Source organism: Struthio camelus, chromosome 1 (assembly GCF_040807025.1).
Source record: "Struthio camelus isolate bStrCam1 chromosome 1, bStrCam1.hap1, whole genome shotgun sequence".
Classification (NCBI taxonomy): domain Eukaryota; kingdom Metazoa; phylum Chordata; class Aves; order Struthioniformes; family Struthionidae; genus Struthio; species Struthio camelus.
The window spans coordinates 82682702-82934979 of NC_090942.1; the positions used below are offsets into that span (position 1 = coordinate 82682702).

The 252278-nt window shown below is 41.1% G+C and overlaps 3 protein-coding genes across 24 annotated transcripts; 2 read left to right on the plus strand and 1 right to left on the minus strand.

Moving 5' to 3' along the window:
* Nucleotides 1-31959: 31959 nt before the first annotated feature.
* Nucleotides 31960-187629, plus strand: FAR2 (fatty acyl-CoA reductase 2). Of its 20 annotated transcripts, none has more exons than XM_068953580.1 (15): nucleotides 32005-32101; nucleotides 36802-37037; nucleotides 83090-83150; nucleotides 83285-83469; nucleotides 103288-103522; nucleotides 150929-151104; nucleotides 155641-155820; nucleotides 159263-159440; nucleotides 160641-160685; nucleotides 166505-166623; nucleotides 169344-169411; nucleotides 173784-173955; nucleotides 178039-178168; nucleotides 180632-180759; nucleotides 182323-187629. In XM_068953580.1, the coding sequence occupies exons 5-15, from the start codon at nucleotides 103334-103336 to the stop codon at nucleotides 182483-182485; spliced, it is 1548 nt and encodes a 515-aa protein (XP_068809681.1). In that variant the 5' UTR covers nucleotides 32005-32101; nucleotides 36802-37037; nucleotides 83090-83150; nucleotides 83285-83469; nucleotides 103288-103333; the 3' UTR covers nucleotides 182486-187629. The 20 variants fall into 20 exon arrangements, with proteins under 20 accessions (XP_068809623.1, XP_068809685.1, XP_068809702.1 ...); XM_068953574.1 differs by lacking the exons at nucleotides 32005-32101; nucleotides 83285-83469 and adding exons at nucleotides 32656-32764; nucleotides 88828-88879; XM_068953584.1 differs by lacking the exon at nucleotides 36802-37037 and having other exon boundaries at nucleotides 31981-32101.
* A 21513-nt stretch (nucleotides 187630-209142) lies between these two features.
* Nucleotides 209143-221607, minus strand: LOC104144416 (zinc finger protein 79-like). Of its 3 annotated transcripts, none has more exons than XM_068953702.1 (6): nucleotides 221454-221607; nucleotides 220498-220576; nucleotides 218050-218712; nucleotides 216126-216227; nucleotides 215694-216045; nucleotides 209143-212528 (listed from the first exon to the last, which is right to left on the minus strand). In XM_068953702.1, exons 1-5 carry the CDS (start codon nucleotides 221508-221510, stop codon nucleotides 215732-215734), a joined length of 1215 nt encoding a protein of 404 aa, XP_068809803.1. In that variant the 5' UTR covers nucleotides 221511-221607; the 3' UTR covers nucleotides 209143-212528; nucleotides 215694-215731. The 3 variants fall into 3 exon arrangements, with proteins under 3 accessions (XP_068809803.1, XP_068809793.1, XP_009673724.2); XM_068953692.1 differs by lacking the exon at nucleotides 209143-212528 and adding an exon at nucleotides 215101-215615; XM_009675429.2 differs by lacking the exon at nucleotides 209143-212528 and having other exon boundaries at nucleotides 215101-216045.
* Nucleotides 221608-231599: 9992 nt separating this feature from the next.
* Nucleotides 231600-238927, plus strand: LOC104144415 (zinc finger protein 436-like). The gene has a single exon (XM_009675428.2). The coding sequence runs from the start codon at nucleotides 231668-231670 to the stop codon at nucleotides 232670-232672; it is 1005 nt and encodes a 334-aa protein (XP_009673723.2). The 5' UTR covers nucleotides 231600-231667; the 3' UTR covers nucleotides 232673-238927.
* Nucleotides 238928-252278: the final 13351 nt, after the last annotated feature.

Genomic DNA, 252278 nt, shown 5'->3' on the forward strand with positions numbered 1-252278 from the left:
CAGATTTCATTCCAAATGGGCCTTAGCCTTCCTTGTCGCATCCCTGCACGCTCTGACAACGTCCCTGTATTCCTCCCAATCACTTTATTTATACCTGTATTCCTCCCACATCACTTTATTTAATTCCCAAACTTTGATCCCCTTTGGTTGAATTTGATTTCCTTTTTTGGTACCTACAGTAACAGAGATTCCCAAATGATTCCGATCTGGTCTTAGCCTTGTCCAGGCCTACTTAGCTTCCAAGCCCAGCTGAAGTCAGTGTGACCTAGCCTTAGACCTTGTGGCTCCACACTAGGCACTAATAAGCCTATCAGGACAAATGGGCAAGGTTGAGTCTGACCGAAATTATGAAGCAAAGCAGCTGCATCGTCCGTGAGGTGCAGCTGCGGAAATGCTAAGGCATGAGACAGCACATGAGGAACTCGTATCAGCTGGACGATGTGCATGCAGAAAGTAAAGCAGCCTTGGAGATAATTAATCCTCTTTCCTCCATGCTATGTATAAAGGTGTCAGCAAAGCACATCTAGCTCTGCCCTGGCATATCAGCCCTGGAGAGGGACTGAAACCTGATGCTATTTGCAATCATTAGGTACCATATCTGCAAGCAAGCCATAAACTCAGCACAGCTATTTCCTCAAATGGGGCCTAGAAAAGTTTGTAACTTAAATGAGCTTTGAGCTCCAAAGCTGAGTGCCTCTTCAAGATTTTTTTCATCTTAAAGATGTTATCTAGGGAATGCCTAGCAATACTGTGCAAGGTAAGAATTTATCTTCTTTGTAGTCAACTCTATGCTATTTGGTATCACACTTCAAAGTTTAAATTGCAGACTTCAGGAACTTGGTTCTCTCAAAGTATAATTCATTTAGCTAGCTATCGTGTTAGCTAAAATCCACAAATCTTGATGTGCTGTCAGCTACAGGTACATGCTAAATCTCAGTCCTGAGCTGAGAAATTGTGTCAGTAGAGGGCCAGATAATGTGTGTGTGTCTTTAAGTACCATAAAAATTGTTATTGATTTAAAAAAATAAAAAGCTATTCACCAGGACCTTCATTACTTGTGTTTAGCTGACAGTAATAGCATGAGGCACATCACGTGAAGCCGTTCCTAATCCATCACTTATTCTCTGCTTTCACCTCTCACCCCTCCTGTATGGATTGGAGCTGGACCTGCTGCAGATGCCAGTCACCTGTGTGGTGTTACATACATGCCATGTTCTTGTGGGTTTTTTAGGTGGTAAGAAAGACATAGAGTATATGTGCTTTTGCTGTCAAGTTAATATGTTTTGTGCAAGTTTTAGGAGGAGTTAGCAACAGTGGGCATACGACATGTAGCTGAGCAATTTTGAATTTGCATTGACAGAAAGCAATTCCCTGTCTTTCTCCTGTGATGCTCTATGAGTCATGTGTCATGCTTAGGTGGCTCTGGGGTGTACCACTTGAAAGAGGTAGAAGTAGTCCAACCAGTCAGTCATTAGGCTATGAGTTCTGCTTTAATATGATTACTCTTTGTAAACAGTGTGGAAGAAATCAGCTATCTGGTATGGTTTTTTATGACATCTTGTATTTAGCTTAGCAGCAGCAGGTTGCTTTGGAGAACTGAATGCTCTTGGTGAATGCTAGAAACTGGATGTGAGGCTCTGTCCAAAGAGTGTGCCTTCATTGAGTTGCGTGTACTCCTCTACCCAGCTACCTTTGGAGCTGGAAGATGACCTCAGGACAAAAAGACTTCTGAGGAGCAGACATTTAAACATGCAAAATAAATGTAGATACAGGGCCTCTTTCTTTGTGGTTGACAGCACTGATGTTGTGCTGGATAGCCCAATACAATGTTTGTTTGTGATATGAAGAGTCTGTAAAAATCCCTAGCTGAACATATGGTTTTCATTGTTTTTGTGGCATCTTGTTCTTTCTTCTGTTGCTTTGTTCCAAGGTTTAGTCCTTTTTTTTTTTTCCCCCCTTTTCTTCTATTTATTTTTTTTTCTCAAGTGCTATTGCTGGGCTATTAATTAATGACAGATGTATTTGTTTATGCAGGTTCTTACTATTATTTAAAATTTACTATTTTTGAAGTTCCCTGAAGCCTCTGTCAGGGTCAGGACTCCTCTTATACTTTCAAATACATGTAAGAAATAATATCTCACCCAGTGATTACATTTTAAGCAATTATAGAAGGAAGAATTTCATGCTTAAATTAGAACATCCATGATTACTTTTTTTCCAAGAAATGACAGTGTGTTGCTTAGTACTTCACAAGTTCAGAATGCAGCACTCTAGTTATTTACAGTCTTAAGGGATTTAATGTTCCATTTCCAGTTATAGGATTAATATTTGAATAAACTGACTCCAATTGTCAGTGGCAGGAAAACAGAGATGACTTTTATGGAGACAAGGATAACTGAAGCAGAAGAGTGCCTTTGTATCACGTGATGTTCACTTGGAGATATTTGTTTACCCCCACCTCCGTGTCCTTTCCCTCCTTTGCTTGTTTGACAGTGGGTTCTTTCAAGCTTGCAAAGGGAAGGCTGTTTCTGGGTACATTTCCCATGAAATTGCTGCTGATGCTACGAAGCTTGACAGCAGCTGGCACTTTTCAGCTTTAGACTCTATACTGAGCCTTGCCTACTGGCCTCCACAAGGGATGTGCAAGGTTTCAGTAGTGTAATTGAGTAGGTTTTGCTTCTAGAGTGTTTTATAATTGGTTACTGAAAGGTATGTTTCCTGTTACTCAACTTGTTCCTCACTTGGTGTATGTGCTGGGTTTTTTTTTTTTTTTTCATTAAAAGCTGAGATGTATTTGTTGCTGAAGCTTAATTATTTATTCAGTTTCTTTCAATGAAAATTTACTAGGGCTTAGGTTTTTTATAACAACTCATAAAAATAAAGTCTGTTTACTGTACATCCTTTTTCTGCATACAAACTAAATGAGTCAAATATCTCTGGTTCTAATATGATAGCTTACGTTATTTTTCTAATGTTCTCAAAAAAGGAGAAAAAGGAGAAAAAGGACAGAGCTTTCTAATTACAAGACTACTGAGCTCAAACTTACTTGTTTTCTTTTATCCCAAAATAGAATGTTTCTCTCCATACTACTTAGTGGTATATGATTTTATTTCGCCCTCCAAACATTTATAAGCTTAACAGGAGATGCTACTATAGTAAATGATGTTATTTATTTTTGTCAGAAAAGCCTCGTTTTGTTTTATCTTGGCGCCGAAGGACATCTTAGCAGTCTCTCTAGGAGCAAGGTTCTGTATATGCCCACAGTGATATGGAAGGTCATGTGCTAGAAACCCAGTGTTCATTTCAGGTGAGCAGACTTTGCATTCTCTAGCCTTGCAGGCGAAAACACTAGCTAGCTGGGCCAAAAGTATCATTTTATTTCCCTCATTGCACTGAGATTGTCTAGAGGAATTCTATGCCCACATGGAGAACTAGTGGGCCTTCTTCAAGACTCAGTTCTGTTAGCCCACTTTGCTTGAGGTTCAAGCTCTGAGTTTTTAAGACTGGCTCATCTGGAGTCCATGCCTTCCTTCTGCCCCTTTTGGATGTCTGCCAAGGCTTCTTCCTGACTCCAGGCTGTTCCTAACATGTGGCAACCTGAACCAGAAGTGCCATGGTGCTTTTCCTCCTAGCAGTTTCCTCACTGCAAGGCAATTTTTTTGGACAATAGCAAACTGTTGGAGCTTCTTCAACCTCATACGGCCTGCAAGTTCACAGGTATTTAGCATACATGCAGTGTAATCTCATATACGTGTGTTTCCATCCCATGGTTCCCGATCACGTGAGAGAGCACATGGGACTTCATAAGTTAGCATGGGGTATGTTGCAAGATAAGCTGGGTCACAGGGGTGAACTTGTAAAGGGGTCACACTAAACATACATGTGTATAGTAGGACTTCAGTTTAGAGTGGCAAAGAACCCCTAGCTCAGCCCTTTCTCCCAATTCCAAAACTGCTGGGGATCCACTGCTCAGAGACAGCAGCCACATGAAAATACCATCTTGGCTTCCCAGTGGTCTGAGAGCTGAGCTCTCCTTACGGCAGGGGCACTGTGGGGTGTCATGCCACATCTCTGTGAGGTGCCCCTAGAGTCTGGTCTTGACCTGGCTGTGTGCTCCATGTTACAGTTGTTTGTCTAGCTCGTCTTCTGAACCGCTGTTAAGCTGCCAGCAAGTCCTATACCCAAAATGTGAAACATCCCTCCTGAGCCCCGTCTTCCTGAGACAGCTCTGGAGGAAGGCTAGAGAGCATCTGTGGCACTGGGGAGCCCCAAGGAAAAGTGGGGGACCTTCTAGTGGGCATGGTCATCTAATGAAGTCTGATGGCAACCTGTATGGCAATCACTTGTGGTGTAACCTGATGCAGGAGAGAAGGAGCAAGCGCTTCCCTTACAGGACACCTCAGCTTATTGTACCTCAGTTTTCTTTTTCTTCACAGGCTACGCGGGGTGTGTACACTGACCAACACTCCTCTTCTACCTGTCATGCATGCACTTTGTGTTTGTTAATGCTGTACTTTTTTCTATTCTTCTGAAGGCTTTTCCGGATGCTTTGTGGGGTTTTTCTTTTTTCTTTTTTTTTTTGTTTTTTGTTTTCTTTTTTTTTTTTTCTCCAGTACAAATTCTGTAAAGAAACTAGTCACGGCAAATTCTGATTCCTCCTATGCCAGAGTAATTAACCTCATGTCAAAAAAGTTAAAAAAGCTTGGCTGTGAGATGGTGCTCTTGTTGAAATGTCTCAAAACCTCAGTTATGGAACACTTTCTACAGTCTTTTGTGGCATATTACCTGCCAGAGTGATAGCAAAGCAGCAGGTTTTGATGATCATCCCCAGCTCAGAAAAGGGATGGGGAAGGATTCCCCTTACATCCCTTAGTAAAGGATTTCCTAACTCTGTAAGTTCCTGGCTAGTCAAAAAAAAAAAAAGAAAAAAAGAAATATATATATATATATATATATATTCTCGTCTTTGGTGTTATTCACTGATTATAGGTAATGGCAATATGGATAACACATATGATGCTTCTCTCTTGTTTTTCCTTATTCTTTAGACTAAGAGTTGCTAAGAGTTGTTGTTTTCTCTAACTTGCAACAAGCAATCCTTTGAATACCATTTTAGAGGATTAACGTCATCCCACACTTGCATGAGTCCCAGATGACCCCTAAATCAGTCATTTACTTTTACGGATGTTTCTGCCCTGTTTTCACATTGAAGGACACCTACTGTTACAGAAAGGTTAACTACAAACTGTGTATGTGAAAAAGGGTCGTTAGCTCCCTCCCACCCATTACGATAACTTGGTGGGATGTGTGCTCTGTGTAAATGATAGGGACGGCACAGCACAACCCCCTCCATCACCATCCCAGTGTGCCTACCACTTTAAATTAATTGTGATAGCTGTTTAATAGATGCATGCATCAGCACTACAGCACTAAGATTTTTCTGTGATCTGTAACTCAAGCTTTTGACCCCAGACAAAAATTGAGCTGCCCCAACTTCACAGTTGTTTAATGTGGGTTAGGTAACTTATTAGCCGGTGTGAGCAGAGCACACACCTTTTTGTATAGAGTAGCCATACTCTGAAAGACCACATTTCATGCATCCTCTTGTGCCTACAAAACAGGCCATAGCTCTCAGGTAGGCCTGTTCTAACATGTCCTGTCAAACATAAAGCACAGCAAGGGGAAAGATGCTTTTGCTTCCCAGGCTAATATATGTTGTTATGAACAGCTTAGTTGGACCTCACCGGATGAAGGAGATGGGAAGTTTGGGATTCGTCTGGGCTGGGACCGACGTTACTAGAAAGGTCATAGGAGCTGTAGTCATCCTCTTTTGTTCCTCATTAGCAATCCCTGGTAGCATCTTGAGGGCCACATGATGGAGAAAACAGTTAATTAGCTCTTCTGTTGCAAACATTGTGGCTACATCCCTCTGTGCTGGTGAATTAACCTTTCTAATGTATCTTCCTTAGCTTTAGAAAGAAATAGCCCTTCCTACACGCACAGCTCTTCCACTGCTCTCCAAATACTGCTGGGCTGTGTTCTTGCACATGCAAAGAGATGGAAACTATGGCTCAGAGCTAGAACCTCACCAAAGAGATGTTCAGGAGGTTTTAAGCACTGAGCTTTCTGATTGACCTAAAATCTGAGCACACAGGTAACAGTGCAGCTTAGTGTACCTTGCTTTAAAAGCATAACAAAACAAAATGGGAAAAAATAATCCCCCAAACCCCAAAAGATAAGCAACTCTGACTTATCATAGGTTGCACAGGAAGGGTACTCTACTCTGTCGACAACTGCTTTTCATGAACTGTACAAGAGCAGTACAGTCACTTCAGTTTTCTGCTGAGTGAATTTAACTTATTAAAGGGGGTTCAAAACAAGAACAATCAAAGAAAGTATCTACTTTGTACCTGATGAAAGCAGAGGTACGACACTAATGTTCTGTCGCAGTAGCATTTTATGCTGCTGTAAATGACTGCGCCAAGTAGATGGCAGCAAAGATTCCAGCAACAAGAGAAAAATTAGAGGGAGAGAGGCAGTCTACCAAAGCATGGTAGGGTAATAAGCTGAGTTTAGGATATAAAGGAAGGTGTTGGTAACTAAGAGCATCCTAGATCTGCTGATGTAAGTGCATGAGACTGTGTAGTGCAATGTTGCAGCATGATCTTATTTTTCACGTAACAGGGTTTTCACCTTAACATCTTACATGTTTGTACAGATTTTAAAGTGGAAAACAGTAATAGGGTTTTCTCACAACAGTTCACTTCAGGTCCACAAGGACAGTCTTACTAGGTTGCATTTAGAACAATGGTTTTCAATTCCTTTTAGTTGCAATCCTTAACTCTGTCAGTGCAAGTGTAAAACGAATACAAGTATACTCTGAAAAGATGGGCTGTTCTTAGTCACGTTTTGCAGACATCTCTAGAAGTATCTGCAGTCCACAGGTTGAGATTATTGCTTTGTGGTGGAGAGAGGCCTCTATCTTTTCGTTAACTGTAGGACTATGAGCAGACTGGCCTGCTCTGCTTAATGCTATCTTTGTGAATATCCTGAATAAATATCATTTACTATCCTAATCATTCACTCTAACCTTGATCCGCACTTCACAGAAAATTGGCCTCCCACCTATGCAAAAAATCCTCTCTCCTTTCCTAAAGAGGAACAACCTCTTGCTCCCAGATTATCTAAATGCATATTTATCTAATGGGGGTGGAGAGCGGGGACTGTTATTCTAATATGCTTTTCTCGTTTGTTTGTTTTCCATTTGGTTTGGCCTTACTCAAACCAGACATAGAACAGTGTAATCACCTGAGTAAGATGTGCTCTTGACTTACATCTTACAATGCATATTAAGCATACATGATCTCTTCCTGAACTACATGAAGTTAAAGGTGACCTTGTTATTTTTTTCAGTGCTCTACAATGTGACAGACTTCTCTTGATACAAAGTCAGTGTGACATGTAAAGAGAGGCTGAATGAAGATTCAGAGATGAGATCAGGTCCCTGCAGACTGAGTTTTGGATAACACCTTCTGTTATTGCTTTCCTACTTAAAAAGATGTATTTGACAATCATCTGTGGGAATTTGGATGAGAATGCCGTGCAACCCAGCCGAGGAAAGACTTTCTGAGCAAGGATTGGAATGGAAGAACAAAGCGAGAGATTCAAGAGGACTGAATAAGCCAGATAAGGAGGAAAGGTGAATATTTCAAAATTAATGCCTAACTTACTTACATAATACTCAGTTCAGAAATAGTTTTGCATTTTATAGGTGTTTCCTTATGCACGATTTGTATCTTAATGGTATAAAAGATACTAAAATGAAGTAATACAATAGTTAAATATTCCTTTTATTCTAAAAATAATCAAAGCTAATTAGTACTAAGCGAAATATACTTTTTTTTTTTTTAAGCTCAAACGCTTGCACCGTTATGTTGTAGGACGTCCTAATACTGAGGACAACCAGTCTAAGGTATTGTTATTTGATTTAGAAAAGACAATATCTCAATCCTTATTAAAAGACTACTGCCTATTATGCTTTAGAAAAAAAATCTCTATTATTTTATTTCATATCAAGTTAGGTCATCGGTAGTATCACTAGTGTAATATTGTAATTGTTAGTAATAAAAATCATGAAATAATATTAAAAGTTAATTTAAAAGTGTCTAGCTGCACTTCATGTATGTATGTATGTATTATATATCTCAAACTGTTGTTTTTAAAAATGGCAAATTCCCCAGAGCAATTTTCTTTTAATGACACTTTCTGAGCTATGCGAAAAGCAAAGGAAACCCTACCCAACAATCTACTTCTCATTCACAATTTGAGCTAAGACAAATTTCAAAATTTATTATAAAATAGAAATAAAAATTTCAACTAATTTTATTAATAAAACTCTGCAGAGTTCTCCATTGTAGTGCTAGTTTACATAATCCTTTCTGGTTTTTTATCTCACAAAAGTGTTGGAATGAAGTTATTACTTGTAAAAGGTTCTGAGATCTTGACTGGAATTTGGCATGATAAGATACAAAATACAAGCCAACTCTTTGAAGCTTAATACCAATCTCTAACTTGGTATAAATTACTTTAAATTTTTGAAAATATTACTGCTTTCCTTCTCTGCTGAGGAAATTGAAACAGCAGGGATTCCTAAGAGGATGTCAGAGCTGGAAACTCAAAGTAGGTATCGTGACTTCCAGGTCCTTGTGTTTCTTGGTCTAGTGGTTAGAGTACAGGTAGTGAAGACTAAATATACTGTAAGGAAGCTTTTGTTTAAACACAGTAGTTCAAAAAATTAATAGGAAACATTTTCCAATTTAGAGAAGGTGCCTTATGGTTAAATACAGTCAGGAGTGATACAAGGGAAAATTTTCCTCTTTGAAAAGATCTGTGTCCATGGTATCGAGCTTTTAAAACTCATGCCATAGTACTAATAACCCACACTGGAATCCATGGCTTCAGAAGTAAAAATAAACTGCTAAATACAGAGCTACAGAGTTCATGAAACTATGCATAAGATGGACAAGGAAGAAGATAATTAGAGCAAGTAGACCTTAATCTGGTATTTCAAGCAGGTCACATAAAGCCTTTACTTATATGTTTTATTCATGCTATTTGTTCCTCTCCCTATTTCCACCTGGAATATACAAATGAGTGAGTCACAGAAGTTCTGCTTCCAGGCACCTAACTCACAGCAACAAGAAGAACAATTTAAAAAAAAAAAAAAAAACTGATCTAGACCACCAAGTGGTTTCCTTGCAGAGGCTGGAACAATGGGACTCAGAGGGCAGGAGAAGAGGCCCCAGCCCAAGAAACTACATTTGGCCCTCAGAATGTGCTGCCACTTCTAGTGGTAGGAGGTCTGCAAACCTTGTGATTAATCATCACTATTTCTGTTCCCTTGAACTGGAAGCAAGAATTGAAACAGCATCTTCATCTCAAATTTCCTTTGGGGCCCATTGCTGGGCCATTTGGTCATTTTATGCCAGTGAGGATCTCTTACTTGCATTGCTTTTTCTTGTCTGTCCATATTCATCCTCCTTTTGCACAAATCTAGCCAGGCAACAATATTCCCCATGCTCTGCCCTCGCTAGCTGATAGTCTTCCATGTGGAGGACATTCCATAGCCAGGAGGCGGCTCCCTCGAGCTGACAGTGAGGATTGCCTGGTAGCACTCCAATCCTATGATATGATGCGAAGGAAGAGGGAGAGAAAATAACTCTTCCTTCTGAGGCTTTAGTCAACGCTTGGAAGCATGCTTGTAGTGACAGCAGACTTTAAGTGGTCATCTTGCACAACACCAGCTGAATGCTGCACAACACGAACTTTGCAGGCAATGTCTACCTTAAGAGGGATTGCAACATTTTCTTGTCAGTGCAGGTCTACCAGCAGAGGAGCTAGCATAACTATCAAGTCCCCTAATATTGTATAGAGCAGTGCTGATCAATACTGTCATTGAAACCTAGTGATCAGCAGCAGCATATATCTATGTTAGGTCTCCTAATTTGCCCCAAAACCTCCTTGAAGCAAAGTTTTCTCCATAGGCTGGTCCGTGAATGGACAGGCCCTGGCTTAGTGAAGCTCTGGTGAAGGCTAAATAAACTGCAGGAAGTGAGGAGTCTCTGGAAAGGCTGCACAGGAGAAGGAGCTCTAGTGTTTCATTAAAGCTATTCCAATCATATTAACATGATGAGGTGAAAGTCAGACCCTTCCCCCGAGATTCTTAGCTTTAAGCAAAATCAAAGAATAATTCTGAAGCTCTGAGTTTTAGATGCTTCAGTTAAACATGTATTACTAAATTCTCTTTCCTCCTAGCCAATTTTTTTTTTCAGACTGCGCTATATTTGCTAAAAGAAGGGCTGTGTAAACTCACAGGATGTATCCTGGAGTTAGGAGATACCTTTGACCTTGATGTTCATGGAGGATCTTGGAAAAGGGCTATATTGTAATATTCTGCCTATTTCATCTCTACTTCTTTTATCTCACAAACTGAAAATCAGTTAATATAGATTTTGGAGGACAGGATGAAAAACCATGTCTGTTTGTTGCCATCAATCTCTCAACCTTTTTCCTTATACAATCCCATTTTACGATAGATGAAGTTCTGGGATGCTATGGCCATTTAGTCTTTAGGGGGGGAGGAGGAGCAAAGCTGCCTGAAGAACCTAAAAGCATATAGACAGACATGCTTAAATAATCTAAAACTGCTGTATTTTTGCTGTCAAATAGCGTACTTCTCTGGCTTGCTTCTGAGTGCCAGTTCCTGCTTCTCTGTGTTGCTTATATGTACGTATGCAAAACTTACAGGATAATTCAGGCTTCTATCTAGAGCTCTAATTTCCTCAAGTCACTTAAATATTGTTTTGTTAGATATTCTGCAAAAAGTGCCCTTAATAATCCTCATTCTTTTATTGAAGATTTTTTTTTTCTTAATGCATTTAAAGATTCATTTGGAGGCAATTTTTTGAGTTCTACATTGAGATGTCTCCTTTTCCAAGCTGCCAAAGCTACCCATATGCATGATTTTAAATTCTCAGTTCTGCAAAGCATCATGTCCTAGGCTCACCTTATTTTAATATTTCCACTGAAATCATAACCTTAATTTTACGTAGTTTTCTTCAGAGTTTTCTTCTTATGACATGCATGGTCGTATATGTAAACTACATCTTCTGTTGAAATTCCTTTGCAGTACAGAACGAATAATGCCAATAAGACTTTGCACACACCTTGCAAAACGCTGAAAGTCTATTCACTTGGGTATATGCACAGATTTTATTCTTACAAAACAGATGGTCTTGCATATTTATAGCAAACTACATTGAAAAAAGAACATAGGCCTTGATCCCGTATACCTTTACACCTGCATGAACATGAGCTTGAGTGTAACTGCACAGTTTTAGCTAATGCACTTGTAAAGGTTCACAGTCTTTGTCTGGCAGGAAGAGTGCATGTCGGAAAAATGTCTGCAAACCTTCATGTATATTTTTATATAATTCCTCAAAGTACTCCAACTTTGGCAAATACAGCTAATAAAATAAACTTTGAGGGGCTATATTCATCTACTGAGAGTATTTTTAGAATTTTCATCTACAGTAAATTATTTGAAGTTTTTAAAAATGTTTCTTATAAAAGCAGGAGGAAACCATTTGAAAATGACAGGCAGACCAATGCCGCTGAAGAAGAAAAATATTTATTGAAATAAATAAAATTTCAAAAAATCTTTTCTCCACCTTCCATTTCAGTATTTTTATAAAGGCAGATTGATTAATCCTCCTATCTCATTTATGAAGTCAATATATTTTAAAATATTCATTTTCCAGAGGCAGAAACTGAGGCCTAAATAAAACAAAGTGATTAGATCATAGTAAAATGTTCAGCAATCAAAAATCAAAAACGGATACTTTGCTTCCCTATTCACCGTATAAAAAGCTCTTACTCCTCTATGTTCAAAAATTATCATCGAAGTTTGCCTAACAGTCAGACACGGCATATTGGAAGCCATTCGTTATGTGAGCGTGCTAACCCCAAGGGTGTATTTTTATCACAGTGCAAAGATAGTATTCCTCTGCAATCCCCAAACAGTGGCTGCACATCACTGGAGAAATGCAAGAAATGCAAGAAACACTAGAAAGCTTTGAAAAGTACATGTGCCCTAATGAATTCACTTCAGTATAATCTTTACTAAATGTATTTAATGCTGCATCATGTGATGTGACCGATACACAACACGATAGTTATTTGTAAGTGTGCATGTGCATTTTTGTATTTCTGTAGTCCTCCGCAAAATCTTACTTTTCTTTACGGATTTTATTGAAAAGGTTTTAAAATTCTTAGATGTTTGAATGTTTTTCCTGATGAATACAGAAGGCCTGTATTTTCACTGTATTGAAGACACGCTGGGAGTGCCTCCCTCCCTCCCCAACCTCATTCCCTCGGAAATCTCAGAATCTTTTGATTTTTTTTCCTCGATTTCCTCCTTGATCTTCAACATTTCACAGATGTGCTCTGAACCTTCATATTTTTACTGAAGCAACAGCAATGAGAAGAGTTTTGCAGTGGCACTATTTCATACATGTGAATGAGATCTTGAAATTAATAAGAATGAAGATAAACTTAACTTTTAACATTTTAAAACACCCTTCTTTCATATTTCTTGCACTGTCAACATGATACTAATTATTTTCTCTAGTATATTTCCATATTGACATTTCAGGAGTAAGATGCTAGGACAATGTTTCCGTATGCTATTTTTAGGTAGACAAAACTAGAATTTCTTATATGAATATAAAGGATTTTTTCTTGATTGATTTTCTTTTCTTTTTTATTCCTTTAAGTTCAGCTCAGAAGCTTCGCTTCTTTTTTCTAGCTTCTTTTAAGAATCGTATTAATTTTCATGAAAGCAACAATAACAAAATGCCCCAAAATCTGAAATTCTGCTAAGAGAAAGGTCATGCTAGGAATACTGTGAATAATGACGACTCGATGTTTTGAAGCAGACACTGGGTGATTGGTAGGGAAGTGTGAGGAGTCCAGGAAAACAGGTTACGGTTGACAAGTGAATTTCCCCTTCAAAGTGGAGAGCTGTCATCCCACCTCCATCAGGATTTCCTTTACATCCTGTATAATGATAATGTTCATTCCAGTGATGCTCTTTAATATTTCGGAGGTCCAGTAAATGTAGGGCATTTGTACATAACCTGAAGATTCTTATCCCTGTTCTTTGTCCTGCTATTACAAGAAATGGTTTAACAATTCCCTATCGCTGGCATGCAAGACCATCCACAACTATCTTCTTCTTTTGCCTGCTACTTCAGCTTCCTTGCCTTGAGACCTAAACTATCTCAGTAACTAAACAGGAAAGCTGATTCATACAACGTATTTTCCTTCTGAGGGGCAGACAATTGTTTTTTCATACTTCCTTGCAACCTGGATGATAAATAATCTTTCTTTTTGCATGAGGACCCAATAGGTTCGGGAAGGAGAGCTCTTGGCCTTTTTGCATCCCACATTTTAAGGCAAAAGGTTTCCAAGACAGATATTGCAAGACTAGACCTAGCTGTGATTAAATAGGAAACGGTGGATGGAGATGGGGCCCTCCACCCACATCAGATAACACGAGAGTCCACCTGCCATCCTAGATAGAGTCTAGCAAGCTTCTTTGAGTCTCCCCAGCCTCTTCCCCTCCAGCAAAATCTGTACTGGTATCTTGATTCTTGTTAATTTTCAGTTTACATACACATCTTTGCAAATATTCCTCTTGAGCATTAGGAGAACAGGATTCCTCCGGATGCATCCTTTCAAATCATCAACTGTTTAATTTTACTCTTACAATCGAAACCTACCCTCAACTGCTATTGGGAGCTGCTGGGATTTCAGTGCAAACCAGGAAGAAAGCTAAAATGATTTTTAGAAGTCTACATTTAGTTTCCCATTTCTTAAAATCTTAATAATTTTTGAAAATTTTGGAAGTCACTAGAGAAGGTTACTTGAAATTCTCCTGACACCTTTTTTATACAACATAATGGTATAAATAACTATCAAATAGAGGCATTATACTACTGAAAATAACGCATGTTTATGTATTTTAAGTGAAAAAGTATCATCAGTCACAAATATTAAACTTCATTGAGTATCAAAATATAAACCCTTGTCCTAGTGTAAAACATGCCCCCTCCCATGCTGATGATGCATCCTCTGTGCAGTGATGCTAGATCACTTTTCTATCTCTCAATTCAAAACATCCCAAAAGGGAGAGGCTTTTTCCTTAACTCTTTGGAATCAGCCTTCTTTTATGGTAAGGTTTCCAGAAAAACAAGGTAAGCTAACCCCTTCTCTCCTCTTTCTGAATAGCACCAAACTGGGGTTGTCTGGCAGGATTTGTTGACTTAGGCATGGGGAGATTGACAGAGGTACTCAGCTGGGGTCTAAAAAACACCGAGAAGAGTGCTAACATACCTGAAACAGCCTGAAATGAAGGAGCACTGTGAAGAGTAGCTTTAAATATCTGTTTTCTGGAAGAGGGCACAGAGAACTCTGTCCTTACTGAGTCAAGAAAGGCTAGGCTGGAGTACAGGCCATGCTCTTGAATGAAATGAAATGTGATTGGAGCTGGAAATGAAGTCGACTCAAGTGAAAGTTAGACTCTCTTACTACCACCCTTGCTGGAGAAAGGGTAATCACAGCACAGGCCATTTGAGTTTGTCTACGATGTGGTAATGGGAAGGATGCTCCATCTGCAGGGGAGAACAAGGTCTCAGCTCAGAGTATGGGTATGTAAATGGTAGCTGAAAAATAAGCATAGCTGAGATGGAGAGTCCTTTATGTTGTGCTCATTTATGTGTCAGGATTGATATTTGTTTCTGCTGCCTTGAACAGTGAGCTGCCTGGATCTGTGGTTTAGATCAAGAGAGCTGGTAGCAAATGATGCTGGAGAAACTGAAGCAAAGTGGCTTCTGCAAAGAGACATTAGAAATGATGAGTAGATGCTAGCTCTGAAGCTCTTCTATATGCATCCTCACAGCATTTGTATGAACTCTTGAGTGCTTCCCTCTGTTACAAGATTTAAAATCAAAATCCTTGTCAACAGTTACCAGTTTCTAACTCAGTCTCATGGTTAGTTGCAAGTATCTATCTATATGAGGAGTCAGCACAGCACTTTCATTTTGTAAAGGTGTAGGAATGATCATGCTGCCTTCACAGATGCGCTCTCTTCACTTCAGCCTGCATAGGGCTGGTTCTTGCAAGAGCCTTCTACCCGGATAACCTGAAAAGCACTTGGTAAGAAAGCATTTCTATACAGAGATGGCTGATGTCTCCTCCTTTTACCAGATAAGGATAGCTACTTAGTATTTGCTGGCTAACAACCTGCATCTGTTACCTTGCTCCAGATTGGTCATTTTTTGACTTGATGTGCTATTGTATCTACTTCAATGGTATCGCACAGCACTGTAACAATGATATAGTCAAAATAGGAGCTTGAAGATCATTGACAGTTGGAGCGATGGCAGAATTTCATAAACAATGGAACTGCTGAGGATTTTTTTCCTCTCCCGTCCCGAGTTATTTTGGTCTCAATGCTGCACTATTTCATGTGTGCACGTGGTGGTCTGAGAGGAGAATGAATATCAACAGCTTATCTTTCTTCCTTTATGTCTTGAAATGCTTTTTGAAGCTATTGACACTCGTGCTTCAACAAACAGTTGTTCTTTAATCCCAGTGGAGCACTAACTGTCAAGAGGAGATAAGTAAAATACAAGGGTATTTGTTCAGGAACAGCATCCTTCTTTGCAGATATATTTGACTGTTTATTTAGTTCAAGCTCAAACCTTTAATACTAAAAGCTAGGTGTTTAATTCCTAATACCTGGCTTTGTGTTGTAGTAGCTAAATACAGTAATACAGAAGACAAAGTAGCTGATTTGAAAGGGAGCATTTCGGTAGTCCAACATTGTACATTGGCATTGATGCTCTTCAAGGGAAAAAAAAGGAAGCAGGTGGATAGAACACAAAAAAATTGCTAGCAGATCTACAAAGAAAAGATACTGGGAAACATGTGAGAAAAATGTTGATAACTAGCTGTTATCCTACTTAACTGAGAGGATGGTGTCTGTGTTACAATGTGTGGGATTGAAATGTGCTTATAGGGTTGGGAAGTGAGGATCCCCGAGTCTCCTTCTGGGTGTCAGAAGCTCCTAGGAAGAAATATAACCTATTGTCTGATAAATATTACAAGAACACCTTTGTGATTTGATCCAACTGAGAAAAACCTTTGTTGCGTACTTGCAGCACGTTACTGCTGATTGTAACCACTGATGGCTTTAGGTGGGAAAAAAACATATTTCAAGCACCACGTACTGTCCTTAACTGGAAGACAGGTTTTATATTCTCTCTATTTCATATGAGTCTGAAAACTCACGTGTGATGTACAAATTTCATAGATGTTACACGTGCACTGAGAGAGAAACTGGATTAAAATGCATGAATGTCTTCTGTTCTTAACTGAAGGAGTTAATTCATTTGTCTTATTTGCATGTAGTATCCCTTGCACACAGACCTCAGTATGCAACACAATAATTCATTTTAGCATTTTAAATAGCTTTTACTGGACTTCCAAATTTTTGGTAGCTTTTAAAGTATATTTTAGCTACAAAGCACAAAACATCAAGATACATGTTTCTGAACATATTTTTGATTGTAAATATTAGCTAGCTTTATACCTAAAGGTATAAAATATATAAACAGGTCCAACTGTCCAAATTAACACTGATATTTGAGTTTCCTGACCTTTGTCTCAATTGTATGGTTGATTGGATATTGTTTCTTTCTCTAGTTCTGACAATCTTGTTTTGATTTCTACTGATTTCAAGAAGAGGGAGCTTTGAAAAAGAATGGGTAAAAGAGTTGAAAGGCCTCTTGAGTGCTGAAAATTTGAAGACTGAAAAACACTCCATCTTATTTTTATTTCTGACAAGTTATTTCCATAGTCTTGTATAATTAATAACTTACGGCTCACTTACTTTCGTTAAACTGTAGCTATCTGCTAATTCAGCCATATTCATTGTGATCTGCACAAAGACTAGGTATTTCACCGCCATGAAAACAGTAAATGAAGGCAACCCATCAGATGCATAGCAACTTACACTGCCCAAGCATTTGACTCCACAGGCTTAATCGCTTGCTACTGAATTATTTTATTTAGTTAAGTTCTTCAGGCAGCCCAAGGATCTGAATATTGGAATGTTGTCATAGCAGAACCCTTAACAGATTGAAAGTTGTTTCAGATCTGTTAAAAAGGTTTTGTTTGTGGTCTGTTTGTCCTGTCAATCATGCTGTCCTTTGTGTGACCCTTAGTTCGTAGCCCTTGTGTCCCACCCTCATGTTATTAAATCATTGGTGGTGGTGGGGGGGGGGGGTGACTGTCAGTCACGGGGAACGTTCTGGAAGGGGAGCAGACCTGGGCGCCGCCGGTCGACAGGCGGGTCCGCATGCTGGTGACGGGTCCAAACACACCAATCAGAACGCGGATCCGGCCGGAGTGTGACCAATGGCAGCGCTTGGATACCTGCGGGCACCACGCGGTCCAGCTATAAAAAGCCATGTGCCCTAAAATGGGGGGGGGGGGGGGGAACAGGGCTTTTCCTTGTCCGCGAACCCAGGAAAGACGATGAAAAGGAGCTGAAGGCACTGGTGGTCTTCTTCAAGGCCTGAAGAAGCCAAGGGTGTACTCCCCAACTGAAGACGGCTCCGCCGGAGGCTGCGGGACGGCCAGCGGGGGCGGTCCACCCCCAACGCCGGGCTTCAGGGATGCGCCGCACTCCGCCCCCCCCCCCCAACCTGGGAGGCCAGGTCAGGGATTAAGGATCCTCACTTACCGCGGACCCGTGAGTCCAGCCTGTGAGGGTGAAGCAGCACACCCTCTCTGCTGTGGCCTGCTTAATCATAGGGCCTCTGGCCATGAGGCGGACACTCCTCCCCCCCAATTGGGGTGCGGCCTGCTAAAGAGCTCTCCGCTGGGCGGCCCCTTCTGTGGCGGGTGGCCTGCTTAGGGTACAGGTCCCCGGACCTGGAAGCGGCGCTCCCCGCTCTGGGTGCGGCCGGCTTCACCCTTCCCCCCACCACCTTACCACTTCCGTGTGTCTTTGATGGTCTGTTAAACTCAAACCTCTGTGTTGTGTGTGTATGTATAAAGATATAATCATTTCTATTTACTTTTTTCCTGAAGATTCTGGTATACCATTGTAAATATGGTAATACCTTGTGATCATTGTATATTGTTATCAATATTATTATAGTTGTTACTGTTACTGTTTATCAATTCATTAAATTTGGTTACTCACCTGTTACAATTGTAAACTCATCCCTAAGGAGTAGGGACACCTATACTACCACCTGAACCTGTTGAGTGTATGGAGCCCACTGAATTACTGTTCCAGAGCAAAATGCCTATCAACTGCTTCGGTCATTCTGGGGAGGCCTCCTGGCACAAATGTATTGAATGTGATTTAAGTTAGCAATTGCTATTGCACCATTACAGAAAAGTGAATGATGAGCAGTGTGGTTTTTGGGAGTACCCTAAAACACACACACCTTTTCAGATTTAGATGATTCTGTACCAGTAACCATAGGATCACGATCTACTTGAACGTGTTATAGTCTCCGTTTCCTCTTACTTGAGGAGTTAGATAATTACAATCCTGGGCATAAACATCTGTGGAGTCAAAGGAAGAACATAAGTTAGGAACAATGTAAGTTATCTTTAGAAGGCTATTTGAAAATCAAAGTGACAAAATTGGACACTATTAAGCCAGTACACAAATTTTCATTTTCAGTCCTTTATTTGTTAATTCTATCGCTCATGGGTGGAGGAAAAATAAAATTAAAAAAAATTCTATTACACCAGCTTGCTGATCACTTTTATCTGGGCGTTTTTTACTATGTGTGGTCTTGGTGAGCAATATTATACTTTTACATAAACAGCAGTCATTTACTACACATAGTTTGCTAGAACTAATGTGCTACTAAACTAAGTGCTAGTCTCATGTGGGAAACTGTTGGCCTGTGCTTTTGAGACAGGATTATCTTGGTTTTTCTGAGTTGCCTTCTAAATTTAGGATATTTTCTCTGGGTGTCTTACACTTGTCTATGCAGGTATTTTTCTTTTGAGTCACTACTAGTGTCTCAATAATTTCTTTTTTGTCTTCATTTCCGCTTATCTTGCGTGGTGCACTCTTCTACAGCTCAATATGAAAAAAAAAATCTTTTTCACTGAAGCCAGCCAAGGTCATACAGCTTGTGCTGCTCAGGACTGGTTTATGGATCAGTGATAGCTGAGCCCCCTGCACTGTAGATCACACAACAGTTTTCTGTTCCAGAAACTTTGTAGATGATTTGAAACTCAATAAGTAATCGAATAATTTGGTTTTAATCTTACTTCTGCTGGCTAATAAGAGATTGTCACACTCTCAACCCCTTCACTGAAACTCTCTACGAGTGCCAAGACAGTTTGTGGCAAGAACTGCGTCAGGAAGAAATACTGATAGAGAACAGAAAAATATTTGAAGGAGATGCCTGTGCTATCAAACTGCATGAAGACAAAACATCTGCACATGTAAGAAGGTAGCACTACCGAAAGAAATACAGACATGAGAACCAAGCAATCAGATTAACAAACGTTTAATTCCTTCTCTTCTATACATTTAAATTTTAGTAGAACTCCTTATTTCTGATACGGATTTGGATTTTTAATATTAATTTGAATCTTTGTTAGTGGAATTTCTTCAAGGATAAGGGCAGTTAGCACTTGAACCATGCTCCTACTGACTTAGTCCCTAGTAGTTTCTCCAGACTTGTTTTTCTGGCCAGCTTCAAGAGGTCTGCTACATCTTTGCTTTCTGCAATTTGCTTTAACTGTCTTTTTTGTTAATGGTTACTGTTGTTAGTCTTTTCTCTGTTATTTGTAGTAGATACCTAACAGCATTGTAAAAGAAGTGGCTTTCAGACTCGCCTGTGTGGCCTGCTAGGCCTCATGGACTTGGGATCAGTATGCTTACTGGACTATATTCCACTGTTCACATTCCACTTTGCGGCTGGCTTCATTTATGTGATCCTCTGGGTTGTTAATATACCTAGCTTCTCGAGACTCCCATGCTTGGCTCCACCGCCGTCAAAGTCCTCCTTGTGTCAGTATGTCTAAGTAGGGCACTGCTGTGAGGTTATGTTGAGCTGCATCGCTGTTGCTCTTCCAAATCTGGAATTATGTAGCGCGTGCAGTAGCTTGCTAGCTACTTGCTAGCAAGGTAGGACTGCCTTTGCTGTGTGCAGCTCCTTCGTAGCTGGGCTCAGTGCTCAGTCTTGCTTACTAGCACGTTGTCAACGTGCAACATGAAGCCCTTCATTATGGAGTTGTGCTTCATCCCCTAAGATGCTTCATCCAGCCCAGAGGGCAGAATGACACAATATTCTGTAGTACTGGTATGAATATGCAGGTTTTGTGCTTTCTTTAGCTTACCAGCCAAGGCGTCTGACACCTTCTGTAGTAGTCTAGAGGAATATCTAGTGCCCTATCTCCTAACCTGGATAGGGAGCAGGTAGTAATGAGTGGCACAATATCATATCGTACTGAGTACCTATGTTCAGTAAATCCAGTGCGCATCTGTGACTTCCTGTAAAATACCACTAGGTGTCCTCTCTTAGTAACTTTACTGCTGTAGTATGTATACAACTCTATTCAAGGATGGGGAAAATTCAGCAAGATGAAAAGACGTTTTAAATCCATACCCCAGAACTGTTTTTTTGATTCACCTCCGCAAGGCTGCTAAAGATCAGCTTCATTTCTGAAACATGGGAAATAAGAGCTGACAACCCAGTATTTCTGTGAAGTATTAATCGGATTCCCAGTTCTTATTGTTTTGGGTAAAGATCAACATAATTTGGGTAAATAATCAAAACAATTAAAGCAGAAAAATATTCATGTGCCTCTCACCTGGAGATTGGATTTGCAGATTAGCTAATCAGTGAATAATGAGCTCCATCTTTGGAGCACAATTAGAAAGATAGTAACTGACAGATTGCAGTACGTGCATCTCACGACCTGTGGTCAGAAGAGCACGACTCAGACTGAGGAGACCAGAATCCTCTTTCTGGCTGGCATCAATCACTTTTTGTGAAGTGGCTTGATGTTTTGTGACATAAGGTGCTCCAGACACAAACAGTTAATGTTATTTGTTATAATTTCACCTGAAAGACATAAAGTATTTCATTAATTCTATGCAAGGTTATGATTTTTCATTGCTGATTATCCAGTACTTGATATGTTTATTCAGTCCTGACACTGAGTGGGTGAAAAACAACAGCTAACTTCAAATGCAGCACCATGTGTTAATCTGACCTTCTCTGACTTCTGATTTCCTTGAAACTATGTTATCATTAAATTTCCTGTGGAGTGTAGTTTTTGGACTAGCAGGAACATTTTAAAGAAAATTGACTTTTTTTTCTTGGTTGCACTCACAACTTACCGTCTTCTCTACCTCCTCATGTGTTATGATGAAATAAGGAAGTTGAAAGTGGCTTAGATTACTGTTCCTTAAGAAATCAAGCTGTCTGTAATCTCTTGCTAACTTTCCATTGCACAGCTATGAATTTAATTAGACCCTTCTGTTTATGATGAAAGGGAATCAATCAGGCTGATGAGTAACAAGATCTGTTAATACCCTCTTCTAATATTTGAACGCTTAATTATAGGCTTAACTTTTAAGTTTGTTCTCAGAGTCTCTAATCTTTACCTGCATCTTGGGTGAAGACTAATAAGTTACCAGAAAAAGAGCGAAGCTGCAAAGTTAAGGAAAAAAAAAAAAAGCATCATTACCTAAAATGGTGAATCCCTTTCTCCTCAAGCAACAAAAAAAGAAGAAAAAAAAGCCATGTTAAATACATATTGATAGTGCAATGGCGTTTTAAAACTTGTCTTTAGGTTGTGACAGTTAAGCTTCTGCTTGGAGTTGGATTCATTTATTACTTTTCAAATGCCTATTATTCCCTTAATTGGAATTTGGGGGATTGTCTAAAAGAATTCAAAAAATAAACCTTCCTCTCCTTTCGGCTTGCTTCATTCACTTGGTGGTATGTTGGGTGGAGTACAGAGAGAGAGATAAGTATGTGAACTCTGAAGTTTAGCCAGTTTAGCTTACTGTGACTGGGAAGAAGCAGCTGTGCTGTAAAACGAGCAGATGTGGAACATGACCACAGCTTGGCAAGTGGCTGGGTGAGGAAAAACTGAACGGAAGTCTCCATAATCCTCAAATAAGTCCATGCTGGAATTGCTATGGCCTTGCATAGGAAACTCTGAATGTGGTCCCAGTCTCCAGCACTTAGAGCAGCCTCCCAAACAACCAGAAACAGAAATTCAGGTGAGAACTCTGGAGTTCTGGCTCAGATTTTATGTCTTTTACTTTGGTTTCATTTGTGCCATCACCTGGTAACACCAATCGTGAGTCTAACCTTTTAGAACAAATCAAAATGGGATTAACAGCACTGCAGAAATTGATAGGTATTGTAATTGTGAGTCTTATAAAAGCAACAGAATCAATACCTTTTCCAAATCTGGAGTAACGACTTTATGCAAATAAAAAGATTAGAGGGCAAGCACACTGGCTAAGCTGGTTAGTTAGCTGTTTAAGCAGCTCTGGGGCTGCCAGCTAATATGAAATAACAAGACCCTTTGGGTGAATCTGGCCCATACTCTGTAATCAGTCATTCACAGATATCCGAATTGTATATTGTAAGCCATAAAGATAATAGATGTTCATTTAGCGTTTGATTGCTAAATGAGCGTTGCATAAAAAGAAATTTTGATCCAGTTCCTCAAATCAATGAAATAGGGCAGCCATAATTAGGAGTTAGTGACTGGTTTAAGTTGTTTGAGTACAGATATGATTTTCTGATAGCAACACAAAGAGGACTTAGAATAAACTTAGTAATTATTGGCTTTGATTTTTTCTTTGTTTAGTTCATCCCACAGCTAGATTTTTTTCATGACAGCTAAAATATGTCTGTGCTGCTGTGTAGTTTGTTTTGTACGTGTGCTCTTGGAATAGGTGATCCTGCTAACTGTATTCAGAACCTTCATCTGAATAAGCAGTATATTAGCAAAATTTAAGTGGAAAAGTAAGTTTAGTATTATATATTAGCTAAAATAAGCTCCTCTCAGAATTTCCCTTTTCCTATTGCAGTTGCAGGCAACTTCAACTGCAATTTTTTAAAGCTGAGTAAAATTTCCTGGGGGAAACAAGGCTAATTAATGTTGTCTGCTTTCTGTTATAACGTATTTCTCTTTCCCTCTGGATTCTTAATGGAAACTGATTGCTTTGCTCAGAGTACCTCACAAAGATTGAATCACTTTCCTTGGCAAGAATTCAGAGGAATGCTGATCTCTGGGAAAGAGCCAAGGAAAGCTTATCTTTTAATGAAATGAAAACAAAACCAAAACAAATTGATGTACATAACTCAATTTTGAGAACCTGTAGCATGAGTTTTCTAGTGTTTCAAAGTGTTTGCAGTCCTCTTCAGAGGAAATTGCAGATGTTTTGATTTCATATCATTCTCATGCTATTCACCTTTGTTTTTTTCTAAAAAAAACACGTGTCACGCATTTTGTATGTTCTCCCATAGGCCTTCAGATGGCTTATTATTGTTTTTCAAGCCAATCAGCATCTGGTTGGTACATATGGAACAACTCCATCTGAAACCTTGAGATACGCTCTTGGGGAGCTTTATTATAGTCAGTACTACAGTTTCGAAATAAGTGCACAACACTGGAGAAGAGAAACAGGAGCTTGGAACTTTATGGTCAACTACTTCACATCCTTAAAAAAAAAAAAAAAGTTTTTAGGAAGCAGCTTCTTAACTCCTGGTATGTATACTTTTTTCTTAATCCTTTGGGTATTCTACATGTGTTCTGAACAACAAGCCTGGTTGCTGAAGGGGAACTCTGAAGGGTTGGTATGTCCTCCTCTGTGCGTGCGCTTGCAGAAAAAGGAAAATGTATAAGCTATTTTTTCCCATTTTGACAAAAGAAAAATCTCTTAGAACTAATGGCATTTGGAAGAAAACACAATTAAAATGAAGAATGCTGGACAACTTTAACGTTTGTTTCTTTGATCAGTGATACAAATAATGACCACAGTGTAGCTTCATAGCTTAAAATGTTAATATGATGGGGGGGGAGAAAACTCTAAAGGACTTACAGAATTTCTGCTGCATTCTCTTCTCCTCTGAAGAAGTATATATTTCCTGCAGCAGGTGATAACAAGAGTTACCCAAATAATCTATCTTTCAGATATGTCTTTATGAGACTTGGGTATAGATCATCATAGGAAGTATTGTGACATTACAAAGCAAGCAATCCTAGAAATGTGCAGTTGATGTAGTTCTATGAGTATACATAACACATCAGCAAATGGGCCTTGCTGAAGGTTATGAGGAGTCTGGAAACTTATGTTCATAGACAAATGAAAATATTTATTCATTGGAGTTGTTTACCCTATGTAATCCCAGTGGTTAAGTAGTATACCCTCTGGTTCTGCCTAATCCTTGGGAATGCTTTTACATGCGTTCTCTGAACCCTCACATAGCATCTTCTGTGGTTAACTTCATTCTAACATCTCTGGCCAGCTAAATTTGCATTCCATCCCGCAAACACTAACAGATACCTCTGTTGCTGCTTGGTTGGACTTCAGATGTACAATTTGCTTAGAAAACAACAGAAATGCATTGCTCTGAAGGACAGAGTTGACGCATTCCAGCAATCCTCCATTTGCTTCTTTTCCTCTCCAAATGGTGTCATTTCACTGAATGACACTGTAAGGTCCATAGATGCCATACATTGTCCTTTTAGTGCTCCAGGTATTTCTATCATTGTTCTCCAAGAATGGGACTGCATGGCAGAGATACCCTTTTACAGGACTACGTAAATCTTGAAGAATCTCACATCTGGCAAAATATTCTTTACTTATCCAGAGGAAAGTTAGAATAGAGGCAATATTGTGTTATTATATAAATACCAGAGCTTAATGGTTTGGTACGTTAAGGGATGAAATTCAGAAACAAGGCTGGTACAGCCTTATTGATTGAAAGAGGATTTGTGCTCATTAGCTTCTGCGCTGTTTTCTGAAACTTGAAAGGGCTAAAGGCTACTCATCTTGTTAGAGGTTGCCTTCAGAACTGTCTTGCCCTTAGCTTATCGAAAAGATTTGTAGGACTAATTTGATGTGAATGAGGTTTATTCACTTTTTCTGAATGCGGGTCTCCCATCCTTCTCTACCTTCTTTCCCCTACTGTTCTGTCCCCCACATTGACCAGCTCCTCCTGACAAAAAGAATGTTTTCTACCCTTGGCAGGAATATGAGGTGAAGAAAAGCATTTCTGAGCCAGGAGTTCATCCTAGCAGTAAAGGCAAGGTGGACAAAATGCTGCTTCTTTCTCAAAGCAGGGAGCTATTGGATAAACTTTCACTGTTTATTGGGGTGTCTTACATCTGTAGTTTTCTAAGCAAGTAGTAAGCTTCATTATTTATAACAAACCTGAATAGAAAAAGTCAGTTTCTTTGCATTCTGAAATTAATCTTTGATGATTTTTCTGTGAAGCTGAGCAGATATTTTATTTGGCACTTGCAGGAAGCTGTGCTAAATGCTCTTTCTTTAGAACAAATGGGTATGTCCCTTTCTGAGATCTCTGTAATTCCAGGTAAATTTAAGTTTCTATTCTTTTCCTCTGGGCTTTCAAAAATATTTGTGACTTGTAAGTAATAGATTACAGGACTTCTTTGAAACCCTTCTGGGTTGCTGGCTTTTTAAAATACTCAGCTAACCATGTCAGCTTTCAAACACCTTGGAATCACCATCTGTTAAATAACTGCTGTTAAATATATGTTATCTGTTAAATAACTGCAAGACAAAGAGGTTGCTTCTTGTGACTGACACAACCCATGTTTTGGAAATATATTTAAAAAAAATGGTAACAAATCTACAGTTGGACCAAGTCAAATACTTCCTGCATGTCAAATTTACTAACAACTTCATGAAATTTGACCTGGCCAAATTACAATGTTACTTATTGACAGTGATCTGCATAGTTTGCAATGGTTCTATATTTAAAGCAGGAATTTGGTTTTATTATTCCAGTTTCTTAAAGAAACAAAGTTTATACAATTACTTTGTCATTCCCTCTATCAATCCCAAATATGGCCTCCACTCAGTCCCTTACATATTTGGAGAGGTATCAGACAGCTGGCCACTTGGCACACACAAAACTCTGGACTAGCTGAATCTGTTGCTAAAGCAGTATGGGATGTTAGAAGGTCGCACTGACAAAAGAGAACAAAGTGTACCTGTCATCCTGGAGTGAGTTTGTTTTTTGGGGTTGTTTGTTGTTGCTGTTGTTGTTGTTTGAGATTCTACATGTGAACCTGTTTTTAGCTATCATGGGAACTTCATGAAAAAATTTTGTTCAGTTTTCAGCTTCCCCTCCTACCTCTGCTGTGATCCTCTAATGATTTCTTAAACTTCCCAGACAGTTGTAGCTGATCAAAATCGTCTGTCTTCACTTCAGCTAAATTATAAATTTTCAAACAAAACTATATGTGGTTCTTTAATTATTGTTAGATTTTTCTTGGAAAAATGCATTAATGTGGCATTATTATTGAGGAGACATATCAGGAAAGAAAGGGTAGAAAACTGATGGTCCATCATACTTACTGCCAAAGCACGTGACATGACAAGAGAGGCAATTCAACAGTGAAATAATATTTCAATGAAAACAAGACAAAACTAGATAACACAAACACTCAGGCATTGAGTTCTCTCAAAGGGTATTTCAGAAATGATACTTATTGTGTTAAGTTTGATAGTATTAAATGAGTCCTTTTAACTAAAGGAGAGGCCACAAAATTATGCATCAAATGCCCTTAGGAAAACAATTTCTCCCAGATTTTATGAATCATTCTTTGTAATGGCTGGTGTATTCATTATTCTGATATAGCTTGCTTCTTCAAGCAACTATAAAACCAGAAACATTTTAACTATGATTTTTTTTTTCTTTTGGCTTGGGGAAAGACTGAAGGCTATTTTTGCACGAGCCTCCCTCTTGATAAAAGGGTTGTGTGGCAAATGCAACGAGGAGCAGCAACAAGATGAGCTGTGTGTATTCGATAAACAACAAGCGACTGGCAGCATGACCTAATCCTTGCCTTTCTGAATTATCTCACATGCGTCTCAGAATGTATTGTGACCAGATCCTGATCCTGGCTCAGCAAGCCTTTGCTAGTAGCATGCCCCAGGAGAGTATAAAGTTATTTTGTTCTGGGTCTGCTTTTGGAGGGATATGTAGTAATAGTCTCATCATCCTGGCTGCTAGATTTGGGTTGAAACCAAGATTTCCCCATCTACTAAGTAAGAGAGTTGCTGAACATGTGACATTTTAAGCTGAGCTCTCTTCTAGTGTGAACAGTATGTGCTTTAGGGAGGGCACAACAGGGACCTTCGGTCAAAGATGTTCTAGCTAGTCTTTTAAGACTGCAGATGAGTACTAAACTAGCTGCATGTTTGCAACCAAGTGTGGGCACCAGAGTTATTGTCATTGATGCTTACTGTTAATAGCAGTGAGGTTCCTTAGTTCTTAATTTTTAAAAATGCATCGGAGTATGTGATGTGTCATAGAGCAGCTTTTAAACTGACCAGCTGTTGTGGGACTTTTTTTCTAGTAAGACTAAGAAATCCTACAGAAATACGGCAATTAGTTCATTTACATAACTATGAATTAATGTAATCTCTTAAATTGTATTCAGCCCCCCCCTTTTTTGGTGCAAATGAGCAGGTCAAGCTCTTCACTCAGCTTCTAAAAGTTAACATTAGTTCACAAGTTACATATGAGCCAGCTACATCCAGATACAGCTATAGCCCTGCTAAGATAGGATTTGTTTGCAAGTGGTTTATGAATGACTTGGAAGTTTGTTGTTACATATTTAAGTTATTACTGCATGTAAGTGTTTCCTTGTTTTTGTGATTCTAAGGCTTTGTTGCTCTTGATGTTTCCAACTTTTTAATAATATTAAGCTGTGCAAAGGAAACCTGAAAAAAAATAGAGTTGGGGGGAGAGGGGGAAGGTTGGGGTCTTTGTCTTTTTAAGGAGACAGTTTGTATTGTTAAACCTGCAAAAGATGCAATTTATTCCCTGTTCAGCTGAAGTGCGGTTCATTCTGAATCTTTAGACTAGTGTAGCATGTTATAGCATGTTATTCAAAACAAAACTTTTCATGTCTAAATCATGCACATGCATTTGGCATGTGAAGGAAAAAAAAAAAGCAAAGTCCTCACCAGGTGATGTGTATGACCTGACATACGTTGAAATGAAATCCTGGGCTAAGCTTGGTCTACAGATTACAAAAAGGCATCATTACATATGGTGCAGATCTGCAGTTGTAACAGAAAGACTACTGATCTCATAAGAATTAAGCCCCCCAACCTTATCGAATTTCTATGAAGCAACTATAAGGCTCCTTAGATCATCATCCATCAAAGATGAGGGGTTTTATACCAAGGCTAATGTGTCCCAAAGATATTCAGTTACGTGTTTCAGACAGTTAGCTCTTTCATCTTGCTCTTCTAACCCTAGGTAATGTATTAGGCATAAAGTTAGGACACACTGTCAAAGAAAGTGAGGGAAATGCAGTGCTGATTTTTTTTATACTAGTTCTGCGGACTTTTGTCAGACATTGTCAGACAACTTTCCTTAAGCAGTTTTGCATCAAATAGTTTAATGATAGTTTGATGTAAAATTAAACTTTCATATTTATATGCCTTCCTTATACTACTTACAGTAGAAGTTTGGTTATATGCCATCTTTATTTAACAAGCTCAGTTTCAAACCTTTAGTTTATGCTTAGGATAATTTTTCATTTGAGTGTGGGACTTAGTATTATGTACAATTCAAGAAAAACTACAAAAAGCTAGAGCAGGGCTCTGGCTTTATGAACTGCCACAACCTGACAGTTCTGGAAACTTCCCACTCTTTTGTTCCTTCCTCATCTGTGTGATAGAATCACAGAATCACAGAATCGTTTAGGTTGGAAGGGACCTCTGGAGATCATCTCGTCCAACCTCCCTGCTCAAGCAGGGCCCTCTAGAGCATCTAGAGCCCAGGATCACATCCAGACGGGTTTTGAATATCTCCAGGGAAGGAGACTCCACTACCTCTCTGGGCAACCTGTTCCAATGCTCTGCCACCCTCACAGTGAAGAAGTTTTTTCTCAGGTTCAGATGGAACTTCCTGTGGTTCAGTTTGTGCCTGTTGCCTCTTGTCCTGTTGCTGGGCACCACGGAGAAGAGGCTGGCCTCATCCTCTTGACATTCCCCCTTCAGATACTTGTACACGTTGATGAGATCGCCTCTCAGTCGTCTCTTCTCCAGACTGAACAGGCCCAGCTCTCTCAGCCTTTCTTCAGAGGAGAGGTGCTCCAGTCCCCTCATCCTCTTTGTAGCCCTCCGCTGGACTCCCTCCAGTAGCGCCATGTCTCTCTTGTACTGGGGAGCCCAGAATTGGATGCAGTACTCCAGGAGAGGCCTCCCCAGGGCTGAGTAGAGGGGCAGGATCACCTCCCTCCACCTGCTGCCAGCACTCTGCCTCATGCAGCCCAGGATCCCCTTGGCCTTCTTGGCCACAAACACTGAAACACTGGCACTGAAAGAGCCAGGCTTTCCAGCTCAAGCAGTGTAATTAATGATGGAATTCAGGTTACTCAAGAAAGAACAAGGAAAGCTAATCTCTCTCCCTTGTCCCCGAGGGCAGAATACCTCAGAGCTTACTTTTTTTCACTCCTTCTAAGGTGTTGTGATGTACCACTTCTGCCACCTAAAAGATTTTTTTTTTCTTCAGTTAAGCTTCTAGTCTTCCTACACCCCATGACACATACCCTTCTGTTCATCAGTTCAAAGGGTAGCCTTTTAGCTTGGAACTGCATTAATGATTCCTTTTTGTTTCTTCACCTCCTTAACCAAACCATCAACTCAACTTTTTCTTGATATTTTTGGAAAGCTGTCATGAACTCTCTCTGACATGTTACGTGTTTAATGTCCTCATTGGCCTTTAGTCAGGAATTGCTCCTCAAGTCAGCCTGCTTTTTCCAAACTGCACAAATGGATTTCTATAGGTTTGCAGATCTGAATGTATTTTTGCTCCCATGCAGTGTTTCTTGATAATCATCAGTTCTTGCAAATATTCTTTGAAGTGCTCTGCTCGGTTTCCATACGATAATGCTAGCAATAGTTCTCTCCAATTCTGTGCTTACTAGAAACTTTCCTGCTGGCTATTTTTCAGTGTGCAAGACTACTATCTTTGATTAAAGCCATCCTTGGTTACCTATTCTATTAGTCCACATCTTTCTCTCCTTGTTCCACATTTTGGTGCCAAGTAGTGGCCCTCAATTGACTGTTCCAGTATGGCTTTTTTGGTTCCACATTTTGGTGCCAAGTAGTGGCCCTCAACTGACTGTTCCAGTATGGCTTTTTTGGTTTTTTTGGTTTAGACAGAGGCCAGGTCAGTCTATCAAAGGCAGAGGTTTATACTACAGAACACGCCTGAGATATAGGCAGCCAAAACCCTGTTTCCTCAGAATTATCCTAGCAATCATCAGTCCCTTTCAGCAAGCAGCTGGCACTTCCTTGGGTGAGAACCACTTCCTGTGGTTTGTTTCTTGCAAGTTCCTTCCTGCTACATCTCAGATAGATGAATCTCAAATTCTTTTGCTAGGGGAGGTAAGCAGTTGTTCCTTGTAGGTAAAAGGTGAAACTGAAGCGAGAGCTTCCACTCCCCTGGATAGGTGCTCTAATCCACTGAGAGAGCACCTGGTATTTCTGGGAGCAGCAGCCTCTCTTCAAGTGGCTTGCACAAGTGGTACAGTCAACATAACCTACATCTTTAACAGTTATGAATTAAAATGAATTAAACAGGGGATTTAATAGGTGTAGTGTGGAGAGCTGCTGACCTAGACATTGTGGCAGGGGAAACTTGGACATTTTATGGACCAGACTGTGCTGTAAACTGGACATCGGACTCTAAGACTAGAGTGTCACATTAGGAGTCACGGTACATGCACTTTAAGAATGTTAGTCTGAATGAGGTAGGAAATGTGAAGGCATACCTGCTTTGTGGACACCAACTAGTCTTAGTCTTGAACTAGTAGCATCCAGGTGTGGGAATGACCATGCTCAGGGAGTTTTTGTGTGGAAATAGCAGGCACCTGTAGTCTACAAGCATCAGTAGGATTAGGCAGTGATGGAGCTAGGAGCTTGAGAACTGCAGTTTTGGGTGTAGGACCTACTTCTTTTGTCCTGATGACAGCTGTGATATCAACTCAGTCATCAGTGGGTGACTTACCTAACTGCTCTCTTTCCTCCTCCCCCACTAATAAATTGAAGACAGTAATTAGACAAATACAACTTTGTAAAATTAATTAATGCTTGTACATACTACAAGTGTCGTGAGATATAAAAGTGTCATTTCTTGTTGGTTCACATACTGGGTTGAAAAACTTGCTGAGGACAAGCTTCTACAGCTGAAGGGAGAAAATGAGTATTTGTGGCAAAGGCTGAGTAGCTGCGTTGCATGTTCTCTGTTATACACAAATGCTGTAGCTAACTTAAAATACTGGTTTCCCAACCGTATTTCCGTATATAACGTTCTTCCTGCTGATCATTTTTTTAAGCACAAAGAGCAATTCGGCTTTACGGTGAAGAGGGAACGGTGTGGATGCAAAATCAGGGCGGGGTGTAATAACCTTGGGGGAAGGGGGAGGGAACCACTTTCCCTGCCCCTCCAGCGTGAGTTTAGAAAGGCATCCCGCTCCCCCTCTCCCCGCCCGGAGGCGCGCAGGGGCTGCGGCACGCCGCAGCTCTCCGCGGCGCTCGCCCCCTCCCCTCCCCCCCCCCCCCCACTGGCGCTTCCTCCCTCTGCTGGCAGCGCCAGGCGGAGCCGGGGAAGGGGCTCGGGGAGGCGCTGCGCGCCGGCCCCGCAGAGCGCGGAGGCGTCCGCGCCGGCGGAGCAGCCCCGGCGGCCCGGTAAGGAGCGGTGCAGGGAGAGGCCTTGCGCGGAGGCGGGGTGGGGGGGGGGGGGAGCGCTCCCTTTTCTTGCCTGTTCTTCTGATTTCCTCTAAGGGCTGCTGCTGCCGCATGTGTGGGTCCCCTGCGGCAGGGCTGGCGGGCGGAGCGGGGGAGGCAGGGTCTGCGGCGGGAGGAGGGCGGACAAACGCCGCTTTGCGTTGGTGCTGCTGGGCGATGCCGGGAGCTGCGGGCTGCAGGCGCGGGGCGCGGAGCTGAGCCGCGCCGAGGATGGCGCCTCTGCCCCGGCCCCGCTTCGCTTTCCCTGCTCCTCGGCTCCCGCTGCACATGGCCCCACTTGCAGTTTAGCCTGGCGGCGCGAAAACGGGGGTCGGGCAAGGCGAGACCCTGGAGAAGAGGAGCCCGGGCGGCCTGAGCCGGCGGGCATCCCCCCCCGCGGGCGGCAGCCGCGCGGCGCGAGAGGTAACGGAGAAGGCAGAGCGGAGGCGCTGCTCCTCCCTCCCCCGGCCGGATATATAGTGTCAAACCCAGAAGGGGAGGAGAGGTTTGTAATTTTTTTTTTTCTTTCCTCCCTTTCTTTGCCGCCGGGAGTTGCTTGTGTACTAGGGGAGGTAGGGGAAGCGATCTGGAGACAGGAATTGGTCGGAAAAGCGGTAATTAAAGGTAACAGCCTGCTGGAGGGAGAAACAAAAAAAAGGGGGGGGGAGGGGGGGGAACAGAGGTCGCTGCGGAGGGAATTTGTGTTGCCTGGGGAAGCGAAAAAGACGGGGGCGGCCGGGCGGGAGCGGCTGGACGCGCCCTGTGGGGGCCGGGCCGGTACCACTGTCCCGGCGGCAGGACCTGACCCAGCGCACCGGGGCGGCGGCGCGTCAGGCGGGCAGCGAGATGCGGCGGTACCTGGTGGGGTCGGCGCTCTGCGCCGAAAGGGCGCTGCAGGGCCGGACCCCTCCCTTCCCCTTTCCCCTTAAGGCTCCCTGGGCTGGAGCTGCCCCCTTTCCCCCAGACCCGCCCTGGCTGGAGCGCCCTTCCCCCGGGCTACCCGGACCGCCAGGGGCTGGACTTCCCCCCCCCCCCCTCAGGGCAGGGCGGTGGCCCGGGCAGCGCGGGGAGGGGGAAGAGCGACAGCTCCGGCCCAGTGGCGCTTCGGCTTCTCCTTCGGAAAGTTCAAGTTGAAGTGCAAAGCTATGAATGAAGCAGGGAGCGTTATGAGCCCTGATTCTCCCACCAAGAAGGTTTGCTCAGGAGTGTGATGTTATCTAAAAATAGGGAGCGCTGATACGCCTCTAGGGGAAGTTTGCCCTTTCTGTTTTCCCTATTATTAGGCCCGTAAATAAAAATGGGTGTAGTATATGGCATAGCAGTGGCTTTAATTGTGTGAGAAGAGCTGGTATTCTGATGCTTGTTGCTGTTTCTTACATCTCTTTATGAACAGGAAATGACTTAGATACCCCTGCTACCCACCCACGTGGCACCACAAAGATTTATCCCAATTTTTTTTACCAGCTCCTGTGAGATTATCCTCAATTTTCTAGAAATTAGAGGCATCTGACCTTGCTGTGTCTTGTGCAGTCCTTTACAGTAATGTTGTTACACAGAATAATTTACTTTTACATGTTTGCCTCAAAGCCTTTTAAGGGCATAGCTAGAGAAGAGAGACAAATAACTAATGACAGGCCATGATCTTGCAGTAGGAAGCAATGAAACTAAATGGGAGATGCTTACCCAGAAATAATTCAGTCAAAACACTAGTTTCACATCTTTTAGACTGCAATTTTGATTTCTGTGAATTTCATTATTTGGCTAGAAAGATGTCCCCCAAAATTCCATATCTGCTCTAACCCTGGTTCACTTGAATGTATATTAAAATAAGTGTAAAACTGAAATGTCAGGGGGTCCCAAAGATTTCATAAGACACGTAGCCCTTCAAAAGCTTTTAATCCCAAAGCCACAGGTTTTGGTGCATTGCTTTAGAGCTCAATTTTCTGCATGTATTAGTCTGAGAACCTTCATCTCCACTTGAGAAGAAGCTGATTGCAGTTCAGAGATGTGCTGTTAGAGTTTTTTATTTGCGTCTACCATACAAGAGCATTATTGTTTTCTGCTTACTTGTAATAATGTGCTGAAACAGTGTTCTTGAATAGGAAAACACGAGTTCTGTTCATGACTGTATAATATACCTATCTTCTTCTCTTGAAATTAACTACATAGTTTTAAAAAAAGCCTGATGATTGCTTTAAAGGAGAGGAGTTGTAAAATCCGCCTGTGTTATAGTTCAGTACTTTATTGTCCAGAAATAATGCAGTCTCTTCATCTCATGTAAGCATGCTGTCAAACTTACTAGAATTTTTGTAAAAGTAACATTTTAAAGCTTTTCCTTTGTGTGTGGGTTTTTTTTTGTTTGGGGGGGGGAGGTTTGCCTAGACTAAAATCACAGGAAACTTCAATACGCAGGTGATTAGGATGGAAGATTTTTGGGAGGGGAGGGGGAAGATGCACTCACTCAAAGGTACCCGAATTAAACATAAAGCAATAGCAGAATTAGGCCAACCTTTTACTATATTTAGAGGATGTTCAAGGAAGCCTCTGATACTGTAATGAAGCTGCAAATTCCTGATTTCTGCAACTGTGGATTTCAACTCTCTCTAATCCCTATTAAGGCTAGTTTAGGTTAGTGATGGGGAAGTGCAGTTTTAAAACAGTGGTTAACAGTCTTGAAGAGCATGTAATAGAAACCTGAGTAAATAAAAACCTTGTCAGATGGATGAAGAAAGAAGAGTCTAGAGATGGGCTACCGGAAAGGTGGTAGGGAATGGCCTGTTGCCGGAGGCAGAGTTTGTGGCTTTGTTTTAGAGATGGCTTTGATAAGCTTCTAGCTTTCCCCCAAGACGGTCTGGATCTGTGATGTGGCTCACCATGCAGGTGGGTGGTGGTGGTGGTATAGAAAACAGGGTTAATGACAGGGTGGAAGAAACACAGCAGGCAATGGGGAATATGGATATTATGAAGGCACAGAGATTGACGTTTGGTTATGGTACAGTAGAGGAGCACAAATGAGCAGCCAGTACCTTCAGCAACCTCTCTGCTGGTGCTGGTTTCCAGTCCTGTGGCAGAGCATAGACCCTTGCTCCAAGTGGGCAACCTGCAACCTTGGAATGTCGTTGTAAGAAACTTCTCCTCCCCCCCCTCCCCCCCAAATATTCCACATAGGAAGTTGCTAATTCTGATTCATTTGCATGTTTTATTTTCCAATGGCAGTTCATTTTGATCTATACAAGGGGTAGATGATATAAATGAGGGCACAGGGAAGGAGAAAAAAGTATCTGTCTTGAAATGTGAAAGAGAAGATGGACCCATTTTGCTTGATGATACCATAGATCTCAGTAGTTCATAGAAGCTGAAGGGCAGTGAAGACTGCGATAGTGGAGTTGGAGAAATACTCTACCATCTAATGCTTGACTGATCTGAGGAATGTTCGTTATCCTGTTTTTGTTGTATAGGGAAAGGTTGGGGATAATTAATATAGGGGATAATGTTAGCTCTACTCTGTATCTGCATTGTTATCCTGTTATTATTATTTAAAATAATAGCATTCTTATTTCCTAGTACTTCTAGGCTGAATCTTATTAACTAAGCCTGAAGCACTTCTGAGAAGGTTCCCAAGGTCAAACTGACTCTCAAGAATGTCAGATCCAAAAAAGGCCCTGGATCCGCAAAGGAGGCTTAAGAAATGAGAGCTTGAATGTTTCAGTGCTGTTCAGTGGAACTGGCATTATCTTAAGTTATGTGCAGTAGATCCAAGGAAGAGTTAAGCATCTGCAGACATACCTAGAAATGAGCATTGAGTGAGGTGTGGTCACTTTCCTGGCATAACAAGCTGTCACACAATAGCAGTTCTTGTCTGGGAGCTGTTCATCTGTATTAACATGATGCTGTGCTTTAGCTACCAAAACTTGCCCCTCAGCAAGGCAAAGGGTGTGGTTCGGTGATCATTTTAATTTGACATAAACGCAGGCTACTGCCAAAGGGTCAGCGTGTCGTCTTCACCCCTGGCTACACATTTCTGATCTCTCACTTGTGCTGGTACTATCATTTGTGGCCAACTGCAAATCCACTTTTGTTGTTGTTGGCTTGGTTTTCAGTTGGATGAGTTCCTGGGTCTGACTCAATGCATGACTAAAACGCACTAAGTAGTCAGCAGAGACTTGCAGTTGGGAGAAGACTAGGCCATTGCTCTCAGTAGGAGTCCCATTTATGCCAGACTAAAAAGATCATGGAACTGCAGTATGACAAGCTCTGGCTCAATGCTACGTTAACACTCCTGCATGGCTTCCAGATTGGATTTGGCTTATATCTGGCCGATTTGGAGCATGAGGAGAGAGGTACCTGTCTATTTTCGTTTATCTGTGAAGACATATTGTGACAATGCAATATGCCAAGCCGGTGCAAAGCTAGCCTTAGCACGAAGTTAGTGACAGAGGAAACTTGAAGGACAAAAGGTTATTTTAAACATCTGCATCCTTGAAGGAGGTGAGGCCTTATTCTGGTGGGCTAAAAAGTGTCTCCCTCCACTCAGAACGTGGAGCTCTAAATTCAGCTTTCCACCCTCAACCACCACTCCTATTGTTTCCAGATCTGCCGGTCCTATATTTAAATTGCAAATTATTTATGCTGCAGTCCATCTTTTTGTTCTGTATTTGCAGATGGCCTGTACTGATAAGGCCTCAATTGATGGCATGAGTTCTTTGGTGCTGTGATGATTATCAACAATAATAATTTCTCGGCATGGGATGATCAGAGCCATAGGAAATAGCCATGGAGAAGTATTTCCCTATTCAGATCCCCCTTGTGAAGTCTCCTGAACTTCAGTGAATCAGTCTCTGGACTTGGACGCAGTGCCAACATCGGTTGCCAAGCACTGTAGCATCTCAACGCTTTGGTATGCAGCCACATCTGGCAAAAGTTTTTTCTTTTGCTCTCACTATGGAGTTTATATTAAAACAGAATTCTACATAAATATTTATATTTTATATATTAAATTATATTATCAGAATTGTCTTTTATTGTATTTTCTCCTTCTTGTTTTAATTTTGAATGATAATCCCATAACTCTTATTTTTAACACCGTCTGAGGTAGAAATTTTATTCTGGGTTTTTATTTTTAATTCATGCTTAAATAGTGTTTTAAAAATTCCTTTAGAAAATGTACTTAGTTTTGAGTGATGTACAGACCATGGTGTCAAAATTATGGCTTATTAGGTCTTTACACACTAAAATAGTCAATCATAGACTCTTGTGTGTAGGCATATAATTCATGTCCTATTAGTAATTACTGGAAATTCCTTCCCTTCCCAAATCTTTGGGTGCGTTTGTTTTTGTTAAGGCATGAGGCAGTATTGAAGGTTTTGCAAAAAACCCCTGCAATTTGACTATAATCGTATTCAGTTCTAAGCTTATATTTAGCTCCTTTTGTAAGAGTTGACTGTACGTGTGTTTCTCTTTGTGTGTACCTATGCTTAGGCAGTTGCCAGCAATTACAGATTGCACAGAGCCCAGCTCTTCCACCCATGCTCCCAGAAGAAACTACACTGTGCCAGGAAAATACCCTATTGTGTTTAACTCTATTATTTTCTGCTTGCTGAGAGTAACTTTTGAGCAGCTATGCAGGAGAGGTGCATATTATAGGTTTTCCTCATACTGAATTTCATTTTCAATCAGTTATGTTTGTATCTACCATCTACATATGCTCCGAGAAGCAGCAAGTTGTCCTGTACAAGTTAATAAAACAAATGCAAAAATTAATGACCGGTTAATGCATGTAAGAATGCCAGGACTGGTCACAAACCTGAATGCTTAAAATTTACTTTCTAAAGCTGTGGTTCAGCTTTGCCTTATCCAAGCCCAGATCCATCTTACCAGCATGTGATACTCTCTTCAGCTCAGATCACATCTTATTTCGTGTGTGTTCTTCCTATTTCCATTACTGCTATCTCAATTTTAGAATCTGGCCAGTAATCGAGTATTTATATAAGAAGGGCTTTATTAATTTTATTACAGTGTTCCAAGGTGAATGGCAATTTCACTGTGGTATGCTGCGCAGACTACAAATGTAAGCCTGTGTTTCCAGCTTTGAATGGCTTGTGCCTACCTTTATCAGAAATTCAGTTTTCACAACTGTATCTGTTATGGTGTATGAAACTGGGACCAATTGGACAGACAATTCCCTTTTTTATTTGACCTTCCTGAAAGCAACTATAGAAACTGTTCACTGAAGGAAGGAAAGGTTCCCCGATCTCACTGCTGGTCCTGTAAAGAAGGTGGATTTATTTTGCAGCCAATGGTTCAGGAGAGCTTTTTCTTAAAAGCAAGATTGGGCAATTGCAGGAGAGCTGCACAGTCTCATTCATGGGATACTGAACATAAATGCACTGTGGTAAATCCTACTGTTACTAGAATATTCCTTCAGAAACTCCCTTGATACTGTGAGTGGAACTGTGAAGGTGTAAAATGACTGTAGTTTTGTAAACAATGCTATGGAGGACCATGAGGGAAAGATCCTGACAAAACTGTGCACTTATTTATTGACATTAAATCAAACAGATTTGGCTTTGAAATAATCCGAGGAGCAGATATGGTATGTAGTAAAGGTGCCAGCCCCTTTTCAGGACCTTAATTCCTACAATACATGTTCATAAATCCTGTTAAGAGAAATTCTTAGGTTATTCACAAAATATGTAGGTATTAGCAGAGCACAGTGGTCTTCTAAAACCGTCTTTGAAATGGAGTTAACAACAGGATATATTAATTGCCTTGGTAGTAGCCAAAGGTGGTACCACTTAATGAGTCTTTGGTGGTATATGAATTTGTCTGAGTCGTCTTCAAAGATAACTGTGATATCTCAAATGAGAGTTGCAAGTGAGCCTTAACTAGTGGTGTGCTATGGCTGATGCAATGTGGCAGCAAATGACAGCCTCTGAATGCTTTCGTATCCTGTGGCAGTGGTTGCTGGCATGTAAGCCAGCACAGTTTTAAAATCGATAGCGGGGCTTTGCTCCTTAAGGACAAGAAATGATAACATTGAGAAGATAGTAGCTTCAGCAGTCGGCACTGTTTCAGTGAGCTGGGTTAGGCTAGTTTACTATGTAAAGTAGAAAAGGGGTCTGGAAACCAGGGATATGGGGGCAGTAAAACTATGCAGACAGAAACAGCTTGGGACTTTTTTGCACAAACACCCTGTTTGGGTGAAGCATGCTGTCCTACAGAATTTTGGGAGCATGTTGTCCCACAGAGATGTTATTTTACGTTATCACTTTGCCATTGTTGATTCCAGTTGTATCATTGACTACGTGTGTAGACTTAATATTATCAGTCATATAACACTTATTTGGAAAATTGCTTTTCTGTTACTGCTCTCATTTCAAATACTGGCCTATAAAAGAAAAGTTTGTACCTACTCTCTCTGTTTTGAGATTTACTATAAATAATTGCGGACCTCTGAGCTTTGCTCCCTACTACAGTATCACTCTGTGACTAATCATACAAGGTTATTCCCCACTTGTGAAAGTTTCCCCAGCACAATATCACTCTGTGACTAATGGCACAAGGTTATTCACCACTTGCGAAAGTTTACTCAGTTTTGGAAGACTGTATTCTCTTTCAGTTTGCAGAAGCATCTGAGATGAAGTGTTGCCTCATTTTTCACCAAGGACTTGAGAAACAAGAGCTAATGTTTTCAGCAAGGCTGTAAGGGAACGCAGCTGTTTGGGTCTAGGTTCGGTGTTGGAGCGCTCAGCTTACTCTTTAGATATCCTTTTTAAGCGTGGTCAGAAGTGATGTGTTCAGAAATGCTTCCTAGAAGCAAAATGGTCCTGATGGGTAGTGAACATCCCCAGTTCTAGACTACTAAAACCAGGAACACTCTGTCCATTCTCTTTCAGCAGGGACCAGCAAACACAGACAGGTGGTGTGACTTCTGCCAGGTCATCATCTAGCTAGCTAGTTTGTATTGATGGCTTGTGCCTGGGTGGGATTGAGCCGTGAGGCAGAAGCAGTTTGGAGGTGTGCTGAAGAACGCAAGTGAATAAGCTTTACTGGACCTGTCCCGGCTCTGGGAAGCCAGTGAGAGCTGCTGCTGCTGGTTTTCTCTAGTGAGGTGAGGAAGAAGAGGTTGGCAATGACTGGCTGTACCAGTATCATGCTGAGACAGTAGAACAGTAGAGCCAGAGACGCTGTTGCAAATCTTTTCAAAACCATCTGCTTTTACCACCTGTCATTGCCTATTCACAAACATGCAGTCTTAGTTGACATTAATATTAAAAATCTTTCTCTTTAAGTATAGACTAACGTAGTTCTGAAATTCCTGCATGACATGTTCATAGCTTAGTCAGGGAACTATAGCAGTGCTCTCTCTTGAGAGAGAGAGAGGGAGGGACTTGCCTGCCCAACATAAAACACTTTCCGATGTCTTCGCGCTCATAGTACTGTCAGTGGGACTTACTTTTGTTATCAGCTGATGTGAAATGGATGGCATGATTCTGTTTAAAACTAACTTTAAGGGCAATTTTGAGGATGAAATTCTGTTACAGAAGCAGTCCTTGGCAAAACTTTCACTGGATGTACTGACATCAGCTTATTTGTTGCTACTAGCTGTAAGTCAAGGGGATCATCACAGTTCGGGACTGCCTGCTAAATTTCCTTTGGCTATTGAACTAAACGTCATTACTGTAAAGCACCCAACTCCTTTGTTGGCCAAAAAATTCAGGAGGAGAATGAGACTGTGTTGATCCCTCGGCAATTGATAAGACAGGCTAGATAAGTGCAGGAGGAACTCAAATTCTCAAGTATTCACATTTCTAAATTGCATATGACAGAATTATATCCTTAGACATTCCTGGCTTAATGTAACTGCAGTCTGACTGCTTTATTTTTGATTCTGCAGACAACAAAGAAACAGTTTGCTTGCATTTCGGACAGATATCTGTTTATACAAACTCAGAGCTCTCTGATAGTCATATAGTCTAATGTTACATGATGTAAATTCCGCTTTGCTACTGTGACTACAGCTGGGTTACCTTAGGGTCTCGCTCTTTACGTGCCCTATGATCCTTTCTCCAATCACATACGTTATTGCTTGATGCAGTTCTGCTTCCCTATGGAGTCCTTCAGCTTGCCATCTGCAGGAAGAAACGAAATCCGTGATCAAGACATTACAGGCAGAGTGACAACGTCTTCTATCTATGGTCTTCTCTACCATCGCAGAGAAGAGCTGGCATGGGACACAGAGGTACCAGCGTGTTCATGCTGTTCTGTAGCGTAGACATTAAGACAATCATAAAATCCTGCACGTGGATGTAGTGATCAAACCTTTCAACTTCGTAGAAAAGACTTGGGGTTCTGCATAGAGCTGATGACTTTAGCCTTAGCGCTCCGTCTAGCAACGGTTTTAATTTTTCTTCATTCTTATGCTTCTGTTCAGTGACTGCTGCCTTGTGGGTTTCTACATATACTTGAATTTCAGGTTTCAGAGCACAGGATCTTGATGTATTTCCCAGTCTATATATGTATATTTTTCAGCTCCCCTATTTCCCAGTCACTGTGTTCTCTCCCAGACATTGTTTTCTTCCCTTCGCCTAGTTCTGCTGACATCACACTGACAGAGGAGATGAGAAAACCACCTGTGTCCTTTGGTTTTCAGGTAGTAAAGGGATATATCAAGAGAAAATATAAACTTCGATAGCCACTTTTCTTCTGGTGAATGATGAATAAACTAAAGTTGCATTAAGTCTAAGCACTTATCTGCAGTCTTTTTTGCAGTGCTGGATTTCCCCCAGGCCAAGACTGTGACGTATGTAGGAGGACAGATTGCTCTGTGACTACGAAATTAAGATTAGAATTTTAATACCATATTTAAAGGTTATAGGCTGGCACATCTAACTCTTAAAAATTCATCTTTAAAGATGCATAGTCATGTTGAAAAATGAGGGAGGAAAAAAAAACAAAAAAAGAAATAACCAGAGTTTCTGTTGCTGACTGTAGACTGAATCCTTAAAGATGGGGAAGTTCTTGGCTTGCAAAGCAACCACTCTTCAATTATCAACAAACCAAATACTCTACTGCTTGCTAACATTTAATTTCCATGGCAACCTATGCAACTCGGTTGTCCTGGGAGATGAAGTGAGGTGATCCGGAGCTCTTCATAGGAACTCGTCTCTGATCTAAGCTTCCTGTATTTGAAATGTTAAAGCAGTCACTGTAAAAGGAAAGCTACCTTTCATTAAATGACAGTGTGGTCTGGAAAAATTAAGTTGCCAAGAAAAAAAAAAGAATGGTACTATTTTGTGGACAATCTGTTACCTTTAAACTTGTACTGCGTGTAAGGCATCCTCGGCCATATGTAGTACACTTGGGATCCATTAACTGTCTCCCTTATTGAGGTTACTTAATCGGTCTAGTTGCAGGACTCTTGCCAGCATGAGGCTATATGAGGCTTCCTGTTCTGATAAAGCAGCTGTGAGCAGGTTTAGGGCTGGATCTAAGCACTAACAGTTTAGAATTATGGGTCCAATTGATAAAGCTCAATTTATGACTATGGTCATTTCTCCTTTTATTTCCTACAATGACACAGATAGTATCAAATTTGTTGTAAGTGGGGCATTTTATGACTTCCCATGTCTGACCATGAAGTGTTTTACATCGCAGAACCACTCCTTAATAGGACTTAGAAGATCGCAAAAAGCATTAAAACTGAAAGGATGGCAGCAACACTAACTTGGGGTGACTAGCTCTGTAGGAGATAAAAGTGAAAACTGGGTCTTTCTGCATCCCATCTGCTTTGAAAGCCTACAAACTGCCATAAGACCCCACCTTCTCAAGGGCTTTGAATCTGTTTTCTGTGTAGGTAGGCCAGGAGGGGAGGTTCTTAAAAGCAGATGATGAAAGATAAGGTTTTAGAAAATAGCAGCCTGGCAGTCTAATTATCCTCTTCTGGTCTTTGTTGCCGCTTATGAGGTAATGGGGGCAGGAGAAAATTATTCTTCACCTTCAGCAGTGAAGTTATCTCTGTTTATGGCTCTTCCCTTTCTTCTCCCAAAACCCATTTGTGGGATCCTCATTTCTGTTTTCATCAAGTTCATCTCATGTAGCACTCCTAGATATTTAGCAACAAATTTGTATTTTGTCTAGTGGGTAACGACGATAAGCTAAATTTGCTACATCTAATAACTGGAAGTGATTAAGACAATAGGATTCTTCACACAGTGCATGCAATCCAAAGTCCCTGTATGTATTTCTACTCTGAAGTTTTTTTTCATTGTTTCCTCCATATTTTCACTACAGTGTTCCATCAGCAGGGTTTGGTACTTTACTCTAATTAGCTTTGTATACATATCACCTCATGCTGACAACTCATTCAGAAAATAAAAAGTGCATTTACATACATTCCTTTTGTCTCTCTCTTTCTTGAATTTCTTGAAATTCTGATCTGCTATGTGCGACCTTATGTCCTGTCCGTGCAAAATACAGGTCCTCAAATACTCTGTCTTATCTAATTTCAGTCTAAAGTGCTGAGAATTGCCTGCAGCAGCTACCTTGAAATTTGTTATACAAAAGGCCTGAATTTTCATGGCAGTGTCACTGAGGTAGTTGTTTCTGTGCCCTGTACAGCATGGTGCAAAAATGTTACCAAATCAGAATTTTCCACTTGCATCAACTGAGGTATTACATCTATTTGACATTTGCTTTGAAGACAGAAGGTTCAGGAAGACAAAAGCTGGGGAAGTACATCCAGAGTAATATGTAACTATACTTCTGTGATGAGGTCTTCATTGCCTTATCTTTAAAATGCCATTTTTTCAGTACTTTCTATTTTCAGCCCTTTCACTGGGAGAGTTAGCTTACCAATCAAGTTCATAACTTTGCTCAGTTTGAATATTTACCTCCTTTTCTTTAAAAAAAAAAAAAAAAAAAAGAGAGAGAGAGACTCTGACTGAAAAATAAAACATACCAGCTTTCTGTTTTCCTTTGCCCTCCTATTCATAAGGTCTAAACTGACAACTGTAGAAGACACTTTTTTTGTGTCAAGCCTTTCTTCGTTGTTCAAATCAGCCTTTTAATGCATTACAAATATCTGCTGTAGTGTTAGCAAAGGGATGTATGTTCTGATGTCTTAAGTTAAACATAAAAATTATGCTAACATTCCTCCCAGAACTGCATGATATAAGAACGAAACACAGGTGTGAGTGCTGGGCCATGGGTGAAGTGATCTGTATCATCCTGAGGATGTTTTCTGCTAGAAGATGTTGGCTTTACTGGTCTAGTAAGTCTCTTGAACTTCTGTTTGTTTACACATATGCTCTTTGGAAATGTGCTTTTTCCATCTAACATTGTGTTTTCCACTTCATATTTGTGAACAATAAATAAGAGCCTTAACACAGCACAAATGCAGTGTATTAAAACGTACTGTAGGGAGTAGCGTTTAAAAACTTCTTATAGTGGATATGGCTTGTCTTCTCTTGTTCTAGCTCAACACTGACAGTTGGCAAGAGCACAGTCAGGATTTGTTTGAAGACATCGGGAGGCAGTGCCACAGCGAACATTTGGGCCCTCTAGGCTCTGCACTCGGAATCAAGTAGTGAGAAATTTGCAGCAGATCAGAGATCCCTGGCTATATCCTAGCAGAATTTAAGTGGAGTTTACTCATTTTAGTCCTATTTAAGCAAGTGTGAGCTAATGTTTCAGAATAGTGAGCTGTTCTTTTTTCTTCATTCCTTTTAGTTATTTTGGAGACGCTGTTAAGAGTTTAGTCTGATACAATTTCTCTGTTATGCATATTTCTCAGCTTCTCTTTTTCTCTTGTTCAGAAGTTAGAGCTCTAGTGCCCTGAAGATTTGGGTCTCTTCTCTCCATTATGACTGGCTACCAGTGAGTTACTTTTGTGAGATAACCCCTCATTAAGATTGAGGGCTGGAGCACTTCCCTATTTTACGGCAGTGGACGAACACCCTGTTCTCAGAGACCAGGCAGTATGATCATGAGTGTATGGGTAAGAGATGCCCTTTTTTGCAAAGTGGTTCACTGAGCAAGAGGCATGATAAATTTCTATTCCAAGTATGATTTTGTACAGAGCAAGGGTTGCCGAGAAGAATATAATTTAGCAGTACTGCACAGGAAACAAGGAATACTTTACTCCTCAAAGCTCCTTAGAAAACTGACTGTATTGAAATCCATCCATCAGGTTGGGTGGGATTCACACTTGGATACTGAAAGACATGGGTGATGTATTTGCAAGGCTCTCATCTATGAAAAATGATGATAGTCAGAGGTTCTTGATTACTAGAAAAAGGCTAACTTTACACACCCATCTTTAAGAATGAGAATCCAAGGAACTATAAGCCTTATCTCAACTAGCTTTACCTCAAGTAAGTCAGCCTTACCTCAGTCCCTGGAAAAACTGCATGGAATCCATTCCCAAACATGATGGATAAGAAGGTAATCGAGAACGGTTGACCCAGATGTATCAAGGACAAGTCACACTACCAACCTGAGTGCCTTCTATGATAACATGACAAACTATGTCGATGAGGGGACAGCAGCAGATGCGGTATGTTTTGCCTTTGACTTCAGTGAGGCATTTGTTACCATCTCTCACTGAGGAAGCTGTGAAAGTATGGGCTGGTGGTATGGACTGAAAATTGTCTGGACATCTTGGTTTGAAGGGTTATCATCAACAGCTCTGTGTCTAGTTAATTACAACTAACAAGTGAACTGCGCAGCCGTTAGACCAGTATTGCTACATCTCTGTCAGTTACCTAGATGGTGAGACAGGATGCACCCTCAGAATATTTGTAGACCACATTAAATTGGCAGGGGAGAGAGTTTAACACAACAAATGGTAGAAATTCAGTTCTGCTGAACCTTGTGAAGCCTGGGCTTTGGGCCAACAGAAACCTTGTGAAGTTCAGCAAGGATAAATGAAGCACAGGAAGTTCTGTCTGAATCTAAGAAAAACGTTTTTTTACTGTGACACTGGAACAGGTTGCCCAAAGAGGTTGTAGAGCCTCCTTCCTTGGAGGAGTCATCTGGGCACGTGCTCTAGCTGACCCTGCTTGAGCAGGGAGATTGGACTAGATGATTTCCAGAGGTCCCTTCCAACCTCAACCGTACTGTGATTCTGTGAAATGTGACGTTCTCTGCTTGGGCAGAATAACCCTATGCAACAGTACAGGCTGGGAACCAACTGGCAGAAAAGCAATGGGAGTTGAAGTAGGTGTTGAAAATGACCCAGTGATGCACTTTCATTGCAAATAATGCAAGCAGCATAGTGGCTTACAGTAGGAAACGTATGGCCTGAAGATCAAGGAAAGTTATTATCTTTCTCTTCTCAGCGCTGCTGAGGCCGTAACTGGAGTACAGTGGTTCTCCAGTTAATTTTGAGGTTCCTCAGTTCAAGAAGGATATTTAAAAAATGGAGAGAGGATCCTGCAGAGGACTACTGTCTGGGGGCATGGGACAAATAAGCCATGAGGAGAGATTGAAGGAGTTGGATTGGTTCAGTCCAGCAAAAAGGCTAAGGGGCAATCTCATATTAGCTTATAACTGCTTGAAGATGACTTACAATGATAATGGAGCCAAACTCTACTCGACAGTGACTCAGCAGTCACAGGTTGCAGCTTGGGAAGTTCAGATTGGCCACTAGGAAAAAGTTTTTTACCTAGGGAATAGTGCAGCACTTTAAGTGGTCACCTGGAGAGGTAGTGGAATCTCTTTCCTTGGAGGCTTTCAGGACTTGGCTAGACCAAGATGTGGGTGACCTGGTAAAGGTCTCTTATTACACACCTTACAGGCCCGTCTTTAGTTTTCCTCCCTACCATCAGCTTGAATTGTATCCATGCACAAGGTCTCCTTATCCCCACACAATATTACAGTTTTTGTATTGCTTAGTATTTTCAGTTTTTCTGTTCTTTTAACATGCCTTTGGGAAAACCAGAACGTTCACATGGCCACAGGAATCTGAATAATTTTTTTGTTTAATTAAGTTGTGTGGGTTTTTTGTTTTTTGTTTTGTTTGGGTTTTTCTTGTTTTTAGCAATTTTATTTTAGTCATTCCTTCTCTCTTCCTAAGTGTTCTAGGAGCTGTAAAAATGCATGGGAATCTGTTTAAACTAATTTGTCAAAATGACATGAAGATGGAATGAGATAAAAGGTCAGTCGTCTATTAAGATCTTAATGGATCAGTGTCATTGCTCATGTTTTTTTTTTTTTTCAATCTAGTTAGTATCTGTTTATAATACTACAATTTTAACATGGTTGTGGGCACTGCAAGATTTAATTGAAGGAACCAATTTGTGGAAAGGGATAAAGGAGAAAATAGAGAATTAAAAGCCAGGGTAATTGGGCATATAATTGTGTCAATAATTCAAGGCAGGAGTGAGGAGGAGCAGACAGGACCTTTTCACAAGAAGGAAAGAAGAACCCAACCCCACAGCCGAAGTCCCAGTTCCCCCCATGGGTGAGAAGGTCGCAGAGTAAGTCTTGGGAATGGCTAGGGAAAGGTATTGCAGTCATATGTTGGTTATCCTTTGTGTGGTTTATCTGAGTTCCAGATTAACACCAATGCCAAGTACGTTAAGGGTAGGGCCATACAAATGTCACTATATTGCTTCAGGGCTGATTCCAGTCCAAAACCAGTTTTCTTTCTTTCACTTAATGCCTGAGCCAAGAAACCCAGCAGCCCTGAGGTGAACCATTTTAGTGGTGTCAGATCTCATTTAGTTGCTTGTGATTGTGTAGAGAGCAGGGGAAAAAAAAATGTGCTGAATCCAAGGGTAGATGGTTTGAGAAAGCCTGAATTTGAACTCTTGGCTTTAGCTGGTATAAGCTGTTTCAGGGAACAACATTCAAGTAACTAAAACAAACAAAAGCTTACTTAACGTGCGGTCATGGTCTTTCATTTCCTTGTTCAGTGTGTTTCTGTGGAATACTTTTTCCAAGCTACACCTCTTTGATTAATTTAGGCATTGCTGTTGATTTACTGCACCCTTCTCTGCAAGAATGCTATGCCATAAAAAGTCATGATGATACTTTTTTGAGTAGATGTGGATTTCCTATGGTTGGTATTGCTATAGCAACACTTCCCTCCAAACCATGACTATAACTGCAAAAGGTGCCATTGATCTTACATGTTCTAAGCAACATGCTCGGATGAGCAAGGAACTCCTGGCAAAACTCCAACAGAAGAAGGAAGTCTACAGAATGTGGAAAAGGGGACAGGCCACTTGGGAGGAATACAGGGACGTTGTCAGAGTGTGCAGGGCTGCGACAAGGAAGGCTAAGGCCCATTTGGAATTAAATCTGGCAAGGGATGTCAAGGACAACAAGAAGGCCTTCTTCACATACATCACTAGCAAAAGGAAGACTAGGGAAAATGTGGGTCCGCTGCTGAATGGGGCAGGTGCCCTGGTGACGAAGGATACAGAGAAGGCAGAGATACTGAATGCCTTCTTTGCTTCAGTCTTCACTGCTAAGGCCAGTCCTGAGGAATCCCAGACCCCAGAGACAGGAGAGAAAGTGTGGAGAAAGGAAGACTCTCCCTTGGTGGAGGGGGATCAGGTTAGAGATCACTTGTCCAAACTTGACATCCACAAATCCATGGGCCCCGACGGGATGCACCCCCGAGGGCTGAGGGAGCTGGCGGATGTTATCACTAGGCCACCTCCATCATCTTGGAAAGGTCCTGGAGAACAGGAGAAGTGCCTGAGGACTGGAAGAAAACCAATGTCACCGCCGTCTTCCAAAAGGGCAAGAAGGAGGAGCCAGGAAACTACAGGCCTGTCAGCCGCACCTCCATCCTGGGAAAGGTGATGGAACAGCTCAACCTGGAGGTCCTCACTAAGCATCTGGAGGACAAGGTGGTGATCAGGAGTAGTCAGCATGGCTTCACCAAAGGGAAATCATGCTGGAGCAATCTGATAGCCTTCTCTGATGGAATGACTGGCTGGGTAGAGGAGGGCAGAGCAGTGGATGTCTCCCTGGACTTGAGCAAGGCTTTGGACACTGTCTCCCATCACATCCTCCTAGGTAAGCTCAGGAAGTGTGGGCTAGACGAGTGGATGGTGAGGCGGATTGAAAACTGGCTGGCTGGCTGGCTGAGCTCAGAGGGTTGTGGTGAATGGCACAGAGTCAAGTTGGAGGCCTGTGGCTAGTGGTGTCCCCCAGGGGTCAGTCCTGGGTCCAGTCTTGTTCAGTGTATTCATCAATGACCCGGAGGAAGGGACAGAGTGCACCCTCAGCAAGTTTGCTGAGGATACTAAACTGGGGGGGAGTGGCTGACACACCAGAAGACTGTGCTGCCATTCAGAGGGACCTGGACAGGCTGGAGAGGTGGGCGGAGAGGACCCTCCTGAAGTTCAACAAAGGCAAGTGCAGGGTCCTGCACCTAGGCAGGAATAATCCCATGCACCAGTACAGGCTAGGGGTTGACCTGCTGGAAAGCAGCTCTGCAGAGAAGGACCTGGGAGTGCTGGTGGACAACAAGTAAAATATGTCTGTATTTATTGAGAAACTGAACTGCTTAATGTCAAATGAAATAGAGATTGGTTTTTCATATTCATCCTACCACAAACCTTGATTATTCTTTCAGCAGAAATCATTTTATATTGAGCAAATTCTTTTATCAGTGTTTTGGGAAGCTATTGCTAGATGTGAAAGCAGTTTTTCGCTATCAGAATTTAGTATGCTTGCTACGGCTTAGTTTAAGCATAATGATTTGCTGAGGCAGTTTTACTGGTAAGATTCTCTGTAGGAATGCCTCTGCCTCTGTTGGACAGTTTTTCACAAGAGCATAATTAGGACCTTGTCCAGATCTCTGAGGCAACAAATTTGAAAACAAAAAAAAAAAAAAGAAAAAAGTTTCCATATGGAATGTCATGAAAATCAATTTCAAAGAGAATATGTTCCTGACAAACATTTCTTGTGTAAATTTGAATCTCATTATTCATGTAACATAAGGATGTATGTGTTCATATTTTTTTGCACTCCAGAAGTAGAGGAAGCAACCAGGGAGTAATTGTGTGCACTAGAGCTGCCTGAATAGGGAGTGTGGGAAGCAAATTAGCACCAAGAAATTAGATATATTCTAATGATCTTCACTGGGGCTTCAAGATGTATTATGTAGATCCAGATGGTGATGACTTTCTGCATGCTCCAGTATTGCTGTGGCAATATAAATAGTGCAATGAAACTATCCTCCCAGTTTAAAGCCTTACTCAGCTTACAGCTTTGGCTAAATCACACCATAGAGTTACGCATACTAGCTAGGATGCAATGCCATGCTAATGGATGTTCAACCCCCAGGGCCAGTTCTAGCCCAAGAGCAGTTTTTCTTCTTTCACTTGAAGTCTGAGCGAAGAGCTTTCTGCCAGCTGGGGAGTTTCCATACTATACAAGATGAGAACAGAGAACATGGGGGAGCAAATTGCAGATCATCTCCAACTGTTTTGCATAGCTCCAGATTGAGTCCAACATGATCAGGCTTTAGTGGGAACTAATAAATCCAACTAGCAAAATGTAGACTTTTCTGCAGTGTGCTATGTCCTGGTGGTGGTGGTGGGAGGGCTTACCAGCTCAGTCATGGTATGGCATGGAGCTACATCTGGTCTGGCACTACATCCGAGCAAACATCTTTTGGTAAGTCAGAGCTCTGAGCAGCTCAGCCGCTTCAGCAGGTGTCAGCTTAGGATTGGCTGTGTTTGTTAGTTCAGCTTTGCTGGCCCTCCTGCCTTTTAGGTGATCCTGTATGGTTTCCTTAATATGCCCTTTATATATCATCTTGGATATGCTGCTGTTTGACTAGAGCCAGAGTATCAGAATCCGGTCATTAAAATATGCATATAAACTCCCAAACCCATAGAAATTAGAAACTATAAGCCTAATTCTGATTATACCCAGTAAATTGTGCAACTGCATTTATGAAATGAACTTTAAAAATGTACAGTGACAGCAGAGAAGGTAAGAGTGTAATAGCATGTAATCTCAGTTTGACCTGGAAGCTGAGAAGTCCTTGTTGTGAAAATAGAGGCATAAACCTATTTGGGGCTTTGTAGTTTTTCTTTTGAATTCCCTGGATATGATCTTCTGTTTGGCCACACCTCTCAGTTATCCCACCTGTAAGTCCCAGCAGGTTTTACACTAATGAATGAGGGACACATAGCTGTAATTTTATCTGGATTTCTTTTGTTTTGTAATATGTGGCCTGTTCCTTTGGTTTGATTTACATTCTACTTTGTGCTTATGCTTTGGAATGACTTTTATTGAAAGGTTCAAGGGTCTCAAGCTGGGATATGGGTATAGTTTGTTGAAGGACTTTTGTCTATGTAGTACAGGTAAGAAGTATTGTTCCTGGGCTGCTTGTATCAAACAAAGTGACACTGTTAATATGATCCCACCCACTCACCCTTAGAGAAGTTTCAAAGAGTTATTGAGAACAGAATCATCCAGGCCTCAGGCTGTCGCTCACCTCCTGAAAATGCCTATGCAGAATAGCCCCAGTAATAGCTATCCCTCTATGTCTTTCGCATCCTAGACCGTGAGGAAGGAAGGGACTATGTTGTTGCTGTGCCGTAGTAACACCTAGAGCAGAAGCACAATTGCTTGCCTTGCTGGAGAGAAAGAGAGGGAGTGCAACATATGGCCAATGCTTTAGCATCAGAAAGCGTCACATGGTGCAGATGTTTTCTGAAACCTGGATGTGTTTAAAACAAAGCTGTTTGCGGTGTGATTCATGGCAGGCATGGTGTGGACATCAGAAACATTGTTTTGTAGCTGAGCTACTTACAGGCTGGTTATCGTAGGAGTTGGCATTATACTGTCAAGTCTCACACTTTGACTATAAGACTTGCTTAGTTGGCCTTTCTTCCCCCAAATTCTATATTAATGGATGGCTTTTCTCTGGCTCCCAGCCACACTTGGTGTGAGGCATGATGTAGATGGGGAGGCATCATTACGCTGCACTCTGCTGTACCTAGATTTTGCCTCCCAGCAGAGTCCTGCTGTGTGACATTGTGTATTGAATGCTCACTTTTTGCGTGATCTGAAAATTTAATACATTCACCATAGGACGCTACATCCTCACAGGCTTCTCGCTGTGGCTGTGGTCATGAGAGCTAGTGCATGGTGTCTCTCTCATTTGACATTGGAATAACTTGAGGAGTTTGCCTGTTCCTCTTTTCAGTTTTCAAGGATCATGTAAGGTAATATTTTGTTATTATTTTTAGGAATAACAGATTAGATTTGCAGTGAAAGTTCAACAGGACAAATGATCTGCATTGGTTTATGGTGCTTGAAGATTTTGCTTGCCTTTTTCACATGATTAAAAAAGTGTTAAAGAATATCACAGTGACAGAGGCCTTGATAACCAGGCTACAAAAAATCATTTGTGTGCAACAGTGGAGAGTCTTTAAGGGAAGGAAACAAATGTCAGTGTTTATTCTGATTTCCTACTAGAGAATAAAATATTTCTAACTTTAATTTCATGATTATGGCAACATCCTTTCTAAGCCCTCAGCTCGTACTTCAAAAGCTATGGCTGTATTTATACCTTTTGCTGCACTCTCCATATTTCTTGGTTATGAATTCTGACCTTGTCAAGTGCATTGTTTTCATAACTACCAAACAACAACAAAAATCCAAACCACAAAACATTGTTAGACCAGCAATCTGCATTTCTGTCAGCCTCCTGCAATGAAATGGAGTAACTCTGCATGCTGTTAATATAATGAACTGCAGAAAAGTGATTTAGCAAAGTGTGAAGACAAAAATTTCCTAGTTTTTTATTAGATGCTACTGCCTTATTAAGTCTGATAATTGTGAAGGATCTCAGCTTGTTATTATGACTTAGAATAATTGGAAATGTACTGTCCTACCCATTAGTTAAATGGGTATATTCCATGCCTCAAATGCCTCAGTGCCTCAAAGCCACATTGTATTTTCTCCAAATGTCAGTACCTTCCTGTATGCTGCAAACTGGAAGGGAAATGCATTATATTGCTGGGTGTGATTTGGTTTAAGTGGCTCAAGCAATGGTTTTCATTTAAGTATTGAATTTGTCACTTGGAGTTGTTTGAAGTTTTTAAAAATTATTTAAAATGCTTCCTGTCCTAGTTTAAAGAGGTGTATCAAATACTGAATAAAAGACATTGGGCAGTCACGTTTCTTTTTGAAGAGGCCCACTGTAAATTTGGGGTTGATTAATGAAGTAGATCTACCAAGCATAGGAGTCAGGAACTTGTAACCTTGGGACCTTTCCTTTGTGCCTTAGTCGCGAACGTTTTGATGTCGTGTCAGCGGTGTTTACTCTTAGACTCTGTTATCCTCAAGTGATACTAGTTTTGCCAGGCTCAGCTATTTTGGAAACATAAATCACATCCTCAAAAACCGTGAGAAATTATTGAATAAGAAAGCAATAGGAGAAACAAACATCTGTTTGGATTCATTATCTTCAGTCTTCTATCTGCAGTAACTGAGACAAAAAAGCAGAATTTCTCAAGTAACCATCGACTCCAGGGGCTAGCTGTTCAACAGAAATGCTACTGCAAGGATTGCAGGATTGTAATACTATTATTACAGTATTCTGTCTTTAGCACTAGCAAAATCTGTAACAGATACTTAGCTAGAGCTAAAAAACAGCATATGTTGTCTTGGATGATGTCCAGTGGTTCTTAAATATAGTGCAACGTTTTCTTTGCATAAGCTGTCAGTTCATTTTGCTTATAACCAGGGCAAAATTTATGGTTTTTATTTAGTTGAAGGAAGAATCCCCTGAAATGTGATAACCATTTATTGCAAAATTTCATATGCTATCAGTATGAAAATCCCTAAAATTAGGTGGGAGATGGAAACGTGCCAGAACATGTAGCTTATTTTATCTTTTGGGTCATTTCTTGGTGCAAAAAACAATCATAGCTGACCCAAAAAGATCATATTATGGAACAGCTGAACTCTTCTCTGTATAGTTTTCATTTTATTCTTTCTGGTTTGTTTGGTTTAGGGAAATTTAAGTCTCGAGTTTCCTTTGAACATGATCTAGGTGATTCTTTGCTGTTATGGTGTTAGTTTAAAGCTAATACTACAAATAACACTGAAATTTTGGTGGTATGCTGTAAATTGCGCTTTTGCACCCTAGATTGTTGGTTTTTTAATGTATTGTAAGATACAGGGTATGAGAAGAGATAACTGCAGCCCAACAGTTCACACATGAGCAAGAATCTTAATTTATCAGTTCCTTGTAACCCTTTGTTTTTCTCGGTTTTCATTTTGAGCTTGTCTTTTGAACGTTGCCAAAGATTCGCAGGGAAATTCAACAAGTTTTACTCAGCTTCATGTGAAAATTGTTTGTAAACTTCATATCTGAAAAGAAGTATAGGTCTGAACACCTTTTAGCCAATTTGTTCTGGATAGATAACATTTCAAAACAGATTAACTTAATGTGGCTTCAGGTGTGAGACTGTAGGCACTGTGCAATTTTGTTTTCTAATAAACACCAGTTTAAATGCTGATTACAGCTTAATGAATGTTACAGCCCCTTGAATTATGTGCTTCAACCCAGTCATGATGTGTTTTAGAGTTAAGACTTGGGAATCCGGTGTCTAAGCAATTTCTGTTTGTGGGTTTTTGTTTTGTTTTGTTTTTTGGGGAGGAGAGGGTTCGGAAGAGGGACTGCTCCCTCTCTCCCATCCGGGAACTTCCTCATCTAACTTGTGGTATTTTGATTTACAAAATGATTTGTCTATGTTTTCTTATTCATTTAAAAACATCATTCTGAGCAATAGTGGGTTTTAGCTGCAAATTCTTACTGGCATGTAATGATGTAATCTTGTTTTTGGATATTTGCAACAGCTCCAGTGAAATGAAATGTTTTGGAGTATCTTGATTTTGCTCTCTGACAAGTTTCATCTCAGAAAAAAACAGGCTTGGATTTGTCGACAGGAAAATAAAGAATTAAAGTGGGAAATGCACAGCCATGACCATTTGGAGTCTCAATATTGTTCTTTGTATACAGAGTCATGCAAACGCTTGTGGTCTGTATTTAATTGCTAAGTACACAGATGCTAACATAAATCTTAAAAAAAAAAAAAAAAAAAAAATTCCTTAAGAAAGAAAATTTGAATTGTCATAAAAGGTAAAGACAGCATTATTTTTTATTTTTAGTCTATGTTTAAACATCTTGGGCTTTTGAATATTGTTTGTCTTCTATCTGTGTCTCTGATTTATATTCATATTCAGAGGTAGAGTCCTGTTGTCTGAACAGGTGGTTAAATCTCTTTAAAGTGGTAACTTTTTTAGGACTTTTATCATTTGCTTCCACTTTAAACATGCACTTCAGATACTGTCCTGAATAGGAACACTTTCCAAAATCTTGGGCTTAGTGAGGTCATTCTGACTCATTTCTTGCTAAATTATGGTATATGATATGTCCTTGTAATTCTCTTACTAACTCATTCATCCTGCAAATCTAGCAATGACTTTCCAAATGCAAGGTGAATAACATTGAACTAATATGTAGTTTGAAGGCCAGTCAAGCAAAGATAAAGTATGTGCCCAAAAAAGGGATGTTTAAAGTTTCTCTGCGATTGTTTGGAAGAGTTCTCCTAACAACAGAACTGTTTCTGTAGTGAATTTTTTAAACCTCCCTGTGCTCATAGAAAACTTAAAAATAAATAAATAAAATGCCTAAGCATGAGTTCTAGATGTAAGAAATTCAGGTGCATTATTTCCATTAAAAGAAAAAAGACCTGAGGCTTTTTCCCCTTTTGGTTTGGTCTGGGGTTTCCTTTGCTTCTGAGAGCTTTTATCAGCGCTCAGCTGAGATGTTCTGGGTGCATTTGTGCCCAGCAGAAACAGTCTTCCCCATTATACCCCAAGAGCTTCACCAGATTTCTTGAGAAAAGCTTGCTGCTGAGCACCCCTTTGGCATCAGCTGTGTTTTTCCTGTGGAAGCCTTTATACTGATGAACAACATCTTTTAAAATGTCAGAATTGCCATGCTGTTACATAGAATACAGTCTATAGCTTGCTGGGATTAGTTACAGCACTTGATTTGTTAGTATGTTAATTTGGGGAGTTTGGAAGACTTCTTGAAAGAAGAAATTATTTTAGAGGAAATCCATTTGCACAATTTCTTGTCTTTCAGCTGTGGTCAGTAGCACTCCTGAAATAATGTGCCTAAATAAAAAACACAGTTTTTATCTGTGTTTAGCTCCAAAAAGAGTGCCACACACAATGCTTTAAAATTCAGAAAATGTTTTCATTCAGTATAAAATAATTGATCTTGGGTGGGTCTCTGGTAGACCATTGACTCTTCTAACTTGAACTGTGGCAGCACTGATAGCCACTGAACCATCCATGTTAATTTTCAGTTAAGCATAGTTTTGCATGTAGGTTGCTTTGGTTTTGTTTGTTTGTTTTTCCCTGGCTAAGTAGTGCATTAAAGCAAAACCACTTCCACCCTACTCTTTCACACGCATGCATGGTGTGATTCATGTCAAATAGATGCTTGACAATGGAAATAAACTTAGTGTTGTATTTTTTAAGTTAACAAACTCTGGCTGCTGCAGCCTTTGTTGTGAAATGGGTTTTAAAAGTAGTCAGCTTCCACTGAGCATTTTCCTCCAAGGTAGAAGTCAAGGGACTGCCAGAAGATGCCTTTCAGGTGATCAGAACCTTCAAAATCATCCTGGAGGAGGATGCGAAACTCATGTGCTGAGCTCTCAAGTTGTAGATGTCACTCCCACTAAGTTATACTTCTGTATCTTTTACAATTAAAAATTAATTAGACTTCCAAAGGCCCATAAGACCTGGCAAATGTTCCTTTTGAGGTCTAAAACGGCAACGCCGTCTCTGTAATTCTTATGTTGGAAGCTGAGCGCTACCGTATGATGGTTTCCATGATTAATGAGAACAGCCAAAACGTAATAATCTTGCAGAACTTTGTCATATCTCTTGTAGACTTCCTTTCAGAGAGCTGAACAGTTTTTTTATAGAAAATTTTAAATATTCATTTCATAATTTGGGCCCCAAATTCTTTATTTTTCTCTTTCAAAAATGTAAAACACAGGAATTCAGTGTTTCGGTCATTCCAAGTGGAATTGCACAGAAGGAAAAAAATCCTTAGGAAGGTCAATTTTCAGTCTAGATTTAAGAGAATACAGGAGCTTCGTTTGTCATGATATCCTTCTGATTTTTAACTCTGAGCTCTTTCTGAATTTATAAACACCAGATGACCACTTGTCACGCATTTCATTTGACTGAGAGCGACTCCTGATAAGTTGCAGGGAGAGTTAATACAACCACCGTAACTTCAAAGTCACTGTTACTCAAAATGGTGCCTCCCAGATCTTAGCTTTTGAAACAGTTTTGACATGTGGCTATGTACCTAGGTGTACTGTGTTTTACAGCCTAAGTCGATATATTTGCATATATGGTAAAAAGGAAGTCTGATGATCAGACCTGGTTGGAAAAAAAATTCCCAGCAGAATGAGATTTTTTTTTTTTTTTTTTTTGAAAAATACCTGTTTGTTAAAATGGAAGAGTTTTACAGAGTGTCTGCTCTGGCCAGTTCTGCCTGCCTCTGAGGATCCACACTCCTAGACGTTGTTGCTCTGCGGGCAGTGCTGGGATTGCGAGACAGGAGGCTGTTTGTCGTGTTAAGAGCAAAGGGCTGAAAGAGCTGGGAGCTGCAGCTCTGGGAAAGGCTCCGCGCTCTCGGCCTTTGAGTCAGAAACCTCCCTGGAGCAACAGAGCTGAGAGCTTGGAGGCTCTCTGCTGAGGGTCTTTGGCTTGTTTATTAAGGCGTTTGCAGGTATTTCTTAGGAGAAGGAGACTGAATCAGAAAGTGAAATTTCAGGTGAGCCTTCTGCGTTGGGCATAATTTTTAATGCTCCTTGCCCCATTCAGTTTTTTAGGGGATTTTTTTTGTTTGTTTTTTAAAGATTGGGGGGATTGTTCTGCTGTCTGGGAAAGTTACAGTAATGTGCCCGTTGTTCAGAATACTCTGAACAAGAGTATTGTTTTCCTAGAATTTTCCCTGGCATAGAAACTTGGCCTTCCATTTTCATTTTCAGTCTCCACTACTGATAATTATGAAACGTAAGTGTAGCAGTGCTAGTGAAGCCATGGTTCTAGACTGCAGTGGGGCACTCCAGCACTGCTTGCTGGTCGTCACGTCCTGGCACGGTGCGTGAGTCTCACTGGCAGGGTGCAGTAGTCACAGCTGCTGGGTGTTCCCCTAGACCTTGCTGTGAACACACGGTAACGTTAACACAGTTCAGCACTAACCTTTGTAAATACTACTACTGATAAAATGGTAATTACAAATAATTAAAAAAGAAAAGAGCCTAGGAGTTGCTAACTTTCCACTTACAGAAGCATGATAATCCTGCATCCCCGTCCTGAGTAGAGCATAACCGTACAATGTGTGTAAGTACCTGTGTGCATGTTAAATATCTATTTCCTGGTTTGTGTCACACTTGGAAGAAGATAAGAGTTTTGTTGCAGCCACACAAGGCATGTTGAACTCGGACTATTTTGGGGTCGATTCCTTCTCTTCTGAGAACAGTGGTTAGGATTAGTGGTTATTACAGTTAGGGAACCACTACTTAGTGCAGTGCAGATGGGACCTTCTGTGCAGTTTCAGTTACTACTTTTACCTGTTGTTTAGCAATGGTTATGCAATTTGGGATGTACTGCATTTTTTTTAAATCCTGATAAAGCTTTAGTTGCTCCATTTTCCTCCCACATATTTTGCACTCTAGAAGATCTTGAGGATCAGAAGGTACTTGTTATGAAAGTCAAAGGTGATGAATAGACTAGGAAGGGTGTGTGCAAACATACCCATTTGGGTATTTTATCATAGTTGGGGTTTTTTTTTCGCATTTCTTGAGATCTTTTTATTTCCTAAGGGCTTTTAGGGGGATGGTGAACATAATAGTTGATCAACAAGAATGTCTTTCCTCTTTTGCTGGCTTTTGAAGAATTTTTGAAGAATCTTCTTGGCCCCGAGTATTATATGAAGTAAGAATTTCCTCAGCTGCTGCCAGAAATGGTAGTTCACCTCTTTGGTGAAAAGCAGCAGTTCTTAGTGTGTTTTCAGCATCCCAGCATGACAGGTCCAACAGGACCAAACAACATGTGACACTAAAAACACCATGGGAACTTCATTTTGCAACTCAGAGGTGATAACGTATCTAGGTCGTTGTGATTTCAGGTTCTCTGAGATGGAAAAAATACATGTGTTTATATTCGATTGGTAGCACTTTCTTTTTTCATGCTTGACTCTGGTTTTATTTTTTTTCCTCTAAACTACCTCTGTACCAAAATAGAAAAAGGAATTTAAAAGTTTAAAAGTCAAGCTTTCAATGTTATGAAATACAAGAGTCTGTTTCCAATAAAATTTATCTCTAATTTTTCAGAATTTTATGTGAGGATCTTATGTCTTAATTTGCAGTTCTTCCTACTCAGATTTTTCCCTCAAGATGCAGTTATATAATCTGATATTTATGGAAGAGTATCAAATACCTTTTTATTTTCTAGAGAGCCATCTTCAATAGTTTTCCCATGAGCACTGAAGAGCCTCCCTCCACATCTTAAAATATTATTGCACTTCACACTCAGAAGGTGGATCTAGCCCTACAGTGCTGAGCACCCATGCAGGCACACAGCAAATAAGTGTTTCCACGTTAAAGGGCTTATAAGGATCTTCTTTATGAGGAAGACAGTAGAAAGCTCCTGTCAGCAAGTATTAAATCAGCAGGAACACTCTCTAGTTTTCTCTAATCATTGACAATATGGAAAAATTGTTAACATGGTTCTCTGTACCACTGAATAAATGGTATAAAAAGAATTCTATAGCATGATGTACTATGAAAAGAATGATAACTACTGGCGCAGCTTTAATGACACTTGTTTAGTTTTATCCTCATTGCTGTTACTCCTGAAAACTGGAAGAACTAGAAGTCATAGGTACTCAAAGGCAGCAATGAACTAAACATTTTATATTTATTTAGAAGAGCAAAGAAAAGCAAGGAGTGGGGAGAAGTAACAGTGAAGCATCAAGCCATGTGGACTACAGAGAAATGTCCACTGTTGCGGCTTGAAAATTAAGGCCCTCAAATAGATAACAGAAAGCACACGCTCCTCTCTCTCTTTTTCCTTTTTAAAGGCATCAGCCATCTCCAAACTTTGTATGTCAGGTTTGGGAGGCCCTACTGGTGGGCTTACGCTATTTGGAAATGGCATTCTTCAATGTCTTAAAGAACAGAGAAGGGATAGTTAGGTGAGTATTGGACAGGCAGGAGTCAGGTAACACATCCCCTCCAGCTTCACACATGGTGGAGCGTAAGATCTTAGTTGTTTCACAGAAAGTAAGAAGGTGACCTCTGTCCTCTGTCTGAAGGAGCAGAGAAACCATGAGGGAGTTCACAGACTGTGAGCTGTTTTGATATATTTACTCTTCCCCTCTCCTCATAGTTCTTCGTGCTTTGCTTTACCCTCCAAGTACCGGAGGCTTCTGTTCGTGTTGGTGCTTAGAATCTGTGCGTTCATACAGAAAGTTAGTAGGTAACAGTAGTTATCCCCACCTTATTTTCATCTTGCACTTGATTTCCGTTTTCTGACTGAGTCAGGACAGCCAAAGGAGAGTGGAAATGCTATAAGTGAATGGCATGAAAGCAAGCTGGAATTAAAGTATCAAACCTAAGGGCAAAGAGGTTGGAAACTGAAGAAAGAAGGATTTGTAAGAAAGACTTTTTGTCTACTAAATTTGCTGGCCGTTTTATATGTGTGCTTCATGAAATTGCCCCAAGCTGGATGACTTGGAAAGGAGCAGAAGGTGCCTGCACCTATAAAATCCTCAGACTGGTACCAGATGTTCCTCTTCCTGCCTCCGGCCAGGACAGTTAGGATGAGGGTATGAATTCTTTCCTTTCCCAAGCAACCAATTGATCAAATGGGCAAAAGCAGTGATTCTTGACCTTTTTTGATCTGTGAAAACTGAAATATCTATCTATAGTCTTTCTAGGGGGTAAACACTTCCAGATTTTTGCAGTCTTTCATAAGACCCCGTCAGACTGTAGCCACAGACTACCTCTGAGGGATCTGGACCAGCAGTAGAAAACCAGAAAAGGGATATCACAAAAGAAAAGTAGGTTTTGTCTGCTAATTTAATAGTGTCAGCCTACGAACATCTTTATTGGAAGACAGTGATTTCCATCAGAGAGAACTGAGCAGATACCCTTTCCTGGCTGTCGCGGGACAACTGACTACCTTACAGTCCTGGACCATGTGGGTTTCATGTGACGCGGGGGAGTGGAGGAGGAGATTTACTGCATGACTCCACAACTTGTTGCAAAGATCAAAGTTTACTACACAAGTTACAATAGTGCAAAGCAACAATTCTTATTAACAGAAACTTAGCCGAACTAGAATATTTACTTTCTAGTTACACTAAAAGTTATGCTAACGCTAACTACTTATCAAACAGACAAAGCTAGCTAATTTATACTAATTGAAATTACCTAAACTAGGGGAATGAACTAGGGGAATGAACTAGGCAAACCAGTTCTGGTTGATTTTACCCATCGTTACCTCAGCGGCCAACTTACACTCAATCCCCAGGAAGTGACTGCGGGAGGGTGTCCCTGTCCCAAGGGGTTCCACAAGTTGGCAGACCTGCTGTCACCTGCAGAGAGCCAAAGACAGCTTCGGGGGCCAACCTATTCATACCCTTCAGGGGAAGGTGGAGGTTGGAGTCGCTAGGCCAGTTGCAGTTCTCTTCACGCAGTCGCAGTCACAGTCCTTGGCTTTTGGGTGCTGCAGGGTTAAACTGTCCTCCATCGTGGCCCGCGGTCATGGGGGAGGGGTGGCCAAACACCCACAAGGCAGACTAGCTGCACTCTGCAGCACTGAAGAAAGGAGTTTGAATGACTGCAAATGACTGCTTTACTCTTGCAGTGGTGGTCCCAAGGAGAGGTCCCATAGCTCAGGGGAGAAGGAGTTAATTCCAGTCCTGCCGCAGCAGTGAAGGCAGGTGTTGTGTCTCAAGGTCCTGACAAGGAGGAGATAATTCGAGACCACAATAGTTAAGACTGCCCCAGCAGTGAGAGGAGGCTTTGTTTCTCAAGATCCTGACGCCCAAGCAGGCCTCTTCTCAAAGTCCTGACATCCTCCCCTTTGGAGCCTGAGGCACAGGAATGCAGACTGCTTGTAACTGGCACCAGATGGGGGGGAGGGAAGCTGGGAGCATCCCTCCGCACTGGCTCATCCATTAGAGCCACTGTTTCTATAGATCACAGGTTACTACCTTGAATTTTTTTGTCTTTAATGTACGGGATCTCCACGTAACAGGCCTAGTTGTTGGAGAAGGGAAGAGACGCACTGTTTCAGTCACCCCTTGTGTCCGCCCAGTAGTGGGAAGGGAAAATGAATGGTCACTTTTTTTAAAACATAAGGGCTAACCTTCAGGAAGTTGCTTTTCATAGTAGCTGGAGTACCTCTGTGAAAGAAGAAACCTAAAAAGCAACCAGACAGGGACAGCTGGAGGCATTCAGTGAATTCTCTTTTAAGATGTTTCATAGCAATACAGTAGAAGGAGTAGGAGGCTTCATTAGAAGTTGTTAACAAGTCATAAATCTTTCTAAAAAATAACTCATAATGTCACTCCTAATTATGTCTGTCCAGGTACAAAGAGTAGAACCATTTTACAGTATCTGAGAAATGGAAGAAATCCTACTGGCTTATTTATGCCATATTTGCCATATTTTTCATAAATGAGATTTACAGAATGCTCTTCCCCACCTCACCTGCAATGTCCTAATATAAGTGGAAGCCTATGTATTGTAGGTTGCTGGCATGTTGCTCTTTTCTTTGAGTGCCAGATATTAAATACACATTTTCAATTTCTATGCATGTTTCCCTGCAGAAGATTACAAAAGCATGCTACTTACAGGTATGATTTTCTTTTCCCTGTAGCTATTATAGAAGCTCATGTATAGAAGCCTATTATAGAAGCTCTGTGCCACGCTGAGAGTGTCAAACAGGTATACACAATGAATTATAAAAATTACCTTACAGAAATTGTTGTTCAGGCCAAAAGGTATTAAACAGAGCAAATTGCAATATATTTCCTTCCAGATATGCGTACTTTCACTGTCAAATCATCCTTCCTGCTGCTGCTTTAAACAAGCTACTTTCATAGAGTATGGACACTTCTGATCAAGAACTATCTTCTTGTTTTATGTTTGTGCAGACTTGCATAAAGGGGTTCTGGGCCCATGGCTGCAACTCAGTAATGTGTATTGGAAAACTGTATTCTTTTCATCAGCTCTCTGCCCCAAGCAAATAAATTTGCAAAACAAACAAATAGAATTAAAAACACAGCTTCTCTGAAGAAAAATGGGTTTTAATTTTCTGCCAGCCATAATTTTGTCCCTCTTGGCTTTTGGATTTATATGGCTTCTTAGCTGGGCTGAAAACTGCACTTTTTCATGACTGGAAGGAATAGTGTACCACTCCTGCAGATGTATGCACAAACAAATCACAGACCTAAACTGCAAGCATGAAATAACCTGATTCACAGTTATCTCCATTCATTAGCTACGTAACCGTACCCACTTGAAACCCCATTGTGAGTGGAATACCAGACTGTTAGAAATAAAGCTCTTGAAATCACTGAAAAAATTATTAGTACCAAAGCTAGAGTTGTAAGTTATTTTTCTTTCCCCTGAGAGGAGGCTACTACTCATGGATTTTCCTGATGGGAAACCATCCGTGTTTACTCTTAGCAAACAGTGTGCTCTTAACTGTCATATCTTTCCATTGTTTCCTTTGTTTTTTTTTTTTTTTTCTTCAAAAATGGGAGCATACGTGTGTTTGTATAAGAACTCTCCCCCCTATTTTTCATTTTCTTCCTTTTCTACCTAATCAAGCAACTGGTAAGATTGTAATTGAGAATGAAGGCAGGAGAGTGTGAAGTGGGAGAGAATAAGTAGCTTTTATCAGATGTATGTAATATATTCCTCCACCCTCCTCTTTTTCCTGATGTCAAACAACAGTAACAAAAGGTAAACCCTTCATCTTGTCATCCTCCACCCTTCTGTGTGCCTCACGGTTCCTCTGTCATACGCACAGTTGCCACTGAGTTCCTTATCAGCCACAATCATCACATCCATTGTATCAGCCACAAAATGATAGTCTGCAGCTTAGATATTGTCATACTGTTTGCTGACACATCTCGAACTAATCACACTACACGTGGCGCAGTGCCTTCCTTTTGTCAACTGCACGGTGTAGGGTCATGCTGCAGTACACGCTTGTTAATGTAGGTGAAGACTAATAGCTGTGCTTTGAGGCAAGAGCCTCGAGGTAGCCCTTATAACAGCAACCACGATCCTTATATGTGATTCAGTGGTTTGATATCATCCTCCTTTGTGCTCCATGAGATGAAGGGAGAAAGGGATCTAGACTTTAGCCACTGGAAACAGCTGTTCATGGTTGCAAGCCTGCAAGACAAGGCTATCGTAATACAAGAACAGATCTTGCATTGCGTGCTATAAACCTTGCATTACGAAGTCACTGATGCATAGATTCAGTCCACCCATCTTGAGATTGCTTGAAAAAAATTGCCCTTCTGTCCATCCACTTTCTGTGGGTGCAGCAATACACGCCCATGATAAAGCAAGGTTAATACCATAATTTGAGGCCCTTGTGAAACACTGGAGGATGTAGCAAATGCTGTAAGGTACGTGGAGACCTAACAAGTTCTGTGCACTGCAAGTGAGCTCTGGCATAGCGTCTGTGCTCGTTAATACTTTACATGGCAGTGCCACAATCATTCTCTTGTTCTATGTTTCTGTATGCCGCGTGAGAGGTTCACCGTGGTCTTGTATTTGTTTACCAGCCGTGTTTCAGGCGTGACGACGTCGTTCCGCAGTGCAGCGAGGGAGCATGCTTGCAGCGTTTTCTTCTTTCTGCAACCTCACGTGGTGCAGCTGAGGAAGAATTGTTGGGAGATCTGTAGTCTCATGCTCTTTAGTCAATCAGACACTTTGCTCAGCAGATACTTCTGACATTTTGGATGTGACAGGTGCAAGCAGGTACTTCATTTTTCAGCAACGTTCTTGTCAGTGGTAAAAAACACTGGAAATGAGTTTCTCCTGTGGTGTTCTAAGACATGGACAGCACTGTGTAAGTCAAAATGAGTACCTATGGGTATGTCCCTCTAACACTTTGTCTTGGTCCAGTGCTGATGAGTGAGTCTCATCTTTTTTGTGCCTGTTCATTGCTTGAGAAAACTGGCAATGGTCTGCACTTAACTGAAGATTCTGCTTCCTCTATGTTTTCCCTCTGTCCACTCTTTCCCCATCGTCCATCCTTTTCCCATCTAGATGGCATGATTACCATCACTGCCACTTCCTTTGAGGCCTTGAGACTACTGCCACAGCTAATAAGATCTGCCGAACCCTAAGACCACCTGGAGCCTCTTGAGTGGCTATGCATTGGATGTCTCAGCCTCCCTGGTTTTAGAAGTGCATCACAGAGATGTTTGCACAGGGTCAGCAGAGGTCTAGCCAAAGCATCTGACTGGAGGTCTGCTCCACACCATACGGGAAGCATCCTCATGTTGCGTGAGTGAGGCTCCCTTTACCCACAAAGACTTTTTAGTCCGAGCAATGATACTTATACAACTTAAGTTACTTAACCAATTGCTTTTATCATGTTGCTGGAGGGATGGATGTCAGGGTTGTAGAAATGATGCCAGCAAAGTCAAGGAGTATTGATGGCAATTCAGTTACTGTTCCAGAGTACTGCAAAGAATCCACTTTAAATGGAATGTAGAACTGATAATTTACAGGATCATCTGTGCAAAAAGAAACAACTAGCACTGATGCAATGATAAAAATACTTGAGGCTAACATCCTCGGAGTCAAAATCAGCAGAGCTTGATTTCTTTAGTTAGAGTTGCTTAGTCTTCAGAGTTTCCCCTGTCTTGAACTGGAGTTGAGGGCACATATAAATATATAAATAAGCCTATTGTTCCGGAAGGCTAAAGTAGCAGAAGCAACACTATACACTTTGTAAATTTTGTAGTCTCTGAAGAAATGTTTCCTCAGCATAGGAGACAGAGCAGAGACTCTCTGCTCTAAATAGCATTTTTCAAAGATTACAGCTTATTTTAGCTCCCCTGTTATTGTTCTCCACCTTGCATTAATGCACCACGATACTCACACTGGTAGATGATAACCTGGAAATAGATACAGAGTCTGCATTCCTATGTAAATGAGGTGGGAGAAGCCCAAACCACGTAGTTCTTCCATATTTTGGTGTTCGCGCTCATCTGGGGGAGGAGGAAGGAACACATCGCAACTAGCTTTTATGATCTTGTGTTCAGAATGGCGTAACATACGCCACAGAAAACAAATTTCTAGGGACGAGAAAAAATAACAAAGACTGGATTTGAAACTGGAAGGGCTGAGCACCATATCTGTGACCAAGCTTCTTTCCCATCTGCAGTATTCCCCTCGTGCTGATAGCTGTGGCACCGGTTGGGAGTGTTTCCAAACCTCTTCATCAGGCCAACATCCCCAGTTATGCTCATGATAATATCTCCTTCTATACGTGTACACAAGAGTTGGACAGAATGAAAAGGACTATTTACTGCTCTAGCTAGAGAATTTAGGCTGATCAATCTTCACATCAGAGCCAATTCTGAAAATTAGGGGAGGGGGAAATAGTAGCTTAGAAATTTGAAGAGGAAAACTGTTCTGGGTAAACTGTTTAGTTTTAGCCCTATTTGAGACCCAAACAGAATAGTTTGTTTTCAGTTCAAGCATTTTAATTGCTTTATTTAAACAAAAGTGGAAAATGTTGAAGCAAATCTGTTTCATTTTTAAATTTTTGAAATCAAATATTTAGAGATTTGGAGTTTTTTGTCCCGCTTCCCCAAAGATTATGTGAAATGGACGCAGAAAGTGACATGAATTCCAAAAACATTTGATGTCACCAACATCTTCATTTTTCAGTGAGAAAATTTCAGTCAAACATTTTCACTTGCCTCTAATAGCACTTCCCGATCAGTTCACTAACAAGCCAAAAAATGGTGGAAGTTAGTTAATGTATAGGATCTGCTTGCATTTCTCAGAAGCATCATAAAGCTGCAATAGGACTTTAGGAATGAATCTGAGGTCTACTCACTTTTATATTTAAGATGACTGAGCTCAGTGCAGTTGATGCTGTTTTAACATGCGTGTATACTGTGCTCTCTGCAACGTATGTCTGGCATTTAGTTAATACACCGTAAGGAAACAAGACTGCCTGAGCAGCCTGTTTCCCACAGAAAAATGAATTCTGATGAGCACGTCAGGGGGCTAAATCAGGGACACAAAGGCTTTGGACTATACATGTAGCTCCAAATGGCATCCCCTCATCCATCACGCCTGCTTGTCCCTAGTGGTCAGTCAGGAACCTCTTCCATCAGACCCCTTCAGGATCACCTATGCAGTAAGAGCTGCCTTCTCCCTAGCTTTTGAGAGCCTCTTCATCACTCTTGAGTGCTTAGTCTACTGCACAGAATTAAGGTTTGTTTCTGGATTAGCTGTTTCTTTCACAGAGATGACAACAGCAGTTTAGGTGCTTTTCCTTCCTAGGGTTGCAAGCAAAATGTGGCTCTGAAATCTACTCTGTCCATCTGCTCTGATTGCTTCTCTATTTCTATTTGAGAAGCAAAGACTTAGTCTTGTCGTGCTCCTGGGGAGCAGCACAGGCTGGTTTGTCTTCCCTCTACACTAGGACAATGTCATAGCTGCTCTAGTAAACATATCATCCAGGTTTTGCATTAAATGAGGCCTGTAGATCTGATTTAGTCCTGAAGATGGTAAGCACCACCAGTCCTATCCTTCAAGCTGTTCAACGTGGCCCTTCAGTCAACCTAAGGAAAATTCTTCTTACACTAGGAATATTTTCTACATAGTCAGCTGGCTGTTTTGAAATATCATGCTAACCGTCAGGGCTGGAAACATGTTTGTCTGCCAAGTGAGAATCAGACCCTATGGTTCACTCCCTGCACCTGAATAATATTTCATTACAGAGCGCACCACAACTTTTTTCCTGGTCATACACCTTTTTTCTTGCAAAACTTCATTATACCTTCATCTCCCCATCCCGTTTGCTCAAGATGCCTCCTGCTGTGTTTCAGTAGTGATTGATTTCTGAGAGCAGGCTGTGAAAGTTCTGTAAGGACAAATTTAGAAAAAAAAGTCTAAGTTTGATTTTGATAGAGTATTAGTTTAGAATGGTTAAAGCACTCCAATTTCTGTAGCCACAAGGTGGTCGTATCCATCCAGGTTTGGCTTTCCATGGTTAAAGCACTCCAATTTCTGTAGCCACAAGGTGGTCGTATCCATCCAGGTTTGGCTTTCCAGCTGAGATACCTGTTAACAGCTGAATTAAATTGGGGAAACCCCTCAGTATTAGGGCTGACCTGTAGGACGAGCTTTAACACCCCATCGCTGTGCCATCAATACCGCTATAAATAAACATTATCCTGGCACCACATGTGCTGCTGCTAAGGGGAACACTGCTTTTAGGACAGGAAAGCTCTCATGGAAGTATAAATTCCAGAAAATGAAACAGAACTTCCACCTTTTATTTTGTTACAAGAAAATTACTGAAATTCCAATAGTTTTATCTAAAAATTGCACAAACTTTGAAAAAGTTAGTGGACAGGTTTTCCCAGGTCATCTAAATAATCTAGGAGCACTGAGTTAAGCTAGATGATTTGAAAATCCCTTCTACTATTAATGTTATATAGTTGCATCTTTTCACATAATTCGTGAATACTTAGCCGCATTTCTTTTCCACATGAGACTCATTAGTTCCATATGCCATTCCCATTACAAATATTACTGATCATGTGGAAAGACTTCTTATCAGGCAGAATTTACCCATGTAGCTGCATGCCTTTCCTCACCTGAACACTTACCAGATCCCAATAAAAGTGACTAAGCAAAAAGAAGGTTCATTATTTAATTTTAAAAATACATGTTTTTTTTCTGAAGCTGTGAACATCTATCCTGTCAGAAAATGTGTGTGTGTTTTTTTTTTTTTTTAACTCTCTTTGTGTAACTTTTTTCTTTGTTAGTGCTGGTGAATAGGGCATGCTCACTTCCAGCAGGTTGGCCCAGAAAAAGGCAGAGTTCTGGAGTTCATTTTGATACCATAATAGGGGAACATAGTTGCATCTAATCTAAATATGTTTTGACTGCAATAGGAATGAAAAATTAAGGGTCTGTAGAGGTTTTCTAGTCAGGAAGAGAAATTCTCTCCTTGTTGCGAAGATCCATTTCCTTAAATATGAGATGGTCAAATCACAAAGTACAGTGCTTCTGCCCTTAGCTCTAAGTAGCTCCACAAGTTGCATATATTCATGTTTGTGTTCTCTCTTTTCTTTAGTTAAAGGTGTGTCTGTGCTGTGCAGGGGAGGGCAATGCAAGGAGAAGCAAGCAGGCAGGTACTTCTGGCTGAGTTGGAGCAGTGTTGAGGGATGTTATGAACTTAGATCCTAAAAGCTGCATGAAAAAAGTATTAGCTGCCAGTACTGCACGTGGATTACAGGAGTAAGGTTAATTGGGGGAGGTGCAGCACTGGCTGGGTCTGGCTTTATCACTCCCAGTTCTGGAGCCAGCTCGGTCACAGCCAGCTCAGGCTTCTCCACAGAGCTTGGCTGCAAGGTGCTCTGCACTTATTACAGCAGGATCTTCCTTACCTTGGCTGACGGACGGTCCTGGTCTTGTAAATCAAAGGGTTTGGCAAACATAGCTCTGCAGAAAGCCAGCTGTTTGCTTTGGTGAGTGTATCAGATGTCTTTAGATTACTGACAATATTGGGCAAAAATGGATAGTCTTTGGGTGTTTTTCTTGTTGTTTTAGGGGAGGATGGATTGTCTTTTAGTTTGTTGTTTCTTACTTACACTGATGTTTTGTTTTGATTAAGACAAAGAATTTGTTTCGTGCACCACAAAGGAACACTGTGAAGGAATACTGCGAAGGAGGGTAGATGGGCTAGATGCATGTTATTGTTTTGAAAACCAACATGCCCCTCCTCTCTGTCTGCAAGCTGCTTGGTTAGCTGAAACGGCAAAGTACTGAAATGGTCAGCTTTCATCTCTCTCCTCCCTTCCTTCCTTTCTACATTCCTGACTCTGGCTTGATCCTTATTCGCTGCCAGAGGGCCTTAAACTCTTTCCTTGCTGCTGTGTTGGCTCCGCTCTGGAGTTACCTAATGCTCCTGGGTTAGTTCTTGCTACTTCTACTCCGCTCCCCCCTGCTATTTGAGCTGGGGCTGACAAAGGAGTCTAATATCTGGCAAAGAAAGAAGAGGGTTTCAGGCATGCTATAGGAAGAGGCAGAGTTGCCAGCAGAAAGAGGACAGGTGAAACGCTGACATTTCTAGTTGCATGAAAGACTTGGGAATTGACCAGTGACCCAGCAGTTAACACAGTGGTGACTCACATGCAGCCACGTGTGACCTTGCTTCCCTATCTCATGCTGGGAGAGACAGCAGTTGATTCACTGCAAGAGAATGATACCAATTCAGCCTCTCTTGATGACATCAGTTCTCTAAAAGTGCAGCTGGTGCTTGGCAAAATGAGCATGTCCACTGCATGAGGAGAGGCAAGGAAATGACTGAAGACTGGTCTTCAGCTGGGTGGGCTCCTGCTAAGAGTACTGTAAATACCACTTCACAGCAGATGTAGTAGGGCTAGCTGAAAAGAAGGCAAGTGATACCTTAAGGAACCACATGCACCCTCTTGGGCAACAAAGATTAGACCTCATAATTAGATGGCTGTCGCAATTGAAAACAGACAAATCCACACCTTTTTTCTGACTGAAGAGGAGTTTATGGTGGTGACAAATGTCATGAGTCTTTGAGATGTGGGGTGAATTCTTGGCTCTTGAAAGAAGTAGTTGTTTTACCACTGACTGCATCAGAGCCAGGATTTTTGTGTCTGTGTATTTCAACATCTATCCATTAATCTGAGAAAGGGCTTGTATTGCTAGTATTGCTAGTATGTTCAGTTATGGTTGGATATTGTCCATTTACAGCTGTCAGATCAGACTTTCTATCTCATGAACTTCCAGTCATTTGCAGCTTTTAGGGCAGGTGATGGGTGACAACATAACTGTTAGGGTAACCAGCTAAAGGAACAAATTTGGAAAGTTTCCTTGCATGAACAGATGCTCCTTTGCATTAACAAATTGGGAAAGTCTCATCAAATTGGGAAAGTCCTCTTGAACAGAGAGTAGGACTGGATCACCATCCATGATGACTTCACATTTTATGTCAGAGGAATTAACAATTTTGAAGATGGAAAACTTAATGTACCTTTCCTGTTGTTCTTATTTAATCAACATGAGACATAGTAACCACTGAATTATGAAATAAGTAAAAGTGATAGGCCTGTTATATGTTTTCATCCTCTTTCTTTCTAGGCCAGGAAGAGGATTATTTTGATGAGCTAATGAGTAGTCTATGCTGTGGTCAAAGTGTCTTAAATCTACCTCGTCCAGATATTTTGAATAAAGGAATTCAAAGAAAAATTGAGAATACTTATTCAGATAAAATAGTAGATATAATACCATTATGAAGTAAGTCAAAATGTTAAACTTTCCAAACTTTAAAGTTTTTCTTTAAAAGCAATCATATGCTATCCATTTCTGATAGTACTGACCCTTTCCTTCTGTGTAGTAAAAATTATATTTGGCTAGTTTGAATGTGCTGCCATAGAGCAAATATTTGTTGTGAATGCTGAAGAGATACCACCTCCTGTAACCTATGGCTGTCCATGTGTGAGTGTAACTTTTGTTGATGTGCATGCGGAATCCCAGACATGAACCATCCTGTGTGTATGGCTATGTGCAGGTGTGCTTGCTCCATACTTGGCCTGTAGAAGAGCTCCCTTCATATCTGAGGACCTGGGACAGAATTTTATAGCTCATGTTGTTGCAGCTCTAAGAGCTTGTTAGGTAGATGCTAGGCTTGAGGATATTGGAGCAAGGTCCGAGTCATTTACTTAAGGCTTAACTATACTGCATCAGATTTTTCAAAGAGCTTAGTACCTAACTGCTCTTATAGAAAAGCTTAAGTGAATCTGGTCATTAGCAAAAATGATTTGTTTAATGTTTCCACAAGGTTTAGAAGAATGAATTCTTAATAATATATTTGGTGACAGAGAAAAGGCCTTGTTTCTCCAGTCCTGCCTTCATTGCATGTGAAGGCAGTTTGAGGCTTTTCACAGATTCTACCAGATATGGTTATCCAATAATTTCTTATTTCTACATATATGCATTTCTGGATGTGAAACTGCAAACTGAATTTGTGAAGTCAGGAGAATTCCTAGGCCTGTCCAGGGCTCAGCTGTAGACAGGGGACATCCAACACAGGTGAGTTTGGGATCAAGGCTAGAGACCAGCTTCATTAACAGTAAACATCAGGCTTTTGAATCTTGTGTTTCTGGTTAAGTGCTACAGAACCCTTTATTCTTCTCTCTGTCAAGTGTCTCTCCGCCTTGAAGCCTGCTGGTCTTTTTATTTTCCTGTGCTGCCTTCCGCCACCCCCACACCCGGCTTTAATATAATATCACTGCTTAATGCCATGCAGTGGAGCAAGCTCCCAGGATTCAGGCTAAATGCTTTTTGTTCTCCACTGAAGAGATCAGCCCCCTTGTAGTCAAAGAACGGGTTTGACCATACCAGTGATCTCTCAAATGTCACTGTCCCTTAAAAGTTATTTTTTTTTTAAGATCTACAGATTCTTCTTTTGCCATTGTTAAATGTGATAAGGTCTGTGGTTTGTGTGCCAGGTGTCTGGGAGTATCAGCAGTCTGCCAGAGTGCAGAGAGTTACAGATACAATGTTATTTCAGATGCCCTGGTTTGTGTGTGTGCGCAATGCTCTCTAACAGTGGCATGTTAGGCAGAAGGACAGATGAGGAAATCGCGTTGCAGAGCGTAATTACTCAATGTACATTGAAACTGAACACCTAGTCTCCGTTGGTAGGTTTCTTTGCTAAGTGTGATTTCGGAAAAGAAAGGGCAATCAAGTATGCTCCCGGTCCAGGTGCGCTGGTAATTTTGGCTATTTCTTTTTCAGAGTTAAAACAAATGGAAGACACAAGTCTCAGCCTCTATAGTTGCAAAATTGCCATACCTAATACTGGAAAATCATGAGTCATAGTATCTTCCTGTTCCCATTTTTCTCCCTTCTAGGAGAGACCTAAAATGATAAGAAACTGCATGCTTAATGATAGCTTTTGAGCTTATTAACTTTTCAGGACAATCTCTTTAACTGGTCTTTCTACAGTCAGAAAGTCAGTATTTCAGGTGTGCAGAAAAATGCTGGTTTTCCAAAAACTCCTCAAAGGCCAAGGACTTTATTTCCTCTCTCTTAACCCTGGATTTCATTTAGTTCCTTGTGCTGCAGGCTCTTTTCTGCCTAAAGTCTCCCTGTTTCACACCACATTCCCCCAAAAGGATGTTATCCTTGGTCTTTGTCCACAAATCTTCATATCCTGCAGTTTCATTCCCTGCCTCCATTCACGGTCTTCTGCCTGGAGTGTACACAGAAAATGAGCGTGGATTCACAGTAACTGGAAAAAGTATGTATAAGATTTTTCTTGACAGGGCAGGTTCCTTCCTCCTATAGAAGCTGTCAGGGGGCTCAAAGCCAATTTCATTAAGGCTAGTCTCCTTCAGTCATATGGAGAAAAAAATGGACACAGTGACCGTTGGGATATGGGAAAAATAATAAGCTTCTGCCTTTATTAGTATCACAAATAATAACAAAAAAGCCTCCTTAAACTCAGAGATATGTGAGGAACTGCTATTTCTCAGTTACTGTAAAGCTCATTCTACATCCAGTTTTGGAAATTTCTATCCTGCCCCACCTTTAAAGCCCTCTGTGGACCCGTTTACAGCTGTAGTTTGGGAATAAGGATGTAGAGGAGTGCATTTACTATTACTAGCTTTTGTATGAATTCTCTCTGCGCTTTCTGCCCGACTTGCCTCTGCTCCATGCAGAATGCAGCCTGTGATTTTATTAATTGCTGTCAGAACGTTACCCAACAGTTCCCCAGAGTCATCAGGAACTCCAGCAGCTGTTTTCAGTTTCTCTATTTTCTCTGAGCCGCTAAGAAGAGAGAGAGGATTTACTTGTAGTTGGGCAGCAACCAAGAAACTGTTTTGCATATATGTTGTAGAACTTTCTTGTTTACAGTTTCCCTAATGTATCAGTGGGAACACACCCAAAGTCAGGTGCATCCCCATTCTGGCACGAATTTCTAGGCTCTGAGTGGATCCTGTGGAAGAATGGAATTCATAGTGGAAGTTCTTCTCCACACCCTTTTCTCTACTTCGTTTCCAACTGTCTCCTGGACTATATCTGTGCATTTTTGACCAGACCCTTTAGCTTCCCAGTGCCTAAATTTAAATTATATACAACTACTTGTCTGCTTACAGTGATGTTATGAGCTGCATACTGCTTTTTATTCCTTAGATTAAAAAAGATGGAAGTAGTGGAAAAACTTAGTCAAAATTAAAAATGTTTGTGGATCTGCTTTTGTGTAAGGTTGTCTAAAACTTGTGCAATGAGTAGGATTTAGAAACCAGTCATTCTAGGTCTAGTCTGGAACTTTAAGCAGAGTCCGTTCTTCTACTTGAAGTACAAACCTTTATATTGAAGTGAAATTGATTGTTACCATGTATATTGTAATAAATGCAGCCAACTATCTTGCACCTTTAAGAGTACTGGAAATATATATACATATTGTCTCCTGTTCCCTAACTGTGCAATTCTCCAGGACTTGTGGGAGAGAAGAAGTCAGAAGCTGAAAATGTGAAGCTGTTGAGTGATATGGAACAATTTTTATCTAAGTCTCATTACAGTGCATACAGTTGTGCTTGACAACAATGATGTCTTTTCTGTGGTTTAGAGTAATTCAGTTGAAGTCTTCTGAAGCTGTTCAGGCTACACTGAAACTTAGCTTCCAAAATTTATTAAGGCACCATTTCTGTCTGAAGTCTTCTTTTGCTAAGAATCTGAGAGTTCTGAGCTTCAGCCATACAGGTTTCCCACATGTCAGGGCTTTTAAATGTTGCACCTCTTCTGATTTGACTTTACGAGAAAAAGAAAACATTAAAATAAAGTCCTTGGGTCAGGCTGATGACCCAGGAAGCAGCATTTAATTGAAGCTCCTAGATAGTTGCTACTGGGAATGCTCTAGGGAAGCAGTATTTTCCCGACATGTTTTTAAAAAATGGAACATTACGGAGCTAAGGGAAAAAACACTTGGAGGAGGAGGAAAGAGATCTACAGAAAAATAGAGAGAAGCTCAGAGCAGCAGAAATGTGACAGCCCCAGTGCAAAGAGAACAATGAAGACAATTAGTAAATATTTCACAACCTAAACAAAAAATTAATATTTTTTTATTTATCTTTTACTGGTCAGGAAAAATATTTTCCCATAAAAATTATCAGGGCTAGTCAGGTAAAAAATTGCCAACCAATAGCTTTTTGCTTTTGGTTTTTGACACATCAGAATATCTTCAGTTAAACCTCTTCCTTTATACACACATTATCTTTCTGAAACTCAACACTGGAAAATTCATCTTCAATCTTCTCTCTGCTCTAGGTGAGATTTGAAAAAACTTCTTTTTCTGTGAGCAGTTAGAAGTCAGAATTCCCTGGCAATTTCGTTGATATTATTACCTTCATATAAAGATTTCCGTGCTGCCAAACCCCACGTTTACTTTTTTCCACTTGGGTGAGCAATCTTTCCTTTCTAACGTATGTGTCGAGGAGCAAATGCTGTCCTACATTCCCACTTCCCAGTTGGAAGCTCAGGCAGAGCAGGGAAGGCAAACCCTGTTGAATGTGCTGAGGCTGAAATTGTCTTTTCCTCTGCCTGACCAGACACATGGATGGGCTCTGGGATAGTTTGCTGGTCAGAGTTTATGACTTTGTCTGTCTTCTCACTTTGGCCTTTTTGGGCCAGTATCAATAACAGAAAAGTAGTATAATATGTCTGTGCATGACTACTCTGCCCATGCATCTGAGGCACCATAGAGATAAGGGCCAATTTCAGCTTCCCAAATGTTCAGTGGGGGAGAGTGCATCTATATGCATTCAACACAGGGAATAAGGATCTTTTTTTCTTTTTTTTCTTTTTTTTTTTTCTTTTACATTTTGGGGAACTATCATATTACTAGCCTTCAGGGAACAAGCAGAGCCATAGACACAGCTGGCCAGGTGAAGAAGAAGCATTTGTGGAACATGCCATCATTCTCCCTAGCTTCCTGCAGAAGCTTGCACAGAAATATGACTGGAATAGTAGGAGTATGTTTTGGGTTCCCATTCTGACATGACAGCACTTCAGAAAGGTGTAAATAGCTACTCCCAGGGTGAAAAGAATAGAACAAGCCGAGTCGCAGGTTATGTCTTTCTGAGAGTGAAGGCAAAGCCTTTTTCTTTTCAAATCAATCTGCATGTTCAAACACTCCCTGATCTTAGTCATTCAATAGCTCTTTGGAGGCTTTCCCAATGATGGAACGATGAGAATATTTCATCTGGGTTCTCATAAGTCTGTCATTAAGCAGTCTGTGTTTTCTTGACAGAAAGAAATTGTTTTCTGGGGAGGAGGTTGAGGCAGGAGTCTCAGACATCTCAGGAAAGCCTCCCTAGACAAAATAGTTATTAGGCCCCATGGAAATCTATTGTCCAAAACCAGGATTTGCTGCATTGAGAAGCTAGGTGCTTGATTAGAGCACTAAGGAAAAAATATATAGAGAAATTGTATAATGCTGTAAAACTTGATGTTTTTAAGGGTATTTTTGCTTCTTTCTGCAAAGAGAACGTTATATAGCTTGGAAAAATTACCTGCAGTTAAGTTTTTCTATACTATCTAAGTTGTTTTAGCCTGAACTGCAGAATAATTTGTATTGATTTTTTTTTCCTTTTTACAAGTTTTTACTATTTCTAAGTCCTGGACTTCTGGATATTTGACAGAGGTTGCATCCCATTTATAGCAGGTAAAAGAGAATGCAGCAAAACACACCAGAAAAAAAATAGTCTTCAGCTCCCTCCCTGCTCTTATGTTCATGCTCTCTTCTTCTTTATTTTTTTCAAAGGAAAATTGATATTAAATGTGGTTATAAGCATAGGAATCAATAATCGTAGATACACAGAAAAATTTATGTGAAAGGGGCCTCTGGAGCCTCACCTGCCTTGTAGTCCACACGTTCAATCTATATATCTCTAATTTAGCTACAAGGTTAGTATGGGAAACCGTGTTGAAAGCCTTGCGAAAGTTGAAGTAAAGAACATCTGTTGCTCTCTCCTCATTCACTGCACTAGTCATCTGACTATAGAAGGTAATTAGGTTTTTGCAATGGATTAGGATTTTGCAGTGGCTGTAACTTTTATGTCGTCTGCCACGAGAGAGGAGGCACCATTGTGAGAGAATAAACTGTGGATTTTGGAAGTAACCTAAAACAATTTTACTTGCTGAGGGTAGGTAATAAAATGAAATTCAACTTTGTAGCATGGTGATTTGAAAGAGTGAGGAGAAATAAGAGAAAAAGGTGGGTGCAGCTCAGGTGGTAACTGGGCAGGAGAAGATGCCCATGTGACAGGCAGCAAAAAGTGAATTAGGTAATTAGGTTGACCAGGCATGATTTGTTTTTGGCTGACTGTTCCCAATCACCTTTCTGTCCTTCATGTGCCTGATAGCAGCTTCCAGGAGGATTTACTTCATAGCCTTCTGGTCAGTGAGGTGAGACTGACTGGCCTGTGGTTCCTTGGATCCTCCTTCTTGCTCATTCTGGAGATGGTCTGCTCATTTGCCTCTTTTTGGTCACAGGGTCCTTTGTCAATCTTCATGACCTTCCCAAAATGATAGAGAGTGTTCTCCTGACATCATCAGGCAGCTTGTTCAGCCCCTTTGGATGCGTCCTACAGATTTGCTTCCCCTCTGCCACAAGCCACAGGCGCATGGCAGGTCTGAGAGTGGGACGTGCCAGTAGAGACTGTGAATGAAGGTTTTCCCCCTAGACTTACAGAAATTTTGAATATTTGCTTGCTGAAGTTTGTGTTTCCTATACAAACGTCTATGGATTGTATTGGGACTACAATAATTAGCAAGAAACAAATGAAAAAATAAAATGGTGGAACCCCAGTTTCTTGTATTCCATGGGTTTGACATTTTTTTGCGAACTGCCTGAGTTACTCTCCTCAAACTGGAAAAGAATTGCTGTTACTTCATCAGATTTTTGAAGGGTTGCCTTTATACTGGAATGTAATGCATAAGTAGTCACAGTGCATAAGCAAAAGGGAAGGAGTAGACAGAAGAGGAAATGGGGAAACAGGAGAAAAAGGGAATTAGAAAAAGATCAGTTATGTTAAGTGTACTTTCAGATACTGTATAGAAATATACAGTATAAAATGTGGTATTTAAATATATACATTTCTGTATGAAGTTGGTCTAAAGAAGCCTGCAAAATGAAGAATTTTATTTGACGTTTAAGTTGCAGGTTTCTGAAGCTATTTCTTTGCTTTCAAGGTGAAAACTTTTAGCCTAATTTCCCTTTGCAGTTCTGGCTATTTTTGCTTTTGTCATTGCCATACATGAGGAGAGTGCACTGCTCAGAGCAACTGCTGCCTTAGGATTTTGCAATGGCTGTAACTTTTATGTCGTCTGCCACGAGAGAGGAGGCACCATTGTGAGAGAATAAACTGTGGATTTTGGAAGTAACCTAAAACAATTTTACTTGCTGAGGGTAGGTAATAAAATGAAATTCAACTTTGTAGCATGGTGATTTGAAAGAGTGAGGAGAAATAAGAGAAAAAGGTGGGTGCAGCTCAGGTGGTAACTGGGCAGGAGAAGATGCCCATGTGACAGGCAGCAAAAAGTGAATTAGGTAATTAGGTTGACCAGGCATGATTTGTTTTTGGCTGACTGTTCCCAATCACCTTTCTGTCCTTCATGTGCCTGATAGCAGCTTCCAGGAGGATTTACTTCATAGCCTTCTGGTCAGTGAGGTGAGACTGACTGGCCTGTGGTTCCTTGGATCCTCCTTCTTGCTCATTCTGGAGATGGTCTGCTCATTTGCCTCTTTTTGGTCACAGGGTCCTTTGTCAATCTTCATGACCTTCCCAAAATGATAGAGAGTGTTCTCCTGACATCATCAGGCAGCTTGTTCAGCCCCTTTGGATGCGTCCTACAGATTTGCTTCCCCTCTGCCACAAGCCACAGGCGCATGGCAGGTCTGAGAGTGGGACGTGCCAGTAGAGACTGTGAATGAAGGTTTTCCCCCTAGACTTACAGAAATTTTGAATATTTGCTTGCTGAAGTTTGTGTTTCCTATACAAACGTCTATGGATTGTATTGGGACTACAATAATTAGCAAGAAACAAATGAAAAAATAAAATGGTGGAACCCCAGTTTCTTGTATTCCATGGGTTTGACATTTTTTTGCGAACTGCCTGAGTTACTCTCCTCAAACTGGAAAAGAATTGCTGTTACTTCATCAGATTTTTGAAGGGTTGCCTTTATACTGGAATGTAATGCATAAGTAGTCACAGTGCATAAGCAAAAGGGAAGGAGTAGACAGAAGAGGAAATGGGGAAACAGGAGAAAAAGGGAATTAGAAAAAGATCAGTTATGTTAAGTGTACTTTCAGATACTGTATAGAAATATACAGTATAAAATGTGGTATTTAAATATATACATTTCTGTATGAAGTTGGTCTAAAGAAGCCTGCAAAATGAAGAATTTTATTTGACGTTTAAGTTGCAGGTTTCTGAAGCTATTTCTTTGCTTTCAAGGTGAAAACTTTTAGCCTAATTTCCCTTTGCAGTTCTGGCTATTTTTGCTTTTGTCATTGCCATACATGAGGAGAGTGCACTGCTCAGAGCAACTGCTGCCTTAGGATTTTGCAATGGCTGTAACTTTTATGTCGTCTGCCACGAGAGAGGAGGCACCATTGTGAGAGAATAAACTGTGGATTTTGGAAGTAACCTAAAACAATTTTACTTGCTGAGGGTAGGTAATAAAATGAAATTCAACTTTGTAGCATGGTGATTTGAAAGAGTGAGGAGAAATAAGAGAAAAAGGTGGGTGCAGCTCAGGTGGTAACTGGGCAGGAGAAGATGCCCATGTGACAGGCAGCAAAAAGTGAAATCGGGATGAACCCAAGTTAGTTCATCTGTTTAGGCAAAGACACTGTGATCATTTCCCATGGAGGACAGTTGTGATGTTCCATCTCATTCTGATAAGTCAACAAACTGAAGAGAGGGGAGTTTTTAAAGAGCAGCTTAAATAAAAGATTTGAGTGGGATAAATATATGAGGGAAAAAACTAACAGCAGAATACATAGCAAGTACTGATAGGGGATCAAATGAGGGGGAGGAATAACTAGAGTTGATTTAAAACGCAGTATTTCCTTCCCTTAGGGGATTCTGCTATCTTCAGTATTTATCTTTGTCCTGAATTGGAGTTAAAAAAAATTTCAATTTTGTAGCAGAATGGAAGGTTATGAAAAATGCCAGATTTCAGAAGTGAGTTTTTTGTTTGTTTTTTTGTTTGTTTTTTGTTTGTTTTTTGTTTGTTTTTGTTTGTTTTTTGTTTGTTTATTTGTTTGTTTATTTGTTTGTTTATTTGTTTGTTTATTTGTTTGTTTTTTTGTTTGTTTTTTTGTTTGTTTTTTGTTTGTTTTTTGTTTGTTTTTTTGTTTGTTTTTTGTTTGTTTTTTGTTTGTTTTTTGTTTGTTTTTTGTTCGTTTTTTGTTTGTTTGTTTGTTTGTTTGTTTGTTTGTTTGTTTGTGGTTTTTTTAGACCAGTTTGACTTTATACTATGTCTGCCTCCACTGCCTTTGATGAGACCTAGGAATTGCAGGTGTCCTCACTGCTGACCATGAATCATGCTCATTGGCCAAGTGGTTCTACACTGCTGAATCACATTCATATGTTTCCTACTCTGTACCCTCACAGATCTAGCAGCATGGAGACAGTATATGCCAGGATTTGCATGAGTGCGTGTCTCTTAGGAAGTGTAGTCCATCAAAGAGGCCCAGGTGATAGGGGCAATGAAAGCAGGAGCTACTTGAGCTACAAGTGTCATTTGGAATTATGGCAATTCAGGTTGATGCAGATCTATGTCAAAGTGATCCAAAATTTGACACAATCACAGATCTCAGTTGGTTCTGAATGACCATAACTCCAAGTGAAACATTTTATTTCATCATTTTTGATGGAAAAGTTTATTGAGGCCTAATGAAAAGAAAAGTAGCTTTTATATAGAGGTGGGACGTTTAGGTACCATTTTATAAAGTTCAGATTTGATTCAGCTGAGTTGTGAATATCTCCAAATCTGCATGTGTATTTTACCCAGTCACCAGCTGTAACTCTGCAATGAATATTTCCATGAAAGGGATATGTACTTATCTCTTTGCTGTTCTCTAGGGATGATATTTAATCGAGATAATTTGATGGAGAAAAGGCCTCCACAGTACTGTCTGTGAATTACTTTCTTCCTTGGCAGTATATAAAACACCAGCTCTAGGAGTTGCAAGTAACAGGAAAGAAAACAATTGGCTTTCTTCAGGTATCACGTTGCACAGATATCAGAAAGTGGTATTTGGTTTTCTTTTTAGCCTGTGAGCTAAACTGACTCTTGACATAAGAAATGGAAGTTATCAATGGATACAGAATAATGAATCGCGAATGGGTCAGAGTTGGTCCTTGATTTCAGCATTCAGCAAGCTATAGAGAATCCCATAGGAAACAAGGCCCATTTCTGGGTTTCCTTGTGGGGACACTGCTTGAAGTTGGTCGGCAGCAAGAATAGGAGAGTCAGGGAGGAGACCATTGACCTCCTTTTCCACCTCTCATTCCCTTCTCCCGTCTTCCTCCTTACCATCCCCCATGAGTCAGGGGACACTTGTATCACTAGGAGGTTAGTACCTATCTATTTGCTTAGGATTATAGTTTCTTAAGGTATCTGTACAAAAAGAGCTTGTCACTCTTGCTGCATCTCAGCTGTGTCAATATAGTCCTTTGTAAGTAGGTAGAATAGTTATATGAGTAAAGCATATGCATTTTCACTAAGCTTTATAAGAAAAAAAAGTCAGATACAGCTGAGTACGTGCATGTCCTCCATGGGGATATAAAATCATTATTATTATGAATTTCTTCTGTTCTTGGTTTTGTTGCTGGACTGGTTGATTTTGCTTTAGGATGAGGCAGGAGTAACCACAGCCTGGAATCTCTGCTTGCTGTGATATGTGGAGAAGGACATTAAAACATCATGCTGGGATATTTCAGTGAAAATGGAGATATAGTAAACTCTGACATGAAGTGGCTCTTTTTCCTAAGCATTAGAAAAGGAGTACTAAATTGTCTTAATAGACCACATTGTTTCAGTCTGCTTTCACAGACTGAAACCTGAGTTATGATGAAGTTGTTTTGTGACAAGTGACTCATCTTTTCATTCAACAGTAAATTAACAAAAATGATAAAACTGTTGCACAAAGAACAGGCTATACTTTTTCAAATGGGCTGTCGAATAAAAACTGTTAATGTTGCATCATCTCAGCTATTATGTTAATTTGTCTGTCTGTAGCTGTTTTAATTATTCTCCTGTATTTAGTGATATCCCATGATGGTGTGAATCCTTGTGGCCCTGTCCTGTGTATCTTGAGGCTGTTTTATTTCACAGTGACTAGTGGCTTCTCTACTTCCTGCAAACCTTACACTACCCTCCTTACGGCAAACAGGAAGGCAGGAGTAGCTGGTCCCAGTTTTGTGCAATAAAGTTTCCCATTCGCTATATAGTTTTGCTGATTTTGCTGATTAAACTATACAGATGATCTTCATTAAGAAGTTTTTTTTTTTTTTTTTTTTAGGTAAGTCATGTTCCTAAATTCTTCTTCAGTAAGTGGCCCCTGACCTTCTCTTCCATGTTGGGCAAGTATTCTCCCTCTTACATGATCTCCCCCTTACTTCTCAGTTCCTGTCTCCTCGGCTGTGACCAGCTCACAGATGTGACAGATTTAGTCTAATTGCAGCTACCAGAGTTTTGTTTTATTCCTCCTTGCTAGGTGGCTATGGAGGATTTGCTCCTATTATAAGCTTCCTAGGCAGCGCTGCAGCTTGGATTTAAGAGGAAATAAGGAAAAATAAAAGGAGGGCTTTGAAGAGAAATATCAGAGTATTAGCAAAGCACCCAAGAGGAGTTGGAGAGGTGGCCTGACATTGCTCAGCTGCAACTTCATGCAAATATGGGGTAATTGAAAGTTGTTTTATAACTGTTTCAACTGCTAAATTTTAAAATTGGACAGCTTCCTAAAAAAGGTAGATGAAATGTCCTTCCTGAGAGGCTAGTGTTTCAGAGTATGAAGACTTTGGCAACGATACAAGACTAATGAATTCCTGCTTTTTCCTACCCCTGGCTTCTCATGCCGCCATTGTTTCACAGTGCCCTCAATGTTGCTGACATAACTCTTTGTCAAGCTGCATCATAAACTAGTTCAGAGAATTTATTTAATTCATGACTAATCCTATACCGAATTTTACATGTACATCTGAAGGGGCAATAAAAATATGAGATGAGTTGCTAAAGGTAAGAATTTCTAAAATTCCTAAAGCTGCTGCCATAGCCTCTGCATTTCACCAGTTTCATTACAGGAATTCCTGAGAGACCTTAAGCAGCCCAATGAAAGAGTACCATTAAGGGTTAGCAGTGATTTTCCTCTATGAAATGCAGTGCATTATTTGTTTTAGTCTTACCTTCAGAACTGGAGGATGTTGTAATTAAGGCTTGTAATTGGGCAGATTTAGTAAATTAATTGGCTCGGGCTCTGCCTCAGAGTTAAACTTCAGGTCTTGCAAATTTAAATGGATTAACCTACTATAAAGAAATTGTTCCTGTAGTGTAAGAGATAATCTAAGAGCTTCCATGTCAGTATGGACTTCTCTGGGCTATATAGTGGTTAGTGGCTGTAATAGCTTCTATGCAGCATTTGAGGGCTGGCAAACCTAGGAGAGCTTGTCAACCATCCACCTCACAATCAGCTGGGAAACCTGACAGTGCAAAGATGGCTTTCTTTTACTTTCTCTTCCAGTTCATTATTTGTCTGGAGTCTTTTATTTTGTAGATACTTCATTAATCTTGATTTTTTTTTTTTGTTGCTGTTTCCAGTGGTGATCTACTTGTTCTATTAAATATTTAAGTTCTCTGTACCCTGCTAAGCACTAAGACTTCCTAACCTGAATTTGGATGCTGAAGCTTTCTAAACTTCTTGAAAAGCTAAAAAGGCCTAACTTTTATTTGTGAGAATAGATCATCCAGTCTCTTTTAATGTGATCTCTTTATGGAGTTTGAGTTTTGGGTACACAAGATCACTAGACTGCGTTCATTCTTCAGCCTTCAACTGCTATGTGAAATGTGCATCTTGACAACAGCCTTTTTTATTATACTTATTGTTAGAAGCGTTCAGCTATATCAAAGAATTTGGAAGTAAGTACCATCTAGATTTAGCATTTTTCTCCAGGTGTGAATCACTGCATCCCAGTTGCAGCTGTGGTTAATTTTCCCACTGGCAAAAGAATCACACTATATTTAGAGGCACGTTTTTTCCCTCTGTACTTATTTAGGACAATTTTTTTCCCTTCAGCAGGACATTGCTGCCCTTCGGTGGTTAAGACACTGATTCTTTGGTGTGTGCAAGATCAAAGAGGTTGGATGGGTTGGCAAAACCATTGAATCTCACAAAATACACATTGGGTTCCAGTGCCGATTAGAGCAGCCTCAGTGCATGGTTTTCTGTGGCTTCAAGCACCCTTCTGATGGCTGAGGATTCTCAGGAAATATTGTATCTCTGACCTCTACCTTTTTTCTCTAGTCATCCTATTGGAAAGAAGTTAAGAAAGGGAATTGACAACAATTATAACAGAGGGCTTCTGTAGACTGTGAGTACTTGGCCAGGAAGAATTCTCAGGAAGCCAAAGATGCTGACTTTCTGGCTGTTTTGCACTGCCAGGGAAAAAAGTTGCTCCTAAAATAGAATTCTACACTACAGAGGTTTCAGGAAACAAAATATTGAGCAGAGAAAAACACCTCTCCTATTTCATTTTGCTTTGCGTTGGTAAGAAACAAAACATTACTACTTTTACACTATTAAACTGAAGAGGGGCAAATGACTGCTATTGCCTGTAAGAGAGTTCCCTATTACTTTTTTCCCTGAGGGGTGTAACTGAGTTGCAGTGTTACTCTGGGTGCCCAGTTTGGTTAATACCCCTATATTACAGGAGGTGTCCTGCCTTAAAGACTACTTTTTGGCAGCTCAGCATGTGTTTTGGCTGTTACTTCATATATTTGTTTTCTTTTTTTGTAGCATGCCTATAGTATGGACACATGGAATATATTATCTTCCTGTCTAATTAAGCTGTGTGTTTTAGATAAGAATTTCCAGCCCAGCAATCTGCATACTACTCCTTCAGCCCATCTTAACAGACCTCTGAAATATCACCCTAATCTGAACCAAAGATTGGTAGTAAAAATCCAAGACTGGGGTTATCCAGCAAATGTCACAAGAGTTTGGGCCAAGATGAATATTTTATATCTGAAGACATCCTTTGGTTTAGAGAAGCAGGGATTATGAATAGGTTATTTATTGAGATGTGACATGCCAGGCACACGTATTGTTACACATAGTCATTTGTGCATTTTTTCACAGCATCTAGGGGATTTGGGCTGAGAACAGACTCCTCAGGTGCAGCTGGATTCTGATCCCACATGCGACTTTCAATGCACTGTGAAGATCTAGAAACTGAAAGATCTGATTTAAGATGTGAATACTTTGTGATCTGCCTGACAGGAGTTTCATAACAGAGGGTTGCTAAGCCTATTCTGAACCTCAAAATTTTAAATGTTGGCTGATTTAAATACACAAAACAGAGAGATATAAGATAGAGACAGATTTCTTTGGGTAGCTTAGTGTAATTGAGCTAAAAGCACCTTGGTGGTGTTTCAGTTTCAGAACTAGTAACGTTGCCCGATATTTGTAAACTCGGCTTTGTCTCTAGGATCAGGAGGCCTTACAAAAATCTAGAAGCATATAATTTTATGGAAAATATAGTAGGAAATCATAACTAGGAAGAGAGTCATAAGTTTTTTATTTTTGATTATGTGAATAAATACTTCAGTTTAGAAGGAGCCTCAATGACTCATTTCCACTGTTACTTTTGATCAAACATTAGTGCTCAAGTAGTCACAATACAGCTAAATACCTTTACCTTCCTTGGACCATAACAATTTCCAATTGCTATAAAGGCAAAAATCGCTTTCAAAAAATATCGGAAGTCACCAATGTTCTGTACTTGTACCTAAGCTTGAAATCACTGGGGCTTTATAGCACAGCATTTACTGCGACGTGTTGTATTAGCATTATGTAATGAATTAAGTGACTCATAACTATTTTGAAATATTGCATCTCTTGATATTGCTATCTCTGTCGGACATCAGTAGCTACATGTATGTTAACAGAAGGCTGCAGCCTGACAGAAAGGTGCCATGTTTTGGTGGACACCTAGCAGAAAGATTCAATGTTAGCACAGCTCATATGTAGATCAGGTGTTGCACTAGGAAAGTCTGGGAGCGCACCTGACTTCACTTTACAGACGTTATATGCCTTTAAACTGATATCAAACTTAAATAGATAGAAGATTTGGAACCAAAGTATCATTGAATTTCTTTTTTTCCATTCCCTCCTTGCACTTTGGTGTGCAGAACGTATTGGATGACATTCATACAGCCTAACCTTGCTCTTTTGATACTGCGCTTGATGTTTTATTCAGTGCTGAGCATTCTCTTGAACATGTATAAATGTACTTTGTCATCTCTCATCAGCTTCTCGTCTAAACATTGGAGAAAGGGGGGAAAAATTAGTCTCTGTATATAGAAAGGCAGACATTTTTTTTCTCTGCGCCAGTGTGTGCCAGGCAAGAGGCATTGTGCTATTTAGATTTTATTGTGTCTTTTTTCTGGAAAAGTATATTTCAAAGGCTTCCGGGCTGCAGAACTCCCTATAGCCTTGTTATCCAGAGCTGCTCATGTGCTGAGCAAAGTCCCTTAATGCAGCTTTCTGTAACTCCAGGGAATTCCCTTTGCTTTCCTCTTCCTGTTCTTCTGCCTTTATCTGAAGAGTAAACGTTTGTCTATCTTGGAGAACTTCAGAGAGAGAAGTTCACCGACAAGACTCCTTATCTTCTACAGAAACTGAGAAGATTTAAGGAGTGTGAGTATTTTCTTCCCAGTTTGAAAGAAGAAATAATACCTTTTAGTTTGGAAGATATGTTGATCTTCTAGTTTGACTTCTTTCACATATGATTACTATTTTCCTCATGAAACCATAGTCAGGACTGCTTGCTCTTAAATGACAGGAATAACTGCTTAACAAAAAAACCAGCAACTGAAGTGAAAGTGGAACCAGACTTCAGACAGAAATAGATGACTTCTTTCTTTTAAGACTTTCGCACGTATACGTTCGATGATATCAATGAAATTGTAGTACTGCAGCAGCTATTTTGATGAAAACAATGTATTTCACAACATTTATGGTCTTTCTTGCTGTTGCGCTCTTTGGCTTGTAAAATAGAAATTGCATCTCATCCCCATTATAATATGATCTAAACAACCTCGAAGAACTGCGGACAGCCCACAAAAAGAGCATCTTATTACTACCCAAAGTGGCTGCTTGGCACTGCATCATTAACTCTCACTCATTGTAATTCCCCTTGTTTCTAATCATGGTAATAATAGAATACACATCTGCTTTGTTTCTCTGGGGTATTTCAGAAATCATTAACTAATGTGTATAAAGCAATGTATGAGTAAATGCATTAATATAACAGAAAGCAGAATTTTAGAACACCATAAGCAGGGGATTAACATTGCTATGCAGTGTTTGCTATGACTGTGTGTTTGCTGTATTATTCATTTATGTATACAGATCTGGAAAAAATATTTTTACCACTATAGCTTGTAAGTGACTCAGCTGTGATCAGAGAGCTATTCTTATCGGTGCCATTACACTTGCACACTTGCTGCCAAAGGACGCAGAATACAGCAAAACTGCAGTATCTACTGGAGGTATACGTGTTTCAGAACATTGCATATATCCCTGTATCTTAAAACAGCATACGCAGGCTCACTTGACATTTGTTTTTTTAGTTCTATTTCCATTTTCTCATGCTCTTCATCCTGATAGAAGAGGGAGAGATATAATACCCAGAAGAGCCTGAAATCCTAAAAGCCCTTTGATGAGGATCAGGAAGTAGCCAAACATAAAAGGACCCAGACAGTAACACTCTGTACAGAGGAAGTGTGACCAGAGAAGTATTCAGCCAATTAACCTTATTTTCCTTGGCAAAGCACTAGAAATACTTTCTTTGCAGTACGCAGTGAAGATTAATTCCAGTCTCTTCACTTTCCTGCAAAGCAGCTGTCAGATTGTTCGCTGATACTGGTATCAAATAAGTCAAGATTTCAAAATGGCAGTGCAAGATTGCTTCCTTCCCCACCTAGAATAGGACTATTTGCATTGTTTGACATTTCTCTTTGGTCTCTTTTCCTGCATTACAGAAGTACAGGATTTGCCAGCTGAAGAGTAACTAGACTCCCAGTTAGAACTGAGGTAAAGATTATTTTTAATGTTAAGACTGCAGCCCTTTGAATTATGGAGGATTTTGTGAAAATGTTCTCACTAAGGCATTTTCTGTTAGTAAAATGAGTTCTACTTGCTAATTGCTGAGTTTCAAGTAAGGGAAGAGCTTATGGGGGGGGGGGGGGGGAAGTTTAATGTATTTGTAAGAGCAAAAACGGCCATAATTTCTTTATGTTGTTGATACCTTTTTATAAACTGCAATGCATACACCTTTAAACTATTATACTTAAAATGTTATAGCATTAGCTTGCTCAATATGAAGATGTTTCATGGACTGGCAATTGCTGAATTATCTTCTAACGTTTGTATTGTTTGATGTTTCTCTTTGGTCTCTTTTCCTACGTTACAGAAGTACAGGATTACTAAATTATCTTCTAACAGATTACAAGAATCATATGGGAAATGAGATTACCTATTGAAGTATTGAAGTAGCACCTGCTTGACAAAAGCTCTACAAGCTCTGATTAACACCCGTGCCAGCAGACTCTATTACCAACTAGCTACAGCATGCTAGTTGGCAGATTACATGAGAACAGACTAATTTTCCGTGGTGCATTAGGAGACCCTCTGTTTATCTTTTGTCAGCCTTAAATAAACTTCTTTTTCCATTGGTAGGAATTTGGTTTCCACTTTATTAGAGTTGAAGATCCCTAGAATATCACCCAAGAGTAATTCAGCCCAGTGCATTTAGAGATCATGGGCAGATCTGGACATAGCACAGTGAGGAGGTCTCTTGGATTTTACATATTTCGTTCATTGTGTGATGCAGGTCTTCCAGTAGAAGCTGAATAGGAAGTTCTCCTCTGTAAATAGATTGACTTGGATACTAATCACAGAGACACCTATAAACTTCTCTCTTTGCTTTCTTATTTTTTGAAAAGAAGCTGTGTTTTGCAGCCTCTTGTTTCTCTCTAGTTTGATGGCAGTTAGCATCCTGGATATGTTCACCCTCCACCTATTCATATTCAGTAGATGTTCTTCAGTTTTCTGCGTTAGACCAAATAGTGTTATATTCTGTTATATATCTGGCATAATTTTTTGTTTCTTGCCCCAGAGACACCTTTGATCTTTAACTGGCCAATGTATTTGTTGTCTGTTGAAAACTCTAGTAGCAATCCTGCCATTGAATTCCCCCAGTATTTACTTCAGAAATATTATTGGCTCTTGTACGTAGAGATAGCTATTAACACATGCTGTTTGTTTTTGTATGGCATGTGAAGTTTCTGGGTTTAGACTAGCAGCGCTTCGTATGTATTCCCTGGTCACATTTTCAGAAAATGAAGACTTCTCACTCCTGCTGTATGCAGGCTGCATTTGCTGATGGCAAGAAAGGTGCCTCCAAGCTCTTGGAACTTCATGTGCTGTCAGAAGGGGCAAGGTCAAACCTTGTAGTCCCACTGTGCACTTCTAGCCTCTGCAGCTTTCACCCCCTGAACCTAAGCTATCCTCAAATCTTGGGAGCAGCAAAGGGAATCAGCTGTGCATCATAATTTCATGTTTCTCTTGTCTAACTAGAAGCAAAAGATCCAAAGATGAAAAGAGGCCAGCAGCATGCTTCCATCCCCACAGGAGAGAAAGATTCTAGCCGGGACTTTGAGGTTTAATAGGAGGCAGAAGCACCATTGAATCTGTCTGAAATACCTGCTGTTGCAGGAGCTAGGATACTTTATATTTTTAATATATTTTATTTTTAAATTCTACCTTTTTTTTTCTGTTGTATTTCCTCATGCTGTCTTCAGAAGTAAGCCAGATCCATAATTGTATCTCTTTTGCCCCTTGTAGCACTTCATACAGGGGTCCTTACAAAAAGTGGCTTGCTGGTTTCTCCTCACTTCAGTTGCTGGGTGTTTCCATAAGGAGAATGAAATATTCATCAGCTGACTGCATTTGCTCAGCAAAAATAATGGCTTGGCAGCATCCTGCCGAGCAGTGAAACTGCTGCAGCTCTGCTGCTGCAGCTGCCCTAATGTAAGATGGATACTCCTATCTACTCCTATCTATGGCATTGCCAGATGCCATAAAATGCTCTAAATGTGAGCAACAGAGAAACGTGGGAAAAGGGAAAAAAGATCTATTCCTTTGTATTCGTCGTAAGTGAGTTTTGATGTGATGATGGGGTGGAAGATTTGCAAGCAGAACTATGCTATTTCTATGGACAGCGCTATCTATGCTGTCAGTGGACAGTCTAGACAGATATTTCTATGCATGTGTGTGTGCACAAACACAAATATGTGCATACGCATTGCCAAAGAAAATTCGTCTTTAGTAACAGCCTCTATGTTTTGGAAAATCCAGACATCAGAAGCTAGAGGAGGGTAAATTTGTATAGATCTAGATTGCTACAGGTGTAGGAATCATAATCTTTTTTTTTTTTTTTTGAAATATATATTTATTAACTTTACCTTGAAGCTGAGAGGATAGGCTCTGACATCCATCTGGTTATCTTTTTAAGAAGACTTTCTTTTCTTGATGGGAAATACTTCAAAAAAATCATCTTTTAGCCCCAACAGATTATTTTGATACAGTATCTACACATGCTTTGTTCTGCCTAACTAAAGCAAAGGCTGAAATAGTGTTCTAGGCTATGCCTTTCAATACAGCCTGAATTTAAAAACGCTCGGACTGTTGAGCTTAGCTTTTTGTCACAAAGAAAACTAATTACAGATATTTAATTAACCTAAAGCTGAGGCAGAACACAGCCGGTAAATTTTTCCACTCTGTTAGATCGGAAATCTCAAGTGTGAAATTTCATTTTAGCTTGCTGTCGCAGGACTGCCAGGCTTCTTAGTATCGTTGCCACATTTTTCTGTTAAGCAGCACAGAATATGCTTCTAAATCATCTGAGCTCCTCCAGAGGTTTCACTGACCACATGTCAAGATCTCTTCAGCTGTGAAGTTGTTTCCTGTGTCTTCTAGGAGAGGTATTAGCAAATTTGGGCAATACAGAGGGAAGGAGCAAAAGGGGAATATTTATTCTATTCCAATTTGAGAATTTCAGGTAATAGGAATTCTCTACCCATTAGCATGTAAAAGATAGTTGTGGGTTTGATGAGCCAAAACTAGCTGTGACCTAAGGAGAAAAGCACTTAACAGACTGTTGTGTCTACAACCTAAACCTGTTTTTCTATGCATGTGTGCATGCACAAACACAACTATGTGCATGCACATTGTCAAAGAAAAGTTATCTTTAGTAACAGCCTCTATGTTTTGGAAAATCCAGATACATTAAATGGGGGTCACTGTAGTTATCAGAAGCTAGAGAAGAGTAAACATGTATAGATTTGGATTCCTACAGCATTTGATTTTGTTTGTTTGTTTTGTTTGTTTTTAGTTAGTGTTGTTCCGTCATTTACTGGTATTTTGTGTTTATTTTGAAGCTTAACATAAAAATATGTATGTTTTCAGATGAAGCTGCACAGGATTACAAGGTACTCATCTCTCCTATTTACAGCTTCTACTGGGAATCACTGTAAAAAATATGAGTAGCAATGTAACAAGGTTTAGATGAACGTGTGCTGCTTAAGAACTCAGTCATTAGGCATCATCACTTTGACCACATTCCTGGTATGTTGGACTCAGTTCTCTTTTTTTTTGTTGTTTTCTTTTTTTTTGCATTTTTTTAGGCTTTGTTATGGAAACATTTAAGTTCCATTTGATTTCATAAGACTGCTAACCAGGCAAGAGAACTGCCCAGAGACTACAATGACAGAGGAGGGAAAATTAGGGGAAATGGAAGAAGTCCCTCACTAATGTAATCTCTCCCTCACTACCTGGCATAGAGCATTATCTAAGTAAACCTACCACCTGGATCAATGCTGCTGCTGACTCTTTGAGTGAAGACTGTTCTTCACATCTCACCAGGGTCTTTGTGCAGTCCATGGTTGCTACAATCACACAAATATTTGGATTGCTACTATCCGTCACTACTGAGGGTTCCTTTTTTTTTTTTTTTTTTTAACTTGTGAGAGAAATGCAGGCAAACAGTTTTTAGATGCTTTTGGTTTTAGTCATCCAGTCTCTTCCAGGGTCACTAAGGGGTGGCTTTCCATGGGGAATGTGGAAGAGGGGGTAATGCAGCAGTCCCACTGCTGCTAACCTTACAGCAGCTATATTAGCTGAACTCTTCCAAAAGTGGGGCTTGAAAAAATGCCAAAACATTACAGCCTCCTGTCACCCTCACATTTTGTTCTTAAACTGGATCAAGCTCCAAATCCACACACGCATCAGCCGTAGTGTCACTATTTTTGATGAAGGGGCAAGAACAGGTGGCAGAAAGGGGCAGAAACTCTTTGAATACTGTGCTGAGAACTGCTGGCTGCTAATACAAAGTTATGAACTGGGGTCTCTGGAAAAAAAAAATAAAACTTGCCCGCTCTGATATCACAGGGAAAGTCATAGTCCTTTGACCTAATCTCTGAGTGACCACTCTTTTACAAGACTAGCTTGCAGCCTGAGTGTTTATTGGTCTACAAGGGGCAGTGCGAGTGATGAGTGCATGTGTATCTGTGGTTAATTGAGCGAGTAGGACTTTTATATATATACATGTGTTTAGTCATTTAGTGTGGAGTAGCTCCCAGTAAGTCCTCTCGTCGAAAGTAGAGTTATGAGGGCAGCGAAACAAGGGTTCAGGGTAGGCTTTCAGTTTAGGAGGACTAGGAGAGGAGCGCTGGTTATAAGTAGAAGAGAGTCATAAGTAGAAGAGAGTAAGCAAGGTGATACTGACTTGAAGACTGAGTTAGTGGAAAGAGGAGGGGAAGGATCCCCTGCAGAAATGGGCAGATTCCAACCATCCACAACTCCCAGGGGTTTGGAAAGGTTTAGAAGTGTCTGTCTGCCTGTCCTGTAGTGTGCAGCAGTTGACAGCATCCAGCTGCATATGCCGCTGGTTGTCTGCAGCTCTTAATTATGCTGTCACACTGCACTGTCTCTTTAGATTTAATTGTTACAAATTGAAAGGGATTGCAAAACTGGTGTCGTTTTTCAAGTCACGAAGGATTTCCAAGAGTGAAAGCTTCTCCTTTTTTATTGCTGCTTGAATGTGCTGTTATGGAATTGAGTCAGGTCTATTCCCAAACAAAAAATGATTTGAAATATATTAGCTGAGAAAAGTGATTTCATCTACAGGCTGTTAGTAACAACTGTTACAGTTGGTGTAAACTGCTGAAGCAAAATCTCTTTTGTAAAGAGGATTATCTTCAGGAGTTCATGCTGGCTGTAAATGTGCCCATCTCTGAATCATATGATTTTATTTCTTTGAGTTGTATTAACATCTTTAGTACCCATACGAAAGATGGATTATACCCTTGCTTTTAATTCTCTGGCTAGAATTTCTCTTTGCCTGTTTATTTATTGCTGTTAGGTTCTTAGTGCTATTTAATAACTAAGGATGCTTGGCAAATGATAAGAATCTTTTAAATTATCCCTAGATCAGCCGTTTTAATATTGTCTTTGCCTCACTTTCTGCTATCAGTAAAGTTTCCCCTACCTCTTCCCAAGCCAAATCTATGTGCCTCAAGACCTTTGAAAAAATGCTAGGTAATTACAAAGCATCATTGTTGGTACTGTCTGTTCATATTAGCAGCATTGTTGTCAAAATGTAGTGCAATGTTAAACTTCAGCCCTTTTCTATTTGGAGTCACTATTGTTTATTATTGAATATACAGAAAGTATTTTAAATAAAAAGGCTCAAATCAGAACTAACTCATGTTAATCCCAGCCGAAACATTGGCAATTGCAGAGGAATTACAGTTGTGAATTTGGCCCAATGAATCAAGTCATTGGAATGGAGTGACTTAGCTCCCAGCATTACCGAGAAGCCAGGAGATCAGTCTCTGTGATGGAAAGCAAGTCACTATTTCAGGTGTTGCTAGCATGCATGGTGTGGGACTCTGCTCTGTAACTCTAAGGCCATAGCATGCTCTATTACTTCCAGATGTCCTGAGGCTAAAAATAACCTGTGAATTCTCTGAAGCAGAGCCTGATGCTCAACAAAACCTTGACATCCGTATAAAGTATCTCGGATGGACAGTTCATGCACAACTAATGTGCCTGCATACAACTGAGATTTCACTGGGAAGTGGCTGAAGCTGTTATCCCCAATGTTATATTCCAGTGCAAACCATGTAAATGACACATGCAGATACTTGTTGCCTTTTCCTTTCTGTTTAATTTTTCTTTAATAATAGAACTTTGCAACCTCTTGGTTCCTTCAATAACAGAATGCTAAGTTATACTAAGTAATATCAGACTGGACTCTTTTAGTGTACAGGTGTTGAACTTTTAATAATATTACTGCTTCTTCATTCATGCACCCGCTTTCTTTCAATTACACTGACTTGCTTCAAACCACACAATTGTTGTGTATTCATTAGTTTTGGAGGAAAAATGCTAATTATTCAAGTAGTCGCCTCTAATGGCCACTGAAGTTAAAATATCAGGTTATTCCTATGGCAGTGAGATCATTTACTTACTGATGATTAATTAGCAAGAAGTTGTACACATGTTTTCAGGCAAAGCACAGCCCCAATAGAAAGAGTTGTTTTTATGTGTTGTAATTACACGCTGCGTTTGTGGAGTCTCTATCACGCATCCTGGGGAAAAAAAAGGCAGATTTCTATGAAGATACATTGTTCAGGCATTCCCAGTGTTCAGTCTTTAACTCATAACACAATTGATGGATTAAGGAGGCAGACTGATGAGATTGAAGTGATCATTTTTATTACTTGTTATTTTAGTGGAAGCTGGTTCACTACATTTGTTATCATGTCTAAACATCTCACATGAATATTCTGACCCTCTCATTTACAGAAATTGCATCCTTATGCAAAGCTGTGAAAGTGCATCAGATACGAGAAAACTCGTCAAAATTAGACTGAGTAGAAGGATACAGTGAGGTCATTTGTGAATCTAGAAATATGTTAACAGGTGTATAGTCCTTTGCTCTTGCACAAGACTATATCTCCTGTCTTCCTGTGCTCCTGAGTTGAAAAAACAAACATCTCAATAAACTAGTTTTTGAAATGGCTGCTGTCCTAGTTGAGTAGGGCACAGAAATCTTACAAGCAGTCTGAACTGTAGTGAGCTATTCACATGCCCTCACTGCGTACCCGTCCCTCACTGCTTGAGCTCCATTTTGCTATCTCCCATCAGTCCTGCAGCCACAGACCTACTGTGGGCAGCGGCAGAGTAGCATCAAATGAGGTTCAGGCATATATTCTCCTTTCTGTTACTATGGCTTTCATAACAGTCAGACTGACAACATCACACCATTGTAAGCTGAATGCAGATTTGGTATTGTTGAAGTACTTGGAACATGAGAGCAGTGTATTAATAAGGTTTTTTTTTAAAATTGGTATATGGATACTTTGTGAAAGGTAATACTTTATCCATAGGTTTTTTTATAGTGTAAATATACAAATATATATGTTTGTGTATATACCCCCCCCCACACACACACACATCTAGAACAAATGCATATCTCCCTATGGTGAGATATGCAGGAGAAAATATATCAATTTTTAAAATTCATTTAGTTTGAATAATTCTGAAAATATGTACGAATTTTACTTTGCTATTTAAACTGCATATTGTTTCCTTGACAGTGTCCTTTGCCAAGGTGTATTTGGGTGAAGATTATAACCTGAGTCTGATTCTGTGCTGTGTTGGATGTGGTATAATTTTCTAAGCCTGAGCAAAGTGTATTTGAAAAACAAGAGCGGATGACACAGTACCATCATGTCTTCCTGTTCAAGTGGCTCTTCCAGGTGTCAGTCACTGGTGAACCAGGTCCCACAGTCTATGCCTAGAGTAATAAATCAGGCAGTGCCAGGGCATAGGCTCAAGCACAAATCCATGAATATCCACCATTTAATTATTAGTATGATCCGTGCAATTCTGGTCCCTGACGGGTCTCCCAGAAAAATGCTAGGCACGGTTAGGAGGTTAAGCCCAGACCTTGCCTAGTGGGAAGTCTGAATGCAGCCATTTTGTGTTGATGACTATCAACACAATTGATGACTATTTGGAAACAAGTTGTGCTATTATAACTGGCTAATTGTCAGCCAGATAATAGTCCCTAGCTGATTTTATTAGCAGTAGTGCAGACATAGCTGTAGGGATCCTGCTTTCACCTGTGTATATTTTAATTTATTTCTCTTCACCGTTGCTTTTGTACAAGGAGGACTGTATTCCATGTACATTGTACTGCAGAGGTGTACATGTTAGTAGATTTACCTATTCTACAGAGGTGATAAGATGAGTGGAACTAAAAGTATTAGGCCTCGGCATTGAGTTTCTGGTTAATTTTGAGCCCGGTTCTCATCTCTTGCCAGTCCTGTATCACAGCAGCTTCATCTCCTTCAGTCAAACTCCCCTTGCTTTGCCCCGTTGCAAGTGAGAGAAGGGACCTGAGCCCTAACCTCAAGGTTGTGGAACTGTGTGTCAGCTTTGGTGTTCCCTCGTCATCTCGCACTACGAGTAAAGATGAAAGGGGGAACAAGTCACTCTATGGTCATGCTTAAGAGAGTATTAATGAACAGAGAGGCAAAAGTTTTTAAATCTTTATAAATAATGCCTTAGGAAGGAGTTCTTCAATCACATATGCTCTCAGGATGAAAAGTTCTGCTTTATGCTTCAGTTGAGGATCTGAGAGTTTTCTGATACAGGAAGAGCGTGTTAGCAGTGTGTTTTTTTTTTTTTTTTTTTTTTTTTGCTTGTCCTTCAGGATGCGCCTCTGGCATGAGAACATGGCTTTATTTGTAATGCAGTGTTGTAGATCATCCTTTCTGTCTGATCCAGAGGAGATTGTTGCAGGCACCAGCAACAGAGCTTTACTCTTAAAGCAGCTTTTGTACTTGTGCCTACAGAGAGACTCATTGTGTTTCCTGGCCGGATGTCCAAAAAGTCGCTGTCTTAGATGAGTCAGCATCAGTGAGGTGTATACTCTTGCAAAGATGCTGTGCCTGGTAATTTAGCTGGTATCAGCGATTACTTTCCTGCTCTCATCTAGTGCCTAAACCACTAGAACAGCTTGTAAGTAATCACTTGAATGTGGGTTTCAGAAAGTCCAGGTCTGGGCCATTCTCACCCCCAGGCCGTACCATCTTGGAGTGCAGTGGGAACCCCCGGCTCTGAAATAGCCTTCATCTGTCTCCATGGCTAGGGGTCAGCTCGCTGGAGACAGCTGCAGACAATGGTTCAGACCTGGCATGTTTTTCTTAATGCTTAATCCCTTGCAGCTTAATTGCCTGGGAAGTTGTTAAATGTTCAGTGCTGATTGCTGATTGCTTATTGCTTAAAAATATATATATAAACTTTTGCAGGGAACAATTTTTCTTTATTTGATTGAGTGTAAAAACCAAAAAGAAGTACCTATAGATCTTTGTAATTGATGAGTAGATATTCAAAATTTCATTAGGCCGAGGAATATACCCTTTGACCTTAGAAATCCTCTAGTTTCTTAAAATCTCCATAGCTTCTTCAATGCTTTCTTTACAAAGGCCAAACAAAATCCTTTACAACCAGAGAAGAGTAAATCCTATTTAAAAATCACTTTCTTAAAAATATCAATAAAAAGATGATTCTGCAAAATAAAAATTTCAGTATTCCTTGACTGAGTTGAAAGGAAAATATCGTAGCAATTTTTGTAAGGGCATATCGTGAATACAAGTCTGAATCTGCCTTTGAATTTGGAACCTAGTAAAAGCTGCTTTAAATTTGCTAGGATGGTAGAGATTCAGGAGTCTCTCTGAACATAGTAGATTGCAGCACTGTGGCTTTTATTTGTGTCATGATCTCAATATATCTATTTGTTTATGCTGAGAAACGGATATGCAGATACTCTCTACTGATAAGTAGCATAACATCAACTGGGTGCCAAGAGCGTTGTATTTTTAAGGCTAACACTTAACTGAAGGAAAACAGAAGTAGTGTAAGGAGACAGGAATCTGATCCCATAATAAGCAACTACTACCTCATTCACAGCTTTTTATTGCAGGTGAGGCCCTTAGCGACCTGATCTAACTCTGAGTCTAGACCTGCTAACTATATGCTGCCTGACTTGGCCTGTTTTATTTTCTGAATAGAAAACAGGAAGGATGTGTACTTTCTTACCTTTTCTTCTAGCCATACAGGAGGAAGAAAATCAGACTCTGTTTGAAGCTTCATTTTGTATGGCTGTGTTTGACGCTTCCATTATCACAGAATCACAGAATCGTTTAGGTTGGAAGGGACCTCTGGAGATCATCTCGTCCAACCTCCCTGCTCAAGCAGGGCCCTCTAGAGCATATTGCCCAGGATCACATCCAGACGGGTTTTGAATATCTCCAGCGAAGGAGACTCCACTACCTCTGTGGGCCACCTGTTCCAATGCTCTGTCACCCTCACAGTGAAGAAGTTTTTTCTCAGGTTCAGATGGAACTTCCTGTGGTTCAGTTTGTGCCTGTTGCCTCTTGTCCTGTTGCTGGGCACCACAGAGAAGAGGCTGGCCTCATCCTCTTGACACTCCCCCTTCAGATACTTGTACACGTTGATGAGATCGCCTCTCAGTCTTCTCTTCTCCAGGCTGAACAGGCCCAGCTCTTGCAGTCTTTCTTCCTAGGAGAGGTGCTCCAGCCCTCTAATCATCTTGGTAGCCCTCCGCTGGACTCCCTCCAGGAGTGCCATGTCTCTCTTGTACTGGGGAGCCCAGAATTGGATGCAGTACTCCAGGAGAGGCCTCCCCAGGGCTGAGCAGAGGGGCAGAATCACCTCCCTCGACCTGCTGGCAACACTCTGCCTCATGCAGCCCAGGAGACCATTGGCCTTCTTGGCCACAAGGGTACATTGCTGCCTCTTGCTCAACTTGTTGTCCACCAGCACTCCCAGGTCCTTCTCTGCAGAGCTACTTTCCAGCAGGTCAACCCCCAACCTGTACTGGTGCATGGGATTATTCCTGCCTAGGTGCAGGACCTTGCACTTGCCTTTGTTGAACTTCAGGAGGGTCCTCCCCGCCCACCTCTCCAGCCTGTCCAGGTCCCTCTGAATGGCAGCACAGTCTTCTGGTCAGCCTCTCCCCCCAGTTTAGTATCCTCAGCAAACTTGCTGAGGGTGCACTCTGTCCCTTCCTCCAGGTCACTGAGGAATACACTGAACAAGACTGGACCCAGGACTGACCCCTGGGGGACACCGCTAGCTACACGCCTCCAACTAGACTCTGCGCCAGTCGCCACAACCCTCTGAGCTCGGCCATCCAGCCAGTTCTCAATCCACCTCACCGTCCACTCGTCTAGCCCACACTTCCTGAGTTTACCTAGGAGGATGTGATGGGAGACAGTGTCCAAAGCCTTGCTGAAGTCCAGGAAGACAACATCCACTGCTCTGCCCTCATCTACCCAGCCAGTCATTCCGTCATAGAAGGCTATCAGATTGGTCCAGCATGATTTCCCTTTGGTGAAGCCATGCTGACTACTCCTGATCACCTTCTTGTCCTCCAGATGCTTAGTGATGACCTTCAATTTACTGAATTATCAGCATATCAGAAATAGTTTTGAAGATGCAGTTGTTTTCCTGACTTTTTGGAGGCAAACTTTTTAAATGGCCTTAAATTACATGGGGAAAAATTGTTAGTTAGGCTTGTAGAGGGCTTGTGCAGCCCTTGCCAGAAGTACTTAATGAAATCTGGCTGCAGGGGTAATTTTAGGGATACTTTAAGGGAGTGTGATTTTTATTTTTTACTCTTCTAGAAAGCATTGAACATCTGTCCACATGAAATCTCATTTGGATAACTCAGAGATCCCAAATGCAACAACATAATAAATTGATATCCAGATTTGGAAATCTTAAGAGCTATTTTTGTTGTAGTCTACAACTATAATGCAAAGAGCTAACGTATGGTGATACAGGTTGAAAATGTTCTGTGTTATTGAAGTGTGAGAAGAAGAATTCCTATTAAAAATTGTGGTAATCTCCAAGTCTGTAGTGCAAGTACTTTATAGATGTACCACGTTGCTAGCAGAATATGAGAGTACACAGCTGAGTAGTATGAAACATTAATCTCATACTGTAAAATGAGTAAAGTAGTTAAACTATACTGAGATTAGGTTGAACTTAACTGACCTTCTGAAAATGAGCTCAAAGCAATGTACACTGTGACTGGAAACTGTCTCACATTTCATCTTTTTGTTTCTTTATGTTCAGTAGAATTATTTCTTCTGGTAACTAAGCCATGAGATAATCTCATTACTTTGTCTGGTTGGCAGGGCATGTGTCATACCAAATTTCTTAAATGTTTGGTCACCTCCATCTCACTCTGACTAAAGTAAAATATTCTTTTAGATTCGCGCATACTGTCACACACTTCCAGGTTCTGCAAATTTCTGTCAATATCCCTCATTTTTTCCCAACCTGAAAGAGATGTGGCGTTCATCTATTATGAATAAGTTAACTATCTAATAATTTAACCTGTTTATCTAGCTTCCCAAGTGGCCAGCTCTTTGACAGAATACGTTTTTAATAGGCCCTAGATGAGATTGTTGCATTCGTTTAAACTGTGAACTAGGCCATACCTGAAAGTAGGCTAAAACCTGAATTTACCAAATCAGAATACCCACAGCTATTAATTTGTAAAATCACATCCTTCAGAAGTGTTTCTGATTGACCCACTTTCTAAAATGGATGGTACACCTGATGATTCATTATAAATTTCTTTCAAATTTGGTATTTTCTTTCCAATGTGGGTGCTGCAGTTCCTGGTATCACTAGGGAACGAGCAATATTTTGCTGGGCTTGAGTCTCTCATTTACATGTCTGGGTTATAGCCCTTTGGAAATAGGCATTTAATGCTTCCATGTAGCCATACTGTGACTGAAAACTTGCAGATTTGTAGGAATGGAAACTCAGGTCGGGGTAGATGCCTCTGCTATAGAACGAGACGATGCCAGCACATTAACACAGACTGCAGATCACTTTAACTCCTGTGGGTGCTAATGCCTTTGTAAAAATGCAGAAATCTACACTTCTGTTTCTATATATTTGTGTTTCTGGTGCTGAAGAATTAATATGCAGCTCATTTGCATTGTGTTGAAAAATTTAAAATGGCCAAGATTGTCTTTGAAGCTTCTGCAGGAGGAGGAGAAGTTTTTCTGGGGTACCTGCAGATCATTCCTACAATCCCTGAGCATCTGACTGAAAGGGTTCTACCGTTCTTTTTTCTTTTTGTTTCAGATTTTGTAGGCTTGCTTCAAAATGTTTATTCCTATTTTACATGATCCTTTCCCTTGCAGTGGAGGCAGTCTAGTTCATGCATGCTGTGATTTCTGCAATGCTTTAAAGACAGTGGTAGGAGTTGGTTTGTTTGTTTGGTTGGGTTTTATTTGTTTTTTTTTTTCCCTTCAGTTAGTCTAACAGAGAAAGGGGCTATTCTGGGAGGATTCAGTCCAGCTTTGTCATTTAATTGACTTAGAGTTTGATTTGGGATGGCTGGGGACATGTAGGACTGAAACCATTGCACCTAATTATAAAACTTAACTGGGACACTTCATGTGGGAGTCCAGACATGTGCCAGCCCCCTTATATAAGTCAATGGAAGGGGCCAAGGATCTCCAGAGGCCAGTTCAATGTACCTAAAATCTCTCCATCGACCGTCAAGAAAGCATATGACACGTAAGCTGCTAAGCTAGGTACCTCAATTAAGTTCTCAGAGTTAAGTGGGACAAATTGGGGCCTTAATATCTGGTTATGTATGATGGCCTACATAGGAGCATAGTATTGCAATATTCCAAAGCAATGTCATGGCACTGTATCTTCCACGTAGAAGAACTTTCTCCATGGGTTTGCCACAAATCAAAGACAATAGGAGAAGACTGAACACAATTTGCAAAGTGGTGACTGACAAGAAATGGAAGCACCTGTCGCAGTGGAGTTTGTGTGATCTAGCATGGCATGTGTGATGTCTGTTAGGAGATCCGTTTCTGTTTCCTTTTGTATTACTGACCTAGTCTGTGAACTTACAACAATCATGGCATCTATTCGTGGTTCCCACTTCACAATCTATGAGATAAATGCTGTTCAACGCTGCAGTGAATGTCTTCTGCTAGAAGTCTTGGACAGCATAAGCTATAGTCTAAATTATGACTTCTAGGTGCAACTATAGCATAATATAGAAGATGAAGCTGAACTTGATTTTTAAGCTTTTCACATTAACCTTTTTCTTTGTTGTAGTTTATGTTCATAATAAATACTTGAGAAAATCATCTTTAAGGTTGTCATTGACTGACCTAATGTAAACTGCTTTAGCTGGTGTACTAGGAAATGTAATCTCAGACTATAGTTCCTAAATAACTGATCTGTGTCTTGACTCAAACTTCATGGCCTTTTATAGCCTTATTTCTGCATCTTTTCAGGTGCCTTCCGTAAGAAGTTAAAGGAAGGACACAACAACAGAACACGATGTCTTCAGTTTCAGCTTATTACAATGGAAAGACTGTCCTCATCACAGGAGCTACAGGTTTCATGGGCAAAGTACTGGTGGAAAAGCTACTGCGCTCCAGCCCTGACGTGAAAGCCGTGTATATACTTGTAAGGCCAAAGGCTGGACAGTCAATGCAAGAGAGAGTGGCAAATATGTTGAAATGCAAGGTAAGTTTATTTATTATTGCAAGGTAAGTTTATTATTTTATTCTAGACTCTAAATGGAAATCTGTTTAGCTGGGTGCAGCAGAGGACTTTTTCTTATATTCTACACATGAAGAAGAAAATACTTTCTAGGGCTTTAACCTCTGTGTATTTGTGTTGTGTCTAAATACAAAAAGAATTGCGCATGAATGAACTCAAATCTGCCTCTTTTTGATAGTGATGCAGGATTTAAAACTGTAGTGATGTAATTCTCTTATTCCTTTCCACATTGCCATTTGTTGAGGATTCATTTTTGCAAAAACATATTACCGTAAAAGTGGCACAACTTTTATGAAATTACTGATAATAAGTGTTCTGTGTTCACATGGTTAACACTAACTTTTACCAAATGCTTTTGTTGCAAGAAGGATAGCATTTTGCTTTCATGAACTACTTTTTCTCCTTCTCTATTTTAAAAATTAGTGTTCAAATGTTAGTATTCAAAAATAAAATTGAGTGCGAGCCCATCACAACTTACTCCTTGCCCTTGTTGGGGTGTGAAACAAACACACTGCCAGCATAAACTGTGGTACTTCTTTCATAAGACGAGGCCTGCTGGCGACCTATAGTGGGATGTGCTTTGCTGCAGTACAGTTGGGCATCTGCTGTCTTTTGATATCAGACACAGTTTAACCTCAGTTATGAAATGCTGAAATACTCTTGCATCTGAGGAGGGTGTTTTCCAAACCTGCCTGCAGCAGAGCGCGTATGTTAAGTCAGTTTAGTGCATTGAAGAAAAGACCCATATGCCTTCCATGCGCACTTGTTTCTTTTGAGCTTTTGGCCTGCTGCCCTGGTGAAGAAAACCAAGTATCTAGCATGAGAAGGACACCCAAGCCTCTTGCTACGTTGAACGTGAAGGCTTGTAAGGAGGCACTAGTAGGGTAGTTATCTACTGTGGACGTGACCTGAGGACCTAGAGAACTTAGACCACTGGAAAGGTCATAAACGTGCTCAGACCCCTCCAACTTTGATAAGTACCAGAGTTCAAGCTGATGTTCCTCCTGGTGTGAATTTGCGCATAGACAATACGAATGTTGCTTTGGCCCTACAAGGCAAGGACTTACTTGGAATTAATTTGAAAAAGGGCAACATATCTTTAGAGTGGTGTTTTAAAACTGTGAACGGGACTTGACTGTCCAGAAAAGTGTTCCTTCTAGTTCTATGGGTGTTAGAGATAAAATAGAGCTATAGATAGCATACTTAGAGACAAACAGGTCTGGAAGAGGAGATTAGTAGGGCTGAGAGAAGGCATAGGTTATTTCTGCTACTGTCCTGAGGCATCAAGCTAGAAAAATCTCAAATATACCTATCAACAGAATTTATTTTTTGTCTTTTTAATAGAGGGTATGTTCTTTCCTTATTAAGGAGAACTTTTGTGTTATTAAATGATACAAAGGGAACCATCACATTGGTTGCTTTATCCAAGTCTGACAAGTGCACAATTTGTTCATTACTTTCCTTTCAATTAACATTATTCACCTGTTTCTACAGCTTTTGTCACTGAAGACTGTGGATAGTGGTTTTCATCATCAAACAGCAAAATTTGAAATGTGTTGTGTTTGCATAGATTTTGCTTATTTTTTTTTAATCACTAAGAAAATGAAGAACCAAGCTATTTTTCAAGACTTCTAACGCTTTGTTTGCGTTGTTTGCATAAATATTACTGGTTTATTCCTTCAGTTGCTCAGCAGAGCTCAGTGTTGTTGTTAGCGCTAGGTGAGGTTCCCTAGTAGCTGTTTTATTGTTGCAGCTGTACTAGATGTACCCTTTCTTTTCCTAGCATGTGTCAGCAGTTTTGGAGATGCCAACAGCAAACTGGACTTAATAACCTCTCCTTGAACCTTGCAACAGTGTTGCTTCAATGGGTTTGACATGAATAAAAGCAGGAGGCAAGTCCCTATGTGAGGTTCCTGCAGCCTTGAAAGGAGAAAACTTTAGGGGAGTGCGTTCACAAGTCGTTCAGGTGCCTCAAGGAGGAAGATGGGGTTGTACTCTGGCATTTCTCATTTTCACATCCTAAAAAAGAAGTTTCCCAGGAACCAGAGAAATAGATAAAAACAGATTGCCAGCTTCTAAATATTCTGTAGAAACAGATGAAAATAGTAGTTGGGATGAAATAAGATGAAAATTAAAAGCAGATTGACAGGAATTATTTGCATTCTATAATGCTTAGGTTTTTCAGGTCCTATGGAGACTCCAGATTTTTATTAGTCTTTACAATATTTCAAAAGAAATTGCCTGTTGTTTTTGATCTCTCTTTGTATAGCTCTTTGCACAATCTGTGAAATTTTGAGTGGTTTCTATGATTATGTCTACAGGGGTTTAAACTTTGAAGCATCACATTTGTGAACTGTCCTGCTCACAGTGTGTCCATGCAAACACAACAGAAGGTGACTGCTGTTAAACAAAAGAAAAAATTGTAAATAATGAAAGGGCAATGCAGTGTGAAGGGACAAAGTACCTTACTTAGTACTTTTAAAATGTTTGTTAACTTGGAATTTTTCAAATTCAGAGTTGAACATGAAGAATGAAATCTAAAAATAATTTGGGCATAGATCTGAATCCTTTCAGTGTCTTCTGGAGATGCTGAGCACATGGCGTTGAAATGTAATATAACACTGATTTTCCTCAGATTTTGTAAAATTAGTTTAACATGAAAATGCTTTATTGCATTAATATGAAATGTTTAATAAGCAGATAGTTAATTTTCTCTGTATCAACTGCAAATTGAAAGTGTGCATGGAAGAATGTGTGGAACATGGTGACCTTGCCTATTTGTGAAAAGAGATGTTCTGTTTTCCAGCAGTGGCTCCCCAAGGGAATCAAGCCATCACCCTATGCTTAATGAAATGTCATGTCTGGATAGGGCAGAGCACAGCTGTTACACAAAGAACACATCTCGGTATTGGTTTCACCCTGAATGTGTCTGTAGATATGGATCCCAAGGCAAAGCTTGGTAACACTGTTTTATGCATTAGGTTCTGGGATACGTATATGCATCACAGGTAGGAAAACGTATAAACAAATTTTCTTCTTTATGTTCTCTCTGATCCCTCCATGTGCAGAAATAGGCAGGAATGCTTGTGGGATTTGGTCTCAAATTCTCTCAGTTATTAGGATAACACCAAGTCACTGGTTGTAGTTTTTGGTTTTGCCCAGTGAGAAAAGAACTTTTTCTGTACCCTGCACACAGCAAAACAACACTGCTGGCTGCTGCCAGGCTGTTTCTCAGATCTATGTATTCTGTGTTCATAACTAAAAGATTGATCAGAATGGGGAGTGAAAGTGACTCTGGGCATTGTCCCTGATAGTTCAGAGAGAAAATGGGGAGACTGTGAGGCTGCCAAAAATGGGGAGGTGATTTTGCTGCGTATATCCAGAAATACTGTCACATTCTACTGCTTTTTAGTGTAGTCAAACTACAGTTTACCCTTATGCTGCCAATGGTTACAGTGTACAGTGCAGACAGTTTCTCTCTTTGGCCTCTCTCCTGCCAAGAAGAACCATGTGTTTCGATGAAAATGGACATGAAAACTGAACCAAACTGTCTCATCGCGTACCAGCATTACCAGAAGCCTTTGCCCCTTCGTTATTCCCTTGCCAAGTGCATCATGTTTATACAGTAAGACTTCTTTCTATATGTTAGCCCTATATATTTAGGCAAACAATGCCAGGTTTCTCTTTCACCACCTCCCTCCACCATCCCTTTCCTCACTCCCTCACTTGTGCACCTTTCTCTTAATTAGTGAAGATTCCCTATGCCAAACCAGTGTAGTTGTATTACCTCTGCAACAGCATCCTCTAAATCGCCACAGCCATTGTAATGGTGTATGTGTCAGTACTTGGATGTAGAAATGAGTGTTGATGATGGAATGGCTCCCATATGCTCACTAAGACGCATAGAGACTGTGCTAACTGGAGTGCAACACAGCTGAAGGTGTTTTCTTTTTATTATATATTTAGCTTTACCTCACTTTGGTCAGGAGTTTAGCAGGCATAACTGTGGTATTTTTATACCAAAGGAACAAATCTGCCATTTTAACCAAAACCTTTTTTTTTTTTTTTTTAACTGACCCCATAATTTGTCAAAGGTGTGATAGAGAGGAGTTAAATCTTAAGAATGGTAACATAACTGATACCAGAGCAGGCAATATTCTTGAACCGTCGTATCCCTCTTTCCTGAGCTAACGCCATCTGCTGCGCCTGACCATTTCATGTTTTTCTCTTCTCCAGTTTGTATTTCTTTTCGGATTTTGGAGGCTGGTAAAGTTCTGTTTTGTGGTGTATACTATCAGCTAATAGCCTGCTTTCCTGCAGCATGAGGAAGGACCAAGAAGCTAGCTGATGCTTCCAGCCAGATAACCTTTCACACTGAACAAAACCTCCCCTTCAGCCCTGGGCTCAAGACTCGCTTGCTTGTCCCACGAGTCACTTTGTGCTGTTGGGCATTGGCAGCCCCGTAGCTGCTGCTCGTCTCCACTCTCTGCCTAGAACATGGGTTTCTGGGGCAAGACAGGGGCAGCGGCATTGCCTTCTTTGGGTGCTGAGCCAAACCACGTACCAAGCTACAGCCTTATCCTGTGACAACTGCTCCCTGCTTGATCCAGATCCACCCCGTGTTGTGACTAAGGTCATGAAATCTCCCACTTTGTCTTTTAAGTAAGCAGAGAGATCTGGCAGCTGTATGCCTTGCCTGTTCTTTTGTCTGTCCTACACGCAAAGCCATGACTGCTGGCCGGATAATAAACAATCTGAGAAGCATGAAGGTCCACCTTGTGATCTATTAGCATAAGCAGATCTGGACTTCCTACACCTCCTTTCTCTGCTATTGCCCTTGCACTGTCGTCAGCACAGACGGCATGCTGTGAAAAGGTTGGAAGTGCAAGAAGTGCAACAGGTGGAAGTGGCAAGATTTTTTTCCCGATTTCTTTTTCTTTTTTTATGAATATACACATGTTGGAAGAGAAATCATGAAAAGAGGAAGGTTGAAAGAAATGCAGTGTTTGGACTTGTGTCCTCCATTGCATCAGTCAGATGAATTCAAGCTGCATTCAGCTAAGGAAGATAGTGTCTTTGCGTGACTGAGGCAATTGCTTTATAAGCTATATCCCAGAGAAAAGCAGCTCATCTTATAATTTAATAATTTTCTAACATTTAATAGCGTGCGTGGATGCTGCACAATAATTTAGAATTTCTCTACATGTTACATAAGTTGTTCAGAGATGCATTCAAAGCTACGGATTTAGAAACAACCCTAAATCATCGTTACTGTGCATGTTTTGTTTCAAATACATGACTAATGACAGTACTGTAAATAGTAAAAACCACAATTTTCTGTTTATATAACATATTTATTTGCCAAGAAGTTCCAGTGCGTCTGGTGAGTCTGAGTCGTTTGGGGACCCTTTTGCAGACTGATTTGCTCTGGGATACTTGAAATTAGAAATCTTTAAAAGAAGCACTCCAGATGAGCAGTCACTTTGAAAACACTGGTCAATTTTCATATTTGAGGATGTGTTTGCTGCGTCCATACTCTTTACTAGGACCACATACTTATTCTTTATTGTTTATGCATGTGGAAATGTAGACACGAAACAAAGTGTTGAGAGGTGTCTGTATCTCATTCTCAGACGATGAGCTTTCATTTTTTTTAATGAAGCTGGAGAGAAAACACTGGTGACAGAACTGGGATATGATTTAAACATTCACAACCAGAAAGAGGAAGCAGTCAAAAAATGAGTTTGTGATATTGCTAAAGAAAGGACTTATGTTTTGGTTATGGGAAGATATGATGAACATCAGGACATCCAAAAGAGATGTCAGCCAAATTCAGTGATGACGCTAAGAGAGAGAGAAGCAGGTCAGGAACAGAAGAGTAAAGGAATAAGTCCGTGACAGAATGGTGACAGCAGTGGAAATGTTGAAACGAGGCGGGAGTGCAAATACAGAAGATAAAAGGACTAGCAAAAGGCTGCAGGAGTATGAAAGGTTAGAAACTCTAACAAAACGGAGGAAAAAAGAGAAAAGAGCAGGTCTGCAGAAGCTAATATGAAGACAGTGTTTGGAAAAGGAGTTTGTAAAAAGTAGCAGAAGGCAAGTGTGAGAAGTGGGGGATTAGAGTTGGTGAATGTCACAGATTTTTGCTCTAAAAATCCTTTAAGTCTGAATAAAAAGCCTGATGAGCTCATGAGCAGAATGAGGAGAAGCAGTTTAGGGTGATCAGAGAGCCTGTGGGAGTGAATTACTACCATGACTTTGAATTATAAAAAGGATTATGCCTGATTGAAAACTGGAAACCTTGTGCCTGCCATATAGCCCTCTTGAATTACAGTTTTTCACATCCTAAGATGATCAGATAATGTTTTCCTGGATGATGTCTCCTAAGATTTCCTAAGTATATTAATCTTCATTGTGCTTTTAGGAGCGTGGGAGGGGAGTTTGTTATGTATAAGATATTCTGAGAAGAAGGCTTTTGTCTGTCATTTAGATGTTACTTTTAATTTTTTTTCCTGGTCATTTATTGAAAAGGCGAAGTGATTTGTTGATGCACATCTATTAAACTAATTCTTTGCCCCTCCGTCTTAATTGTGTTGCAAGAGAGAAGAGGTTAAGTCGCTACCCATTCTGTTCTCTCTTCTCTGCAGTTCTGGACCAGAATTATGCACAACTAGTATTTTCTTTCGCAAAACAAAATCTTCTGAAGCTCTAAACCTTCTTTTGGCCAGTTAAATAGTCCATTTTCTCTCTTCCTCTCTGTGTCTGTCATGACCTCATGCAGACGTCCCTGTGGTCTGAGTAATTCTCTGTTCCTCCCAGGCACTATTATCAAGGATCTGAAAGAGGTACCGTTCTCCTATTGCAGGGGGAAAACAAAGTCTCTTTTTTATCTTCTCTTTAAGATCAGTCTTTGACACTGTCACGGTGCAGTTGCTATTCCCAGAAAAAGTCATCACCTATCTTAATCAGTGGTGAATATTGTAGAGGACACTATAGAGATTTTACTATTTCAAAAATAATACTTCTATTTACTGCAGTTTTGGCTAGTTTTTTTTTTAATGAACTTGAAAATGCAAGTCTTTTTCCTTCCTATCTTGTTTTTGTGTGCTTGTCTCTGCACTTTTCCCTTAAAAGGTTAGTCATTTGGGCTGTGCTGTTGGCAGTGAAATGTTCTATTTATGATTTTAGAAGGTTAATCGGTTCTGAAATACTTCCTTTGGAGGCAGAAAAGCCCTTCTATTAAATCTGACTTCCAAAATGCTTTATAGGTTCTTCTTACTGTAGCAACAGAGGCAAAAAGGAGACTGTTACTAAGAGTTCCAGAATATCCTACATATCACAGGCCAAGACTGAGACAATATTTTTGTATTCGTATGTGTTTGAAGCACAAATAAATGATGGCGGTTCATGTTTATTTTGTGAATTAAAATGTTTTGGTTTTAAAACTCGACACATCAAATTCCTCATCTGTCACCCTGAAAAGCAGTTACAGGTTTTGACGAGCTCTGACCAGTTCGGTCTTCCTCTGTGCCCAGTTGTCTTCAAATTATTTACGTCGTTTGTAAGCTTGGAAGATGCTTGCTGACCCAGAGTAGGGAGCGTTTGCCATTTAGGGGCACATCCACCGAGACAGGCAGAAGGAAGGTACTGTTATTGCTTATCCAGATGCTCAGGACACCTGCAAGAAAAGAGCAGCATAAAGTGTAGCGTCCTGTTGGTACAGTCCCATCAGAGCGTCTTGTGCCTCATCAGAGCTGGCATCTCGCCAGAGCACGGCTTTGCAGCCTTGGTGTGAAGGTGCTCCATCTTTCATATCAGCCTCTTACTACAAAGGAGAATGTAATGTTCGTGAGGTGTGTAGCAGACAGATCATGGCTAGTGCATGGGTAATACGACTTGTGCAAAAGATAGGCAAGGTTGCTTTCTGGAGTTCAGCTTTCTACACACTTATGTATTCAGTTGCAACAACAAAGGAGTTAGTTGTTTCTGTCTTGCATGTTACTATCCTACACAGATATTCACCACCTATAAAATAATACAGAAAAAATTGCCTTTATTTTTATCCTTGTTCCATTGTTTCAAAATAAATGATCAGATTTCAGAAGCTGTTTTTGTTCTTGTTTTCACTCAATACCGTCCAGTGAAGTAAAGCATGAGCTAAACAGCAGCACATCTAGCAGAGAATATAAATCCTCAGATGTAAACCTTCCTGAAAAATCCCTCTAGCTGATTGTACGTTAGAATGCAATAAAGTAAAAGAAGCCTGAAAAGAAAGGAGAGATCTCTGGTTTCACATTAGATATCCAGCAAGACTGATGCACAAATTTAAATAAAGACATTTTTCTGTTAAATTTGTAAAGATTACATGGTTAATTTTATGCAATTCTTTCAGAACACTGATAGTCAGTGACCTCATATCAAAAGAACATTTTGGTCAAGCTCCTTATGGAGTAGATAAAAAAAATTATGCACTGCAGTCCAGTTAATATATACATTTGTGTATATACAAATGCACATGTAGACATAAAGGCGCACTCTCTTTCAAGCTAGCCATTTTTATTTTATTTTATGGTGGATATGCTAAGGGATTAGTGTGTTAGCAATGATGATATGTGCAGGGAAGAATTCTGCTAGCAGATGAAGGACAAAATAAGGAAGGATCCAACCTTTGAAGCAAATGATCAGACAGTAAGCTTAGAATGATGAAATTACAAAAAATACCAAAAAGTAAGATGTTCTCATCAGTAGCACCATTGAGGTTCCAGTCAAGCTGTGTTTGCTGCTGTGTATAAAATTAAATGCATTTTTTAATTCTTGCTAAGCAGCGACATTTTAGGACCTCTGTAGCCAGCAACTACTACTTGTCATCTTTTCTATAACGTGCAAAGGTGTCCTACAGAGAAAGAGGGAATCTCGCCAGGGAATTAGCAAATTAAGATTGCAAGTGAGTGACATCTTTAAAGGATCTTCATAACTTTGCTGGAATTTGCACTTACGTTAAACGCTTTCTGGTGTGCAGCCAAGGCCCAGTTCCTGAAGCCAGTGGAACTTCGCTTAGTATTCGCTTAGTAACTTCGCTCATTTGACTTTTATTGAATATCTCATCAGGGCTAGATTTCAGAGGAATGCTCAGGTCTTAGAGAGAAGATGGGCCCAAATAAGTAACTTTCAGTTGTCTTTTCAATTACATGCATGCCAAAGTACTGGATTTTCTTTTTATTCTGGATTTTTTGGTTTCTTTCTTACAAAAAAAAAAAAAAAGTATGTGTTTCATTTCACTGCCAGTATTTCAACTGTCGGTGAGATTGTTTTAAACATAGTAAGAACTGCTTGATGCAGGAATGCAAGGGCAGTACATCGCTCTTCTATCCTGCCTGGGAAAGCAACACTGTTTGACTCCAGCCTGAAGACCTTGGAGCATTATCTGAGTAGACAGTCTCTGGATGTGGAAGGAACCAAAAGCAAGCAGCAACAATTATATTAGTACTGCTGGCTCTCAACTACTTTTTTTGCCCGTGTGGTTGTGTTCAGTAGTGTGATCTTAAGCCTAGGTTTTTGTAAATATCTGCAAATCCGTTCCTCCTCTGTATATGTATCAGGACATGAATTCACAAATCCCTTTTCTCTGGGTGCCCTGATAAAGATAGAAAATTATCTACATTCCCTAAGTATAGCTTTCTGGCATGGAGTGGAATGAGGAAAGCAGGGAGGTAGAAAGAGTATCCTAATATTAGACTTTTGCAGGTAAATAAAGGGAAGGTTTAGATTCTCTAAAACACAAAATTCACTTTTATGCCAGTCAGACATCCTCTGTCCAGAGATTCCTCCCTTTTTGAATGTCGGTCTCCTTGCCAGCAGACGGCATTTCCTAAGCTGTGAAAATCAAGAAAGTGGGAGAGCGTGCATGGGAGGTGTGGAAGCAATGTGACAGGGAAGAGGGAGGGCAAAGAGTTCAGCATGGCATTCGCAAGGGGGGACAGCAAAAGCGCAAAGAGAGAGCAGAGAAAAGCTCCACTTCTTAGGCTTGAGAGTTTACACCAGTAGCATAAATTAGAGCTACTTCCCAGCAGTTTTAGCTGGCATCAGGGCCTTACAGCAACATCATTAGAGAAGTCCTGTTGGGCAGCCTTTATAACCCTCAGATTTCTTCTGTTTTCCCGTTTTGCTCCGGCACGCAAGAAAGCTGAGCTTTTGGGCAGCGGCGCAGCATGTTTTGTGTTCAGAATTTTGCCAAGTGACCCGTTCACAAATGAAGCCTCCAGCTAACGTTGTCTTTAAACAATGTTTTTGTCGTTCTGCTGGAGTCTGCGACTTGGCTCTTAACTTGCGTAAGCTGGTGCAATCCCTTTTTGGGTTGTTGCGCTTCAGCCCGATTCTGAACACAAATGGAGCTACTCATGACCTAAAACTTATACACAGACCGAGGTTCTTTGCCTTGAATTGGGGCTGCATAGGGACAGCTGACTTGAATTGGGGCTGCATAGGGTCAGCTGACTTTAGGCAGCCTCTGTTGGGAACATCATGGCCTACAAGTCGTAGTTAAGAACAGAGATAGTAATGGAGCTATCAGTCAGCACCCACAGAGCAGAATTTTCTATTTGGTCATGCAACAAAATTTAGAATTAAGTCATGTTTCATTGTTCATGTCTGATTTTGTTACATCCAATTTTTCCTTAAGAAAAATTAATTCCTTCCTGTTCCTTCCATTTTTTCTTAAAGAAAGCTTTTCTGTTTTCTGAAAAGTAACCCTGGCCATTCTTATTTGTGACTTCTCTTGTCTGACTGTCAGATTTTATAAGCTGACTGTGACTGAACGATGGATGCCCAAATCAATTTTATGGCAGACGACCCTGCAAAATAAAAAGGTTTGTTGAGAGCAGAATATGCAATTTAAGAAGAAATACTAGACATAGTGGGGCAGATTGTCTTCTACCCTGGCTTTCCACTCAAAACCCTCAGATCTGATCACTGGATAAAATTTTCTCCGAACAAGGTTGTTAAAATATTGGGGCATAGTTAATTAAATTTCCCAAAATCCCATGGTTGCTAGAAGGCGCTCGTAAGGCCATTCATAAATGTACCAACTGCTGGATACTGAAAAACTAGCCCCAAAATTGATTCCCTAAAAGTTTGGAGAGCTTAAGAGTGAGCTGAGGGTCACTGTCCACTGCAGTTTACCCTAGCACATCCAGCCTATTGTTTTTATTCCACTTACCAGACCCGGTAGGACTGCCAAGTATATTAGGAAGAGTGCTTTAAAAAAATGAGAAGTTCTGACTCGCATCATTGCACACGCAAATCAGAATGTCTCAATTGTGCCAAGGAGCCCAAGTGGGAAAATTGGTTGTTGTTTTTGATAATTTCTGTGAGGCTTGTGTTAGGTTTCTTGTTTTCTTTAAAAGAAACCTTGCAGGGGGAGAAGACGGGGGAGAAGCAGAGTGTATTATTAGTATTTGCCTGTGTGAAATTAATTTTGCTTCCAAAAAGAAAAAAAAAACTGCTGCTAAAAAGCAACTCTTCCATTCATACCTAAGTGTGAATGATAGCATGATTGCATGCAGCAACTAATTGGCTGCAGCCAGAAATTCCAAGTAGTCTGGCTTGATTTTGCAGTAGGGAACTATGCTAATTTTATGGACAGTAATGGTTCCCTCCTGCATGGCGGACTGTGGAGGCAGCTATCCAGAGCATATTGCTTGTGACCAGGCTTACTTTTGGGCTGGAGGTGGTCTAGGGAAAGGATATTTCAGGTTACTGTTCTAGCTGAATTCTTTTTAGTCTTGTTGTGCCTAATGCATTCTGCCTAGAATTGCCATCAGACTGATTTTTGACTCTGACAGCAGAAACATTTGTTTACTTACTGTAAGGTTCCGGTTCATGTCTTTGAATTCCACTTCAGAAATCCCAACTGCAAAGCGACTACTTTCCAGATATACTTTGGGGATTGATTGGTTTCCTAGCACCACACTTACCTGGTAGCATTTTGTGTCTGCACGACAGGGTTTCATGGATCTCTGTTCCTTTCCACATCCCTGGAAGATCCTTGCCTGGGTGTCACACCTTGTGCCTGTCCTTCTGAGACAGAATTACATGATCTCCCATGGTTTTATGTCGTATGTCTTTATGTCGCTTAGGCAACAAGCCTGAGGAAGTTGAAATCTGCTGGGAATCAGCAGCAAGCAAAGTGACAGTGGCTTATAAGTATATCTTAATGTGACCTACTGTGACTGTGGTGACTGATAGGATTGTGCTGGTGGACAGTGTGATCCTGAGGTACCTGAAGGAGAGCCTGGTATCGTAACGGCAAGTCGTTATCTGAAGGAGAGCCTGGTATCGTCGTCTGCTGAGCCTTGCAATATCTGTTTTCTTTATGAAGAGTTGTGTGAGTCTCATGCTGTAGTCAGTGTCTTTTTAATCCTAGATTCAAGAAGCTTATTTTGAAGAAGGTACCACTGAAGAGTTAACAGAGTCTTGCCTTGTGCACAGCCTGAACTGGAAGGGGTTTTGCCAGATGTATGGCTCATTACTTAGGGCAGTGATTTATGTGGGAGTGGAAATTCAGAATGATCTTCTCATACATTAAGCTTTGAGATAATCACTGGATCAAGTAACTAGCTTGCCTGTCAGTTCCTAAAATATCCCCGCAGCATGTAATAGGCAGGGGTGTCCAAATTGTTGAGGTAAGCAGGAAAATAAACTGGTAGCTTCAAAAGGCTGAGCTTGGAGAATCAGTTGTTAGGTGCAGGAAGGAAATGTCACAGCTGGGAAACCCCAGCGGGCTGACACGAGGGCTACTCTGCTCCTGCAGTGACATCACACTGAAATGCTTAAAAGAACAGAATATTGTAAAAATATTGAGCTGGATAATAGGAGAAGCATAGAGGAAGCAACAGGAGGAATTATCAAAGGATAAAGACTCCAGGCTGAGACTCGGGCAGATGTATGATGCCTGAAAAGCACAGCACATTGTGCCTGTGATCACTGCAAGAAACAAGGTCGTCAGTCACTAGAACTGCAGAATTTACCAAAAGTCAGTGGTCAGTTTTTTGCACCAGTATGTTTGAGGTGTGCATTGGTTATTCCCGCAACTTTGATTTATCCATGTCTGATTGCACTAAGATACAAGGTTTAAATGCAGGCACAGAGTTTGGTGTGCTGGTTTCCGGCTCAAACTTCTGGGCACTGTGGCACTACAGATAGCAAATAATAATAACAGAACCAAACAATTGGATGTTGTTTATTTAAAAATCAAGCAAACCCATGGTACTAGCTAACTGTATGTGTGCATTTGATCTGTATTATCATGTGTTCTCTTCACATCTCTCTTGTCTAATTTGCTAGTTGTCTCCTTTTATTGCCATCTTGTCTTAAAACTGAGGTTTCAGAGCTTAGATTAGGGGCATGGTCCCTTACTTTGATTTTATGTCTGCAAAACTCTAAATTCTACACTCAAGCCTTCATAGTACTGCCAAGCTCAGCACAACAGGAGCCTGCATATCACTCTAATCTGGGCATTACTGGAAGACAAATAGTATGTAATACTAGAAGTACTTCATACATACAATCAATTATTTTTGGTGAACAATCAGTATCTTCCTAGTAGGGAAGAAAAAAAAATTCCTACAAATGTTTTTCAGCAAAGAAAACACAGAAAAGGATGAGCAAAATGCACTTTTATATTGAATGACTTGGGTTGCTTTGGTGAAACTCCAACACTAAAACCCTAGAAAAGGAGAAAAAAATCAAAATATTATGTCATATTTTAAGGTAATAATTCACGCTTTTGATTCAGAAGGACTTTTTTTGGAAGATTATTTCAGATTTTTACTTTAAAAATTGCAGAACTAGAGTTCAAAATTACAGTAAAGATTTCTAGTCAGATGAAATTTTTTTTTAATTTCATTGAAAATTTCTACTTCAGATCAAGCAAGAATTAAGTTATCTAGGTCTAGATTTTATTTTTTACAGTGAAACCATCTTGAGAAATCAGGTGTCCAGAGAGATCTGTACTGGTTAGATTTTATACTAAGGATCTGTTTGCGCATGCTGTATGAAAAACTGATAACAAACATTTTAAGTGTATAGTTAGACTCCTCACAAGAAAGTTTGATGATCCCATCTGTAAAGCATCTTAGCCTTAGCATCTTTAAACCTTTTAAAAAATACCTCCGTTCAAAGTATTCAAGTGTAAGCTAGGCTGAAGGAACATATAATACGGGTGTAGTAAGGTAATGAAAGGTTTTATCGTATTGTTTAATAAGGTGACTAGCCTTGAGCTAAGTGATAAGCTTATATTTCACAATACCATGTGAATGCAACTATACTACTTCTACATTTGATCTGGCATTGCATCTGCACCCGCACCCAACTAATGAACAAGCTAAATAATCCATCCAAATTGAGAGTTGACCACAAAGGGCTTCCTAATACGAAGTGTGGACACTCATGGCTGGAGAAAGGCAAATGTTGAACCCATCTTCAAAAATGGACAAGAAGGACAATCCAGCTATAAATCACGGCAGTCTCCTTTCAGTCCCTGGAAAAATCAAGGAGTGACTCTTCTTGGAGCACAGTTCTATGCACATGAAGGAGAAATTGAGGGAACAGGGCTTGTTTAGCCTGGAGAGGAGAAAGCTTCAGGAGGACCAATTAGCAGCCTTCTGATACCTAAGAGATTGTTATTGAGGAGGAGCAGCTAGGTCTTTTATAGAGGTACACAGCAGGAAAATGAGAGGCAGTGGTCACAAATTGAAACAAGAGAGGTTTCAACAGGATATAAGTACTTATCTTTCAGCATAAGTAGTCAAACACTGGAACAAGTTGCTCAGTGAAGTTTTCAAGGTGTTGCTTGACTGGGCAAAGCCCTGAGCAACCTGCTCTGGATACAGTGCTGGTCTTGCTTTGAGCAGGAGGTTGGGCTAGAGGCCTCCCAAGGTCCCTTCCAACCTGAATGATTTTGTGATTCTGTGGAAATCCCTTCTTTTCTCTCCTTTGATCCAATTCTCTCTCACGCCGAAAGCTTATAAGGGGAGCCAAGGAACAGCCGTCATTGTTTTTTCCCTCCGTGGAAATGGGGTATTTTAGAACCAAAGAAGGTTAGTGGCATAGTTCTTGTAGAAGAAGCTTTATGCTTTATTAAGTAGATGTGCACCTATATTGCATTCTCCATGACAGTCTACTGATACCTGACGTTGCTTTCAAAAATAATATCTTGCTTAGGAAGCTGGTGAGGGGAAACAAAAGAATAACTCTATTCTGCATGTCTATGCTTATGAAGGCTGGTAGCTTTCACTGTTCTTTTTATATGTTTCTTTGCTTTTGTGCTCTTACAACTGATGTGCAGTGTACAGTACAAGGAAGTTTCTGTGGTCAAAAGATCACTGACTAAACAAACCCTACTTAGACAAGCACTTCCGAGTGTGTCAGGCACATCCTGGTGGGGTGTTTAAGTCAAAAGAATTACTGTAATTGGTGATAGTGAAGCAAGTAACCTACCAGCAGCCAAGGCCCTAAAACAGATGAAATGCCATTCAAAATATTAATCCACATTTTCCAACCAAAGATGTCAAAGACATAATGGAGGTCTGGTATAATTAAAGGTTTGATTCAAAGACGGTGGTGTGCACCTGCTTTAATTTAGAATGTGGAAAATGCGTATCAGAGCTCCATACTCTTCATTTAGGACTTAAATGTCTGGCTGAAATACAATTTCCATCCACCACCATGCTGAATAAAAGACTATTATTCTCCTTGTTTTAGTGAGGGACAAAACACGAATATAGCTTACAGAACCGGTGTGGCAAAAGCCAACCTACTATGAAACTTATAGTGAATTCCTGTTACAATGAATGTGCTTTGGATAAAGTACCTGTTTAGGCCTTTTACTGAAGTGAGGTTTAATTGACCTGTGAAAAGCTCTACAGCCTGTTAGTGGCAAAGCAAGCAAGAGAACTTCTGAGTTTTGATTTTGTGCCTTTAACCTGAAGGCCTTTCAAGTGAAACATGAAGGTATAAAGGGTAGAGTCAATCTCCTCTAGTTTTAGCCTCTGAAAGAGGCATCTGCTTTAAGGATGCAGTTTCATGGTTGACTTGAGTCCATCGAAGTCCACGCTGACTCCACGCAAAAGGCTGGTTCCACCACATGCCGCGTGATTTGGCTGCCTCCTATATGCTGTTAGCACTTGCACACCAATAAAACCAATGAGATCAAGCAATTGGTCCGGCTGAACACCAACAGGCGACCCACTCCATTGCCCCACAGAGATCCAGTCCCAAAACCTGACAACAATAGCAAAAAACCCAGTGGCTGAAAACTTAACTCCCACCTGTACCTATACAGCTCCTCATGTGGCTATCGAACACTGGTACCAGCACATGGGGAGAGGCTTGGACTTTCAGTGGCAATATGGACTTTGACTTAGGCTGCCATAAGGCATGAAGTAGCTTAAACACACATACATCTAGTCTTAAGTCTTTAGCCAAATCTAGGTGGCACCTTAGACTGAATGCCTAGCTTTTAGATGCCTAAAGCTAGCAAAGATGTTATAAGTGTCTGAGACATGGAGAAGAATATGCCAATGAAAGAATACTAAGCCATGATGTCTTTTCGTATGCTGTGGGTAAAAACTCTTTCCCAGTCTCAGCATTCTATATTTCACCGTCATGGATAACCCGAGTGTGTTTTCGTGCTTGTTTATGTGACAGCTTATTCAGAGGTGCTCTTGCCAGATGGCATGCCTGTTGGACTTCATGCCCAAGAAGCCGCTCAGCTTTCCAGCTACCCTATTCAAAGAACGTTACCTAAGTTTCTAAGAATATGGAGGTGGTACCAACAACTTCTTCTAAAATCTTGGTTGACTCAGCACAGGTTGAGTCATTTAAATATATCTGTACTTTGGTTTATTCAGTGAACAGAATTAAAATTCAAATCTGTTTTGGGGAGGGGTACATGAATTGGAACAGTTTCATGATGTTTGTGAAATGTTTTGATACAAACAGATGGAGAGGGCTGTAGTAAAAAATTGCTATTAGTATGTTCACGTTGCTATTACCTTTCCTCCCTTTCCTTCATCTCCGTTCCTTTTATTTCATTTATCTGCTGCAGGCTGTCATCTTTTTAGACTGTCTCTGTACAGGGCTCAGCAAACTAAGAGACTGAAACATAATAACTGAGGCAGATATATGGCAAGTCTGAACAAAGACGATGAAAAAATTACTAATAAAATCAAGTTTTTTTAATAATAATTATTTTGCTAACTTTAAGTTGCATCTTGAATTTGCTATGTTCATTAAAGAAAGACAGAACAGATAGATTTAGATTCCTCTCTTTCCATTGATTTCAAAGCCCCATTCCTTACCATTTCACATTAACGAACAAAATGCATGGCTATCATTTTTTTCATCTGTGTGAAATTAATCACTTTGCAAATGTATGCCAAAATACTCGATATAGCCTCTCCTAAAAGCATCAAATAATTAGCTCTTGAAATATAATTCCTTTGAAAGATTTACATTAAGAAAGGATGAACAAGTGGTCAAAGCATGGAGGTTCAGCAGGGAAAAAATTCTTATATGTGCAGTTGCATGTGCTAAGAATACATTGTAACAGGCTCTCTGAAGATCTTTCATTCTAAAATTTTTAACCCAATATAGCTTGTCCTTAAAAAGTTTGATATCGGTTGCAAATTCTGAATGCTGATTTTGCTTGTCTCTGTTTTAGCATGAGGAAAAAATCAAACTGTGGCCAAAGTTAATGTGTTAGTTCAGTATTGATGTCCAGAGGGCATCAAGATTCTGTACACTATAGCACTATAGCCTGAACACCAAAGAAATAAAGAATAAATCACATTTACTGTAATTCAGAATTGTTGATGTAGTGGCTTTATGATTTGAAAGTAGTTTTATCAGTGGAAATTCTCTACGCCTTTGGGTACAGTAATTAGAGTCTTTTCTGAAAATTTTTGCATGTACACAGTACATTAAGCAAGAGGACAGTAACCACTCTTAGCAGTGCAGAGACCTTAAGTTTCAGTAAGACGTGGAGACAGCCAATCATTCTGTCATCCTTCCAAAACTCTTCCTTTCAGCCCTTCTCTTCTCAGCTTAGAAAAGTGTTATTCTTTCCATCCATCCCCTATTATTTGTTCCATTTCTTTTTGAAAGGCAGGTCTTGCTGCTTCAGGGCCCATTTTCCACTAGCCCCAGAAATCTCTGGGGGAGGTTTTCATCTCAACACCGCTCAACTTTGCTCTAACATCAGTGATTCTGGCTGCACTATTATGTTTCCAAGTCAATCCTGAGCCAAATCTTTTCTCCAGCTCTAATTTATATTTTTTATTTAATGGTCTGTACAGCATTCAAGCCACCTTCTGCTCAGTTCCTTCTTCACAGGTTCTCCTTCAGCTCCCAGCATTGGCAAGTCACCCCTGTACCTCTCATAACTTTAGTCAACAATGAGTAAATTCTTTGCCATTTTAGCACTCGTTGCCTTGCAGTTGCAGAAAGGGGAAGAGTTAGAAGTGAATTTGCTGAGTTTCAGGACCTTCCATCTAGCTGTTCCTGTTGACAGTGAGCCATCAACACACATGGGTGCTGGACCAGTGGTGCTTGGTCTTTTATTTTCCTTACCAACCTACAATTTCTCAGCTCACTTTTCCCACTAGCAACCATGCAACTGTGTTAGGAGGTCTCAGTTTAAACAGAGGGGTAGAGCTACTCTCTTTCCTATCAACAGCCTGGAGTTTTACTTGCAGTCTTTGTGAAAGTTGGAAGAAATGAGAGTACATGTCTTGGGTTTAGACTGAGGATGCTATTCATCATGAACGGTTGATAGTTTACACCTGCTTGTTCACTTGCATGCATAGTCTGGAGAACTGAAATAAAGCAGCCTCCTCCTGACTCTCTGATATGCTGAAGCAGCTACTGGCCAAGGGTGTTCAAAAGGAGAATGTTTGATTATATCTTAACTTGGCAGTTGTCTAAACTGATGCACTCTTGCACATATGGCCAGACATATGTCATGTCTGAAACGAGGCAACGAAGCGATGACACTGAACGTGCTGCTGAGGGGTGTGCCATCCCCTGGGCCAATACATGTTGCACCATTTACTTTGCTTAAGAGACTGTCGTACTTTCTTTACTTTGTCTAGGTGCCCATACCCTGGAAAGAGTCGAATAATGTTTTAAATAGCCTGGTTTGCAAAGCAAGATGCAGCCATACCTTCATTTTTATCTTTTGAGGTTTGAGTCTTCCTTTCAGTAGATTGGGAAATTACCTCAATTGTTCAACAGTAGAGTACCCTAGCAAAGAAAAAAATCTAAAAATTGTATTACACAGTTTTTTCAGGCATGTTCTATAAGGCAGTGTTAACTGAACCCATACTTACTGTCATGGATACTAATCAAACATGCATCTAGTAAGAGCAGGTCAAGAAGTTGCTAGCTCCCTGTCAAAAGCAAAATCCTTTATTCCACACCCCTTTGTGTGCCTTTTCTCCCTCAGTGCAAGATATATCATATACTCCTGAATGCCTGACCTTTTTACAAGCGGCATTAACTCTTTGCTCTCCTTTTCTCCCTCCCTCAGGTGAAGACTTTTCTATCTATCTTTTTTCCTTGTACGTGGACAACCATACTTGAACTTTATTTATTACCTTCCTTTTTGTCCTTCTCTTTTAATCTCTATTTCAACTTTTAGCTTTGTTTTCACACTGCCTAAACTCCATGAACTGGTTACCTTCTGTGTTTAAGCATTTCATTACTAAGTACAACCATCCATATCGATGTTTCAGAATACAGCAAGATTTGAATTAGCCTCATGATCTCAACAAAGCAACTAGCTTAAGTTTAAGTACCTTTGCATTTTCCAGCTGCGGTTGCATCGTGAACCCCAAAATCAACAGTGTCAGAATTTCATTGGTATCTCATTGGTACAGAGGAATGATTGTATAAGGTCCCTTCCAACCCTATTTTTCTGCACGTCTACCTGTGAATGACACAGAATTATCATTTTTTAAAGAACACATGTATACAGGGACCACAATCTACCAAGTGCAGGATACTGTGTCGCTTATCTGAATATCATAACATTAATCTGTGAGTCCTTGGCTGTTCTGGAAAAAGGAGACAGGTAGAAATTCTAAAATTTATTGCCATATAAAAAGGAAGGCAGCAAAACAGCAGGTCAAATACGCGACCAAAGTGCACTTGCAGGTATAGTAATCATGCAGCCCATGGTTACTGACAGGAGTAAAAGGAAGACTTAGGAGGAAGACTGACAGGAGTAAAAGGAAGATCAAAACTGTATCAGTGTCTTGGTATGCTGTGCTAACTCCACTTCAGGGTGTAGAACAACTTTTTCACTTTTGCTTGTGTCTTTTTGGAAGTGGCTTATGCGACACTGAGAAATTAGAGTTACAAAGGTATAGATCTGTTCTTAAATTGCCAGATGTAGATGGTTTTCAATTTTCACATCAGGCAGCTGACATGATCAAAGGTTATCAATTTATTGGGAACCTTGAAAGAGAAGGTGTTGCCTTCAGGTTGTTATCTTATCAGAGGAGTGTATTTACTGTCAATTTGCTGTAAAAAATTAACCATAAATAAACTGCAATAAAACTTGTTGGTGGACTTGTCCCCATGCTCTGACGTACACTGCAAACATACTCACATCTCTGAATAGAAGGCATGTCACACTGAAAACTGAAATACATAAAATAAATGAACCCACATGTATAAATGAACCCAAGTGTATTGTTCATGTTACTGTCAGCTGTGCAAATTTTTCTTCTGATTTTTAGCAAAATGACAGCTTCTTGTTTCTTTAGTAATTTCTGTATTGCCTAGTATAAGATGATTGTCCTACTCTTCTCCTATTTACCGTTTTCCCATGCTACTGTAACATCCGCATTGAGTTCAGTTCAAGAAGAGAAGGTGAAACCCCATGCTGTTCTGACTTTCCCATCTGGATGACAATGGAAAATGTTCACCATTACCCCAGGTGCCTGGAATTGGATCATTCTAAGTGTATTCACATTAGGAGAGAATTAGAGCAACGTTAGAATTTACCTAACCCTCCGCTTATAATTATGCTACCATAACGCTTTGCCAAAATATTGAGAGATCAGCCCTCAGACCCACGTAGTTGCTTGGAACCCCTTGCGCGAACAGGGACAAATAGAGCTTTAAGCACTGCAGGTGATAGCACTAGGATATCAGTTAAAAGAGAGAAGGTTACTAGGCAACACTGCAGCAAAGAAAATTTGTCATCACTAATGCAGCAGTATCTGTGTCTGAAGATAGCTTGAAGCAGTGCATCCCAATGCACTGTTAACTCTTCCACCCTGTCTTCGGAAATGAAGGGAAGTTTATCTTCGTCTTGTCTTGTGGAAAGATTGGGGGAAGTCTCAATTTTATCAGCTTTTTATGAAGATCTTGGGCTGTTCAGAAAGGACAACTCCAGCGAGTTGTATGAAGTCTGAGATTTTCCGTTCTCAACGGAAGCCTTCAGCCTGGTTAAAGGCAAGGGATGGGTGGTATAAAGGGTGGGGTAGATCATCCTGCCTACAGGAAACTTTCCTGTGCCGTTGCCTACCTCCACACTTTGTGCCTTTAGGTCACACTGGCCAGCCCCGCATGTGACGGAGCACCTTTGTGCCTTCCCAGCACCATTACACACCTGCTGCAAAGGAAATGGGTAATAAAATATCATTCATTACCACCAAACAAAGCAATAACAGGGACAGTAAGGGAGCAGTATCCTGGAACAAAAAAATCAATAACCATCTGAGAGTCACTGTGCTGGGAGCAGAGCTCAGCACAGAAACTGCCACAAGGACGAACTCGGCTGGTTGGCACTGTAGAAGAGCAGCTAGCACACTGGGTAACCTTCCAGTTTCCCTGGCCCATACAGATAGAGCCGGGAGGGGAAAGGGTGGGAACAGCGGTGCTGTGAAGTGATCCTGCTTCAGATCCCAAGCAGCCTTCCTCCAGCGCTGCCTCTGCTGTACAAGTTACAGCTAAATCCCCTTTGTGAGATAAAGTGCAGACATCAGTTATCCCCTTGGCACCTCATTCTGAACTGGCCTTAAAGGATGCATCATTTGTGTTTGCATTTCATTCAGGGTCCAGCACAATGCCTTCAGAGGAAAATGTTCCTTTAGAAGCTTTTTGCAGAAAGGAAATAATTGTTCTTTCTCCCTCTCCATTTTTTTCTTTTCTAATTTCAATGCAGACTGCAGAGAAAGATATTAAATCTGCTTACGCCTAATAAGAGGGAGGGAGTGGAGAAGGGGAAGAGCCGAGGACATCACCCATAAAGTTTAAAGCATAAGTCTGAGGAAAAGTTTCACAGCAGACTTTGTGCTCCTTGTTGCCATAATCCCTGTGGGATATGTGAGCTGAGGGTATCTGGGAGGGTAGGAGGAAAGGACATGTTTGGGCCCCACATAGGTCTCGTTGCTCTTTTGCTCCTGTCTCCCAGCACCAGCCAGGAAAAACCCTTGGTCGTTCCTTGAGGAGCCTCTGTGCTGTTCCTCTAACTGGAGATGCTGAGTGTGGCCAAAGAAGAGAAATATTGAGCTTTTTAGTCAAATATATGCAGAAAGTCTCTATACACAGCAGAGGAGCATGCTTACTAGTATGCAGTTTAGATAGAAGGAGAGGAGGCTTAGCACAAAGTAGTCGTAGTGCAAGGCACTTATGGTGAAGAGCATTTTGCAGGTCAGGGAAAGATGAACTGTAGCTGTTAAAAAGAGCCTCCTGTATGTCCTTGCTTTCTGATGGACAAGGCTTAGGATGGAGGCTTCATGCTATTTAGGCAGTGAGGAGAACATTTCCTAGAAATCATCTCTAGTCTCTGAAAGATATTAATGGTTTCCTTAACAAAAGCCATACCCAGCTTTCTGCTACTACAGAGATTTTGGAAAAGGTAAACAAGAGGCAAAAATAGCACAGTTAGGGCTGATATGAGTTTCCTGGGAAGAAGAGGGGACTAAGAGAAAATCCCATCTTTCCTTGTATTTTTCTTTGCAGAAGGCAAAAAGAAAGAAAGAAGAGAAATATGGATAAGGGCAAAAGTAGATGTGGCAGCAGCAATATATCTTTGAGTCTGTGTAACTGAATTAAGTGTAACAGCCAAGTTCTCCTATCTGTGTGAACGCAAGTATCCAAGTGCCCTCTCTTCCTCTATACCTGCCACTTTTTTGGTAAGAAAAAATACACAAAGGGGCCAGGCCAAGCCAGCGTATGCCTCAGTCCTAGGTCAGCGCGTGTCTGTTGAAGCTGGAAGGCGTTTTCTGTGATATAGGTGCACTCCAGTGGAAGCCAACGCTTAGAAGAAGACCGGATCCCTCTTCTAAGCTGAGTGATGTTAGGCAGGTCTTATCACCTCTCTCCAGTTTCCTTACCTGTGAATGCTTACCTTACCTGAGATTTCTCAAATTTTCAACCTCATGATACTACTGTGTATGAATTAGTACTGTTGCCGTTAATTGCAGAATGAGGGCTTTTTTTCTTATCCAGGGGTTAGATTTCCGAAAAGGGAAGAAGCTCTTATCATGCAGGTACTACCTGTAGATAGAGAATAACAAGTAAAAAAATCCCTATTCCACCTACTGTCTCTCTATATTTTAACAGAAGTAAAATGAATCTTATGTATCCACACAAAATGGATAGGGCAAGAAAATTAGACTACTTTGGGTGTGTATTCCCACCTTGTCTTCAAAAAGCAATGACATTGGTGTTTGACTTCTTGCGGTCCTCATCACCTCATAACTACTTGTAATTTTCAAAACGTGTGTATCCTAGTGGATTATAAAATCTCACCTTAATAATAGCACAATTGGGCAAAGACCTGAGCACACATTCTTAAACTCTTGTTGTTTCATTTTGTTTTTCAGAATGTGTTTGTGCTCCTGAAAGTGGCAATGTGGGAGCCCATCTGCTTGTTAGGGATAAATAACAAAGTTGTAGATTATTTCCAGTATATATTTATAAACATTGTGCTAGACTTGCACATATGCAAATCTGGATATCATGTTTGAAAGTAACTTGAATGTGTTGATTTAATCTATTCTCCTTTACTCTTTGCTAATACTTTTTAAGTATCTCTCTTTTGGGGAGCCTTTTTGGGAAATACTGATTGCTTTTCATGCATTAAGAAACTGCTCCCCCTATATTGCTATGTATTTCAGTAGGAAAGACTGGAATAAAATAAATGAAATTTATGGGCCAGAAAAAAGAGAAATTGTGGGCTTGACGGTCAACCTTTAACCTCTGTGGTAGTAGCTGGAAATGTTTCCTTGGAAACCAAGCCAAAAAAGCTAAAACTGTCGTATTTAATTTTAAATTAAATTGAAGAGCCAGTTGTACATTATATTACTTCTCCAATTTCTCCTGAAGTAGGTCCATGTAAATGGAGGTATGTTTCTGTGTCTCTATGAGCCTGTACGTGGTCTCTGATTCAAAAGTGAACATTTATCATGCAGCAATAAAAGAAAGCAAATAATTTAAGCAGAAGTCACAACTTTTACAAGGAAATGTATGCTATTAAATTACCCTTTGTAATGCACTGAATCGGTTGCATTAGAAAATGCATTCCATAAGTAATTTGTCAGAATAAAATATTCATGGTTAGTATCCTTGGGAGGTTAAGAAAACATATTTTAGAGAATATGTTTCATTCATTATTTAGCATAAGAGTGGAGCGCCTGAGTAACTGTTGCAATAAGCAAGCATTCTTTATGCTGGAGACCCACAGGTATGGCTAAACCAAAGCCTTGCTTATGCCTGTAAAAAAGTGCAAAGATTAACCTCCTGCTGAAGGAAACGTGAAAGAACAAGCTCTAGCAACTTGAAGACATTGGTTCCCTACTGCTGTTTATAGCAGTGGCACATATTTAACTTAATCCAGTTGCATGTTATCCATTCGTTTACAGAAAACAGGCAATATAAAAAAAAGCTTTTTAAGAGGTGTTTTGGGAATCAGAGATTTTTTCTGGTAAAAGTTTTTCTTAGACCATTACATTCCTTCTTCAGCACTGATTTGGGATGTATCTGTAGCAAATGAGAGCTGCCATAGCTGCCTCACACTGATCTGTGAATTGAAGAGCAGATCCTTTTGTTTGCCTTCCTTAGTTGCTGTACATATATTCATTTCATTTGCCCGTGTCTGTCACACATCAGTCACTTCTTCATCCCTCTCAGATATGTCCTTCTGAGGACATTTTTCACTGCTCTTTTTTTTTTTTTTTTTTTTTTTTTTAGTTTAAAACACTGGATCACCAAGTAGCAATTTCCACATTCTCTAATTTTATTAACTCCAGAGAATGCACTAGGTTTGCTACCTCTAGTCGGTTTTTCTCCAGAGAAATGCTAGCTCCTAATTAGAATGAATTGAAAACAGCTTACGGGGGAACAAAAGGCATGAAGAGCAAAGCATAAAAGTAGTAGAGGTTAGATGCCTTTATCCTGAATCTTATTTGCAAACTTTTAAGTCCCTTCTGCCTAGCTTAACTGGCAGATTGGAAAAGACAGATTCAACATGCACCTTCTTTCTTCTTCCTGTAGTCCAGTACCACAGTTATTTGTATCCTCTTCCTTTTTAAAGCTTGGCGATCTGGAAAGAGTAATCTGCCCAGCCTGCTCGGAGGCAAGAACAGGCATCCTCCAGTTAACACCACTGATAACTGTTTGTTGAAGGGCTTCTCTCAGGTTTGCGTATACTGCGTATCACCCATTTGCTTCCCCCTTTTTTCTCCCTAGGGACCTCTGGTCTCCTTGCAGTCAGACAGAATAGCAATGCACAGTTAAAGAAGAGAAGTATGATACTGATAAGAAGAGTATATTCTTTCTCAAGTCTATTCACTTCAGTTTATCCTCCCCCGTTTAAACATGATTTCTCATGCTCCAGTTGCAATAAGCTAATATTCCTAAAACTAAAATGTCTGCTGTTGTTGTTTTTCTTTTTTTAAAAAAGGTTTTATTTCCAGTCTCTGCCATAGTTCTAATGTTAATTTAGCATTTGTATTGCAGTCCCCAGGGAAGAAACAGTTAAGGAACGAGTATGACCTCTTGCAGGGCTGAAATGGAATTTAAGATAGCTAGGGGTTCTCTTCCCAGTTCTTCCACTGATCTGCTTCGTGACCTTGGGCAAGTTATTTCAAACCTAGGTGTCTTTGTTTCCTTCTCTGAAAAACTATATGGACCTCCTTTATAAAGAACTTTGAGAACTACTGAAGAAAAATGCTTTGTAATAGTTAGGTATTAATGGAATATTTAATCAAAAACTATTTGTGGTCCCAAAGACATGTCTGGAGACTTTTAGTTATCCTGCTGTCCCTTCAGCCTCAAGTCTAATCTGGAATGTTCAGGGCCATTTACTCAGTATCAGTTTCCAGCTACTTGTACAGCTCTGAGATGGTCCTCTTTAAATCTGCTTTCTGTGGCTATTTGCCTATGGAAACAACGATTTGCCTGGAGTGCAGACGCTCTCTAGGAAAGCAATCAGCTTTGTGTGCTTGACAACAGATCATTCATTCACCCATTCACTAATAGATGTTCATATCCCTGACAGTCAAGAGAATCAGCAGAGAATGAAATCAGAGCAGCTGAAAGATATCTGTGCCAAAAATAAATAAATAAAAAGAAAGTAAGGCAAAGCCAGTGCCTGGAAAAATGGACGCTCAATGAAAGTAAAAGCAGGCAAGTTCAGCACTGAAAAAGAAAAGAGTAGGTTACTAAAGTATAACTAGATTTTTAAATTAATCATATATGGTTTTATTGAGGTGATGAAATGAGGCTTCAAAGTGTACTAAACATTTGTATAGATAAAAAATACTATGAGTAACAATTATAAATAAAAAGGCAGTATTCTAACATAGCCTTAAATACTTGAAACAGCTGCTCCCTCCTATAAACTAGGATGAGACCTAATGGGGAAGAGGTGATTCCCTGGCTGCCTGGTGCAGAGTTCATGTATCTTGCTCTGAAACCTCTCTTGTAGCTATTGTCAGACAGGGGTGAGAACAAACAGACCTCGGGTCTGATCCTGGATGGTAGTTCCCGTGTGCCTCGATAATTTCACAGAATCACAGAATCACAGAACGGTTGAGGTTGGAAGGGACCTCTGGAGATCATCTAGGCCAACCCCCCTGCTCAAGCAGGGCCCTCTAGAGCATCTAGAGCCCAGGATCACATCCAGACGGGTTTTGAATATCTCCAGGGAAGGAGACTCCACTACCTCTCTGGGCAACCTGTTCCAATGCTCTGTCACCCTCACAGTCAAGAAGTTTTTCCCCAGGTTTAGGTGGGACTTCCTGTGGTTCAGTTTGTGCCTGTTGCCTCTTGTCCTGTTGCTGGGCACCGCGGAGAAGAGACTGGCCTCATCCTCTTGACAATCCCCCTTCAGATACTTGTACACGTTGATGAGATCGCCTCTCAGTCTTCTCTTCTCCAGGCTGAACAGGCCCAGCTCTCCCAGCCTTTCTTCCTAGGAGAGGTGCTCCAGTCCCCTCATCATCTTTGTAGCCCTCCGCTGGACTCCCTCCAGGAGTGCCATGTCTCTCTTGTACTGGGGAGTCCACAACTGGACACAGTACTCCAGGAGAGGCCTCCCCAGGGCTGAGCAGAGGGGCAGAATCACCTCCCTCCACCTGCTGCCAGCACTCTGCCTAATGCACCCCAGCATACCATTGGCCTTCTTGGCCACAAGGGCACATTGCTGCCTCTTGCTCAACTTGTTGTCCACCAGCACTCCCAGGTCCTTCTCTGCAGAGCTACTTTCCAGCAGGTCAACCCCTAGCCTGTACTGGTGCATGGGATTATTCCTGCCTAGGTGCAGGACCTTGCACTTGCCTTTGTTGAACTTAGGAGGGTCCTCTCCACCCACCTCTCCAGCCTGTCCAGGTGCCCCTGAATGGCAGCACAGCCTTCTGGTGTGTCAGCCACTCCCCCCCAGTTTAGTATCCTCAGCAAACTTGCTGAGGGTGCACTCTGTCCCTTCCTCCAGGTCACTGAGGAATATATTGAACAAGACTGGACCCAGGACTGCCCCCTGGGGGACACCGCTAGCTACACGCCTCCAACTAGACTCTGCGCCAGTCGCCACAACCCTCTGAGCTCGGCCATCCAGCCAGTTCTCAATCCACCTCACCGTCCACTCGTCTAGCCCACACTTCCTGAGTTTACCTAGGAGGATGTGATGGGAGACAGTGTCCAAAGCCTTGCTGAAGTCCAGGGAGACAACATCCACTGCTCTGCCCTCCTCTACCCAGCCAGTCATTCCATCAGAGAAGGCTATCAGATTGGTCCAGCATGATTTCCCTTTGGTGAAGCCATGCTGACTACTCCTGATCACCACCTTGTCCTCCAGATGCTTAGTGAGGACCTCCAGGTTGAGCTGTTCCATCACCTTTCCCAGGATGGAGGTGAGGCTGACAGGCCTGTAGTTTCCTGGCTCCTCCTTCTTGCCCTTTTGGAAGACGGCGGTGACATTGGTTTTCTTCCAGTCCTCAGGCACTTCTCCTGTTCTCCAGGACCTTTCCAAGATGATGGAGGTGGCCTAGTGATAACATCCGCCAGCTCCCTCAGCCCTCGGGGGTGCATCCCGTCGGGGCCCATGGATTTGTGGATGTCAAGTTTGGAAAAAAGATCTCTAACCCGATCCTCCTCCACCAAGGGAGAGTCTTCCTTTCTCCACACTTTCTCTCCTGTCTCTGGGGTCTGGGATTCCTGAGGACTGGCCTTAGCAGTGAAGACTGAAGCAAAGGCAGCATTTAATAACTCTGCCTTCTCTGTATCCTTCATTACCAGGGCACCCGCCCCATTCAGCAGCGGGCCCACATTTTCCCTAGTCTTCCTTTTGCTATTGATGTATGCGAAGAAGGCCTTCTTGTTGTCCTTGACATCCCTTGCCAGATTTAATTCCAACTGGGCCTTAGCCTTCCTCGTCGCATCCCTGCACACTCTGACAACGTCCCTGTATTCCTCCCAGGTGGCCTGCCCCCTTCCTTTTCCACAGTCTGTACACTTCCTTCTTCTGCTGGAGTTTTGCCAGGAGTTCCTTGCTCATCCAGGCAGGTCTCCTGCCCGCTTTGCTCGACTTCTTCCTCAGAGGGATGCACTGATCTTGAGCCTGCAGGAGGTGATGCTTGAATATTAACCAGCTTTCTTGGACCCCTCTTCCTTCTAGGGCCCTACCCCACGAGATTCCCCTAAGTACGTCCCTGAAGAGGCCAAAGTCAGCTCTCCTGAAGGCCAGGGTTGCAATCCTACTCATTGCCCTTCTCCCTCCTCACAGGATCCTGAACTCCACCATCTCCTGGTCCCTGCAGCCAAGGCTGCCCCCAACCTTCACCTCTCCAACTAGACCTTCTTTGTTTGTTAGTACAAGGTCTAGCATTGCACCTCTCCTCGTTGGCGTCTCCACCACCCGAATCAAGAAATTATCATCAGTGCTCTGCAGGAACCTCTTTGACTGTTTGTGCCTAGCTGTGCTGTCTTGCCAACAGATGTCAGGGTGGTTGAAGTCTCCCATGAGAACCAGGGCCTGTGATCGTGAGGCTACTTCCAGCTGTCGGTAGAAGGCCTCATCGATGACTTCCTCCTGATCAGGTGGCCTGCAGTAGACCCCCACAACAGTGTCACCCATGTTAGCCTGCCCTTTAATCCTTACCCATAGGCTCTCAACTTGCTCTCCATCCACCCCGAGGCAGAGCTCCATACATTCCAGTTGCTCCCTCACATAAAGAGCATCTCCACCACCTCACCTTCCTGGCCTGTCTTTCCTAAAAAGCACGTAGCCATCCATGACAGCATCCCAGTCACGTAAACTATCCCACCATGTCTCTGTAATGCAATGAGATCATGGCCCTGCGACCGCACACAGATCTCTAACTCTTCCTGCTTATTCCCCATGCTGCGTGCATTGGTGTACAGGCATTTCAGAGAGCCAGTCAAGCATGCAGGCTTCCCGGGAGAGGTGCAAGAGGAGCCTCCATAGCCATGTTCCAGGCCGTCTCCCCTGGCTGCATGCACCCGCTGGAGGCATCCTGACTTGAGTGGTGTTTTACTGACTCCCCTGCCACTACACCACTCCCCTTCCCCCATCTTGCCTAGTTTAAAGCCCTCCTTACCAGGCTGGCCAATCTGTTGGCAAAGACGCGTGTGCCCCGCTTGGTAAGGTGGATCCCATCGCTCCCCATCAGCTGTTGATCTTCAAACAGGGTCCCATGGTCATAGACACCAAAGCCCTCTGGTTACACCTTTTTTTGTACTTCTGTCCCCTGGCAAGCACTGCCTTTAATTTACTCACCACTCCTTTTCCCTTCTTTTCATTAATTTTTGTTCCAACAGCGATGCTAGATCAAGTTCAACTCAAAGGCATAGTCCGACCCATACACTGGCCTGATACCAAGGCTCTGAGCTGTAATACTGAAAAAGGAAAAATGCCAAGAAATGCCATTTCTATTCGAGAAACTTCAACAAAATCTGTAAGGCCAGCAACACTGCTTCAGGTGTTTGTTTAGTAGGTCACTTTTAGAAACTAAGTGAAAATATGAGTAAAAGGCAAGAGAAATGCTATTTTTTAAATAGCATCCCTTTTGATGTGAAAACGGCTACTAGCTTTCTCACTTTTTCTCAGTTTTTTTTCTACTGAAGGCATGATATGCATTTATGCACTCACTTCTTCACTGCAATTTATCTTCTTGCTTGAATAACATAAACAAAGGTGACAGCTACCCAGGATGCACTTGGTTCTGGTGTTTGGTGAAGCATGAACACGTAGCGCAGGCTGCAGTTTAGTGTCTAGTCTGTGGTCTGCAGTTCAGATGAGACATCCAAGAGAAGGCTCACTGCTTTAATATTATTATTTATTGTTTGGCAGATGTAACAAGTTTGATGGAAGATGATGCCTTCATACTACATCTGTCAGCTCTTTCAGTTTAATCTGATTAAACCCTCTCAGACACTTACTTAGGTAAGCTAGATGGAATAAATCTGAGTCAGAAAGATTAGGTGACTTCCTCATGATCACAAAAAAGTCAGAGGAAGGAATTTGACGGACATCACCCCTAAGTCACACGTAATGGCACTCAGTGAAATTAGGGCCATGACTGTGGACAGGGAAGGGTGGGTGGCACAACACCATCCTCTTGCTCTGTATCCCCAATTCTTGTGCTGATCTTGAGCTCTCTGTACGGTAGCAAGGGGGTGGGAATCATCAACGGGTGTGGAGTAGGGAGCTGAAGCTGGTGAATCCCGAGTCAGTGCGTTAGTCTCTGGACCAGCTGTCCTCTCTAGTGAAAGTGTGGATATTATACTGTGGGGAAACCCTCTATATAGACTTTCATACATAAAATAACAGCTATGTACGTGGCATCAGTGGAGCTATTTCCGTTTACACTGATTAAGCATTGACACAGACTATGTGATCATGCTCTCTCCATTAGGTATGAAAGAGAAGATAGTCAAAAAGCAGTGTTTCCTGTCTTAAATGTTTCTCAAGTGATTGACAAGCAGGATTTGGACAGACTTCCTCATTTGTTGCTCATGATGATACCACCATGGCTTTCAGCATTTTTTCTAGGATTAAATTGTAACTCTAGAAGGATGAGGCTGACAGGTGCACTTATCCTCCGGAGTCCATCCTTGAGTAAGGGGGTATTGCATATGAACTTTTTGTAATACTTAAGAACAAAGACATGTGCACCTGTGTTGTCTCCCTGGGCACTTATTCCACCTAGCTTGTTATAAGCGTTTCTTTCCTAATAGCAGAAATTCACTGTAGGCGTAATTCTGCCATGGTGTGTGGGCAGGGACTCTTGGGGAACAGATGGTTCTGGGTGAGCAGACTCTGGTGACTAAGGCCAAGTCTCAGAAAAGAATGAATCTGTCAAGCTGATTTGCTGAAGAATAGAAATATGAAAGATAACCATAATATAAACACAAAAACGAACTATGAAGCAAGGCTGCCTATTGTATACTTGGTAATGGTAAAAGTATCTCTTTCTGGTAAAGAGAGAAACTGCTTTTTAATAGCTCTGCTATGAAAAGACTTCTCTGAGCAGTTTCTAATGCATAATAAAGTATAATGTATAATAAATGCTAATATATTTCTCATAGGGCACAGGAGGGCATAAAATCAGGCACCAAACAAAAACTTGAAACTCAGAATGAAAACAATGAAATCTCTGCTAGCAGAATTTTTACCTCTACAGATTTGCTTCTGTCTACTTGAATGTGGCGTAGGAAGCTACTGAGAATTTCTGATGAAGATCAGTGTAAGTCTGCCTTTTTTATGTGACACTTGCAAAGGTCTCAAGAGAAAAAAAAAAAAACAGCGATAAATCGTATCTGGGATGGCTAGTTGTACCTTTGAGCCGTTGGTAGTGGTTCAGATGTAGTTGCCATGCCTGGGATGTCTCCCATGGTCAGCAGCACCAGACTATTCACTAGGTACCTGGCCTGTTATGTGGATCCTCAGCTATGAGGGGAATCGAGACAGCAAGAGACCCGTGTTGCATGTCTCTCCTGGATCTGTCCTGCTGTAGAGCTCTGGGCACCCCTGAAGAGCTACAGTCATTTCCCATCTGTGAGCCAGGCCTAAAAATGCCTCTCTCTACAGTTCCCCAAAAGAATGTGGTTTGCATACAGAAAGATTTCCGAATATGTCTTGTGAACTTACCAATATACACAGCTAAAATTGACAAATTCTTCAGTTAAATTCATTTCAGCTCACTAGTGTTAATAAAAATATACCTATTCCTTAAGACTCATCATTTCATTATCAGATAATGACTATCATGACCAATATTGAAAGATTTCAGTCATCAGGTTTCTGAGAGGGTGGATTAAAGTCTTTCCCTATGAAAGACATTTTTCACCACAAAAGAAGTACCCAATACTGAGGGCTATTTACTTAGTCATGAAAAAGCTCTCTAGAGCTCCTCAGCAGCCTTTTGATATGCCAGACTTGCAGATATGTATGTTTTACTTCCAAGATGTTTAAGAAGTCCACCAGCTGGGAATTAGATAAATGCCATCTCCATTTTACCAGTGGGAAAAGTGGAAGTGGTTAAAAAACTAATATTTCTTACTCACCAATATTTTTCCAGGATTCCTTTGATTACTGTATTGATCAGAATACAATTCCAGTTCTGTTAGCCCTCCAGAACCAATACCTTCAGCAAAATGTTTAATCTAGAGCTGACTGCAGTTTGGCAGGAAATTCTTAACCATCATGTAAGCTAATTTCCCAATAATTTCTTCTGCTGGTCGAACACTTTGAAGCAGTCAAAGCAGAGCTTCACTGGTGTTTAGTACAAACAGTACTAAGCAGTCTGGGACTTTATTCTACCTTTGTTCACACCTTCTTCTCTGCTTGCGTTAGATGATTCAGGGCATCATGTTGGATAACGTTTCTTTGTGCCAGTTCTTTTTTTTTCTAGATACTATGGGATCTGAAAATGAATTGCACAAAGCCAGGGAATATCTCCATGCCACTGTCCAGTCAGGGAGCACCTGCCAGAGACAAGTACGTTTAAGAAGGGTGAACAATGTCCCTACTGTCATTTTATTCATGAATAAAGTTCCCTAGTCTACACAAAAGTTTGCCACTCACAATCACTGGAGAGCTCAAGGATTCAGCTAGCGGCAAAGTCAAGGATTTAGTTCACTTTCCAAGTTAGAAGCAACCACATCAAGGTTGGTTAAGCTTGTCAGTACTGCAGGGCCTTGTGCAGCTGCTGCTTGGATGTGTTCAAGCTGTGAACAGATGACATCTAGATTCTGTTGTTTAACCACTTCTCTTTGGCGCTTACACTACAAACGTCCATTTTCACAATAAATGACTGTGTATTTTCTGAACCATTCCTAGCTACAATAACAGATATTTAACTGCTGAGCAAAAAGCCTCCCAAACAAAACATTCTGCAGTGATGTTTCAGAATTGGCATCTGGCCCTGGAAAATCATAGTGTAAACTGATAACCTCTTGTGAGCAACACAGAAGGAAATATATATCTCTGTGAGAGGCTGCAACCCCAAACTCGATGCTGATGCCCCCTAGAAAGTGGGCTTTGATCTTGGGGATCATCTCCTGAGCATCTCTTTCTGTAAAGGCAAACATAGTGTTGTTCTCCATACCTCATGCAGCATAGGTGGCTCCAGCGCTGTCAGTTGTCGTCATTCATTAATTGTTATTCCTCTTACTTCTTAGGCTGATGGTCAGATAGTATTACAGAATTTGAGCTTCATAAGTTGATGCTTTCTCGCAGCGGGAGGGAAAGAAGCCCAGCATTTCAGAGAGTTATCGCTTTCAGTGTGAAAGGAAAGATATCTTGCTTTAGTAAGTTTTCACTCTGAGTTAGATGAAATTACAGAATCACAGAATCGTTTAGGTTGGAAGGGACCTCTGGAGATCATCTCGTCCAACCTCCCTGCTCAAGCAGGGCCCTCTAGAGCATCTAGAGCCCAGGATCACATCCAGACGGGTTTTGAATATCTCCAGCAAAGGAGACTCCACTACCTCTGTGGGCCACCTGTTCCAATGATCTGTCACCCTCACAGTGAAGAAGTTTTTCCCCAGGTTTAGGTGGGACTTCCCGTGGTTCAGTTTCTGCCCATTGCCTCTTGTCCTGTTGCTGGGCACCGCGGAGAAGAGACTGGCCTCATCCTCTTGACACTCCCCCTTCAGATACTTGTACACGTTGATGAGATCGCCTCTCAGTCTTCTCTTCTCCAGGCTGAACAGGCCCAGCTCTTGCAGTCTTTCTTCCTAGGAGAGGTGCTCCAGCCCTCTAATCATCTTTGTAGCCTTTGCAACACTCTGTGCTGACTAATGAATTGTGTAAATGAAGGGGAGATAATTTCTGTGCCTGGATAGAGAGGATGCTAAAATTGAATGCTTTGGGTTTGAAAGAGAACAACTGCCGTAAAATGTTCAATGTAAGGAAACCTGCATAGAGTAAGATTTCCCTCCCAGTCCTTCTTTCCTCTGAGCCCCACTAACCCGTTGAGTTAAAATCGCTTTTACTGGAAAAGTGTGTCTGAAAACAGCATACCTCTCAAATTACAGCAATCCAGTTATGTGAGATTTGTCCATTAGCTCACATACTGGTGGAAAAATCCAAAACAAATTTACTATTAGGGAATGTGCCACCTCCAAGAACATTTCCTGCAGCACAGCAGTACTTCCACTCCCTTGCTTTGGGACTCCATGCAGCTGCTCAGTGTATCACAGGTCTGCCTCTTTGCCATGCAAATATAAAAAAGAGAAGCATCCTGAGCTGAGCACAGAAAGTCACTGAATACAGGGACCAGATTTTCTTATTCTGTTAAAAGAGTTTTGGAGCCTGTAGATTACAAGTGTCATTCAGTGGAAGGATGGAGACAGAAAGCGCTTAAAGTTTGGATCCAAAGATGGGAGTCTGAGCATCCATCTGGATGTGTGGTAAAATCTGTCCCTTATTGATGAACTGCTGGTCTTTTACAGCTGGTCTTTCAGGGTGGTGCATCAAAGGTGCTAGCCTTATGTAATGCCATGGGTCTGAATTTCCCCTCTTAGCCTGAAGGCTTGAGATATAACTGAATTAAGGGACTATAATATGCATTGATTAAGGGATACGCTGCTAAGAAACTAATAAATCAATTACATGACTATTAACCTGAAAGAACACACAATTATAAAACTACTAATTATAAAACTACCAATTATCACTCTTAAATCTTATGAATCACATTCAACCACTACAGAATTACTATTCCATCCTCTTCGCTCTCCACTATAGAGTATGAGAAAGCAAGTCTGTTTCTCCTTATTATGCTCTTTCACTCTGAGTCTTTCAGGCAAAGACCTCATGGTGAGTCCAGTGGGTTGTCCAAGATTGGAGTCCTTCTGGTGTCCAGATGGGCTCAGGTCCAAAGGTCAGCTTTGTCGCTGTCTGTAGGCATCCGCACTCCCACCATCAAAAGATCTCGTCCTCCTTTATTCTTTATCTGTTTTTATACCTTAGCCATGATTTTTCTACTTCTGGACTGCCTCCCTTTTCACAGCCTTTCTACCTCTCTTTCTCTGTCCAAACTCCTGAAATAAACAGTCTTCCCTTAGTTCCTTTTTTCCTTATTACTCCCAATTCTGCTACGCCTGTACCCAATTTGGGTGTTTCCAGCATTGTTAGTTAGGCAATCTGGGCGTTGTATGGTATTACTGACATGGTTGCCTGGGTACAAGTGATTTTGTAAGACTTTACACCCCAAAACTCCCCTGCAATTACCTGGTTCATACTGACAACCTATTTTTTCTCTCTAAGACAAATCATTTTATTTTAGCCTTAACTCTTCTACCTCGTTGCAGTTAAGCACAAGCAGTTTCTTCTCTTATGCACAGTCTGCATACCAGAGCAAGAGTAATGCATTTTTCATGCTGTTTTCTGCTCAGCATTTTTGTCCTTGAACTGTTTTACTCATTTTCTGCTTCCTAGCAGAGGCCTTAGCTATTTGTGAAGCCTGATGTTCCAGCAGGACCTCTTGCTTATACCTTATCACTCGGTAGTAGTGTCTACAGAAAGTTGTATACTGTAAGTACACTGACACTATAGGCCACCTAGTTTTGGTGAGGTCTTCAAACACAGAACTTTTTTCCTATAGGAGAGCTCGAAAATTGGCAGGCTACCTCTGCTGAATATGGCAGGATAGGTGATGAGTTGTGCTTGCCTCAGTTAAATATATAGTTTGGTTGTATAGCCTCACACAAGTAGCCCTTTGTAGAAGCCCTTATTTGTGTAATCACTGTGTGAGGCAGGAGGTGCAGTTCAGTACAGGTAATAGGTTTTGGTACGTTTCTTGCTTCCCCTCCCTAACCCCCTGTTTTTTCACCTGTACATTAAGTCATTAAAGTGTAGAAGTCATTTTGTGTACAAACAACGTTTTAGTGTTCAACCATTAGTTGAAAATAATACTCGTTCTGCTGACATATTGGCAAGTGACTTGTTACACTTGAAACATAATTAGCACAAGTGCTCACTTGTCTACCTTATATGAACTGGGAAGCATAACATTAAGTAGTGAAATCTCACTCTGGAAGCTAAGGACAGGGTATGCAGAAAACATGAATGCAGTTTCAGCTCGTATGAGTTCTCCTGTTTGATCTCCGCTGGAAGAAGTATGAGCTGAAAATATATTTTCAGAGAAGAATAACCTTTCTGTTAATAGATATATGGTACTTTTGGTATTTTGTGAGTAAAACAAAGGTTGCACGTCAGGATGAAAAATGTCTTTAGTCACAGATTCTCTGTTCGGAAAGTTTTAATAGTATAGCTGAGACGATTATTAATAAGAATGCCAGAGATGGTAAGTCAGGCTTACAATGATCTGAAACATCCTGCAGTTCTTTTTTTCAGTCACTTGAGAGATGCTCAAGTGAGGCCTAAAAACTTAGCCAGGGTTCAGGACACTTGATATGGGTCTCTTGATCCTCTTTAAAATATGAGTATGTTTTCTTCTTTGTTAAAATATCCAAATTCCTTAAAAAAAAGAGAGAGAGAGAGAGAGAGAGAGAAGATAATCCTATTGTATCTACCTGGCTGCAAACAAAATTCGTTCTCATCTTTTACCGCCTTAAACGTGAGAAGTCTTGCATGACGTATGAAAAATCATTTGGCTTGTCTCTTACAGTCAGCACTGTCAAAATACTCTAGTCACAGATACAATGGCTGTGGCAGGATAGGGAGGAAGTTTTTCACGCTGTGTAACTGAGCCATCTGGGGTAACACTCTGGTCTTTGTACCAGAAAGCGAGCAGCATCTGCTCCTGGTAGGTGTTACTGCAAGGTGTCCTGAAAAGTGTTACTATTACATGCTCACTTTAATCGACCCTGCTAACAACAGGTGTCTTTATTCTGAAGCAAACCTTCACCTCCTGTTTTGTGAGACCCACGCTAGTGGAAAGGGGAGTACACATTTCAAAAATCCGGTGTGAACTTCATGGGCCAAATTTGCCTTTACCTTAGGGTAATTTGACACAGTTTAGTGGGACTGATTTTATTTTTATTCTATACACTAGCAAGGAAGAGGTGAAATGTGAGAATGTTAAGTATGGACACAACCAGTAGATGCAATCATTGTCAAAAGAGGTCTAAAATACAGAAAGCAGTCCATATTTTGTATAACATGCAAAGAGCTAGGAGTCAGAGAGAAGCTCTGAGCTGTGAATCTCTCCATCAGGCTTGCATGTAGGGTTCTGCAACCATTTCTGAAGTGTTTCTATGGATTCCTCTGAGAACTGGCCATAATCAGGGGCATTAATTAGAGTAGATCTCTGGTAACAACTATATTTGCAGAGCCACTCTGTACTGTAAGTAGCTGGACTCTATTTTGACAGATGGTTCTATCTTCTTAAAGAAGTTTTAAATTCCCTAAGCTGAAGGCTTCTTGGATGGAAATCAAGGATTACTGGTAACTATACTTCCTTACTTGCTTGGAATAGTGACACTACAGAAAATCAGTTTTTAGCGGTTAAGTCATCCTTTCTTCGGTTTTTTTTCTTAGAATCTCAACTATTCTTCACTAGATGTAGTCTCTTTTTCACAGGTGACTTCTCTTCCTGTAATGGTGCTGCAGTTTCTATTAACCTGCATTGTCCTCTGATCACCACACAGTAATTTTCCAGGTTACTTAGGGTGTATGCTGCATATAACCTTACTATGTGAATATAAAATATGATTATAGTTCAAGTGACAACAAGGAAAGGAAGGAGGAGCTGCAGCAGATATTTATTAGGCTGAGGTACATGGATCTAGTGCTTTTTTTTAAGCACTGATCAAAAAAATTACATTTATTGAAATTATTGCTGTGAAGAGCACAACATAAAAATGTATGTGGAATAGATAAGAAGGCTGAAATATTCTTATCAGACTCGATTACAGAAGCAACATACTGAAACTTAATGAGCTGTATTATGCAGATATTCCGGCTAAAGATCCCTTGAGATTAGGACTCTGGGAAGCAGCTCTGCAGAGTGCAACTTGAACATCACGGAGCTTGAGCAATTTGGATCAGTTTACTTAAAAAGCTGGCCTCCATGCAACATCTGCAGACAAAAGCACTGCCGCTGTTAATGATTCAGCAGTTGCAGGTAGATACCAGCATCTTCTCCAAATCAAAAAAAAAAAAAAAAGATGAAATTGGGACATTGTCCTAGGTTAATGCAAAAGTTCTATGTGTAAGTGACTGTGCTGTTTGGCAAGATCCATGTACTGAATGTTCTTAGGACCATTTTCAGGCACTCTGGAGCAGCTGACAGGAAATGGCTTGCACTCATGCTATTACACTTTCTTATCCTCCAGAACACTGTGGCCACCTGTGGGCTACCTGTTGGGAAAAACCTCTGACCCATGCTGACTCCCAAACTCTTCCCAGGGGCTTGTTCATTTTTCTAGTAGTTGGTTCAGGCAAAAACTGTGCTGAGACCGTTCTAACAGCGAAACAGTACAGAATATAACCTGGCACTGCTTAATTTACAGGTATAGATATGAGTACAGAAATCATTTCCCCTCTCAAGTGGTGGTAGTTCAGCACAAGGCTCTTACCATTGCCTGACTGCCAGTTCCTCATGACCCAGAATCTGCCACCACACTCACTGCTCAGCTTACTCATTTCCCAGATTTTCAGCTCTCTAGGCTTGAGTGTCATCTCACCACAGTGTGCAACAATTTCTTTGTATTTGAGTAGCATTAAATATTCGATGCATTTGTCTTAATTTGTTCAGCCTCTGTTCTGTGTGACATTATAGGATTGTTTCTTCCCTTCCAATTTTCATTGAGTTTAACATTGGTTCCCACATTAACTATGATTGTCTTCATGACAGCATTCTCTCCTTTATGCCTCAGGAAGAGGAAAGAATGAAGTCAGGGTCTTAAAGAAGTATATATGGAAATGCCAGATGCCCACCCTAGGTTCTCCCAACTGCTGCAATCGTCTCTTTGGAAGAGCTCTTTGGAGGTGTGTCAGCACAGGTTCAAAGAGTGTCAAAGTGTTCAAGGGTTTGGAGGTTCAAAGAGCGTCTGAAGTCTCTCCCGAATGTATCCACAGGGGTCATAGGACCCAGATGCATCCATGGAGTCGTTCTTGGAACAAAATCTTGGATTACATACCACCATTATGTATTAGTACAGATTACATGCTAGCTGCCTCGACTGTATCTGCGCAACGGCTAATGTACCTCGCTGTCCTCTTCAGTAGCATCATAGCAGATGGTGAAGTACCCTTAAGGGTCTGGCTGTGATAAGGTTGCCTGAATACTTGCAGTCGTGGGGCTCCCTCCGTGAGTTTTTGTCAGTGTTTGGACGCTGTGAGTTAATGTGTGATCTAACACACATATGGGCAGACCATTGAGATATCTGTGGGGCTCAACCAATTTTAGCCTCCTGAGGACATAACGTTTGTACAAAGACTGCTATGCTATGCCATCAGCTGGTTGTGTTTGTACTGGGTCAGCTGTTTTGCAGCTGGCTGAGGAGGTCATCATGTTAAATTTAGTCTGGGATGGCTGCCTCTTTTTCACATCATTCAATCCTGTAAAACTTCCCCACTGAGAATGACTTCTCTGCAGCCAGGACTGCCTCTTACTCATTTGCAAGGCTGTGCTGTGTCTTCTTTCCTTCTCTGCGATCTAATCTGTTCAGAAAAATTTCTATTTGTGGATAACTGAGTCTGGCCTATGCCATCACAGACTAAAGATCTTCTGTGCTGGAGGGAGAGACACACTCCCTGTAACACTCAGTGTACAAGGCAGTCATATCCGAAAGCATATTTTGCAGCTGCTGCCTGCATGTGACCGTCCCCCTTCCCGAAACCCCTACTGTGCACAAACTGCGTGACTATGCACATAGATCTTAAATTTTCAGAGGGGAAAAACCTCAGAGTTCTGCACCAGTATTGTTTAACTTGCAACTTAATATAGCTATACATGAGAATGCATTAGAGATTGCTCTGTCTAGCTGCTATTTTTCAGTCCTCCCATCTCCATAGACTCCTAAAAAACAATCTTGATTTTTAAAGTACTTAAAAATGAGAAGAGTCTCGGTCATTTCCTTAAATGCCTCCGAGAATCAGGGATCTGTTTGGCACAGCCTCTGCTCCTGGCTATTTAGCCTTTGGGGACTCAGCAAATGCTATTTCTTGGTGCCCAAGCAGGGTCTAGTAGTGAAGCTTCAAAGATTTGTTACTAAGGGAATGGGTATGGAAAAGCAGATTCAAATCCAGTGTCTGGATATTCTGTACTTATTAGTATTTTCAGTTACATAAATTGATTCTTACAGTACTCGGTTGTGAATTCTATGTGGCAGGAGCTAAGGAAGGGGAAGTGGATGAGACTCTAGTCATAGCCAGCTGTTCCTGGCATCCTTTGGCAAATGACTCCCCTCTCACCTTTCTCCTTGTCACATGGGGGCATAGCTGTGGAGGACAATTGAAAAGGCAAACAGTTCTGGAAAATGAATGAGAAGAAGTATGTTAAACTGTTCCTGTAGGAAAAGTTTGAAGTGTTCTCATCCCCCTTCCCTGCACTCAAATTCATCCCTTGTTTTAAATATCAAGCATACTGTCAAATTGTGATAGCAATACATTTTGAAATATCGTACAGGGGCACAAGAATACTTGATGAAGAATGTAATAAGGCTCCATATTCTCTTGGTGGCTTGTCCACTCAGGTGTATGATGGCGCCGTACACCACAGAAAGCTTTCCCGTGTAGGTCAAGTACCTAATACTCAAGCCTACAAAGCCTGTCTTTGAAAGAGGTCCTTTTTGTGTTCCGGATTAACTGACATGTAACCCGAATATTCTCGCAAAAAAAAGCAACAGGCTTTGTCAGCAGCCAAATTTCAAGGAAATTGGCCATTTAAGACCACATCCTAAGTAGCTGGCTATATATATTAGCCTAAGTTGACCTAGATTGAAATTTATTGTCTGTGATCTCTCTGTTTCTCTTGTCACTATCTTTAAATAATCAGCTATTTTGTTTACTCGATGTTTGTCATGAGTGCTGAATTTCCATTACATTAGCTCTGCTCAAGAAGAAAGCAGTAACGCTAGATTGGAGTAGAAGCCATTTGCTTTCCTGTAATGAGGGACACTCTGGTACATGCTTTCTAACTGATTAGATGAATCATGTTTTATTTGCCTTGAGAAGAAACATACTTAAAATCAACTTTCTGAGGAGGAAATGAGGCAGAGAGTTCACAAGGGAAAAAGCGGCTGACTATCTTGATTAACGCTGCCTGAGCGGCATTTTCACACATTTCTTGGCTGAGCAATTCTGATCTTTTTGTTGGGCGTGTACCAGGCTAAAGATTAATTGCATGCTAATTATTTTAGGCCAAGAAGCCGCCCAGTTATTTTGCTACAATGGCAACTAAAAGCAGTTAGGTACCTTCCTTTCTTCAAGACTATGTTAGAGGGGTTTATCAGCAGAAAACACAACGGGGATGTGTTTGACAAGCTCTTTTGTCAGAAATAAACTGCAGAGATCGGGTTTTACAGAGCTCAGGTTTTACAGAGCTGATTTCATGATTTTAGTACTTTCAGTAGTTCAGATTTGTGTTGGTCACTTTCGTGCATTTATAATACAGCTGTTGAAATCACAGAGGAATATATACACATCAGGGAGCGTATATATATATCTATATAAAGACTGTTTCTTAGCATTTATACACCAGTGCTTTGTTCAGAAAAGGCGACTTCAAATGCTTCCTTTCTGAAATTATTCCACACACCAATGGAAACCATGTTGTCTAAAGGATTTGCTGCTGTGACATTTTACCGCTTGGCCTATATTATACTTGGAATAAATTACTTATATTTCCTTTACAGAACCAGTTTCACCTTATATTCTCCTGAATTATGCTAAGCAATCCCTTCCATTTCTTTGTTGTTATACCTCTGAAAGGATGGAAGGTTTTTTGTTGTTGTTGTTTTAGGTGAACTGTCTCCATCACTTCCTCATATGTGAGATGCTTTGGCTTTTTGATGCATTTTGTGGGATTTCTCTAAATTTCTTCCATTTTAGGTGTTCTCTTACAGTAATGCCTTGAAATATGACTACTACAATGTAGCTTAACGTCTTTTGCTAATCTGCTTAGAGAAGCCTAATATTCCAGCATTTATTAAATAGACTGGACCGCATTGTATACCAGCCAGAGAAGTCCAATTTGTATTGATCTTAAAATAGTATAATTTGGATACCTCAGGTGATTGCTGTTGTTGTACCACAGCAGGTTACCTTTCCAGGCTACACTCAAAAGCGTCATGCTTTTTAAAGGTTCAGTCACCAAACTGTTTGGCCCTGATCCAGGAAAGTGAGAGCACAAACTTTAAGTTTTAAATAGCCTCACTGAAAATAGCTATCAGTACCGACAGGAGTGGTCAGGGACATGCGGAGGGACAGTGGTCAGTGTTATCCTAGGGATTCAGCTAAGGGCTTCCAGAGCTGCTGTACGAGCTGCCACTGCTGGAGCCAGAGAGACAACTTGCTGCAGAAGGGAGCCATAGCGAGTTACAGACTCTGTTGATAATGTCATGAAAAGCGGTAGCCTGTCTTCACCACCATTTGCATTGCTGGGTCAGAGCATCTTTATTCAGCATTTTGGAAGACGATTCCTTCCCATCAGAGCGCATAGCCCAAGCAATAGTGTTGGGTAATGTTACTAAGCACATAGAAATGCTTTCTGTCCCCACCCATGTTTCCAGTGCCATCCTATATAGAGCCTGTTATAGTAAGTTGGTCTTTTAGTGCTAAAGACTGGTAAGTCCAAAAAGAAAAAGCTACCCAGTCTTCTTTAAAAAGCAGTTATAAGGTACTGGTCTTACCAAACTAAGACAAGTCTCTTTCAAAGTAGGCCATGTTTTAGGCGTTTGTCTTTTCATCATTTGGACATATTGTTTCACTGACAGTGTGGCCTGAGTAAGAAGTGAAGCCTTTGTCACTTTACATTGCTCAGTGATTTTCTTTTTTCTTTTTCTTTCTTTTTTTTTTTCAGCTGGGCTGTTCCATAGATGTGCAGTTTGCCATTTCTTTGAAGTTTGTATATCTTTCTTGTATATAAAAATTTCTGTCTGAAAGACTGATGACCAGGAATCTCTCTGACCTGTTACACGCTTTAAGGCAAGAACAGAGGACAGAGAGAATTACACGTGTTCTTTGGGGAGGCAGGTCAAAGCTCACGTGGGCAGGAATAGGGAAAGATGTCTGTCAAAATCCCTCAAACAAATTTAAAATTAGTAGTCATTTCTAAAAGTGCTGTTTTCATAATAAGTGCTTGACATTGTAAATTGAAATCATAGAGGTCAGATTATTATTATAAGTGGGAATTGCCGGGTTATAAAATAAGAACAATTCAGCAAGTTTTGGAGTGAAATTCTCGCCTGTGCTGAGGGCCAGCACAAAGCCTATGCAGAATTTGAATCCTCAAATTTGAATTTTGAGGATTAAAGTGGGAATACCAGCTTTAATCTTTCATTTCCTTTTGGCCAAGGGAGCAGTGTTGTCGCTGGAATGCATTAGGATGCTCAAAAAGATACTGGAAGCATAATATATTATTACTGATTTCCCTTGGTTTACTTAATTCTTGATATTGTTTATCAACTTGAAAACAGACGTGTTTTCCTTTCTTCCCACTATATTCCTGTGGTAAAAAATATAGCACTTCTGGAGTATTGCTGACTTGATCAGTGTTTTCTCATGGTTTCAACAGTACAGCATGCCAGCCAACTTCTGTCCATTGAACCTATTCTGTGTTGGAAGATAGCTTCTGAAAAGAAAAGGTGGAACAATCCTAAGGCCTCATGCAGTTACTGTGGATTTATCAGAAGTTTATCAGCTATGACTGAGGTAGTCAGATTTAGGTATGCAATTATTGTTTAACCGTCGGCTAAGCATTGTCAGTATACATATTAGGTACTCCTCCAACTACAGGAAATAGCACAAAATAAACTGCATTTTTTTGACTTCAAATCTTCATGCACCTTCCTGTAAAATGCTGACAAGTCTGAAATCTTCAGATGCCATAAAAGAGGCAACAGGCTTTGATCAAGCAGCTGCTCCTGTAATCCAATTTAGTGATGAACCTAAAGTTCTTGTGATCCAGAAGGATTCCTAAGCATTTTGCTGGTTTGTGAGCATGCATTTAGAAAGTGCCTTCTTCCTGCAGAGAAATGCAATGACTCTTTGGAGGAGGTGAAAAACTACAGCTGTTTAGTGGAATGCAGTAGCAATACCTAGCAGTAGGCACAGAAAGTGAAGGGAACATTATCTACATTTGGAATGGGAGGAGGAGATGAAATGTGAGCAGAATATAGCTGTCCAAATGCAAGCCAGATTGGCACTGGAGAAGCATTACTCTTCTATTTTTATATACAGTGACTGAAATTGAGAAAGGGCTGATTCATTCTTTCTCTACCATTACATTATTTATGCCGAGGCAAAACACATGTAAATATAATAGTTCTCATTGGGTGGAGTTTTACAGTCTCTTTGCGATAATAACAAACAAATACAGAATCATTCTTAAAATTCTTAAAAGATTGCAAATGATCCAAAACTTGGTCTTGTATTGTCCTCTGAGAGTGCGTTCCATTCTGTCTCTCATCAGGCCTTCTGTTATGCTCATGCGTGATCTAACATGATGCATATTAGGACAGCCACTCTAGCATCCTCTTATTATAAGACAAGATTTTTAAAGACACTAATGCTGCTAGTACCCAGTTCTGAACATAAATAGTTGGAACTTAGTTCCTACAGTCCACTTGGCTCATACCAAAATTTGTCCATTAATAGCTTTCTCTGTTTAGAAGTCTGTTCTCTGCCCTAGACTACCTTCTCAACAAATATGCATGTAGTTAGGTACAACTAAGAAAAATGAAATGACATTGTCACCTCCAAACTTCTGTTAACATTCTCAAGTTTCAGGTTTATGAAGGACTTGTAGCAGTGTGCGGAAGAAACATATGTGGAGAAATCAAGTACACAATGTGCTGCATAGTGGGAAAAGTTGATCTTTTTCTCATCGTTTATCTATCCCTAAAAACGTGGAGATTTAAGTAGATTTGATTATCAGATAACTAGAAAAGATGGCAATCCTTAGTCAAACAAGAGGATATTTGCTATGAGTTTCAATTTAATCTTTCACATACCTTTTTTTTAAACATAGGTTTAATTTATGTCTGACAATTCCTGCTCTTTACATTGAAATTCCAGCTTCATTGCCTTTGTGAGATGTGCAAAATGAAAGTTTACTCTCTGGAACTTGCAGTAGCTGTCCGCTTTCAGGGCCGGGGGCAGAACTGAGTCCAGACCCCTCGGCTCTACTGTTATTGGTGACTCTTGAGCTGCTCATGGTACCCACTTCTGCTGGACAGCTGAGATAATGGGAGAAGTGAGGACTGAAGAAACTGCTGATTTTCCATAGGCACTTCCCAAGTGTTGGCAATATTGATTTACTTTTCCTTTCAGAAGGACTGTGCATATTTGTGTTGTTGTTCACGATACCTGCTATCTCAGATCCTGGGCAAAGCAGAATGCTAAATACTGGTTTTGAACAAGTCATCAGACAGAGCAGTATATGGGAAAGTAGGGAACTTTTTAATGTATGGATGAAGTTTTGTTATTCTGCAGAAGGCAAGGTAGAAAACTTGTATTGGAAGGGGCAATGAATCATAATCATAGAAAAACAGGACGGCAAGAGCACTTGAGAGGGCAACTAGCTGTACGCTTGTCCAGTCATACAAAATTGCAGGTGGGTGGTCAGCAACATTACTGGTAGGGGTTCTTGAGATTCCCCATATTTCCGTCTCAGAGATGGTTACCCATAGGACTCATCTTATATGAGCAAAGAGAGACAATCAGCAAGTGGCAGCAAAGGAAGAGGAGCCAGAATGCACCCCGTCCTCTAACCAAAAAAATTATGGAATCTGATGCTTCACAAGTTTTCCCACTCCATACTCTGCCCTGTTCCTCTATTCCTTCCTTTGTGGTCCTGCAAGCAGCCACTAAGGGCAAATAGGGAGGGGATATAGGAGGTGTGGGGATACAGGACTTTCAGTGGCTGCTCTGACTCAGGAAATGAGGGGTTTAGAGAAGCTTCTGATTCATTTTTTCAGGGCAATGCATTACCTCCTATATTTCTGTTCTGTTTCCTCTGTGAGTTTTTTCCATGGGAGGGGACAAGTGGATAAAATATCTCACCCCTGTGTCCTCTCTGAAGGTACCAGCCATCTTCTTTCATGCTAATTTCGTTGACTGATGTAATCAGACCAGCTACCAATTGGAGTGATCTCGGTAGCCTAATTCTGTACCTGATCTCTGCTTGTTTGTTCTTCAAGGTCTTTGACAGAGTCCGAGAAGATTGCCCTAATTTCCACGAGAAGATTAAGCCTATTAATGCTGAACTCACTCAGCCCAAGCTGGCCATCAGCGCTGAAGATGAGGGGGAGCTTCTGACCCGGGTCAATATTGTCTTCCACTGTGCAGCAACAGTTCGCTTTGATGAACCACTGAAGTATGTCCCCCTTTCTCTGCTTTCTGTATTTGCTAAGCACCGTTCAGATGCTCACTACATTGTATTAAGATAGTCCAGATTCAGAGCACCTCTGGTGTGGCTGCAATAATAATTCCCCATGTAAGTTTTCGTAGTGCATGTGGTTCTGGATTGAATATGCAATGTAAGTGCTCTGAAAATGTCATGTGCATATGCACATCAGAAATGAAGTGTCTTGGCAGAGTTACATGGGAGCAGAAGGAAGTACTGGAGTCTTGCGTTAAGGTGAGCTAAGAGTAAAGCATGACCTAAAATTGGGATAGGAAAAAGCGTGCTTTAGGTCAAGAAGGAAATGTTTTGGCAGAACTAGCCAGAGACTGCTTGAAGTGGAACTGTGACTCTGACTCTAAAGCTTATCTTAATGGCCTTTCTTTGTCATCTAAGTAGCTGAAGAGGGAAATGATATATTTTTAGGTAAATGACTGTCACAGGTTTTAAAATACCCAGGATTCAGTATAGTTAGCTGTTTAAAATAAATGTTCAATATCTGAGAGAACTCCCTTGAGAAGTGTCTGTCTGGGCAGGCATTCTGATAAGAAAGAACAGCCCTAAACCAAGCAACTAAACCTGGACCAAATGTGTAAGCACTTTTATGCAAATACTAAATCTACAAACCAAAGTGGATAATCTCGAGTGCCAGATCTTGACAGTTTTTGAAAACACGCAATTATTGACAATCTTCATTTGCTCCTAGGTGGGTTAGATAGATAGATAGATAGATATCTGCTGTGTCCACCCTAAATAATTACTTCTTGTAACAACTAATTAGAGAACCCACAAGACGAAAACCAGCTCTTGATTTACTCTTGGCTTGTGTATAGAATCTGGCTCAAGATACAACAAGCAAAGCACTGCACTGCTTTAGTAATCGTAGAAGTTCTTAAATCGATATAGGAACAAGTATACTATAAAAATATGCCACAGTAACGTCAAAGGGAAGCTACGTTTAAAATAAGGAAGATCACTAGAAGGAAATTAAAAGAAATAAATAGTTAAAATGGTCATCTGCTTGCAGGCAGGGTGAAGACTGTTTAAAGGCTGCTAACATGTTATCTATCAAAATCTCTCTAACGGATCATGGAAGATTGAGTATAACTAAAAAGCAAAATATAAGAACTTGTTAGATTAAAGGAGCTACCCTTCAAAAGATAATTTGGGTTTGAATGGTAAAGTGTATCATAAGAGCAAAAATTCCAGCAAGTTAAATGTGCAGCTCAAAAAAATTTTGAGCAACATCCTGCTAAAGATACAAAAACTAATAATATTTTTTAAACACATCAGATGTCTAAAGCCTGCTGCAGAATCTGTAGAGTCAATAGACAGATGTAAAAAACAGTGCTATGAAGACTTAGGAAAAGCAGTACTAGAGAAACTAGATGAATTATTGGCATCAGTGTACAGTACACTTAGGGAATTCTCCAGATGGAACTCTTGGGGCAGAAATCTGAGAAACTGTGTTATAATGGAATGTTAGTAGATTTTAATGGTAGTAGTTTTTAATATAAATACCAAAAATGAAGAGTAACAAATCACCAGGGTCAGATGGTATTCCCGTGGAAGTCTGAAGGAACTCAGAATGTCTCAGGAGAAATGCAGCGCCCATAGACTAGGGAAAATGTGGGCCCGCTGCTGAATGGGGCGGGTGCCCTGGTGACGAAGGATACAGAGAAGGCAGAGTTATTAAATGCTGCCTTTGCTTCAGTCTTCACTGCTAAGGCCAGTCCTCAGGAATCCCAGACCCCAGAGACAGGAGAGAAAGTGTGGAGAAAGGAAGACTCTCCCTTGGTGGAGGAGGATCGGGTTAGAGATCTTTTTTCCAAACTTGACATCCACAAATCCATGGGCCCCGACGGGATGCACCCCCGAGGGCTGAGGGAGCTGGCGGATGTTATCACTAGGCCACCTCCATCATCTTGGAAAGGTCCTGGAGAACAGGAGAAGTGCCTGAGGACTGGAAGAAAACCAATGTCACCGCCGTCTTCCAAAAGGGCAAGAAGGAGGAGCCAGGAAACTACAGGCCTGTCAGCCTCACCTCCATCCTGGGAAAGGTGATGGAACAGCTCAACCTGGAGGTCCTCACTAAGCATCTGGAGGACAAGGTGGTGATCAGGAGTAGTCAGCATGGCTTCACCAAAGGGAAATCATGCTGGACCAATCTGATAGCCTTCTCTGATGGAATGACTGGCTGGGTAGAGGAGGGCAGAGCAGTGGATGTTGTCTCCCTGGACTTCAGCAAGGCTTTGGACACTGTCTCCCATCACATCCTCCTAGGTAAGCTCAGGAAGTGTGGGCTAGACGAGTGGACGGTGAGGTGGATTGAGAACTGGCTGGAAGGCCGAGCTCAGAGGGTTGTGGCGACTGGCGCAGAGTCTAGTTGGAGGCGTGTAGCTAGCGGTGTCCCCCAGGGGTCAGTCCTGGGTCCAGTCTTGTTCAGTGTATTCATCAATGACCCGGAGGAAGGGACAGAGTGCACCCTCAGCAAGTTTGCTGAGGATACTAAACTGGGGGGAGTGGCTGACACACCAGAAGGCTGTGCTGCCATTCAGGGGCACCTGGACAGGCTGGAGAGGTGGGTGGAGAGGACCCTCCTGAAGTTCAACAAAGGCAAGTGCAAGGTCCTGCACCTAGGCAGGAATAATCCCATGCACCAGTACAGGCTAGGGGTTGACCTGCTGGAAAGTAGCTCTGCAGAGAAGGACCTGGGAGTGCTGGTGGACAACAAGTTGAGCAAGAGGCAGCAATGTGCCCTTGTGGCCAAGAAGGCCAATGGGATTCTGGGGTGCATTAGGCAGAGTGCTGGCAGCAGGTGGAGGGAGGTGATCCTGCCCCTCTGCTCAGCCCTGGGGAGGCCTCTCCTGGAGTACTGTGTCCAGTTGTGGACTCCCCAGTACAAGAGAGACATGGCGCTACTGGTGGGAGTCCAGCGGAGGGCTACAAAGAGGATGAGGGGACTGGAGCACCTCTCCTCTGAAGAAAGGCTGAGAGAGCTGGGCCTGTTCAGCCTGGAGAAGAGAAGACTGAGAGGCGATCTCAAATATCTAAAATATCTAAAGGGAGGGTGTCAAGAGGACAGGGCCAGTCTCTTCTCCATGGTGCCCAGCGACAGGACAAGAGGCAACGGGCACAAGCTGAAACACAGGAAGTTCCATCTGAATCTGAGGAATAACTTCTTCACTGTGAGGGTGACAGAGCACTGAAACGGGTTGCCCAGAGAGGTGGTGGAGTCTCCTTCCTTGGAGATATTCAAAACCCGTCTGGATGTGATCCTGGGCTCTAGATGCTCTAGAGGGCCCTGCTTGAGCAGGGGGGTTGGCCTAGATGATCTCCAGAGGTCCCTTCCAACCTCAACCGTTCTGTGATTCGGTGATTCCGTGATATTCTGAGTGCAACTGTGTTCACCCCATCTCAGAAGGGATGCAAAGTAATAGAGATGCAGACAGAGGAGTAACTTTCATGTGAGGGGAAGCTAAACTAGAAATATTCATCCTGCAAGAGGGATAAATGAAGAGGAAATAGAAATCTATAAAATAAAAGAAAATGCTATTCCTCAACAGAAGCATGCTAAAAAAATGAGAATCTCTGGCTTTAGATCTTGTGATCCAAACACTAAGCATACTCTTAGATTCTGTTTTCATTTATCTGGACTAGTACAATTTCTCTTCAGATCATGACATCTACACTGGTGTAACTCATTTCTTTAGCATACACTGTACAAGATAGCATTCTTAATAATCTTGAGTATGTTATTGAAAGATTCTACTTCTAGATTGAACAGATTACATCTTCCTTAGCCTTTTCCTTTGCAGAGAGGAAAGTGTCTTTCTTCCAATACAAAGCATGCAATGAAGTTGAACCTCTGTTCACTGAACTCTATTGCAAATAATCCCTAGAACATCTTCTAGCTATGCTGGGTGCTTCAAGGTCAGTCTTGCTGACCAGCAGTCTCTTTTCCTCTCCTGCTTCTCAATCCTCTTCTCTATTCCTTAGGAATTTAAACTTTCATCTCTGTTGTAGCTCCTTTCAATATGAATCTGCATTTCCGAGCTCAAGGTCCCTTTGCTGTTTTCTGAAACCACGTTTCTATTTGGTTTAGTAGGGGTCCCTTAAGGAGACTGTCAAATGGGGACTGTAGGACCATAATGCCGCAGTGGTCATGTGTGTTTGAAGTATTTGTTCCAGGAGAGGACAGCAAATATGCCAATGAGGGCATGCTTCCAGATTTAGAGATTTTAGCAGAATGTTACCTCCAATCCTTTGAACTGAGTAAAAATATGAGTTGCATTCTGTGGCCAGAAGAGTGGGTCCAGTATCACTGCTCTGAAAACTGTTTTTGCCCTTGCATTTCATTGAAACTTTTCTCTCTGTTGTGACTCCTTCCCTTCCTGTACTTGTCTTTTCATTCTTTGTAAGGAAGTTGTCAGGGGTTTGGATAACACTCAGCTTTGATATATTCTTTCCACTGAAATGCATGTTGTTTCTTTCCACCACCCTCTTTAGACACGCCCTGCAGCTGAACGCGATGGGCACGCAGCGACTTCTAGAGCTGGCCCGGCAGATGCAGCAGCTCGAGGCATTCATCCACATCTCCACTGCCTATGCAAACTGTGTACGGAAACGCATAGATGAAGTCATCTACCCGCCCCCTGCTGAACCCAAGAAGCTCTTCGATTTAGTGGAGTAAGTGGGAACAGCTTCTTCTGACATTGGCTTTGCCTCATTTTGCAGAAGACCTCTGGCTGAATTGTCCACATAATCCGTACTGTGCGATTTTCATTCGTACTTACTGTTATTGTTTTATTGCTTTGCGCACACCCTCACCAAGCAGAAATGCTGGCCATGATGAGAGAGAGGCCAAGAGAAGAGAGAGCTTTCATTCTAGGTTTTTCTGAGGCTTCCTTCGCAAGTAATCTCATCCAGTAAGTCTGGATGGCATATCTGGATCTTCTCTTGAAACTAGTTTTACTGAAGTTTTCTAAAAATAGAAGAAATGGAGACTCTGTTTTGGAGCCTTTTTATCTGGAAAGCTGCTGAAGGCACATTTGATAATCATTTGTTTGAGCTTAACAATATTTTTTCCAAATACAAATGAATTAGAAAAAATAACATAAACCATATATAATAACTCTGTGGTACCAGCTACCGCTAATTTTTTCCACATAGGAGTTCTAAAGTGACTGTGATTTTGTGAGAGTCCAGTATTGAGTCAGCCCGTGGTGAATTAAACATGAGTGTATTTGCTGTCAGGAGTGGAGTTGTATTGCTTCTTTCTTAAGCAGCAGCTTTCTTAAGACTCAGTTCTTTTGCTACCTTAGTAAGAACTGAAATTTTTCATATTCCTTATGTTTACTTCTTTATCTCTCCAGCTTCCCAACATTGATTCCACTTGTTTCAACAGTTCTATCAGAATCAAAATATATTTACTTGATGACGAAACAGATATAGGCTATTTTAGAAAAAGTTTGAAAAGTATTAGAAAAGTTTGCCAAGAGGGTTGCTCATCCTTCAAGGGCTGGCTGCAGCTGGAACTGTTGACTTCACCCCCTAATAGTTGCTTTCCCATGACTGAACGGTCTTTCAACAACCACTGTTCAATGTGAGAATTCAGGCCTCAGTGGAACAACAAAGAGGCTTGTTTAATTGAATTTACTGAAATGAAGAATAATTAGAGAGAATAAAAAAAATCTGCTGACGAAGGCCCCAAGGAAACCCTCTTCTTAGAAGAACTAAATTTTCCCAGAGCTGTAGCTTTCTTTGTTTCTATTTGTTTTTCTAATACTATTCCCCTTGTGTGATACCAGCAGCTAACCTTTGAAGTAGTAACCCGAAGAGTTGGTATGAATTCTTTTTTCTTGATGTAGGATGACAGGAGATGAGAAGATTTAATATCTACTAGGGGAATGACGGGTTTTTTTATTTCTAAGACCTGTTTTCCAAAAGAAATCCTTTCACTGTCTTAGAGCTACACCGGAAAATTTATTATGAATTAGTGCTTTCTTTTTTAATTTTTCAAGTAGCCCATGTTCTTGCATGTATTTCCATCCCAGCTAGTAGTCATCTATCATTTATCTGTAGTCAAAAGAGTCTTAAGTCTCTCCGAAGTCTCTTCCTTCCCCACATAATATAAGGGGCCTGTTGCTTCATTCAGCAAGTGGAGCATGAAAAAACATAAGAAATGCCCTACTGCATTAGAAGGATGGCCTGCCTGGCTCAATATCCTACTCTGAACAGTGGCCTGTGAGCTATTAAAAAAAAGGAGGAGGAAAAAAAACTTGCATGCACTTAAATCTGAATTCCCAACTGAACATAGTCTTTGTCCAGGCTCCACAGAAACAGATATCTCCTTTTGATAGGTTGTTAATTTACTATTTGATAGGCTCAAGCAATGGCAATTTAGCTGCAAAACTGTGGAGGCTGAGTTCCATAACTGCCCAAATGCCTGACTTAACTCTGCATAGTTCAACTTTGTGGTTTACACAAACACTTCTTTGCCTTGTTTGTGAAACATGGGTCTCATGTTGCAAAGAAAACCATTTTCCCCGGAATAAGGCTATATTTTATTAATTTTAAATTTTAATTTCTATATGCTAAAAATTCTTATTCTTTTTTAACAAGTTTTGCAACTGATTCACTGAAATCGACCCTTCTGTGTGAAACACTCGTGAGTTTCAATGAATTACTATTTTCTCCTGCATTTTTGTCGGAATATTTCCAGCCGCCTCTAGTCAGAAGCATCTGAGAAGCAATGTGTCACCTGAGCCACCAGGTGTTTGCACATTTAAATTGATATCAACAAGTAGTTCTCAAACTCTGATAGCCTTCACCTTATTACTCTCCCCCTGCCCTTGACCTGTTTCTAAAATTCAAGATGGGGGGCGGGGGCAAACCCATTCAGTCTGACCTGTAAGTCCATTGACTTAATTATAAATTGGATTATAAGGAGTTAATCTTTGATTCTGTGGTGTAACATCAGACTGCTGAAAGCCTGTCCTGGATTGGCAGCAGTATGCAAGGGCTCTGGAAGTACAGCCAGTTCCCTTTCTTCAGACCTAAGTGCTGGCAGGACCATTGAAGTATTGGTGGTTTGCCAGGGCAGACTTAGAGCCTTACACCTTCACTGTAGCACCATAGCGGTAAGGGTCACATTTTTAAAGTTATGTAGGTGTCTACTTCTCATGAGTATCAACATGGATTAGAAGTTTGCACACCTTAAAATAAGACTCAATCTTTTCTTAGCAGCTGACATTGATAGTCTCCTAATTTTCTATAGGAACAATCTAGTAGAAAATCAGTAGAAAGGAATCTCTTTCTTGCATTTCTTAGACCCAGTTTCTTAGAACCAGCTTTCCTTGCATAAGCAAAACCATTGTTCCTCACTTCTTTCTACAGATGGGCAAGTAAGTGCACAAGGCCATTTCTCAGAAAGAGACAAGAGCACTGCACAGATGTCTCCTAAGCCATACTGTTTGTCTGGTTAAAGTAGAACCAGCTAGAATTTTGTATCATTACTTACCTTCAAACCAGCAGGGTCTGGAGACACTCTGCACAGAAAGTGTTCTTGCAAGGGTCTTTCTAATCACTGCAGCTGGAATATCACTGTAGTAACTAGTGTTAGTTCTTGAAATTTTTGTAATACTACTCAGCTTGGTAACTCAAGGTTACCAAGAATCTTCTGGAAATGCGTTTGGGAGTCTGTAGGGGCTGTCTCGGCTAAGGATGAGGGAGCAAAAATGGAAGGTTGGAAAGCTCCATCAGACTAACTGTAGACCATGGCTACTATACCACTATATTGCACTGAAGCACAGGACACTGAAGAGATGTCCTTTACAATAAGATAGCACAGATACCTGTAATCGAGCTAGCCATCACGCCATGGAGCTCGCTGGGAGTTATTTTGCACTTCCAGGAAAAAAGTAACCTTTCTCCCATAGAGCTGCTTCAGCCAAATCCAAATCAGTTACTCCTTGCTTTGTCCTAAATGGCTTTGAGTTGCTCATCCTTTGTTTCAGATGAGGATTCCTATCTCACTGCTCTTTTGTTTATTTGTTTTTTTTTTGTTTTTGTCGCAGACCTTTCTCTGTGTGACATATGATACTGATATTCTGCTTTTTGCCCTCCTCAGGTGGTTGGATGAATCTATCATTCAAGACATCACACCCAAGCTACTTGGGGAGTGGCCCAACACCTATACCTACACCAAAGCCTTGTCAGAATACCTGATTCAGCAGGAGAAAGGAAACTTGAACATTGCTATCATCAGGCCATCCATCGTGGGAGCTAGCTGGCATGAGCCTTTCCCAGTAAGCACAATGACTCTTCTTTCTCTAGCAGGAGTTCCTTACTAAGAACCCTGTGATAGAGTTGCAGTTGTTGTATTTCCAAGAGGCTGGCCCTACTTGCAGCAGGGTTCGCTTGAGAAACACAGGGCCCAGTTTATAGGAAAGCAAGTGGGAAAGGTGGGGAGGACCTTTGTCAGTGCAGAACAGCAATCCTTCTAGTCAGGCTGTTAGTGAGGTACTGAGGAGCAGCCTAGACCTCACGTGGTCTTTGAAATCTGATGTCACATGCGATTGCCTAATATCTTTGCCTTATATTGCCGAGTTGTTGGATTCCCTGGATTCACACTTGGACGGGACTGTTGCAGATACAAATGTGTCATCCATGGGATTAAATGCAGCTGTACTTTTGGACTAAAATAAATTGATAATTTGCTAGGCTAAATATACTAGTAGCAATAATATAGCCTAACACTGCAGCCAAACTGGAAAGGCAACATAAAGTCACCTTTGCCTTTTGTGCAACTTGAAACATGTCAAAGATGTCTGAGATATAGCTGAGGCTATGCGCAAACTCCCCGTCTTGAAAAGACAGAGCAAATTGTGTTCGATGTCATAAAGCCATTTCAGGTCAGCCAGCTCGTCATTGCTTTTAACTCCAGCTCCCATGAGAGGCAGCTTCCCTGACCTGAAGTAGGATGGGATTCAAAAGTCAAGAGCGGTACTCTTCTCTTTCTTGCCGTAGAAAATAGCTGGAGTAATCAAATCAGTCTTAGTGACACTAGTACAATGTATGTCAGTGGATATATACCACAGATACAACAAATATACAACAGATATATATCTATACGACGGATATATATCACTGTTTTCAGCAAATGTGACAGCCCCAAGACAGCGTAGCATTTTAAAGCCAGCATTTATTCATGTAGCAAAGTTATTATAGGAAGCAGGTTGTTCCTAAAACAAAATTTGACTCCATTGTTGATGAGTAAATTGCAGATGATAAGAGGTGTCATACAAGGTATCCCCTATTTAAAATCAATTAAGTACTTTGTACTGCTTTGTTTTCTGCCAGCTGTGCCAGATAGGCTGGCATCCTTCTTAACTGTTGTGTCTCTGCTTCTTCATATATACCATGGCATTATAACCCTTCCACCATTTTGGAGCCTGTGCAAGCAACATATCGTTGAAAGAAAGAGTAATTGTTTTTCTTTTTTGCAGGGTTGGATTGACAGCTTCAATGGGACAAGTGGAATCTTTGTTGCGGTAGGTGTAGTTACTATTTAAAATCTACTTAGAGGGGAGTTAAGAGCTACTATAGAGTAACTCTAGAGTCACTATATAAGCCCCACTCAGAAACTGTATGGAAAAAAAAGGACCATTAGCAATTTGCTGAATCTGGTAGGAAGATATATCACACGCTTGCCATACATCTATATGCCTGTGGCAGCTGAAGAACTGTCTATTTATGCTGCATTCAAAAAAGGACACTGAAAGAGTATTCATGCTGCTAATCAACATCGCTCTAAAAATCTCAGGATACTAGAATTAAGACAGTGCTTAAAACCCTGTTTTGCAGGTGGTGCTCCGTAAGGATTACATTATAGTCTTTCATTAAATCACACAGTAGTTTTCACAAAGATTCCCTACCTTTCAGGAGACCATTTAGGTGTCAGGAGAGAGAATTGTTCTGGTGCCCGGATGAAGTAAGGCAACCAGGAACATAGTTTTGGAGGAAGTCCTGCTCAGAGCCCTGGGATGCAGCGTGTACAGTTGCTCTGTGGAGTCCTGTGCATGCTTGTCTGATTAACCACATAACAGCTCAGTGGGGATGAAGTGTGCTCATCGCGGGTACAGTTGTCGGAGAATGTCACAGCCACCCTTCAAGAAATCTCTACTTAGTAAATATGAATTGCAGTTTCCAGGGCTTTGGGCAAATCTAGGGAAATTTTCACAGAAAGGACAAAATATGCGTTCCTGAAACTAGGGATAATGCCCAGATGTCAAAGCTTGTATCTTATAACAGAACTTAATCCTCCTGCCTGGATTACTGTAGTACGAATACAAGACAGTATTATTTATACTTTCATTTATCTTTATATGTATTTTTGCTATGTCCACTGCTATGGTTTATGACTACCCTACAGTGATAAATGTTCTGGAGCTCATTCTCCGTTGCCCCGTATAGTTATTCTCCCTCTGCAGAAAACATCCAAACAGTGTGTTTAACTATCCATTCAGACTCCTCCAGTGATATGGATGATTCATTATATTCCTGCTTAGCACTGGTGTAAACAACTGCTGGGCAAAATAATAAGGAACAAACTCATAAGCTAACTGAGTATCTTGAGAAAAATATTTCCTGTAAAATGAAATCACTAATTACAATTTAACATTTGCATACAGTAATGTTCCATACTCTTTCTCCTCATTTATACTTTTTTCTGAGCTACAATCACTGCTTAACCCTATTTGTCAGTGTATTATGCTGTGTAGCTATGGACAGATATTCTTGTTCATGTATGTTTTGTCCAACCTGATTTCTTTGTAAAACTATACTATAATCAGCCTGCTGCAGTGTATAACAAGATTAGTAGTCTGCAATCATAGGAAAGCAGAATAAAATTCAAATGTTGTTTTATTAAAAAAGCTCATTTATATCTTAAGTAAAGTATAAATAGAAACTGTAACAGTTACTTCTGGAATTCACAGGTCTAGGTAAATTAGTGGGTATATCCCAGCTAATGCTCTTATTTGAAACCCCAGTTATACATTTCACAGATGTTCAAAAGCCCCCAAATATATCATTTGTCTTCAGAAAGTGTTATTAGCTCCTATTCACCTCATAGTTTATGTAAAATAATTATCTTCCAACCTTTTATTCAGTGATGAACATGCTCATGAAGCTTGTCCTGCATCTCTCTTTGCATTAGCCCCAGCATCTGGTGTTGTTTTGTGTTCTTTCATGTCTTGTCATCACCACAAGAAAGAGTTTTGCAGTTCTTTAAATTTCCAGATCCACTCTTTACATTTTCATGGGACAGGCTCTAAGTTTTGTAGCAATATCTGTGAGTTTTGATTTTTTATGATTGTTTTTGAGCATTAAAAATTTCTATCTATCTGTGACAAAAATATGACCAGCGTTACAGTCTGCAAGAAGGATGTTATGAAGAAAAGTTCCATTACATTGCTTTTTATTCCCTGTGAGTGAGTTACCTAAGTAATAAACTACAGCAGCTAGTTGTCATACATGTATCACAGGTCAGTACATTACGAAAAACAGGCCAAAGTCCAAATGCTTTCCACCATATAAAAACATGCCAGTCAAATCTTTTGTCACGTAAATAGTATTTTTTTCTTTTTTCTTTTTAACTGCCAACAATTAAAAACACCTAATGACTAAGTGTTTAGAAATTTTGCCATGCATCACAGTCTTTTTTTTTTAAATATCCACTTTATGAACTTGCACTGGTGCTTACATTTATTTTATACCTTTCTCCTTTGCCACTCGTACAAGTAACTGTAAATTTTCTGTTCTTCAAAGCAGAAATTCCTGAATGTAACAGCAAATCTAACGGTGGTTTCACATATGGAAATGCATATCCTGAGAGTCTAGGGTCACTACAGTAAATAACCCTTCCCTTTCCTTTCCCAAACTCTTATCAACACCTTCTGACTTGTACTGAAATAATTTTGAAATAGAGAAACTATTGTTGGGGTCAGGACTCAAGCTCTGAGGTTCTTATGGGAAATGAAGAGACATTGAAAAATAGCTCTGAAATTCCTGAAAGTTGCACTGAGCTTTTCAGTGATGCAGTTCAAGATTTGAAATGTAATTATATCGCGAATTAACCAAGAAACAGACAACAAGCAAAGAAGGTGACTCCAGGGTGTAGAGAGGAGTCTGCTCTCAGTGTCCAGTCACTCTCGATCCTCCACAGCCAGTGGTGCCACCAATGGTGCAGCTGGTGATGCTGCATGCGTTAGGAGCGGCGATTCTGTGGTGGGCAAAAAGGACTTGCCCAGGTTGACAGTATTTGTCTGGCGTCATCTCACAGTTGCTACCAAACTTACTTAGATTGTTACTAGTTTTCTAGAGGTGAAAGATATTTATTGCTACGAAGCTCAAGAGACTTTCAGTCTTCCAAGGAGAAAAAACATACATACTCAGAATTACTGTGTTTGGATACGGCATAATGGTAATTTCTGTGTGGCAGTTCAAAAACCCTCAAATGTCTGAGTTATGGGTTAGTTTGTTTATGTGGAACATGTTTGATTAAAAATAGCTCTCTGGGTCAACTGTATTTTAAAGCATATTTGCATATTTATTAGTCAAATGGCTTTATTATTAATTAAGAATGGAGAAAGCAGAGGCAAAGTGATTTATTTTTTTAAGTCTCCCCGTAATAAATTATTCACTTTCAACTTCTAACCCAAGCTCATGCTTTATGGAAGACAATCCCTAATTTCAATTTTGGCTCAGATATCTTGGGGTTCATCCAGGCAGAATCTGAACTCCAACACTTGCAAAGAATTTTCCTCAGTAGCTACTACGTATATGAGTCTGGTCATTTGTTCCATGAATAAATATATTTCTTCTAAGTATTTATTAAAAAATAGGAACTGGAGCTGTTCTTGATACTCTAATTGTTTTTCTTTCACCTATAGTTGCTCCAGCTGCTGTGGGGAGAAGCGTTATTTGTTGACTGAAGAACAAAATGAAATGAATTACATTTCTGCTGGGCTGTAATTGAGGCATTTTGTCTCACTGTTCCATATTATGTGTAAAGACCTTCTTCCCTGCAAGGCAATGATCAGCTGCTTTAAGGGCAGAACCACGATTTAGTTCATGTTCTGAGAAGTGATTGGCCCCTGAGCTCTTCAGCTGGGATGCTGTCTAAAAATGTCAGACTCAAATTGTCAAGTGATCTCAGAGACTTCAGCTTAAGTAGCTTCTATTTCACCTAAGAGAATAAAGTCAGCAACTACAAATAGAAGTCAAGCCATACCCGATAAAGAAATAGCAAGCCATTTTCAGTGTGAGAAGGTATTTACAACATTTAAAACTGAAGTGCTTATTAAATACACAGAATTTGATTATTATTATTTAATTATGATTCAATCATGTATGACAATCCCATTCTGCTCTGAGTACAAGTACGTTTGCAGCACATCCATCAAACTTTCCATTTTGAAACCTGGCCTCAAAAAAGCTGTTTAGGGCACTTACGGAAATGCAGTTGCTGATCACACCATGTTCTCTAGTGGGCACCTCTTCACAGCAGTTAAAAATTCACAGCTGAGCTTGAGTGGTTGTTCTGGTTCTTTTTTATTGCTTGCTTTTTCCCCTGAAAAGAGAGTACTAAGAACAAAAGAATTCATGGTGATGTTGCAAGTTAGGGTTTTTATGCCTAAGCAGAACCATAGTTCTGAAATAGGGCAGCAGAGGTTAGATGCATGTCACAGGTTTGAGGAGGACTGCTAGAGTCATGTGGGGAAGTTCACATGGTTGTCTGTATCTCAGTCTTTCTGCCGTGCTGCACCAAAGGTAAGACTCGACTGCTCAGAAATCTTAGCTCATGAAGATTAAATTGGTAAAAAGTGGTACTCCTTTACTCGCAAGCTGGGAAACGTACCAACACCATATAATTAATAGAAGGGGAAGGGAGGAGGAGAAAAAGAGGAAGAAAACAAAATAACATACAGAAACACCGCCCCAACAGGGGATGCAGTGTCTCTTAAACTCCGTGAATTACCACTAGACAATGGCACATAAAATTTACAAGTTAATATCAAGTTTTAAAATAAATGCCTTTTTAATCACATCTTTCTTCTCCGCAGACTTCAGGCAAGTGTTTCTTGCGCAACTAGGCACCTCCTGTCTAGTTTCAGTAGTAAAACTTTATATTTCCCAGCTAGAGAGCTATTTTATCATGAAATGAAAGTCTCACACTGCGAGGGGAAAAAAAAGAATTGCCATAATATTTCCTCTGCCTTGACTTTTAAATATTCTTGGATCTGTGCAGCATATTTGCCCCTTCACTTCAGTCTTCTCCCTTTTGTTTTACATGGGTCTAAATTATAAGAGCTGTCCTACTTCCATGCTTCACCACTTTATTTAGCCACTGGGTTCTCATCTTCTTCATCCAACTCAAATTCGTCACAATTTATATCCTGCATACTATTTAACTTGGTTGCAATCTTGACTCTGCTACTGGGGCTTCTTATTTATTTGTTCTGTTCAGTCCTGACACACTCGATTAATCTCTTTCTCCCATTTCACCTCCACATTTCCATATTTCTGAAATGTCCTGTCTGATTAAGTCTGCCACATTTTTGCCATCTTTTCATTTCATCTTTTCTATTCATCTTTTCATGGCCCCAGACATGCCTGTGCTGTGGGACCTCCAAAGATCACCTCCAAAGGTGATCATGGCAACCCTTGACAGACATTCAGGTTTTATACATTAATGTACATATATATATTTCTGGAGCCTGACCCCTGACAAATTCACTTCCAACCAAAGCAAAGTCAAAATCTTAATGTTCTTGCCTGTCTTTCTCTTTAGTTCTCAGTACTTTATATTTTTTGCTCATCATTTATTGAGTTTTATTTTAAATCAGGCAGTAAGGTCATGGCAGGGGCCACATCTTGACTGTCTCTTTGTAGAGACATAACAGATAAAAATTTGGAGAAGTGGAAGGTGTGTCTCAATCCAAAGGAGAGGGAGTAAACTCTTGGAAAAGAGTATTTAAGAGAATAGCACTTTAGGTATCGCTGGGAATTTTACCAGAGTAAATTCAGATATGTTTCTTTCGTAAGGTGTTTCTATGGTATCAAGTTAACTAAGATTCACAACTTTTGTATTATACACAGCACATATGTCATTACATTTTAAATTTCTCTGAAAACATAGAACAGAGGGATCCACGTGAGATTCATGCCTGTCTTCACTGAAACAAAACAATGTTCTGCAGCAGATGCCTGGCTTGGAAAGTGCTAAGGTGAAAGTCTGCCCTCACTCGAAGGTGATGAAATCTTACTGTGGTCTTGCTGTCAACGACTCTTCTCCTTTGTTATGCAGGCAGGTAAAGGGATCCTGCGAACTGTCATTGCCAATAATGAAGCGTTGGCAGACATGATTCCGGTAGACGTTGTCATCAACCTCACCCTCGCGGCCGGGTGGTACACTGCGGTGCACAGGTGGGAAGGCGCTCCTCTTTCCGCCACGCTACGCCATGCTTTGCTTTTATCTGGGCTTTGAAGGGAGCTGGGACACGAGCTAATCAAAAACTGACAGGAGCCCCTAGCTGATTCCCTAGTTCACATTTTCTCTCCCAGGCTGGCAAGGACTTTCGAGGGCAGCAGAAACAATGAAGGCAGACTTCAGGGAGTAAGGAAATCTCTAAAGCTACAGATGATATATGTGTCTCCATACAGTGTAAGCTCAGCTGACCAGTCTCCCTCAGAAATTACTTTTCTGAAGACCAGGAACTTTGCAGCTGAACTTTCAGCCTCCTTTCTCAGGCAGCTACACTGAGTCACTTTGCAGCTGGCTTCTGGGGTTTTCCTGGAGAAGAGTCTGTGGATGTCTTCCTTGGAAAACACTGTATGATATAGATATGTTATGGGCTCATATGATACGGGAGGTGATCTTTTGTTGAGAAGGGTATATGTAAGTGACATTGAGGATTTAGGATCTTTTCATATGAACTTCTGGTGCTGACCTTTCATCGTTACGTAGGAAGTGCTACAGAATAAACCGTTTGAATTATTCCAGCGGTTTCTGCAACCCTGTGAAATCAATACAAGGCAGATAGATAAAAGACAGAATTATTTAATCTGGAAGACAGACTGTGCCCTTTGAACTGAAGATGAAGAAAAGCTGCATCCAGTAATCTAAACACAGGGATCCTGAAAGAGACTTAAAAGGCAGCTCACCAGCTCTTCAGAATTATTTTTCTCATAGTTTCTTTCTCCTTCATCAGCAACAAAGTAGCACAGACAGCCACTCCCCCAAGTGGAGTCCCCAGCATAAGAGGGGACTCCTGGGGTCTGTCCTAGAAAATTTGAAAAGGAAAAAAGTACACGCTGATAAACAGTATTCAGCCCCATAGGTAGACTTCCTGGCTCCGGCCATGGTAGGAGAAGTGCCATTTTTCCTTACTGTTTGCTGGCAGAAGATACATGTTTTTAATCTGGTTCTCATACAAATAAATACTAGGTTAAAGAAGCAACTACAGAACTTGATTTAAAGCTTCATCTGGCTAGGCAAAACCCCAAGGTTAGTAATCTCTATACAAAAAACAAGGGCCTCCTGCAAACTACGTTTTTCTGAGAGAGTTTCAGGCTTAGGTTCTCTCTTGAAAAACAGTGTGTATGGGTGTAATTTTTTTTAATTATCCAATTAGAAGGTTAGTATCCTTCAGGGCAGCTGACATTATTGAGGAAAATTAGATTCTGAACCTGGTCAGAGAAATGCAAACTTCATTACATGGTGTAGAAGCTCTACCAGTATTGCAAGATCACTTACTCACCTGGAGGGTGGAAAAAATCAGCAGATAGATGCTCTGCATTGGAAGCTGGGAACATGCAGAAGTCCTGTTTACTGGAGTTTAATGGGCCTGACCCACTGGAGTAGGTGGAAGTCTCTGCTTTCACTTTTGGTGCGCTTTGTATCAGGCTTTGTGTGTGGCTCGACACTAAGTGAATTTCCTGTATGGCCATCTATTATGGATCTGCTCCTTGGTGACTTGCCATATTGACTTCCATAATGCAAAGTTTCCCACATTAACGCATTCCCACTACTGTGCATTTTCATGTTTAGCACTTTGTTGGGATTCTACTCAATAATTCAGAGTTTCAGAAGATTACGGTTTCAGAGCTTCATACATGTCTATTAATCTTCCCTAGAAGTCTGCTAAGGATGGATAATTAATAATAATTCACAGCAGAATACCATGATTTCAAAGTATTATTAAAAAAAAAAAAGAAAAACCACTGTTAAAAATGTGTATTATCCAAATGCAGCAGTCAAGTATTAGCATGCAAGATCTGCCATCCCTGCTTTGGAGGGGGTTCTGTCTCCTTTTAACTTCAGTCACCGTAGTTTTGAAAAGAAAGGTTCCCCGCTACTCAGCCTCATACAGTGAAGAAAGGCTCTGAGCAGCACAGGTAGTCTAGCAACACCAAGAAGCTGAAGCCTCCAGCCAAGCTGTCATATCCTCTTCAAGGCCAGCTCTCACCTCTTTTAGGATTTTTGCCTCCAACTGCTAATGTAGAGTGAAAAAAAAGGTCTACTGATGGCACTCTTTGCAAGACAGGCTTAGATAGAAGAAGTTGTTTTACAAATTCATGTCTTGCATCAAAGGAAGAAACAAAATGGCATGATCTGTGTTTAGTTCCAGGCCCAGATAACAACCAAGATTTATATGGCATTAAAATGAGAATTTTGCTGAAATGGATTGATTCCTGATCACCCTCATGACAAATGGAGTTTAAAATCAGCAAAATCATATCTGTTAAGTGAATGATTGTAAAATATATAGTGTATCCCAGAGGTTGGTTTGGGCCAGGTGTTTACTGTACACCAAGAGAAACTGTTAAAAAAAAAAAAAATCAGAAACCTGTCACTATGTATCCTTTCCTTATTTTTATAATTTTTGATAAATGATATTTAGATAATTTATCTCAAGCCTCATCTACCTTTATTAACATCATGTGCTCTTCAGAATCTAACTGAATCTTATTTGAACTTCATGTTTTATACTGCATTTTCATATTTATGACAAATGAACCCATACAATTTTTTTATGAGCTGATATTATTGGTTCTTAGGCTATTAGCTTTCATGTTCCATTATTAAAGCTTTGGGTGTTTTTCTTCCCACATTTAAAAAATATATATTTTTTTCTTTTTTCCAGACCAAAAAACATGTTGGTGTACAATTGTACAACAGGTGGAATCAACCCTTTCTTCTGGGGAGAAATGGGTAAGTTCAAATTTAAAACTAGGTCATGGCAAACCTCAATAGCCTTCCTTGGCAGGGCTTTGAGAAAGTGCTCCCTATATATGTATAGGGAAGGCAATTCTAGAAATGACAGATTTGTTTCAAGAACAGTTTGCCTTTTGATCATGAATTTTGTCAGTGTAGAAATTGCAATGATTTTCCTGGCTGTCTTTATGATTCAAATCTGATTTCCTTTTGAGGCAGAGGTGAAAGAGACACAAATCATGACACCATTACAGTGAAAAACTGCCACTGAAGCCAAGCAGCAGAATTTGGCTCAGCTACATACTGTGAAATACTGCAAACAGACAATGCATTCAAGGCTAGACGCATGGGGCCTGATTTGTTTTCTGTGTTATATGATGATTCACATCTTTGCACTTTTAAATAGAGGATGCTAGCAAATCACTACGGGGGGACGCCTGGACTTCCAGGTTAAAAATACTTAGACCAGGAACAGCTGTAGGAATGACAATAGAATAGGGATTCTTCCGTGGGGCATTTTGAATACAAGGATGACGAGATTGGAGAGAGGGAGAAGACGAGGTCAAGAAGAGAATTATTTGAAAACATAAATGTCCAGATAAAGGCTTATGCTGGAAGCTGCGTTGCCAGACTAGCTTGTTCTACAGATTTCCAAATATAGACGACCCTCAAATGTTAGAAGGAACTTGATTTGTTTTATTTTGTTTACAAATAATGTGATGCCTTGGAATTTATTTTTGTATTGTCTTCTCTTACTACTGTTATTTTCCCCGCTATTACAAAAATGGGGCCAGACAACTGAGTATTAATCTGAAGAAGTATTCTGTATTCTGTTTTGCTGCAATGTAAGTCTTGCTAGTCAGATGTGAAGTATGTTTTGCAGTTTCTGGTCAGAATTAATTCTTAAAGCAGGCTTTAAAATGGTGTTCAGTGCATGAAAATTTAATTTTCATTTATCCTTGATGGTTGGAGAGATTGGTGTCTAATTCTCACCCTGTGAAATTTGCCACTGTGTTCCAGAATTTGCTGCTGTATTTTTGTGCAATGGCAGGAGGGGAACTCCCATCAGCTAAGTCATTTCAGTAACTCCTACAGGTGATGTGTTTCCAGTTCAGGGTTCTTCTCTTGTCTCACCTGTTTGATTCTTTCTCTCTGTCTGAAACACAAGCTCCTATAGTTTAAAAGACTATTATTAAGCTTGCAAGGTTGAGCACTTTCCAGAAATTAGGAAATACTGCAACTGTAGTGAGTCAGCGCATGGCAAGATTAGGGAGTTTCAAAAAGAAAACACCCATAGCATTAACTGTTCCAAGTTACAGTACATGGACGTTTTCCTGACTTTCTTTCAGTAAGAGATTTGAGTTAGTCTTACTGCACTCTTAAAAGTGTTTCCAAACAGCACAGCTTTCACTCCTGACTTGCAAAACTTTCTCAAGTGCTCAGCAGATATCTCAGCTGCTGTTGATACATGTGCTTTTCACCCCACGAGGAATCTCACAGCACGGTGCAGCAGCTGCTTTGCTACAAGCCTCAAGTACCCAACACGAGAAAGGTGCTGCTGCTTCATGTAATTTCTGTGTACAGCTGCTGATCTGAAATGACAAGGGCTGCATTGTCCAAAGGGAACATGGATTAGTTCTTTCTTGCTGTCATGGCCAAAGATGCCAAAAATAAGAAGAAAGGCAGTAATCTCTTTAACATGTTTCCAAATTGAAACCTTTTCAATCAGTTTACAGCTAAAAACTAGATTTGAAGTGCATTAATATTTGGATTTGAATAAACTGAGACAGAGCCTTAAATGTTTACTGCAGACAATATCAAAACAGTATCGCAATTCCAAAATGTCAATGGTTCCTAATAAAACTGGTGGGCTTCCATCAAGGGATGAAGAGACCAAATAAAGCTAGATAAATATTAATAAGCAGATGATAGTTTGTACATAAACTAGGATTTAAAGTGTCTTTTGGAGAAATTACTTCGGGGGAGAAGAAACACAGCCCATCGGATTGCTTTCCTGATCCATGAGATGCTTGGAAGGGCACAAATATCTAGCCCTCTCCAAAGTGTGAGCTGATGTCTTCACAAATCAAATAAGCGTTGGCACCTGCGCCCAGTGCCCTCACATTGTGGCATCTGAACACAGTAGCTTTCTGCTGCTCTCAGAACTGGGAGCAGACTTCAAGCGAGTTTGATTTATCCCTGTTTGTGCTATTTTCTTCTTTCCTCCAAGGGAGGCGCTCAGATGTTCCTTTTTCTCCACACTCTTTAAACTGTCCTTCAGTACCCTTGAGCAAGCCATAGCCATTTAGGGCTTTGTCAAATTATAATTACAGTAAATGGCTGTGCTGCTAACTCAGAGGGAAAGAAATCTCTACTTGCTCTTTAGACAGACACCGACTGTGCCAAGAGCTGGGCTGGGACGACAGGTTCCTTCCCAGTAGCTCATCTCAAGCTGCTTATCACCACTCCCTTGTCATAAGTTACCACTTTTGCAGATCTTCAGTTAAATCAATCCAGTGAGCACTCTCAGCCAGGCAAAACAACATGGAAAAGTTTAAATAGGAGGTCTCTGCTAATAATCCTTGTCATTTTGACAGAAGAGGATTAGGGAGTGCGCATATGTGCAGCTCTGTCAGCGTAACTGAGACAGGTGGTAATCGGGGTGGTAAATCTGCTACAGGGAAGAGTAACTCCTCCTCAGCTGGCAGAGCTGTTGATATATTTATCAGTAGCCTGAGCTGGATCCCTCGTCCCATGTTGGCAGCACAGCTGCTTGCTACAGTGCACCTCGGCAAACGCTCTCCTGCAGACTCCTGTTCTCAGGGAGCTCATTTCAGCAAAGCTCCTTCTCACTAATGCTCACTGCATTGCCTGAAAGGCTCATCTGGCTGCTCAGCCTCCTGCTCAATGCTGTGGGGCCTGGCTCTCACTGGGGTGCTCATTTTCCAATATTCACAGCAGCAGGTGTGTGTCTGGGTGTCTCTCGGATATTGCAGAGTCTGGGCTGCCTGTGCCTGAGGCAGACACTTCTGGGGCTTAGGTCTAAACATTGTGAATTCTATGAAGTTACTTGCCCAGGGTGTGTTTTGCATATACTGCTACAGCCTGCGAACATGCTTGGAAATAAGGAAATTATTCCATTAGTAAATTCCATTTCTATCTGAATATATAGCAACTGTTTAGACGCTTCCACCTTTCATTTATGTCAATGAACATGCTGCAGAGGAAAACATTTCCACACCACAGTCCACAAGATAGCCACATTATTGCAGCGTGGCTAAGTAAAACAGAAGGGATGCCAGCTCTAGCTATTCAAATGCACAATGAGTTTCAGGAGGACTGGTCTTCAGCCATTAAACTTGCAGCACACCAAACACAAACACAAACAATGGCCTTACACTAAATTTAAACAGTACTATTTTTAGTAGTTAGACTACTTTTTGTCTAAACTCAGCCACAAAGAAGTGTCTAACAAGCTTTCTGCAGTTGTTGTTACTTATGCTTAGAAGGAGTAAAGCAAAAGTCAGTACTTCAACTACAGCAATTAACCAGCCACCGATATAGAAGAGAGGACTCTGAATATTGCAATTGAAATCTGCTTATCTAAGGTGATCTGGATGTTTCTTGTGACTTGCAAATTCTTATCTGATTTTCTATTTGTAACATAAGCTTAGAGGGTAAGCTGTAGTATGAGCACAGATTGATGCTGTAACTCTTAAATTCATCTGAGGGCTAACAGCTCAATTTTTATAAAAGAAAGAAAGCCCACATATTCCTCTTCTTTGTTTAGCTTATTGATGCTTAGCAATAGGAGCACCATCTGTTTATTAGTCCTTAAGATGAGAGTCTTATATTCAACTACTGCAGTTCTATTAAGCCTTTCCAATATGCACATACCCCCACTTATTCACATGTAGATGTGACTTCTGCGGCACTGTGACATTGCAAGAGCTCGGAAACAAAATATTTTGTGCCTTAACAAAAAGTGAGTGAAATGATTGTCTTCCAGTCTGGAGATTTCAGGTTGAGAACGCAATAGAAGTTGCTGCTTTAGTGCATCCAGAGCTCATCTAACAAACAGACTGAGGTATTTGGTGGTGCAAACCAGATTTGGTTGGGATGCCTTTCTGGAAGCAGCAAGCTATGCATGTTAAGTAGCCTGTCCTCAACAGCTGCAGTCATCAATTTTAATGCCAGAAGCAACCGTGGAATCATATTGTGTAACCTGCTGATTGTATGGTCCCCAGACTATAAGTTAAACATATTAAGCACAGTAACTTGGGCTCTTCTGAGGCATGTGGTTATGTTTGTGCTCAACATTACTCAAATTAAGTGTGTGATTTTAAACAAAATGCCTGTTCTCTTACAGAGCAGTATGTGATGTCCACATTCAAAAGGAACCCGCTTGAGCAGGCCTTCAGAACACCCAACACTCACTTGACATCAAACTACCTGATAAACCAGTACTGGATAACTGTCAGTCATAAAGCGCCGGCCATACTCTATGACTTGTACATGAGGCTGACAGGAAGAAAGCCTAGGTAAGAAATTGCATACCTTCAACCATTTGCATAATTACCAATGCTATAGAGAGAAAAATCTCTAACAAGATCTGAGAAATGGCTGCATCAGCTTGGAGTCCCTGGTCTTCTTCCTTCCTCCAGTCCTTGTTTTTAACTGCATGGCTGTAGCTAAACATAGCCTAGAATTAACACCCTTCCCTTTATTCAGGGGACAGCACGCATTGTAAACTCAGCTTTACACACTTTGGAGGTTCCCAAGCAAGCAGAAGAGGACTGTTAAGTCAGAGTTGCTCCCTTTGGTCCTCCTGTGAAAGTTCCTCCAAAGAGATAATGAAGTTAATGCCTGGATAGTAAAGCAGCTGTTACTTCATCCTCATTGCTTATATATAAGCACTGTCCTGTTGGTCTGTGTACAGCAAGAAAGATTTCAATTGTTAAAACATTCTTATGTGAATGCCTCAATCTGTCATGAGTAAAGCCTCAATATTGTATAAAGCCTTGAGAATGGCAAGGTTTAGAACATCACAACTAATATTTTTCTCTCACAAATCAGATGCAAAAGTAGCAGTTGCCAGCACTGGCCCAATGTTTTGAAATCTAGAAAGATATAATGATTATTTCTGAGTACGAATAAACTCTGAATTGTATTTACAAGGACAGTTTACCATATTTGAGCCTTGGCAGTGTCATGGCTAGAAGAAACACAGGCATGCGTATCGCATGTGGACAGAATCCTTGTGTAAATAACTGACTTGGCCAACTTCTGTCCTTACTCCTTGCAACCACAGAGGAGAATTTGTTCTGCAGTAGAAGAACAGTATGCCAGTGCTGTGCTCTGCATCAGCTGCTTGGTGCTGCCCTGCTAGTTAGAAAGCTGGCTTCAGCAAATGTGAAACAGCTAGCAGTAAGTACTAAGCATTACTGTTACAACTGACCTTTCTTTTCATGAAGGTGATCATGATTAGTAGCCAGTGGACATTGTCCATAATGCTTTCCTTGAATTTCAAATAGAGCTCAGCATGAATTCATATTGAGAAAGATCTCGTCTTCTGAACTTTCAGGTTTGTGTCCGGAGCAAGCAGGGCTCAACAGCGAGTCTGGGAGTTCTCCAAGTCCTTTTTCATAATTCCCCTTTCTTCTTACAGAGCTACTAAAGCTCATTCAGGTACTGCTGCAATGTGGTAGAAAGCAGGAATGGTAGTAGTTCATTCTTTCTTTTTTCACAGCTACCTAAATATCAGGTCTTTATGCTCTAATGGTCGTAAACCACATTCAAATTTAAAAAGGATGAACGTGTCACTGAACACGCTTTAAATGTTCACCTTTAATTTTTTCATTCTACTTTAAGCAAGCATCTAGCCTTAACTTTCTTCCCACTTGTCACTCCCATCTACTGAAGTACAAGCTATCTTTATAGCAGTTTTCTGAATTGTCTCCGTGACCCTATGCCAGATTTGCAGGTAGTAAGCCTGCCAGGAACCAGGAAGCTGCCTTTGCCAGGAACAAGACTTAGGCCTCAGTTCGCTACTGAATCCTTACTCAACTCATTGTAAGGAAGTGTGTTATCATATAGGATACGTAATCTGGGAGCTGGTTGTGGTTTTGCAGGTCTACTGTTTATTCAGGACAGCCTATGGCCTTCACTAATTTGAATTGCAAGGAACTCAGTTGTAGTTCCTTGTGTAGCTACCATATGCAGCACCTCATGAGCTAGCAGTGGGAAAGAGCAGGTACAGGGGTCATCTCCATCAGCTTTAGACTCGTATATAACTCGTCTCCTAGGAATCTTACTTCAAGCGTTAGCTCCTTTCACATAATTGCCAGATGCCTAGCAAAACTGCCCTAAATGGCTTCCAGTTATTGCTACATATTTATCCATGGCTTAGAAAATCATGTAATTAGTAGTCTTTCAGGGCAATCTGTCACACCTGAAAATCTGCTCTTGCAAGGCTCAGTGTGGGATCAAATAAGGAAATAATTGCTGTAAATAGCTTTCAAGAAGACAGGATGCATTTCTGAAGTGTAACTATTAAGGCTGTCAGTGAGAGCTAATACTTGTTGTTTTTTGATATTGTTTTTTTTTTCCTCAGTTCCTCCACAATGGAGAATGAGATACTGTGTAAGAAACCTTTGCCACAGCCTCTGGAAGTCTGCAGAAAAGCATATTTCTACCTGGTGATAGTTTGCAGTGCACCATTTTTTAATCCAAATTATTTACTACTTTCAACTTGGTGATGATATTTGGGCTCTACCGGTTAGCATGAACTACGATCTTCAAACGTACCTCTTTAGATACCTTTGTTTCTCTCTTTGACCCCTCTTTTCAGCCATTCAGATATGTTGCTTTTGGTAGGTTTAAAAACAAAAGATGGGGGACACATGGTTGATTCTCGTATTATTGCTTCTGACAGATTCCATTATCCTTAAACACTCTAAAGATACTGACTACTTTTTAGGAGTGAGTTTGAGAAGGAACTGCAAATTAATCATCTGCTTTGTTTCTCAAGTTCTTAAAAGGTATTAAAATATTCACAAAGCATTGCCCCATAGTACTTGTTGACTTGGAGACAATCAGGAAGATTAATCTGAGGCAATTTTTAAGCAGTTTAGTTAAACTGCATTCAGTCTATGTACACATAATTATTCAGAATGAAAATACCCTTAATTTGATGGTTTACTTTGCTTCTAAAACGAAGGCTGCTTTAATTCTGAGTAGGAGTGTCTGTATAAGGTTTAATGCACATTAAATTCACTTTGAGTAAGCTGCACAGTTCTCCTCAGAATTGATGTACTCATTGTGTCTTTTTCTGCTGTGCTTAGTGCTTATTGTAGTGGCAGCTGCATCTGTGCAGAGCGAGGCCAGCCTGGCACCATTCTTCTGCAGACTGCCTTCTTTCATTTGTCACAGTGACTTTGCTACCCTCTGGGCAGCTCAAAATTTCTCATGAAAACAACTCTGTATTCCACAGAAATCAGCCTTTTAACACTTTCTCTTGCCCTCATCCATTCTGAGAGAACGTGGCATAGTCTCAAAATTGACCAAGCACTGCACATCGTTTTAGAACAACTACCTCCCAGAGGCCTTTTGTACTCATGACCATCGGGATAGTTGTAAAATAATCCTGTGAGAGAGGAGAGCAATACTGTCATCCCCTTTCATAATAAATAAATGTATTCTGCATCATAAATGCATTATGTAAAAGCCCAAGGCAAATGAGAGACTTGAATTGGTATTTCCAAAGTCCTTGTTTAGGAGACGTACCCCTGAAGTACCATTCTCTTAAATAGGCCACTCACACTGCAGAGAGGTGTTCAGACAGTTCCAAAAATAAGTGTCTATGGTCTGGATAATATTTAAGGTCATCTAGAATCCTTCATTAGATGTACATGCTGTCAGACCCTTCCTATATAAGGAGACTACTCCAGACTGACACTACACAAGGAGAGGACTGGCCCTTAAGAAAAAATAAATAAATATTGTTATATACAGATCAAAGAAGCCCAAAGACACAAAAAACATGCCATTTTCTGAAAACTGAAGTTGAGCAATAGACTTCATGGCTTGTCCGTGCTGCAGCTGCAGCAGCCTTTGACTTGGAGCTGGCTCAGTACAAACTAAATCCAAAATCAGAGCCTCACTGTGGCAGTCAACTCAGGTTTGAGAACAGAATTGCATTTGTATGGTAGAAGGAGACGTATCCACCCCATGAGGCAAGCAATATACCTTTGTGGTTTTGCAGTCTGCTGTGGAGACTTAGTACTAGCTCATATGGGCTCTTCACAGTACTGCAGTGGGTCTGTTATTGGCCTCTTGCCTTTGCTTAGTTCATGCCAGCAAGCTAGGCTTCAGTCCTGCTCTGGGAAATGTACTTTTACACCCATGTTGAAGCCAACTAGAAAGGCTGTAGGATCAAGGACCTCAGCTGGCAGAGTTACATCCTTGCTGAGCAGGTTCTCAGCCTGGTGAGCACCAGTGAAGTGCTTGGTTGGAATCACAACTCTTTTTCATCCGGACTGGTGAAAACACTTATGGATCAAAACTCCAGTTTTTGCAAAAAGTCAAATTTCCTATCCTTCTCTGACAATCCTTCTCTGTTCCAGAATGATGAAGATTATCAATCGACTGCACAAGTCTATGATGCTCCTGCAGTATTTTTCCACCCAGTCCTGGGACTGGTCTTCAGATAATATGAATATGTTAATGAGTCATCTTAACCCAGAGGACAAAAAGGTAAGCACATCCCGTATGTGGATTGCTAAACTGCAGTTCTGTTCATCTCCAGCAATCATTTTCGGTGTATGGTTGAGCCTTCAAATGACATCTGCCTAGATGACTGGAATTGACCTTAGATAGAAATAATACACCCCCCCCCCCCCCGGCCTTGTTTTATTAAATAACAAATCAGGAACACTCTTTTATAGGAAGGTGTTTTCTTCTGAGATGTTTTGCAAAAACAGATGGATCAGTCACTGAAGTCTCTCCAGATAATATGGCAGCTTTCTACCTTTAGCTCTCAGGTTTCTATTTGGTCTATAGTCAATCTAGACTTGTTTCCACAGACAAAATGGATTGTTATGAAGGGAGCATGACTTTATATTCTCCACAACCCAACTGTACTGCGACCTCTGTGTTGGGGAAGCTAAAGGCATCATATGCAATGCTGGCTTATTACCTCCACATGGTTGACTACATAGACCGGGACACACAATGGAGTAGGAAAGCTAGGGACATTCTCTTCTGGATGGGCACACAACATTTTTCTTTCTGAGAAGAAATGGTCAATTCCAGTCTTCATGTCACAGCTCCGGGCCCTGAGAATCTCATGAATCCCCTTTCATGGGAGGATATGACCATGTTAACTAACGTCCTGTACAGGGACCCTAAAAAGAGAATATCAACAGTAATGCAAGGATCTATGCTAAAGGTAGTTTTGTTGTAATCAATTAGTCACTGAAATTCTGTGTAGCGTTCTCGATATCTTCTCACCCTAGTTTTCTGTGTGTCTTGCTTTTGGAAAACTAGGGAGCTCCTTTACAACATCACTCTCTCCTCTCTCTCTTCTGGCAGTCTCTGGCTTTTGGTGGATGACCTGGATGGAATTCACTTGAAAGATTTTGGCATTTTCATTCATGTTGATTTTAATGGGCACTGCATGGGGAAGCTTAGTTAACACACAGTGTCTTATCCTGAGCAATACAAAAAAAGCTCCCGTTTGCTTCAAGTCCTCTGAGAGCAGTTCTTTTGCAGGATGTCAAACTCTGCTGTACTCTTTATAGGTTTGAAATACTTCTTAACAATGGGGCTGTAACTGAAGGACTGAAGGAACACAAAGAGTAGATATGGAATAAGTTTGAATGCACCTTTGGTCAGTATCCTTCATTTGCAAAGAGCTACTTAGACATTCACATCAATTTGGTCTCATGTCATACAGATTCCCAGTAGAAGCATCAAGACTCTTCTTCCCTTGTCTGAAGAGCTGGCGCATGCAGGAAATTCTAATAGCTAAGAGCATTGGCATTGCTGTGACTACAGCTAATGTATAGGGGGCCTAAAAGGAATAGAGCAGCTAGTTCTGATGCAGCTAAACAGAAAAACCAGCAGCAAGGACTTCAGTGTAAGTGCGCCAGTATTTTATGCTTACCAAGCTGCTTAGAGAATTTTGTGATGTGCACTGAATCCTATGCTGCCACTGCTACATTGCAAACAGTACTCAAGCAAGATAGTGTATGGGCAGCACAGATGTCTGTGCATATCTGACAGACACACTGGGCTCTGCATGGTAGCTAATCCTCTGTATTTGACACAGTTAGGCTACCTCTCTCTGCTCAGTTGTTGCTATTCTGATACCAAAATTCTTGCACCAAACCAAACGGCCTGCACTGAAAAGATATTTTCCAAGTATCTTCCCTTTTAAGCCCTTGTAAGAAAGAAATGCCATTCACTTCATTAACTCATTAAAAAACAAACAAACAAACCCAAAACTTCTCTACAAAACCACTTCCTCTTTACAAAACAAGTTCTGTCTTTGCTCTAATAGACAGACAACCACCTCAGAGCATTGTTAAAAATTTTTCCAATATCAACATTTGAAACAAACTGGTGTTATTAGCTCTGCAATGAGATTTCTCAAATGCCAAACAACAGAGTAACCCATTCCTTTGATTCCTTGGATTTCTGTCGATCTAGATGCAGAGAGAGAATGCAGCACAGGACAAAGTAATAATTGATATAAAGGCACCTGTTGATTGAAAGTCCAGTTAATTTATTTACACTCAAAACATAATTCTAGTGACACTTCAAAAAACCGCAAGTAGGCTTTCAGATGAATCAGCTTGCATTAGTGGAATGCCATTTTTCTTCCATGCTTTATAAATAGATCTATATGTATGTATATACATATATTTATGTACAGTGGCCACCTGAAAGAAAAAAAAATATTTTGTTTCCTCTAGCGAACACCACTTTTTTACTTGCTTTACCCAGATTCCCACTTGGGTAAGACACGGATGAACATTAATCCATAGATTTGAAGTACACTTTGTTAGTGTCCATCTCTTCTTAGAAACTTGGTGGCTTTAAAAACTTAGCAGAGAGGACCTTATATGGAGCAGAGGACAATGAAGAATTGGTGTTTAAAGTGTACTTGTTTTGAACTTTGGCATTTAAATACTGCTCTTTGTCTTTAAATCTCAGTTATACAACTTTGATGTTCGCCAGCTGCATTGGTCAGAGTACATTGAAAGCTACTGCCTAGGTGCTAAGAAGTATTTACTAAATGAAGACATGTCTGGGATTCCAGCAGCAAAGCAGCACTTAAGAAAGTAAGTCATACCCAGTGACAATGACCACAACTTCTGGCTACTTTGAATGGCTCTTGAGAAAAATTATTCTACTTACATTGCAATAAGTTATTGTTGAATAATGTGCAAGATAAACACAGCACAGCTTCTTTATTATGGCAGAGGGTGCTTGGTCCAGTATTTCATTTTTCCATCCTGTGAGAACAGGACTTATGATAAATTTAACAATCAGGGGCTAGATATTATGTCTTTACAGAAGATGTCCAAATAATGAAGTTACAATGCATAAGAGGAGTCCATGAATGCAGAAATTGCTGGTAATTCTGAATTACAATAGAAAAATGAAAGTCAGATTTAGAATTTATGAAGCTCCTGGAAACTTTTAGCAAATCAAAGGGATTGTGTAAAAACTTTAAGCATACATGGTATTTTAAATTTCATTTTAAAGTTAAAGTTTCTAATCATTTGGGGAAGGGGGGGATACGCAGAATAGGCAAAATTGGTACAGAGCTTAAGCATTCAAGCCCTGGTGACAGTTTAATTCTAGATGGGCAATATCAGATTGCCCTCTCCAGTTCAATTAGATACTGTGCTCTTCTTATCTTCTCCCACCCTCTTATTGGGAAGTGCAGGCAAGAGGAGAAGAGAAAACTCTTGAGCAGAATTAGACTGGTAGTTTCTTTTAAGAAAACTATAGCTGTGCGCTGTAAATACTAGAAGAATAAAAGTAGTTGCCAAAGGAAGGAACGTTAAACAGGTTCCTAGTTCACAAGTCATTTTAAAAAGATTTATAAGACCCTCTGTAACAATGGCCTCATAAGCCCAAGTAGGTAGTATAAGCTTAGTGTTAGAGTTTACAAACTAAATAAAGGACTCTTACGAAAATCAAACTACTCTTGGGTAGATTAGGTATGAAGGCATTGGCCAGACATTAGGTAAGTAAGAGTTACAAAGAAGTGTAGAAACTGCAGAAACAAAGATGACTAGCGTCTCAAAGACTCAATAATTCCATTTAAATACATGTTAAAAAAAATACAGCATTGCAAAAGTGAAGGCTCCTGATGGTTATTGAGTAAACCCAACACTATAGCTGAGCTTTCACCCAACAGGAAAGCTTTTTCATCAGCCCCAGCAAAAATGCTCCAGCCAGTCAATGATCCTACATAATCAAAAATAACCAATATACCCAATTAGAGCAGGACATGTTGGACATTTCCTTGTCCATCATTGAGAAATCACTTCTCAGTATGAATTCAGTGTCTGTTCCGGTCTGAAAGGAGAACACACAGAACAACAGAGACTTGGAATACAGATATTCAACCTATCCCATTAACTATTCACAACAACATAACATCAGCACCGTTCCTGGCAGGATGGTACTGTGGGACTGAAGGAAGACATGTTAGGCTCAGTGTCTTCACTAAAATAGGAATGGCAAAAAGCTCAAGGACCACATGTAAAAAGGATTTCTTAACAAAATTAGCTGCAGTAAATAAAATAAGGTGGGACAGTTTTGGGGTTGTTGTTGTTGGGTGTTTTTTTTTTTTCTCTTCCTCTGTAACATGCATCTTCTCTCTTTCTCAGGCTGAGAAACATCCGATATGCATTCAACACGACCCTCTTAGTGATCATCTGGCGCATTTTCATTGCAAGGTCACAGATGGCTCGAAACATCTGGTACTTTGTGGTGAGCCTCTGCTATAAGTTCCTTTCTTACTTCAGGGCATCCAGCACCCTCAGGCACTGAAGCAGTCCATCAGCATCCAGCCTCTTCCAGAAGGACCTCCATCTCCTCTAATCCACAGCTGTGGGCATCTGGGCCTGAAAGTAGCAGAAAATCCATTCCCTCCAACAGCAGCCGGCATTTATTGCGCACTGTTATATGTTCATCTTTTTAATTTAACTAATGCTTTAATACATGGTGGTCTTTCTCCCATAGGACCAGGCTGATTTTTAAAGCCATAACTGAACCTTTAGGAGCAGGTCAAGCTGGAATCTTTCATCCAGAGTCTGATGGGCAAGAGTATGGATTAACCAAAGTCACTATCTTCCCATGCACTGCCTAGGCTATCTCAATCCCACTTTCCTCCGTAAGTGAGGCAAAGTTAAGGGCATAGAAACTTGGAAGAAAGGGATGCGATCAGAGAAGAAACAGTTGAGGAGATTGACCTGTGAGAGGTCTTCCTAAAGAGGCTATTCCTTCATTCTCCTTCAGTGAAATGGTACCTTATTGAAAATCATGATTTCATATTGTCCATTTTTCAAAACTTAGAGAAAATACAAAATCACCTACATTAGGCCAGTGAACACACTGAATAATTTTCAAATTTGTCTTATGTTGCTACTGAGGACTGATACTTTCACACCATAATTGAAGAGATGCATAGAATTCATGTACCTGTGTTAACTGTGCTTGCTCACAAGCTGCTTTATTATGGAGAAGCATTTTTCTCTCTGTGGTTAAGCTTGCAGTTTATCTTCTATTATAAAGCCCCATTCTTGCATCTGTCACTTTTGCTTGGAACATTTTGTTTGGCTTGAAATATGCCGTATTTACTTTGAGAATGAAGAGAAGACTTCTGAAAAGATTGAAGAAAAATTCAGAAGTTTTTTTTAAGGAATAGGTCCTTTTTCACCTCCCTCCGTTTGTCTGTAGAAAATTTCTTTCCTAGTAGCTCAGAAGCAGCCTATTACTGCTCTTCAAGCTTTCATTATGGCTAAATCACGCTGCACTTCCACTGGCCAAGCAAGTACAAAGGAGCGTATGGAGGGAATCTGATCAGGCCAATTCTGCTACCACAGCTGCCAGTAGGAATTAAAGAGGTCAAAATTTGCTTTTATTGAGGATAGGAAAGGTTTCATTGACTTCTGTGTAAAACCAATTATGCTCTATGAAGGTAAAACATTTTGTCCTTTGTTGCGGTTTAGAAAGGACCTCAAGGATCCTACTGAAGCCCAGAGCTATAGAAGATGTTTGTTAGACCCAGTGACAGATGTCACTGATTTTGGAATTGCAGGTTTTAGATTTTTTTCTAAGTATGAACACCTGTGGGGAGACAGAGAAAGAGGACCTTCTTCAAAGTAGCTGGTGCAACGATGGCCCTACCACAACAGCAACAAGTTTATCATGCTAGCAGATTTTTAAAGTCAAATCTAACACTGGAATATTTTTTATTTTGAGTAAACTGAATAAGCACTTTAAGATTATAAGACTTCAGTACTACTTTTTGAACCAACTGCAGCATCCAACTTGTCTAGACTTGTGTCATTCTAGCTGTCTGAAAAAGTACATCACAAAAATTAACACAGCGGTTCTTTTCAGTGCTGAGAATAGCAGAACATTTACAAAGCTGGCGTTCTTTAAAAGTTATACCTGTTTTTGGCAGTGAAGGCAACAAGTTATGTGACGGTATATTTTTGTCTTAGGTTTCCAGCTGATTCAAAAGTCTTTTTAAAAGAACAAGGAATTAATTTCCTCCGCTCTGTTCCCTAGAGGTCTAGTTTCAAGCAATTGCCAAAGGACGCTTGCAGCAGAACCTGACCAGAAGCACACTGTCCAAAACGGCATGGCTCTGCCATTGCCTACAAAGGCCTTAGTGCTTGCCACACGTTTCTTCAGACCTACGTTCAGGTAGATCAATCACCTGGTTTACAGAGATGCAAGTGTTTTTAAGCTCGTCACCTGAAAACATATTTTCACTGTACTAGTTGCAAGCCAAGTGTTTTCCAGCTCTAGAAAGGTTTGCATGCTGTGCATTGCACATTAGCAACATGTCATTGCCTGTGAATTCGGGAGCTGTGGGTTTAGTCACCCGGGGCTGGACACTTCATATCCAATGGTTCTTTAGCAGTGTATAAAGGTCACGAAGGTCAGCTGCGTTATACTTGAATGCCTGGCTAACTTGGCAGAGTGAGGCAGGGCTCTGTAAGGAATCCTCTGCGTTAGAAAGTATTCACGCAAGTAAATAATCAAGTGTCAGCCAGTTTCCAGTCTTTTCTCACAGGAAATGTCAAAAAGAAAAATAGAAGTGCAGACTATTTTGAAACAAACTTAATGAAAAAAAAATTAGGCAAGAATCTGAGCTGATATCCTAGAATTCTTTTTAAGTGCCTGTCTTATGTATAAAGAGAAGCAACATCCTAAGGGGATCCTAACTCTTAAGTTGTCCACATGACAGACAAAAAAACCAAGTCCTGCAGATCAGTCAGATACTGCAGGCAGCAGAGCACCTATGACGTCTGACTGAAGCATGTAGACAAAACCTACCGTTGTTGGGCTATAAGTAAACTCTCCTGCCGTCCCTCCCCCAGTCCTCGTTGTGCCATGTGTTTAGCAAATATGCCTATAGGCACGCAAAAATACTTGCACAGGTTGTGTTGTCCCAGCAAGTCTGATACGTATCTTTGCTCAGTATCTGAACTGTATCTGGAGTGTATCTGGACCTGCGAAAACACTTCAGGTTTCACGCAGAGCGATGGTTGTGGCAACATCTTTTAAAGCACTTCACCATTTTGCTGAAGGTAACAGAAGTAGCAGTTACTACTCATCCCTGCAAACAGCAGGAGCTGCTGGGGATGTCGGAAGCATAGCTGTTGCAGATGGTGCATGCTATCCTGGCAGACTTTCACAACCCACACACCACGTTGCCCTCAGCTGGCTCCCAAGCTCTGGCTCTACCTACAAGGAGATCAAGCTATTAACTTTCCTTAACACAGACATAATCTTTAACCATTTTCTTGTGGCTGGAGATATTTTCAGGTGATTGCCTGAATCACAAAAGTGTTTCAGCAAAACCTCAATACAGAGATTGACACCTGGCAGTGGCATTTTGGTATCAGTCCTGGCTGCTATCACGGCAAGCTGGACCGGGGTTTAAAACTTGTTCTGTCCTCAAGCAGTGACTTACCTTTGGGGTTTTCCTGTGTGTTCCTGAGTGTATTTGCATTTGCTCTGAAGAAACTCAAGCCTTGGGGAATGTATTTAAAAGAAAAAAGCCAAGTGACAGCTACTTTTCTTTTTTCTTGTTCCATCCCCCTCTCTTTCATGCATGCATATACCCTTTTGTCAAACTGAAAGCCAAATACAGTTATTAAGTTAGAGGTCCTGTGGAGACCAATATGTGGGGACCACATATTAACGTGAAAGACTCAGGAGTAGATAGTTCTCATTACGGTTGAGGGCTAGAGAATTAGATTTTTAATACCCGTACTAAAAGCTGAAGCAGGACTCAGGCTTTTTACAGAGGTAGCATACAGGGGAAGAGCCCCTTCAGCATTTTGTTATCAGTTGGGTTTCTTGCATTCAAGTGCACGAATAAAAGTCCCCCACCCTTCCCCAGCCTATCTTCTAGCTCCTGACAGGCAGCACAGAGACCACTATTAGCAGTCATTCTGCAGAGCCGCTGCAGAAAATATCTGCCACAAAACAGCACAATGGGATTATCAGCTGTAATCGTACCCCAGAGACTTGCGGTTTATCTACCCGCTTATGGTGTCAGAAGCCTGAATTGCTGCTACAGAAATAACATGGGAACACTGAACTGCTGAAACCAGTGTGCTAATGTTTTTGTTAATACTATGCATATATACTAGTCTGTAGGCTATAGCTATAAACTGCCGTGTGAAAGTAATGAGATACTGAATATCGTTTCATTGTCAAATAGCAATGGGCATAAGTCATCAAGCTTGCAATTAAGAAGAATCTATTTTTTATTAAATAGCTATACAAAAAAACCCAAATCCCTAAAATTATTTTGAGTTTAAACTGCCAGTTGACTAACAAACAAGGCTGTTTATCTCCAGCAAGTCTGTTGTAAAAATTAAAATTTCTCAATGATGTCCCCCCCCACCCCCCATAACTGTGTTAAGAAGACCCAATTCTTCCTTGGTGGGGGAAACACATATACTGATATATTACAGTTTGTTGGCCTATTACCCACCTCTTCAAGAAAGTTATTATTTTACATTTTCCAAGAAAACATGGTTGTATACGTTATGTCTGTATGTATATTTACATCTTTCAGCACAAGTTTTCTCACACAACATACCAAGATGGTAAAAAATTGTGGCTATTGTACTGAAACGCCAGGCTGTGCTTGTTTGGTACGCTCTGTTCCAATTCAGTTATGACGAAGTGATAAAACCTATCCTAGTTTCCTATGCAAAGGAAACTTAGGAAACCTAAACCTGTAGTACTATTAAATAACCAAATCATTACCATGAATAAGCAACTGGGAAAAGGGGGGGGGGGCACTCTTTGAAAGTTTGTAAATAAGCTGCAGCTTCATGGTTGAAAGCATGCTGTTGCTCTTCCAGCATTGCAGAAAGTATGGATGAACTTTCATTACAATTGGGCCCTTACAGTTCTAGTGCAGAATAAATAGTATGCACCTTCCCCAAAAGCTAAATGGTGAACATCTCATTTCCTGGTGCTAAACACTAGTAAGAAGGTGGTACAGACTTACCTAAAGATGATTTTTAAAAAGGATATTTGAGGAATAATTAAAAATGTACTTTCCCACTTTTCTCTGTTGCTTAAAAGGAAACTCTAGATTTGAGTTGTTTTCTTCAGATTAACAGGAAACTGCTTATAAAAGGTTTCTTGTTCCTACATAATCTTGGCAGGCCCCACTTTATAGTAAAATACATATTCTCCCACTGCCCAAAGTTTATATGGTTCTATCTGCTATTTCTATACTCTTGTTAGCTATGGGACAACTTACTGTTATAAATCTTACTTATAAAGTTTCTAATTTAAGGGTGTAATCTTTTGATCTCTCAAATCAGATAAATTGTAAAGTCACAAATTATAAGAACCTCAGCCATAAAAATGTTAATATGAAGTTTATGTTATTTTAAACATTTAATAAAACAAAATATTTTAAAGCTATAGTTATTTTGCATCAGTTTACTTAAGCTACTGAAAAAAAAGGTGGTTCCTTGCTGACCACTGTAGTTGTGCATAGGCTGCATCTTTACCATGCTGCAGCCTGGCTTTCAGACTGTGCAGAACTGAAGCCTCACCTGCAGGAAACTGGCCACCCAAGGACTTGCTGCACAGGCAAAGAAAGAAAGAAAAAACGGAGAAAAATTCGCTGTTTTTAAAAAGGATGCCTGTGAGGCTTTAATCTAGATGCCTACAACCAGGAAGAGCACATTTCAGATCAGGGTCCCACTGAAAGTGGTAGGACAGATATTCCTAAATTGGTAACAACTTGACTAATTTCCTGAACAACATAACACTTGCACCTGAGATCATTTTCCCCAAATTCCTAGTTTTACAAGTTAGGGACTTTATTTTACATTTGGTGTAAAGTTAACTAAAAAATGGTCTTCTGGCCTAAAGAGCTTTCAAAGTCTGGAGAAATACAATATGCTTTTACTTCAAGACCCTACCATACAGCAAGAGAAGTTTAAGAATGTTATTACATAACTGGAGAAAAAAATCATGGTTAATATGCGTCTCCAAGAAGTGCACAGGTTGTTAGGTATACTTTTAATCTAGTAATTCTCAGGATTGTCAAAAACATCCTGACTCTATGACAAATATCATACTTCACTGTACTTTGAAATGTCTTCAAGGCCATTTAGAAGCAGCAGCACAGTAAGTTAGTGAGATCACTTTGACAAATATCAGGACTAACTAGAAAGAGCTTTTTTTTTTTTTTTTTTTTTTTTTTTTTTAAATGGGTAGAACACATTACCTTTTCCTGGTCTGAAAAATCTTGACTGGGATCTTCAGGAGTCAAAAAGCTCCAACTACTAAAGCAAAGATACAGTCTCAAGGTGTAAGATCAGGAAGTCTGTCCATGTATTTGTAGAAAAAGAGAATGCTGCACCCCTCAGAAATCTTCACTATCAGATCTTCAAGAAAAAAGTGTTTATGTTTTAACACTAAAACTTCAGTCTCAGTTACCTGCATTGGGAGAGTCTGAAACCAATTCATTAACATTCCTTTAGCTCCTTCCTGCAGCAGTTCTGTTCTCAAAAGCATGTGCACAGCACAGTCTACCACCAGTCCACACACATCTCACTCAGCTGGCCTACTGGAGCTTGTCCTCTTCCCACCAGTGAGAAGCCACTTTTGCATACACAGGATAAGTTATGGCTCTTGCTTCTGCCACTACTCCAGTCCCTTTTCCACTATTCTGCAGGAGCACTGGGAGAAAAACTTCAGTCACACTTCAAAAAATAGAGTTTTTCCACATTATAAGGTTTTTCACACAAAGAATAGTTGTCAAGTTAGGGTGCTGGGCAAATCTCTCTCCTGGCTGCAGTGCTGTTTGCTTCACGCACTGAAGAAGATCCATGAACAGGTAGCTCAGTTAAGGTGTTTTTCTGTTTCTTGCTCCTTTTCTTTTCTATAGAAAAAGTTGTGAAACCTATCATCACTAAAGCAGTGCTTAGCAGGAGCAGAGCAGGAGCAATCACCTTGAGTACCAAGCACAAACTGGGATTTTGCTGTGTTTCAATATTTCCCTTTTAATTTCAGTGACTGCAGTTCTCTGCAATAATACAACTTGGAGGAAATTTCAATCCTATAAATATATATATTATATACATTTTGTGTGTGTGTGTGTGTGTGTGTGTGTGTGTGTGTGTGTATGTCTCAGGACAGGGCTGGTCAAGTGACTTAGAGATGCAACACTCACAACATTTGGCAATTATGTATTTCTTGAGGAACATATGGATGCATGTACAAACACACACACACGGACACAAACGCGCACGCGTGCACACACCCCCTCCCACACAAAATGTTGGAAGGCAGGGAAAGAGGCTAGGTCTACTCTCAGTAGGACTAAATCCCTTTGTAGCTATATTTCTGGAAAGGGAGAGGAAGGAGAAAGGGCAGGGGGGAAGGGTTTACTATTGATTGCCATTAGAATTAAGTGAAACAGCATGGTATCAGGGAGCAAGCATGCTGTAAATAGTGGCAAACCATGCACTGGCCAACTAAAGTAACAGAAAACTAATTGAATTGAAAAAAGTAGCCAGAGTTGCTTTAATCTCGGTACAAAGATGAACCATTTCTTCTCCTGTTATTAAAATCACACATATTCAGTGACCAGAATTTTAGCTTTTTTTTTTTTTAAAACATATTTTAAATGCTAGAAGTTGAAATGCCTTTCAACAACAACTGTTTTTAAATTCAGGGGATAGGAGGGGAAGGACGTGGTGGATGCAGACAGACTAGTATTTTTCAGTTTCTGTTCAACACTTTCTACAAAAAAAAAAAATCACTTATTTTCCTAAGACTAAACGAAAGCTTAAAAATTTGTTAGTTTTTAAAAACAGCATTTATCAAAAAACACACTATGAAATGTTTTTACAAAGTATTATCAATAAAGGTAGTGTTTTCAGGAGTCAGAAATTAAGTATATTTTACTAACTCACTACCAAAAATCATATTTATTGTTGAAAGTTTGTCATGTTGGTCTCATTTTGTCAAACCATGAATACATTTCCTCTAAATTTCCCTCAAAAGATTTTCTTTTTTGACTGAAAAATCAAGAACACTTCTTTGATAAAAACAAAACAAGACAAAACCAGATTGATTCTGAATAAAACCATGAAGACTGAGGTGGCAATTGGCACATATGACTAATTCTGGAAGAGAAGGGTATTTTTCTGCCATATAAACAGGCACTCATGCAAGCAATCTGTTACTCATCACCAGTCGGCCTATTTCTTCTAAACACTGTGGTAGTGTGCAACGTAGAGCACAGAGTGCCAGCAAATACCAATATTGACCTCTTTGCAACAACACAGGCTAAAAACACACAAAGCATCTATGTATGCATGTGTATGTGCCTGTACCTGCTTATATGTATATAAAATACTGGGTGCTCCAGATTCTGCAGGTCCAATCTCATGTTGCAGGCCAGGGAACCTGACTCACCTTTACACTAGGGTCAAATTCTCCTTACATTTCTCAAAGGCGTATTTTTGCCACGACAATCAGTTTGGCTGCTGTTCTCTTCCTGCTCCCCCCCAAATAATACTTCCGCTATCCCAAGTTCATGTTTCCCACGTTCTTATAAGCCAAGCAGCTCACAAGTTTCCTCTCTCCTCACAGCTCTGTGCTCCCAACACATACCCCTCTCTAAATGTTTTCATTATTTTTCTTTTATTATAAGATATTCTGTATCACAGAAGAGGAAGAAAGAGAGGAGGGTCCAGTAAGGCCCTTGGGGAGGTCTGTGGGCCAAGATTAGAGGGAAGCTGTCTCTTCAAAAGCTTGGCTTGTGAAGAGTTTGTGACAGAAGAAAAAGAACTGTGCCTGACATTTTTCAGTCCCTAGAATATCAACTTGATGGTCCATAGTTGTTTGAGGTAGGTTAAAGCAAAAGTGGGGGCAAGGAGAGAAAGAAGAGGGTGCCTCCACTTGCACTGACAGACTCTGGAGACAACGAGTAGCTTTTTATCAATCTTTGCAACAGTCTCCTGCTACTGCCACCAAAATCTTATTCCGATCTTGCCCAACCGAATTTGGAAAGAAAAAGAAAATCTGACCCATGCTATTGAAATTAAACAGAAATAATTTGTCATGCTTCTCTTTAAGCCAGTGGCACTTCAATGGCATTAGGTATTTGGCTTTATAATGATGCTCTCTCATCAGAATTGCATTTTCCCAGTCTTGCTTTAGGCTTTGCAAGATTTATACTATGTCTCCCAGTTCAATAAGAAAAGAGGAGGATGTTGGGGGTTTTTTGATTTGTTTATTTCTCTTTGTCTTTTTTTTTAAAGCAGAAACAGAAGATAAGCCTTTGAGCCCTACCAATTTGGAAAATTAAGGACAGAGAATGCTCCTCATGATGTTGGTCCTCTGTAAAGCAATAGTAGTGTCTCGTAATCATCTCCCACTTCCTTGCAATACAGCAAAAAGTTTAATGCAAGAAAAAGAATCCTACCATTATCATGAGCCTTCCCTAAACGAAAATAAATTTCAAATCATGGAACTCAGAGCATACATCAAAGATTTCACTTTAATTTTGTTAACCAATCTTTCCTTAAAATATAATTTTCCATTTTTGAATTTAAATGTGATCTGCAGGAAGGAAAAAAAAAAAAAATCAATTTTCCATTAAGATGCATCAATGAATTGAAGCCATCAGCAAGAAAGTTCAAATTTATTCTAAAGAACAAAGAATTAGAAAGGTCAACCTGCACACTTCCATATTTAAAGCTTTTATTCTGATGACATAGTATTATCAAGCCAAACGATCAATTAAATAAACTAAGTGAATCATATTACTTTTTATTTTCTGAACGAAGTTAAACAGAGGGGTTGATGCACTGTCTGAGAACCAATCATTAGCTAATACACTGTAGCTAATACAATGGAATAAGCACTAGGTTTCAAGGGAAGGGACCCCAGTCAATTGTTTCCATCGCCCTCGACTAAGCTGATAATCAGAAGTTATCGGTGTTCATTAAGAATAGACTCCACAGATCCTACTTCAGAACTGCTTGAATCAGGTTTATTTGACACTGAAAAGTGCTACAGCACAGTGATAAAGTGCATTTCTGGACTCTAGCATTCATGCATAGAATGGGATACTAGAGCAAAGGAAACATCTGCCTGTGGGTTAGGTGGATCAACCCACCTCCCCGTTAAAAGCCATGGGAGAAGCACAGGCTGATCTGCCTCTCTTGCCAGAAGTGACCTGATGATACAAATTCCTGCAACTCCCTGCACCGAAAGCTAAGGGGTCACTTTCTCCCTAGAGGAAAACAGCACACAATTTACTGCTAATTACATTAGCTTTACCCAGCCCCAGATGTAAAAGCCACATCAAAATACACATCAAAGAAATGTATCTTCTGTAAAAATAACCCAGAACGAGTATTAGGTAGGAGAGCATCAGCGCAATAGCCCTGAAGCTGCCTTTGAAAAGCCACCTAGTAGCGACTTCTGTAGGCTGCCTAAACAAAACAGAACAATGGAAAATATACCGAATCACCTTAACATCATTTTAATGTATCCCTGCCTACTGGTCTATGTCCTGATATGTATTCAGGTCCTGCTGATGAAAAGGAGAGAAAAAAAGAAACATCATAACTGAAGGTCTGGTGACAATGAATTCAGGCATGTGGATGCAAGTGAGAGTCTATGCGCCCAGACATTAGTTTGTATAGAACTCATTTCAGGGTCTAATCAGAAAGTAATTTTTACGATCCCTGATACTGACTCAAAAAAATCCATCCTTCTCCAATTTTCCCTAAAGAGAATATGTAGAGAGCTTTATAGAGGGCTTTCAACAGAAATTCCCACCTCAGCTTGTGATGCTACTTCTGAATTTCTGATTTACTTCTCCCTGCAAGCTTCTTCCACTTCTCCAAACGTGCTCAGGGACTCACAGCTCCTCCAGGAGAGCTCAACTCCCCGAGAACCACTGGCTTAGTAAGATTCGTGGAGAAAGCTGCCACCAAAGTCCAACATAACTAATTGGACTAAATGCATATAAACTTTAGTTAGAGAAATCAGCATTGGTTAAAAGGGCCAGCAAAAATAGCAGAAAGGTTTGCAGGAAGACGTCATGGCTATATTTAGATCAGTAGATGTAATCAGAGAACAGACAAGATTTGAGGCACACAGAACAAAAGTTTTCTACTTATAATGCTGGTCCTTTACTCCAAGGTAAATTGTTTCTGACAGGATTTGCTGTACCAGACAGTGCAAACACTCCCAAAAGATGAGGTGAGTCCCCCAGTACCTCAGCCAATTAAGTCTTGACAAGAAAGTAACAGAAAGCTGCCTTGACAAGAAAGTAATTAAAAGTTGCGGTACGGCACAGTCTTGCATAGAAATGAAGGTAGATTAAAATGTCTTGGGCATGGATTGCTCTCGATAGCACATAGACATTACTTTTTTTCCAGCAGATACATGCCTCTGCCTTATTCTTTCTTATTGCCACTGGTTTTCAAGAACGAAGACATTTTATAACTTGAGGAGCTACAGGTGAATTTATAACTAGAGATAGTAAAAACTAGAATTCATAATTGTAGTGTAATTAATAAAAGTTTGACTATTTGGAAGCGTACATAGAAGTGATTTACTCAGCAATGACTATGTTTATGCAACACTGTGAATTCAAGGGGTTATTTTTCCGACTTAATCCATCCAGTCTTCTCAATTCATGATTATTGTTCATTTTTACACATTTATTTGCTCCTTCTACTTCCCCTCAGAGCAGAGTTTGATGTGACAATTTGTCTGGGAAAAGAGAAATTTCATTTGCCTGTGGAAGTCTCTGGAAAGTTTGCTTCCACTTTTCTATCTGGAGAAACCGTGCTACTGTGCTGATAAATAAAAAGGCTGCCAGACAGGATTTGCCAAGAAAAATACTAGGAAGGATTAGGCCAGCAAGGACAAATTTAGCAGTGAATAGACTAATGAGGTAAACCGGATTGAAAGGCAACTGAGGCTGAACTGGCAATAAGTCAGGGATCTGATACTTCGCAGGTCTGGGGAACAATTACACAGAAGCAGAGCCAAACAAGATAAGTTAAAAAGTGAGAGAGAAATAAACAAATCTCTCATCTTGCTCTACTGAAAGAAAGCAGATATACACAGCCCTATTACTTATGACTTATAGATCCATTTATTATTAAACTACGGAACAGAGATTGAATTCACATGACAGTTTATAACCTCAGCTGGACAGCAGGATTTTTATTACCTCTGACCTTTGTGAAGAAGGTGACAGAAACAAAACATTGAAAGTTCTGGGTTCTGTGATCGTAAGCAACGACTAATGTGGGAAGCCACCCGGAGAGTACCTTCATATCCACAGTTTTATCTGCCCTATAGTTACACTGCCCGTGCTTCAAATGAAGGAGGCCACCCAGCTGGGTGATTCTGACTGTACCACCCAGGGCTAAAAGAGCCCTTAACCCCTTGGCAGTAAACCCTAGGCTTGGGAGAGCACAGCATTAACCCAGGTATGATGCTTTCAGATAAAAGCCAGCTCATTCATCAGCAAGTCAGAGCACAGGACAATCTGTACTTTTGCTCAGTGTAATGTCCCAAAACACATCTGAACAACTCCTCCCAGAACTACCTAGCACCTTGGAGTAGTTCCTGCATCCAAGCTGACTGAGTGAAGGGAGGGGAGCCAGAAAATATACGTTTCTCCTTTGGACCTAGGTAACTTTTTATCCTGCAGTGTCAGAGAGAGGAATAAGAAAAAACTCAACCTTCCAGCCCTCACCCTCTTAGATTTCTCTGGGTCTCAGAAATGCAGCTTCCTACCTAAGCAGTCGATGGTGAGAAACCTCCAGGGAGCTGTGCAGGACATGCAACCCTGTTTATTTGTGACCTGACCCCACATCACCTAATTGTAGCACAGAAAATAGCAAGCATCGTATTTCCCAAACACCACTGTCTTCTGTCCCAACAGCATTCAAAGTTACAAGTTATTGCAAGAAAGACTTTCCATGATCATGACTGCACCCACCAACAGGCGGCTCTGACAAAGACAGGCTTCTCCTTAGACAAATCTTGCAAAACAGTTCTGGCACCTAGCAGGCATTTACATGCATAATTAACTAACTAGACAGCAGCTCTAAAGAAAAGAGTGTGAATTTATACTTAGTTTGACAAGTCAGTCAAATGGCTGCTTCTCACTGACTGGGTGGTGAGAGCCATACATTCCCAATATAGATGGTACAAGCCTGCCTCTTAAAAAAAATACATTGTAAACTCTCATTGTCTTTGTATTTATTGAGTTTTCAATTCAGATTTTTAATTAAATTGCCATGGAAAAGGACATCAGAGGCTTATAGAACCAACCACTCGAATCACTCTTCAGGTTTTTTTCTCTCCTTCCGATACACTCATTTTGCAGTTTTGTCACGCTCTCTCTCCCCCATGAGCCACTGCAAGGCCTCCTTACCTCAGCTCCCCTCCTCGAGTTGTGCAGCTCGTTATTTCCACCTCAGCACCAACCCTGAACATCTCTGTACTGAATCATCTCCAAGGTCTTCAGGGCATTTTTCCCAATTCATCAAGGTCATTTCAAATTCTAATCATATCCTCTGATGTTTCTGCTGTCACTGCCAGCCTGATGTAATCTCCAAAGCTGAAAAGCATACACTGTACTCCAATATTGACATCGTTAACAAAACTACTAAGCAGTGCCAAACCCTCGCATTTCCCCATACCTCTCCATCTCTGCCTCACCCTCCCCCTTTCACCCGTATGTCCTCCGTGGGGAAGTTTGCGATAACCAACACTACGGGCCAAGCGTGAACCCTCGCTCTCTTCCACATGCAATGGGAGATAACAGCTCCCTGCAGAGTCATTCTCATGTCCCAGCAGCCACCTCAGTAATGACTGCTGGCTGCTGCAACACCCCAGCTGCAGATGCCCCTTCCCAGGTGGTACACTTACCTATGCATCACCCCAGCCTGCCACCCCTCATCCTGAATGTTTTAGGCCTCTTCCCAAATTCACACTGCTTACACTCACCGGGCTGGGGTTGTGACTAGCCTTGGGCAAGTCTAGTTTCAAGCTCTCCTGCCTGGCTCAAAGCAGCTTGGTGAACTCTTGATGTGCCTCTGAGCCACTGCCCCTTCTCAGTAGATGAGAGTCTGGCAAAAAGCAGCCAAACAGGTGGTATTTACCTACCAAAAGCAGGGGAAACAGAGCAGGGATGGAATATGGCTACTATTCCCAAAAAAAAAAAAAAAACACACAGGACCTTCATAGTTTTTAAACAAACAACAAGGGGAAGGGAGAAGGGATAACAGATGGGAGCGAAGTAGCAGTAAGAGAAGCTGAGTCTCTTTGCCCCCCCACCAAGCTATTCTTTCTAGAGGAATAAAGGGGAATTCAGTGACGAATGTGAGCATGGCAAGAGCTACTGCCATGAGGTGTGGCCACTGAGGCCAGGAGATGCCATATGCAGCTGTGACCCCTCCGCCACAGGGCTGTCCAAGGTTATGATACGGCTGAGGGTGATGATGGAGATGGCAGCAGCAACAGTGGTAGGCAGCTGGGGGGGATCTCTGAAAAAGATATTTGCTTTCAAGGCAGTCCCAGATCTCTGAGGGCTCTTAAGGGTGATAAGACCTGCTCTCCCAGGCTAACGGGGAAGAGCAATTAAGCAACATTTGCAACAAGGCAGGCGAAAGCCCAAGATGCTGAGCCGCATCAACACATGGGCACACAGTAAAGCTGTGCAGGCAGAAGAGTCTCATTGTGCAAAGCAGTAAAGAAATTGTTTGGCAGGATGGGCGAGCCAGAGCGCTAGAGGCAGAAGCCAGCAGAGAGAAGAAAAAGAGAAAAGCAAGGAAAAGGAAGCTACACACTGGTCCTCAGTTTACAGATCTCTACACAATCATACAGAGTAGTCCTAAGGAAAAGACCTAGGTCATCCCATGCCCACAGAACAGTTTCAGCTGTGAATACTACTTTTGAGGACCACTGAAAGAATAATGTTACAGTGGATGGAAAGCAAAGTGAATGGGAAGATGCTGAGGACTAGGATGGAAGGAGCTGGTTTTTACAAATTAAACCATAGAGAAGAGGATTCTCAAACTTTTTTATTAATTTTTCTTCAAGAAAAGTGAAAATGAGTGTTAAGAAAATGAAACTAAGAAAGGGATAGTATTTTCCTGCTTCATGACCAAGAGATCCCTCCATCAGCAAGGTCTGTAAATGTTTTAAGAAACTGAGCAATAACGAAGAAAAGGGAAAGCTGGGAGAGGGAATGTGAGCTTAGACGTATGACAGAAAGACTATTCCAGCAGTGAGCCATCCATAAGCTAACATCATCAGATAATAAAAATAGCTATACTTTAAAAATTATTTTTACCTTTAGCCTTAAGGTGAGTCTAATATTTCTATAAAGAAAAAAAATTATTTAATTTTTTCCAAGACTTCATTTTCATGACTACTGGCTCAAAATAAAGCAAGCACATTAAAGGAAGCAAAACAATTACCTGGATCCAGGGTGTGCCAAATTAAAACTAACTTCTAATATTATTCATTCCAATTAGGAAATTCTTTAGCCTTAGAAAGGGGTACAAAACTAGCCAAGGAGCAATACAAAATAGCAAATACTTTTCAACAGGTAAAGTAAGATTTTCCTGCTGATGAAGTAGTTTACTGAAATTTGTATTATTATAACAATTGGCATTTTATTCAGAAGTGCTGTCTTCTATGATAGGAATAAGGAGCTGAATGAGTTAAATAAGGAATTGAAAAGTTAAAAAGTTTTAGTAAACTAGACACACACACACGTACATTTTTACCTACTTCTCAGCAACAAAAATAGTGTGAACCCTCTGACACTGTTCTCACTTTCAGACTTCCATGATCAAGTAAAGAATAACTTCTACATTAAAAAAAAAAAACACTGTAGGAACAGAGGTTAGAGGCTAAGATACTCATTACTCATACGTTTTTTATACCAGTTACAGTTAAATTGTCAGAGCAAAGTTTTTGATCTTAAAGCAAATTCAGAGAGGGAAAGAAATAGACTCTTCAGTAGATTGAGGGAAGAACAGGGATATGAGACATCCAAATATTGCGAAATCCAGATATCACTGTTGTTAGCAAAAATTACTGAACAACACTTTTCAGTATATCAGGAGCACATATTTAAGTATTATTCTTACTAGATGGAATGTCTAAAGTAATCAGACTTTAAAAGGTAGTACGGTTTGGACAGTCTCCAAGCCAGAGACAGTAGAGAGCTACTCACTTAAGATTGATGGAGAAAGCAACAACCAAACGTTTGCTTTCCCGTGAGGCTAGCCTGGACTAGATGTGCTAAACATGCACCAGCTGAATAGCTCTACGCTGGGGAACCAGCCATTAAATCTCATTTGTACATGCTGGTTTTCATAGCCAGAATCAATTGTGCAATCAAGCTACATATTTTCATGACTATGTGGACATATATCCTTACAAAATGAAATAATTAATTAAAAATTGTCCTTAGATAACAAAGGAATTCGCTTCAGAACTCCAATTTTGGTGACAAACTTTTTTTTTTTACTGCAAGAACTTTGTCAGTTACTTTCTATAACATCATTTAGCCCATATGCATTTCAAATTAAAAATCAAATTTTCCTGGGAGAAATTCCACATTCTAGCCCCAGGTTTCTCTGGTAAAAACCTTACGTAAACCGCAAGACATTAACTACTCAGTCTCTAAGTTCAGAGATCACTATAAAAACTTTACAGAAGTCAAATCCCTCAGATCCCTGTTAACGCTCAGGATTTTCAATGTAACAGATCATTGCATTCTGTTCTTTCCCCATCTTAATTGTCCATGTACACACAGTTACATTATTATTTTTTCATTAATTTCATTAATCTGGCTGGTACTGTAAAAAGTATATTTAATCTATCCCACATATAGGAGAATCGTTTACCTCACAGAGATCAAAAATTCCATTTGTCACATCATGAAGAATATTTAACTGTTCCTCCTGGCAGGGAGAATCAGTTACATGACATATCCATGAAGTCTACAGTCTCATTCAGCTAAACAAGAGAGAACAATACTTAAACCCCTGCCCAAATCCCTAGCAAAGCTGGAAGCAAAGGTTCCTCACCTGGGCACTAATTCTATTAATCCACTGATATGAGCTCAGAACAAAAGATGTTTTGAAAAATAAGTTCCAGGCCAAAAAAAAAAAAAAAGTGTTTCAAAGAAATAAATTTTAAGCAATAACACTTACAAATATTAATTATGGAATAGAACAGATAAGTTAAAATAATGTAATAAAAATATCACATGAAAAAATATAGAAGTAGTTAATGTTATAAAAACACCAGGGGGAAAAAAAAAAAAAAAAAAGAGTCTGAATAGGGAAACCCTTCTAAGATGGTAAACACTGGCCAGCCAACAGAAATTAAACCTTGTCCAAATTTCCAGTGTCAAGGTGCAAACAAAGCAGAGTCTTGCGCTACCTGCAGATGAAAACTTCAGTAAGAACGTGAGTTCAGTGCCACAAGAACACTGCTCCAGGGCAAAGCCCATCTCTAAGCACAAACAAAAAGCTGAATTATTACAAATTGAATTATTAAAAATATAGTGAGTGGATGTACATAATTTATCACCCTTCCTCTAGATAGAAAATTTGCAATGTTGCAGTTGTTCTTGGAACGTGCTGTCATCTATTACTCTGCTGCTTCTACTTCACGCTTGCTGGACTGAGAGAGCACTTTAGAAATAACTAACAAAGTCCAGCAATGCTGAAGACCATCCAGAAAGACTTAATGTCCTTATTCACTGTAAAAACTGAATAGATCCTGAAGAAAGGACAGCTCAAGAGTGAATTCAACTTTACATGACCTCCAGTCAACTGATCTCAAGAGAGAGACTGAGCTGGGATAGGATTTCACTCCTAAAGGAAGGCTGTGTCATTAGGCAACAAGCAAGGATTCACAGGAAAAGCAAGGGAAGAAAATAGGAAAAAAGGAAATATTGTTCATAATATGGTGTCTTGCTGCTTTGGATACTCCCTTCAGAGTGAAAAGACTATTGGCTATTCATTATTTTCAATAGCTACTTAATGTGTCTCCTATGCAGTTTAGGCACTTCCTAGATGAGGCATTTGCTGAGCAGGGATATCAGATTGACAGCTGCATGTCTGAGTTTCAGCCATAAACCACTTCAAGCCCTTTAGAGACCCGCCAAGGCATCAGACTTGAATGGAGCCAAAGAAACTGCAATGGAAGGATTCCTTGCTCCAGATCTCCTGTTCAAGAGCCTATGCCAGAGAGCCTGCTGAACTGCCATTTGTGACAACAGCATCGTTGTCATCTGATGGAGACGCTATCCAAAGCAATCTGTTATGGCTGTCCTGACATAGATGATCATTTCACTACTGCTGTCGTCTTCTGCTCCTGGTGACTCAGCAAAGGGTCTAGGTTTTCCCAGTGGATGCTCTCAGCAGGTTTTGTCATGAAGGTGTTCTTGGTAAATGGCTCCCCCCGCTGGTCAGCCCAAGGCTCTGGGACAACTGTTCTGAAGAAGCAGGCATTTTCCTCAGCTGGACCTCTGCCACTGCTGTGTGCCAGAGAGAGGACCTCTGTGTCTTCTCATCCTTCTCCAGACCTGCTTATCATGATGGAGGGAGGTTGGGGAAGGAAATGGGATCACTTCCGTGCTCTGCTCTGTTCAGGTTATCTGAATGACAGCCAACTTGCCCATGGAAGAGGAAAGGGGACTAGTTTATAACTGGCAAACGCTTCAGTGCGGGGAAAAGCCTCGGAGAAAAAACAGACCAGATTATGAACATGGCATAAGAGTGTTGACTGAGGAGGCCACAGTTCAGGATGCTGAACATAGACTGCACAATTTAATTGCCCAGAAAAATCAACTGGAATACTGTGATCGTTAATCTGAGAAGTGCCCCACTAAGCAGACGCTGTATACATGCCAGGAAGTCATGGCTTTTCCAAGGCTCCTGGTTACCAGAGAACGGAGAATAGCAGATGCTCATCTTGGCCACCAGCTGTAAGATTACTCGTGTAATATGCCCTGAAGTAAGAGTCCCACATGTCTTAGGACTAGTGCTGAGAAATCAACCTAGTTTGACATCGTAAGATGATATTCTTGGCTAGTCGCTGCCATACTGTATTGTTTACGAAGCAGCTGCAAGAAAACACTCGGTGGAGCCAGTCAGGCTCGCAGGGAAGGCCAACATGATGGTAGGTAAACAGACAAGAGCGTGCACCACCCATCTCAACATCCAAACCTGTCACTTCTTTTAATAGAAGATTCAAGTTTCCGCTGATATCACTCCAGTCTATACTTGAGGCTACATGCCACTATTGCCACCGTATCATGAAAAGAAAGAGAAATGCATGGTGACAAGGAATGGTTCTGCTTATACGAAGAGACACTTGAAAATTTGTGTAATTTGTTTAAACGCAGATCACTTCTTACTTCCTTATAAACTTTCTTCCTCTTTTACCTTCGGTGTGTGTTAACTGATACAAAGCGCCATCTGTGTGCTTTCATGCAAATGACAAACAGCAAAAAGAAGAGGAATAAACTGACCTAAAGATAAAGAAACAGGAAGAGGAAGAACAGGATTGGATCCATAAAATATCCACATAAGGAAAAAGGAGAAGTGTGAAATTCAGAAATTTTGCCTATGACTTATATGGAGTGAGACAAAAATAATGCAATAAAAGATCCCAGACAACATCCACTCCTAAAGGGCATAAAAGGCAAGTCAAAAGTCAGTTCCTCACTTCCAATCAAGCAGAAGCCAGCGGACATGGTGAGAACCTGACAGCCGGCATCCCTTTTCCTCCATGTTGTATAGATACGATCCTGGCCAGACTACTTGGACACACATCTCTTGGTGCTTGTGCACACATATGTCTGAGTGTGAGTGAACTGAATCTACACAAGAATGAATGTGAGTGGGGAAAATCAACTTCCCTAGAGATTTCATTAAAAAACAACAAACAAACAAACACACACGCACTTCCAAAAGTTCTCATATTGAATTTTGTTACACTCATTTCCTACATCAGCTCCCAGCTACACAGTAAATGGGCCTGGCTGTTTTGGTGCTAAGGAAAGCCACGGAATAGGAGCATGTCATGTTGTCTTTCCTTGTGATAAGACAGAAAAGGGGCAGCAACTGATAAAGAGATGAGAAGAAGAGATTGAGTATTAGTGACACAGAGATAGCAGCTACTAAAGGGATAAGGAACAGAGAATATCATTCCTATCGAACGAAGTAAGCGATAGTATCCTGTTAAAACGACTAATATTCTGAGGCTCAGCAAAAAAAGGCCTCACTCTAAAAGCAAACATAAAGTGGTCTTTCAAACTTCATAATGAAAGGACTTTCACAGAGCACAAACAGCTAGAGGTAGTCAGTTAGAAGGATTTTTTAGCTATTTTTTTTCCTCCAGATTGCAGCTAAGTAATCAGAAGTCCACATAGACAATGCAGTTATAATTTCACAGCAGGACTCTTGGTGACTTCAACAGCGACCGGACTACGTTTCTGTGTTATACAAAACGCATATCCTTTGCGAAACAAAGGCTGCTCACAGTCATTTCCTTATTGCAAAGGATAAGTTTTTAAAACGAATGAAGTCCTTGAGATGGTAGTCCTTTACGATTACACTTATTTGGAGATGGTGTTTTTCAAAAGCATTTTATGTGAACCCACATCTAAATCACCCTTGTCATGAAAACGTTAACAATGCTAACAGAATCGTCAATGACCATCATTTAAAAGCCCAAACTGATTTTTTAAAAGAGGTAATCTATTTCCTTCTGGAGACTTCTATAAAGTATTCCTTACTCTTCGTAATTATAGAAACAAAATGATAATGTTTTGCAGTTTGCTTGATTTTGATAAAGTTCTTAAGTTAAAGATAACACTACCCTCTATAGTAGTGATTACACACTAAACTCTCTAATCCAAGGTGATTCAATTTTTGAATGAAATAAGATTACCTTTTATTCAATGGAAGTAAAAGTTTCACTACTTCTAAAGGTCAGCAGCACTGTGTTACCAGGTATAACAGAAAATAAATTAGCATTTATAAAGAATAAGAAACACCACTTTATATCTTTAAGGACTTAAAAGTATATAAGATTAAAAAGCTACGAAGTGAGGTGAGAAGGTAAAACATGAAACATTTCCAGATTTGTAGGTTAGTGATTTAAAATTCCAGATCTTGGAAATTCAAACCAATAACAGTGTTTTATCTCTTGGAGTTGGTCGTGTGAGTACTGAAAAAAGCCACAATACAAAAATGAAAGGGAATTGAATCCTGATGGGCTGTTTTCCTGCAGTTAAAGAATTCCTTCCCAAAGGGCAACTGGAGCACTTTTGGTTTTCCCCAACGCATTTTGAAAGCATTTCAGAACAGCTGGACAGAAAGCAGCTTTCTGAGAAGCTAGTTTGTCCCAGTTCACAGTGGTGAACAGAAGACTGTACATTTTGCAAAGAAAACCACAGGGCTGACAGCTTAGAGCCTGGTAGCTACAGAACTAGCAAAATTATTAACAAGTTAGGGTTTATTCTATCAATGTGTTGTAATATGTATTTAAAAAGTTAGATTTGGCAGTTCTGGAATTGTTACCCTGGCCATAGCTTGCACTTATCAGATAGACTTTGTTATACTTACGGTAACGTATCAGGCAATGCTATTATCAGTCATTATTAACATAAACAGTCTATGTTAATCTAAAAACAACCAGAGATGATATATTGCATGGTTTTGGAAGCTTTCAAATGCAAGGAAAAACAGAAAAGAATTTAAATATGTTTAACAGAAATATCAATTTTGCCACCTCTTACTTCTTTTCTAATTTTTCTATATTGATTACTAAACAACTAGAGCATGCAAAGATTTTATATCTTTTTGTGAAGTATCTTATATTGACAACTAGATGCTGTATTTACTAAATAGTTATATATTGTCTTAAAGCTCTGTGTAGTAAAATTATCTGGAATTTTTTTTTTTTTTTAATCACTTCACAAGGCATATGAAATTGGTTGCATTTCCCTCATCACAAGTACTGTAGTGCTTGTCCCTCTGAAATCTATACTGTAACTATTTCAGCGCTCCTGGATGATATTTGGAAATGTGCCTGCACTAACGTAAAGAAGGAGAACAATACAGTAAGGACAGAGTAATTCCAGAAAGCAGACATTCACAGTGTCAGAGAACCAATAGTAAGATCCCAAGGCAAGTAAATCTCTGGAGAACAGGTATTTGGAAGATCTGCAGTTTCTTAAATGATATTAAGTGCACAAGAACATAGTATCTCAAACTAGAGAAAGGATGGAAGGTGAAGCAAATAAATCTGAAAAACCCCAAACTCCTTCCTGGTCTCAAATCATGCACAGGAACCAGGCAGGAGGGGACAAGTATCGTATCATTACGGAAGATGAACAAAACAATAGCAACTGCAAGGATGGCTAAGAAACAGAAGGTAGCATCACTAGAAAGTAGCACGAAGTGAAAATGTTCTATAATATTACTAATTGGAAGACAAAAGACTACAGGAAGAGTTGATCCTTTGTTCAGTGAGGGAGGAGCTGAGGAAAATCCATGTCTTTGCTAGAAAGCAGAAACTACCTGGTTACCAATATCAGCAACAGAAGGGTAAGAACTCTGGTTAGAACAGACAGAGGAGAGGTTACAGAGTACTTAAAGTAGATTTTTTCACATCAGCTCAACCTACTGAACCCAAGACACCTGTAGACACAGCTGGAGAGATCTGAGGCATGCTGGCAGGTGTCTTGGAAAGCTCAGGGAAAACGGGCAAGGTTGTAGAAGACAGACAAAAGGAAATGCAAAAAGAAATTGGGAATTATGTTCAGTCAGCCTACCTTCAATACAAGAACAATACTGAAACAAAGACTTTGCAGTTACCTAGAAGATAAAAAGGAAAAAAGTAACAGACAGTACAGACTTCCAAAACTAAATTATGTCCTGTCAACTTCTCTTTCACAATAAAGCGAGAGGCATGGTTAACAACAGAGGAGTCGATGCTGGCATCCAGCTTATGTTTTAAAAAAGTGTTGATGTTAGCTCACATGGCTATTCTCATGAATAAACTAAGGGTATGAAAATACTATAAAATAAAAACAAAACTTGTCAGAAAAATCACAACAGTTTTTTGCAGTTCAATGTTAAGCTGGGAAATTATATTCTATCCTACCCAGGACCCAAAAGGATTCAATACATTAATTAATGATTTGAATGATGGGATATAGATATAGGGCCTATTTAAACCGCAGATGACAAAGACGTGGGAAGGCTATGAGCATGTGGTGAATAGAACTCAGAATATTCTTGTTAAATTGGAACAGAGGGCTCCTACATAAGTTCGTGAAAATAATATTTTTCAGAAGCCAAATACTTACAGAGATACCCAAGTATGCACTTATTAGACTAATTTCAGGGTTAGTTTCTAAACGATTTTATACAGAAGAACATTATTAACTTCCTAAAGTCAAGAATTCAGAAGTCAGAAAATGTCAGAATTAATGCTTCCTGTCTAACATATGTATTATAAAAGGATCTTTACCTACATACTGTTTTTGCACAAAGAATCACCGCTCTTTTGAATGAATGAGGAAACTACTCAAGATTTTTTCCCACCTCTATTACCTGACACGTGGTCACAAACGCTATTGTGGCATACCATTCACACTCTGCTAAGAGGCCAAAATAATTCATTTCCTTAGGGATATTTCTAGGACAACCATTGCTGCAATATCTAGAGGCTTAATTCATTAAAGGGCTTAAATAATACTCCAAGAGACCTCATTCCATAACCTAACTTTTAAAAGTGGGAACGTTACTCATTTCACCAGCTTCAGACACATTCAAGCTAGTTAGTTAATCTAGGCTACTTTTTTCTGTCTGCAGAGAAGAACAGATCCAGCTCTTTCTAGAAGGTGATTAATTTGAGCTGCTCTAGGACGCTACATTAAGACAGGTTAAGGTAGCTGAAGATTAGGTTAAGATGGCTGAATAAAGGCCAAAGACAGGGACAAGAAGCTGAATGGGAAAAATTGCATGCCCCTGCTCCAAAACATGAGTACACTGGCAATGCTGAGTGAAAGTTCTCAAAAAACTGCCCTTTAGAACATGTGCAAAACAATGCATTTTTCCGTTTTTCCAATTTACCTTTTGAAATAGCTGAGCCCTTGGCATTCTGGCACTCCACTCTGTGAGCTGTGTAACACGATCATTTAAACAGCAACATTGTTGCACAGGAAAGGAAGAGTGACAAAACGCAAATCTGGATGCAGAGTCTAAAAATGATACGGTAAGTAAATAAGTAAATGTAGTAGAAGTAAATGATATGGTAGAAATGATAAGTAACTGTAAAGATAAGCAGAAAAAGAACAAAGCCAGAATTTGTGTGCCATTTTGCTTTTTTTAATTATTATTTGTTTAAAAAAAAAAAAAAAGCCTGAAAGCACAGATTTTCTCTCCTTCCTACTTTTTGTTGACTCATTGGACACCAATATACAGCTAGGTTTCAGAGACGAAAGAAGTACAGGAAGTGAAACCTGACTGACTGTGACAGATAATCAGAGTTTTACTTGACCTATTTAAAGCTCTCCAGGTTCACCTCTTCTGAAAAAACAAACCACATGAAAGGGCCATTGTGCTGATGAAAGATTAATGCCAGGTATAGCGTTTGCAAATACTCTTACTTTGCCTATTGAAGGCTCTGGACGCCCAGTGCCTCTCAAAACTAAGTTCTTAACTGAAATTGGCAGCAACACAGGAGTCCGGAAAGTCACCTTCCCTGAACTCTGCTTCTAGGCTAATTCCAGTTTCTAAAACGGTAATTGCTCTCTGGGAAAGATCAAATTGCTTTCAGAACAGTATTACAACGAACAGTCCTTGCTATTGGATTATTGATTTATTTGTCCTTGTTTCTTTTAGTTGGGCCTTGTGCCCGATTCCAAGAGGTTGCTATAAATAAATATATTTTTGTCTTGCAGGTCTTGCTACTTTTTAAAACTTTCAGCATGCATGAATTCATGACAGTATATGAGAAAGGAGGACAAACAATAATAGGAGTAGCTTAATGTGAACAGGAAAAGAAAACACTCCTCCAAAGTTTATCAGATGATGCTTTTATGGTCAACGATTATTTATTTGGAGCTGTTGCTTACACAGGTTTTCCTTCCTGGGAATTTTAAAGACTAAATACTACAAAGCAAACAAAGCAACAAGCAAATGATGCAGGAGATGAAGATGGAATTGATGGGAAGTGGAAGAGAGGGATTAGCTAAAGAAATGATAAACAGGAATAAGGAAAACAATTCAAACTCAAAACAACTGGGGCCTGAGTACTTTCAGAAACAGTGCAGAAGGGAGAAAAAACAAAACAAAAAATAAAAAAATGGAAGCCAGAAGTAGGAGCTTTACCACCAAAAGTTGGTTGGCTAGGAGCATGTCATAGCTGTGTATATGAAACTCCTTGTGCAAGAGTGGTAAAATGGAGCATATTTTACACCATTTGGGATCCTATGTGGACACTGCCTTCAAAAATGAAGGTTTTCTTTCACTGCCTTCAGCTGCATGGTAGAAAAAACATTGGCAATAAAGCCTTAGGAGACAAGTTCTCAGAATGAGCAGAGGAGAGGCAAGAGGCTTGTTCAGAGCCTGAAAAGCAGATGTAGGCCGCGTGACAGTTCAAACATAGCTCAAGGAGCTCCACTTTGGTTGTGCTGATATGAAACGGTACAAAGCCTCCTAAGCACAGATACCGCCAGATTAGAAAAGAAGCCCAGATCCCCAACCTAGGATGCATCTAGCATTCACTGCTTTGCAAACGGGAGTTTGGCACCTAGTTGCCTCTTACGGTAGAAAAAGGGTAGTACCTCAACCTGCTTCCGTTGCCTCTGTGCTGTGATAACTGCAATAACTAAGATTTGTATCTGTATCCAAGCATATGTTCACCTGCCCTCTCCTCCAGCTGGTGCAACTATAAGCTTCAAGAGTAAATAGAATTAAAGTTGCTTATTACCTTGTCAACAAGGATAATGACCCTGAAGTTGCTTTGGACAGAGATAGGAAGCCAAAAAGGGAATCTGAGCGATTTGGGAAGACAGAGGATATCATCAGGGAAAGAAGATCTGCCAATAAACGTGGACAGATCTGAAGAGGCCAGAAGAAGAACATCTTTGAGCCAAGGACTTCAAGAGCCTCAAAACCTCATGACAATGCCTGAGCCAACAGGGAGACAAGCTGCAAATCACCAGTCAGCTTTTGAAACCGCCCCACAGGAATTCATGAAAACCAAACTGTTTCTGACAAAGAGTTTTAACTTGTACGACTGCTCATACTTCAGCAACAACAACAAAAGCCTTTTCAAACGGCTCTTCTATATTTGAGTTGATGAAAAGTCCACATTTATAGATGTTTAAGTAATAATCATGAAAAGAAACCTTGCTATTGAAAGAAGAGCTGTAGAGCATTTTAATAAGGTTTGCCTACATTCATGCAAGGTAAAGCAGGCAAATAAGATGTCTTCACTATGTTGGTATATGCAAACAATACCTCTTCAGCTATCAGGGAACAGTGTTCAGAGTACAATAAGTCTCCGAGTACACAAACTAAGTCAGCAGGAAAACAAAAGCAGACATATCCAAGCAATAACTAAATGAATTAAATCCTGCCAGTGGCACCTAATCCTGCCAGTGGCACACCTAATGATTTTTTTTTTTTTAAAGTAACTCTCAGTTCTGCTTGCCTCATGCTTAGAGCCCTCATGAGTTACATCCTCAGACTTTCTTGTACAGCACTGAGGAGAAAGGCTGCAATTCCGAAGTTGCAATGAACACTGAGAGCTGGGATCACTTTTCCTCCAGTGGAAGTGTTTTCTGCATACTACTTTTTAATGCCCAGGCTGTGACAGGACTACTGAACAGGAGCTACCAGGACGAGCAAGACGTACGTATTACTGAAGTGGCCAGCGTTTTACCTGTAAACCTTCCTCTTCAGCTGGCCCTATGCAATACACATCTCCTGTTTTTAGCCCACGCAGCTTAGGTTCCTGGGGGCTGTTCTTCCTATGCAGCCTTCTTTTATCACTTCCATCACTTCCTTTTCTTCACCTTTTTGTGCACACAGGGAAAATGCACATTTTCTTTACATTTTCTTTTATCATCATTTTTGGATTAAAAAAACAGTCTGTAAAGAACAGCTTTCTCTTCAGAACAAGAACTCTCAGTTACTCTAAGTTACTTTTAATAAGTAACCGTACAGCTTAGCAAAAGTGGTCAAACCAGTTACTAGTTTTGCTGTACTAGTTACAGCAGTAGAGCACTGCAATACACAGCTAGAATATGTACATAAGAACAGGAAATAGTAACATACACACTAGCAACATATGACAGGCATCATTTTCCTCCTACAGTAGTTTAATGCTGGTAAGGTTCTGCTAAATTCAATAGAGCTTGTATACGTTTCCTATAACACATATTCATAAAGGTGAAATCAAGTCTTGACTCAAAAAACACCGTAAGGACAGCAGGTTGTCCATCAGTTCAGTGCTGCCCACAAGCGTTAAGACAGACACTGATGAAGACAAAAGTGTTTCACTTATGAAATAACGTTCAGCACTTATCCTTGCAGGTAGGTAGGCCACTGAGCCTCATCATTGTTTCAGTTCTGCTTATTTTTCTCTCCTGAGCTTGCAGGAATCTGAGAGAAAATAGGGCTGCAGCAGGCCCTCAAGATCATCTGGTACTTATTCCAGCATATTTTAGTTTGAGTGTAGTTCACTTGGATTAACGTTCTCCACAGCACAATGCCAAAAACCACAAATCATTCACCCATGACAAACACTGTACACATCGGAAAAGCGTTAGTAAGCCCAATACTAAGGGTGAAAAATATCCAGTCACTACCATATCAGTAAAACGTAGAGGTGAAATGATGAGATGTTGGGTCCAAACTCGAGCAACTGAACAGAAATGGATAAAATATGCAAGGCAATGCAAAACAACAACCACAGATTGCCAGCTAGTCTTCACCTGTACAGCGCAACTTAAAGCTGGATTAATAAACTATTATCAGACCTTCAGCAAATAGAGAAAGGGAAATAAAAAGAAATAGTCTATACTTCGTCTCGTTTGAGATAGTTGAATATAACACAACATTGCAACATCAGAACTGAGAAGCACCCCAGGATCTTCAAGCAGTACTGCAGTCAGGAGGCAGGACTAGAAGAAAGTACAAAACATTATGAACCCTTACAAAGGCTGGAGCTGGAAACTCACATAGGGATACAAATCCCAGAGCTGTTGAATCCAAAACAGTTGACCACTCTGTCTGAAGGGTTCTCAGTGGTCATCCACAGACCAGCATTAAAGTTCTTTCTGATTTCCAGATAAGCCACCGACGGATTGGGAAATGCTAGTGGAAGCTATCCATTAAACAGAGAAAAAAAGGGAATGAAATCAACAGAAGCGTTGTTATTAATTTGTAGAATAAATTCTTAATAATTCATTATAGAAAACTGTTGTCATTAGGGCTAAACATACTAATTTTTTTTTTTTTGGCCTTGTTAGATACCTCTGTGTCCAGAAAGAATCCCGCATGCCTGAGGATCTTTTCCCAATTCCCTCACTTTCTTGATATTGCAATTTCCTCACTTTCTTGATATTGCAATTTCCAAGTGTCTGGAGGACAACAGGCAAAGATTGCTGGGTAGGGCAAGCCTGGATTTGCTGCTAGAGAAACTGACAGAACTGAGAGCGGGACTGAAGGATTAATATGTTGCTAGTACTCTGCAAACAGGATTTAATTAAGGAAAGGCCAACAATAGTGCCAAGACAGTCCAGAATAAGCATATGAGATCAGAAATTGTTCTGAAACTGTCCCACAGTGAAGAAAGAAGCCAAGTGACAAGATGAAAAGATAGGTTTTTTTTTTAAAATGTATCAATTTTTTGGTGTTTTTCCTTCATATCTTGCATCCATTATCTGTTAAGATCCTACACACAGTCTCTCTCATTCTCCTTTCCTTCTTGTCACCTCCTCTGCCCACCTTTCTTTTATACCTTGTTACATAAAACAGGACTAGAAACACATCTAGGTCAGATAAGTACTGCTCTCTACTATGCTGATGACAGTATTTATGCTGTGACCAAACAGTAGGATTACTCACTCAGCACAGGCCTGATCAGAGGCAACGCTCTTTCTCGTAGGTATTAGCGTTGTTGGCGATACAGCTACAGACTTCACTAAGCAGGAGTTTTGGACAAAATGGAAGAAAGCCTCCGAACTGACATCAGGCAAGAAAACTACAAGAACAGTCTTCGGTGAAAGAAACAGCTTTTACTATCAGAAGTTGAGCGGACTCCAAGGAACTTAGCAATGGAGAAGAGTGCTGAACCTCAAGTACGTGACTCTTCCTGTAACCCTCATAATAAATTTTGAGAGAGAATGAGATTCTCATTACTTCATTCAGCTTCCCAGCTACACTCTTAGAGACTAACTATGCAGTGTAACAAAAATTCCCTTTTCAGTCATGGGGCAAGCTAGCTCTGAAAGTAGTTCTGGTACGTATTTACTTGACCTGTAGAAATGGAATTATACAACTTACTTACCACTGCAGGTGGGCATTTTTGCTTCTCTAGAAGAAGAAACAAAATCCAGAGAGACAGTACAACGAGAGAAATTACGTGGAGTGGCGGAAAAAGGAAGAATAAAAAATATATATATACACACTATCAGAAAACATGACAAACGAAAAGAGCAAGGAGGGGCATGCCATCAGGTATGTGGTGCCCTAAAACTCGGCAGTTCCCAGGGACTCTTCTCTCAAACACCACAGTAACCACGTCAACGTTGACCAAGTCCCATCGGATTATGAAGTCTCTTCACATCTCTTTAATACTGGATGCTGTATTTGTGCTTCGCACGTTTACTAGAGCAATGCATGCATTCCTCATCCAACATAGGACAGGCAAAAGAGTAAGGTGAGTTTTTCTCTGTGTAAACAAGCGTACAAAGGGCTGAGAGACCTTCAGGAATGATGACGTTCTGGGACAGTTCCTTCCCTTTTCTCTTCCTCTCCACTGCATCTCAATTGGTCTTGCTCAAGAGCCAAGCCCCATTCCCAGAGGGCTTCGTGGGAGGCTCCAGTACAAAGGGGTGCTAGAAACCCCTACTCCTCTTCTTCTCCAACACAGCTCCTCTCTTCTCAGGACCCACTGCTCTCCAAGGACTTCACAGGCACAGCAGTTCTGCTCTTCTCTCACACTTTACTGGGAAGAACACTGTCCCCTTCCAAGGATTGAGCTGTGGTGGGAAACCACAGAAATTCAGTCACCCCCGAATCACACATCCTTATAATAGCTTATTGCATTAGTTATATTTGTACTAATTTGTTGCTTGATGTCAGGCAACCACCAGACATTTTGAAAGAAGCAAAATTCAAGAAAAAAAAAAATCTTTGCAGGGCTGAGGCAGGCAGATCCAAGCAGTCACATAAGTTAATGACAGAAGATTAAAGCAGGGGAAAACATCAACTCCCCAGTTTTAATAGGCCTTGGGTAAACTGATTTTCTGTTTGTCAGAAGAGCAGTGCTAAAGCAGTGTGAGCAGTTGTTTTCAGAAAAGCATTTCTCACTGGTGTCAAGCTACTGAGCCGCTATCATTTAAGACAGACTGGAAATACATCAGCATGATCCTAGATTCCAACTTCCTTTACATGGCTGAAAACAGGATGTTTTTAGCGAGTGTGGAATGTGTTCCTCACGTACAGACATTCGATATTTTTGAACATGCCTCAGAAGTGGACTGACATGATTTAGAAAACTAAGCCCTCAAGCCCAGGGCTCAACTTTGTTCCACCCACAGCTGTTAAAGACTGTATCTCCTCTACATTATCCGTTACTTGTCCATATGCCATCCAGTCACATTACCTGTTCAGACCACAGATTCATAGTTGACTAGGGGAGCATCTGTGGTACCCTCTTACACCTTCCTGAACGCTACAGAGCTCTCCAGTATCCCTGGTAGGCTATCAAATATTGCTGCACACACACATCCACCATTTTACACCAGGGCCAGAGTACTGCAAGGAAGGATGCAGGAAGTGTTCCAGATACCTTCCAAAATGGGCAGGAAGCCCCCAAACCCCACCCTACATAGGTAAAGGCTTTTTTTTTTTTTTTTTTGATAAGCATCAGAGATGCTTATCTCAATCTTAGTGCTTGGGAGGATAGGAGGAGGAAGAGATTTCCAGCTTCCATTCTCATGGAGAAGTAGAGGGGTAATTGAAAAAAAGGAAATGTGATGGTTTCTTGTGCTCCTCCATTTTACCTCTTCCTCCAACCCTCAATGAACTTGCGGCTCAGAGGTCTTGAGGGCCTTCCCCCAGCCTCAGATGGGACCTAAGATAAACAGTAGAGTACATCGGCATGAAAGGATGAAGCTCACCCCTATTGTGTTCTGAACTGCTCCTGAACTTACCATACAGGAAGAGAAACATCATATACAAACTTCCACCTGACAGGTGAAAGGCTTATTATGGCCTCCAGTAAGAGATTCCTCCTACCTGGTCTAAGTTGCCAAAGTGGCAGACTTAGTTATGTCTTCTTCTGAAGAAGTTTCAGAAGGTAGAAATTTAAGGAGGTACTTAGATGCAGAAGAAGGGGAAGAGAGAAGGAGAAAAACAGAAAGTCAGAGAAGGCGCATTTAGCAGAGTAGCTGAGCAGACTAAAGCAGAGGTGCTCTTTTATAAAGGACAGAAACGCAGCAGAGATTCATTTCTCACCAAAAATGCAGTGTTTTAATATTGAACATCTTAAAAACACTAAAACACAAACTTTAACTATTACTTTGAAGAGGGGACCCCGCTTCTAACAAAAGCAAACTAAACATGCAGGAAACTGTGAACAGTATCATACAGTTTCCATAGGTTGTTAGCAACTCTTATTGTAGCTCGTAAGTCTCAAGCCACACGATTCAGTTTGATGTGCTCAACTGATGGAAAACAATCAAGCATTTTAGTACCAGTTCACTTTGAAGGAAATGTCATTTAAGCCCTCACTGTCAATTTAGCTTAAATGAATGTCTTAGTAACTTAAGACTAATTCTTATTATATGGCCTTCAGTGGTAGTGTGTGATTTTTCACAATCTGCACTCACATGAAAAGAAACATAGTCATGCCTGATCCCATAGATCCCATCTTTGGGCCAGAATCTGACATCATTGCACTGAATATCACCAACCAAATCACTTGTTAAGAGAAGCAGTGCTTCCCATTCTCAAAATCCAAATCATATTTTATTAGGTAGTAACTGTGCACGCTTTCAACAAGTCATCTTAAAAAACAAAAACACACACAACAGAAGCTCAACAGCAAGATTCTGTCTGGCGTAAGGTACAAGTCCCAAAGTTTCTTTATCCAAGCAGCTCTCCAGCAAAAGCAAATCATAATTAAATTAGCTTTGTTGCACTCTAGAAGCTTAGAGGCTCTGACGCTACTACTTGCCTGTGTCGAAGACAGAAACAAGAAGATAAAAAGGACTAACCGTTCTTAACGCACTACCCTTACTAACCTTAAAAGGCCTCAGGCCACAGTCCTGCAGAGGCAGGCAAAAATCACGTTTGCCCCTGCAGATTTTACAAGATGGCGCATCTGAGCTTTTCAGTGTCCCTCCCAAGACAGTAATTATTTACCCCAGTTCTACTCCCAATGAGCTAATATATAACAGTCAACAGCATGTAGTAAACCAGTAGGGTATGACGGTATATCAGAAAAAAGATTTAAGCGAGGACATCTTTGAGGAAAAGAACGAGCGTTTCATAACACAAGTTGGCTTTTCCTGATTAAATTCCAGCAATCAAGGCAGACTTGAATACTTTCTTTTTTTTTTTTTTTTTAAATCCTTTTTGTAGTTCTACTAGCAACGCTGGCCTGAGAGTCAGTAAAGGTCACCTAATTTAAAGCCTTCTTGAAGTAAGGAAGCTTTTGTAAACAGATGCTTGGAATAGAGGTGCTGTTAGATTGAATACCTTTACATAAACATGTTGCTTACAGACTTCTATACAAAATAGAAGTAATAAGAATTGCTTAAAGCATCCCAGATTATTTTATCATTAACCTCAGTTCATTAGAAAAGGTCCAATTAGCCAAGTACACGTTAAAGACACCTCAGTTAAAAACTAAAGCATATTATCCTAAGTTTTACGCAGTATCGTAGGGATGTTCTACTTAACTACACCTTGGTGATAAAGATCTCTTGGGCTGCCTTGACAAAATACATTACCATCCAAAATCTATGCATGCTGCAATGAAAGAACGGATGATGGATTTGATCAGCTTCTGTTTGCTGATGCACACGAGTGAAGTCAAAGTTTGAGCACAGGGTCAGCATCTATAAAGGTAGTATGATATCACAATTACATCAAAGAAATCACACGTTTGAGAGAAAACAGTATAAAACAGTACTCACATTTGTTCACATTTGATACGTTCATAGCACAAAGCAGATCAGGAAGTTGTAGAAGCTGCAGGAAATTGAGAGCCTGGGAGCTGAGAGGTAGGGAGAATTTCAGGAGCAGGCAATTGGGATAAAAGATTGGCATTTTCAGTAAGGAGGCTGCTGGGATTAAGAAGGGGAAAAGAGAGAGATGCCATTGCAGCTGCTTGCCGTCCTAGCAGGAGTCCCAAATTATAGACATTTGAATTAATGAGATCATTGCCTGGCAAGAGTATATTCAGTTGTTTCTGAATTTCTTGCAGGACCTGCAGCTGACTTTGCTGATTCAGAAGAAGCATATCCATGTTTTCCCTCATTTTCTTCACTGTACAAAGAGAAGAGAATGTTAATGTCTGCAATGCAAAAAGGCACTGGCTGGCAATTTAGAAGCCTTTTTATACTTACACTCTTCAAAAATAAGATTGGAGTGGTTCATCTCAAGTTGCTCTGCGCCACAACCCTGCTGTTCTTTATGATGCGGAGATGTAAGTTCAAAATGGTTTGCATCTAAAAGGAGAAGAGTTTAAGTCAAGGGCCCACTTCACCCATCGCTAGAGCAGCATTTTAAATCTTCTTTCACACAAGGAAAAGGCAACTCAATAACAACCCTTCCTCTCATCCACGTTTTAATGATAAAACTTCATTCAAGTCATTTGATAACCCAAACTAAGCCAAATCAGAGAAAGGACTAGGCAGATACACTCCCCTGAAATATTACAGAGTTGGGTTTAATTACAATCAAAATATCTCCTTTACTATGATTCTCTCCTGCACGCCAGTAAACTTCAGAAGTTTCCTCCTGCTTTACCCACCCCCTGACCCACTTTTGGGGGAAGGGAGGAGAGGAGAAAGCAAAGCAGGAAGAAGAAAGCTGTTAAGAAATAAAAAAAAAGTCAAGACACAGAACAAGCATATTTAAGTTATTATATAGAAACCTCTTCTTTGAAATCAAATAGATTAGAAATCAAAATAGATTAGAAATCAAATAGAATAGAAACCAAATTTAATTCCCAATCCACACATTGCAAGGCCAGTGGAAGGCATGTGCTACTATACAGGCAATTTTAGTATGGAGTTTCAATTACAATGATACAGTAGCAATAGTTACTCCTGTAGCAATAGTTACTCCAGAATAAGTTAGGACAGTTTTGTTTGAAGCAGGCTCAGATTTAAGTTTATCTGATATTGCTTACTGGCAAACTGCCAGGGCAATAATGAAACTATGTTCTTTCTTCTTGTGAACCAGAAGATCTTATCTATACTAAAAAGCTGTTAAAATAAGCCCTACAAGTGGGAAGTTCCATCTGCTCCTTCGCTCAGTCACCTCTCTGTACCTATAGACCACAAGGTCTCCACACCTAGATTAAGAATTCAGTTTTGCCATTGAAATCACACCGAAATTATAATTTCATTAAGAGAAGAGGCTCTCCTCCTCAGGAATTCTGTTAGAACCAGAAGAGGGGAAAACAAACAAACAAACAAAAACACAGAGAAACCTCACTCAAAACACGGCCTTCTCATTAGGCCTGGTGTCTAAATGCCTTGCTGTTACCCGATCTAGTGGTCAAAGCCCTAACACCATTAAGCGTTCAGCCAGAAAAGTCCCGTGCACGGCCAGACAAGGCCAAAGATTTAGTGTTAAATCATTTCTAGACAATGTATAAAGTGTCTGCCTGTCTAAAGACAGAGCAAAACAGAACCACAGAGTTTCTAATCTCACAATTTCTGGTCATTACACGAACAGAGAATATTGCAAAATCCAGAAAATTTCCTACTTTGAGCAACCACCTCACCTGAGAGCTACACTAACAGTATTTAAGGAGGGATGGCCAGAAGAGGCTTTCCGTTAGCAAAGGCATTTATGTGCAGGCAAGGAAAAGCTTTTCATCTTTACTGGTAGTTCTATTCTGCTAATCTTCACTAAAAGCGGGAAACATTACTCACATATAACAACATTAACTGCTACAGGTTACCAAGGCCCGAGTTTACAGAGCCTAAATCCCTTCCGAAGTCAGGTATCTTGTTGGCTAAGCACTTCTGAAGACCTAGGGTTAGCCATTGGGAAACACTAGGAGTTAGCAGACTCAGGTCCTGGGCAGTCCTCAGGGAATGCAAAGTCTATAAACTTCAACTTTGGCATTTTCAAGGCACATCTTCAAAAGATGACACAGATGTATTACATAGGAAGAAGGAAAAAGAAGACAAAAACACACCACTCACCACAGGAAGCAGGGATAAGCGTTTAGGAATGAATGGAATCAACATCCAGGACATCCCCTGTGAGCTCATGCAGCTTGAATGAGAATTCAACAGATCTTAACTTAGTTACCTGCTATGTCTTCACTAGGTCTCTCTTTCAAGTGAATCTTTTGATGTTTGATGAAGTTGGAGCACAGCCGGAAGCTATTTCCACATTCGGCACACCAATAGGGCTTTTCGTCCGCATGGATTCTCTGATGCTGGAAGAGAGCCGAACTTCCACTGAAACTTTTGTTGCACGTGCCACAGGAGAAGGCCTTCTTTTTTGCGTGGGTTTTATAGTGAGCAATAAGATTTGAGCTACGACCAAAACTTTTCTCACACTCTTTGCACTTGTAGGGCCTCTCTCCTGTGTGAACTCTCTCGTGCACCACAAGGTTAGCCTTCCTGTTAAACCTCTTCCCACACTCTAAACACTCAAAGAGGTTTTCTCTCGTGTGGATTTTCAAATGGTTCAAGAGGGTAGAGCTCCCCTTGAAGCCCTTCCCACACTCTGCACATTTGAAGGGTTTATCTTCGGTATGAGCTTTCTGACGACTAACGAGGACAGTTAGTTTCCTGGAGCCTCTTGCTTGGCGAGTGGGTTTATTGCATCTCGCCCTCTGCGGCCTTGGCAGACTAGCTGTCCTCCAGTTCGGACTGGGGGTTTCAGATAGCTGAGGTAGCATGTCCTCCTCAAGGGCTTCCCGGATGCCTCTCTCTGCCTCATTTTCACTCAGAATGCAGGTCCCTGCTGGAATAAGAAGCAAGTCTAATACGGCTCATTTCCCAAGATGAATAAGCTTCTCCTTGTAAAATAACCGGAATCCAGTTGCACCACATTTCTCTTTCCCAAAGAGGAAGGGAAATTACGAAGACTGAGATAAGAGGGTAAGGAAAAAAATGAAAAGGAAAAGAAGACAAAAGTAAAAACTGCCACTTCTCTACCCTTCAGGAAATGCCAAAGAAGGAAAAACAACCAAGAAAAAGGAAGGAAGAGGAAGGTCAAAACATCTTACCCTTCACCAAAAAAAAAAAAAAAACCTAGTTTTAGCTATCTATCCCCGCAGATTTCATCCAAAAGCTTTCCATCCTGCTCAGTTAGCTTTAAAACGAGTTTTAATATCATATGCTTGGAGGGAGACGGGAGAACAAAACAAGAAGTCTCCTCAGTCCTCACTGGGTAAAATCAACAAGGAGATCTAGGTTGTTTTTTTAAAACTTGTGTTAAATAAAATTTGCCTAACATTTTTAAACTACTTCTGAGAGGCCAGCATATTAGATTCTTCATTCTACTTACCACAAAAGACAACTGTCAAAATTATTATAGGAACACTGTATATTTGCACAGCAGAAGTGAAGTGAGTTAAATCTTTATGGTTAAAAATAGTAATAGTTCATTAGCAATTAGTTACTAGATATAGATATGAAAGAGGTATTAATTATGTCACCTCTTTGCAGTGAAAGCCAAATAAACTGCACCCCAGGGAAGTTCACAGTAACGCTTAACCATAGCTTTTTCTTTCCTAAAGCATGACGTTTATTTATTTCAACAATGACTATACGGGATCACGTGCCCCAAAAGAAGCTTTGGTTATCTTACTCTGTTAATTGTTATATTTACATCACTTCAATATTAACGGAATTATTAACATCTCCTGATGCGCACTTATCTTAGCTTGACTTTTGCAAGTATCTTAGGACATTCACTGCTGATAAAGACTTGGAAGTGCATTAGCATGCCTCATTTTGCATTAAAATATTCAGCTGCTCACACTACACATACTTCAATTTAACACATTAATTTTATTACTCCGCTAGAAAGGAACAGGCTTTCCACATCCAAGGTAAAACTCCACAGTGCAATTTCAGTCTTGTGTCTATTACACCAAGGAACAAAACCCTTATGTCATATGCCTTTTAAGAGACAAAGCGATCTCTGTTTGCATAGCCACAACTGCTAAGATCTAAATACCAGCAATAAAAGAAAAATTTACCGAGGCAGGGGGAGCTCATCTCGTACACCAAGGAATTAGAACTGCGAGGAGGCTAAGAAGTGGCAGCAGTCTCCTGGGCGATGAGGAAGACTGCCCACTGTAGGAGCAAGGTGTGTGTGTGGGGGGGGGGGCAATCCCTCACTCTGCAACCAACCAGCTCTCCCAGTGGCCCATGACAGTAACCCCAGGGCTCTAACAGTGAAACAGGAACCAGAACAACCCTTCATTGCCATCAAAAAGTATTGCTGGGGAATCAGATATTTCAGACATGGTGCTGTACCTCACCCTTTTCTATCTGTGGAAAAAGGCTGAGGAGAGAAGTCCATCTGCTCTCTTTCACTCCAAAGAGACCGTATTTTCTTATTTTAAAACAGTTGCTATAGACCCACGGCAAACAGAAAAGCCAACCTAGCATGCAATACACACCCTACCAACTTAGGACAGAGCAAGCAGCCAAGAATAAAGAAGGCAGAGTCCCCAGCACCACTGATGAGTCTTAAGCTTTTCCCTCTATGATTTAATTAGCAGAGTGTGCTTCTCACCTGTGCAGGGCCCTCCTGCAACCTCACTTTTTGCAGCCTCCTGGAGTTGAGAGAACATGGGCTCTACTGCTAGCTCCATCTAGAAAAGGAGAGGAGAGCCAGCATGTGCAACCTTCTTCCACAGAGTTGAGAGCAGAACAGGAGGAAGGGAGGAAGGCACAGGTGCAATGCATTCTGCCAGTACCAACAGGCTGTATTAACAGGGGCAAACCTACATGTGCTAGTGAATACTTAAGTAGGGGAATGAGAATCTGGTAGAAAGATTTTAAGTTTGGTGAGTTACAGGCTGGAGAGTTCAATCAAGAGAGCAGAAATAATAAAAGGCAACATCACCTAACCTTAGTCTGTCTTTACTACAGATAAGCCCTCGCTACGGGTAGCAAAGGCTCCTACCTCCCAGCATAGCAGCCCACTTGCCCCCCAATTTCAACACCTTCTGCTCTTTCCAAATTCTTACTACATCCCCCTCTGCTAATAGTTTCCCCCCTTTTCTCCAGAACCAATCTGCTCCTACCTGAAAGCCTCTGAAAAGTATCTCAACTTATACCTTAATCTGTTTTGAAGTAAGATAGTGAATGCAGTAACCCCCCAACAGCAACCTGCCTGTTCCCAACCCAGCCCACACCCTCAGATGAACTTCACTTGCAGGGCTAGGGTGGCTGCTCCTCCCCAGCCCACTTCAGGCCCTCATTAGGGAAGGTGCTGGGGCAAGGGCAGGCAGTAATTGGTACCGGGGAAGCAGCACCCCCACCCCTCCTGCAGCAGCCCTAAGGGCCAACAGCCTGGGGAGCTTGTGGGAAAGTGGGCTGTCCGGGTTTGGCTTGACCCCACAGGCGCATGCAGGGCTCCAGTCACGCATGCAGCTCCCCAGCCTCTGCCGCAAATTCCTTTGCGGTGAGCTAGCACATGCAGCACTTCCACAACATCTAGAGCAGGAAAACCACCCAGGCACCTACCCTGTTCCCGCAGAGAGTTTCCCAGCTCGCAGGCAGCTCTGCCTGTTGCAGTGCCATGAGGTGCTGAGGCTACAGGGAAAGGTCAGGCTGAGCCTCTGCTGCTGCCCCTGCTGGCCGGGAGAGCACGGAAAAGGCCCCTCAGCTCCCTAGCTGCTTCCGGGTGGTACTGGTAGCAACGTGGTGATTCCTTCCTCTTCAACTTTCCTTTGAGTTTACCCTTTGTTACTGTCCCCTAAAAACACGGGGGGGGCAGCACTTACTCAGTTGTTCCAGAATCTGTCTTGGATGCACTCTGATAACTTGATGTTCTCATTAGCTTGCACTCTTTCTGATGATGTTCACTTGTTTGGTTCCCCTGACATGTCTCATCTGATCCTTATCATGCAATCTCTCTGAGAGCAGGATTATTTTACTCATTACACGTACAGCATAAGGATTATTTTACTCATTACATGAACAGCACAGAGCATAAATGAGACTCTGATCTCTGTTTGAGGCATGACAGTGTTGCCCCAGTAAAAATGTTAACATTTCGTGATTGAGCACATATGCCTAGTGGTGGTGCGGCTTTGCAAGAAAGGAAGACAAAGAGGAAGACGTGTCTCGTCTCGTATTTCAGAGGCACCAGAGAACATGCAGCAGCTACTTTGACAAAGAGCGGGTCCCCAAAAGTTGAGCTCAGAAATAAAAGATAAGATGTTTCGTACTGCCTGAACTGAGCAGCCTGTGGAACGTCACAAATTAACTGCCTGCTGATTTTCCTTGCCATGTACCTTCTCTTCTACCTCCTCCCATCCCTCCCTCATATTTCCTCGCCGTCCAGAAGCAATGGGTGAGGCAATGGACGTGCTGGGAGGCATCACCCTTTGCTGTGTATTATGCTCCACGCCTTTTCCGCAAGCTCTGTGCCTTAGTCACGCCTCTCTAACAGCGCCCAGTTCCTTTAAAATATTCCTGGAAGGGTGACGTTTTTCAGACTTGCATATGGTGCAAAGGTCGTGCTGCAGACTAAGTGGAAAAGGGCAGGAAAAGTGACTCTCTGTGGCTTCCTGGGTCTCTGGTACAGAGCTTCACCTACAAGTTCTTCCACAGAGCAAGATCAAGTCTAGAGAGCTGGTCTTTTTCACAGTCTAAATAGCCTGTAGTTCGACTTTGCCATTTCATCTTCAGGAACACCTCTGTTAGCCGGAGATGGTATCTGCACAGCAGCACCCATGAAGTGTACAAATCCAAGAAAGCAAAAAGAGAGGCTGGAAATTCCTGCTCCCTTTACCCAAAGATCCAGGGGTCCACGTCCCAGCAGGGCTTCCATGCCAAATTCTAAGCCCTGCCGAGGAGGACAGCATCGCTTCTCTTACAGTGGCAGTTAATGATTTCACTGAACTTCATTTCCATACCATGTGGACCCAAATCAAGAGCCCAGAGAGCAAGGTGGGCTACATCTTTCCAGTCATCTGTGGAAACAAAATATTCTCCACATGCATTTTATAAAAAAATTGTGTTTGCTTTCCATGGCTATTCCTTTTCAAGGGACCCTTAAAGTTTGTCAGAGTTGATATATTCCCAAAAAGTATTTCTGTTTTGTTAAAATAGTTTTTAGAAAATAAATATTTGCTCTAAAAACTGTCTTGTTTAATTACTTTTGAGAGTCAAACATAGTCCCATAACTCAAAAAAATTAAGTAAAAACTTAAAATATCATAATATCTGCTTGCAAAACCACAAAGGTTAAATAGTATTCCCTCCAACTACAGCTCTTACTCCCCTCATTTTAAGTGAAGGAAATAAGGGATTCTCCTAGGAGAAGCCAGTTCACCTTACTCTCAAGGTCCTCAGAGGAAGACTACATATTGCTGAAGATCCTTCCTCCCTCCCTCCCTTCCTCCCTTCCTCCCTTCCTCCTAACCAGTAGCCTTTTCTTCCCTTAAAGTTCCTCTGTTTCTTTCTGAAGGGCCTCCTTACAGAACACTTGGAGAATTAAAGCAGACATTGGGAAGTATAGATCATCACTGATCAGTTGGAGAACTGATCCAAGAGTGACCTGCAAATAGGTGATGGCCAGTGAGGAGATAACAGAAAACTCTATTTTAAACTAAAGACACAAATTTTAAAATTAGGTGAAATAGAAAAAAAAACCCACTGCGATTCAAAAAAAAAAAAAAATTTGCCCAGCTGTGCCAGGTGCAGCCACTGCGGGTAAAGGTCCCATTTCAGGGTCATGTTAAGAGCCTTAATATGCAACCAGGTGCAATCACAACAGAATCCCCTCCTGGGACCTGCAGACTGTAACAGGTTCTGTTTCAACCCAAGTAAAGCTTAGAGCAATTGCAAAGGAAAGATCCATGTATTTATCCTTTGTTTATGGAGCCCAAATTATAAAGCAGAGATAAAAACAGAGTTGCAACTCATGCTGTCTTCTCTGATGCAAAGCCAGAATGGTTGCTTTCCCATCTCATCGGCACTGCAGAGCTATTTGGAATGAGCAGATGCCCCGTGACTCACCAGCACCTCTGTCAAGTCACCAGACAGTAACAAATATATCAGTTTGAGTTCAGACATTTATTTCCTAAAATGAAGAACAAGTTATAGCCAAAATCATTTGGTTTTCACTTAAAAATTCAGTAGCTAGTCTCATTTTAGCTGTAATGAATGAATGAAACAGCAGGTGGGGATCTACTGTTGCGAGATATTTATACTCTAATAGCTTCTCAGAGACTCTGTAGGGGACTGAGGCATGACTGTGCTCTTGATATTGTACAAATACAAACAAGATGGTATTTCCTGCCACAAACAATGCTGGAGTAGCATTAATGCTAGCCCTCAAATGGAGAACTACTCTCACATAGCATGACATTTAGCATGATTTATTGTACGTTTTTGCCATTTTCTAAATGAGAATAGCTTAAATTTCAGGTCTCCAAAATCATCCAGGACAAAAAAGCCTCACCACATTCCCAAGGAAACTAAGAAATTATACAAAGTATGGCTATAAACAGTAAAGCTACTTGAATAACTGAGGATACCAAGAACACTACTTAAAAACATTTGAAAAATCGTAATGTAGGAGTAATTGGAAAAGCATCAAATGAGTTTAAGATTATGATTAAAGCAAAATTCACCCCATTTACCTCTACTCCTTGCATTTTGGTTTTGGTAGCATATCATACATGCATTTTGGAGTTTGGCAGGCTCCCTGTTTTTGAGGATTTTCCTGTTTTGCAAGGAAGAATAATGAAGTGAATTTCTCAAATGCAAATGATTTGATTCTTGGTGACTGTAGACCACGCTTACAGGATAGGAGATTCTACCATGGGAAGCACAGCCTCAGAAAGACTTTAAGTGTCATGGTAAATATCAGCAGAATATAAGCAATCTTTGGCGATCCTGTCTGCGGTGAAAAGGCTAACATAATCCACAGAAGTATAAACAGAGGAACACTGCATAAAACAAAAGATGTTGTATTCACCCAGTATTTGTTACTCCGGCAATTACTACTGCAGTAATAGATTAGCTATGGGATCTGAAGAAAGAACTAATGCAAAGATGTCCCTTGCCTTGTATTAAGCACGGAGTCAAACTACCTCAGTCGTCCTCTCTGGCCTCCCAGAAAAACCCCGTGGCACTTAATCTGTTGGTACCTCACCAAAATCTATGGCCATATTCATGAATAAAGGATATCAGAACCTTGCAGGCTTAAATAAACATTAGCAGGGAGAAGACGACACACCCAGGAGACAGTTAAGTAGGTGAAAACACAGAACAATGGAAGTTCTGCCTTCAAGAAACAAGGAGTGAAGCCTAGAGGTTTTGTGGCCAGCTGGGAGTTTCTCATTTAAAAGAATCAGGGAGAGTTCCCAGCACCAATGGACAGATACTTCCTTCTAGGAGCAATGCCTTGCCCCCCAGAAACTTCGGGACAGCCGATCTGTGGACCTTGTGTGTGCTACAAGAGATACAGGAGTTAATTTGGCACAGAGTTTGGCACTCTGTAAATCACTAACACTTCATTGAATTAAATAAGTAAACAAACTAAGGGAAAATCCTTCCTCAACGAATCTAGTCATTCAACTTTGATTCAGCAGAAATTTAACAGAAAGTGTTAACGACAAATAACACTTGTGTTAAGCACTAATTGTGCCAAAAAGCAGAGATTTAGCAATTCATATAGAAAGAAGCTGCTTCAGAGGTATAGAGGAGTAACTATTTCAGAAGACAGCGTTTGTGGGAAACATCTCAGTTCCACCACAGAACAGGTTGAAAAGATATCTTAAAATCTTTAATATCTTCCAAATCTGCCACCTCCTGGTCAATCTAGAAAACTGTTTTAGCCGAACGCAGCCAGACATCGCACAGTTTTGCAAGCACTGTCAGAAGGACGACATAGGAGTGATGGAACAATTCTGAAATGTCCTATCTGAAAAGTTGGCTGGATTCTAAAAACTTTTGATTCATTCTGAAAAGCTTGATAAGGTTTTCCCTTCATTGAAAGTGTTAAGTCAGGTACTTTAGGGGGATCTATGAGAAGTCCTATGTCCCAGGTAAACCGCAGCGCATTGCAGCGACCAAAAATAGGGCTGTGCTGTTAACGTTAATCCAGCAGAGGCCTCCTCACTTCATGTCTGAAATCCTAAGAAGGTCCGCTTCTCCAGATAACATTTCCCAAACTTTGTTCATTCCTCGGTAATAAATTTCTTCTAGAAGAATTGGGAGCAAAGTACAGAGAGGAGAAAGTGGGAGTTTCTGCAGTAAGCGAGTATTTAGGGACACCATGAATTCTGAATTTCACCACCCATTCCTTCTCTGTATTTATTCAACAAAAAGGAAAGGTGAGATTCAGTCCCAGGGTCTCCACTGAAGACAAAAGCCCATAAATCCAAGCGCCAACAGACAGTACAGTAGTCACATTCAAATATATTTTAATATATGCACCTGCACACAGACGTATCAGTACACCATCCAGCAGTGCTCAGACAGCTACCTCAGGATCCAATCATAGTATAGATAAGAAATCAAAGGAGGCATCTAACAACACCTATTAATGGGCAAATGTCAGGGTCGGTGCTCTGGGACCCACGCTCCAGGACTAGAGCACTGTTGATACGTGCTACCAGTCTCGCATATAGAAAAGGCACAAACTGATGCCTTAATACCAGTATTCAAATACACAAAGAAGATAAATGGTTTGGGGTGCTTTCTACAGGTTCTGGAGTGCCAAGTTCACTTTCCTGCTCTTCCAGTGATAGCTTGTATAAGCTGCTTAGTGCCAGAGCCGCTAAAAATTAAGTGTCTGCCATTTGTTGACCTGCTGCAGCTGCATCTTAGCCTCTGTTCCCCAGTCAGGCATATGTAAAAATCACATTTCCTTACCTCCCAGGGAGGGTGTGAATATAACTCATGTAAGACTAGGAATTGTTCTAGCAATATAGTAGAGGGAAACGGATATAAGAGTACCAGAGAGAGATTCCCAGCTTCCTAGCACAGGCATGCCGTGCAGCACGGCAGAAATCAAAGCTTTCCTGTTGACTTTTACTTTCCACACACACTTAAGACTCCAGGCCCGTATTCCAGGAGCAGAGTGAAGTGGTGCAAACACAGGAGCTTCGACTAAAGAAAGTTTACCTGCAAGGGTTCATTGTCTGCGAGTTCAAAAATTAACTCTGTTACACGTCTGTATCCTGAGTTACATAAGACATCTACACATCCGACAATCACTGCCATAGCTCTTAGATAGGACCACCAGACCCATCTGCCCATAAAGGTATTGACTAAACTCTGCATGTGCAAATCTGAACTGAATCCAGGTACAAGAAAGATTCTCAGTCATCAGGACTTCAGCTGATGACATTATTACCGTGTTGGAGACTCCACACTTCAAATAGCTTTGGATGATATAGACTATGAAATTATCCCTTCTCATTCCACCTTATGATAAGGAGCAAGTCTTCCTGCTCCTCCATGTGAGATGCAAATTATGTGTCCAGCACATAATTGTTTCGGAGTGTTTCTGTTTAAAGAGGAGTAATCACTAATCCCAGTGGATTTAAGGCCTAATACCCCAAGGTGGATAGAGGTTTCTCACGTAGGGTGCCTTCTAAAGCAAAGGACCTGAAAACACTATGCACAGATGAGCAATATGTGTATCTAACCATGAAATAGCTACATCAGTAAACACTGGGCACAGTAGTCTCAGCAGAGCAACACAGGGCAAGAGGTGTCTATAAACCGAGGAGAAAACTGAAAATAACTGCTGAAGCAGCAACCAGCTAATATATCTGTACGGATAGGACAAATCCCAGAGCAAAAAGGGCCTCAGCCGTCACCTTGTCTCACTTAAAAGACCTACAGGAGACAAAGTATATAAGTCAACAGGGAGCCAACAGGGCACCTTCTGACAGAATCACAGGAACGGTGGTGGCAGCAGCCGACAGCAGTAAAAACAAGAAACAGGAGACCACTTTGAACATCACTGTTCTTCAAAGTCTGTGAGGCACAGAGAGCCACAGCAGAGCGCAACTGGTGGCCACATTTCCGTGATGGACTGTACACTAAGAACTACAGCCAATCACCAAAGACTGGTAAAATGACACAATATAAATCGTTAAAAGAAAAGATATAGTAATCTGTGTAGCATTTCAAAGGAGCAGGAGAGGTTGCTAGAAGGAAGAGTCTGGGAAGCAGCAGTGTGAAAGCAAGAGCGGCCAGCCAAGTTGTTCAATAAAAGTAGTTGACCATGGTTCTGTTTTTTTTAACTGGGAGTATTTTAAAGGAAATCACTTTTTAGAAAGTTGAGCGTGATATGTTTTTCTTTTTAAAAATTAAACCTATTTAAATTATATAGGAAAAGAAGTCAATCCATTTTAAAGTCCAGACTGCAGGAACCTATACAAATAATTTGGTTTAAATTATATTACAAATATATTGAATTACATCACATCTGTTGCCAAAGTCTTAAAGAAGATCAACCACAAACCGGACAATACTGAGGCCAGAAAGTTTAGTTTTCTCTCCCAATCTGAAAAAAAGATTAGGTGTGAGATCTACGACGATTATCAGCTCAATGTCTTAGGCTTTGTTTAATCAATCCCTCAACTTTAAACATAAGGTATTTTTAAAGTATGTTCAGCTTATTTCACTAATAAGATAAATCGAAAATCCTATTTTTCTGTGTTTTCAATAATTCCATCTCCACAAACATCTTGACAAGTCTAAAGTAGACAAAGGAATAATTTGATAAATAGGAAGTGTAATGCAACATTTAATAAAATAACGAAATTCAGAATGTATGTATCTGAATAAATGCATGTTAACTTTTATAACTGCTTGTGCATATATGTACTGAATTCTCCTCATCAACAAAGAAGGGATATAAGATTTTCTGTAAAGATTACTCTTAGTTAAAAATTTTGTAATGGTCACCAAACAATGAGAATAAACCTTTCCTTTATGGGGAAAAAAAAAAAAGTACGCCTACAAAATAGAATTAACAAAACAGCACCTACTTAATTCAAATCTGCTCACTTGGTGACTTAAACCATGATTAAAATCCTTATTATAAATTATTTTGGTATGAATTAAACTACTATAAATTATTCACATCAAATCACCCTGCTGTCACTCTCCAGCCTTTTATTGCAGTTATTCTGACGATGATCATCTCTGAGTATTATGTTTCAAAGCTTTTAACAATGCTTCCCTGGCCATCTTCCCAGCTTTACTTTACTAAGTGAACAACCGGCTTCATTTCCATATCCTCCAGCCATGCCACTCCACACACGTGGAAGTACTTCTTTTGGGCAACAAAAAACATTCCTGAATAGGCCATCTTTCTTTTTGAGACCCACTTCCTTCGTGCCTCAACTCTTTGTAATGCTGATGTTACATTAGCATGTGCAAATGCACGTAATCTTCCCCTGTGTGGTACCTCCACAGCTGCCTTACTGAAAATTTGTTCATATTTCATCTTCCCTATCTCTCATTATTTTCCAGGTATACATCCCAAGTCCCTGATCTCCAACTGGTGCAGCACAAGTTGAACACAACAGTTACTACATGGTTCCCATTTACCACTTGCTCCTTAAATTTACTTTTCAAGATTTTAAGCTCCTCTCCCTTACAGCCTCTATGACTTCAGCAAAGGCTTTCTCCTCCTCCCGCTGACTATACTGGGCACTCTGCAGATACGCACTTCATTGATCCTTCCTCTTGTTGTCCATCCCATCTGTGAACATATTTTCTGACTCATCTACACACCCTTAATTTCTCTCTTCTAATGACTAATTCTCCCAGTCAATAGCGCTTACCTCATTGAAGCAACGTTTGGGTAGAAGGTCTGCAGAACAATTACTAGGCAGAGCTGTTTAAAAGGGGCTGGGAATAAAACAGAAAGCAATTTGCCAAGAAGGGAGGGGACAACAAAACTGTTTTCCCTCCATATTAGGTAGGAAGGGAGCACCGTGGTAGGTTTCTTTAAGGGCACAGAAGCACAGGAAAGTCCTTTGCTTCTTTGCAAGACCAGCTCCTCTGTCTTCAGTTTTGACTCACCGTGGAAAATAAGCCTTAACTCCTCAAATTCTTTACCAGCCAGAGTCTTTTTTTTCGTGAATGTTCATTTAGGTGTTTACGCATATGCCGACAGGTCTCAGTTCACATTCTGCAAACCTTTGTATCCAGAGCCCAAAACAGATGTGTCCTTTTGGTTGGCTCAGTACTCCCAAATCACGTTGACTTTACTGCATGAAAGTCTCCTGAAAATCCAGCTTGCTTTCTTAGCTTTTATTATTTTGGGTTTTCACTCGTTTCCCGCGCGCGCTGAACGTTAGGCAGCAACACCGCAGACTGCAGCCCGTTCCACCATTCCAAGCAGCCATCGGGGAGCGGAGGGGGCGACCCTCAGGGTGACCTGGGGAAAGGGGACGATCACGTACCACCTCGGCCTCTGCGTTCGGATCTCCGCGTGGGGCCGACCTTGCTCCCGCTGCCTCTTCTCCCAGCCTCTCCCCCGGTGCTTTCCAGGTTGCCATCGGGCAAAACGATGGCTACTTGGGTCCAACCGCGAGAAAGCTGCCTGAAAGGCCGAAGGGACAGGGAACGGCGGATGTGGTAACGAAACCCACGAAACTTGGGAGCTTTGTTTCTGACTGTGCCGTGGTTCCCGGTGGAGGCCAGGCGCTGCATCTCCAGCTAACCGGGCCGCACCTGCCCGAGCAGCTGAACCGTGCCGTGCCCACGGGGCGGCGGGGCGAACCCCCACCCAGGGCCATGCCGGGGGCAGCGCGGCCGGCCTCGCTCACGCCACCTGCTCCCCCTGGCCTCGCTCAGCAGCTCTGCGCCGGGCGACCCTGCCCCTCACTAACGCACCCCTAGCGTTTGGGGGGTGAAGGGGGGGGAGAGGGAAAGGATTACATAAAACGATTGAGAAGGCCTAGGACGGGGCAGAAACCACGCTGCCGCGTCGCTTAAGACGCCACGTGAGGGGAAAGCCACTGCAGTCCATTTTCGGTCTCTCCGAGCCCCCCACGAGCGATTAGGAGAGGGGGCTGGAGTGTGGGGCAGCGCCCCGTGGGGGGCGCCAGGCCCCAGAGCGGCGGCGGCGGCGGCAGGAGAGGGGGAGGCCGGGCGGGTCCCTGCTCGGCAGCGCCGGCCAAGCGCGGGGGGAAACACGGCGGCGCCGGCGGGCACCCGGAGCGCCCGGCCGGGGCCGCAAGGGTTACAACCATAGAGCCGGCCGCCTCCCGCGGCGGGGCGGGGGGGCAGGAAGTGCTCGCCGGCGGCGCGGCGATGCGGGCGGCGGCGGCGGCGGCCTCCGCCAGCGAGGAGCCGCCTCAGCCGGCGGCCCGCGCTGCCCGCCTGCAGCCCGGCCCGCGGCGGGCGGGCGCCGCCGCCGCCGCCGCCGCCGCCGCCGCCGGGCCAGGTGAGCGCGCTGGGAAGGCCGGGGGCCGCCCCGGGGCTGGGGGGCGGGCAGGCGCCGCTGCCCGGCCTCCCTTTGGGTCTTGCCCCCCGCCCGGGCTGGTGCCGGCCCGGGCAGTAAGCCGGGTGGTGTCATGGCGGCGTCGCAAGGCGCGTGGGGGGCTGGGGGTGGCGTCGGGGCATGGCGCCGCCCTGGCAGCGGGCGCGTGGGGGGCAGGAGGAGAGCGGGCAGGCGGGGTGCTGGCATGGGGCGGCTGGGAGGGCGCCGTGTGTCTGGACTGTCCCGCTGTCGCCGCAGGTGATGGCAGCATGAGCGAGCGCGAGGAGGACAACAGCTGCCAACCAGGCGGTGCGGCGGCAGTGGCGGCAGCGGCCCAACCCCACGGGGCCCTTCTGGACTTTTCCGTGAGGGAAGCGTCGCCAGCGGGCTGCGACCAGGGAATCACCTGTCCGCAGCCGGACCTCCTCTTGGCGGAGGCGAGGCCGGAGAAGGCTCCTCGCTGCGGCTTCCGGAAGCGGAAGGACACGGTGGTCCACCAGAGAGCGTTCATGGGAGAGAAACCCTACATCTGCGTCGAGTGCGGGCAGAGCTTCAACCGCAGCTCGGACCTCATCCGCCACCAGAGGATCCACACGGGGGAGAAGCCGTACGTGTGCGCCGACTGTGGGAAGAGCTTCAGCCGCCGCTCCCACCTCATCCAGCACCAGCGCGTCCACACGGGCGAGCGGCCGTACCAGTGCAAGGACTGCGGGAAGAGTTTCAGCCAGAGCACCCACTTGGTGCAGCACCAGCGCAACCACACCGGTGAGAGGCCTTATGTGTGCGCCAAGTGCGGGAGGAACTTCTATCAGAACTCAGGCCTGCTCCGCCACGCCAACTTCCACACGGGCGAGAAGCCCTACAAGTGCCCCCAGTGTGGGAAGCGCTTCAGTGACAGCTCCAACCTCATCGCCCACCAGCGGCTCCACACCGGGGAGAAGCCCTACAAGTGCGCTGACTGCAACAAGAGTTTCAGTGAGAGCTCCAAGCTGGTCATCCACCGGCGCGTCCACACCGGCGAGAAGCCTTACTTGTGCCCCGACTGTGGGAAGAGTTTCAGCCAGCGCTCGCACCTTGTCCAGCACCGTCGCACCCACACTGGGGAGAAGCCCTACAAGTGTGCTGAGTGTGGGACCTGCTTCAGTGACAATTCTACCCTCATCCGTCACCGTCGCACCCACACGGGGGAGAAACCTTTCAAGTGTTCCCAGTGTGGGAAGAGCTTCAGCCGCAACTCCTACTTAGTCTCACACCAGCGAGTGCATGTGTGGTAGGCAGTCTCACTAGATGTGGACTGTGGATCATCTAGGATGCAGCTCCTGATCCAGGCCTGTTCGAAATATGCCTAAGGGAGGAGAAGTGTAGATGCGGGTATGTCTACACCAAGGGTACCAGGCTCAGGGCGCCTGGATTGTTGTAGGCAGCCGGCCAGAGCAATGCCTCTGGCCTATGTTGCCACTTTTGGCCACCTCTTTCTCCCAAAGCACGTCAGGCATAGGCAGCAGATGGGCAGTAGTTCTGGATCCCCAGGTCCTGCCATCCTTTCTCCCAAGTGGTCGACCTGCATTCCATCTACCACATGGCCAATGTGCAGGCATTTCCCTCCACCTTCCCCTGACAAGTGCCTGTTTGGGAGCCTGAGGAGAAAATGTGCAATACGATGAGAAGCTGCTTGCTTGTGCCATCCTGTGACCAATGTTAGGCAAGATGCCTATGTCTTGGTCATGCAATGTATGCATGTGGGGCCATGTCAGCGGAAATAGAATGGGAGATGGGGGTGCTTGAATGTCTCCTTAAGGAGCTTTGTCCTGAAATGTTGCGGCCTGTACAATATTGTATAGGTTTATGGAAGCTCACCATGCCCATGTTGTGATCCAGCTATGGTGGTCAGGATGACTGAAGCTAAATAAGCCCTGCTGAGGGGCTGGTGATTGCATCATGCACGTGCAGTGTGCAGGCCAACTTGGAGCACAGGCCAAGTTCAACTTGAGTCTGCTTGCAAAAGGAAAGTGTAGACATACCCTGAACCAGAGGAGGAAGGAATGCATTCAAAGGGTTACTGCGAATGCTGCTAGGATAGTAGGAACGGCGAGGGGGAGCTGTGTGACAGGGACAAGGCTTTCTGGAAATCTCAGAACTGGTGGGTAACTGATACAGCAAACTGCCTAACCTGGAGGTTTAAAAACAAGAATCAGAATTACGCTTGCTGCTGTTAAGGCTGTGGTACGCAATTTGACAGGAATGCGCAGTTTGCCCGTAAGTTTGTGCTGGTGTGGCCTCCTGGTTCTGCAGAATTCAGATTCACACATACGGCCCAGGTGGGCTGGTATAAGCAGTGTTGTAAAATGGGACAGAACAACAGCATATTGGGACTGACTTGATTCCATACCAGTATTTCTGAAGTCCCGTTTTGACCAGCTTATGTGTGTGTAAATAACATCTATATGTTTGTATTCACATATGTATGAACTTGCTTTTATGGTAGTGTATCTTCACACTCAACATGTGAGCATTCACACACGCACAAGTCCTTGCAGTGGTCAAAAGGGCCAACTGTATGACACTATACCATATCAGTACTTTTGAAAACATTAAACATACCATATATAGTAGCACTTCTGCAAGTAATGAGCTGCAAGAGATATGTTTGTATCAAAACATCTAAAATTTCATATCAGGACATTTAGTTTTACTCCGATTACTTTGCGTGTGTATAGGATCTGGAATTGTTCTTATAAATGTGTACCCACACATGTATAAACACACACACAGAGAAAATTGTGGCACCTATGGTTGTAAAGAATGACTTCTAAATGGCACTCCGCACTCTCCACCTCATTTTACATAAGTGCATATCAACTGCAGTTGAAGGATGTACCCCATTCATTAGGGTTTAAACTACAAGGAATTGCAGTGCAACACTTCGAATTGTTTATATTTTTGACCGTTTTACTGCTGATTATTTTAGTGATACCTGACTGGTGTGCTTGTTCAACGTTGCTGGAGCTTAGAAAAGATTTCTGGTATGTGATGTACTGCAACTGGCTTCATGGCTTCAGTATGTCTTTGGAACAGAGCAATATATACTGAAGCCAGCAGAAGGACTGGGGCTGGGGTGGGGAAGAGACTAAGGAAATAAAGAGGCAAAGGAGATCCAGGGATTTGAGCAGCTGCTGGCCAGGGATGCTTGTGAATGGCTTGTTCTGCAGCTAGTTCTGCAGAACTCACTACTTTCCAAGGGACTGGCTTCCTTTCTGCAAGCCGCTTCTTGACACTCAACTGCTGATAAAAATATTATTTTCATATTTAAAAAAAAAAAAAAGAACTTTAGAGGGAGCATGTTTGCAGCTCCTAGAGGAACAAGGCACCTTTGTGTGCAGCTGCTCAGGGAAGTAGAGAGAGCTTTCTGAAATGGGGTGGGCTTTGTTTGCACAGGAACCAAAGCCTTCATTTGGAAATGCACATTTTTATTTTTAGATTTTTTTTTGTTTGTTTCCCCTCCCCCTGACCCCACCCCCGGGGATGGCCTCAAAGCAGTGTCTTCTTGATTTCTAACTTTCTTCTGGAAAGTGTCTTGGAAATGTGACTAATGGTCATGTAGTTTGTTCCAAAAGCTTCAAGATTTTCATCTACTAGCAGACTTTCAAAAAGAATACTACAGTTCTCAGTTGGTAGACTCATTTTTAACTCATTTCAGAGTTCCAGCTATAGAACTGGACCTACTGAACCGACTATAGATTAATTTATATGGGCCTGTCCATTCCAGTTTACGTTTCCTAAAGGAAATCTACAGCACTACAAATGTCTGTTTGGCTGAGGAAGATCTACCAGCCAGGGAAAGTCATCTTGTGAATGCATCTTTTCTTTGGGGAGTCTGAATGGAAACACTGTAGCAGATAAAGGAAATCACAGCGGGGTGTGCACATGAGCATGAGCTCAAAAGGGAAATCCTCACATCAAGATTCTGGTTTGAGAAGCCCACTGCCCCTGAATACTCCTTCACAACAGTCTTCAGAGCATCTCTTTTCCTTCTATGTGCTTTGTGAAGTGCTGTGTACACTTAACAGTGCTCTATAAATTAAAACTATTGATGTGCATTTATTTCTAAGATCTTTATGAACTTATTTAAAACTGTATGCCAAATCAAAGTGGCCTTAGGGTTCACAGCACGTTGCCAGTGTGGTAGTCTTAGCTGCTAGGATTGGATTGCCCACCAGTGTAAGTACCATCTCTGGATTGCCTTTCCACAGCTAGTGTTAGTTTTCTCTGCTCAATGCCGCTTGGCTGAAATCATTCACTTTCCCCAGACAGTCTTCCCTTTCCTGTTTGTGACCATCTAGCTTGAGGATCTGGGTACCGCTCCTTCTTGACTGTTGAAAAAGTTATAGGGTATGTTCCTCTTCTTCCAGGAGTTTAATCACTTTGTGGGCAGCACAAAGTGACAAGCCAAATTCAGAAGATGGAGATATGGGCAGGTGCAAAAGGTCAAGAACCAAGATGGCGATATGGGCAGGTGCAAAAGGTCAAGAACCGGAGGGTTTACTTCCGCAGCAGCTAGCTCACTGGCTTCTTTTACTAGCTGTCTCCTCCCTCAGGATTGCAGAGGGAGGCTACTGGGGAAAAAACAAAAGGTAATAAGCTCTATCCTAGGCCCTTGGTCCCCAGCTGGTGCCCAGATCCTCCTGCCAGTTGAGGGAGTTCTGTAATTTCCTGTTGTGCTACTGGTGCTTAGATACTACAGTGACGCTATGGCACTTTGGAAATACCCAAGATAGATGGACAAATGGATGAATGATGTCTCTGAAATAAATCTTTTTATCCCAGTCTTCTTCGTTACTCCATCTCTTCTTCTCTTTTTTTCCCCAGAGTGCCCTGAGCTCCCAGTTTCTTGGCTCTTGGCAGGACCAGATCTGGAACACGGGTCATCCTTCATGGAGGGATGACCGTTACTTAGCACAGCTGATGTGTAATGCAAATAAGAATCCAGAGGTGAGGGCTATTCTTAGAATTTCTCTTCTATTTCATCTCTTGTATCCGTATGAATCTGAAAAGCTGGAGGATGGTACATACCGCTCACCATGCCTTCACAACAGAAAGTGGCAGAATCTTATTCTGGAGTAAAACACCAACCTGCTGTTAGACGAATCTTGTTCTAGCAGAGCTGCCAGCTGCTCTGAGATTACCTTCCCAGTTCTGTCACCTGGCTTGTATGAGATCCAGTTTTGCAGCCCCCCTGCTAACAAAGTCTGTAAAATAGCAATAGCTGAAATACAACTTCTTTTACGTTCCGTCTTGCTTCACTGTTTATGACTGGGGGGAAAAAATTCTTCTGGTCTCAAGCAAGAGGTTTATTTTCTGTGTTGAATATATTAAAAGATGTATTTAATGCACATTCCCTAAAGCAAATTTTTTAGATATCTCGAGCACACAAAACTGTCCCCGCAAGTACACCAGATAATTTACTGTGGTCCTCTTTCCCTTCTGCCCTAAGTATACCGGTCTGAATAGGACCAGAGACACAACACCAGAAGCCCCCTCTCCAGAGAGAGAGAAGTACAAGATGTTTCAGATGATGGAGTGGAAGAGCTACAGAAAAGAGGCCTCGTTGGGGCAGTCTACTTTTCTGCTTATGCCCTCCTGTCCTAAGCTCTGAAGGGACTAGAATAGTTAAAAGTACCAGTTGCAACTGCTATAGCTAGCTCTGGCAGTTTTTTTAGGTGTGGATACATCACTATAACTTTACCTAGGGTCTTACAGTCTTTTAACTCCCAGAATTCAAATTTTCTACAGCAGAGTGCCCCCAGGAGATGTTAGTAAGGTGGGCCTCTGTTCATGCCTCAGAGCGACACTCATCTTGACCCATAAAAGCTGCTTTTTTCAGCTACAAGTCTCACGGTAGCAGTGCAAGCAGAGCATAAAACCTGAATTTAGCTGTAAAACTCACCTGAGAAAGGAACTGTTTTAAATCTAATCTATGCTGATCTTTGTGTTGCCATAGTAACATTAGCATGAGCTGCAGTCACTGTAGTGTAGGTGAGTCCTTTTGCATTTCTCTGTGTTTTAGCCTTTCTCCAACCTGAACTTCGTGTATCATTTAAGTCAGCTGATCCACCTCTCAGTTGTCCCCTCCCTTTTCTCATGCAAGTGCTTGCTGGCTTTTTTTTTAATAGCAAATGCATGCAGCTCATGTTGAATCCACCTGGTAACGCTGCTCTTGCAGTCCTGATGGGCTTTAGCAACTGACAGTTTTCCTCCCACAGACCTGACCAGTTTGTGAACAGACATGAGAGCCTAGGATCGAAGGAGAGTTTTTAGGGGAAGAAAATTTTCACTCTTTCTTCATGAGGCTTGATATGGAGGAAACAAAAACTTGGGATTAAGTTCAAAAGGAATAGTTTATGTGAAATATTTCCTACTGCAATGAACAGTAAAGAAAATGTCCTGCTGAAGATGCTGTTACTGGTACACTTAAATAATGTTTTTGTACAAAAAATATTTCAAGTGAAGTTCCCGGACTTCCTATCGTATAGCTCATTACAATTTCTATGTAACACAGGTCAACTTAACTGATCACGTCTTCTGTTCTGCTGTGTTAGCCATGCTATAATTAACATGCCTAACTTGTACATGTCTTACAAACATAACTTTTTCTATATGTATCCTGTAGTGTACTATGCCCCTCTAATTAAATACTGTTTCTCCCCTCTGCGGACAGAATCTGGACCAGTAGTGCCAACACTTGTTATCTGCAAAACGTTGATGGTTTCCTATTTTAGGCATACTAGTAGGCAAAATGAATGAATAAAAATGCCAGGTACGTACCTTAGGCTGAGGTCTGATGAGCACTGTAAGCTGACCTGATTTACAGCTGCTCCGTAAAAGGGCCTTCCTTTTTATTCCTGTCCCACCAGCCATGTGTTCCCATCTGCTCTGCATTGGCACTATTGCTGCTCTAGCAGCACAATAAACTGGCTCAGGAAACTGCCTAGTCAGTTTTCTGCTGGATCAGTTCCGTGATCTGGCTCATTGTAGGGCTACCTGAATGCTAGTTATCAGAAATACAAGAACCATCCCCTTTTGTAGCAATGCAACCATAAACTGACTTAAAGTGACTGTAAAAGTGCAGCCTGGAGACACGGGGCTGGTTCCTTAGGTCTCATAAGCACTCTATTTTCCTCTAGCAGGGCAAGACAGTCCTAAGCTTGCTCTAAGTGGTCAGCAGAAGATCCTGTAGCTGCAGATAACTGACTGCCTGAGGGACTGTTTTGGGGGACACATTAAGATGGGTGGGACAGCATGGGCAGAGCACAGTAACCCTTCAGCGGGAGCTGAAAGCACCAATAAGTTACAGCAGGTCATACCAGCTCCCTACATCCTCATGGGTTAAGAGAGCGCACAGATGTGCAGGCTCCCTTGTTCTCTTCCCTTAGGCACTCTCCGTGAAAGGCAGAGCTCAGCTGGATGTAAAGGTTAGGGCCACTTAAGACTTGTCTGAACAGCCATATGGACAGGAGTTCAGAATAGCTCTACCCAAGCTCCAAGGCCCTGCTTGCAAACCTTCTGTCTGGCTTGGCTGCATAGCTGTAGGCAATTGGCTAACGTAACCGTAACCTTCCTCTGAAAAAGTAAAGCTTGCAGAACTCATGTTTATGAGGCCTGACTATGTAAGGGGTTTCTGCTTGGAAACACAGCTGGCCTGACCCCTGAGAAAGCTTCCTCAGAAAAGGTTTCTCTGGTTATAGTGCAACTGTACAACCCTGTCCCACTGCCCTGACCAGTAGTGGTACTAATGGCACGGTATTAGGAATGGCAATGCAGCCAAAACAAAGGTGTCGCGAATCATTTTGCCATCTGAAAGCTGAAGGGTTGAACCAGATCGCTATACGAGGGAAACGGTAAACCGAAGAGGTTGAGCTGGGACAAACATCCAGGACAAAAGACTGGAGAGCTGGATTTTCCAATCGTGAGGCTGCTGGGAAGACAAGGTGTGCTGGAAGTGCTACATGTGAGAAGGGTCACCATCCTCCAGGCCCCCAAGGAATTGCTCCCTCACACATCTTGATCTCCCTTTTTTGGCTTTCCAGAGCTCCTGCCATTTTCCTACTGCTGGTGATATGTTGCTGTAGGCAGGTGCCTGCTATATCTGTCCCTCAAGCTGACCTTCACCAAAATCCTGCTGTACTCTATCTAGCCATAGTTCAGGTGGGTGCCGTTTCCCATCTCTAACCGTAGAGCCACAGTAGAGCCCATCCCTCTTCTGTCAACATTTTCCCTCACAAAAGGGCAGCTTCTCCTTACTCACCCCAAATCCAGCAAATATAACATGCATCTGCCTTTCTGAAGGGCATTTGATCTGCCTTTTCCTAGCCTTAAGACAACTTTGTTGCTAGGATAGGGCCTGGGGAGCTGCTTCTTGCTGCGCTGCACCTGGCTGTTCTGTTTAAGAAGATGCCTCTTTGCTAGGCCACAGCTTTCCCTTCTTGACTGGTTTCTTTAACAGCTGACCTTTGATTTCTCTCAGTGCCTTCAGGCAGCCAGAAATAGCAAACAAAACAGGAAAAAAAGAATTTGCTATGCATTAAAGAGATTACATTATCACTGGACATATGAGTACACCTTTATGTGACCCTAGGTCAAACAGGAAGGACAGGCTGCTTTATTTAAAAAAAAAAAAAAGAGCTCTTTTAATAACTGTCACAAGAAGAGAAATAGCAACAGCAAGGGGAACGCTGTGGGCGGGGAGGGGTAGGAGGAAAAATAGAACATTTTTTCCTTGTGTCTAGAGTGATAAGGATTAAAATCACTGAACGCTCGTCCTCACATTCTTAGAAAGGTGAAGAAAGGGGGTAACATATGGATATCCTTGTTCTGGATCCTTAAAATCTGAGGAGCTACCTAGCATGCTAGGCAATGATGTTATGTCTTACGCCTAATCTGAGCGCAGAGGTTGCCATGAGCTTGTTCAGGATTTGGGTTAGGGCAGTCATATCTCACAGACACCTTGTCACTGCCCTTGTCTGGGTAATATGTGATGTAGCTGCCAATGTTAATATAACTGTGGGCTTCAACTGCACCTTCCATTCCAGAGCAGATAGAGCCACTAATGCATGGGAAGAAAGGGTGAATTCCTGTCTCCAGAGAGGTAGCCAGAGAGGATCCTGAAACTCCTCAGGCTCTGAAGCCCTTGGTGCTGCCCCTTCACTGCTATCAGTGCTCAGGCCAGCCAGCTCCTGGCAGGGCTATTCCTAGGGAGGGCCAAGTCATGAGGAGGAAGGCAGGAAAAGGAGATGGCTGATATTTGTAAATACTCATTCCAGGAGACATGAACTGAAGAGCAAAGCCAGAAGAAACCCAGTTATGGCTTGGAATGAAAGAGAGGATGAATAATTACAGATGATCCCCTCCCAGTGTAGGAGGAGGTGAAAAATCACATCACTGCTGTTGCTGTCCCATAGCGTAGTGTGGGTTGCACTGCAGTGGTGGTACTGATTTTCCAGGGCTGAGAAGAAGAGGTGGACTTCTGGAATACATCCACAAATTGGTACCTCACTCCTGCAACACTAAGCTGTTCATTTCATGCCTATGAAGAATCACTTGGTGTCCCTGTATCTGCAGTATCCTTCCAGCACTTAGAAATTATGGTAACTTTCTCCCCAACCTGCAGAATAAGCAACATAAATAAGCTGATTAGTTCATAGTATACTGCCATTCATTTTTGTCTCAAATCCATCATGTGAAGGACTGCCAAAGCAAAGCTTGTGTGAAGACACTCTGTGCTGGGGTCCGTGCACAGTGAGGTTCGCTGTCGTGGCACTTATGACGTCAGGTGAAGGATTCCTACCTCCTTGTTCGCAGGGCTCCTTCAACTGGCTGCAAAATTCGTATTTCTTATGGAAAACGTTTATCTCCGAGGCCATTCTTGCATGACTTCCTGCAGTTGCTAACAGCTCTGGCTGATTTGTGACAGCAGATTACTTCGGATGGCTGAAGCTGCTGCCATCCCTGGCCACCCACTGGGTTATTTTTAACTTGGATTGGTTCCCTGAGCCAGCGCTCAGCGCAGTCCCACAAACAGCAGCACTGGCACCAGTGAGGGGAAAATAGTGTACTGCGGTGGGGGGAGGGTGCTAACAAACAGCCAAAGAGCACAGCAGTTCCTGAATATTACCACCGTGCCATCCATATCATGAAATCACTGCCCAAAATCACTGCCACTGAGCAAAAATAATCTAAGAGAAAGCAGAACAAAGGCATTAAACAGATCTGTCCTCAACACAGGAGAAATATTTCCAAAGAAGGAGGACCAGCTTATAAACCTTTTGTTTTCCAAATGTACACTACACAGCTGGAGCCAGCGCTGAGCTCTTGTTAAGTAGCTTGGAGGAGAGGAGCTGCCGGGTGTGAACTACCCTATTCATCCCATCGAGGTTGTGGTTCCACCTGCATTTCTTTCAAAAGCAGTATCAGTTCCAGCCTCCCTCATCTCCTCTTCCGTCCTGGCCATTTATTCCCATGCACTGCCTGTTGAGCCACTGTGGCTGCTTGTGCAGTTACCCTGTGAAGCAGCCTGGGGAGGTTCAGTGGCTGAAGAGTAACCGCTCCCACCCTACTTTGGGTTATTTTTAGCTGAATCAGTTCCTGATCCAATTCACTGTATGGTCATGCAAACAGCTGTGTCAGCATGACAGAGAGAAAATGTTGGAAGGGAGGGGAGCAAAGGCTTAAACTAGCTTAATCATCACTAGTCCCAAACGGGAAGCCGCAATCACGAACTATCACTTTACATGCCCAGCAGCAATTATTTAAACATCTCTACAGCCTCCTCTCTTTCGCCTTATATAAGAAAGAAGGCCTAGGGAACTTCACAGGGCTGTGCCACAAAGAGGAAATAGCATTGTGTCTATTTTTGGCTTCAAATTTATCAGTAAATCAAGGGAAGCTGAATGCAAGGAGCCTATCTGAGCCTGCTGCTATGAATAGCAGTTGGGGTTCCTAGCAGCTTGCCTACCTGCTTGTAGTTTTGCTAGTCTGCTTAAATGTCACATCCCACAGAGATCAAAATTTGCCATCTTAGTAGTTTGCTTGGTCTCAAGGCATAAGCAGTTCTCTAGATGTGTGCAAAATGTGTTTAGAAAATGCTCTCATGATGATCGGCTGGCTTTTTATTCCAACATGCAGCTTGCTTTGTGCTGCTGTGAACATGCGGCACAAGGAGCGAGGCAGTGGCACCGTCTCTGTTCACTGTCCTGCGAAGCAATACTGTTTGCGTGGGCTACAGCTCAGAGTAACTCTGACTGCTTCAGCCCCTCTTCCTGCTCCCTTCCTGGATCTAGCGCGCACTTGCGGATGGGGTAGACAAAGAAAAGTTCTGAGTTGTGGCGGTTTGGATTAGTCTTGTGTGCTGTTGCCCCTGACCTGAAGCTTATTTTCTTGTCACAAGGAAGTTCGGTATAATATGGGTAGATTTTCTCTTTTTCCCTTTTCCTGCTGGGATGCTCTCTCCTGTTTCCTTTCCTCCCTCCTCAGTGACGTGCTTCAGCAGATAGCGCTGGGAAGGCGTGGGGAATCAGAGCCTACTTCCTGCTATGTTTATGGAAACCATTGCATTGGAGAAAAGTATTGCAGGTGAAGGAGTAGGGTGACTCCGTTGAAAATATATCAGAATGAGCCTATGCAGAAGACCATGCATTTCAATTCATGGTTTTTCTAGAAAATTCATGTCGATGACAAAGACCACGGCGGTCTCAGAGGCAGAGACTGAAAGAAAAAAGAAAGAGGGGAGGTGTTCCATTGCAAAATGCTGAGGAAAAACAAAGAACAGCCTTAAGCACCTATTCAGAGCTGGACTCTGTGGACAAAGATGGCGCTAATTCTGTACTACCGTTACTGTGCATCAAAATGCGCTGTACACCAAAAAGTGCAATTCCAGTTAGCCAGATCCTGGTGACATGTGATAGCATGGTCAAATAACATGCCTGGACACGCTTGCTAAATGCTGGCCACTGTCAAAAGACTGTTTGTAATCATGAGATAGAATTTTAAAATGGAGTGGAAAGTATAATTAATAACCTAGAGATTTATTCAAAATCAAAAACTTTGCTCACTTACTGCGGTATGCAACCTGCTCTTGTAGGCTGCCTCAGCAACTGCTGCTGCAGGGAGGATTGGCTGGATATACTGATAGATGAAACTTTTGCACCACCCAAAGGCAAAAGAAAAGGATTTCCTGAGACAGTGACTCCTGTCCACATTCCATTCAAAACAAAATATAATGTTGTCAGCTGAAGAAGAAGAAATGCCATAGCAATTATGGTTTAGTAAACCCCCTGACTTACTGCCACATTTGCTTTTTTTTTAAGACCGTGGAAAAAAGGACATGCAAAAATCCATGTCTTCATCTGCTGTCAAGAAAAAAAGCTTCCCCAGGAGGATAATGAGAAAATATAAGGAATACTAAGTGCATGTTACCAAGTAAGAAAGCCAGCCTGTCTCTTGGGACCGTGGTCTGACAGGAGCACAGGAATAGCTGAGAGTGCAGGACTGCTACTATTCATCCCGGGACGGGCTGTTACGAGCTGTGGCTGGTCAGGACTAGGAGCAGGGGGATAGGGGGCTGTCATTCTAAAAGACTGGTCATGGATGCTGGGGGGGAGCTAGAACAAAGACAAAGCCGAAACTGGCATGGGCCATAGTTTGGGGGATGGCTTGTTAAAAATCACCAGTGCAAAAGGGAGAAGGGCACCTGGGATGGTCACCAGCTGTTTAGGTGATTTATTACCGATTCAGCAGTTATAAAATGAGATTGAAAGGGAAAACGTAGGCATCTCTCTTTCCTTACATCGGTGTTTCTGAAGGTGCAACTCTGTGGCACAGTCGCTGTGGCAGCAAGGCGGTTTAAAAGCTTTCTGTCCTTCCATGACCCCAACCAATCCCTCCTACTTCCAAGCAACAGATTAGCATCTATATCTGTTCTTCCATCAAAAAAAAAAATTGCCTAGTGTCAGAAATACATGGCAATTAGCCTTGTTTCTTATTGTGTCTGCCTGCGTGAAGTGTCCTGCTTGCCATCTTTTCTAAAAATCTGCTATCTGCTAGGTGATATTCAGCTGCAGTGCCTACTTTCTCAGTTTTAGAGAAACTGCAGAGACCTAGCTGTGAGATCCTCGAGGTCAAATGAGTGATTTCTCACATTCATGTGAACTCATTCAGAAATAACCTGCAGATGAAGAATTTTTCCTTCCTTGGGTAGGGTTTTATGCCTTACACAGATATTTTGTATCATCTAATGAACACGTGGGGTCTTTCTCCAGCTTTTCATTGGAGTTAGGAACTAATTCAGCCCTCACATAACACAATTAATGTCTCCTGAGTTAAACAGAACTGTAGATGGAGCTTTGCCTAGAGCCTTTCTGAAGCTGTCTATCCTTTTGATGAGAGGGTGCAATCAGTTAACACCCAGCTTTCCAAAGAAGCATCTCAGCTACCTTACTGCATTAGCCCCCATGTGGCCTTTTCAAATATTGCACAAAAAAATAGTCAAGAGCTAGAATATCATTTTCAGAGGAAATTTACATTCTGTGACAGTGAAAAAAAAGAGTGAAAATCAAAGTTTTCTATGAAATAACATTTCCTCAAAAATAGCTTTGGATCAAAATATTTTTATTTCATTGCCATTTTTCACTCTACATACTTCTGTAATTTAGTTTCTTTTAAGAAATATTTAATCATAATGAACAAAAATATGAACATTATGACATTAATCTCTGAATAAAAATGGAGATGTTCAGTCTTTGCAAAATAGTTTTGATTTTTTTTTCCAAAAACTAACTTTCCAACTAAAATCTTTCTCACAATAAATACGTGCCACCGAAACTCACGCTACTCTTGTTACCTCCTGCAGCTTCTCTATGACCATCAGCTACAGTTTTATCTCAAACTCTTTCGTGCTCTCATCACCCACAATTACCAGATGTGAATCTTCAGCTCTTGACCTATCGGCAAGGAACCCTGTTAACACTCAGTGAAGATTAGATCCAGATCTCTATAACAGTTCACATGCCTATTCTTACTGAATTGGAAAGAACATAATGAGATCTTAAATCAAGATTTTACCACCAAAGTTGGTGCCTCAGCTAGAAGTTGTGGCTCTCTTGAAATGACCAAGGTTAGCTTCCCGTACCTATTGCAACAGATAGTGGAAGACGCAGGGTTGGAGTGGAGCGCATGTGATACCTCACACCTTTTTAAGACTACAGAAAAAGAGAAAAAAATGTTAGAGTCATTCCTAATTTGCACAGTGGATTTGGGTCTGCTTTGATCTCTGTCTCAGTCAGGGCTACAGCTGCAAAGTGCAATCTCTAGAACTGAGGACAAGGCCACCACTTATAGAGTTTGTCCCATGAGCATAAAAATCTATATAAATCCTGGCCTTTGTTTATCTCCTTACTGCATCCAGGGTTCCCCGGTCACCCACAGCAATAATTTAAAAAAAAAAAAAAGGAAAAAGAAAAAGTAAAAGTAAAAAGCAAAGAAAAAGGGCTAGAAAACACTGTAGGATAATAAAGAATTTAATCTGAAAGGGACTCAACGTGAGCTCTCTATAATACTATATCCAGCACTGAAGAACTGAGCCTAAGTTCTCTGTCAATATTTTCTGTACCAGGATTCTTAAGTAATTAACATTTCACTAATAAATCAGGTGCAAGATTTATACAAAACAATTAAAAATAACAGAAAAAAATTCCTTTGAACATAAAGGTCCATTTCACCTGTAAATCTTACCCTTTCCTTTACAAACAGCATACAGACTTCTTCTGAACACAAGAAAACCTTAAAAACAAATATTTAAGAACCTACAATTATAAAGCCTATAGGCTGGGGAGTGAAAGCCCAGCATCGTATGTTACATATCAGTCGTATGGTGAGTAACACCTCTAAAAATCTAAAAAGATTTCTGTCAAATCTAGAGGTTATAGTTTAAGTACTGAGGACCTGCTTCATGCTGCAATAGTCTCATCCCACCAAAATATGCATATTTCCCCGCCTATCTTTCAGTTAGGCCCCATTCAGATGGCACAACACCTAGTGCCTGAAAGCCTAAAGAAAGAGGTTTCAGCTCTAGGAGCCCAGAAACCCTCCTTAGTGATGGGGAATGGGGAACACAAATGGAGGGGTTTTATCTGGGAGCCCACACATCCGCCAGCAGCTGCAGATGGAGAAAAGCAAGAGTTTGATGGACATGTGTCCATACAGGCCCCAGGCCCAGGAACTTACTTGTCTATAGCAGTTGACTGCACTAGATATAGTCAACTGAGAAAAAAAAACAAGAGAAACTACTGTGAATTATCCGTATCATTAAGGTACAAAATTAAGAAAAAAAGGGGAAGATCCACCCAGTATAATCCAACCTAACACACATTGCACTTAACACAATCAGCCACCACAAAAAGCAGATCAGAAGGCCCCATGCTATTACAGAGGTACAAAAACATTTGAGAACAGACTTTTACATTTGTTTCTCATTACACATATGTACATTTCTATTTACATGAATACATACTATAAGCAAACATGTACATTCACACTGAGACATTTCTTTATAAATGAGTAATTCATAAATTTAAAAAGCCTTTAAATTTTTCAAACCATTATAAATATAGGTTTTCTACATAAGCAAGAAGAAATACAAGAAAAGGTGTAACTACAAGGAAATGTTTTGCCTAGAAGAGCTACACAGCCCTGGATGATATATATGTCATCACAGTGACCTATCTCCTGCATAGTCATTTGAAATTTCGTAACTCTGGCTCAGATTAAATACCAATGACCTGATTCATTCTTATGATGAATTTTACCATAGATAATTGTAAAAAGCACATTTAATACCATGACTCAGCGTGCAAAACACCCTCTTGCCCTATGGGTCAATGCTTGCCAAGCCCCATATCATTCTCCAGCAAAGGGACAGTGTCAGGGCATCAGATAAACGGCCCCACGGCTTCATAATCAGGCTCCTGACACTTACTTTTGCTAAAGTCTAATGGGTGAACTAGTAAAGGGACCAGGATGATTTGCCATCAGTACCTGCAGCAAGGAAAACACCCCCAATTATATGACATTTAAAATAGCTATTTAAAATAGCTTCCCATGCCCTCAAAAATGGAAAAGTCATCATCAATTCACCACAGGTTTCAATTTATGAACCATGGACTTTGACGGGTTTGAAAACAAGTACTGAGGAGTCTATGGAAGGTCACTCTGAAAAGCAAAGGTTTATTAATAGACTTGCAGGTACTATACAGCAGTCTGCAGCTATCCTGGAAATGCTCTGAGGGATCTACAACTGCGAAGTGCTTACAACCACTTTTACAGTACTGAGCTCAAAAGCAAGGAAAAGAAGACGACAGACACACTTATAAAAAGCTTTACTTTCTGGGAATCCCAGGTGGTCAGTATTGTGTAAAACATTTACTAAAAAGGAATGCCATTCCATGAATAACTTGCATGATGCTTAATTTAACTATAAACAATGTGTTTATCCATTGTAAATGAAGTTCTGTCTGCTACCTGTTGGGATATCTTTTAAACCTCAGTCTATAACCCTTCTCATAAGTAAATTGAAGACCACATTTTATAGAGACATATACCTTAAAAACAAGCTTTCATACCAATAAATATAAAAAAGAACAATGAATGCAGCTCATCAGTAGCTCTTGACAGGGATTCTAACAGGATGGAAAGCAAATACAATAGAAATGATAAAATGTGATGAAGAATCTCTAAACCTGGCCTAGGGCTGCGAGACAACTATTTCAACATATGAACATGAGTTAGAGTTCAGGTCTGTGACCTACTGGGTTAAACTGCTTCCCACTTTACCCCTCGTACATTCATATGCTCTTTCCTGCTCTCACTTACACTCGCACACCAGTTACGTGGCACAGCCATAACTTCCACCCTTCCACTCCAGGTGTTCCCTCTGCATGTTACCAGAGCATTAAGGAGTACCTAGGTCCACAGAGACAGGACCAGTGACCACTTTTTCCTAAAGGCAACTCTTCTGCCACCCATATTTTTCAAGAAGATCGGAAAACTGGTAGCTAGATTGAAATCTTGACGCCTACAGAAGGGCAGGAGTAATAGCAGAGCATCCCTACACACTCATTTCAAAATACAGCAGCAAAATACAGATGATCTCCTGTTATACTTGCTGGCCTCAGGCAGAAGGGGTCCAGAGGGAAAATAAAGCAACATACTAATTAGACAACTAAAAAAAAATCCCATCTAACAGAGCTAGAGATAGATATCTCTACATTATGGGACTAGTCTTGAAGCTAGGTCCTGTCTTCAAGTGTTTCTTAGCTACACTTCATGAAGAAATGTAGCTTTAGAAATGTAGCTTTAAAAACTGCAGACCTATCTGGATTAGCTGACAGAATACATAAAGGATTTATTCTAGTACCTTCCACTTTCCGTACACAGACCGTTCTCTGTCAAGCTCTTCTGCTACCTCAAACACAAAGACTTGGAGACCATATGTCTATGTGTATATGCGCATATACACATATATATTAACAAATCTAAAATAGTATAAATATATAGCTACATCATATAATGTTCAATGTAATATTATAATATTGGATAATCTATCCAATAAATGAATCTCCTTTTTGCATATACAGTGATTCCTACAGTTAATTAATCTGCAGCTATGCATATACAAATTCCCTCTCCTTCTAAGTGAACAAACAAGCTTTTTACAGAAACCACATATTCTGTGTTCCCTGACTGTTGTTTCAGATTCTGACTTGCTCATCTTTCTCCCCTCTGGGCTTCTGTCTTCTTTGGTCTTAATATTTCGCTGTTTCTATTCCACACATCCTTTCTAGAAGACAAACTACAAAATCACAGGAGTGAAACTGCTGATTTTTTGAACCCCTAGCATTCCAAGAAAGATGCTTTACCAGCTTATCTTGAGCAAAGATTATCTCTATATTAAAAAGGAAAACATATAAGAATACAAAAATATTACTTAAAAGGAAGAAGTCTGGCATATAACAAATTGAGAATAAGTCATCCAACAAAACAAGAAAAGCCCCCTAGTCAAATATTAAAGAAGCATTTCTAGGGTATGATTCACCTACTCCTAAGGTAGACAGCTAGAATAGGTCAGATGAATCACTCCCTAAGAGTGCTCTGTTCTCTCCTGTGCCTGTGAAGGGAGCCCAGACCATCACTCAGATGCAGACACCTGCCTTGCAGATATTGAGAGGAACCCGAGCCCCAGTCTTCACCAAGCCTGCCTCAAATGCAGTCCAATCTTTGCAGAAACTACCCCACAGAAATACAGTCACGACAGAAAGGGAGCAAAAGCTCTGTCTGACTCATTTGCTTGCTTGCCTGCCCATTTTCAATCAGAGCTACTGCAGTGAGCAAGCAGAGCTCTTCTTTCCCATCCCTCCCCTCAAGAAATGAGAAAGGAGATGAGAGATTTTGCAAGAAGGGGGAAAACAGAGTTAGAAAGTGTTTTCCTACCCCATCTTTCCTGTAACTACTGACTTTCTTCTCTGCTTTTGTCTTGACCAAAAAGATTTTGTTTCTAAATTTTATTTCGACATAGCTATTCAGAATGAGCAAGACATTTCCAAACAAGAAGATAGTTCAAAAGCGCTACATGACCTTCACTAAAAATATATTTTCAGATTTGGGGATCAATTTCATGATCTTTTTTTGACAGGCCCAAGGCTTTTTTATCACAGTGTCAGTGTGCCATTTACCAGTCCCCCATTAGTGATTTTGGAACCAACTATCATTTCAATGGAATTTACCAAATATGTAGAGGAATCAAAGATGAGCCTATTCCTAGAGCTGCAAATGAGTAACTGAGTGCAGCAGTGAGGTCTCACTGGCACCCCCATCAGAGAAGGGAGAGATTGGCCCATATCCATTTTGTTCAGCAGCATATATAATAACTTGTCCAGGAAGCAGGTCAAAGGGTTTGGTTTAGGGACATTGAAACTGCTGGGAACATGGGAAGGAGGTATGGATGACTTGTGGGGAGAGACCTACTGGGAAGAGGGAATATTAATAAGCTGCTTTTTCTCCAAAACAGTAGGCTGAAACTAATAACGAACAACAAAACGTGTCACCTTTATAATAAGGTATTAATGACAAACTAGTAATAATGAGCTAACTATATACTTTTCATACTATATACTTTGATTTAGATATTCAAGGTTTGGGATTGAAACACTGCACATGAGCAGGTTTTCCACCCCTGTCCACCGAAGCAACCGGCAGAAGGACTGGCAAGAGCCTAATTTTGGGCTAGATCATCTAAACTGAGCCTGGAAGTTGCTGCTTCTAAAATGATGGTGAGACATCTGAGGAAAGAGCAAGTGATTCCCCTGAACCTGGGAATTAAGGATTACAACTGGAGATCAAGGACACCCCTGCTTACTAGCTAGGCTGGGAAGCAGCAGAAGCGAAATGCACGTGCTGGCTCCTGCGCTGCGCACAGCCTGGGGGCCTGGTGCCTGCCCTTGCAGCTCCTGGAGCTGCAGGGCCCACATCAGCCACACAGCACCCCGCTCTGCCTCGGCAAGGAGTAAATTCACATCCCAGTGCAGGCAGGAGGCTGTGCTGGGGCAGAGCACAACTCAACAGATATGAAGAGTTGCTGCCTGTGCTGCACGGGGGGACCACACACCATCTGGCCAGCTTAGGCACAGAGCATGGGCATGGGAGAACATCTGCAGCGATAAGGGCTCTGGAAAACAGGGAGTCTGAGGGAAACTGCAGGAGCTGGGGTTGTTTAGTCTGGAGAAGAGAAGGCTGGAAGTAGGACAGGCACAGTAACACAATTCCAGTGTATTTGTTGGTTGTTGTTAAAAAGGGCAGTGATTAAATTGCTGGAAGGACAAGGATAAAATCTAATCAGCTGAACTTTCAGGAATGGAAAGAAGAAAGGAAAAAGAAAAAGCTTGGATATTGCAAAAAGCTTTCTCAGAGTAATGCAGCATTGGAATAGATCAAATAAGAAGGTTGTGAAATCAGCTTCACTGGAAGTTTTAAGAAGTTACGCAAATCTTACCACACTTTCTTAGTAGAGGATGGACTACCATGCTGTTTCTCAGCTTTTTCAAATTAAAGGGCCATCAAACCTTAAAAAAAAAAAGAAAGAATGAAAGAAAGAAACTCATATATATTGCATGGATTGTTAAATGCATAGATGGTAAATAAAAATGTTTAGCATTTAGGTAGAAGATTACTATATTTTTACAAATCTTATTTTTCCTACTACAAATGCAAGCACTTAAGTTCAAAATATTTTTAAGGATAAGAACAAATAAGCTCTGATCTTTCCTGTCAAAGGAGTAGGCTTACAGTTTTGGAGTAGATAAATGCTGGCAAGATCTTTTAGCTCTATTTCTTGTCATATAAGATACCTCTTCACACCTTGCTGCCTGCTACCAGGCAGCAAGTGAACATAGTGAACTACACTACATAGTTCACTACATAGTGAACTGTAGCATCTTGCAGAGAAGCAATGGCCAGCTTCTGCATTCTTGGGCCACTTTTATTCCCATCCAAATGTTTGGCAGCTAGACAAATCTGGTAGCATGATTATACAGTCATCTCCCATTAGCTGAGGTTATGGGGACCTAAGAATCTCAAAAACTGGAAAAGGCTAGGTAATATGGTTGGTTCATTTGGGACACACTGAAAAGCACTGCCCAAATATATAGAGTATAATGAGTGCGTGAAGGCCTTCCTGGTCCATCAGGGCATATTACCTCCATCAGGGCATCTTAACTCCAACACCTATACAATACAGGGAGAATTAGAGAGGAGTTCTTGAGACATCGCATCAGTATCTAA

What these genes read in the sequence shown, in the direction of transcription:
- FAR2 (XM_068953522.1), top strand. Translation starts at nt 103,334, where the DNA reads ATGTCTTCAGTTTCAGCTTATTACAATGGAAAGACTGTCCTCATCACA. An exon ending in CAAATATGTTGAAATGCAAG is followed by an intron (nt 103,523 to 150,928) that starts GTAAGTTTATTT and finishes TTGTTCTTCAAG; the next exon opens with GTCTTTGACAGAGTCCGAGA. An exon ending in GCTGGCATGAGCCTTTCCCA is followed by an intron (nt 159,441 to 160,640) that starts GTAAGCACAATG and finishes TCTTTTTTGCAG; the next exon opens with GGTTGGATTGACAGCTTCAA.
- LOC104144416 (XM_068953702.1), bottom strand. Translation starts at nt 221,510, where the DNA reads ATGGCACTGCAACAGGCAGAGCTGCCTGCGAGCTGGGAAACTCTCTGC. An exon ending in AAACTCTCTGCGGGAACAGG is followed by an intron (nt 220,577 to 221,453) that starts GTAGGTGCCTGG and finishes CTCCTTTTCTAG; the next exon opens with ATGGAGCTAGCAGTAGAGCC. An exon ending in ACCTAGTGAAGACATAGCAG is followed by an intron (nt 216,228 to 218,049) that starts GTAACTAAGTTA and finishes TTCTCCTTTTAG; the next exon opens with ATGCAAACCATTTTGAACTT.
- LOC104144415 (XM_009675428.2), top strand. Translation starts at nt 231,668, where the DNA reads ATGAGCGAGCGCGAGGAGGACAACAGCTGCCAACCAGGCGGTGCGGCG.